The sequence below is a fragment of the Diabrotica virgifera genome, chromosome 7, assembly GCF_917563875.1.
Source record: "Diabrotica virgifera virgifera chromosome 7, PGI_DIABVI_V3a".
NCBI lineage: Eukaryota > Metazoa > Arthropoda > Insecta > Coleoptera > Chrysomelidae > Diabrotica > Diabrotica virgifera.
Genome location: NC_065449.1, coordinates 198,376,167 through 198,618,000, shown reverse-complemented (window position 1 = coordinate 198,618,000; position 241,834 = coordinate 198,376,167). Strand labels below are relative to the sequence as shown.

General features: G+C 33.5%; 8 protein-coding genes across 10 annotated transcripts; 4 read left to right on the top strand and 4 right to left on the bottom strand.

Annotated features, from left to right (window-relative positions):
• Window positions 1-7,947: 7,947 nt before the first annotated feature.
• On the top strand, window positions 7,948-74,867 carry LOC114335235 (condensin complex subunit 2). 2 transcript variants are annotated; one of them, XM_050655307.1, is made up of 12 exons: window positions 7,948-8,090; window positions 8,147-8,628; window positions 11,454-11,667; window positions 24,080-24,323; window positions 33,922-34,083; window positions 42,432-42,550; window positions 47,640-47,856; window positions 58,970-59,140; window positions 65,188-65,377; window positions 70,803-70,916; window positions 70,970-71,071; window positions 72,756-74,867. In XM_050655307.1, the coding sequence occupies exons 2-12, from the start codon at window positions 8,329-8,331 to the stop codon at window positions 72,957-72,959; spliced, it is 2,037 nt and encodes a 678-aa protein (XP_050511264.1). In that variant the 5' UTR covers window positions 7,948-8,090; window positions 8,147-8,328; the 3' UTR covers window positions 72,960-74,867. The 2 variants fall into 2 exon arrangements, with proteins under 2 accessions (XP_050511264.1, XP_050511265.1); XM_050655308.1 differs by lacking the exons at window positions 7,948-8,090; window positions 8,147-8,628 and adding an exon at window positions 10,439-10,602.
• A 1,726-nt stretch (window positions 74,868-76,593) lies between these two features.
• LOC114335234 (uncharacterized) lies at window positions 76,594-97,480 on the bottom strand. Of its 2 annotated transcripts, none has more exons than XM_028285433.2 (6): window positions 97,384-97,480; window positions 97,109-97,310; window positions 84,742-84,838; window positions 84,485-84,686; window positions 81,408-81,560; window positions 76,594-76,801 (listed from the first exon to the last, which is right to left on the bottom strand). In XM_028285433.2, the coding sequence occupies exons 1-6, from the start codon at window positions 97,399-97,401 to the stop codon at window positions 76,676-76,678; spliced, it is 798 nt and encodes a 265-aa protein (XP_028141234.1). In that variant the 5' UTR covers window positions 97,402-97,480; the 3' UTR covers window positions 76,594-76,675. The 2 variants fall into 2 exon arrangements, with proteins under 2 accessions (XP_028141234.1, XP_028141235.1); XM_028285434.2 differs by having other exon boundaries at window positions 97,109-97,321; window positions 97,384-97,474.
• Window positions 97,481-101,602: 4,122 nt separating this feature from the next.
• On the bottom strand, window positions 101,603-119,045 carry LOC114335233 (mapk-regulated corepressor-interacting protein 1). Its single transcript, XM_028285432.1, has 5 exons — window positions 118,770-119,045; window positions 118,628-118,703; window positions 113,350-113,450; window positions 113,241-113,294; window positions 101,603-101,886 (listed from the first exon to the last, which is right to left on the bottom strand). The coding sequence occupies exons 1-5, from the start codon at window positions 118,819-118,821 to the stop codon at window positions 101,750-101,752; spliced, it is 420 nt and encodes a 139-aa protein (XP_028141233.1). The 5' UTR covers window positions 118,822-119,045; the 3' UTR covers window positions 101,603-101,749.
• Window positions 119,046-126,696: 7,651 nt separating this feature from the next.
• LOC114335232 (active regulator of SIRT1-like) lies at window positions 126,697-140,789 on the top strand. The gene is made up of 4 exons (XM_028285431.2): window positions 126,697-126,927; window positions 126,995-127,081; window positions 133,468-133,625; window positions 140,300-140,789. The coding sequence occupies exons 1-4, from the start codon at window positions 126,861-126,863 to the stop codon at window positions 140,417-140,419; spliced, it is 432 nt and encodes a 143-aa protein (XP_028141232.1). The 5' UTR covers window positions 126,697-126,860; the 3' UTR covers window positions 140,420-140,789.
• Window positions 140,573-201,908, bottom strand: LOC114335229 (protein virilizer). Its single transcript, XM_028285427.2, has 9 exons — window positions 201,740-201,908; window positions 193,246-193,537; window positions 188,500-188,723; window positions 188,275-188,439; window positions 177,722-181,690; window positions 170,736-170,996; window positions 153,730-153,886; window positions 151,230-151,491; window positions 140,573-140,707 (listed from the first exon to the last, which is right to left on the bottom strand). Exons 1-9 carry the CDS (start codon window positions 201,794-201,796, stop codon window positions 140,668-140,670), a joined length of 5,427 nt encoding a protein of 1,808 aa, XP_028141228.1. The 5' UTR covers window positions 201,797-201,908; the 3' UTR covers window positions 140,573-140,667.
• Window positions 161,075-167,823, top strand: LOC114335230 (mannose-6-phosphate isomerase). The gene is made up of 3 exons (XM_028285429.2): window positions 161,075-161,696; window positions 164,843-165,189; window positions 167,484-167,823. Exons 1-3 carry the CDS (start codon window positions 161,161-161,163, stop codon window positions 167,786-167,788), a joined length of 1,188 nt encoding a protein of 395 aa, XP_028141230.1. The 5' UTR covers window positions 161,075-161,160; the 3' UTR covers window positions 167,789-167,823.
• A 387-nt stretch (window positions 201,909-202,295) lies between the features above and the next one.
• Window positions 202,296-207,105, top strand: LOC114335231 (epimerase family protein SDR39U1). The gene is made up of 4 exons (XM_028285430.2): window positions 202,296-202,605; window positions 202,659-203,135; window positions 205,721-205,926; window positions 206,747-207,105. The coding sequence occupies exons 1-4, from the start codon at window positions 202,578-202,580 to the stop codon at window positions 206,942-206,944; spliced, it is 909 nt and encodes a 302-aa protein (XP_028141231.1). The 5' UTR covers window positions 202,296-202,577; the 3' UTR covers window positions 206,945-207,105.
• Window positions 207,106-211,239: 4,134 nt separating this feature from the next.
• LOC114335228 (nudC domain-containing protein 1) lies at window positions 211,240-228,057 on the bottom strand. The gene is made up of 4 exons (XM_028285425.2): window positions 227,913-228,057; window positions 221,053-222,460; window positions 213,439-213,729; window positions 211,240-211,543 (listed from the first exon to the last, which is right to left on the bottom strand). The coding sequence occupies exons 2-4, from the start codon at window positions 222,217-222,219 to the stop codon at window positions 211,274-211,276; spliced, it is 1,728 nt and encodes a 575-aa protein (XP_028141226.1). The 5' UTR covers window positions 222,220-222,460; window positions 227,913-228,057; the 3' UTR covers window positions 211,240-211,273.
• Window positions 228,058-241,834: the final 13,777 nt, after the last annotated feature.

Here is a 241,834-nt window from a genome sequence, read left to right as displayed (position 1 = left end):
GATAGTTCATTCGATTACATGAAATCAATCCCAACTCAAGAATATCCGTCACAAAAAAATATCATCGCATGTGATCTGTCTTCAAAAAGACAACCAAATGCAACGTTGACAGTAAAATTCTCTCGTTAGAGATTCCATAGTAAATCACGAGGGAAAACCAGGAAAAAACCTCGTGATACTATCCCGACATCGTAAGTATTTGGTCTTACATTTAATTTACTTTCAGAAAACTAATACCAAATTCTGACTTTATATGTTTAAATTATAAATAATATTAATAATACATAGATATACAATATAAGTAGGTAATACTAAAATATAAAATTTTTACTAACTCGATATGTTATTGACTTACTAATCGTGGTATTTTCTTTCTATTGACTTCCTCTTTCAGTATGGGTACCCACATCCTACTGCATTCTACCGAGGAATTTGCGACACAATTGGTTTCATATTTAGCATAATTAGAGCCGCTTCTTTGATTTTTCTCTTTTTGCTATCTGATTCTTTCAGGACTATACTTGAACCTCTCCATTGAACTCTATGTTCATTATCCCATGAGTGTTGACATATTTGAGATCTATCGAATTCTCTATTTTTAATATAAGACTGATGTTCACCTATTCTAACGTTTAATGGTCTTGATGTTTCACCTAAATAAAATTGTTCTTAAAGCTTTAGTTTCTTAACCTAAAGGTACGTATAGATATGCGCGTCGCACTTCGCGCCGTGTGTACGCCGTGCGTTCTTGGCGCCGACAGAAGTTGTATCGTGTGCGCACCGTTTGTGTGCCACTTGAAAACACGTACTAACGCGTACTAATCTAACGAACCCGCCACGAACGCGTACCTCACACACGGCGCGAAGTATTCGGCGCGCATATAAGTATCTATACGTACCTTAATACAAACATTCTCGTCGACTTTTGAGTCGTATGCTCCATACAGAAATCAACAGCCAAAAAGTATTTTTATGTAAGGAATCCAAATCTGCAATAAAAATGGGGACTCCCATTTAAGATTTTAAAGTAATCCCCCACCTCACGTCCGTGGGGGTTCGTGTTTAGTGTCATTCGATAGATTTTTCAAAAATATTGAATACGAGCATTTTTCAGTTCTTCGATATGATGTTCATTTCGCGAAATATTGCGGTTTGCGTATTTAAAATTTTAAATTTACTCCCCACCCCTCTCTGTGTGGTGGTCGTGTTTGATATCAGTCGATAGATTTTTGAAAAATATTGAACACGTATTTTTTAATTTTTTGATCTCACGTTGCCAAACTTGTCCGGTACGTCTAAAGGTGGGAAACAATGAATTAAAATGTAAATTTGTAGGTTTCTATCGGTAAATTCCCCACCTTAACTAGTTTCATTTCTTTTTATCTCATAACTTAATATGTTTTTCATCTTTTGCGTTATTTTTCCAGTTATTAGCGCGCTCCTCACTGTGTACACAGTAGTCGGGTCCAGGGCGCCGTTTGTATAGATATTATTCACATTTCAAAATATAGTTCGGCGCTTAACGTGTTAACTAGCAATAATTTAAATGGTTATAAGATTAAGTTTTCAATCTAATGGCATATATAACAACATAATGTTACTCTACATCCCACCAGACTGAAAACAATGGGAACCTTCTCTGGTTACACCTCCGAGGCTTCTACAATTTGCAAGCCATACGGATGCTGAGACTAAGGATGGTGATTGAATTTTACGATTTATAATTCACGTCCCATCTGCTCAGCGCGGTAAAGTTCCAACGAGAATGGTTCCCTTTATACTCCAATCAGAGTAAACATGTAAATCAAAAATGAATAACCATTTTCAATTTCGTTGCAAAACGAAAATACAGCCTCATCATATTCTAGTCCAATCAGAGAGTGCAGCAAGCACCTCTACCGGTTTCGAAACTTATTAGTCTCTCATCAGGAGGCACATATGCTGCTCTCTCTGATCCAACCAAAACAAACCCCGGCGTGCAGTCACGGATTGCAACGAACGAAATGGCATAGATGCCCTAGAGCAGCATATGTGCCTCCCGATGAGAGACTAATAAGTTTCAAAACCGGTAGAGGTGCTTGCTGAACTCTCTGATTGGACTAGAATATGATGGGGCTGTATTTTCGTTTTTCAACGAAATTGAAAATGGTTATTCATTTTTGATTTACATGTTTACTCTGATTGGAATACGAAGGGAACCATTCTCGTCGTAACTTTACCGCGCTGAGCAGATGGGACGTGAATTATAAATTGTAAAATTCCCTCATCTTCCTTAGTCTCAGCACCCGTTATGGCTTGCAAATTGTAGAAGCCTCAGAGGTGTAACCAGAGAAGGTTCCCATTGTTTTCAGTCTGGTGGGATGTAGAGTAACATTATGTTGTTTTATATGCCATTAGATCAGTGATTCTCAACCTGTGGGGCGCGCCCCCCTAGGGGGGCGCGCTTTTAGCAATGGGGGGGCATGAAAATATAAAAAAAAACCTAAAACATTGACTAATTTACTAAAGTCAAAGCAAAACAAAATTCTGACAAACAAAAAAATAAAATACCCATGAACAAGGAGCTATACATAGTTATGAGCACTGAATACTAAATCAACAACTTTAATGTAAATTAGTGACTCCCTTGGGCCTGTTTTGCAGAGCAAAGCTTATCGAAACAGGGTGTAATATTAGAAATAGACGCTCTCAGTTCTTTCTCTATATTTAGCTGTGATCTATATTTGGTCTTTAAAGCAGCCATCGCGGAAAATCCTGTTTCTCAAAGGTAGGATGGTGAAAACGGTAATAGTATACGGAACGCTCTGATTTTCAGTGCAGAAAACTCATCATTTACCCCTGCCCAAAATTCAAAGAGGGCTCTAATATTAAACTGTTTCTTGATTTGGGCATTTGCTGTGAAGTCTATGAAGGTTTCTTCTTCTGCAGTAGAGAGCTCTTCGGGTGTAATTTGAAACAGATTCCCGACCCACTCATAACTATTAGGTGCGTATTAATTGGTCGTCGGCAAAAAAATGTCTTTTAAAATTTTTTGTCAGCATTGCTAAATGATTTTCAATGGTTACAAAAACAACTTTCACGTGTTGTTCTTCAGCCTGGTAAGTTTTAAAACATTCATCCACATTTTCAAATATTTCTAGGTTTTTTGCTTTAAATTTCTGCTCCACAATTTCAATTTTCTACAGAAAGCGGTAACTTTATCATTCATTTCAAATATATGTGTATTGGCCCCTTGAAGTTGTAAGTTCAAAATATTTAGTTTCTCGAATATATCAACCAAGTAACTCAATTTCATCAAAAATAAACCATCGTGAAACATCTAGGCTTGCGGCCTCTTTTCTTCTTCTAGAAAAATGGCGATTTCATGTCTTAATTCAAAACATGTTGTAAAAATTTCCCACGTAATAACCAGCTTGCCTCACAATAAAATAATAATGCTGAATGTACTGCATCCATGTCTTTGCAAAGTACAGAAAAGATTCTAGTTTTCAAAGGTCTCATTTTTATGTAGATAATTAACTATTTTTACAACCCTAGTTAGCACAATATTCAAGCCAGAGCTTCTCTGTTGATCATACAATGTCTCTATTTTTGCTTCATTTGTATAATCATTTAACATAGCAAATAATTCAAGCGAATTTGCTATCAATTCTATTGGTTTGCAGAAAAGTAGTTCTACTGCTGATCTGCCATCATAAAATCGAACGTAGGCAATAAAATGAGCATATTTATTGCTACTGTTGCCGCATCAAGCTGAATCTAAAACAGCTTTTCACGCAACTTCCTGATTAGCTGATCCTCTACATATTCAGCTATATCACCAATTCGGCGGGCAACAGTATCATTTGATAGAAGTATACACCCCAATTTTTTAGCAAAATTATCTCCAAACACAGTTTCTAGAATTTTGATTGTAGTTGGTAATATAAGATCTTCAGCAATAGTGTTAGACTTTTTAGATCTGGCTATTTAATATCAGACTTTATAAGAGGCAAGTAAAGCTATTTCATTCACAGTCAAAGTTTTTATTAAAAATAATTTTTGCTTTTCACGCCATTTTAATTTTAACTCGAAGAATTCTCGGGGTTTGTTAATGTACTCACTATGAAGCGTTTCCCAATGTCTTTTTAGTTTATTAGGTTTCATGCTGCTCAAGGTATATTATTATTGCATATATATATATATATATATATATATATATATATATATATATATATATATATATATATATATATATATATATATATATATATATATATATATATATTGTTATTGAACGAGGGGGGGGGCGCGGTGAAAATAATTATAGAAAATTGGGGCGCAAATGGTAAAACGTTGAGAAACGCTGCATTAGATTGAAAACTTAGTCTTTTGCTAGCAGTTGCCGCTAGGGCATCTATGCCATTTCGTTCGTTGCAATCCGTGACTGCACGCCGGGGTTTGTTTCGGTTGAAACAGAGAGATCAGCATATGTGCCTCCTGATGAGAGACTAATAAGTTTCGAAACCGGTAGAGGTGCTTGCTGCACTCTCTGATTGGACTAGAATATGATGCAGCTGTATTTTCGTTTTGCAACGAAATTGAAAATGGTTATTCATTTTTGATTTACATGTTTACTCTGATTGGAGTATGAAGGGAACCATTCTCGTTGGAACTTTACCGCGCTAAGCAGATGGGACGTGAATTATAAAATTGTAAAATTCCCTCATCTTCCTTAGTCTCAGCATCCGTTATGGCTTGCAAATTGTAGAAGCCTCGGAGATGTAACCAAAGAAAGTTCCCATTGTTTTCAGTCTGGTGGGATGTAGAGTAACATTATGTTGTTTTATATGCCATTAGATTGAAAACTTAGTCTTTTGCTAGCAGTTGTCGCTAGGGCATCTATGCCATTTCGTTCGTTGCAATCCGTGACTGCAAGGCGGGGGTTGTTTCGGTTGAAACAGAGAGATCAGAATATGTGCCTCCTGATGAGAGACTAATAAGTTTCGAAATCGGTAGAGGTGCTTGCTGCACTCTCTGATTGGACTAGAATATGGTGTGGCTGTATTTTCGTTTTGCAACGAAATTAAAAATGGTTATTCATTTTTTTAATGTTTATATTTGATTTTTCTTCGCGCCAATGCCAATGACAATGAGTGCCAGTGCCCTCAGTCGGTCTTAGTCGTAACTATTACGGCACGGAGAGCTCTCGATAGCCGCTCCTCTACTTTGAGCCTGTGAGACATACGACACACTTATGGCTTTCGTGAAGAGCAGCAGAACAGTTGTGTTGTGTCTTAACAGGGTGTGTGGACGTGATAAAAACCCAAAAAACGCAGGCGGTAGAAACAAAATCGGAACTACATACCTATAGAGGTAAGTAGGTATTTATAACCAATTTCCTAGGCTAAAACTATTTAAATTTCTTGTATTTTCGTGAATTCAAATAAATAATATTAGGGAGATAGTTCGTCAGCCCAATAGGTAAATACGTAAATATGTTTGATTCAAATTGAGACAGTCACCAGATGTCCCCACAATTTCTGTCAGGATCGCAACGTAACGCGTAACTAAGATACATCCAAAATGCATAGAAAGCAAGTTGGATACGATCCTATTCATAACACCCCAACTCGCTTACATATTAAGAAAAATAAATATATATGGAAGAATCTATTTAGAAATCGAATTAATGATGTCATGCTATTATATATATAATGTAATGTATATAGTAGCATGACATCATTAATTCAATTTGTAAATATACTCTTCTATTTATTTTTCTTAATATGTATGCGAGTTGGGGTGTTATGAATAGGATCGTATCCAAGTTGCTTTCTATGCACTTTGGATGTATCTTAGTTACGCGTTACGTTGCGATCCTGACAGAAATTGTGGGGACATCCGGCGTGACTGTCTCAATTAGAATCAAACAAATTTTCCTATTGGGCTGACCAACTATCCCTATATAAACAATGATAATATAGGTATTATCTAGTTAGGAAAAAAAGAGCTTTGCTTTAAGGGCCGGTACTTTCTGTCTCGATTAAACCCCGATTAGAGGAATTTTGCATGATAAAATACCTCTAACCGGGGTTTAATCGGGACAGAAAGTACCGGCCCTAAAGAGGATTATCTATAATTATGGGTGACAGCACGGGGGGAATTAACCCCCCCTGTGTTGAGATGTTAGATAATATAGAGGATACTGAAAATAATATAAGTTTAAATATGAAATTACTTAATAGCAATGATAATTCAAATACTATTAATAAAAATGAAACAAAACAAAAAAAGAAAAAAAAACATTCTTAATACACGAATACCGGCATTGTTTAAAAAAAGAATCCATTTTTAAACAATGATACCTGTCCATTTGAGGTATAAATGGAATCAAAAATGATAATGTTGGAAATTGTAGTTTTTTGAAACTAGCAAAATACATACATGATAAGAAAATCGGGAATATACTTAAACTAAATAAGAAAGGAAAAAACCGAATTAGCATTTCTTATCAAGAAATGGGAGGCTGCTAATAAAATTGTGTTAAATGAGGAAATCAAAAATGATGGATATGAATTGTTTATTCCGGCAAATAACGTAACTTGTTAGGGAGTTGTTAATAATGTAGATACTATCTCGGATTAGTTGTATCTCGGATGCTGACCTAATCAAATTTTCGGGATTAGCTTCGGTAAACATCCTAGGTTCTATATAGGACTTTGGACAGATTATCGGAGAAGAGTCCATTTTTGGGAAAAGTTATTTACCAGCAATTTTATTGCTGGAATCGAATCTTATGATTGTATATACATAGGTATTAAAAATATAGGCATGCAAAGTCCGCAGATAGTGTGCTATTTTTTGGTGTAGGCTTTTTAAATAGCGAGAGGTACATTACACAGATTTTTTTCTTTATACACTCTATTCCTTTCGCACTATATGTAGAAAATAATTTCATCTTAAAAGTGTAGTGGTATGATAAGACATGGCTTTCTCACGAATCGCATGTAGTCAGTTAAAACAGATATTAAAAGAGTAAACCCGTCTATTTTTATTGTTATTAAAGATATCAGAGAAATTAAATATTCACAAAATATGAGCCTACGACATATTATTGATGTATACCCATCTTTGTGCCTTTTCCTCTTTACAAGGTGTCTCAAACTTTTGTTTCGGTTAAAACACATGTTAAACTACAAAACCGTCTATTTTCTTTGTTTCTAAAGATATCAGGGACATTAAAAAAACAAAATGTTCACGAAACATAGACTGCAATACGATTCTTATGTATACTCACTTACTCACATATTTGTACCTCGTCCTCCCTACATAGGGTGTCTCAAACTTAACATAAGAAAACATTTCTTTTCTTTTTTTTATTTACATAAAGCCGCATCAACCACGGAAGGTTATTAGCGGATGTTGAACAATTAAAATATAATTATTACATTTTATGAAATAAATGTATATCTTTAAGATAATTAATTGTACTAAAAAAATTATAATTTAATATATTCTTCAGCTGACTTCTACCCGGTATAAGCACAAAAAAGATGTTTGAGTTAACCTTTGCACAACTGTGTAAATACTAAAGAAAAATCTAAAATAATAAAAAAATTAGAGGAATCCGTTAATCTGTTCACGAAAAAACAACTATGAAAATGAGCATAATTTTATATATCCCTAACTTTTGACGAGCAGTTTATAATTATTGTATAATGTGTGGCATAACTTTCTATGTAACATTTAAATTTAATCATATTGTAGATAAAATCAAAGCTGTGAGCAAAATATACACTGAATTGGCAAAATATTTTTTATGTGTACATGATATTTAAAAAAAAATAAGAATCAATCAATTAAACTTGGAATATTTGAAATAAAATCTAACACAAATTTTACAAAATATTTGTTAAAATATGCCTAAAATAATAACCGCCATTTCTTAAAATCAACTGTCAACTGTCACAACAGTCAATAGAGTTTTTGAAAATAGTAAACTGACGCCTGTTATGGGAGCGAGTTAATTTTAAAAGATTAAAAGTTTCAGTTCATTTACTTTTTTATACAATAACGTAAATATATATTTAGGAGACGCTTAGCACTAAGTACATAATTTTATATTTCATAGGTATTAATTTAATCTAACTTATCAACATTTTAGGTACTTATGAAGAAGTTGATATGAACCTCCAACATTTTTAATCGTATATACTGTAGAAGTTAAATAACGTCAAGAAGAAACTAGTTACACAACAACCGACTTTATCTCATCAATGTTTTAAGTAGAATTCCAACCTATTTAGGGATAAGCATTCAAATAACCTATATTTTTAATACAAAAAAATGGCTGAAGCTTCAACAAGTTCATTGGTGACATCAACCCCGATGGTTTCAGATCCAAGGAGACGTTCTATATTAGTTAACACAAATGCACCATCTCCACTAAGGAGATCTTTAAACACGTCATCACTGAACAGTTCATTTGTGGAAGTACCAAATGATGATGATCAAAGAGCGGCTAGAAGAAGCATTGCAAAGATTCAAAGACGTTTAACTAACGTGTCGCCTGTAAAATCAGTGAACTTGAGTGAATCGTTTATAAAGGATCAATATGTGGTGTACACTCATCTTTTTGCAGAAAATGTAAGACCAGTTTTTGTTTTATACTCCAGTTTTATAGTATATTTGATATCGTTCTGAATTCAGTCATTCTTCCATATTACATTTATCAATAACTAGATTTTGCTAGTCCCTTCATTCAACTCTGCCAAGAACATTCCTCATCTGATCTTTTCTCCATGTAAATCTTCATCATCATCATTGGCTCTACACAGGGCCGTTGAGAGGGATGAGCGGGCCCCGGTAAGAAGTGAAGAACAGGCCCTCGACAAAAAGTTACGAGCGAAAAAAATTGTTTAATTTTTATAGAAATAAAATTATCAATAATAAATAATAAAAAACATTTCAAATATAACTTTTTTGATTGGCAAAGATGTCCATAATTTTCGAAAAATGGCATGATTTTATCAAATCTTTCTCAATGCACAAAGTTGCTAGGCCAGTTAACCGATCCTGTTTGATTGTAGATCTCATAGCATTTTTTATGCGAGAAAAAAAACTAAAAGACCTTTTCCTTTTTGTGACTACCACCGGTAATGTGCAAAATATTTTTGATGCTATAATGACGTTAGGAAATAATGATTCCAATTTGGGATGTTTAATTTTATTAAGTAAATCTATTGGAGAGAATTGAGATTCACAAATACATATTCTCCTTGTATATCGCTCTATCGTCTTCTTTATAAAACTTGTGCAATATATCAATTTTTTTAATATTGGAGTTATCTTCATCTCAGAATGTTAATAAAATGTTAAATAGTGAATGAATTTCAATTGCTGCATTAAATCTTCTGGTTAAGTTGCGTATTATGCAATCTATGACAATATTAAATATTTCACAGCGAAATATTGCGTTGAGCTCAAAATTATCAGTTGCCTCAATACTAGGCCCTATATTTCAAAATAGAGGTAAAGGCATATTAAATATAGCTGAGCATTAACTAAACCCATTATGCACATAAAGTGAGAAGCAAAGAAAACATGACGCCGGGCCCCTTACATCGCTGGGCCCCGGTAAAATGTACTGGGCTATACCCCCCTCTCGGCGGGCCTGGCTCTACAACCTATGGTGGGTCTTGATTCAGTGAGAATTCTACCATAGAATTAATATCAAGATTGTATGAGACTTGAGTATATATCCTGAACTTACCCAGAGGGAGATCGCCTGCGCATTAGCTGTTTAGAAGGAAAAATTCGACCTTATTGAATGTCCAATTTTGTAATGAGTAAGAGTTCTCCCTCTCGGTAAGTTCGGGGTATGCTGCACAAATATGTCTATTAATCTAAATATCTCGGGTCTAGTTAATTTATCGTTTTTATTCTGCTTTATTTGACAAATCAGTCTATGACCTGTTAATTGTATTCCTTGAAAACAAAATTAGACCTTTGAAATATTTTTTTTTGATGTGAAGCTAATAATAGACCTCTGCATTATAATATGTTTTACAGCATTCTTTCTCAAGAGTATGAAATATAGTTTCACAATTCTATTTCACTAATTTAATTGTCAATTTAAATCAGCAGACTACAGTAAAATAGTCTTTACTATGATTTGTGGCTAATGGAATAAGTCAGATTGATTTTCAAATAAAAAAAAATTAAATTTTTGGGAAAATTTATTGTTAAAAGATATTATTTATAACTATTTGGTATTACCAAAATAGGTTCATCTTTTTGTTAGTGAGGCTTTCTCCTTTTTCTTTTTCTTTTGATCCAATTTTTGAAAAACTTACACAAACCATTACCTTTAAATTTATGTGAAGTATAGGTATAGAGATAGTAGAAACTAGAATGAGCAATAGTCTGACATTTTTATTTGTCATAATAATTTACATATTTTTATATTTTATACACGGTTTATTAATTTTTACAACTAAAATTATGAAAGTTTCTGAAAGAGGAATTCTGTATACACCAAATATTAGTTTTAGAAGCACACGACCTAGCAATAATTCAAATTTGTTTAAAGCAAAAAGAGAAATTTTGAAATTTTTGGAGGTAAGGGACAAACATTTAGTTCTACTATTTCCAAAACTCAGACAGGATAGGGTAACTTTAACTTTTTCAATATGGTTGCTCTACAAATACAATTTTCATTTACAGCTTTGATGAGCGAGCGCTGTACTATTACGTCAATTAATCTTAATCGTTCAGGTTCTCTCACTGTAGATTTTTAGGTATTTACATAAGTGTTTTTTGTAATAAGGAAATAATATTGTAAATAATACAGCCAAAAAACAATTCAACAGAACGGATATAAACTACTGCTCCACCAGTTTGATCGTAAAGTGCAAAATTTTCCCAACACTGTACACAAGCCATATACAAGCAATTACTCCACCCGTTGTGAATGGGTTAAAATAGAAAGAAAAAAATATGATATTATGTATAGAAATATTTGTAATAAAAGAACTGCAATCTTTCTACCGTCTTGTGGAATCTGCAGTTATTTTCAAGTGAAAACCTTTTTATGTTGGGAATCAGCCCCTTTTGTTTTACATATTCTGGGGTTTTCATTCTTCTACATTCACTTTTATCTGTTACTAGATATTTCCTGCATTTTTTTTCTCATGTTTATTATGTCCTCTTCCCTATATCTTATGGTAGTATCATTGTTTATATAGGGAGATAGTTGGTCAGCCCAATAGGTAAATATGTTTGATTCGAATTGAGATAGTCACCTGATGTCCCCACAATTTCTGTCAGGGTCGCAACGTCAACATGCATAGACACCAAGTTGGATACGATCCTATTCATAACACCCGAACTCGCATACATATTAAGAAAAATAAATATATAGAAGAGTATATGGATTTAGAAATCGAATTAATGATCTTTCATTATTTTAGAAAATAACCTCCAAAAATGCCTGGAAATTACAAATTATTGATATGCTCAAACCGCTCTGCCAGAAATCTGGCAAAGATGTTCTACAAGTAGCAACTACCTCAATAGATATCAGTGCAAAGGTCTATGGCATCAGAGTTGATGATGTTCACTCCGAAGGATTAAAGTTAGCCAATAATATGGCACGAGTAGCGAATACTGATGAGCCAGATAATGGTAGGTGAAAATCTATTGTTCTTAATTGAAAATTATGAAAACTATATATTAAAAATGTCCTTAAGATATTTCTTACTATACCTTGTTTCTAGGAGGAGTAATTCTTTACCACGCTGTAATGTTTGTTTGTAATTGGTCCAATCCCAGGCAAGTTTGAAATTTTGATACTATGTATTGACATTTATGAAATTTTCACACTTAAAATTTGGTGTTTAAAATTCATGGTATCAGCGATTTTTTGTGTTTTCTGCGTTATTCCTTTAATTTTTAAGCTGCATTAATATAAAAAAAGAATGTGTGTGTGTACTTTGTACGCACGTAAGAAGTTATACTTCTTTTACATATTATGTGATTTTAACGAAATTGATATAATGTACTTTAAACAGTTTATTTATATTTCATTTAAATATTAAACGAATTTTAATACTTACTACTTTCCAAAAATTTTTATTAAGGCAATACCAAAAATTTTAAAAAATAAAAGAATAAAACGCACACGAACACATTGAAAAATGCCACAAAGAAAAAATGATTTCTGAACGATAATAATTGTTGGCAAAAATTTTAAATACGCATTTTTTAAAAAAAATTATACAACAAATATACTTACAATCATAAAATGCATAAAAAAATAAAAACTTGCATCGGGATTCGAACCCGCGAATTTGGGGACGCTTTGATTCGTAATCGAAGCCTAGACTCACTCATCCAATTACACATTATTTGTCATGTGGAAAAATAGGGCAACTGAACGTTTTACTGTTTGACAGTTGTTCTGAATTTACCTAATCAAATTATGTAGTTTGATTTTTGTGGAAGAAAATATTAAAATATGACAAAGCAGTAAGAAAACAATATATTAGATGAAGATTGGTAGAACTTTTGTCAATTGGTAATCAAATTAAGTATGTAAATCAAAGCATTACATACCTACTAGATAAATAAATCTACGCCAAAAAATCATAATTTAAAAATAAAAATCGGACCTAATTTCGGATTTCTCTCTAAAATCCCCATTCTTGAGAAAATAAATTTATTCCAACCTAATCCAAATGTATAATTACAATATGATTATAATAAAAACTACTTACCAAATTAGAATGAGTTTTCCTTGTCCAAAAGTCCAAAAATATATATGAAAACTATTTAAAAAGGCAGTATAACTATTAACTAACTTTTGTTTGTTGTTTCTTTTCCCACAAATTTCAAAACGCAACAACCATAAATAATCAAACCACACATAGAGAAATAAAAACAACATTCTTTTTATTTCTCTATGAAACCACAGCTGCCATATTGAATAATTTTTGACATGTCATTTGAACATCCAATCAGAACAAAGTTATAATGCGCATGCGCCCGGATCGTAGTTTTTAACATATAAAAATTCACCCTCATATCGCACGTAAAGAAGTATAACTTCAAAAACAATTATTGTTTTTAGAAATCTTCAACAATACAGTGATGAGCACATTAATCATCATCATCATCAGTAGCTCGACAACCCTTTTTGGGTCCTGGCTTGTTCTAGGATTTTCCACCATTATGTTCTGTTCCTTGCTTTGTTCTTCCAGTGGGTAATCTCAAGTGTTTTCAGATCTTGTTCCATGTATCTAAGTTTGGGTCTTCCCTTTGACTTTCTCCCTACTGGTGTTTGCCTCATTATATTTTTTTGGTGTTTCAGTCTCCAACATCCGTTCAACATGGCCCATCCAGCGCAGATATCTGATCTTTATGGATGTTATGACGTCGGGTTCGTTGTATGCTGCGTATAGTTCAAAATTATATCTTCTGCGCCATATGTCATTTTATTTCACCCCCTTATATATGTGTCTGAGGATTTTTCGTTCAAACGTACCTAATAAGTTCTCATCGCTTTTTGACAGTGTCCATGTCTCTGATCCATATATAAGGACCGGTTTAATCAGGGTTTTGCATATTTTGCATTTGGTTTTTCTCGTGATGTTGTTAGATCTTAGATGTTTAATTAGTCCATTATATGTTTTATTAGCAGTATGTATTCTTCTCTTAACTTCTTCGCTGACATTGTTATCTGTGGTAACTAGTGAACCTAGATATGTAAAAAATTTTACGCTTTCGATGTTATAGTCTCCTATTGTCAGATTCTGTAGGTTTCTTTGGCCTGTCGATTTACTGGCCTTCATGTATGTGGTTTTTATTTCATTAATATTTAGGCCAGGGTTGTTTTGTTTTAATCAACTGTTTTAAACATGTTTTAAACGTTTGCTTATGTTTAAAACAGATTTTGTTTAAAACCCTTAAATTAAACAAGTGCTTTTTTTTTCATTTTCTTTATTAATATAACATCAAAAAATTCTCAAATACATTATATAAACTTTTTAACATATATATTATTTATTTATTAATAATCTGAACACAAAAAAAAATTGGAAAACTGAAAATATTTTGCAAAGAAGACAATTTCTCAAAACTGTTTCAGACTCATAGTAATCTTGTAATTTAAATCAGTCACGTCATAACTGATGGAATTAAGCTCTTTAAAAATTGAAACCAACTTAGCAGCTTTGACATTGCCTAGCCGATTACGTAGTTTGGAATGGTAAACCTTATGATGAGAAGAGTCTTTCTATGTTGGCTGACAATGCAACAGCTGTGTGAAGCTGTTGAGCAAGTTTCAATGCTGTAGTATACCTATTTATATTTTTCTTAGAACGCCACCATGCCAATGGTTTTACATTCTCAATATAGGTGTTTAGAGAACATATGGTGTAAAGTGTGCACACTTTTCCTGGTAATAATAATAATCTAAAATGCTTCTGGATGATAATTTATAATGGATGGAGGATAAGTTTATTTTCAATAAAGCGATGATCAAGCAAATTTGCCAAAAAATGAGCTGGGGTCACCAAATCATTTGCATGTTTAAAAAAACACTAAGCACCACCAGAAACAGCACAAAATAACTGACAATAGACGTTATTGCAATAGCCAACTTGTAATGCGGATTTATAAATAGTAAATAGTCTGGGGTTCCCCAGGCAATAGCTCCTAATTTTGCAATTGGTTTTCTTATCTATTATTTAGTAGAATAATAATAGATCAAACACTTTCAATTAATATTATGTTTAGGAAAATATGATTTAAACAATGTTTTCTTCTAAGTTCTATTTGTTTAAAATATAAAATTTAAAAACAAAAACATTTTTAAAGCAAAAAAACGTTTAAAACAAAAAAACATGTGTTTTAAACAAGTTTTATTTGTTTAAAACATATAATTTTAAAACAAAAAAAAAACATGTTTAAAACAAAAAAAAAACGTTTAAAACAAAAAAAAAACGTTTGTTTTGTTTAAAATTAAAAAAACATGTTTTTTTGCAACCCTGATTTAGGCCACTGTTTTGTGCTGATCTTTCTATCGCATTAAATGCTTCTATCATTTCTCTTTTGCTTCTAGCTATGATATCAACATCATCTGCAAATGCCAGTATTTGTACACTTTTTGTTATTATTGTTCCTCTGGTGTTGACTTTTGATTTGACTCTCTAATTATGTTTTCTAATGTGCACGCTAATAACCGGCAGAATAACGCAGACGATGGAAAATCTAACGGAAAAATGATGGAAAACCTGAAAGTTGTGAGATAAAAAGGAATGAAATTTGTAGAGGTGGAAATTATCGATATAAACGTATAAATTAACATTATATTACATAGTTTCCCACCTTTAGACATAATGAACGAATATGACAACTGTCACGGTGATAGGAGAATTTTATAAAATACTCCCGTCACAGAAGGTGACAAACTATGTATTGTAATGTTAATTTATACGTTTATACCGATAATTTTCACCTCTACTAGTTTCATCTCTCTTTACTTCGTAATGTATTATGTTTTCCATCTTTTGCGTTATTCTGCCGGTTATTCTCATCACTGTATATTAGTATAATGTAATATTTATGGATTACCATCGAAGGTTTACATGATCAACCAAAAAAGAAGATGAATCTGGTGATTTTTCTAGTGACATTATTGGGTGTGAATCTGCCTTTTAAGTGTACTCCTCCTAATCTTTGTTTTTAAACCAAGAAGAGTAAACTAAAAAGACAGATTCACACCCAAGAAAGTCACTAGAAATGTCACCAAATACATCTTGTTTTTTGGTTGATCATATCGGCCTTTGACGTTAATCCATAAATATTATATACTAATATGTCGCTAAAAAGTTCTAAAAACAACTGTTTTTATATAAAAACGGACTCAAAAAGTGAAAATTAAATGAATAACGCAAACAATACAAAAAATCGCTGATATAACTTAATTAACCTATGAAATGCCAATAGTGTCAAAATTTTATAAATGTCATTAGTGTCAAAATTTGATAACAGTAGAGTAAACTTGCCTGAGGTTGGACCAATTACAAACAAGCTTTACGGAGCGGGAAATTTAAATTACTCCTCTTGGTATAAAAAAAGACTATAGTTTAAAAACAAGGTATAGCTTTGACTTCATAATTTTTTATTTTACAGAAAAGAATGTGTGTTCTTTGTACACACGTAAGAAGGTATAGGTACTTCTATTATATGATTTCCACGAAATCAATATACTTTAAACAGTTTATTTATATTTAATTTAAATATTAAACTAATTTTAATACTTACTACTTTCCAAAAATTTTTATTAAAACAATACCAAAAATTAAAAAAATAAAAGAATAAAACACACACAAACACATTGAAAAATGTCACAAAGAAATGATTTTTGAACAATAATTGTTGCCAAAAATTTGAACTAAATACCTATTTTCTGAAAAAAAAAATATCTAATAATATACTTACAATCATAAAAGTATAAAAAAAATAGTAACTTGCATTGGGGATCGAACCCACTTCCCGTCGATCGAAAATCAAAGTGCTTTCCCATTGCGCCACCTTCGCATATCTGTCATGTGGGAATATACTACACCAACTGAACGTTTACACCATAAACTTTTGACAGTTGTTTATTATTTATATGAATTTAATCAAATTAGTTTGATTTTTGTGGAATTAAAGGAATATTTTGTGGAATAACAATATATTAGGTGAATATTGGTAGAAATTTTGATGGTAATCAAATTATGTAAATCAAAGCATTACATAATATACTATTTTGATAGGTTTATTTTAAATTTTCCAAGTAGGTAGGAACCTATGTAATTTTTTATTAGGATACTGAAACATTTACAATTGTTACGTACCTGTCGCTTTAAAAAATATTTAAACAGTCACTACAATTATAAACTTGCTTTTTTCTCTGCCATCACAACAATAAAAACTAATATACACAACATTTGTTTATTCATAATCTCCATATTGAACAATTATTAACAGATGATTTTAACACCCAATCAGATCCCGTTTAACGTTTGAGCGACTAATACCAAACTGTCGGTGTGTATATATATTTGGTATAGTATTAAGTTGAGCTAGCTAATGTGTTGGTTTACCTATTAAATAGTTGATAGCGATGGTGACAAAAAAGACAAAATAAGGAACCAAGACCTAAGGAAAAGAACAGGTATCACTGATGTCGTTGAACGTATGGTCAAGCTGAAATAGAATTGGGCAGGTCACATAGCGAGACTGAAAGACTCCAGATGGACCAGAAAACTAATTGACTGGCGCCCAAGAGAAGACAAATGCAGCAGAGGACGACCACCAAAACGCTGGATGGACGACATTAAACGAATATCCAAGAAATAGCAACAAGAAGCACAGAACCGTGAAGAGTGGCGAAAAATGGGAGAGACCTATGTCCAGCAGTGGACAGAAAAGGTTGCATGATGATGATGATGATGATAGTGAAATACAGTGGAACCTCGATAACTCGGATTAATCGGGACCGCGGCCGATCCGGGTTATCGAAAATCCGAGATAGTCGGAGAATATGGTAAAAATTAATAAAATACGGTATACTTACAGATAAACTCCGTTAGAATTGAAATAACATGAAATATATTTATAAATATGCACAGTACCTACACATCAAAATTACTGAAAAAAAAACACCAAACACAAACGTAAGCAAACGGAAGCGAACAATACAAGACACACAATACAGTCACAACCATACAAACAGTGGAAACTAAAGACCATTGTTTATAAAAGAATTTTTTAAATAGTCTCCTAAACAATGCTAAGACAGTTTGAAATAAAAAGGAATAGGTACTACAGACAGGTGCCTGTTGTTTCTGCGGCGTGTGCTATGAGTCATTTTTACTATCGACTATCGTATAGTTCAAATTACACACATACACATCTCTCAAATATTATATTACATACATTTTTATTGTTGAAAGGTTTGTCTGATAATTAACTATTTTGATGGGAAATAAGCCACAATTAAATTGAACAATAATTTTATTAACGTTTCGACGCCCAAATCGGGTCGTTGTCAAAATACAAAATATTGAAAATCAAAATGTTTATCTGATGAAAATCGGTCCGGGTTAGCCGGACTTCCGGGCTATCGGGGGCCGACTTATCGGGGTTCCACTGTATTTATAATCAAAAATTAATCTTTTTAACTGTTGCAGTCCCAATCATACAAACGAACTGCTTCTTTTCAATTGCACAAATGTTTTTTAAATCTACACAACTACACTCAAAGCTACAAATAGGGAACCTGCACATTTTTTTATTACATAATAATGTATAGTAGAAGAAGTGAAAATATCTATTGAAAAACTAAGGAACCACAAATCTCCAGGCAGCGATGGCATCCCAGCAGAGTTATTTAAGCACGGTGGAAAGCAGATCGCCAAGGTGATGCGAGAAATTGTTTGTAAAATTTGGTCTGAGGAGCAAATGCCTGAAGAATGGAGTTTAGGCTTAATATGCCCGTTACACAAAAAGGGAAACCAACTGGAATGCAATAATTACCGCGGAATAACTCTCCTAAATACAGCATACAAGATATTGTCAAACATTTTACACGAGAGATTGAAGCCCTATACCGAAACGTTTCTAGGAGAATATCAGGCAGGATTCAGGCGCGGACGTTCAACCATTAACCAGATCTTTACACTACGACAGATCCTCGAAAAAGCGCAAGAGTTTAACATAGATATGTACCATATTTTTGTCGATTTTAAAGCGGCATATGACAGTGTCTTAAGACCAAGTCTTTACAATGCTATGAATGAGTTGGGAATTCCAAAAAAACTCATATCTATGATAAAAGTGACAATGGCGAAGATGCTATCAGCAGTAAAAATTCAAAACGAGTCGTCAACCCTATTCGAAATACATAAGGGGTTAAGGCAGGGAGATGCGCTGGCGTGTCAGCTTTTTAATGTAGCCTTAGAAAAAGTTGTACGAGACGCTAATTTAGATAGCAGAGGAACAATATTTAATAGATCAGTCCAAATTCTTGCATATGCAGATGACGTGGACATTATAACAAGAACCAGGGCGAGAACTGCGGAAATCCTAACCGATCTAATAGCAGCAGCAGAACTAATGGGGTTACATATAAATCAAAATAAAACAAAATTCATGGCGACCAACACAAACACAAGAGCTGGAAACGTTGATGCAGATCTAATCATCAATGACCAAAACTTCGAAGCGGTCAAAGAGTTCATATATCTAGGGACATAGGTTAACCCCAATAATGACACATCTGAGGAAATAAAAAGGCGTATAATAATTGCAAACAGGTGTTATCATGGTCTATCAAAGTACTTATCTAACAAACATCTGTCTCAAAAAACTCGTATAAGGCTGTATAGAACATTGATAGTCCCCGTTCTCACATATGGTTCAGAGGCATGGACGCTAACTAAAACAGATGAATCCGCTCTATCAATTTTTGAAAGAAAGGTACTACGCAAGATATTCGGAGCGGTTTGTGAGAACGGAATATGGAGGCGTAGATATAACTTTGAACTGCAGAATGTCTACAAGCAAACGTTTGGTGGAAAAGATATTATCACTATAATTAAGCGAAATCGCCTGCAGTGGGCAGGACATGTAGCCCGAGCCCCTGAATCGAACATGATAAAAAGGATTCTAACAGCTCAACCCGTGGGAATGAGAAGACGGGGTAGACCAAAGTTGAGGTGGATGGACGGGGTAACACAAGATGCCGAGAAGATCGGAGTCGGCAACTGGAAAGTGCAGGCAAGGGACAGAACAGAATGGCGTAGAACGCTTGAGAAGGTCAGGGCCCTCTAATGGCTGTAGCACCAGGATGATGATGAATAATGTACAGTTTTGTACAAAAATGAGATTTCCAAAATTTCACGCTTCAAAAACTCATAATAACTTAGAAGTACAAATTAAAGTCAGGTATCTTAAAATAGTTCAAACGACCCGTGACGTCATAGAGTTTAACTATATGGTTCCGTTTATGGTTATATTTAGGTACATTCTTCTTCTTCTTCTTTAGTTTATTGGCCTCCACTTACTTGGGTATTTGGCCAGCTCGTCGTCGCGTAATAAAGGAAAAATATTTGTATTCTAATGACATTTATCGTATGTCATTGTAATAATATATACCAGTTTGTTGAGATTGGAGTTTGATTCAGGTTTTGAAGGTAAGGAAAGAAGGTTTACTATGAAAAATAAAACCATTTTGTAAAAGTACTATGAATACTATAAAAGTTTTCTATGAATAGTTCAAACGATCAAGAACACTTGTAACGTGACATAACTGTATTTTCTACTGACGTTTATAATGTCTAATTTAAAATTATATACAATTTTGTTTACGAATGTAAACATATAACCCCGTGACGTCACGACGCGTTTTGGGCTGCCTGGTATAAGTTGAATTTTTAATTGTCTTTAGGGACCAAACGAAAGACAAACAAAACTTTTTTTATCTTTGATACATGCTTTAAATTATGTTCTGTTGTGATTTATAACATTTTTTTCGAATATAAAATTTTATGCAAGTTCCCTATTCCACTCAATGCTAACTTTGTGGAAGTATTATAAAAGTTTCATTCTTCTTGATGATTGAAAAGGTGTATTTTACTTTACAAGAATAATTAACTGTTGCTTAGGATTAAAATATTGTTAGATTAGTAGAAATTTTTAAGTAAATAATTAAAATTATGTCATACTTTTTACCTAAAGTAAAAAATATTGATTGATTGTGTTTCTATTTAAATGCATTTCTTAACAATGGCCTATTCTTCACCTTTGAGTACCGCGCCCAAATTTTAGCAGTGGGTAGCTTCAAAGACAATTTGCCAATGTCATTCTCGATCTTGCGCAGCATGTAATAATTCATCTTCTCTAGTGACTCGATCTAAAGGGAATCGAAGATCTTCGATACTGTCAGTCATGATCTCTGTGTCATCTGCATATCTGATGTTGTTAATAGTTTCTCCCCCAATTCGAACTCCACATTGTCCTTCCAAGGCTTCGTTAAGTATTATTTCTGAGTAAGCATTAAATAAAGTTGAAGATATCACACAACCCTGTCTGACACCTCTTTGAATGTAAATTGTGTCTGTCTCTTTGACGTCTATCAGAATAGAAGCTTCTTGATTTCAATATAGATGTTGTAAAAGTATCAGATCTTTATGATATATTCCAGTCATTTTAGATATTCAAACAGTCTTATGTTGAACCCTATCAAACGCCTTCTCAAAATCTATAAAGCAGACGTAAATTGGTTTCTGCACTTTTCATGATCGTTGAAGTAATGTTAGCATTGAGAACAAAGCTTCTCTCGTTCCCAGTCCTTCTATGAAACCAAATTGTTTTTTCCCATTATTTCTTTACATTTCTGCTTAATTCTGGTAGGAATTATCGTAAGAAGTAGTTTGAGAGAGTGACTCATGAGACTAATAATTAGTCTAAAGTCTTTACATGTTGACGTATTAGGTTCTTTTGGAAGTGGGATAAATGTAGACTCCAATCATATTTGTGGCATTATTCCAGTTAGACCGGGCAGTATCGTCGCCCCCGCTAGCGAAATTATTCCGATTCGATTTTTTTGCTCAAACTTACTCAAAAAGAGGTGCTTATAACATATCCTAAGGGTGCCGTGGTCGAAAAATTGTTTAAACAATTTTTTTAAACAAATTCACAAAAATAATTTTTTCATTTTGAACAACATTTTTTTTAGATAAGTTGGATCATTGTGAGCAAAAAGGTCTCTTGTCATTTTTCTCTAAAATTGATTGTTGTCGAGTTATATGCGATTAAAAATTTGAAAAATGCGAAAATGGCCATTTTCAAGGCTTAATAACTCGATTAAAAATTATTATTATGAAATTCAAAAAGTGACCAAATCAAGTTTCAAACCCCTTCTGCAAGGTTCTGAAGAGATTTTTGTCATTATTTTATTACAAAGCTGCTGTTTTTAATTATTAACAATTAGCGCTATAGTCCAACTGTATCGTCGCCCCCGCTAGCGAAATTATTCCGATTCGATTTTTTTGCACAAACTTACTCAAAGAGAGGTCCTTATAACATATCCACAGGGTGCCGAGCGGTGCCGTGGTCGAAAAATTGTTTAAACAATTTTTTTAAACAAATTCAAAAAAATCATTTTTTCATTGCGAATGATTTTTTTTTAGATAATTTGGGTGATTCTGAGCAAAAACGGTCTCTTGTGATTTTTCTCTAAAATGGATCGTTGTCGAGTTATATGGCCATTTTCGCATTTTTCAAATTTTAAATCGCGTATAGCTAGACAACAATCAATTTTAGAGAAAAATCACAAGAGACCTTTTTTGTCCAGAATGTCCCAAATTATGAAAAAACAATTTGTTCGAAGTGAAAAAAATATTTTTGTGAATTTGTTTAAAAAAAATTGTTTAAACAATTTTTCGACCACGGCACCGCCCGGCACCCTGTGGATATGTTATAATGACCTCTTTTTGAGTAAGTTTGTGTAAAAAAATCGAATCGGAATAATTTCACTAACGGGGGCGACGATACATCCTGGACTATAGCGCTAATTGTTAATAATTTAAAATAACAGCTTTATAATAAAATATTGACAAAAACCTCTTCAGAACCTTGAAGAAGGGGTTTGAAACTTGATTTGGTCACTTTTTTAATTTCATAGTAATAATTTTTAATCGAGTTAGTAATCCTTGAAAATGGCCATTTTCGTATTTTTTAAATTTTTAATCGCATATAACTCGACAACAATCAATTTTAGAAAAAAATGATAACAGACCTTTTTTGCTCAGAATGACCCAATTTATCTAAAATAAATTGTTTGAAATAAAAAAATTATTTTTGTGAATTTGTTTAAAAAAAAATGTTTAAACAATTTTTCGACCACGGCACCGCCCGGCACCCTGCCGATATGTTATAAGGACCTCTTTTTGAGTAAGTTTGTGCAAAAAAAATCGAATCGGAATAATTTCGCTAGCGGGGGCGACGATACTGCCCGGTCTAAGTTTTGTATATGTATGTACAGTGGGTGATCATATTATTAGAGCCACCTCAGAAAATTTTACTTTTGTTTAATAATGGTATGTGTAAGTTTTTTTCTTTATACGGTCCACGTTGCCTTTGAAACTTTCGAAATGGATGCTATGTTTCTTTTGCAGTATTGAATATTTAAGTTTTTAATATAATACTACCTTTATTGTTGTTTGATAATGATTTTTTAATATAATACTACCTTATTTAAGTTTTTATTTCTGCTATTTTTCTTGGTGAGATGTCTTTGGATTTCCCATGATGTTCTGGTACCACTAGTGTAATGAACACGTAATTTTTACTAAATTCACAAAATATAGTATAGGGCTGTCAGAATATCACTAGAGAGCAATGTAAACTCATAAAGTTTATTATAACTCTAAACACCAAGAATACAAAATAATAGGCACACAAGTTGTAAGCTAGGCTGGGCAGCACTGACAAACAATGTCATCTGAGTCACGCATTGCCACACATGCGTGCTGCCACTATTGTCAGACTATTTATTGCACTTTCATAAAGTGTAACAAGACAGCAAAATGGAAACAAATGCATTAATATATGATACAGCTCAATTATATACCCTTCCTCTAAAATCTAAAACATTGAATTTTACTAGGTAGCTCTAATAATATGATCACCCACTGTAGTTATAAATGTTTGTTAGTTCTGAGACATTGTCGTCATCTATACTTTATTTCACGTTAAGAATAGAACATTGTGAAGATAGCCCCATGCATTTCCTATGAACTATAGAAGCGCGCCGATGCCACGCCGTACTGATTAAAATGAGTCGTATATCGGCAGTCGAGTAGCCACCCGTGCCCGAGAGGTTTGTCAACACTGATCTCCATAAGCGTAACGTTCTATTCTTAACGTGAAATAAAGTATAGAAGTTTGAGACAGTCTGATGGTATTTGGTCAGGGCCTGGAAGGGGCTATGGGTTATTAAATTTAATTAATTCTTGGCTTATTTAGGTTTCTTATGTTTTAGATGAAGGTGAACAATCTGGGGGAGAACAGGATAATGCTGCAGCCGCTAGTAAGAAAAAGAAAAGGAAGAGACCAAATCAAACTGGTGTGAAAAGTACCATCAACAAAAATCCTAAAGGTAATCTTGGAAAATTACCCAAATTGGAACCAACTGATTTTACCACTAGAGTGAAACCAGATGCAGGGACTATTGATAATCTATTTACCAACATGTTGAAAGAGACATCCAATTGCTTTATTGTGTTGTAAGTTTGTGACAAGTTATATTTTTAATATTTTTTTACTTTTAGTTTTCTTTATACTGTAACCGCCACGCTAGTAGATACACGGGTACCTAATTTCTGGGCGTGGGCTAATCTGGCATGTTCTCACCGTTGATTTTCATGTCTGTTCAAAATAATAATTGTTTTTCCATACAAAAAATACATTAATTACCATTGTTACTCTGCTTTTAAAAAAACTATTCAAACACCAACAATATTACGATACTTTATAATAATGTACCCGCGTGTCTAGTAGCGTGGCGGTTACATTTTTATCAGGATTTCTCTATAAACAATTTTAAGAAATGTTTTTGAACTATTACCCACAACCACTATTACCTAATATTCACCAATATCATTAACATTTATAGGTATAAAAATTCTTGCTAATTAAAAGTTTCTGAACAGTTTATACCAGGTGATTCAGTGAAACGGCACAATCTGGCAACGCTGTTGTGAATCTAAAGAGTGGGAAGTTTAGTTATCATGGAGGAATGACCAGGTGAACAACGCGCATTTGCTGTGAAAGCTTATTACAAAAATGGTGAAAGTTGTGTGTCTGTATCATTGACATATTACAGTGCAGACAAAAAAAATCTTTACATGCGTTCTGTCTGCGGTTGGTTGGGAGGGGAGGAGAGGGGGAGAGCGTACTTGCGACGGCAATTGTCTGTAGTTTACAGACCACTTAGCTTATTTAACTCGAGTCTAGATCCCGAGCCGAGGATTAGCGGCGTGTAATTTGTGTTGCCTATATAAACTTGAATCGCGAATGTTTATTATTCAAAAAATTACAACTGTACAAATCAATGACATTTGTGTGCATTTTTTTGGCATGAAAGTTTAAACTTGGCTTATGTCTAAATTTATAGACGTTGCCTTTAAGCATTTTTAAAGGGGCAATTGCATCCAATTTGTTGGGATGCGAACTTTTTACATGTCTTTTTAAATCATGTTTACGTTTATACACGTTTCCGCATTCCAAGCACTTATTAATTATTTCCACACCGAACATTTTCGTTGTCAAGAAAATGAAATACCTACTCAAAAGCAAACACAAACACAGAACTGTGAACAGTAGAAATGATTGAATCGGAAAATTTATCTAACAGCTTCAGTGTTCAATTGATAATTATACAAAGAGTCTACATTCTACCACATCCAATACTATTTTAATATTAAATATCATGCAACCGCAGTAAATATCGGTTTTTGCCTGAAAGGAGGAAGACCTAACCCTTCGGTCCAAACCTAACTTACGGGTATTAGAGTGAGAGAACCGCAGGGCAGGAGGTATTTGACCGCTGCGCGCAATCACAACCCACCCTTTTTATTATCACTAAACGGTCTTTTCAGCGTTTTAAATAACACTCAAGGCCCATTTCGTTGATTCAAGTTTATATAGGCAACCCAAATTAGACGCCGCTAATCCTCGGCTCGGGATTTAGACAGAATACTTATTTAGGATACTCTGCGCGTTTGCACTGTAAACAGTTGGCTTTGTGCGGGTAGTAAGTGTTAAACTTTGTCTCATTTGTTGCAGCCGAACGTTTCAGTTGATAAATAGCCTCTCTTGAAGCACCGATATCACGTGCTACGGTAATTACAGAGTCCCCTTTCTCCAGTAATGTTAAAGCACGAACCTTCTCCTCTTTTGTGAGTTTCTTTCGACCCATATTTGTCAGCTCAATTTAGAATTTGACGATCTCAAACTTTACGCGGTAAATGAGACGAAGTTTAACACTGACTACGCGCACAAAGCCAACTATTTACAGTGCAAACGCGCAGAATACCCTAAATAAGCTAAGCGGTCCGTAAACTACAGACAATTTCCGTCGCAAGTACGCTATCCTCCCTCCCCTCCAACCAAGCGCAGACAGAACGCATGCAAATTGTCTTCAAATTTGGTGATTTATTTGGCAATGTAAAGATTTTTTTGTCGGCACTGTAAGCCTAGACTCGGCATACTCACCAAAAAAGCGTAACGCGGAAACAGCATGGAAACAGTCGATCGGTGGTTTATCTATCTCTTTTAACCAAACGATCCCGCGCATGTGACTGACAAAGATGGCTAGACCACTCAATCCTATGTTGACGTTACACCCCGATACATTGAGTGGCATATCTCTAGCCAAGTCTATTCTTGACATGTCTCTGGTCTGTGTAATGGTCGTTTCATTGACAGTACCATTTGCTGCCCCGCGCTCCAGTTCCGTCTAACAAGGCTATCCAAACTTGGGTTAGGAACTTTGAAAGTAGTGGTACAGCACACAGAAAAGAGATGGCAGTGTCAGAACTGCTTGCACACCACAGAATATTGAAGTGAAGACGAAGCTTAAATCTACGAGCAGAATTTTGCACAAAGATCTTGAGTATCTTCCATACAAAATCCAGATTGTGCAAGCCCTTAATGTTTGAGATTATCCTACCCGACTAGGGTTTTGTAAACAAATCTTTGGATGAGTGATAAAGCCCACTTTCGTCTAAGTGGGTTACGATAGCCTGGGTACCGGGGCACGAGGGTCATAAGGGCAATGAAAAAGCAGATAAAATGGCCAAACAAGGCTCATCAATGCCATTCGTTGGACCGGAACCCTTCTGCGGCGTTGCAAAGGCAGTTACAAGAACGGATACAAGAAAGTGGGTAGCTCACAAATCTTTGGAATAGTGGAGGAATTCACCAAGACAAAGACAGGTGAAACAGTTCATTACAGAACATGCGCCACAATTTACGGCAGACCTAATAAGCAAAGACAGAAAAACATTCAAAGCCATAGTAGGTCTGCTAACAGGGCACTGTAAGCTGAATAGGCACTTAAAGCTGATGGGATTGTCGGATGATGACCTGTGCAGATTCTATCACCTGGAAGAAGAAACATCAGAGTACATTCTATGGCAAATGTGCGGTTCTCATTAGGAGAAGAAAATCCAACGCCAATCAGCTACATGGAGGGTTCAGTCTCGAAGCTATTAGACTTTTTAAAAAGGGTCAGGCTAGAGAATGCTATCTAGGACTAAAGGGCCACAATAGATCTGAAAAGGTCGCAGTGGAATAGGCCAGAAGGCCACCTCTTTAAATTCATATATCTAAGTGGGTATGTAAACAAACAAAATTTCTGCTATTGGTCCGACAATAATCCGCTGAAATTACACGAAAGACCCCTATATTTAGAAAAGGTAACCACGTGGTGTGAAATTTCTTTGTTAAGGATCATCGGACCTTACTTTTTTAGGACTAGAATGGGCACGCAGTAACAATAAACTCTGATCGCTACGTGTACAGGGTTATTCAGTATATTATTTTGACCCCCCTGTAAACTGCCTTATTTACAGAATTAGAAAAAAATGAAACATACAAAAGTTATTCGATTTTTGATTTTTTGACATAATATATATCATACTAGTGACGTCATTCATCTGGGCGTGATGACGTAATCGACTATTTTTTTAAATGAGAATAGGGGTCGTGTACTAGCTCATTTGAAAGGTTATTCAGTTCTCTATTCAGTAATATAAACATTAAGATAATTCAAAAATGAATAACCATTTTTCAATTTCATATTCATATTTTCATTGTTTTCATTCTGGTGGGATGTAGAATCGCATTATGTTGTTTTATATGCCATTAGAGTGAAAACTTAGTCTTTTTATTAAGATAATTATTTATACCAAAAAAATTTTTAATTAAATTAATTGACACAAAAAGAAGAATGTATGTAATCTATTTAATTCAAAATTTCTTCTACTGCTGAAGTTTATTGCACAAATAAACATTGCTTTTTGCTTAAATTCAATGTTCAAACTGCCAAGAGGCAGATGGGTGGCAGCTTGAATATTGAATTTAAGTGAAAAATAATGTTTATTTGTTCAATAAACATTTATTTGTTTTCTGACAGCAGTAGAATGTATTTTGAATTAAATAAATTACATACAGTCGGAAAAATGAAAGAATACCCATGAACGATCACATCAATCACATATTTTGTATTTGCCATAAATAACAAACGAGAGAGATAGATTATTAATAATCTGAATAATATGTGATTGATGTGATCGTTCATGGGTATTCTTTCATTTTTCCGACTGTACATTCTTCTTTTTGTGTCAACTAATTTAATTTAAAAAAAAAATTGGACACCCTGTATAAATAATCATATTAATGTTTATATTACTGAATAGAGAATTGAATAAACTTTCAAATGAGATAGCGCACGACCCCTATTCTCATTTAAAAAAAATAGTCGATTACGTCAACACGCCCAGATGGATGCACTATTTAGTACGCTATACAGTATGTCCCTGTAAGTTATATCCATATGGAAAACTTTTTTATTATTAATTTTACGAAAAAAAGTTATTCTTCATTAAAAGGTCTGCATGGTCTAAAACCTAAGATTCAACCATCAAATATCAAATTTTATGAATATTATACAAGGTATCTCAAAAAGTTTGAATTTCACTCAAGAGTAAAGTAGCTTTATTTTTCACAATATTGAAAATTGTTATTATGAAAAGTTATTTGGAATTAAAAACTATATTCTAATATGCAATTACATCGTTCTAATTAAAAAAAAATTAAAGGCACTCGTGGGAGTGCCGATAGAAGTGAAAACTTCTTATAGTATAACCCATCCTAAATGAAGTGCTATACCTATATCATATACGATATACGCGATGCGTATGCCCTATGAAATTTATGTATACATACACATAATTTATACATGTACAAAATTTATTTCAGCGAAGTGATGACGGTCGCAAATTAAATACTTTTTCCCCATCCAAGAAGTGCACAACGTCCCTAAAGAAATTTTCAGTTCAAAAATTTATTTCATCGAAGCGATAACGGTCGCTAATTTACTACTTTTTCCCCATCCAAAAACTGCACAACGTCCCTCAAGAAGTTTTCACTTCAAATATTTATTTCGTCGAAGCGATGATGGTCGCTAACTTAATACTTTTTTACATCGAAAAAGTGCACAACGTCCCTAAATAAGTTTCACTTTAAATATTTATTTCGTCGAAGTGATTACGGCCCTAATTCAATACTTTTCCTCCATACAAAAAGTGCACAACGTCCCTATAAAAGTTTTCACTTAAAAAATTTATTTCGTCGAAGCGATGACGGTCGCTAATTTAATAATTTTTTCTTATCCAAAAAGTGCACAACGTCCCTCAAGAAGTTTTTACTTCAAAAATTATTTCGTCGAAGCGATGAAGGTTCGCTAATATAATATTTTCCCCATCCAAAAAGTGCACAACGTCCCTCAAGAAGTTTCCACTTATTTCATAGAAGCCATGACGGTCGCTAATTTAATGCTTTTTTCCATCGAAAAAGTGCACAACGTCCCTAAAGAAGTTTCACTTCAAATATATATTTCGTCGAAGCGATGACGGTCCATAATTCAATACTTTTCCCCCATCCAAAAAGTGCACAACGTCCCTAAAGAAGTTTTTACTTCACATGTTTATTTCGTCGAAGCGATGACGGTTGCTTATTTATTACTTTTTCCCCATCCAAAAAGTGCACAAAGTCCCTAAGAAGTTTTCACTTCAAAAATTTATTTCGCCGAAGCGATGACGGTCGCCAATTCGATACTTCTTCTCCATCTAAAAAGTGCACAACGTTCCCAAAAGAAGTTTTCACTTTAAAAATGTATTTTGCCGAAGCGATGACGGTCGCGATGACGTTCGCTAATTCAATACTTTTTCCCTACCTAAAAAGGGCACAACGTCCCTAAAGAAATTTTCACTTCAAAAATTTATTTCGTTGAAACGATGACGGTCGCTAATTTAATAATTTTTCCCTATCCAAAAAGTGCACAACGACCCTCAAGAAGTTTTCACTTCAAAAATGTATTTCTTCGAAGCGATGACGGTCGCCAATTTAATACTTTTTGCCATCCAAAAAGTGCACAACGTCCCTAAAGAAGTTTTCACTTCAATACATATACGTGCAAAATTTATTTCGCCGAAGAGATGACGGTCGCGAAATAAATCTTTTTTCCCCATCCTAAAATAGGTTTTACATTTATTTTAAATTTAAATACTTCTATACAATTTATATATACATACAAATAATATATAGCATAAGCGATGACGGTCGCAGTGACGGTCGCGATGACGGTCGCAATGATGGTTGCGAATTCAATGCTTTTCCCCTATCCAAAAATCGCACAACGTCCCAAAAGAAGTTTTCACTTCAAAAATTTTTTTGAAACATTATGGATAACTAAGATTATTTTCAGTTATTTCAATTCTGATAACTCTTTTATTATTAATTTACGAAGAAAAGTGATTGTTAATAAAAAATTCTGCATGGTGTAAAACCTAAAATACAACTATCTTATATCAAATTTTATCAATTTTATACGAGGTATGTCAAAAAATATGAATTTCGCTCAATAGTAAAATACCTTTATTTTTCACAATATTGAAAATTGTTTTAACTATTTATAATGGGAAATAAGCCACAATATTATTAAAAAATGATTTTTATTAACGTTTCGACGCCCAAATCGGGTGCCGTTGTCAAAATACAAAATACTACTAAAATAAACAAAAATGTTGTTGCTTAGTAAAAAAAAATCTTCTAATAATTTATTTAATTTGACTCATTTATATCGGCAATTCAGATACATATGATACATTTTAAAGTAGAAGATTTTAAAATGATATTGCCAATATTTATGAGTTGCGTTCCTGGGACGACTTTACTGAAAGATAGTTCATTCGATTACATGAAATCAACCCCAACTCAAGAATATCCGTCACGAAAAAATTATAGCATGTGATCTGTCTTTAAAAAGACAACCACATGCAATAATATAAAATAAAAATAAAATAATAATAACAATAATAATAAAAATCATTTTTTAATAATATTGTGGCTTATTTCCCATTATAAATAGTTAAAATTGTAAAAATGCCACAAGAAAATAGCTTTAGAACAACATTGAAAATTGTTATTATGAAAAAGTATTTAGAATTAAAAACTATATTTCAATGTGTAATTACATCCTTCTAATTGAAATATTCTGAACTATAAAGGTACTTTACTTTTGATCTAAATTTATCTTTTTTGACCTACCTCGTATAAAATGAATAAAATTTGATATAAGATGGTTCGATTTTAGGTTTTAGACCATGCAGAAGTTGTTATTAACCCATTAGCGCCCAGCGTCCTCGTTTGAGGACGGTTTGTTTAGGTGGGGATAAAACAATTTCTGCGTGAATATTTTGTGATTGTCTACCTCAGTGGCTTAGTAGAAGTACTACCGTAGACATATGTGTATCTATTCATGCTTTATTTTTATTTGACGAAATACTAGCCTAAGACGTTTTTTTAAGTTTACTGAACTATACTTACATCGGTGTGCATAAGTTTTTTTATATACAAAGGTGAGTTTTAAAAATTTGTGTTTTTTATTAGGTTAGATCCACAACTTGCACAAAAAATACAAAAATGACTACCCAGTAAAAAAAATGTTAAAAAAATTATAAGAGTATTATGCGTCCTCCAATGAGGACGTTGGGCAAATTCCTATATTTTGTGTAAAAAGTCTAGATTGGCATTTTTAGTAACTAATTATTTTCTTCGATCCTAGGATGAGAAAAAAATATTTATTAGAGAAAACCGAACTTCAAAGTGTCCTACCAAACAATAAAAATACCTAGAACAGAAACCTTGAGGTGCATATGACTGGTGCTTTGACAGCAACAATACATTCAATGTATTTCTATTGGAACCAATTATGATACGGTTTTTCTCACTAACCAAGTTCAACAATGGAGTAAAAAGAAAAAAAAATACAAGTTTCCCAACTATCCGCTATTTCCAATATATGGGTGGCGCGGATCACCATGACTGGTTGTAAGAAAAACACCATATATCTGTAAGAGGAAAAAAATGGTATTGGTGTCTCATTACACGAATGATAGATATGGCTATCGTAAATGGGTGCGTGCTATACAACATGATACATAAGGGAAAATATATCCATCAAAGAATTTAGGCGACAAGTAGCTTATTCATATATTATCTAAAAATTGGACATGACGTAAGGTCGTCCATTTATTAGTCTTCCAAGTACATCAAGAAGCAATATCTCTGAAGACATTAGATATGATAGTAAAAACAAAAATGTAGCAAAACGAGAAAAACAACGAATATGCCAATATCGAAACTGTACGTCAAAACCGCGAACACATATTGCCAGAAATGTAATGTAACGCTTTGCGTGCCGATTTGTTTTGAACAATTTTATAAAAAAATATAGGATTTATATCAACATTTTTTAACTCCTTATTATATAATATGATTATAATTTGAAAAACTGCTAAATAAACTTTTGCTGAACTAAATTTTGTCTTTAATTTCATAGTAATTGAGCCCAGCGTCCTTAAATGAGGACAGATGTTTTTTCAAAAATTTGAAAACAAAAAACAAAATCTTTGATAGGACGTCATTTTGTACCTCAAAATATATTACGAAACAAAAAATTACGTTAAAAATGCAAAAAAAATCATTTGGGCGTTAATGGGTTAAGAATCACTTTTTTTCGTAAAATTAATAATAAAAGAGTTATCAGAATTAAAATAACTGAAAATAATGTTAGTTATCCATAATTTTTCAAAACAATTTTTTCCAATTAGAAGGATATAATTATATATTAGGATATAGTTTTTAATTCCAAACAACTTCTCATAATAGCAATTTTCAATATTGTGAAAAATAAAGCTACTTTACTCTTGAGTGAAATTCAAACTTTTTGAGATAGCTCGTATAATATTCATAAAATTTGATATTTGATGGTTGAATCTTAGGTTTTGGACCATGCAGAGCTTTTTATTAAGAATAACTTTTTTTCGTAAAATTAATAATAAAAATGTTTTCCAAATGGATACAACTTATAACTTACCTACTATGGATACAAATGTGTATGTCAAAAAATCATAATTTAAAAATCTAATAACTTTTGTATTTTACATTTTTTTCTAATTCTGTAAATAAAGCAGTTTACAGGAGGGTCAAAATATAGTGAATAACACTGTAGGTACATGTTAAATATTTTTTTCTTCCGGCAATCACACGACCTTTCAACAGGATGGCACATGTCACACATCACGAGTGTCAATAGATTTACTTAGGAGATCATTCCCTGGCCACCTCGTAGTCCGTAACTAAAGTCGAAGGTGTTTCAAAGAAACCCACCAAGGCTTTGAAAGAATGGATACTCGAAGAAGTGTCCGACAAAATGGAGGCCACATTTCCAATATCATCTTCAAAAACTGAATATTTCTTCACTTCCACATTAATTTCCATCTGTGTAGTATATATTGTTTTTTATTAGATTTAATAAAAAGATATTGTTTCACTTATTTTTTGTTTGTTTAAAATCATACCGTTTCGTTGAATCATCTTGTATATACTACTTTCTCATCTTAAACGAAATTCTAATGAATATTTTAATAGAAAATATTTTATTTATCTGTTTTCCACATAAATAAACATTTTATAACCCTAAGAATTAATTTTAGGTAATATTTATCTTACATATTTTATCATTTCTATTTTCAGAGACAAAAATAAAAAGTATTTTGAAGAGTCCGATTCCATAGTTAAAAAAGAGGAGAAAATATCAATGAAGAACATAAAAATTCCAAAAACTGTTGGTAGTATAAATCCTTCATTTAATGACTTCATTGTTGATGTATGGGATCCTGATCAAGAAGAAAAACGGTAAGTAGTATCGGGGGTAATTAAACAAGTGCATCAAAATTATCGATAATTTTGCTTGAAAGCGTATTGCATAAAAACTACTAGAGTTCATTTTCATATTTTGGCGAAAGAGCCCTCCTCATCTTTCGCCAAAATGTGAAAATGAACGGCAGTGGTTTTTAAAAGGCAATACACTTGAAAGTTAAATTATCTGATTATTTTGATGCAGAGTGTAATTTATAGAGAAAATTACTCGAAGAAAGTGAAACCAAAGAATACTCCATCCAACAAGAAGCGAAAGCAGCTGTCGGCTCCTTTGATATTCAGGGGACAGAAATATCGGTCGGAGAATGGTAGGGGTAATACTTCACACTACACTAAGAAAAGTAATGAGGAATTCGTTCAAAACTGTAGGAAATTTGAGTTACACTGAGAAACAAAGTAATAATTAAAACTATAGTGTTTTTAAGTTGATCTATTAATATGAATTGTATTTTTTTTCTGTAAAATTTAATATAACCCATATATAAATTTTGTACTGATAAGTAAAAAGGTTTTAAGTTAAAAATATCGATTTTGACTAAGTTTTGTAAACTTCTGTAAACGTGATGGATTTTTGATGCTTAGTTTAATTTAATAGTTAATTTCAAAATAGAGATTAAAATTTCTATCGTTTTCTATTACTTTTTTTCGTACTAAAAATTTGAAAAATAGATATTTTTGACCCAAGACCTTTTTACTTAGGACAGAATTATACTTTCGAATTTTCTATTAACTTTGTCTTAGATTGATCATTTTTTTTTTGTTTCCTTTTGAGAAATTTCTTTGAATGTCTATTGACCTCCAACACCGCCATATTCTCGCTGCACGAGGAAACTCTGCGGCGGAGGCTAGAATGACTTTATTCACCTTCGATTTCTTTCTGTACATCTGAGGTTTCTGGAAACTCTGGTTGTACTGTACCAAATTCAACTCGCCTGGATATATAACAGTTACCTCATCACATCTAGCATCTAATACTTGGGAATTAATCTATCAGCTGGAAACAATATCGAAGAAGAGGTAAAAGAACAAATAATTAAAGCCAGTAGAACGGCCGATGCCCAAACGGCACAATTTGGAAAAACAAACACGTAAGAGTGCAAAACAAAGGCCCAAATATATAAGTCAGTTATTAGGCCAGTTATGACTTATAAGGCCGAAACAAGACCAGATACAAGCAAAACACAAAAACATCTGGAGACCAACCAAATGAAGATCTTAAGAAGGATTGCTGGAAAAGTACTACAGGACAGGGTAAGAAGTGAGGAAATCAGCCGCATGCAAGCAGGATGTTTAAATCAAGGATAGTAAGGGACAAGTCACCGTTAGGCAGAAGAAGTATAGGACGCCCAAGGAAAAGCTGTAATGACAATTTAGGGACAGAATAAAATGCACCGTTGAAGAAAAACAGGCAGTACTGCCTATATAAAAGAGAGAAGACATCAGATCTAGCATCTAGCCACCTTAACCTGTTTCTTATTTTGTTTCCAATAGGATCAATAGGATCCACACCCAATTTTTTCGTATATACTGATTCCTAACATTATCTTTTCTAGTTATTCGCTAGTTCTAGTTATTAATAACTGCGGATTCAATACAGAACTTAACCTAACCCTAATGAAGCTCTGCTTTCACACAAAATTTTCCAGTTTCAGCTGCATTCGCTCTCTCTAATTGTTACCTTCTGATACATTTTTTATACCACTCTCACATATTCAGCCGGCACTCCTTTCCTACTTAGTACCATTAGGTTTCTGGTAACTTTGCTATATGCCTTCCCAAGATTAATAAACACAATGTGCAAGTCTTTCTCTTCCACTCATAAGTTTTTCCCTCAGCTGTCATAAAATAAAAATTGATGTTGTGGATCTGCCTTGTATAAATTCAAAATGACCTTTATTTCTAGAACCGTACACTAAATTTATACTATTGCAAATTAAATTAGACACTAAATAGCTATGTTTAAATTGTTTTTTTATTAAAAAGCTTAATTAAAAATCTGGGAATAAATAATTTTAATAGATATGTACGTATATGGAATCACATAAATGTTTAAAAAGAACTTTCTCTCATTGCCCTACCCCTACGATCGTTTACCTGCTACGATTTCTCGGTACTGAAAAGAGAATTATTTGTTCACGATCTAGTGGGGCGTCCCAGTACGAACCACACAAGAAAATCCACCTTTGTGTGGAGCCATCACAATGAGAGTTTATTTTAACAATAGATATGTTTAGTAGTATTATCCTTTTTTCTACAATTAGAAAAGATTAAACAACACAATAATTATACAACAAACAGCTGTTAGGGGTTAGGTTGAGAAATAAGAAATAATACATGAAACATGGCGGATCGTACATGCGCAAAGAAATTTGGATCGTGAAATAGTCGATACTTTCGCTTCTTGTTGGATGGAGTATTCTTTGGTGAAACTATCAAATGAAGAAATAATAATTGTCTAAAAAATTTATTTAACAATACAACGAAATCCAATCTTAAAAAAAACTTATAATTATTAAAGACACTTAAAACTCAATATCAGTGAATGGATTAAACTTGATACGTTATCGTTATAATACTTATCTTGTAACATTTTTGCTGTGACATTCCACATTATTTTTATTGTGAACTCCTTATAATCTTCCCCGTTTTGCCGCTTCATGTTAAATGCCGAATATTGAAGTACAGTGGAACCTCAATAACTCGGATTAATCGGGACCACGGCCGATCCGGGTTATCGAAAATCCGGATTAGCCGGAAAATATGGTAAAAATTAATAAAATACCGTAGACTTACAGATAAACTCCGTTATAATTGAAATACGACTGTACTACACACAATACGGTCACAATCGGAACGATGTTATGTTATTTAAGAACAGTGGAGACTAAGACCATTGTTTAAAAAATAATTTTTTAAATAGTCTTTTAGTCTTTTTTAAACAATGCTAAGACAGTTTGAAATAAATAAAGGAATAACAGGTGCCTGTTGTTTCCGATAATCCGAGACAATGAACGTTGTTCTGTCGCTGTCTGTCATGAGTCATTTTTACTATTGTATAATTCACATTACACAAATACCCATTATCTCTCAAATATTATATTACATACATTTTTATTGTTGAAATGTTTGTCTGATGAAAATCAGTCCGGGTTAGCCGGACTTCCGGGTTATCGGGGGCCGACTTATGGGGGTTCCACTGTATGTCCACAAGCTTACCAGTTTGGGTCTTTCTCTTCGTTAAAAGTGTAGTTTCTCTCAAGACGAAACTGCGTAAATTGACGCCAAACGTATTGTTTTTTATTGTTTGTATTTTTTTGGCTCAGTTTTATTAAACTAAGCAGAAAATGAGGATTTATTGATGAAAAACATGGCTAGATGTTATGGTGTATTCCACGAATATACGGCTGTTTTTTATTATCGCGACAACGAATATTTTAGTGTGCAACATAAGAAGTACGAAAGTATTTTGCTATAATAATTACTCCAATAAACAACAATATAATTTTCAATTTACTTTCGTTCTTCATATTTTGCACAGTAAAATATTCGTTGTCGCGATAATCCAAGAGGGTCGTATATTCGTGGAATGGGGTATAACATACCCTTTTTATATAGGGTGAGGCAGATAAAGGGCCTATTAGAAATATCTCGAGAACTAAAGGTAACTGAATTATGAAAATTGGAATAATGGGGTTTTGAAGACTGATCTATTTAATGAAAATATTTTCATCTACTTGGTACTTCCGGTTATACCGGAAGTTGCTTATAACTTCGTTTTTTTTTAAGTGGGACACCCTGTATATTTTGACATCTTTGGATTCTCCTCGATTTCTTCTTTCTTAAAATATAACGTTTTGTAACATTATACAGGGTAGGTTAAAAGATAATTACGTTTTCTTATTAATTTCGTAGCAATATTCACACCCTGTAGGATTGTAGTAGTTTGACATAGTAAACTCTATTTATGTTCAAATGATTTTCAATATAGTCTACTATTGTTAGCAATTATTAGTATAGCTAAATTTTTAATTTTAGTATACAGGGTGGGTCTAAACTCGGAATGAGTATTTTCTCAGTTTTCTTAAATGGAACACCCTATATTTTAGTATTGTAATGAAATGATATTTCATGGTACTTTTTTATTTCTTAAGCATTCCCTATACCTAACTGCTTTAATTTGTGCTTAATTGTTAATTGCACCAACAATCTTAACTTCGATGGTATTTTGACAGTTCAACCATTATTGGCAATTTTAAGTATCAGTCTAGATTAATATGTATTTATTTCCAAAAAATTATTTGTGATTGAATATTTTCACGGCCAACCTAATACAATTTCACATATTTTGTGTTGCAATTAATGTTTTGCTTGAATCACCAATAACTCACAAATTAAAGCAGTTAGGTTTAGGGAGTGCTTAAGTAATTAAAATGTACCATAAAACAACATTTTATTACAATACTAAAATAGAGGGTGTTCCATTTAAGAAAACTCAGAAAATACTCATTCCGTTTTTCGACCAACCCTGTACACTAAAACGAAAAATTTAGCTATACTAATAATTGTTAACAATAGAAGACTATATTAAAAATCATTTGAAGATAAATAGAGTTTATTATGTCAAACTACTACAAGCCTACAGGGTGTGAATGTTGCTACGAAATTAATAAGAAAACGTAATCTTTTAACCTACCCTGTATAATATTACAAAACCTTATATTTAAAGAAAGAAGAAATCGAGGAGAATCCAAAAATGTAAAAATATACAGGGTGTCCCATTTAAAAAAGCGAAGTTACAATCAACTTCCGGTATAACCGGAAGTAGCAAAGAGACCAAAATATTTTCATTAAATAGCTCACACCTCAAAACCCCTGTATAACAATTTTCATGATTTTCTTACCTTTAGTTCTCGAGATATTTGTAATAGGCCCTTTATCTGCCTCACCCTGTATATAACCACCCCTGGAATTTCGACGACAGTTTTTAAGTGATAAATTCATTACTAGAACCATAGGAAAAAATACAAACTATCTGCAGGATATGCATAAGTTATCAATTTTAGATCTAACTCATAAATATTGAACAAAGAAAAAATGTTCACTTCTTGTAGATAGTTACTTGAAAATATCTCAATACCGAAGTACTTTCTATACTTATGAAAATCAAGTTTCACCTATGTATTCCCATGTATTAGAAGATCTTTTCTCAAAGCAAATTAATACTTTTTTATGGATATTAATTTATTTAAATCCAGCCGTTTTTCAATCATTTATACTTCATAAATGGCCACATTATCAGTTTTATTATACAGATGGATCCAAAGTACAAAACAAAGTAGGATGTGCAATAATAAATATTCAAAGTGGATTTAAATAAAAAATATGAAAAAAAATTTTTTCAGGAAACGCTTTTCTTTAGTTCCGAGTGACTAAAATTAATAATATTAAAAAATCAACTAAAAAGCAAAAAATAAAAAAAATTGAAAAAATCCAACACATTCGTCAAAGAAAAGCGTGGCGCGTCTTCATCAAATAAACGGTTTTCGCCCCACGCTTTTCATTAACGAATGTGTTTGATTTTTTCAATTTTTTTTATTTTTTGCTTTTTAGTTGATTTTTTAATATTATTAATTTTAGTCACTCGGAACTAAAGAAAAGCGTTTCCTGAAAATTTTTTTTTCATATTTTTTACTTTTTAGTCTTACCCTTTTCACACATTAAAATATATCGTCATGTTTATTGTATATAAAACATATGATGTACAAACATGAAAAGTAGTCGGAATCGGCAAAAAATTTGAAACTTCATTGTTTATTTATGAAGCATAACGTAAACAATTAACGTAAAAAGTGAAATTATGTATAGTTTTTATAATTAGCTACAATCTGTAACAGTTTCAAGTTTCTTCGTTTTAAAAAGCAAGAGAATTTAAGCATTTTCCGTTAAAATCGTTTTTTTATTTAAACAATTAATAAACATAAAAAAAATGTTATTGACTATTCGTGTATTGTTCCCACAAATGCATATGGCTGCAAATTTTTAGTCATTTGCATTGAAGAAAAGGCAGAAAAGAAAAGCGTTTAATTAATACGCCAAAATGAATTCTAATGTTAATTATAGCACAAAACGTCTCTACCGGTAATTTTTCTAAGACTACGATAAAAACACAAATTTTTTTATTCGAGTTTTGGTTGAAATTTTGTTTCGTATCGTATTGAAATTTGACACGAATAAGCGCCGATTTTTATATAAACAAATATATGAGCGGTTAAAATTTGTTTTTTTTTTTGTTTATTTATGAAGCATAACGTAAACAATTAACGTAAAAAGTGAAATTATGTATAGTTCATATCATTAACTACAATCCGTAAAAATTTCAAATTTCTACATTGTAAAAAATAAGAGAATTTAAGCATTTGCCATTAAAATCGTTTTTTTTTTATTTAAACATTTAATACACATAAACAAATTTTTTTATTGATTATTCGTGTGTTGTTCCCGCGAATGCATATGTCTGCAAATTTTCATTCATTTGTATTGAAGAAAAGGCAGTCAAATTAACCTCTAAAAATTTGATGCAAACTATTGAACTAAAGAAAAGCGTTTAAAAATTATTCAAATTGCCATGTGAATCATCGATATACACTGCTGAAATGATAGCGATACTTTTTGCTTTAAGACACATATATAGTAACGAACCCTATAGCTGCATAATATTTACAGACAGTAACAGTGTCGTTGACAGACTAACTTACGTACATAAGTCCCAACAACTAAATCATATAGAACTGGAAATTATGACTCTTTATAATAAAATTGCAAATTTAGGAAAAAACATCATTGTATCATGGATAAAGGGACACGCTGGCATTAGGGGTAGACAGGCTAGCCAAATCCGCCCTAGAAGTAGGCGAAGAACCTCTCTTGAACTTATTACCCATTTCGGATATTGATATTATTAGTAAACGACATCAAAAAGAAAACTGGTAAACGTATTATCGAAACACGAGAACTGGAAGTAATTACAAACAAATGCAGCCTGAAATTCCCATAAAAAGATGGTTTCATTCTGTATCAAATCGCCATTTCATAAGAGTTATAAATAGATTGAGATGTAATCACGCTCTTACTCCCCTTCATATTTTCAGTTTGGGTCTCACAGAGTCACCTAACTGTGAGTGTGGAAAAGAAGGTGATCTACTACATATTCTCCTCGAATGTTCGCATCAATCAGTAAATATAAACAAATTTTATGATAAAATCTTAATATTTTAAAAATTCCACTTCCCGTCTACCTGAACAATTTGATTTTTTCTGAAGATAGTAATACATTAAAAACAATTTATCAAAAACTGTAAATATAAATTGTAGCAATATAATTCACCCTGTATTTAAGTAATGTTGTTAAAACAAAACAGGCATGTTTGTTAAAACAAAACAAACATGTTTGTTTTGTTGTTATTTTTTTAACCCTGTAGATTTAAGTAATTATTGTATATTATAATTGAAAAAAAAGAACAAGAAAAAAAAAACAAAAAAAAAGAGACAAAATAAAAAAGGGAAAAAAAATTTAAAAAAAAACTAAGAAGATGTAAACCTCCGATATGTTGAATCGGGTTTATGTCTTAGCGTCGTAAAAAAAACAATTAAAAAAAAGAAAAAAAAAACAAATTAAAAATATAATAAAAAAAAATATACAAAAAAATATTTACATCCAAAATAGTCTAATTTTTTAGATAGTAGTATGTTAGTTTGTTATGTACATATATTTAGAGTTAGAAATACAGAAAAAATTCCTGCGATTGGAAAAAAAAGGTTTGTCTTTAAAATAAAATGTCTGGCTAATTGGCTCAGCCAAGGCCATCAAATTCACACAAAAAAATACCCTTTTTATATAACAAAATTTTTTTATTGTCCAATATAAGCACATAAATCAAAAAAGAAAATGTTAATAGCCTACATAGAAACTGTTAATAAAAAGCTTGAGACTACAATTGAGTTTTAATTTAAATATTTTATATGTGCTAGAATATTCCACAGGGTGTTGCGAACTTTAAGGAAAAAATACAGTATGATTGTTACACCCGGTATAAAATAACATGTACCTGTCTAGCCACAATATTATTATATCGATTTTCATAAATAATAAGGCTTTAACATACTAAAATAATCACTCAAATCGGACAACAGGTTTAGGAAATTCGATACATCTAACGTGTATAATTCATCGAGTGACCCGATTTTTTTGCTCGCAAGTGTAGTTTGAAATTTGTTATAGGAATATACGATATTTTTAGTTGCTAATCAAACATTTCCATTTTCAGATTAAATGAAAACTCAATGCTTTCTCAAATACAACCAGTGGTATTTGATGATCGTGGTTTCCCGATACCTGAATTAGATGGTTCCATCCATGACATATTTGAAACTAATGATATGGATGGTAAGTTCATTTATTTTTACAATATACATTATTATATTGCCATGTATCACCTATATCACCTATAGACCTCTCATCAGCGGTAAAAAACTGTAAAACCGTGGAATTTTGAGAACCAACACCGATTTTAATGAAAATTTGGATTTAGGCTCAGTTGACCCTCTTCTTCAAAATCTACCCTATGCAGAACCGGGCTTTTGCTCTGGGGGTGAAAACAACCCCATCCAGGGGATGAAAAATTGTTCAATCAAAATGGCTATGGAAGTCGATAGATCGATCAATTCTGAGTAAATTTTGTTCTATAAATTTTTTTTTGCAAATGTTGATACTTTCTAAGATATTAGTGATTTTTTTTTATTTAGCTAATGCCTCAACAACTAATGGCCATTGGCATGGTAGGTACGGTAAATTTTTATAGTTAGGTACCTAGTGTCATGTGTAGTGTGTGTGTTGAGTAAGTGTCTTGTTACTTTGCAAAGTCGACGTCATTGTCTTTGCAAAGAGACGCTAATTGTATCCGAACGTCTGTGGTCCCTCCGGTGAGTACCGATCCCACAAGGACAGAAACTATTTTCATTTATAAATTTATAATAAACGAAAAATCTCTGACCCTGGTGAGATTCGAACTCACGACCTTTCGGATTTTTCGATCCAAAGGTAGGCGCCCTTACCACTGAGCCACGGAGGGGGTATATTAGTGATTGACACTATGCATTTTTCATTAAAAAAAAAGAATGTGTGTACTTTGTACGCACGTAAGAAATTATACTTCCATTATAATATAATTTCAACGAAATCAATATACCTACTTAACAGTTACAATACAAAAAATTAACAATAATTACCAAAAATGAACCAAAACTTAACAATGCCAAATATAAAAAAAAAAAAGAAAAAAGTATGAATCGTCCGAGATTTGAACCCGCAATCTCGCGATTTTTTGATCTCTGGTCCAGTGCTCTACCAACAAGGCCATCAAGCAGCATGCTACTTACCTTTCAGATATATGTACTGATGTGATCTTGATTATTGATATGAGATAATATTTTTATATGTCATTTAATTTAATCAATGCATTAATAATAATCTAATTAATTTACCAGATCACATATCAATATGTTTTCAATCTCAGGGCTTTTTATAAAATTAATTACTTACTTACGTGGCTTCTAAGTATTTCTCAATGGTTCCTAATCGGGATAGGAAAGAAAAGAGTAAAATAATAACACATATGGGTTACAATTGTAATCAAAATATTGTTTATTTTATTTAAATGGCAATCACTGCTTAATATTTGCTATATCTTATTATTCTTAAACATAACATTTACACATGGGAATCTTATTTCCTTTTGGTTTCCAATTGAAAGTTTTTATTAACATTTAACTATTATGATTTATTAGCAACAATTCTATTTAAGTTTGATGAAGCTTTTCTGATATTATTGATTATGTTTCTTCAATTTTAAATGTGGTATTTAATACGAAAAACCCATACATTCATGTCCAAACAAATGAGACTGACCTTTTTCTGGTGAACTGAGAATGTCTTCACACAAAACCCGTTTCCTGCTATCTTTGGCTGCAATCAAAACCTCGACCTGGCTTCCAGTAATGTTCTCCTCTGAAACTAGCTCGTATAGCTCTCGTTTCCTGCTTCTGTCGTGATGCTGTGTTCTACCTTTTTTTGAAACTGCAATCAGCTACCGGGAGCTCTTGGCTCAAGGAGGTTCTTTTACTCTCAACCTGGCCTACCTCTCGTTCCACGATAGATACTCCACACTCACGGAACTACACCGGCTTTCTCACTCTCCGTACACTACCGTCTACTACTGGACTTCACTTCTCGACAGCTCAAAACATTCTGATCTCTATTTGTCATTCATTCCCCTACTTTCTAAATATCCCTTCCAGATTCACAAATCAAACTTCCACCACCAACTCTCATTCGCAGTATTCCTCAAAACCAATTTTTAATCTTTCTAAATATGCTTAATGGATTTCAAAAGAAAAATAGTTAATTCCCATTCTAAAATTACTTTCTACTAATTACAAAATTTAATGATCTATTATCTACTTCAACTGAGTCTTATTTAGCATAAGCTAATGATCGAACCTTCCGCGAACAACGATAATGACCTATTATCGATTTCACTTGAGTTTTATTTAGCATAGGCTAATGATCGAACCTTCCGCGAACAACGATAATGGTACGCTCCATTCACTTTGTTTGTTCTAAGCGCATTGTCCCGAGTTTCGTTTAATCACTTCTTAAAATTAAATATAACAATTTGTTGTATACAGGTTGTTCTAAATTTATATACCCGTGGTTGAGAAAATTGAAAATATTTTATATTAAATTGAATTTTGTCTATAATTATCAAAATTTAATTTTCATATCAAATAGAAATATAACAGTACATAATTATACATCACGGTGACAAGTGAAATATAAAAATAGATGTTTTATTATTTTACGCCCAAGGAAGACAAATCCAAACACACAAAATCATAATAAAAAACCTTTTAAACCACCTTTTTCAAATTGCGCAAGTTGTATTATTAATATTAATGTTAATAAATGAAATATAAATATTTTCACGTTTCACAATTTGACAATTCACTTTTAACTGCAGTGTCTTAAAAATTTTAAAGCACTAGTGCCTTAAAAAAGCATTTTTAACGCTCCTATGGAGTCCTAAAAATTGCATTATTAACACGTTTGTAGAAAAATATATTTAAAAACACTAATATATTCTTTCCACACCTTTTCTGGACTGATACATACATAAATTAAAATATTTTGAAGTTTAACTTCAAAAATATAATATGAAAACTATTTAAAAAGGCAGTATAACTATTAACTAACCTTTGTTGTTTCTCTTCCCACAAATTTTAAAACGCAACAGCCATACATAACCAAACCGTCAACCGTCCAAACCACAGCTGCGCTACAGCTGCCATATTGGATAATTTTTGACATGTCATTTGAACATCCAATCAGAACAAAGTTATAATGCGCATGCGCCCGGATCGTAGGTTTTAACATATAAAAATTCACCCTCATATCGCGCGTAAAGAAGTATAACTTCAAAAACTCACGTTTTATAACCGTTTTTCATGAATAACTTAAAAAAATTTAATTGAATAGAAAAAATAATTAAGAACAAAATTTTGGCTAATAAAAAACAAAGGGATTCGCGTCGGAAATACCTATCTAAACCCAATAACGACTGAGCTATTACTCTTTAAAGGATGGTTATTTTCGAAGAACCTCGAAATGGAGAATTTCTAAAAAAAAGCAGGAAGCGACTTTATTTTCGTCATAAGTCAGTCAGTTCTTATCAGACTTTTGTTAGAGCTCATTAAAAAGGTTTTTAAATGAACTTGAAAACGTGTTTGTTGTTTTCCCAAAAAATGGCACCACATTCAAGTAATTTGAGATTGAAGATTCTCCATTTCGAGGTTCTTCGAAAATAACCATCCTTTAAACTTTAAAGAGTAATAACTCAGTCTTTATTGGGTTTACATAGGTATTTCCGACGCGAATCTCTTTGTTTTTTTATTAGCTACAATTTTGTCCTTAATGATTTTTTCTATGAAATTAAATTTTTTAAAGTTATTCATGAAAAACTGTTATAAAACGTGAGTTTGTTCAATGAAAATTGCATAGTTTCAATCTTTAGTTGGAAGTTTAGTCATTTAGTTTCAATCTTGGAAAGTATCAACTTTGCAAAAAAAATTATAGAACAAAATTTACTCAGAATTGGCCAACTTCCATAGTTATTTTGATTGAAAAAATTTTCATCCCTAGGTGGAATTGTTTTCACCGCCAGGGAAAAAGCCCGCTTCAGCGTCTGGTAGATTTTGACAAAAGTTATAAATACTACCTAAATCCAAATTTCAAGGAAATCAACCTTGATTCTCAAAATTCCACGAGAAAATGGCTGTTGATTGGACTATTATACTACCTGTTCAAATGTTCGTCTTTTAAGGATTCTGAGTATATGTCTCACATATGCAATGAGGATTCTCTTACTAACTTAATTTTCTTCACTCCATGTGGAGCATAGGGTATCAACTGTCTGCCTCCATTCTGTCGTATCCTTTGCAATGATCTTTATCCAAATTCCGTAATTTTTTGAGCATTATAAAGATAGTACAAAGACATACATAATCTTTTTTTGTAAATACACCTTCAATTTACCGTGTACTTCTCGTAGACTGTGTTACCGACTGTACTGACAGTTGATAAACTGCAGCGTTCCCGAAATTAAGCAGGTATACTCACAGCTGCATTCTGAACAGGACCGTACTAAAAATGTTTCTCTAGCGCAATCGGTTTCCAAAATAACGAACCGTATACCACAGAAAAATTCTGAGCGCACAAGAAGAACGAGCGGCAAATTTCATAGAAGAAAAGTGTAAAAGTTTAACTTTGGTAGTAAAATTTGGGCAAAACATGAATTTTTCAATTTTGAGAAATTTCCAAAAAATTGGTATCTACAAATAGAATTTTTTCTCACGAATCATAAGCCTTATAAAAATTATGAGCGCACTTGTAGAACTAGCGGTAAATTTCATGGAAGAAAAGTGCAACATTTTAACTTTTATACTTGTGCTCAAATTGGACAAAATATGAATTTTTAAATTTATCGAAAATTTCAAAAAATAACTCTAAACGGAACTTTTCTGACGAACCGCAAGCAGGAGAAAAATTCTGAGCACGCGAAAAGAACAAGCAGCAAATTATAAAATTTTATTTAATTTTAATTAATTTTATTTAATTAAATTATAAAAAAATATATTTAATAATTTCAAACATATTAAAAACAAATTTAAGATTGTAACTGATACACTACAAACTTTATTTTGTTTCTTCTAACTAAACTTTATTACTTCAAACATTATGTAATTAATTGAAAATAATAATAAAACCTCATTCATATCGAGCATTTTTTGTTTATTAGTAATGAATTCCTTTGGTTTATTTTAAGTTAATTTTATCCAAAATTTAGCTTTTTTTATCTATTAAGGCAGTACGAAATATGCCGGGTCAGCTAGTTATTTATATTAATAAATGTTATTTACAGTGGATGTGGACGATGATGATGTTATTGAAGTAAGACAAGCAGAATCTTTACTTCCACAAATTCGAGATAGTGTCCATGTTGTTGACTACAGACCTATGGAAATGAGTATTCAAACCTCAGAATATTCTTTCAATCCCGTTGTAAGAACTTCAAACGGAAAATACATTGATCAAATATGGGCTGGACCGAGCCATTGGAAACTAAAGTTTATCAGAAGGTAATTTATTATGTTATACAGTATGTCCCTGTAAGTTGTATCCATATGGAAAACTTTTTTATTATTAATTTTACGAAAAAAAGTTATTCTTCATAAAAAGCTCTGCATGGTCCAAAACCTATGATTTAACCATCAAATATCTAATGTTTTGAATATTATACGAGGTAGGTATGTCAAAAAGTTTGAATTTCACTAAGAGTAAAGTAGCTTTATTTTTCACAATATTGAAAATTGCTATTATTAAAAGTTGTTTGGAATTAAAAACTATATTCTAGTATGCAATTACATTCTTCTAATCGAATTTTTTTTAATTATGGATAACTAACATTATTTTCAGTTATTTCAATTCAGATAACTCTTTTATTATTAATTTTACGAAAAATAGTGATTCTTAATAAAAAGTTCTGCATGGTCTAAAACCTAAAATACAACCATCTTATGTCAAATTTTATCAATTTTATACGAGGTATGTCAAAAAATATGAATTTCGCTCAAGAGTAAAATACGTTTATTTTTCACAATATCGAAAATTGTCATTATAAAAAGTTATTTAGAATTAAAAACTATGTTTCAGTATGTAATTACATCCTGCTAATTGAGATATTCTGAACTATAAAGGTACTTTACTTTTGATCTAAATTTATCTTTTTTGACATACCTCGTATAAAATTTATACAATTTGATATAAGATGGTTGTATTTTAGGTTTTAGACCATCCAGAACTTTTTATCAAGAATAACTTTTTTTCGTAAAATTAATAATAAAAGAGTTATCAGAATTGAAATAACTGAAAATAATGTTAGTTACCCATAATTTTTCAAAAATTTTTTTGTCAATTATAAGGATGTAATTGCATATTATAATGTAGTTTTTAATTCCAAACAACTTTTCATAATAGCAATTTTCAATATTGTGAAAAATAAAGCTACTTTAAAAAAGATAAAGGCAGTTTTTGTTTATATTTGACTGAGAGTTGGACCACCATCTGCATATAGCTATTTCAGCATCCTCATGCATCCTCAGTGAAGCTATGCAGTCACAACTCTGAAAGAAATATCAACAATCTACCTATTTAAGGGAAACCATCGCGATACAATGATTCCACCTTTTGAGACGCAATCTAGCGACATCTCTCGTATTACGAGGAAAACAACGAAAAGCCCTAGATACAAAGTTTACTACGTTTTAAACAATTAGAATAATTGAAATGAAAATATAATAAACAATATTTTAAATCTAAGACTTGTCGTTAATAAACTGCTTTCTGGCTGCATCCTGTATCTCCGGCTTTTACAATATATATATATATATATATATATATATATATATATATATATATATATATATATATATATATATACGACGAAAATAGGAGAAAGCAAATAGAGGACACTTAGGCCACGCATTTACCTTCTCTTCTTCTAGGAAAAGGACCGAAAGACAGTTTCTAAATACTCAAAACTGAGTGAAAATGAAAAAGATAAAGGCAGTTTTTGTTTATATTTTATTCAGAGTTGGACCACCATCTCCATATAGCTATTTCAGCATCCTCAGTGAAGCTATGCAGTCACAACTCTGAAAGAAATATCAACAATCTGCCTATTTAAGGGAAACCTTCGCGATACAATGATTCCACCTTTTGAGACGCAATCTAGCGACATCTCTCGTATTACTAGGGAAACAACGAAAAGCCTTAGATACAAAGTGTACTACTTTTTAAACAATTAGAATAATTGAAATAAAAATATGATAAACAAGATTTTAAATCTAAGACTTTTCGTTAATAAACTGCTTTCTGGCACTACTTTACTCTTGAGTGAAATTCAAACTTTTTGACATACCTCGTATAACATTCATAAAATTTGATATCTGATGGTTGAATCTTGGGTTTTGGACCATGCAGACCTTTTTATAAAGAATAACTTTTTTACGTAAAATTAATAATAAAATAAGTTTTCCATATGGATACAACTTACAGGGACATACTGTATATTAGATAGATATCGCAAATGCATTTTTATCGCACACTAATAGCGGAACACGCTATTTTGGCATGTACGCAAGCGTAGAGTGAATGTTACGCTAATACCGGATAACGTGTCCCGCTATTTAGGCTGAAATAAGGGACTGTAATAACGTTAACGCTAATTTGACATTTGGGATGAAACATAAAAATAATTTATAGAATACAAATTTTATAAACTAAAATCTGTGAATCATCTTGTTTCTTGTGTTGAGAAACACGTTGCGTTCTTATTTTGTCTGCAATAGACTACTTTTTTTGGTTAGGATATTAGTTATTCAGATATTTGATATTATTTTGATACTGATTATTTATATTTATTGTTGGTTAAATCATTAAAATTAAAATGCATGTCAACCTGCTCAATATCCCCATTCATTTTTCAATAAAAAACAATTAGAGTATTCCTCAGCATTAATTTCTAATCCCAAAAGTATGTTGTCATAATAACGTTAAGCCCCGCCCCCAGAACATTTGCGATAACTCTTTTGATGTCTTTGTTGGAATAGACCGTTATCCCTTATTTACGTCTTGACACTCTAATAACGTTTGCCTTTGCGATATTCCTGTATTATTAAAGTTAACTACTGTAAATAGGAATTAATATACTGCTTAAAGGGGGGGGGTTATAGTTTGAAAATTTTTGAAGCTTTCGATTTTTTTTATTATTTTCAATGAAAGTACACAGCTTCAAGAATACTGTTTGATAATCTCAGATTACCGGATATACAGCATGTTGATCCCTACCTTGCGCGCTTGGGCGTAGTGAGAAAAAATCAGCAACAGTTTTCCTTCTCTTTTGTAAATTACTCCGCAATTCAAAAACGTATTCCGGTGTGCATCACAGCTCAACAGGCCTTGTAGGCATAGGGCTAAAATGTTTACATTTCTAATTACATTTTATTTTAATCTTATAAATTTTATTTATTTACACTTCAGTCTTTTTATACACTCCTTTACCACCTTTCTCCATCTCCTGTCCAATGCTAGTTCCTTCCATCTCTAAATGTTACTTTTGTTCAGGTTTTCGTACACACTGCCCTTCAATCTTTTCCTCGGCCTGCCCTTCCTTCTCTTTTGTATTGGTCTTCGAGAGAGTACCTTCTTCATTTTTGACATTCTTTTACTTCCCATTCTCTCGATGTGCCCCAAATATCATATTCTCTGTGCTTTAATCGTCGTTGTTATCGTTGGCTCTTTGTGAGCTGTTTTACTACTTCAGTATTAGCTTTGTATATTAGGGCTTTAGTTTTATCTTCGTTGACGGCTAGACCTATTTCTTTCGCATCTTCTTCAAGCTCCACATAATTTTCTGTAATGTCTCCTGCAGTTCGTCCCATCAAGTTTACATCGTCTGCGTACCATCTGCTTAGACTTATTAAACAAAACATTTTTGGGTTTACGGACGTTTTTCTTATAAAAATATTAGACCTGGATCCCGCGTACCAAAAAAAAGTTGATTAATAGCAATCTGAACATTTTTTAATAGCTTAACGGTCTCTAGTCGGACAAACTTTGTTGTATGGAAACACTGGAATAGGGGAAGTTTTAATTGTAGAACAGGTTAAAAATTTGGAACGTCAGACTACGAAAACGTTCCATGCATTTTGTCGGACAGAACTTCCAATTGATTTGTTACCATTAAATTAAACTCTCGTGCAAAAATCAGACTGGTGTTTATCACCAAATGGGCATTTTAATGAGTGGAACACGAAGAACATGTCAAATGACAGGAATCATGTTGGTTATTAATAGCAGTATGATTTTTGCATGAGAGTTTAATGAAAGGGTAACAAATCAATTGGATGTTCTGTCCGACAAAATACATAGGACGTTTTCGTAATCTGACGTTCCAAATTTTTAAACTGTTCCACAATAATTAAAACTTCCCTTATAGTCCAGGGTAGTAAGTTTTTTCCATGACACTTCAACAGCCAGGGCACTAAAGCGTTTTTTCGACAGGGAATACCTATAAGAACAAATTGTAACTATTTCCTGCGTAGAATCTGGAGGCTATTTTTATTTATAAACAATCTAGTGTCAAAAAACGGCCTTTTTCCGTTTTTTTTTCAAATTAATGGAAAACAGTAAGACTTATGGTTTTCTTAGTACAAATATCTTCGAGAGAATGGAAAAAGCTTTAAAATGGCGTATGACAAAGTTTAATATACTCATTTATTATTAATATAATTGCGAAAAAAGGTCGAAATTAAAAAAAAATAATTTCGCAATAACTATTGTAAAAATAGATGTACAGTTTTGAAATTTTTGTCAAATGAGGGTTCTTCAGTGCTTAGTATGTGACAAAAATTTCAAAGCGATTCATTCAATTATTTAAATTTTATTCAAATTGTTTATCCCGGAGAGCTTTTTTTACAATAGCATAAGTCAGAAAAAAAAAGATTTTAGAACCATTCTACAAGTGTCAAATCAAAGAGCATGAGCTAAATTTTTAAATTGGTTTAAAAAAAGTGAAAAAAAATGCATTTATTAGTAATAAATAATTATGCAAAAGTATGGTCAATTTTTCCTTCAAAAATTTTATTTTTTTTATTTAATAAATTATGTATATATTTATTACAATTTTTCATCAATTATCATATACATAACATTACTTGGTAGTTGTACACCTAAAACACGGTAAAAATAGATTTTTTTGAAAAAAATCATTCAAAAAGTTTATAAGGAAAAATTTAAGATACTTTTGCATAATTATTTATTACTAATAAATGCATTTTTTATTCATTTTTTTAAACCAATTTGAAAGTTTAGCTCATACTCTTTCATTTGACACCTGAATTTGAATAAAATTGAATAAATAGCTTTGAAATTTTTATCACGTATTAAGCACCAAAGAACCCTCAAAAAATTTCAAAGATGTACACTTATTTTTACAATAGTTATTGCGAAATTAATTTTTTTGCAAGTTCGACCTTTTTTGCAATTATATTAACAATAAATGAGTATATCAAACTTTGTAATACGCCATTTTAAAGCTTTTTCCATTCTCTCTAAAGATATTTGTACTAAGAAAACCATAAGTTTTAATGTTTCCCATTGATTTGAAAAAAAAGGGAAAAAGGGCTGTTTTTGACACTAAATTGTTTATAAATAAAAATGGCCGCCAGATCCTACGCAGGAAATAGTTACAATTTGTTCTTATAGGTATTACCTAAATTTGTCCGACTAGACACCGTTAAGGGCACCCGAAGTCCCATTTAACGGCAATGTTAACATTATGTCACATACTCTGTAACCAAAGCACTTAGAGACCTAATTTTATTTTTCTCTTTTATTTCGAAACTAAATGTATTGTTCAGTCCCGTGTAGATTTTTGTAAAGTTAGAGTAAAAGAAACATTTATTTTAAAATTATTTAAAATACTCTGACAAAAAAAATCCAAAAAAGTTTAGATTTTATTTTTTATTTTAGTTGTTTTTGTACATTTTTCAATAAAACTTTACGCGGGACTTGATATTATCTATCTACAACTACTGTAAAAATTTGGACCTTCTATCGTCTAAGGATCCAGAGATATTTGACATCAAAAGTTAAAAACCTAGTATTCGGGAAATCGCAAAAACATAAAACACTCTAATAGGCTATAAAGCTACAGTATTTCTCATGATCATCTTTCAGTGCGTCACAGTTTTTCGATTTCTTTCTAACGCATTAAATTGTATGTGACAGAAAAAAAGGCATGTCGGTGATTACATTTCGTCGGTGACATTTTTATAACATTTCTTCTAGTTATTCTAGTTGTCGATAGATGGCGCCATAATAAAAAAGAATGTGTGTGTACTTTGTACGCACGTAAGAAGTTATACTTCTATTATATGATTATATGATTATAAACGAAATTAATATACTTTTTATTTATATTTTATTTAAATATTAAATTAATTTATACTTACTACTTCTCAAACATTTTTATTAAAACAGTGCCAAAAATTAAAATAATAAAAAAAATAAAACACACACAAACACATTAAAAATGCCACAAATGATTTCTGAACATTAATTGTCGGAAAATTTTTTAACTAAATACGTATTTTCTGAAAATAAAATTATATAATAAATATACTTACAATCATAAAATGTATAAAAAAAATAAAAAAATAAAAGTTTCTATTGGGATTCGAACCAACTTACCACGCGGCTGGTATTTGCGTTGTATTGGGATTCACTCGCATTAAAACTTCGCCACAGAGACAGCTTGTCATTATGTGCGAAGATCGTCTAACTAAACAGATTAACCTTTTGACATTTTTAACTGATGTAAATCAAATTATTTTGATTTTGAATTGAAATGATTTAGAATTGAAAAAATACAACAAAACATAGAGTAAGAAAACAATATATTAGGTGAATATTGATAGAAATTTTGATGGTAATCAAATTATGTAAATAAAAGTATTACATACTACTTAGGTATGTATTTTGGTAGGTTCAAGGTAGGTATTGGAGCCCGTATAACGACTAATAAATTTCGCAATCACTTGAATCGTGCAACGTGGCTATGTTCAAATATCATAACAAAATTTGATCAACTATTTATAAAACACTTACCAGTGAAAGATTCTTTAGCTTTGAATAAGCGAGATCTGCGGCACTCGTACTAGTCACATTTTGATGAGCTTTCACATTGGCATGCAACAATCATCTCTTCTATGTAAATAAGTCTAAAAATATAATATGAAAACTATTTACGGCCGGTTTCACAAGTCGAAGTTAACTTGTGGTTAAGAGATAACCAGAAGTTACCCCGAAATATGTGTTTCACAATATCAGGTCAACGGCGAAGTTGTGGTTAACCGACAGAATTTTTAACCAGAGCTTGGAGTGATGGTTAAGCTCTTAACCAGAGGTTATCCTAACCTAATTTCGTTTTATTGACAGGACAGAATGTAGAGTGATACACGTAAATTATTAATTACAGATATGAATTTATATGATGTACTTAAATGCGTTTAGCATTTCAGCGGCCAATAATTGTTCGATTTTTAAATGATTTGCTTCCTGGGGTAATTATTAATACATACTATAGTCTCTTGCTTGCTACATGTTTTTATATTAACAATTTAATTTTAACAATATTGGCGAAAGACCTCAAAACAAATATTATTCTTAAACAAAACTTAAAATGTATAATGTGCATGTAATATACAGTGTGTGTACTTTAGTTGGCCACGTATGGGAAGCATTTGTAATATTAATTTTACGAAAAATGATACTTCAAAAAAGTTTTGCATAGTAATTTTTATGGTCCAAAATCTAAGATGCAACCATCATGTATCAAATTTTATTAATTCCATAGGAGGTATGTTAAAATATATGAATTTTTAAAGCAAGGTAGCAAGAATCAACATCAAAAATATGATTATGCAAATCAACTACAAGTCTGACTGAATATCCTAACCACACATATACACACATTTATTTTTCCTTAATTTGCAAAATAAACTCCACAACTAAATATAAAATCCTTAAAAAATATATACAACAAATTAATAGTCATAAAGAAATATAACAATTTATTGAATTTATCCTAATAAAAATCAATCGAAACTCATCTGACTGATCAGCTGATTTGATAATTCTTCCATAAAAATGTTATTTCTGGTAATCATTGTCCATAATTTCCTACCAACATAAGAAAAATAAAACAAAACTTACGGTCAACTAACCATGATTGAATCTGTGGTTGTGAAACAGCAACTGTCAGTTAGACTGTGGGTAAAGGTTAGTTGACCGCTAGGGTTAACCACAGATTGTGAAACCGGCCGTTAAAAAGGCAGTATAACCATTAACTAACTTTATGTTTGTTGTTTCTCTTCCTACAAATTTTAAAACGCAACAAGCATACATTATAACCAAACCACAGTCCCACAGCTGTGCCACAGCTGCCATATTGGATAATTTTTGTCATGTCATTTGAACATCCAATCAGAACAAAGTTATAATGCGCATGCGCCCGGTCGCTAGGTTTTACCATATAAAATTTCACCGTCATTACGCCCGTAAAGAAGTATAACTTCAAAAAATATTTTTTTTTTAATTAATCATAATATCGATGGTCTAGCGTACAAAGGTGCTAAGTGCCAATTATGGTCAAAACGTGTTATTTGGCACACCTAAACCGTCTAAGACATTATTATCTTGCAGACACATGTGGTAAGTAAAATATGTCCATATTTTTTTCTAGTGCCATCTTTCAAAAGGAATAAGTACTATGCACCTGCAGGTTTCTACAACTTATGTGTCAAGTGCACTTAGAACATTTGTACTACTCATCGAAATTCGTGAAACCTTCAGAGTTAGTTACTTAACACATTTGTGCTACACCAAACACAATTAAAAGTGAGGTTAGATTACGTCAAATTTGTCGGTAAACGTTAAGAAAAATAGTGGTCTTGATTGTTACCAGTTTAATTAGTGATAATGAGTTCCAGAACCATTCGCATAGTAAAAAATGCTCTTGAAAATCAATGTGGAACCCCAGAAGTAATGCAAGGTAAATAACATGCTTAGTATTTATAGTCGGTTTTAGTGGTAATTCCAGTTGTTTTTTCGTATGTGGCAGGCAGTAGTTGCCTGCCACCTCTTATAACATAATGACCTAGTTACCTTTTGACCCACTTACCACGTGTGGGAGTCATATGTTGCCCTAGGGCCGTATCCTTAATAATTTTATCCATCCTTTGGATTTTTCGATGTGTTCATTTATATAAGACTTTTGTCTGTTTTTTGAAAGGCTTTGACCTTTGTATTTTTTGGTTGGCTCACCATGTTCTTGTAACACTGATGATGCTCTTGTTACAGAGCGAAAACGTTTTGTTTCTATGTTTGTAGCCATATAAGGGCTTTTTTAACTAATATACCTTTTACCAAAAGGAAAATTTTTTATTAAATTTCACTTGTAATTAATGGTATACAGCCAACTACAGGAAGTTCTTTCTTGTGGATTAATATAGATACTGTTTATCTCAAGAAAATTTTGAAGAAATAGAAGTAAATTGTAAGGGAAAGGCTGGAATAAAAAGAACAAGCACAAACCTTGAACTAAACCAAAAGTATTTGACAAGACTACCAGTTTCACATAAAAAGAAAAAAGATTTGGAATATCTTTTAGATTTTATGTTATTCCCGATGAATACTCCCAGTTTATAAAAGACATTCCAGTGTCAACCAACAATATTCCAAGTCGAAATGAAGAGTCTGACATTTCAGATTAGACAATTCTCTATAAATATCCGATAAAAATATTAGTTTAGGATTTCTTACTTTGCCTTTGATAGAGTATTATTTTTTGTATTTGTGTCATTAAAAATAATTATTTTTTTCAATGTGGTATTAACTTCCTTAAAAAATTTTAGGTACTACAAAGGTGTTAAGTAACAGCAACAATTATTATTATTATTATTATTTCGCGACCCGCTAACATTTTAAGGCTCTTTGGAACTTACAAACGGTCTTCAGATGTCACAAAATATGTGAGCAATTATTAATAGGTATATGATAAAAACTATAATTTTAATAAGATTTCAAAGCTTAATTTTCAATTATTGGAAAACCAACAAATTAGCACTTAGCACATTTGCACGCTAGGCCATCGATATTACAAATATAATCTGTATAATTTATAAGACTATACAAATCAAAGAAAATACCATTTTATAAATGCAAGAAACGCATTTGATTTGTTTTTATTCCAAATTGAAAATAAAATGTGACAACTGTCAGATTTAACTAAAATGTCATGTTAGAATAAATGTCATAAATGTGTATTATCACGGACTTACCCTTTTTCCTATCATTTGTTACGCACTGAAAAATGATCATGAAAAGGACAATACCAATCAATACACGGTAAGTTGAGTGCAGACGTTCAAAATACAAATAATTTTGTGTTCATGGATATTTTATACTATAATGTGTTATATATCGTTGGAAAGAGAAGATTTCAGAAAATAATTTTCAATCATAACTAAAAAAATTAAAAAATTCAATTTTCGGGCTTTGGCTGCTCTTAAGCTATTAACAAATTTTCAGCTTGCTATTAATCAACTTTTTTTTGGTACGCGGGATCGAGGCCTATATTGCATACATATATTAAAACAGAGTCGGAACCAGCCCATCTCACTGTTTAAGCCCTTTAGTTATCTGGAAGGGATCTGTCAATTATTGATTTTGAACTCGAAGTTTGCGCAATTTTGCTGTTCTGTGTGAGTCTTCGTAGCTTGAACTAACTTTACCAATTTCCTTGGTATACCAAATTCTTGCATAATTAAATATATTTTATTTCTATTTGTTATCATAGGCTTGTCGAAAATCTACAATGATTTGGTAGATATCTATGTCGTGCTTCCAGGTTTTAGTTAATATTTGTTTTACATTGAATAGCTGGTCAATAGTAGACCGTCTTGATCTGAATCCGGCCAGGTTTTCTCCTATGATTTGTTCTGTGAAGTGACTTTATCTCCGGCTTATGATCAACGTAAACATCTTATAACTCACACAGAGTTAGGATATATCTCTATTCGCGGTGTGCAAGTACTTGGAGGGGATACAAGAAACGATCGTGCGCGAATACTGGAGAAATCTTGCAACTTTCTTAAATAATTCATATTGTCAATTGAAATTGTCAAATTGACGTATATTTCATACCTACTGTCATTAAAGCAGAAAGATTATATGTTGCTCACAATATTGATGTGATATACAATTATTATATAAAAATATATTTAATTAATTGTATTTTGCTTGCAGTACAATTGTTTACCTTTTAATAACATAACCTAAATCTTACTTTTTCTTCTTATATTTTTTTTTGGGCTACGGCCTTGACAATTATCCAGCAACAAGGACCAATATGATTGGCCAATATAATTAAAAGTGCGAAAAAAGTTGCCGAGCTATGAAACCAGGTGTCGCTTTTCCGAACTTGCATGGTCCCAATAGTTTTTGCAGCTGAGTTTGTCTTCCACGCGTCTGTTATAATTTTATGGAATCTCTATCAGTGAGCACAATCTTCTTCTCTGATCCAGTGGTAAAACTTATTGAATAATCCATTTTTTTTTTAATTTTAAGGTCGACACCAAGATTTTCAGGAAGAGCGAATACGACAGAAAAACAACCAACAAAAAGAGGTCGTAAAAAACCTATAGTTGAGAAGATCAATTATGAAGCAGAGCCCCCAGAAATAAATTTTAACAATGAGTTAGTTATTAAAAAGAAGCCTCCAGCAGTTGACATGCATAAGTAAGTTTTAATATATATAATCTTTAGACATTCTACCCTCTAGGGCAGGGGTCACCAATTAGTTTCCCTGGGGGTCCGTTTCGAAAATCTATGACACTTCCGGGGTCCGGAGTTAATGCTGCCGGTGTCTGGTTGTTCTGATTCGGTTTCTTTGCGGATTCTTGTTAAAAAATATCCCCTATAAACAAGTCAGAAGGCTGCCGGGCGAAATTTTTGGGCAGAAATTGTTTCACAATCTTTTTTAACAAATTCAAATAATCACCTTTTTTGCCCCCGAAAATATGTTTTTTTTATGCATTTTTGAGTCATCTTAAATAAAAAAGATCTGTCATTTTATCAAAACTTGAGAGTTTTCAAGCATCGAGAATACGAATTGTCACATTTTTCAGATTTTAAATGGCTTATAACTCGAAAACTATCAACTTTTCATAAATATGACAAGAGACCTTTTTTGTTTAAAATTACCGAAGTAACCTAAAAATACATTTTTCGAGGCAAAAAGGTAATTTTGAATTTGCTTAAAAAAATTTTTTGCCCGGCACTCTTCTGATTTGTTTAAAGAGGACATATTTGAACAGGAATCCGCAAAGAAATCGAGTCAGAAACATTTTTCATACGAATGTGGCCTCACATATGGAATAATATGGAAAGGAAAACTAATAATATCTGATTATTTTTTGGTCAATGTAGACTTAAAGCTTTCCTGGTACAGTAAATAAAATATAAATTCATTGTGTATTGTTCTGATGTTATTATCAGTATATTTTGAACACAGCAGTCAGCAGTATTGTAAATTGTTACGGGAGTATTTTAAAAGTTAGGAATTTATATTTTGAATGCTAATGAAGTTTTTTGACATCTTTAGTTTTGTACATAGTCATTAAGTTTTTTAAATCCAGTAATCCAGTTATTGAAACTGAGGAATTGAAAATAAATAATCATAGTACAAAATGGTAATTAACATGTTATCTTTTCTACATTAGTTTCAATGCAAGCTGTTTGTTGCAAACTTATTAAATCTGAAAATTATTTTAATTAAATGCACAGCTGAAAAGTACTCCCACTTAACATATGAGGGAGGAAATGAATATAATAACACGCACATGACAATTTTATATTACAGTTTACTTAAATTCAAAATTAATGATTATAGTAAGTATAACAATAAGGGAAAAAACTCTTTACAAAATTAAATCATCAGAGAGAAAAATGACATTTTTGTTATGTACAACCTGTCTGAAGTTTGGAGTGAGTTTAGTGCAACTGATTCTCATTAGGGGGTTGAGATAGTCATCTGTTAGCTGAGATCTGTACCGATTTTTAATAAAGTTCATTCTTGATAAAGCGGCTTCGCACACATAATTGAGCCAAACCTAGTACACAATTTCATGGCCAAACATTTTCAAATTAACATAGTTTTTGACCATCATTGTTCACCATTTGAAATTGGTACTCAATAATTATGAAACTGGCTGTATCCCGAGAACCACAGTACCTCCCCTTAAATTGAAGCCTGTGCATTTGCTGATGACATTGTATTAGTTGCAAGAACTGAAAAGGCTCTCGCAGATAACATTAGAATCTGGGCTGAAGAACTAAAAAACTACAACTTAATAATAAATATGGAGAAAACTAAAGTAATGACAATAGCCAACAAAGAAGCAACTGTAAATATTGAAATCGAAGGACAAAAAATCGAGCAAGTAGACCTCTTTAAGTATTTGGGAATAATGTTAAACAACAAAGGTACACAAGAAGATGAAATTGGAAACAGAATAAAATTGGCAACGAGAACTTATTATTCACTGTATAAAAATTTCCTAAACAAAAAAGAAATATCGAGGAAAACCAAAATGACAGTATATAAAACTGTATATATGCCAATTACAATATATGGGGCAGAAAACTGGGTACTTAATGACAGACAAAGAAAAAGATTACAAGCTACAGAAATGAGATACTTAAGAAAAGTGGTGGGAGCAAGAAGGTTAGACAAAAGAAGAAACGAAGATATAAGACATGAATTACAGATAAAATCGCTCAACGAAAAAGTTGAAGAAAAGAAGTTAAAATGGGCTGGACACATGAAAAGAATGAGTGGTGAGAGACAAGTGAAAATGACATGGGAGGCCAAAGCAGTGGGTAAAAGCAGGAGAGGCAGACCAAGGAAAAGCTGGAACACTACTGTAAACGAAATACTCAAGAAAAGAGGAACATCGTGGCAAGAAGCAAAAGTTTTAGCAGCAGATAGGAAGAAGTGGCGTAAATTTGCAGAGAGTATTATATAAAGGAGGAATCCTCGACACCTAATGGTAAAAGAGGCAACCGATTATGTATGTATGTACATTTTCAAAATTGTCAAACACTAGGTATATTCTGAATTTAATGGCGGTCCGCACAAAACTAGCCCACGGTCCGGATGCGGACCACGGTCCGCTAATTGGTGACCCCTGCTCTAGGGTGTAGGTAACGTAAGTTTAAAAAAAATTAAAACTTACTTAAAAAAAGAACGTGTGTGTACTTTGTACGCACGTAAGAAGTTATACTTCTATTATATGATTCCAACGAAATTAATATAAGTATTTTAAACAGTTTATTTATATTTTATTTAAATATTAAACTAATTTTAATACTTACTACATACTTTCCAAACATTTTTATTAAAACAATACCAAAAATTAAAAAAATAAAAGAACATACCACACACAAACACATTGAAAAATGCCACAAAGAAATGATTTCTGAACAATAATTGTTGGCAAAAATTTTAACTAAATAAGCATTTGCTGAAAAAAATTATATAACAAATATAATCACTAAAAAAAATAAAAACTTGCATTGGGATTCGAACCCGCGTGCTTAGATTTAAAATCCACTTACACACACCCGTCACCCAACTTAACCACTTACACGTACTTGTCATGTGGGAAGATAGGCTAACTGAACGTTCTACTGTTTGGCAGTTCTGAATTTAATCAAATTATCATAGTTTGATTTTTGTGTGTGTGTGTTCACAAAGGGAATTAAAATATTAAAATACAACAAAACATAGAGTAAGAAAACAATAGGTATATTAGATGAAGAGTGGTAGATATTTTGTTGGTAATCAAATTATGTAAATCAAAGCATTACCTACTAGATAGGTACCTACATACATTTTCCAAATAGGTAAGTACCTATGTAATTTTTTATTACAATACTGAAACATTTACAATTAAGTACATACCTTTTTTTTTTGAAAAATGGCTTTGGCAGAGCCAATTAGCCAGACTTGTTTGTGATTGATTGCAGATTCATAGTCATAAATTTCTTATTTCATAACATAAATACATACTACAATATTATTTTTAGATACATAGGTACATTGTGTTGCTTTTTTTTATTTTGTTTTTTTTTTAATTATTTTACTGTTTTTTTTTAAATATATATTTTAATTTGTGCACTTTTAAACACTTTTTTTTACTTTCTTTTTTTATTTTTCTTTTCTTTTTTATTTTTGTTTCTTTTTTTTATTATTTTTTTTTGTTATTATTTTACTATGTGTTTTTTATATATTTTTGTTTTCTTTTTTTTTATTTTTTCAAACCACATTAACAAATTATGCTAGTATACATTTACAACTTGTATTTACATAATTTAACATGTTTATAAATGAGATGAAGAATTTCCATATCATTTGTAAATATTAAAGTATTAAGGTTTATTGGGAAAAAACATTTTAAATTTTTTAATTCCTTATAAAGGTCGTTTATATTATTTATTTGTAAATGACATTCTAATATGACATGTGTTAGATCTCCGATTTTGCCACAAGTACAATTAGGAGTATCTGACAAGCCGATTCTATGCATGTAAGATGGCGTAAGAGCATGATTGGCTCTCAGCCGATTAATGGTCTTTATAAAATGTCTATTATATTCTGTGTAAAACCATCTTCCTGAGAATATTCTAGGGTTACAATGAGCAAAATTTGAGCCAGTATTACATTCTGTGTAATACATTTGCCAATTATTTTTAAGTTTTTGTCTGCTAAAAGTATCGATATCTGAAGCTGGAATTAAATTTTTGTTTATTTTTTCTCCGATCATATAAGCTGATTTAGCAAAATTGTCAACTATTTCATTGCCTTTTATTCCAGAATGGCCCTTAATCCAAGCAATTGTTACATTTACTCCCAATTGTATAGTTTCAAACAGAGTTTTAAGAATATTCAATTCAATGTGGTTTATATGTTTGGCTGTTTGAATGTTACACAATCTGTCCACCACGCTTTTACTGTCAGTAAATATAACATAATTACTAGTTGGATTCAGTAGTACATACTGAACAGCAAACATTACTGCTATCATTTCTGCTGTGTATATTGAGCATTCAATAGGTAGGCAAGTACATACCTGTTGCTTTTAAAAACTATTTAAAAAGTTACTACAATTATAAACTTGCTTTTGTATGTGTCCTCACAACAATAAAACTAATATACCTATACAATATTTGTTTATCCATAACCTCCATATTGAACAATTATTGTCATGTCATTTGAACACCCAATCAGAGCAAAGGTATAATGCGTCTGCGTCGGGGACCAAGGTTTTTGATGAATTCGCGCATAAGTGTTTTAAAAAATTAATAAACCTCATTTGTACCATCTTTATACAAGCTTGTGTGCAAGGACCTGACCTACATGCATCGGAGTGATGCATCTTATTCTTTTGAAAATTAGTGCTATGATAGAAGTGACTTATCGCTTTAATACTTTTACTCAAAATGTGATGTGGTTTTCATTTGAAACTAAAAAAAAAGTTTTGAAACTATGTTTACCCGGTCATATTACCCGTATGCATGCCAATGGTGAATATAAAATTCTTAATTGTATGTCAAAAAATGCTCAATAACTACCTCTTAAAACCCACCAAATTTCATTTGCATATCTCAACCGGTTTTAGAGCATTAAATAAATCGTCAGTTTCTAAGAAAAATTTCAACTCATTTCTTTTTCATGTTGAAACCTTCATGATGACCCTTAAACACTAGTTGTTACTCCCTCATACATATCTCTCAAAATCTTTACATATTCACCGGGGACTCCTTACTTATTTAGTTCCCATCACAGAATCTATCGAGGAACTCTATCATATGCTTTCTCAAGATCAATGAAGACCGTATGAGTATTTGTTTCTTTATTCCTTTATTTTTCCATCAACTGCCTTATAATGAAAATTGCATCTGTGGTTGATCTGTCCTGCATAAAGCCAAATTGATTATCGGATATTTCGGTTTCTTCACGTATCCGTCTATATTTCATGGTGTGCTACAAGGTATGTACCACAAGTGCTACAAGGTATGGAGTAAATAACCGTAGAACTTTCCGTAATTTATAGTGGAGTCTTCGTTTACTGTTCAAAGTTTTAACATTCCTAGTAGCAATCTTAATTTCTGTATTTTGTTTAAACAACTTAACCAATTTCTGTATAAAAGTTGGTATATATGGTAGAGAAAAATAAGATAGGTATAGCACTAATTAGGATAGAACACTTCAGGTAGCTATCATTGAACACCGACAAGAAGATATAGAAAGTTTACCTATTTTGTTCCTTTGGTCTGTATGTACACGAATATCGTGGGCGTACTGGGAAAATCCACTAACTCACAAAAGTAAAGTTTTGAGAAAATCGCATTTAAACATTATTATACCTCATGGATTACCTCTAAAAAATCGGGTATACTGGCTGTTCAACTTTTGGTACCTGGATATGAGTTTGAAGGATGTTAACCACAGGTGTTGCGCTATGTATGTACGTAAGAATATTTGGAAAAACATTATTTTGTTCATGAAAACTTAAAGAAGATGGAGTTAGTTGATTTTCTTTGTCATTGAATGTGCCGATTTTAGCACGGTGTATGACGAATTTGGAGATATAGGGTTTTTCCTGTTAACATATTGATGTTTGTGGATTTAATGGTAGTAAAATGTCAAAATTGAAAAAAATGGAGTTAGTGAATTTTCCCAGTACGCCCACGATATATCTTGAATTTATTTTTCTTTGCAGGATAACACTTCCATTAATGGACCAATCTTGTGCAAGGATCATGGAAACGATGAAAGAGCTAATGTTAAAGCCAGGAGTGTGTCCAGTTGAGAAAAGTGCGGTTAAAAAAGACGAAAACCGTGATGAAATTGAAGTTAGCCCGTATAAGTATGAAAACCCTAACGATTCGCTATATTGTTCTCAAAATCAGGTAAGTTGTTAGAGTACGTCGATGGCCCGATGACTACTTAGCCTCTCAGCCCGATGGCGCCTCCATCGCAAGGGAAATCTACTATCGTATATTACATTCTTGTAGACAGCCTATGCCAATCAAAACCTCAGACGCGTAGTTTTGTTTTGACCACGTGTGGAACTTAGAATATAAAATAACCAGGAAGGAGTAGGTACATGCAAAATGACCTTGAGCCGGGAAGGAGGTCGCAAATGGCGACTAGCTGTCATATTTGCTTTCCATCTCCAGTGACGTACCTTTGAAAGAGGAAAGAAAAGCAATTCTTAACGATTTTATTACATCTTTGATATTAAACAAACAGCTGTAGATCAAGAGCAAATACTTATTTATAAAATATTTTGTTGAAAAGTCGGTTAAATAACATTTTTTTATACTAATAACTTCAGTTAATTGATTGCATATACAGGAGCTTTACAAGATGGTACGCCTATGCACACAGCTGATTAAATACACAAACACCTTGGGTCTCGGACGTTTCCCTAACTGTCATCAATACGACTAACTTCACGCGTAACTTTGTCGTGTTGGGGAAACGTCGCGCGCCCAAACACCTTTACATCGTTGACAAAAACTTATGAGTCATCCACAGACGTTCAAGATGGCCGATTCGGTTGAAATTTAAGGTGTTGTTGATATATGACAGACTCCTTCCTGTTTATTTTATATTTTAAGGTGTTGAAGCGAGCGTGTCTGGGGATTTTAGAAAAATTTAAAAAAGAGCTCTATCGGTGGGTGATTCGATTCTTGTTTTTGGAAGGGAAATCGTGCGAAGTGAAATCAAAGAGCGCTTTAATGCTGTGTACGGTGACTCTTCTCCTTCTATGGTGACTGACAAAAATTGTTTTGGGAAGTTTTAACGTGGTCGCACGTCGGTTTTTGATAAGTCATGTCCAGGAGCCCTGAAAACTGCTACCACGGAGGATAACGTTAAAATCCAGAATGGTCTATTGGCAGACCGTTGACTGAAGTTTCGCGAGATAACTGAGACAATAGGCATGTGTAAAGATCTCGTGGGTCATATCCTGCTCTAAAACTCTAAAAAATAATCCCATCTCATCTGCGTTAATAATGTCTCGCGGAGAGTACCACCTACTGTCATTAAAATGAGCAGTTTTTCCTTCCAGTTAAAAACTACTAATAAATCTACAGCAGCTGCTTCGCCACATACAGATTTGAAGGAAATATTGTGTCGTTTACAAAATTTTGTCGAGCCATCCACAAGAAGCTTTCATATCAACGCTTAGTTCCCTTGCAACTTCTAATGCCTTTTCTTGAATAATTTTACCAGAAACAAGAATATTTTTAGACCGCCAATATTTTCACAAAACCAAACGAAAACAATTATTTATATGTTTGTGTAATGCAGTACTATGGGTTTTCAAAAATTTTCTTTTCGCTTCCAGGTTGCCGTTCTCAGAAAACTGATTGATTAAACCACTTTTATGTTTCAAAATTTCACTGGCTTGAGGTTTTCCAATTCCAAATTTTTCAGCTAACTGTCTTAACACTTAACTTATGCTTCTCTCCATAATGAACCACATCGACTTTTTCTTTCAAACTTAAAAAATCTAAAACTAATAGACACAATATTTATTTTGAAATTTAATCCGAAAATAAAATTTTTAAGAAAACACTTATAAAAATACAACGACGTCTATTGGATATGCTTAATCAGACATTCCGGTTAAAATTCTTAAATCCTTGTTCCAGTCAAAACACAATTAACAATTTCCTGGTGACGATTTCTTTCACCGACCAACAAAAACATTAGATTTTTATTACTTCTGTAGTGTTGACAACGTGAACAGTATCAAATATCAGGTCGTGGACATCTGTATTGATTTGAAATAATAAATGTATTATATACACATAGAGTTTTATATTGTAAAATATTTGGAAAAAAATGTTAATTTTTTTCATTTACTGTCCGCATTTACACATCATTTACTGTCCGCGTCCGTTGTTGAGAGTGTCTATCGAAGGGAGTTAAAGGGTACAGGTTCATATAGTGGAGGTGTCCGGCGAAGAGAGGTATCCGTTAAGAGAGAGTTTACTGTATACCATCCACCGTATTCTCCAGATTTGGCCCGGTAAGACTTCTTTTTGTTTCCAAACTTGAAAAGTCACTCGCCGGGCAGAAATTTAAGTCGAATAAGCAGTTCAACGTCTCCATGGATACCGAATTTGCAGATCTGCTGAAATAGTTATTTTCCTAACTAGTGCGGAAAGTGATACTTTCACGCACGAGACTGCCGTTGACCCGAACGACGCGATCGAGTCGAGTGCGGGGAAGACACTTTCCGCATGAGTTGGGAACAATATTTTTCTAGAGCCGTACGTTTGGAAAAAAGGCACAAAAAATAGAGTTATATCAATTTTTATTTATAAGTGAAAATACACAAATTAATTCTTTGACAAGGTTGTCAAAACCAAACTTTCAATATAATGGATTACCACGACGACGATATTGGTTTCCATGACGACGATTCAAAACCCATTGTAATTGTCTACTGATCTGACTTTTAAATAGTATGTCAAAATAATTTTATTTCATCGAATTATCGCGCTAATTTCATTAAAACATGAACACAATAAGATACATTTGAAATAAATTAGTAAATAATATCTAAATATTAGTTTATTGCATGTATTATAATATATTATAATGCCATATTACAAGGTATTTTACTTTCCCGCACGCCGTGCGGGAAAGTGCAACTTTCGGAAACGAAATGCGTGCGTGAAAGTGGCTCTTTTAGCACGGCCGTAGAAAAACGTATTTTTCAGACGGGTTAAAGATGTTGGAGCACCGCTGGGTCGAGTGTATCGAGCTAAAAGGAGACTATGTTCAGAAATAAATCACCACTTTTCCAAAATTTTCGTTTATGTTTGAGAGGCTAAGTACTTATCGAACCTCCCTAGTATATTATTTTTACATGTTTTCTATTAGGACCTTGTCGGCTATTAATTCAAAAATATTGTACTAATCTTAGATTGTTCGCTTTTAGTACTAAGCTTTGTTTTTAAACCTAGAGGAGTAAACTAAAAAGACACATTCACATTCAAGAAAGTCATTAGAAATATCACCAAATACATCTTCTTTTTTGGTTGATCATATCAGCCTTTGACGTTAATCCTCAAATATTATATTATGCTAATACGTCGCTAAAGAATTCTAAAAACAACTGTTTTTATATAAAAACAGACTAAAAATCTAAAAATTAAAGGAATAACGCAGATAATACAAAAAAAAATTCTGATATAACGTAATTAACCTATGAAATGACAATAGTGTCAAAATTTTAAAAATGTAATTAGTGTCAAAATTTGATAACACTAGTGGAAGCACGGAAAATAGAATTCTATTTTAGTGACGTCACGTTGCCTAGCAACCGTCGATTTTCGCATTGTGAAATTCGTTTTGTGACGTTGTGGCACCATTGTGGATAACAAAGGCAAAAAAAATAATATGTAACTCGACAAATTAAACAAACATAAAAATATACTTGGTGCTACGTAACTTTACGGAGTGCCTCGGTAGCTCTAAGTCTTCAGAGATCTAGGGTTGTGGATACTTAATAGATTTTAAATATAATAGAAACTCAATTGCTCGGGGGCGCAATAATTAAAAGAAAATTAAAGACGAAACATACTTAAAACTTCTAAATAAAATAATTAAAGTAACAAGTTAATAAAAATATATAGTTATCATGAGATACAAACACATTTACATAAATATAAATATATCATGACCTACCTCAGTGTTCTCATGTTGATTTTTCACTTATGAACAAGAGAAAAGGGATCAGATAATAATATTATCAATCAAAAAAAATTATTATAAAATGAATCAACTTTTTATTAAAATAAAAAAATGAAATGATGGATCTCTTATAGACAATATAAGAGATTCTGTTTACAAAAACAATAAAGGTTTACAAACAATACCTTGTCATATAGTCCTGTCCTTATTCTTCACGTTGTGAATGTCCAAAGCACGCATTTTTCACTGAGTTTAGATAAAGAATAGTACAAAAATGTTTATTTCCATGTAAAGTTTCAGCAAAAAAAATAAATAAACTTCCAAATCTGCTCATATTGACTTTTGAAAATATTTAAGTAAGTTCTAATTAATTTCTTAAAGTATTTATTATTAATATTGACACCTAATGCATGACTTTATCCATGACTGCTTAAAAAAAAACTTAGTGTATTACACACTAAAACTAACCAGCTTTTTGCCTGAACGCGGCGACGCCATAATTTCTTCATACAACTTCGAAATCGGCTACATTCTCACTTAAGTTGTCAATCAAACTTCCACTTAAAAAACTCAAACTAAAATTTCAACTCAACTCTTCAGAAACCGCTATAAGCGGTCTCTGCCCGAGGCTACAACTAAACCTCTGACTTCAACTTCCAAAACTTGAATTCTTTTTCTCACAACTTGAATGAATCTCCTCCTACCAAAACGCTTCCTTCCAAAAACTCACTCCATTTCTCTCATTCTACCCTACTCATCCAATCAACCAATAAGAAAAAAGTTTAATCCTTCCTTCTTTCATCAATGACTAATAAAAAAAATAACCAAGCTTCCTACATTTACTATCGACCTTGGCGAATGGATTTAGTGTCCGCAGTCATATAAACCCAAACAAACAACAAATACTATCGACCAATAGGGAAAAACAAAATATATTTTAAGTCCAACCTACTTAGTAGGGAACCATCAAAAATCAGTTTGCAAAGTCAGCAAACCTCTCCCAATTCCACAGTTCTCAAGAAAGATATTGCTGAGTCCACAATTAACACCTGTGCTCTCTGATACTCACAGCAGGACGTTTTGTGTATCTAAACTCCAAAAATCATGGAGGCAAAACGATCATTAGCTACATTGTAACTCTTTTTACATCACAAACTGAACGTTAAAAGTTCAATTTTCGAGGGATAATACAAACACAGAAAACCGAAATTAGACATGACTGCAAAATAATATAACGTATTTCTTTAACAAAACTGATAAACTACAATTCCATTCCATATTGAATTATACTCACGTTTCTTTAAGACAGAAATAAATTCCTAGCATTTACTTGGCATATGAAGCGATATTCTTATGTCTACTGGGTGAGACAAAAATATGTTACAATGACATTTACGATTTTTGGTCTCTGGATGAAGCAAAATAATTGAGTTCTTTTGAACCGTTTCAACGTCAGCAAAATAGAATTCGAGCACTACTGGAGTAAACTTGCCTGAGGTTGGACCAATTGCAAACAAGCTTTACGGCGCGGGAAATTTGTATTACTCCTCTTGGTTTAAAAATAGACTATAGTTCTTGATAGCAAATATTCATTAATTCGTTTCCCATTTTTATTTTCAGGATGATAATGATAATGATGCAGACATGGATAACGATAATATAGCAGGCGACGATGAACATTTGGTGCAATTTGGAGGAAATTTGACTGATAATCTGGTGGAAAATCCAGAAATGGTAATATTACACAAATTTTGTTGATATGTTATTAATTATTGTTTTTTGTACAGGTACCTAGCACTTACATACAATACGCCAAGCAAGCCAAACAAATAAATATGAAAAAACTGAAAAGTGCGATATGGTATAAATTAACCAACGTCACGATTGAGGTAAAAAATCTTTTACGTATGTTTTTATTAATTTATTTTAGTTTATATACCATTAAACAGTAAGCGCCATGCTAGTAGATACTCGTGTACCTAAGTTCTAGGCGTGGGCTAATCCGCCTCGTTCTCACCTGTGACTTATGTCTGTCATGCTATGTGACTGTCATGAAACTATTCAAAATAATTGTTTTTCCGTACAAAAAATACAGTAATCTAGAAGCAAATCGATGCATTTAAATTCTGGTGGATGGGTGGTTAAATATACTTCTCATTTTTTCTTAAAATACATTATTCATAATTTTTTTTGCTCCATATTTATGTCGCTTAGTTTAAACGTAATGAGACAATTGCCAGTGCTCGTTTTAAAGGTCTTATACCCCTTTAAAGGTCATTATACCCCTAAAATCGAAAATGAATGTCTCTGTTATTTGAAGTTGAATACACCACACCGATTTGAGCATGTACCAAAAAAATCTCTTTTCTCTTTAATTTTTCATAAGCTACAAAAATGTTTTATATGTATATTTTTTTTGTTAGATGCATAATTTTTAAGGTATTCGCAAAAAACCATCCGAAATGGTGTCATTTTTTATGAAATGGCAAAATTCCTATATGATTTCGGACTTAAAAATGGCTTGATAGCAGCTAATATTCAAGACAATATAGAAGCTTGATTTTTATAATTGTTTAGGCCAGTACTTGGGAGAATAAAGCAAAAATTATGACTATCTGATTATTAAAAATTGTTGCTAGTTGCTTAGCGACTTTTAACCCGTATCAATGCATTCAATCCTTACTATGGGGTATGGTTTGAAATATTGAAATATTTTATAATTTTAAATAAAAGTGCATAACTTTAAGAATATTCTCTGAAAATTTGTGATTGATCGGAGTAAAATTACTAGAGATACAGCGTGTTGCATATTCCTACCTTCGACTCGCTCTGCCGCGGTTTCGCGCCATCACGCCTGAGCGTAGTGAGAAACGTTCAACAACTGTTCGCCTTCTCTTTTGTAAATTACTCCCCGATTCAAAAAACATATTCCGATACTCATCACTTTACGATTTGATAGACAAATAAGAAGATGAAGTTGTCAAAACTTTAAACGCGTTTTTCTCAAAACTGATTTTTCAAAGGCGGTGGACATCGTAACTCAAAAACTACTCGACCGATCCACCTGAAATTTTGCATAGATTTTCTTTAGACATTAGTGAGGTAACAGTGTCGAGATATATTTGTTTTTATGCTTATTTTTTGTTTAGAAATAAAAAATGTTGATTTTGTTAAGAATCAAGATTGTTGCAAGAATTCAAAATAATACCAAAATTTAGACCTTAATAATTATTACAGTTTAATGACATATGTAATCAGTTGTTTGTTGTGTGTTTGTTTATTTTATTATTTGTCTGTCATAATAAATATACTGGCTAATTGGCTCTGCCAAAGACATTTTTCAATAAAAAAAAATAATATAATGTCAAACCAATCAAATACACTGCTCAAAATGATCAAATTAATCTTACTAAGAGTCGTATCAGTTTTTTTAGGAACCAGCTGTACCTAACACGCTTATTTAAAATAATTGTACCATAGTTTCAAAAAAAAATCACAAAAATGTGCTTGAAATATTGATTTCAAACCATACCCTCCTCTTAAGCTATTTTAACAACGTTATGTTTTTTTCAGACACAAGATACAAACGTAAAAATAATACCACAAACCTATTCTGAATTGTACAAAGCATTGCCGGATATAATGCCCTCCAAGGAAAAAGAAAAATTGTCATGTCCACTAGCATTTTTTGCTTTACTACATTTAACAAACGAAAAAAATCTATCTTTAAGTCGAATGCCAGGAAAGAATGATTGTTATATAGAGGGGCCGCAATAAGAAGACCACAATAGGTAAAGCTTTTCTCAAATAATACGAGATAAAGTTGGAACAATTATAAACTGGTACAAATAGAACTGTTAAATATATTTTAATATTATAAGTGTTTTTCCAAGATGTCCATGTCCATATTGTAAAGGCTATAGCGGGATGAGATGGTAAAATCTGCACTCGGCTGGATGCGTATTTGGGATTGGGCACTAGAAAGTACACAATTCAAAACCCCTTTAAGCAAAATGTTTAGCTCCCTATGTGGCCACTATGGTAACAAAAAATAATGTGTTTTTTCGAAAAAAAAAATGTTTCTGAGTGATCCTTTTCTTTAAAAAATCCAAAGGAATTTTTTTTGAATTTTTCAAAAAAAATTTAGGTTATGTAAGTAATTTTTGGCAAACTTCGAAATAATTTTTTTTGTGTATTTGTTTCTGTTCATTTGAATGGCGAAGTTAGATTTGCCATTTTGTCGCCGGGAATTCCTTAAAATTTGAAAACACCCATTTTTGGTGTACCTAGGTTATGTGTTTCAATGGAATGGCAAACCTGATGCAGATATTAGAAATAACGAACACATATATCCAAAATCGTTATTTATTGACATGCAGTTGAATTTATGTACTAGAACATGGGGTAACACAAAAAAATGGGTTTTTTCAAATTTTGAGGAAGTTCAGGAGATAAAATGGCAAATCCAACTCCACCATTCAAAAGAACAGAAAAAAATAGACAAAAAATAATTAATTGATGGATTCGACCGTTACTTGATGGAAGTTCATTTTATCTAACAATAAAACACTGAAAATGTTTGTTTTCTATACTTCCACAAAATTTATTATAAATAAGTGACTACAGCTGTTTCGGCGGAGTGCCTTTCTCAAGTGATATAGTTTACAATGTGTTTGCCTTTTTAAGTCTTCAACTGAAGAGGTTGAGGAGTGGGGAGCTGTTTGTCTCGAGTTGATCATTCAGAATTATATCTGTATTTTTCAGTTTATTAATTTCCATAGATTCTTAAAAAGATAGCTTAAGGCCTTTATTTTGAATATGTAGAAACGAATATCCGAAAACGTACATCGGTCAAACTGGCAGAACTTTTGACAAACGGATAGCAGAACACAAAAGGGCGTTCAACAATAGAAAAACAGACACTTCTACATACGCACTTCACCTTCTAGATCATAATCATTCTTTCAACGAAGAGTTTCAAATTCTACATATTCAAAATAAAGGCCTTAAGCTATCTTTTTTAGAATCTATGGAAATTAATAAACTGAAAAATACAGATATAATTCTGAATGACCAACTCGAGACAAACAGCTCCCCACTCCTCAACCTCTTCAGTTGAAGACTTAAAAAGGCAAACACATTGTAAACTATATCACTTGAGAAAGGCACTCCGCCGAAACAGCTGTAGTCACTTAGTTATAATAAATTTTGTGGAAGTATAGAAAACAAACATTTTCAGTGTTTTATTGTTAGAAAAAATAATAATTTCGAAATTTGCCAAAACGCTTTTTACATAATCAAAAAAATGTTTTTGGACAATTCAAAAATTTTTCCTGGGCTAAATTTTGATCGAAAAAATCTAAAAAAAAAATCAGCGTGTTTTTGGGCCTTTGTACCTATGTACAAATTTTTCAGATTTTTTAAGGAAATGGATCCCTCAGAAACAGTTGTTTTTTGATAAAAAACACATTTTTACAATAGGGGACACCTGGGGAGCTAAAAATTTGGCTTTCGAAAAAAACGGGATTTTGAATTATGTACTTTTCTAGTGCCTAATCCCAAATACAAATCCAGCCGAGTGCAGATTTTACCATCTTATCGCTTAGCGATTTTTTTAATATTCTGACTACAATATGTATCTATTAAAATTTTGAATATTTTTATATAAGTAAAATATCAAATAAGTGTCGTGTTTTTTATTTAACATCTTACCTTTAAGTCCTAGACCAAATGCCCCTGGGTAACGAGAAGAAAATGATCGCAACTAAATAAACTAAGGAAGCACTGCAAAGAATGTGGGTGCAGTAACAAAATGCCTAGACTGTAGGCAAATCTCATTCTCTCTTAACTCTTTCAGCTTTAGGCAATAGGGAACTTGCACATTTTTTTATTACATAATAATGTTCAGTTTTGTATAAAAATGAGATTTCCAAAATTTCACGCTTCAAAATCTCATAATAACTTAGAAGTACAAATTTAAAGTATTCGGTATCTTAAAATAGTTCAAACGACCCGTGACGTCACAGAGTTTAACTATATGGTTTCGTTTATGGTTATATTTAGGAATATTCTTCTTCTTCTTTAGTTTATTGGCCTCCACCTACTTGGGTATTTGGCCAGCTCGTCGTCGGGGAATAAAGGAAAAATATTTATATTCTAATGACATTTATCGTATGTCATTGTAATAAATATATACCAGTTTGTTAAAATTGGAGTTTGATACAGTTTTTGAAGGAAAGGAAGAAAGGTTTACTATTGAAAATAAAACCATTTTGTAAAAGTACAAGTTTTCTATGAATAGTTCAAACGATCAAAAACACTTGTAACGTCAAATAACTGTATTTTCTACTGACGTTTATAATGTCTAATTTAAAATTATATAATTGGTGTAGAATGTAAACATATAACCCCGTGACGTCACGGCGCGTTTTTGGCTGGCTGGTATAAGTTGAATTTTTAGTCGCCTTCAGGGGCCAAACAAAACTTTTTTATCTTTGATACATGTTCTAAATTATGTTCTGTTGTGATTTATACCATTTTTTTCGAATTTAAAATTTTATGCAAGTTCCCTATTGCGACTTTATAACGATCTTTAGATGAATTTTTGATATATTTTACTTTTTTTATAGAATTTTTCTTCATGTTATTGTTTAGTTCGACAATGTAACTCTTATTTATACAGTGATGAGAGCGCTAATAACAGGCAAAATATCGCAAAAGATGGAAAACATATCAAGTTTTAAGATAAAAAATAAAACTAGTGGACGTGGAAAATTTAGCGATAAAAACCTATAAATTTATATTATATTTATTGTTTTAGATCTTTAGGCGTATCAAAGAAGTATGTCATCTAAAACTGTCACAGTGGCAGTTGCCAAACTCGAGACGATACGTCTAAAGATGGGAAACAGTAAATATAATGTAAATTTATAGGTTTTTATCGCTAAATTTCCCACCTCCACTGGTTTCATTTCTTTTCATCTCACAACTTAGGTATTATGTTTTCCATATTTTGCGTTATTCTGCCGGTTATTAGCGCGCTCATCACTGTATATCGATGATTCAATCATGCTTTAGTTGAAACAATAATGATAGTATTTTATATAACCGTAGGCAATTGCGACTTGTTTGTCATTTGTCTTGTTGTCTTTTATAAAAACGTAGGCAATTGTTGTGTGCGCGTATATTCCAGTGCTATGAGTCTTAAATCCGGTCCTGATGCGCTACTCGGGTCACAGCGGCAACGTGGTCAGCCGTTCTCCCGTAAGAAATACATTGCCCTAAGCTACCTGCACTTCATTCAAACTGTGGCTTCTACTTTAGAATTGATATCAGGAATCCGTTTCTGAAGACAAATTTTCCCTTTTATTTTCGATTCATCAGAAAATCTAAATAATATCAAATTACTAAATTTAAAGTAAAGTTTGTTATTTATTATCTTTATATTTTGCAGAAATTTAAATATATTTGATCCTACAGCTTAAATTCTAAAGTTATTGACTTAAACTTGTACTTGTTCTGGATGTTGATGGTTTTCTACAATTTAATTTAGATTGTAAATATTCTAGTTTCTGCTGTAACTGGAAATTTTCGTATGTTAAAATATTAGTCTTGCGAACCTAAAACATGTATATGTTACGGTTGATGTGATAAATCCGGTCTGTATTAATAATAACCGGTAAATATTAATAGTAACCGTAGAAGCTGGTCAATGTGATTAATAATGCCTTTATTATTAGATTTGTCGGTTATTATTAATACTTTCCTAACAATTCTGGTTAATGTAATAAAAACGCATTTTGGGCTTCACTATTGTTTATTTTTGAAATTTAATAATAAAGTTAAACACTTAAACAGAATTTATCAATAAAAACCTCAACTAGACACCTTATAAGTAAAAACAAACTCATACACACCCATTAGGTTTTAAGTTACTAGACTATAATCACTTGTTTTTATAGGAAAGGCTCTTGTGGCACTTTAGAAGAATTACAAAGAACGCTTCATTTTTTACGTTTGCAGCATTTCTAATTGCATTGGCCACTAAAATTGCAGTGGCGGAATCCTTTACGAACGCATTCACTGAGACTTATCTCAGTACGAGGTGCTTCATTAACTGAAGTAAGTGTTTCTTTGCAGGTGGTAAATTCGTTTCTTGCATGAAGTTGGTTTAGAATACCATGCTTATTTCCTAGCTTGTACAGCTTTTCATCTATAACAGAAATAATAATGGCAATATTGTTTCGGCTATCGGCCTTAGCTCTATCAACTTCTGGAATTCGCGCTGTAACATTTTGACCTACTTTTTCAACAGGGAATCTATCATTAGAATGCATTAACATTCTTTCAGATTCTTTTACAAGTGAATGTTTAGCAAGATCCCGAGTCTCCTGAATTTTCTTTTGAAGTTTTGTCAATTGTACTACCATCTTCTTCGTCTCTTTCATTTTCTTTAACGCCAATACTGGCATTGTCTTCCTCATTGACAACAATTATCGCACACGCATTATGTTCGATTGGGCTGTGAGTGTTACCTGTATCTTCAATATTCGCTAACTATCAATCCTCGGTTGTACTGTTGAGTTCAATATCACCAGGTGCTTTGCTCCATTATCAGCGTCATCAGAATGATCTGCTATTATCACTTCTAAATCTTCTTCTGATTTCGTATACAGTACCAGGAAGTATACTATACAAAATATACCAGTACATGTAGAACGAATGGAACATGGGACATGTAGAAAGAATGGAAGAAGGCGAAATACCAAACAAAATATTCAAACAGATGCCAGTAGAAAAAAGAACAAGAGGAAGACCGAAGCTGAGATATTTAGAACAAATAGAAAATGATATAATAACCTTAAAAATAAAAAACTGGAGAGAAAAAAAGCACGAAACAGATCAGAATGGAGAAGAATCCTGGAACAGGCCAAGACCCAGAAAGGGCTGTCGAGCCAGTGATGATGATGACCAGGAAGTAAGGATGTTTTTAATCCTACTTTAGTTTTATGTATTTAATACATTAAAAATAGTGTATTACCGTTGATTGAAATATTAATAAGGGTATTACATCAATTCCCCAATACATCAATCAACGGTATTACACAGTGGCCACTTCTGATCACAGATTGACTAACACTGTGGTATGCGCTATGCGCCGTATTTAGTTCTGGTATGTCGCAGTGACTAATAAACCTCCCTACACTCCGCAAGCTTCTACGCACTTAAGGTATTGAAATTTATCACATTTACCGTTCTAATCCGGATTAATAATTACCGGTCTATGTGATTAATTCTGCCATATTTATTACTTTTACCTAGCCATTCGGTTTGTATTCATATAGTAACCGGTAATTATTAATAATTTCCAATTAATCATACTTAGCGTAACATATATATAAATACTAAAAACATTAGTTAAATTCCATTCTACCAGCTTTACCGTAAAGTTAGAATGTTATATGTTTACTTTTGTGATACTGTGGAACAGTTTGGTTTAATAATAAACATAAAAAATAAAAACCATGGTTACCAGTGAGAGGGGTAAAGTCATAACAAGGATCCAGATACAAAATGAAGATATTGAGCAATTGGACCAAATGAAATACTGGAGTGTGGGTTACGGAAGATCTAAATCAGAAATTCTGAGAATAGAGCAATCAAGAGCAGTCTTTTTGAAATTTCTTAGTAGGTAACCAAAGACTTCAATCTACAAATCCGATAGCAGATGGTAAAATATACCCACTCAATTCTTCTTTATGGTGCAGAAGTTTGAATGTCTTCGTTTTTCGGTGAACAAAATGTTGACTTAATGAGAAAGCTGGAAGCTTTTGAGATGTGGATTTTTAGGAGAATTTTGAAAATACCGTGGGCCGATCATATTACGACGAAATGGTGTTGCACAGAATAGGCAGATATAGAGAACTTTTGACCATCATTAAAAGAACAAGAACAGCATATTTGGGGCACATACTTACCAATGATGGTTCGACAAAGACTGCAAAAAAATAACAGATGAGAAGAACGAGGCATTTAGGACCATGCAACAACGGAAAACTAGGACAACAATAGATAGATACAAAAACTTAAGGAGAGAGGAAAAACGCATACACCGAAAAAAGAAACGAGACTCGGAAAATGACATATTAGAACGGCTCTAAAGCCATATGAGTGACAGAGAAACAAGAAAGTTCTATCATCAAATAAATATTATTAGAAAAGAATTCAAACCGAGAATCAACTATTGTAATGATAAGGAAGGTAACTTACTTACCAACAAAGAGGATATTCTGTTACCCTACGATGGATAGAGCACTTTCGAGAGTTACTGGAAGGGGAACCTACTAACAATATAGAGCTGGAATATCGAAATGAGGAACTCCTGGAACCCCCCTCGGTAGAAGAAGTGAAAATATCTATAGAAAACCTAAGAAACCACAAATCCCCAGGCAGCGATGGCATCCCAGCAGAGTTACTTAAGCACGATGGAGAGCAGCTCACCAAGGTGATGCGAGAAATTGTTTGTAAAATTTGGTCTGAGGAGCAAATGCCTGAAGAATGGAGCTTAGGCTTAATATGCCCGTTACACAAAAAGGGAAACCAACTGGAATGCAATAATTACCGCGGAATAACTCTCCTAAATACAGCATACAAGATATTGTCAAACATTTTGCACGAGAGATTGAAGCCACGAAACGTTTCTAGGAGAATATCAGGCAGGATTCAGGCGTAGACCATTAACGAGATCTTTACACTACGACAGATCCTGGAAAAAGCGCAAGAGTTTAACATAGATATGTACCATATTTTTGTCGATTTTAAAGCTCCATATGACAGTGTCTTAAGACCAAGTCTCTACAACGCTATGAATGAGTTGGGAATTCCAAAAAAACTCATATGTATGATAAAAGTGACAATGGCGAAGATGATATCAGCAGTAAAAATTCAAAACGACTCGTCAACCCCATTTGAAATACATAGGGGGTTAAGGCAGGGAGATGCGCTGGCGTGTCAACTTTTTAATGTAGCGTTAGAAAAAGTCGTACGAGACGCTAATATAGATAACAGGGGAACAATATTCAATAGATCTGTCCAAATTATAGCATATGCAGATGACGTGGACATTATAACAAGAACCAGAGCGAGAACTGCGGAAATCCTAACCGAGCTAGTAGCAGCAGCAGAACGAATGGTTTTACATATAAATCGAAATGAAACCAAATTCATGGCGACTAACACAAGAGCTGGAAATGTTGACGCAGATCTAATCATCAATGACCAAAACTTCGAAGCGGTCAAAGAGTTCATATATCTAGGGACATCGGTTAACCCCAATAATAACACATCCCCACATCAGGGGAAATAAAAAGACGAATAATAATTGCAAACAGGTGTTATCATAGTCTATCAAAGTACTTATAGTTAACAAACGTCTGTCTCAAAAAACTCGTATAAGGCTGTATAGAACATTGATAGTCCCCGTTCTCACATATGGATCAGAGGCATGGACTCTAACTAAAACAGATGAATCCGCTCTATCGATTTTTAAAAGAAAGGTGCTACGTAAGATATTCGGAGCGGTCTGTGAGAACGGAATATGGAGGCGTAGATATAACTTTGAACTGCAGAATATCTACAAGCATACGTTTGGTGGAAAAGATATCACTATAATTAAGCGAAACCGCCTGCAGTGGGCAGGACATGTAGCCCGGGCCCCTGAATCGAACATGATAAAAAAGATTCTAACAGCGCAACCCGTGGGAATGAGAAGACGGGGTAGAACAAAGCTGAGGTGGATGGACGGTGTAACACAAGATGCCGAGAAGATCGGAGTCGGCAACTGGAAAATGCAAGCAAGGGACAGAACAGAATGGCGTAGAAAGCTTGAGAAGATCGAGGCCCTCTAAGGGCTGTAGCACCAAGATGATGATGATGACTGACAAATAATAAGTACGAGTTATTACAACTGATTATGAAGGGTCAAATCGAAGGAAAAAGGGATCCTGGTAGACGACAAATATCCTGGCTGAAAAACATTATCGACTGGATCGGATTAAATCAGAAAATAGAGACGAATTTGCAATGGTTATAGCTAACCTTTATTAATAGAGTGGACGCTAGAACAAGAAGAATATCTACAATAAAAATGGTGTACTAAAAAACTGTTTCTTCTACTGTGCGAAAAATAGAAGAAGGATTTAGACTACGATTTTATTTAAATCTTACCTCCTGAATTAGCAAAGCCTTTTCTGAGCTTGATGCGTTCTGTAACTGTTCAGTCAATACATTATCTTTTTCAATTGATTGCTCTGTTAATAGATTTACAAATCTATTATGCACGACACGCAAAGTATCACGTTCAGTTTTAAGTTTGTGAATCTAAAAATAATATAAAAATAAGAGTAGTCTTGTTTCTCGCACTAGTCTGCGAAAAGTAATACAACACATCTACCCGAAATACATAGAAAAGCCTTTCTATGATCAATAATTAGGAGACAGACTAAGTGATATTACTTCAGAGGAGAAAATTATAATAAAAGGATATTGTAGTGCACATGTGAGAAAATCCAAGACATGATATGAAGCAGGAAGCAATACCTATCCATAGAACTAGGCTTTGGAACTAGAAATAAAGCTGGAGATAATGTTGTTGAATTAGTAACAGTATTAGATATGGCGATTGTTAACTAAACAGATTATGTATTTCATGACAAAAAGAGAAGATATGCATGCATGTAAAAACTGCAAGGTAATACTTGGTGCTGGTAAGCCAGCAACATAAACAACATCAATTGCTTGTACTGGACATCGAAGTACAAAAGCAAAACTAAACTTAAATATGAGAGGAGAACCAAAAATCAATTGGCGGGTGTTAAAAATGAGAAAGAAGGACTATTCAGGGTAAGAATAGTAGAACAAATGTGTTTGAACAGAAAGAAAGTCCTAATACAACTTGGAAAAGAATTGCTAGTATTATACGAGATACTGCTGTTGACATTCTTGTAAAGTCGTTAGAAAAGCCATTTTAGAACATAAAGAGACCTGGTGGTGGTCAAATAAAGTTCAAGAAAGATTAAAAGAGAGGAAAAAATTGTATAGCAAGAAACTTGGTCGGAGACAGACAGATCGTTAAAACTATAAGGTCTCCAAAAAAGAATCGAAAATGGCAGTAGCAAAAGCGTAGGTATACTAATCCATACGATCAACTTGATACCAGGGAAGGAGAAACAAAGATATAATAAAACAGTCAAACATGGAGCAAAGGAAGCAAATTTATTTTAATCAGATCAGATGTATCTTTTCGCCAATGGACTGGCTTACAGCAGATGATTTATTACATGCCGCACAAGATCGAGAACGATATCGGCAAATTATCAAAAGAGCTATCCACGCCTACAATTTGGGCACGGTACTTAATGAAGAAGAAAATGTATCCTAGATGAAAATAATCTTTTTCTGTGTGTAGACATGACTGTCTGTTTTTCCAGTCAGAAAGTTGTCGTTTCTGTTTAGCCGTTTCTGTCGTTTCTGTGGATACAGAAAATGTAGGTTTAAATATAAACATCTCGAAAACACAAATAATGACAAATTTGGTACCCAACCAGAACATCAGTATTGGTGGGTAGGAAGGAAATAGAACTCGTAGATAGATATAAATATCTGGGACATGAAATTACGATTGGCAGGGATAACCATACTCATGAACTGAAGAGAAGAATAGGTCTTGGGTGGGCAGCATTTGAAAAACTGAGAGAAACTTTTAAAAGTGAGTTGCCCACATGCCTAAAGAGAAAGGTATTTGATCAGTGCGTCCTCCCAGTCTTGACGTACGGATCAGAAACACTTACCTTAACTAAAACCTCGGCTACCAAACTAAGAGTCACGCAGAGAAGAATGGAGCGGTGAGCGGTCAATGTTAGGAATAACTCTGCGAGACAAAATCAGAAACGAAGAAATGAGGAGAAGAACAAAGGTGACTGACGTCATCGAGAGGATAGCCAGGTTGAAGTGAAGATGGGCAGGACACATAGCCAGAATGACAGATGAGCGATGGACGAAGAGATTATTGGAATGGAGGCCAAGAGAATACAAGAGAAGCGTCGGTCGACCGCCTAAAAGATGGACTGACGACTTAAGAAAGGTAAATAAAAACTGGATGAGAGCGAGGCAGGATAGATGGGGTTGGAAACGAGGAGAGGAGGCCTATGTTCAGCAGTGGACTTTTGAGACTAAATGATGAAGTTGTCGTTTCATCTTTTTCGTGGTCTTCCCACAAACCGCCTTCCCATTAGGGAACCGTCTTTACCAGGTACTCTATTTGTTCTCATTCGACTTATATAATCGTTCAATTCTACTCTTGTATGTCTAATTCAGTCCTCGCTGTTCTTTACCTTGCATCTCCGTCGTATATTTCTACTTTAAGCTCTGTCCCATAGTGTCTTACCAATAATTTTTCTAAAGATTTTCATCTCTGTTGTTTCTAGCATAGATGAAAATATTAAAATACTAATTCACGAAAAAGATGTCAAAAAAAGATGGAAAAAGTTTTTTGACACTCTATTAAATGAAGAATTTGACAGACAACCATTTCCAGTTAATGGAGACAGTAACAGCAATGGTGACCAAAATAACAAAGCGGAAGTTTTTTTTTGTTTTCTGGCCTTGGTTTTGAACCTTTAGCCACGTATACATATACCTATAGTTATCACTAGCTCAGGGGGTAGTGTATGTGTGTTGAGTGTATATGTGTCTTGTTACTTAGTAAAGTCAACTACATTTTCTTTACAAAGAGACGCTTATTGCATCCGAACGTTTGCGGTCACTCAGGTGAGGAAGTAATTCAAGCATTTCAAAAAATAAAGGAAAAGCAGTTAGAGCAGATGACATTCCTGGAGAAGTGTGGAGAGCATTAGGTGAAACAGGAGCAAGATGGTTAACAGGTTTGCTTAATAAAATTATGGAAGTTTGGTAAAAAATTCCAATGAAGCTGAAGGGAACATTTTATAAATCTGCCATAAGACCAGCTTTAATATACAGAACTGAATGTTGGGCAGTGAAAAAGAAAGAAGAACAAGAAATCTATATGGCAGAAATGAGAATGCTTAGATGGATCAGGAGTGCAAAAAATGATAAAATTAAGAATGAGTATATTAGGGAAAGTCTAGGAGTGGCACCAAGTTTGGCCCAAATGGGAAAGCATAGGATAAGGTGGTTTAATCATGTTCATAAGATATTAATGACCCAATACGAAAACTTTGTTTTTGAGATATTTTAGATATGCGTAACTGTATTTTCGAAATTACCTTTTTGTTTTTCCTATTTTTAGTCCTTTTAGCCTGATCTATTAGTTTAGTAAATTCTATTTCATACTTCTGTATTATAAATTTAAAATGTTCAATTTCTTCTTTTAAACGTGCATTCTCTGATTGGTATTTACGGACTTCGTTGTGACGAATATCCAATATTTTCAACAGACCATTTTGATTTTTGACTAATTCTTCATACCTAAATTAAAAAGTACTATTATAGGTATATATACTTATGCTGAAGTTGAACATACTTGTATTGTAAATGTACCAAACTTACAGTACCACAGGAAGTGTTAGAGTCTGCTCTTGAAAGGTCTTTGTCAGCGCGATCCTCTAATTGTAACATATCTAAAAAGTATTATACATTCATTAGTATTGTTCGAAAACTAGTTCGTATATTATACGAACGTTAAAAATATGAAAGATATTCCCATTTATTTATTTTATCTGATCTAAAGACGATCTTAAAAGAGTCCATCAGACAGTGTTCAATGTTCTTCTTTATGTGCCTCATCGTTTAAGGACATTGGCTATAATCATGGCACATTTAACTCATCTGTCTGCAGCGGTTCTGAATAGTTCTATAGTTGTTTTTCCACTCCACTGCTTTAAAATTTTCAACCAGGATGTGCGTCGTCCCCCCGGTCCTTCCACTTTCCCTTGTGTAACTCCTCGCATCAACTCATATTTTTCAGTTCTTTGTATGTGATCAAAGTAGCTCATTTTTCTTTCCTTCATAGTGTTCAGTGTTTCTTTTTCTTTTTTCTTACTACTTATTTAATACAGAACTCGTCTACCTTTCGGTGTGAGTTATTACGGAGTTAGGCTCTCCGTCGTTTTCTTCCACATTTCCTTCCATTTCCTTCTATCCATGGCCAATGCTTTTGTTTCCTCCCATTTTATTCCTCTTTTGTCGGCCGCTTCCCTCACTTCTTCTGTCCACGTCTTTCTTGGTCTTCCTCTCTTCTTTCTTCCCATATCTCTCGCTTCATGTATTTGTCTTACTATTTTCTCTTCTCCTCTTCTCAGTACATGTCCGAGCCATCTAAGTTGTCCTTGTTCGATTGTTGTTGTAACTGGGTGTATTTTCAGATTTTCTCTAAAGGTTTTATTTCTAATTTTATCTTTCCTTGTTTTCCTCTCTATTGTTCTCAAAAATCTCATTTCTGTGCTTATTAGTCTATTCTTTTGCCTTTTTGTTAATGCCCAAGAGTCACAGGCATAGGTTAGAGTGGGTTTCACAATCTTTTTTACTATTTCCGTTTTTATATTCTTAGGTATTTCTTTCTTTTTTAAAAAGTTACGCTTAATAATATTGTATAGCTTACCAGTCTTTGCAATTCTTTCATTTATCTCATCTTCTAATTTTCCATCCCGGCTTATGATTACCCCTAAATACTTGTACCTCTAGATGTTCAAGTTGCTTGCCATCTACTTCTATTTCATGTTTTCTTTTATGTCTTCCAATTATCATTGTTTTTGATTTCTCTTTGTTTATTTTCATGTTTCTGATTTTTAGCTCTTCATACAATATATTTATATTTTCTTGTAATTGTTTTTCTGACTCTCCAATGATCACCAGGTCGTCTGCGTAGCATAATTCTGTTATTTGTATCATTCTCAACTTCCAATGTCCTACATTATATTTACTCCATTTGTGTTTGCATTCTTTTATTACGTCATCTAGTACTAGGTTAAAGAGTAGTGGGCCCTGTTTTAATCCAACGTTGCTGTCGAATACTTTTGATTTTTCATTTCTTGTCCTTGCATAGCTTTTCGTTTTTTCGTATAAACTCTGGATGCATCCTATTAGATCTTGTTCAATTTTTCTCTTCTCTAGTATTTTCTAAATATCTTCTCTTTTAATTCTGTCTGTTTGAGCATTCTTTGCTATCTCCTTTTTTATACAATGGTGTTATAATGCCTATCTGCCAGTCTAGTGGTACTTTCTTTTCATTTTTAGCTTGGTTCATGATATTTAGTAATTCTTGTTGTCTTTTATTCATTCATGTATTTGACCATTTCTGCAGTTATATCGTCATATCCCGGTGCTTTTCCCATCTTGATTTTGTTGATTGCGTTTGTTAATTCTTTTAATGTTATATTTCCTATCTGTTCCTGTTGCTCTTGTGGAGTGTGTTGATTTTTGTTTTGTTCTATCTTATCTCCTTCTACTTGTTCCGCTTCCAAGAGTTCTTTAAAGTATTCTCTCCACCTCTCCATAATCTCATTCTCGTCTGTAAGTATGGTTCCATTCTTATCCCTCACGTTTTTCAATGTATTTGGTTTTGGTTTTCTTTTGCTCTTAAGTGTGTTATAGAACAATTTATGGTTTTCACCGAATGTTTCTGTTAATTTATTTCCAAATTCTACCCACGTTATTTTACCACGTTATATTATTTTTAACCATCTGTTTAACTTCTGTTCTTTTTTCTTTGTACTTGCCTAGCTTTCTTGCTTTCTGTCTGTTAGGTATTTTTTCCACAGTTGTTTCTTTTCTTGTACTATTTTTTCTAAGTCTTTTGTCCACCATGCCGTGCGTTTTTTGGGTTTATTACTTATTTTTGTTACTTCACAACTCTCTTTTGCAGCTACTAATAGACTATGTTTATAATCTTTTCATCTTTCTTCTATATTTTTTCTTTTTTCATCTTTCTTAATATTTTCGTGTTTGTTACGCGTTGTGTCCATGGTATTTTCCACATTCTTCGATAACACCACATCTCAGAGTTGGTAAGTCTTTTTTCAGTTGCGTCCGTAATTGTCCAGGCTTCAGCTCCATATAAAAGGATAGAGAATACATAGCATCTTAATAGTCTAGTTCTAATTTCGATTCCCAGTTTTCCATTCCATAGGTAATAGGTACTGTTTTCATCTTATTGAAAGCGCTTCTGGCAATCTCTATGCGTCGTTTTATTTTGAGGCTGTGGTCCCATTGTTCATTTAGTTCACATCCCAAATAATTGTATCTAGTACTTTCTCTAAAGCTTTTTCTTTAATTTTCCATTTCTTTTAGATTTTTGTTTTTTTTTTGTGTTCAAAGCCATTCCATACATCTCGCAGTACTGCGTAGTGCGATCAACCAAAATTTGCAGCCCTTCTTTGCTGTCCGCAAGGAGTATTGTGTCGTCTGCATATCTGAGATTATTCACTAATGTTCCGTTAATGATAGCTTTCATTGATGTCTTCTAGTGCTTCTTTAAACATTTCTTCTGAACACATATTAAATAGTAGAGGGGATAATATACATCCTTGTCGTACTCCTCTTCGTATTGGAATCTCTTTGGATTTTTGTTGGTCTACTCGAATTATAGCTTTCTGATATCGGTATAAATTTTTGTAATTATTCTCACATCCTGGTCATCTATTTCTGTGTTCCTTAATATGTTTGCAAGCCTTATGTGTTGTATTTTGTTGTAATTTGTAAATGCACCTGACTAAATTTTTATTCTGGAAATACATATATCGCAATAGTTCAGGTGTATATATTATTCTATATTCGCTTAGTCGTTCACCAACATTGAAGAACATTGTATAATAAATAGTTATACATTGAGTTCATTTCTTCTCAAGAATACCTATAGTTCAGAGAAATAAGGAAAAAAAATATCATGTTGGTGACACAACCCCCTCCAGGCCGAAACCAAATTTTTTGAGTAGTATGGACATCTATATTAATAACCTATATGTTTCCTGCAGCCGATTTTGATGATATACATAGTTATAAACAAATGAAGATCAAAAAACGGTAAATTTTAGCTTTTTTCGTCTATAACCAAAAAGTTAAGCATTTTAAACAAATTTGAGAGTGAGAAACTCATAAATCGTATAAAAAACTTCAATATGGCGTCCGCTGAATATGTCTATCCTTATTGGTTGCTTAGAAAATTGCAAAATAATTCAAATTTTTTGAGTTTTTATAAATATTCATAAGTTATGTAAAAATTAACTTAGAACCTTCTTATTATATGGAATGCTGGGACTTCTGGTGCTTAAATTATACACTATATTTCATAATAATTGGTCAAATAGTTTAAAAGTTATTTAATTTCTTTATCCCAAATTAATGTTTTTTGCGACACTATAAGTCAGAAAACGATGAGGTTATAGTAATACTTCTGACAGTTTATGAAAGAAGAAGATTTATGCTAATAATTGAATTTAAAAAAAATGACAAAAAATAATTCTAAGTATCGCAAAATTATTTTGCAAGAACATGTCGATTTTTTGCTTATAAACGATTAGAATAACTTTTTAACCATTACCCGTAGAAAAATTATTTTTTCATATTTGGAATGACTGAATTTTTGTACAAATTTAATAAAAGAAAAAATTGTCCTAGGACAATTAGGGATGAAGTTGCCCCCTCCCCTTTTTTAGGTCACAGCAGCTTTCTTTATAACAATTACGAAATCAGATCAGTCACATTTGAAAGAACATACTTCAGAGCTTTAATGTACCAAATATAAAAAATATATACTTACAAACAAATCTTACACAAAGCTTCAAAATGTGAGCCTTAAAATCGGCCGGTTTTGAAACTTGGGAGATCGATGAGAAGGGGGAAGGAAATATTAGCTGTATCTCTTGTTCTCGCCTATGGATTTCGACGTTTCTTTTTTTAATTTGTATGTACTTTTTGCGTACAGTACGAGCATGCATTATTTAAATAAATTAATTGTTATATACACCATCAAATTTGTTTAAACAATTTTTTTTTCAATTTTTTTTATAATATTTTAAGTAGTTTTAATCACAAAACATGAATATTTATGAATAATATAATAATACATAGTTTTTTATTAAACTTAGTAATAATTTAAAGTATGAAAAAACAAATTATCCCATTCAATTGTTTCTAAAAATAGTATTGGTCTATGGAAATCAGAAAATCTCAAATGAGATTTTGGTACACTATTTTTTGGTAAACATGCTATTAGATGAATGAAAAACTGAAGTTACAGAACCACCAAACAAGAGATAAACGTAATTGATTGGGGTTGGAAATTAAGCTAAGAACCGTTAGTATCAATCCGATCAACAGATCTTCTTTATACACGGGCGCCCATATAAAAATTTTCAGGGGGGGCAGACGTGAAGATGTTGCACATTATATTTTGTATACTTTGGATAACCATATATAGTTAATAACACCCGAAAAGCTAGGGGGGCCACGCCCCCCCTGCCCATGGCATATCTTTATACCAGATATTTTATTAAAATAAACTATCTTCTCTTGCAAAACTGGTTGCACCGAGTACTTGTTAGTACAGAGATATAAATAGTTTATGGACTGCGATAACCAAAACCTCTATCTTTCTCTATTATCTATTTTGGAGTTTCTTTTTTTAATCTGTATGTACTCTTTGCGTACGTTACGGATATGTTTTTTGTTAATAAAGTGGTTATTTAAATAACTATGTAAATTGTGTAAACAATTTTTGGAAATTCTTTTACGATATTTTTAGGATGACTTTGTTGGCAATCATATAGGATTGGATCATATGCACTTGACTTTACAATAACTTATAATAAATAGGTAACTGATAATTGTTACGTTTTTCATAAAAATACAAGTATTCCTAAATAAATCTCCTTTAATTTTATTTTAATAGTCTTGTTATAATACCAAAATGTATGAAACATCTTAATTTTTGCTTTTTTGCAATCTTAAAATTATAACTTTCAATCTTGTAAGATACAATTATTACAATGTTGTAGAAAATTTCTGAAAATAATTTTGTTCTCTTTATCCTCTCTCTAATTTTGTTACATTTCATTTTTCGTTTTCTAGTAGCATGTTTTTCAAGAAATAAAACTTAGTTTATTTGAGATTTTTTATTTTCAATTCAATATTATAAGCCAATGTTAGATTTAGGAATAATTGAATAGGATTAGTATATAATAATTACGGGGCGTAACAAAAATACAGGTCATAAATTTAATCGCATATTCTGGGACCAAAAATACTTCGATTGAACCTAACTTACCTTAGTATAAATATGCACATAAAAAAAGTTACAGCCCTTTGAAGTTACAAAATGAAAATCGATTTTGTCCAATATATCGAAAATTCCGCGAGATTTTTTATTGAAAATAGACATGTGGTATTTTTATGGCAGGAGCATCTTACAAAAAAATTATAGTAAAATTTTGACACCCCATAAAAATTTTATGGGGTGTCTTTTTGTGTACGATCAAACTTTTGTGTACGTTCCAATTAAATTATTTTTGTGGTACCATTAGTTAAACACAATGTTTTTAAAACTTTTTTGCCTCTCAGTACTTTTTCGAAAAGCCAGTTTTTATTGAGATATTTTGAATATTAGTCAAATCCACCACATATTTGTAAATATGGTTAAGTACGATTATGGAGACTTGGTAATCGTATGAAAATTTATTTATAATTTACATTTTTAGGCATATTTTGAACCATATTAAAAAAGAAGCCACATCTTGATAAAAGGTGCCTTATCGAAAAAATACTAAGAGACAAAAAGTTTTAGAAACATTGTGTTTAACTAATGGCACCGCAATAATAGTTTAATTGGAACGTACACAAACATTTGGGGGGTGTAAAGAATAAAACCCCCATAAAATTTTTATGTAAACATATTAAAAAAGAAGCCGCAACTCGATAAAAACTGCCTTATCGAAAAAATACTAAGAAGCAAAAAAGTTTTAAAAAGTGAGTTTAAGCAATGGTACCACAATAATAATTTAATTGGAACGTACACAAAAGTTTGGGGGGTTTAAGGGAACAAAACCCCCATAAAATTTTTATGGGATGCACAAATTTCACTATAGTTTTTCTTTAAGATCTTCCTGTCATAAGAATGATACATGTCCATTTTCAATAAAAAATCTCTAATAGTTTTCGATATATTGAAAAAAATCGATTTTCATTTTGTAACTTCAAAGGGCTATAACTTTTTTTATGTGCACATTTGTATTAAGGTAAGTTAGGTCCAATCGATCTATTTTTGGTCCCAGAATATGTGATTTAATTTATGGCCTGTATTTTTGTTACGCCCTGTATAACTAATATGTACATTTTACAATAAAGTTACATCAAATATTATTTAAAAAATTGAAAAAAAATTGTTTAAACAAATTTGATGGTGTATATAACAATTAGTTTATTTAAATAATGCCTATTCGTAATGTACGTAAAAAGTACATACAAATTAAAAAAAGAAACAACGAAATAAATAATCGAGAACCAGAGATACAGTTAACAGCTCCTTCCCCCCTCTCATCGCTATCCCAAGTTTCAATGCCGGCCGATTTTAAGGGCCACATTTTTAAACTTTGTGGACGATTTCCTTGAAAGGAAATCTTTTGTATACTTGGTAAGTTAAAACTTTGAAGTATGATCTTTCAAATTCGGCTAATTTTATTTCTTAGTTGTTATAAACAAATCTGCTGTGAATTAAAAAAAGAAGGGTGCTAACTTCGTCCCTAATTATGCTAGGACAATTGTTTTTCTTTATAAATGTGTATAAAAATTCAGTCTTCCTAAATATGGAAAAATAATTTTTCTACAGGTAACGGTTAAAAAGTTATTCTAATTGTTTATAAGCAAAAAATCGAGATGTTCTTGCAAAATAATTTTACACTATTTAAAATTATTTTTTGTCATTTTTTTTTAATTAAGTTAATAGCATAAATCTTCTTCTTTCATAAACTCTCAGAAGTATTACTATGACCTCATCGTTTTCTGACTTATAGTGTCGCAAAAAACATTAATTTGGGATAAACAAATTAAATAACTTTTAAACTATTTGACCAATTGCTTTGAAATTTAGAATATAATTTAAGCACCAGAAGTCTCAGCATTCTGTGAAATAAGAAAGTTCTAACTTAATTTTTACATAAGTTATGAACATTTATAAAATCTCAAAATTTATGACTTATTTTGCAATTTTCTAAGCAACAAATAAAGATATAGATATGCAGTGAACGCATATTGAAGTTTTTTATATGATTTATTAGTTTCTTACTCTCAAATTCGTTTAAAGTGCTTCACTTTTTAGCAATAGACGAAAAAAGCGAAAATTTAGCGTTTTTTGATCTTCATTTGTTTATAACTATGTATATCATCAAAATCGGCTGCAGGAAACATATAGGTTATTAATAATGATGTCCATACTACTCAAAAAATTTGGTTTCGGCCTGGAGGGGGATGTGTCACGAGAAAAATCTTATTTCTCTGGACTACTACCTACATAATCTGAAATACGATTCACTTGCATACAGTTGATTTCTGCATTGCTATGTATGGTCAATCCTATTGTATGGAACGGAGGCCTGGACGCTCAACATAACGTTGATGAACAAGTTAGAAGCCTTTGAACTCTGGCTTTATAGAAAAATCTTGAAAATATCTTGGACAACCCACACCACCAACGAAAATGTCCTGAAAAGAATGGGTACAGATATGGAGTTGCTAAAGATCATCAAAGTTAGCTACCTGGGACACATAATGAGAAACGAAAAGTACCGCCTCGAGCAACTGATCATCCAGGGGAAGATTAAATAAAAATGGGGTCCCGGTAGGCGCCAGATTTCTTACCTTAAAATATCAGAGACTCGATTCATCATCTTTATTTAGAACCGCACTGGACAGAGGCAGATTTGCCGTGTAGTCACTAACCTCTACTAAAGGAGACAGCTTCACATTTTATGCATTACTGGGTAAATACTATTGTATGTAACGGAGGCTTGGACGCTCAACATCACGCTGATGAACAAGTTAGAAGCCTTTGAACTCTGGTTTTATAGAAGGATCTTGAAAATACCTTGGACAACTCACACCACCAACGGCAATGTGTCTGAGGAGAATATGTATAGATGAAGATCATGAAAATTAGAAAGGTTAGATACCTAGGGAACATAATGAGAAACGAAAAATATCACGTTACGCAATTGATCATCCAGGGGAAGATTGAAAGAAAACGGGATCCCGGTAGGCGCCAGGTTTCATGGCTTAAAAATATCAGAGATTGAACCGGCCTTGATTCAACATCTTTTATAGAGCTGCATTCTTCTTCTTTAAGTGCCATCTCTGCGACGGAGGTCGGCAATCATCATAGCTATTCGGATATTTGAGGCGGCTGCTCTGAAACGGTTATTTGATATACATCCCTACCATTCTCTCAGGTTGCGCAGCCACGATATTCTGCGTCTCCTATGCTTCTTTTTTCTTGCAATATTTTTCTGCATAATCAATTGGAGCAAGTTGTCGTGTAATATGTCTGATATATTCCAATTTTCTTGTTTTGATGGTATTCAAGATTTCCATTTCTTTATTCATCTTTCTCAGAACCTCTTTGTTTGTGACGTGTTCTGTCCACGAGTTTTCAGAATTCTTCTGTACACACAGCTCGAATGATTCTAGTTTTTTCATTGATGCAGCATTTAAGGTCCAAGCTTCCATTCCATAAAACAAAGTCGAGAAAACGTAGCACCTAGCCAACCTATAACTCTTAGCACTAACTTCACATCTCTTGTGCAGAACACTTTTCTCATTTTGTTAAAATTTGCTTTCCTTTTCTATTCTGATTTTGATTTCCTGTAGGTAATCTCCTGTGGAGTTGATCATTGTTCCAAGGTATGCATAATGGTCGACTCGTTCGATATTGGATCCGTTTATTATGTTCGTTATTTCTTTGAGTTTTCGATATTCTCATAACCTTTTTCTTCTTGATGTTCGATGTTCATAGTCCGTATTCTTGTCCAAACTCCGCTATTCTGGTCACCAGCATCTAAAGATCCCCAATATTTTCAGCTAAATAAGATGACAGTGTCATCCGCATATCTAATGTTGTTAATGGGAACTCCATTTACCTTTATTCCAGCTGTTTTTCAGAGCTGCATTGGACAGACAATTTGCTAGTGTAGTCGCTAACCTACACTAAAGGAGACAGCATCACTGGAAGAAGATTCTGGCACAACCAATGCCGCGGCTGCCTCCATATGAGGGTGGCACGCTAGCCATAGTGTGGGGCTCTATACCCCCCATGGTACCTGTGGTGCTAGACTTACCCGTATTAAAACATTAAACATTATCGTTTCATACTGTCAATCGAAGCATCCAACGAAAACAACGCATTCTAAGCCCTCCAATTTTCTACAAATAGTGGGCAATCCAAAAATTTTTGTAAAATTTAAAGTGTACTGATCATAAGCAGTTTCTGGTTATTAGTAAACAGGCAACCGTAAATAATAATAACTATAACGTAACAATAAGTAATGACTCAATTGAACGAGTAAGTAATCTTGTATATCTGGGTACTCATATTAATGAAAGCTGGAACCTTAGTACAGAAATAAAAAGTCGAATCGCCAAAGCAAGAACAAGTTTTATGAAATTTAGGAAAATCCTGTGCAGTCATGATCTAAATTTGGAACTTCGCATAAGAATGGTTCGATGTTATATATTTCCAGTACTACTTTACGGGGTGGAAGCATGGACCCTGACAGAATCGCTTTTAAAAAACCTAGAAGCATTTGAGATGTGGGTCTACCGCCGTATTCTGAAGATCAGTTGGGTAGAAAGAGTCACAAATGAAAGGATTTTGCAACGTTTGAATAAAAGTTGTGAAGTAGGGAACACGGTTAAAAGGCGCAAATTGGAATACTTTGGTCATATAATGCGTCACCCAGAAAAATATGACATACTTCACCTTGTCATGCAAGGTAAAATAATGGGAAAAAGAAGTGTGGGCCGCCGTACAACTTCTTGGCTTAAAAACCTACGCCAATGGTTTGGGAAAACTAGTACTGAACTATTTCGTGCGGCTGTAAATAAGGCAATGATTGTTAATATACTGGGCAACTTGAGAGCCCAGATAATGCCATAGAAAGAGCAGCACAAAACAGTGGCCTAAATATTAATGAAATAAAAACCAAATACATAAGGGCCAGCAAATCGACAGGCCAAAGAAACCTACAGAATCTGACAATAGGAGACTATAACATCGAAAGCGTAAAAAATTTTACATATCTAGGTTCACTAGTCACCGCAGATAACAATGTCAGCGAAGAAGTCAAGAGAAGAATACATATTGCTAATAAAACATATAATGGACTAATTAAACATCTAAGATCTAACAACATCACGAGAAAAACCATATCCAAAATATACAAATCCCTGATAAAACCGGTCCTTAGATATATATGGATCAGAGATATGGACACTGTCGAAAAGCGATGAGAACTTATTAGGTACGTTTGAACGAAAAATCCTCAGACACATATATAAGGGGGTCTAGGACGTTTCATCGCCGCCGTTTCGATGCCGCCAGTTCGATGCCAATGCCGGCCGATTCATCGCCAGTCAATTAATCGCTATCTGATATATTTCCGAATTTTCGACAGTTACAATTATTAGTTATTTTTAGTATTAATTAGGAATTCTAGGAAATGCGAGATATGACGGCGATGAAATGGACTGGCGATGAACCGGCGGCATCGAAACTGCCGGCGATGAACCGGCGGCATCGAAACGTCCCATTCCGTATATAAGGGGGTGAAAGAAAATGACGTATGGCGCAGAAGGTATAATTTTGAACTATACCCAGCATACAACGAACCCGACGTCATAACATCCATAAAAATCGGACGTCTGCGCTGGATGGGCCATGTTGAACGGATGTTGGAGACCGAAACACCAAAACATATAATGAGGCAAGCACCAGTAGGGAGAAGGTCAAAGGGAAGACCCAAACTTAGATACATGGAACAAGTGGAAGAAGATCTGAAAACACTTGAGATTACCTACTGGAAGAACAAAGCAAGGAACAGAACAGAATGGAGGAAAATCCTAGAACAAGCCAGGACCCAAAAAGGGTTGTCGAGCTACTGATGATGATGATGATGATGAACATGAGAGCCAACGATCGACAAGCGGTCTCCGCACCTTAAGAAGAAGAAGAAGATCATAAGCATAGCTTTACCGGTCAAGTACTACATGAGTCGTTCGTAAGGGCTCAAAATCTACAAACTTCGGGCATCTATTACCTAAAGATATTCTTCTTCTTCTTGACTAGCGTTACAACTCGGGGTGAGTCTTCGCCGCATCCACTACAACAGCCCTCCAGCTTCTACGATCTTGCGCTTTGTTTTCCCATTGTTGTACCCCAATCCTAGATAAATCGGTTTCAAGATAATCCTTCCATCTTTTTCTGGGATAGACTACTGATCTTCTACCGTCTAGTCCCTCAAAAAATACTGCCTTCTGAGAACCTTCTTTTCAAATACCAACAATAATTTTGGTCCTCGATTCGCAAATCCCCCTGTCAGCTTAGACGATATTTTACTTATAAGGGGTCTCCTTGACTAAATCCTGATGTTATAAGTACCTACTAAAAATGGCATCGATGTTCTGTTTCCTTTTTTATCTGTACATATGAGTCTGTCACTCACATTCGAGATAACTCCATTTTCTTGATAGATATTTCCATTTCTAGCATTCCTAGCCATAGTATGCTTGTTTTTATCGAATCATATGCTTGTTGGAAATTTACGAAAATTTGGTACCTAAAGATATTGAACCATAAAAACATAAGATAATCCAGTATAAAAGATAAAAAGAGAAATAAATTAATTAGGTACCTATCAGTTGTTTATTTTCTCTTTTCGTTTCATTCAATTGCATTTCCATATTTTGGTTTTTAAGTTTATCAGCGTTTAATGCCATAAAAATCAATCGATCTAAATTAGCAGATTTGACGATACTTACTCCTAATTCATCAATGAGTGCGTAAATATTTCTAATTCCTTTTAAAAACTTCTTTTCACAAACACGTTTTGTTTCCTAAAAAGAATCTTAATAAAAGATATACTTAGATAAAATACTATTAACTTTATGAGCGTTTTTAAATACATACTTTACCGAAATCAATCATTAGTGTTAATTAAAAAAAGATAATTACAGAAAAAATGTTTTCGTTTCTACAAAATTAAGGTTAACAATGACATTGTCATATTTAACTACATAGGTAAATCTAGATAGCAGCCGATTTTAAAAAATAGGAAAATACAACTACACATTTTAATGGCACGAACTAAAAATGTATCTATTGAACCTGTATTTAACCATATTTTATAATAGATAAGATTTACATATGTGTTATTTATGGTTAAATACAATAATACAGTTTTCAACAAAAATAGTTTAAAACTATTAAAAATAGTTTTAAAACGATTTTAAATGATGGTTCAGCGAGGAGAACAAAGTTGGTGATTCCAAAGAGCAGAGTAGCCGAAGTACTTCGTCATGTTACACGACAGTCCATCAGGAGGGCATTTTGGTGTAAAGAAAACCCTTCAGAGAATTCGGGAACGATTCTATTAGATGAATAGTTCCGACGATGTGAAGGACTGGTGTAAGAAATGTACTACCTGTGCTACAAGTAACGGACTCTACCGGAAAAGAAAGGCTCCTATAAGACAGTACGATGTTGGAAGTCCGTTTAAAAGAATAGCTTTGGATATTGCCGGGCCATTTCCAGAAAGTGAAAATGGATGCAAATACGTGTTGGTCGTAATGGATTACTTCACGAAATGGGTCGACCAGAAGGTCGCCAATATTGCAGATGTGCTAATCAAAGACTGTATCAGCCGATTTGGAGAGCCTCTGGAGATCCATAGTGATCAAGGAAGGAACTTTAAGAGCGATCTATTTCAGGGAATCTGTGATAGACTAGGCATGAAGAAGACAAGAACCACGGCCTATCACCCGCAATCGGATGGAATGGTGGAGCGTATGAATAAGACAGTCGGCAAGTATTTGACAAAGATGGTATCCAATCATCATCAACCAGGAGGAACCATCTTTTAAGGAGGAAGCAATGTGACGCTGCAGGCTGCTCACGACCTGGCCTATTTATTATAATTTTAATGTAAACAAGACGCTTTTATCTTTTATCATAAACAAACTATTGATTTATGATGTACTAGTAAATTCTTTTATTGTTATGTAAATATTCTTTTCGGCAAACGACCCGACCTTTTTATGATTTATGATGTTCTATTTCTTCTCGACTGTTGGAGTCAATTCTTTAAACTTGTTATTTATTTCTAGAACATTGAATGTTGTATAAATAGTAGGTTTTTGGAATTAGCAGGCAGTTGTGAATTTGAGAACGTCGGTGTACTTTAATATGTAACGGGCGCGGTATATTTTTGAATTTGTAATTAGATAAATTAATAGATTTAGTGTAATAAATAAATTTTGATTAGTAGTTTGTAAAATAAAGGATAAAAATTCAGTGTTTTTAATTTTTTTAGATGTAAGTTATTAAAAATAAATAAAGTCAACTAAAACTAAACATTAGTAGCTAAAATATCATAGAAAAGTCAATTTTGTAACAATATTCGTCCTCATAAGTTGACCAAACAGGGAAGTGATATATAGGATGAGGCAGATAAACGGCCTATTACAAATATCTCGAGAACTAAAGGCAACTGAATTATGAAAATTGGAATGAAGGGGGTTTGAAGAGTGATCTATTTAATGAAAATATTTTCACCTATTTGCTACTTGTTACTCAGCAGACTTCAATAACATTATTCAACCGTTCTTCAATTTTTCTACAAAACTTCTCGCGCGTTTTATGATATTCGTCCCCATGCCATCATAAGCTGACCAAACAGGGAAGTGATATATAGGATGAGGCAGATAAAAACGGCCTATTAGAAATATGTCGAGAACTAAAGGCAACTGAATTATGAAAATTGGAATGAAGGGGATTTGATTCATCTATTTGCTACTTCCGGTTATACCGGAAGTTGCTTATAATTCGGTTTTTTAAATGGGACACCCTGTATATTTTTACATTTTTGGATTCTCCTCGATGTATTCTATCTTAAAATATGAGGTTTTGTAATGTTATACGGGGTAGTTTAAAAGAAAATTACGTTTTTTTTTTATTAATTTAGTCTACTATTGTTAAAAATTATTATGGTTTGTTTTTAAACCAAGAGGAGTAAACTAAAAAGACAGATTCACACCCAAGAAAGTCACTAGAAAAATCACCAAATACATCTTCTTTTTTGGTTGATCATATCCATACATATTATATTATACTAATACGTCGCTAAAGAGTTTTAAAAACAATTATTTTTTATATAAAAGTAGACTAAAAATCTAAAAATAAAAGGAATAACGCAGAAAACACAAAACATCGCCGATATAATTTAATTAACATGAAATGCCAGTAGTGTCAAAATTTCATAAATGTCATTAGTGTCAAAAGTTAGTAACAGTAGGTGTGTGTGTGTGTGTTCACAAAGAGGGGATGGAATTAGATATGTAACAGTAGGTGCGTTCGCGGGTACCTGTCGGCGACAAATTGTCAGCAAATCGCATGCGCACTTTAAAATAATATAAATATTACCATTAATACCTAGATAAATATACAAGGTATATTTACCTATTACTTAATATAATTTAATAATTAGTTATTAACATTAATTAAAAGTAATTATACCTTGTATATTTATCTATTAACGGTATTATTTATATTAGGTGAGGTTATAGGAATTATCGACGACAAATTGTCCAGGGTACCCGCGAACGCAACTAATGTATATAGTAAACTTGTCTCGAGGTTGGACCAATTACAAACAAGCATTACGGCGCGGTAAATTTGAATTACTCCTCTTGGTTTAAAAACAGACATAGTATATCTAAATATTTAATTTTAGTATACAGGGTTGGTCGAAACCCGGAATTAGTGTTTTCTGAGTTTTCTTAAATAGAACACCCTGTATTTTAGTATTGTAATGAAATGATATTTTGTGGCACTTTTTTATTTCTTAAGCATTCCCTATACTTAAATGTTTTAATTTGTGCATAATTGTTAATCGCACCAACAATTTTAACTAGGTAAGTATTTTGATATCTCAACCATTATTGGTAACTTTAAGGATCAATCTAGATCAGTGGTTCCCAACCTTTTATGTTTGGCGACCCACCTTCTGATGTTTTTTCATATTCGCGACCCATCCCTCACCCATGATGATAGAAAAAATAAGGAACACAGCTACTGTAAGAGCCACGCCGTGACCCACCTGAAATCCGCCCGCGACCCACTAGTGGGTCGCGACCCACCGGTTCGGAAACGCTGGTCTAGATTAATACGTATTTATTTCAGAAAAATTATTTGTGATTGAATATTTTCACGACCAACCTAATAAAATTTGGTTTGGCTAAAATGTTTGGCTTTAATCACAATAACTCACAGATTAAAGCAGTTAGGTATAGGGAATGCTTAAGAAATAAAAAAAGTACCACAAAATATAATTTCATTACAATACTAACATACCCGTTCCAATTAATAAAACTCAGAAAATACTCATTCCGAGTTTGGACCAACCCTGTATACTAAAATTAAAAATTGAGCTATACTAATAATTTTTAACAATAGTAGACTCTATTAAAAATCATTTGAACATAGAGTTTATGATCTCAAACTACTTCAATTCCACAGGGTGTGAATTTTGCTAAGAAATTAATAAAAAAAACGTAAATCTTTTAAACGACCCTATATAATATTAAAAAAAACCTCATATTTTAAGATAGAAGACATCGAGAGTAAAAATATACAGGGTGTCACATTAAAAGAATGAATTTATAAATAGGTAAAAATATTTTCATTAAATAGATCACTCTTCAAAATCCTTTCATTGCAATTTGCATGCCTCGCCCTGTATTGCTATGACAAGCGCAATCCCCTTGTTCTCAATAAAATCGAGCATGACTTTATATATAACTTGTAATACCAATTATTCCACATAATATTGTAAAGATTTTGTATATTTTAATTATTCTTGCTTTACTTATTAATTTGGCAGATAGAGGAAGTTTTCATACATTTTTCTCACATGGTTTTATCGTTTTCTTCCATTGATACTCCACTATGTCTAGTATCCCATATTCCCTAAATTCCGTGTTTCTTATTAATTCTTTTCTAGTTTTGTCAATTAAGGTATTAATATTCACTTGCCTCCATACCGTAAATCATACATGCCTTAAACAGTTTCAAATTTAAAGAACTTGATAGATCAAAATAGTCAAATAACACTATAACAGTAATACCAGGATTTGTTTAAAAATTTTATTTTAACAAATAACATGCAAATAAAACAACTGCATAAAATAGTAACAAATATTCTAATAAATAAAAAAATCTAAAATATTATGTCTTTGTGTAAATATAGGTAACTGTAAAGTAACTGATAATAAGTAGTCTAATTTTGCTGCGTTTCTGGATTCGTTACATAAGCAAAAAGCCTTTTCCCCCACCACGATTCCAAATCAAAGGGTCTAAAGTTTTCGAGGGACAGGCAAGGTTCTTCCTCATAGTAACATATCGTCGACGACTCTCCTTAAAAAAAAAGAAAAACCTGTTCACTAACATGTAAATGTATACTATAATTTTGGAAATATGTCAACAACGTTAAAAACCCATCAATTTCCTTAACAGAATCTACCTTAAAAACAACTAATTGAACTTCGTAAGTCCTAGGTTTTCACCCAACGTGACCGAAAATGGAACCGGAAGTCGATAGTTGAACTCTTCTTTTAACTTTGCGTTTTTTATTGTTTTAAATGTGTTCTTCCGGTTCGAACTTTGGAACCGGAAATCCGAGGTGAAATTTAATACCATTTTTACTTTATCGTACTACATACGTAGTATAGTATAATAGATAAAGTTATAGGATCGTGCAAAAAATTTTTTTCAGATTTTACTTTTTTTCGACGTTTTGAGACCCCCTGAGTCTAAAAAGCAAATAAAAAAAAACATGTCGGAAGTATGTACAGCTGGTTCCAAAAAAAACTGATACGACTCTTGAAGCGTATTTTGTAGAAAATTGAGCAATGTATTTTGAAGAATAAATACTTTTTCCACCTACCTCTACCGAAAGTATACTTTTCCGGACCTGATTGTAGGGAGCAAAGTTGTACTTTTCCTCCCTAGGGAGGAAAATATTTTTCCTCCCTAGGGAGCAAAGTTGTACTTTTCCTCTCTAGGGAGGAAAAGTAAAAGTGACGTCATGGTATTTCATTCATGAAATATAACTTATTGACGCCCCGTACAATATCTATTTTCTATTACGTAAGTATCTATTCATTTTAACGTTTATTTATAAACTCCCTGTATTTTGCAGAATGGTAAAAACAGTAAATTGTTATTTTGATTTAACAATGTTTACATTAATAATTTGACTTATATTTGACAGTTGACAGTTATATTGTACCTACTTGTTAGTTTTAGTTTTAATAAATTTTGTTGGTTAGTTACATAAATAAATTAAGTAAAAATGAAAAATGACTTGTTATTAATTTGAGGAAGGTGGAAAAACCATATGTATAACATGGGAGTAAAGTGCCTTTTCCTCCCTTGAATGATTACTGCCCTCCGCTACGCCTCGGGTAGTAAACTTCATTCTCGGGAGGAAAAGTAGCACTTTCCTCCCTTGTTATACAAATAGCTATTATTTATATTCTGTCACTGTCACTGCCAAATCTTGTCAAAAAATTAAAATTTGTCAGATAACTTATTCTGTTCAACCTCAAAAAATGGCTCCACATGCTAGCAAAGAACTAAAAATCAAGCAAGAATTGTAACGAAATTAGAAGATGGTTGGTCACTATCTGCCGTAGCGAACCATTTTAACGTAAGAAGAACAACAGTTTTTAATATTAATAAAAGATGGAAAGAACAAGAAACTCTCGAAAGAAGGCAAGGTTCTAGAAGACCAAAAATATCTACCGCTCATGAAGATCGTACGCTTTTGGAGAGATTAGAAGAGAATCCTTTTGAAGATGAGAAAACTGCAAGAATTATGTCACAGTTTCCAGGAAGAAAGCCAACAACTTGGCACAGAATTAAAGCATCGCGTCTTAGGTACCGAACTGCAGCAAAAAAACAAGCTTTTACACCAGAACAAAAGCAATCAAGACTTATATTTGCTTTAAACCATCAGCTACAAAATCAAGATTCTTGGGACAGGGTAATATTTACAGATGAGAAAATTTTTCAATCTTTTTTTCCGGGAATAAAGCCAACAACTTGGCACATAATTAAAGTATCGCGTCTTAGGTACCGAACTGCAGCAAAAAAAACAAGCTTTTACACCAGAACAAAAGCAATCAAGACTTATATTTGCTTTAAACCATCAGCTACAAAATCAAGATTCTTGGGACAGGGTAATATTTACAGATGAGAAAATTTTTCAATCTTCTAAAAAGGGCAAAATGGGGGTGTAAAAACCAGATAATAATAGATTTAATCCTCTATATTTATGTTGATAGATATCGAGCAGCTGGTCATTTTAGCGTCAATGTATGGGGATGGATTTCATCTAGAGGAATGGGAATTGTATGGCGTATTGATGGCAGGTTTGTTGGGTAGACTTATCTGAATATTCTAGAAAACACCATGTTTCCCAGTGTAGAACAGTTGTATCCAGAAAATAATTTTATCCTCCAACAAGATAATTGTCCTTCACACTGCAAATATTATAAACCAGTGGCTCCAGAATAACAACATCGAAACCCCTCCATGGCCCAGCTACAGTCAAGATTTAAACCCAATCGAGAATATCTGGGGCGTTCTTGTAAAACGGTTGTATCGGCGTAATTTTTTACCTCAAAATGCTGAAGAGCTGTGGCACGGTATACAACAGGTTTGGGAAGAGCTCGCTGAAGACGACAATTTCATAGTTCCTTTCACGCAGATGGACCGAAGACTACAAGCTGTTATCAATGCTGATGGAGATATTACAAAATATTAATTTTATTTTTACATACCTAAATTTAGTATAATTTTGGTCTTCCAAACTGTGACATAATTCTTGCAGTTTTCGCATCTTCAAAAGAATTCTCTTCTAATCTCTCCAAAAGCGTACGATCTTCATGAGCGGTAGATATTTTTGGTCTTCCAGACCCTCGCTTTCTTTCGAAAGTTTCTTGTTCCCTCCATTTTTTATTAATAGAAAAACTGTGGTTCTGCTTATGTTAAAATGTTTTGCTGCCTATGATAGTGCCCAGTTATCTTTTAATTTGGTTACAATTCTTGCTTTAATATATTGTTGAGTTAAGTCGTTTGTTTTATTCCAATAATAATAAAAATAATAACAACAACCCAATAGGAAGGTTCATTACTGGTCATTCAGGATCAGGTTATACCAACTAGAAATTACCTGAAATATATCGTCAAAGACCCTCAGGTTCAAAACGACAAATGTCAATATGGATGTCAAGCCCAAGAAACCATCCAACATATTACCGGGGGCTGCCAGGCATTTGCTGCAACCGAATACAAGGAACGGCATGACTCAGTAGGAAAGATCCTTCATCAAGAGATAGCTATAAAACTGGGACTTCTCCAAACGGACCATCTCCCATATTATCAATACGTTCCTGAGAGTATGCTTGAGAATTACAACTATAAGCTATACTGGGACCGCACTGTGCTCACAGACCAAACAGTGGCACATAATAGACCAGATCTCGTATTACCTAGTCAATAAATTAACGAGACAAACAACACTCATTGATGTGGCGATTCCTAACAACAATAATCTACGTACTAAATTTACTGAAAAGATCGCCAAGTACAGAGATCTGGAAATTCAAATACGGAGACAATGGAGGATCCAAAGTACCCAGACAACACCGATTATTATGTCTACTACTGGAGTCATTCCGAAGACCCTCCTCGAAAGCATAAAAAAGCTGGGTCTAAATGAACATCTTTATAAGACCATACAGAAAGCTCTACTACTCGCGACGGCCAGAAGTGTACGAAAATTTTTGGGACATACACCTGCATTCCAAGTAACCTAGGGCTCGATAACATGGAAAGAGTCCCACCAGAGCTCAATCCTTTTGATACCGTAGGTTTCTGGGATGAGTCAATTATCCCCTTAGAGAGAGTGTGAAGCGTATGGCTAAACAACAACCCTATTTTATGTAAAAACTATCATTTGAGGTATCAAGGTGACATGAAGTTAAATAATAAAATAATTAAAAGGTAAAGTTTTCAATCCTAATAGCAACATTAATAATACTGAAAAATAGAATTCAAATCTTCTAAAAATGAAAATACAAAGTTTATTAATTTTACAATATTTACAAACTTAAAATTATACTACCTGAAAATACAAAGAAACAACAATTTAAGCTAATTATTCTACGTTAAAAAATTCTTAATCATTTATGACATTAAGTAATTTTAAGAAAGTTTATTCATGACATTTTGTCACTGTCACTTCACTTTATCTTGCTACTTGGCTAGTGTCTCAGCTACTTTCTTCAAACTTAAATTGAAGAAAATCTCGACAGCAGATATTGTATGTCGGGATTTCTCTTTACATATTACTAAAAGATTTTTAAATTGAAAACTTATTGGGCCATTTCCCTGGTAACACCTCCAAGGCTTCTAAAATTTGCAAGCCAGATGGATGCTGCAGTGAAGACAAAGGGAAGGAATTCTAAAAAGTTGCAATTCACAACCCCCGTCTGCAGCTTGGTAAAGTTTCAACGGAAAATGGAACTAGTTACTCTATAAGAGTAATACTAATATAAAATAAAAATGTATACCATTTTTATTCAGTCGCAATGCGAAGGCAAAACAATCTTATTTTTCACTTAGAACAGGGAGCGCAGTCCAGCACTCTGAATCGACGATTTTCGACTCTTATTCGAGTCATCATCGGAGAGGCGTAGGCCTGCTGCTAATAAAATAATTATATACAGGGTTAGGATAAGTATAGAACCAAGTAAATATATTTGAATCGAAGAAGACGATATTCACAAAACTTTGCATGTGAGTACAATGACACATAACGCGTCCGACGCTATATTTTTGGTACTACTCTACTTCCGGTTTCACAGGAAATGCCCTCAACTTATTTAACTGAAATAGGACACCATGTATATTTTGCAGATTTTAAAAGAACCTTTTTCTTTTCTTCTTCTTTTTGTGTGGACATGACTCTGGCTATTTTTTTCATTCACGGTAAAACTGGATGTCAAAGTGTGCTTTGTATAAGTCAAATTTGACTTTCAAGAACTTGGTCAATTTCTTCATGAATTTATCGTTGTTGTAAAGCGGGTATAACGGATTAATAGGAGAGATAGAATATCGGAATATAATTACTTAATTACTTTTCATTCAAGGAAAATGTTTTTTTTTTAATTTTCACGATAGTTTTAATTATTTCTTGCAAAAAGTATGTTCTCAGATAACTTTGATAGTGTGTAAAATTATTTAGTAAAATCAGCTAAATACTTTCAGCATGTCACATGCCATCTTCAGAGCTTCGTTTTCAGCTCTGTGCATTTAAATGTGAATTTTGTCGTTTTAAAGGGGTTTTCACCCTAATAACAGAGGCTTTAGACCTCTAATTATTTTTAATACGTTGTATATCGACAATTACTCTTCTATGAGACAACATATAAGACGAAGCTCTGAAGAGGCATGTGACATGCCGAAAGTACTTAGCTGATTTTAATAAATAATTTTACACACTATCAAAGTTATTTGAGAACATACATCTGTTGCCAGTTTGACCTATATTAACTATTAGGCTATGCAGCCTTTTTACTAATTTCAAGATTCCGTAAAATATAATTAGTTACTTCCACTTATCCGTCTAGCTATTCTCAAATGATATGACGCATGCACTATTGGGACCGTGCAAGTTCGGAAAAGCGTCACCTGGTTTCATAACTCAGCAACTTTTTTTGCACTTTTAATTGTATTGGCCAATTGCATTAGTCCTGGTTGCTGGATAATGTTGCCTCAAGGCCACAGCCGAAAAAAGTTATAAGAAGAAAAATTAAGACTGAGGTTATGTTATTAAAAGGTAAACAATTGTATGTAGTAAATAAAAGTAATTATTAATGCAGTACTGCAAGCAAAATACAATTAATTAAATTTCATTTTATATTTATAATATTTGCATATCATATCAATATTGTGGAGCAACATATAATTTTTCTTCTTCAATGACAGTAGGTATGAAATATACGTCAATTTGACAATTTCAATTGACAATATGAATTATTTCAGAAAGTTTCAAGATTTTTCCGATATTTGCGCACGATCGTTTCTCGTATCCCCTCCAAGTACTTGCACACCGCGAATATGATTTGTTTAGTTGTCAGTACGACGCTGAAGTAATAGGTGTTGAATTGTAAGTATTCCGTTTCGTAGCGCGCCCGACGGTGTGAGTAAAATTAGCCTAGAATTTTATTTGTTTTATTTTTTATTTAATACAACTGTTTTTTTTTGTAATAAAAAGTAACCTAAGGTGTCTTAGAGGTAGTTATAATAAAGAAATAATTTAGTAAGACACTATTGTATTAGTTATATACACATAGAACCAGTTTCTCATTTGAGGAATAAAAATTCTATAAAATATTTGACGGCCACAGAGTTAAAACAATTTTCTGATAATTTGGCAGATATCGAGGATATAGTGAACTTTGGCGATGAAAAAGAAATTGATGTTAAAGAAATTAATTTACAAAACAACAGCGATTTCCAAAATCCGTATTATATGGAAATACAGGACTCTGATTATTCATTCGGCATTGCCAAAGATAACGAAAATGTTTGGAAGACTACTCCAGTAACAGCAGGTGAAATGAATGCAAACAAATAAAAGTTCGTCCTAGATGCAAAGGATCGGCAAAAAAACCCGACTAAATTCGAAATAGAAAAATGATTATTATGTAAAATATTAATTTATTTTTAAAAATGAATAACCATTTTCAATTTCGTTGCAAAACGAAAATACAGCCGAACCATATTCTAGTCCAATCAGAGAGTGCTGCAAGCACCTCTACCGGTTTCGAAACTTATTAGTCTCTCATCAGGAGGCACATATGCTGCTCTCCCTGATCCAACGAAAAAAAAAAAAACCCCAGCGTGCAGTCCCGGATTGCAACGAACGAAATGGCATAGATGCCCTAGCGGCAACTGCTACAAAAAGACTAAGTTTTCACTCTAATGGCATATAAAACAACATAATGCTATTCTACATCCCACCAGAATGAAAACAATGGGAACCTTCTCTGGTTACACCTCCGAGGCTTCTACAATTTGCAAGCCATACGGATGCTGAGACTAAGGAAGATGAGGGAATTCTACAATTTGCAATTCACGTCCCATCTGCTCAGCGCGGTAAAGTTCCAACGAGAATGGTTCCCTTCATACTCCACACAGAGTAAATGTAAATCAAAAATGAATAACCATTTTCAATTTCGTTGCAAAACGAAAATACAGCCGAACCATATTCTAGTCCAATCAGAGAGTGCTGCAAGCACCTCTACCGGTTTCGAAACTTATTAGTCTCTCATCAGGAGGCACATATGCTGCTCTCCCTGATCCAACCAAAAAAAAAACCCAGCGTGCAGTCCCGGATTGCAACGAACGAAATGGCATAGATGCCCTAGCGGCAACTGCTACAAAAAGACTAAGTTTTCACTCTAATGGCATATAAAACAACATAATGCTATTCTACATCCCACCAGAATGAAAACAATGGGAACCTTCTCTGGTTACACCTCCGAGGCTTCTACAATTTGCAAGCCATACGGATGCTGAGACTAAGGAAGATGAGGGAATTGCAAATTGTAGAATTCCCTCATCTTCCTTAGTCTCAGCATCCGTATGGCTTGCAAATTGTAGAAGCCTCGGAGGTGTAACCAGAGAAGGTTCCCATTGTTTTCATTCTGGTGGGATGTAGAATAGCATTATGTTGTTTTATATGCCATTAGAGTGAAAACTTAGTCTTTTTGTAGCAGTTGCCGCTAGGGCATCTATGCCATTTCGTTCTTTGCAATCCGGGACTGCACGCTGGGGTTTTTTTTTTTTTTTTTTGGATGGATCAGGGAGAGCAGCATATGTGCTTCCTGATGAGAGACTAATAAGTTTCGAAACCGGTAGAGGTGCTTGCAGCACTCTCTGATTGGACTAGAATATGGTTCGGCTGTATTTTCGTTTTGCAACGAAATTGAAAATGGTTATTCATTTTTGATTTACATTTACTCTGTATGGAGTATGAAGGGAACCATTCTCGTTGGAACTTTACCGCGCTGAGCAGATGGGACGTGAATTGCAAATTGTAGAATTCCCTCATCTTCCTTAGTCTCAGCATCGTATGGCTTGCAAATTGTAGAAGCCTCGGAGGTGTAACCAGAGAAGATTCCCATTGTTTTCATTCTGGTGGGATGTAGAATAGCATTATGTTGTTTTATATGCCATTAGAGTGAAAACTTAGTCTTTTTGTAGCAGTTGCCGCTAGGGCATCTATGCCATTTCGTTCGTTTCAATCCGGGACTGCACGCTGGGGTTTTTTTTTTTGGTTGGATCAGGGAGAGCAGCATATGTGCCTCCTGATGAGAGACTAATAAGTTTCGAAACCGGTAGAGGTGCTTGCAGCACTCTCTGATTGGACTAGAATATGGTTCGGCTGTATTTTCGTTTTGCAACGAAATTGAAAAGGGTTATTCATTTTTGATTTACATTTACTCTGTGTGGAGTATGAAGGGAACCATTCTCGTTGGAACTTTACCGCGCTGAGCAGATGGGACGTGAATTGCAAATTGTAGAATTCCCTCATCTTCCTTAGTCTCAGCATCCGTATGGCTTGCAAATTGTAGAAGCCTCGGAGGTGTAACCAGAGAAGGTTCCCATTGTTTTCATTCTGGTGGGATGTAGAATAGCATTATGTTGTTTTATATGCCATTAGAGTGAAAACTTAGTCTTTTTAATTTATTTTTGTATTTTTTGAAATAAAAAATTTCTTGTAAGTATCAAATATTTACATTATTTATATCAAGGATAAGTATGTATCTTTTGAATTTAATTTATATGATTTTCTGCTTGCAGTTAGTGTTGTCCAAAATCGGTCTTGGTCTTGTTCTTGCGTTTTCGCAAGACCAAGACCAAGACCGTCTAATTTTAGCAAGACCAAGACCAAGACTTACCGTGCAAGACTTGAGCAAGAACAAGACTTGAGCAAGAACAAGGCTAAGCCTGCGAGACTCTTGCGTCTTGCAGTTAGAACTGAGGGTCGTTTTAGGGAGTATATTAGTTCGACTATATTCTTAGATACTCTATGAGAAACAAAAAATTTGTAACAAAAATTTTAGCGAATCAACATATCCATTTAAAAACCACTTGACTCATTTGACACGTAATCAGAGGTCATTATTACAATGTAAAAATAAAATATTTTGTACATTCCTTCCCAGCAGACGACTTCTCTGAAATTAATTGTCCGGGTTATGAGAATAGTTGCCTTCTAATCATAACATAACATTCTTGTTTTGCGACGCCGATAGTAATATCGAATATCGTATCCAAACTTTTTAAAAGTATGTCACCTTAGCTGATAAAAAATATACCTAATAAGTAATTAATTTTTTTCATTATTAGTTTTCTAAAAATTTAAACACCACAAATATTATCGGTACATATATAGAATAGTAAGACTATTATGCTATTGTTTTTGCTGAATGCGTTATGAGGTCACTCGGTTAAACAAAATTTGCCAAAACAGCGCGTATATTTAAAAGTATGATACCGAGACAAAAGAACAGCTAATGCCGGATACCCTAACAAATACCGAAATATTATTTAATAGCGATATACACTTCTCCAAAAAATTTACGCACTACCTTATAAACGGGTCATTGTTAATGTCTCGAATTTCCTAAACCTGTTGTCCGATTTAAGTGAAATTTTTAATATATTGTCTTATTTTTATAAATATCGCTGTAATAATATTGTTGCTAGAAAAATAAATTATTGTCATTGTACACCGGGTGTAGGTACCAATCAAACTGTGTTTTTTCTCAGTGGAATATCATCACTCTGTGGAATATTCTAGCATTTATAAAATACTGAAATTAAAACGATAGCCTCATATTTTCTTAACATTATGTTTTTTTATTCATTCGCTCTTATTGGATAATAAAATACATAAGTTTATAATAAACTTTAGATAGTTAGAACATAGGCACGGATCACTTAGATCGTGGGTTCAAACCCCACCCGGTGTTAATTGTCTAGATCAGTAATTCTCAATATTTTTGAGTCATGTACCACAAAATACTTTTTATTATTTTTGTTACCACCTAACTGAAATAGCTAGGTAATCTAATTAACTATAATGATTATGGTCCTGATTTTGGCTGTTTTTGCGTTTTGTGTACCACCGCAAATAATGATATGTATCACCAGTGGTACATGCACCACAGATTAAGTACCGCTGGTCTAGATATTTATTAATTTGGCTGGTCTTTACTATGTAGTCCTGTCGCCAGGGGGGGTACAACGGCCTCCTGTATTCAGATGGACTTACCCAAGTTTTTTTTATGTATTTTGACCCGTAGAACACGAATTTTTTGGGTAACAGTTGATCCGGATGTCGATAAGATTGTTATAAACAAAGAAGTTGAGGAATTACATAACAGCGATTTCTCGCAAAACAAAACATGTTTTTGTATTTTTTGGGCCATTCTAACCAAAAAGTGTTCCTACAAATTTTTTCGTAGGATGCACAGTTTTCGAGATAAACACGGTGGAACTTTCAAAAGATCGAAAAATTGCAATTTTTGTACCCGAATAACTTTTGATTAAAAAATAAAATAGCAATTCTGCTTACCGCATTTGAAAGATCAAGTCAAAGTATATCGGTTTTAGTTATTTGCATTGCTAAAAATTTATTATTTTATTGTTAAACAAAAGTATAAACACCTAGTGCTGGAGTGATGTTTTCAATGATTTCTCATTTAAAATCGAACGAGTAGGTAGAGTAGGTACAAGTGCAAGCGAGGCTATTTCTACGTAGCATGCATGTAAACGCATGTATTAGGCACGGGAAACACTATGTGTTTATAGCTTTTTTTAGCAATAAACACATAACTTTTTAGCAATGTATATATTCGAAACCGATAGAATTTGACTTGAACTTTCAAATGCGGTAAGCAGAATTGCTATTTTATTTTTTAATCAAAAGTTATTTGGGTTCAAAAATTGCAATTTTTCGATTTTTTGAAAGTTCAACCGCGTTTATCTCGAAAACTATGCATCCTACGAAAAAACTTGTAGGAACATTTTTTGGTTAGAATGGCCCAAAAAATACAAAAACATGTTTTGTTTTGCGAGAACTCGCTGTTATGTAATTCCTCAACTTCTTTGTTTATAACAATCTTAGCGACATCCGGATCAACTGTTACCCAAAAAATTCGTGTTCTACGGGCCAAAATACATAATAAAAACTTGGGTAAGTCCATCTGAATACAGAAGGCCGTTGTACCCCCCCTGGCGACAGGACTAATGGCTATGATATTCCAGCTTAAAATGTACCTCTGTGTTACGTTGTTCAAAGATATGCAATAGGCTAATAGGCAACTGCGAGACTTGCAAGACTCTTGCTGCAAGACCAAGACCAAGACCGGGAGCGCAATACCAAGACTAGGTGTACTGGCGCAAGACCAAGAACTTTCGTAAGTCTCGTTTTGGTCTTGCATTTGGGCAAGACTACTTGCAGTATTAAGTGCCGCCACACGCCCGCTCTTGTGATTTTTAAAAGCGCGCCCGCCCGAGGTTAATTATTTCTCCCAACTTAATCAAAATATTTTTGATTCAATGACAAAAGATGTCAAGAACTTATTTAGACATCACTTAAAAATGTTTTCCCAATATTTACGTACCTTCATTTAATTCTGAGTTTTCCTGGTCAAATTCTGCACACACTGAATTCCATGCTAAAATTAAAGAATAATTACTTATATTGTATTATGATATAAATCTTACACTTACACTCATGGATAAAATTTATAATCTCCTCATGCTGGGGTGTAAGATTCTTGTGTTTTGGGCTTGAGGTGGCTGACTTTTTGTGAAATACTGGTTTTGGGCCACTACAAATAACAATAAGTTTTAACATTAACTACTAATAAGGTAAATTTAAAGTAGTGCTGTAAACTGATACAGCTGTTCCAACAGATCTTTGCACAAACGTAATAATTGATTTGCAAAAAAGTTAAATCAAAACATTAAGTGAAACGTAGGACGGCATTTACTGGAAATGTAATTATTAGATACTACATATTGAAGTGTTTTATCTTTTTTCACTATTAGTAGAGGATCCGATATAAGGTTGATCTGCACCAATCTGTTTAATGGATCAAAATTATATGTAATTTAGTATGATAACAATTATAAAAAAACAAAGGGTGCCGATCTAATTTTGATTTCACTATAATTATAAATTATAGTTTTATAAATAAAATAAAATTCGACCCGGGCAGATATTATTTCAGATTTTGTGGATCTGTAAATAAAGAAGGTATTTTGTAATTTTTCTCGAAAGTTGATCGTTTTCGAGTTATAAACAATTTAAAACTGAAAAAAGAATGAAAGATGATGATTTTAAAGGCTCAAAATAAAATATTATTTTTGTAATCATCAAGTACCTAAATTCAAGTTCAAACCTTCCTCTATCAGGTCCCGATAAGAATTTTTGCCATGGTTTATTCTAAAATATATTTTTTTAATTGTTAATTAGGAAGGTTCCTTATAGGAAGACGGGCGATCGGGCTGCATTATCAACAAAAAAACAATATTTTAAAATAAAATGAGTCCAAAATACTTATCAAGGGCTGATAAATAAGGTTTGAAGTTAAATTTAGGTAATTCGTTATTTTAAAAATGATATTTTTTACTTATGTTTTTGGGCCTTGAAAATCGTCATTTTTCGTTTTTTTATTCAGTTTTAGATTGTTTATAACCCGAAAACGATCAAATTAAGATAAAATTTACAAAAGACCTTTTTGTTTAAAATGATCCAAAAAATCTGAAATAATTTTTTTTATTAATTAAATATAGTCAGAACAAAATTAGATCGGGTACCCCTTGTTTTTTATAAGTTTTAACATACTAAATTACATAAATATCCAGAAAACTTTATCCATTAAACAGATTAGTGCAGATCGACCTTTTATTGTATCTTAGACTATATTGAGGAGATTGATTGACTCAACATTAAGCAGCTTGAACATCATACCGACTATTACTAATATAAAGATGAATATAGAACAGTAATAAATAAATTAAAAAAAAAAATAAAAAGTTAAACAGTAATCTCGAAAATAAACAAATAAGTTTCCATTCGACAAAACTATAACCATATTAATGTAGTATAATGACAATTTGTAGGTTAATAGTTATTTATGTACCAAGTCAGTAAAGTTACTCTTTATCGAACGAGTCTGATATTATGAGCAGAGCCAGCGTTAGCGAGCGAGGCGAATAACAGACGAGTTCGATAAAAAGTCTTTACTGACGTGGTGCATACAAAATTTTATCGCCAACATAATTTGATTGGAAATCAACTTGAAATTTGAATTCCGATGATTCGCACCTTAAAGTTGACTACGTAAGAGTTTGAGCTAGGTAAGTATTTAAAAATAATATATAATTTATAAAATAAATTGAATAAAAGTTTGTCGTTTATTTAACTTCTTTAAAATCTCATTATAACACTACACATTTTTAATTTGATTATCTTCATTATTTCATAAAACTAATCATCTTTAATTTTAATAATCCCTGAATGAAAAACTGGAAAATGAAGTACTGAAGTACAGTTTGAATAATGCCAAAATATATTTTATCTACAATTTCACTTTCTACAATAATTTGATATTGGTTTTAACACTTACTTGCAATTTACAATTTAAGAACTTTTTAAATTTTAGATGTCATAATAATTTCATGACAGTGCTGACAGATAACTTTTGCAAGATGGCCGCTTTCGATTTTTAATAGATAGTTATCAATATTGAATAATTACTAAATCTGTAAATTTTTAATCTTAATTTTTTTATATGAATATATTTACAAATACTACAGAATTTCACTTTTTGACATAAATTTAATTGATAATAACGCAAATTGTGTACAATATTTTTGATAATTCAAGTAAATAAATTTTAAGTTCTCTCAAATTTTCGCCATTCCATTACTGCCATCGACCACTTACATTCAATCTGGATTAATTTGATTAATCGCGGCAGGTAAAGTAAAATTCTTCTTTCAGTACAATAAAGTGTTACTTTACTGCCGAAAATGTGGGCAAATGAGTACAATAATGAATTACTTTAGTGACAGTTGGCGATAAAAAATATTACTTGTCTCATTAGCTTAAAATAAATAATTACCAGAAGTAATAAAATAAGAGAGCAACAGTTGGTCATTCTAACAATTAGGTATGTTTGGAAATAAAAATTACAATGAAATTTACAAACAAATAATAACAGTTTAAACAAAATGCAAAACTATTTTTAAACAACAAATGCGCCACTGTCACTGAAAATGATCAACATTAAAATTCTTAGTAAATAATGTATCAAATGCTGTCATCTGATACAATCATGTTGTATAGCTTATCCTTGTTTAACTTATTGTGGTTTCTATGGACAATTGGCTTAATTTTGCGATACTAGTTTCTGTGAGTAAAGAAGAGACCTAGTATAAAAAGTATTTCGTGAATAATTTCATGCATGTGCAAAGATCTGTTGGAACAATAATTGTTATGTGTAAATCATTATGATACTCTACAACAATGAAATATCGCTGGATTTTTGCCAAAACAAATAGCTCCACTTTTTAAATTTCTGAGAAATCTATGTTTTAAATTTTAACAATAGACTGACACCTAGCTTGAATGTTGCTTTACTGGAGCGTTGGTGGGAGCACAATGTATATAAACCATAGGTTCAACAATAAAGATACATTGTGTTGCTGTTGCCTAGCTTTGAAGGGACAAGGGCCTAAGCAGGGCCGGCAATAACAGGCCTACAATGGATGCACTGTAGGCATGTGCCCGTGTTTGGGAGGCACAAAAATTTATCTGTTGGTGTTTATCTGTTGGTGTTATAAAAAATACTAATGGTGCTGAGAAAGTCTAAAGGCGCCTATGCTAGTTTTGCAGATGGGTACCTTATACCCTAGCGTGAAGACTGGGCCTAGGGGAAACGATTATTTTCATAAGAGCAATATTATTTCAATAATAGCAATATAACTAAATAGAAAAAGAAGAATAGAACGGCAAAACGGAAAGACATAATTAACTTTAAACCTTTGTGAAGAAAATGCAATATCGTCGGTCTAATAAGCAAATTGCCTAAGTCTATTTTTTGCGAAAATTGTTTTTTGGTGTCATCTAGTAGTAGACAGTAAAAGCTACCGCCTGACAATTCCCACAAGCGCCATTATTATTTTATTTAGCGCCAATTTCGCTAAACGAATTTTGCTGAAGTCCAAACGTTCTCTCTCATTCATAGGAATATTGCCAGTGTTTCTAAAGTTGTTTTGATTGAAAACGTTAGAAACTAAGTAAATAAATATATTTTGATTATTATTATTAATATGGATATAGTATAGTAAGTACAGTAGACTCTCGTAAGTTCGGCCACCTCGGGACCGGACCCTAGGCCGAACTTAAAAGTGGCCGAACTAACCGATGCCTACCTAAAAAATGCCCATTTATTGTTTGTAAGAATCTAGCAAACACAAAACACTTGCACACTATGTAAAATACAACACAGACACTACTCTGACATAATATATTAACACATTATGAAAAGACAGAAGGTTACAAAACGCTACAAAATAATACTCACAGAACTGTAAGTAGGCATAATAAAATTTAAAAATATTACTATACATTGGTGGTTTGGATTCGGAAACACTTAAAAAAATCTGCTATTTTTTTCTTTTTTAATGATTTTTTATGTGCAAAGTTATTTTTTAATAAACATTGCATCGATGGCAGTTGCCTATTTTTGCTGTTCGATATAGGTAGCTGCCAGTTGCAAAGCTGCTTTGCCTTCAGCGTGGCTTATTTTATTTTCTTCATCTTCCTCTTCTATCTAAGCAGCCTCTGCGTCGTTTCCTTCTCATTTTCCTGGCGAATGACACACTCGGCGATTTTGTCGTCGTTCAGAACCTCGTTGTGTAGCTGCTTTTCAAAGATGATCCACTCCAAAACATCTTCTTTAACAATGGGACAACAGCTCGGTAGTTGCTGAAAGTCGTGAGATAGAGCTGCATTGTCATCAGGTTCGTTAACAAGAATGTTGTTTGGCTCATCTGCTGTTGTGTTTGCTTGGTCAATCTTATCTTCTATATTTGGCCAAACTTCCTATTGGGATACTTCCTCTTGAAGCACTCAAGGGCCACTTGGTCCATCGGCTGTTGAAGACTGGGAACAGCAGTTTAATTTATTTTTCATCGTCACACTGAATATCTTCCTGGTGAGTAAGCGCGTTGTCAGGAAGTAGAAGTGCTTTGATGGGCAGTTTTAATTTTGTCAAATGTTTTTTCACTTTGGGAACAAATTCGTAAACGATCTATTGTCTGAACAAATATGTGTTCATCCACGCTTATTTCTGCGATCGATAATACACTGGGAGAGTTTCCACGTTTATGTTCATAAACGCTTTCAGTTTTGGTGCTGTGCCAATAACAAATAGGTGTCATTGTGGATCCACGAATCATTTCAACACAAGGCCGTTATCATTTCTTTGCTGACTTTAAACCCCGCAGCAGATGTTTCTTAAGGGGTGGCAAAGGGTTTTCTGGACAGAAGTTTAAAATGTAACCCAGTTCCGTCGACGTTGTCTATTTGCTCTAGGCTCAAATTTACGTCAATGATGATTTTTTTAAATCTTGCAGAAAAATTGGTGGCCGCTACAGGCAGAGAGCCGACCGGACTAAGCGGAGACCGAACTAACCGAGGCCGAACTTACGGGAGTCTACTGTAGAAAGTTTGTGTAAATATTTTGTTTAACTAATTTTGGTCAATTATATATTGCATGGAATTAGGAAATTTTCTCTTTCTTACTTTTGTTCCAGAGTTTTTTGTCTCTCCTGTAAAATTTTCAATTTGTGACTTAGGCATTTTGCTTATTAGACCAAGGATATGCATTTGTATTAACTTTTAAAGTTCAAAGTTTAACACTTTATATTTACAATTTATAAAAAATGTCAAGGCTTAAAAAATTGTTGCTTTTAATTTTTACATCAAACTCACTTTGTATAGTCATTTTCTTCACTTTCTGGGACTCTTTTATTGAATTCTCTTAAATTGTCTATAGTTTGTGGGATACCTGAAATTGTAAGTGTTGATTTTAAATGGCTTTTAAAGAATTATTTTTCAAAAATTTTATACATACCTCTTCTAGTTGTCTTTGCTACGAATTTACTGGGTCCTTTAACATTATACATTTTTAAAATAAAAATATTTAAAAATGGTTAACCTAAAAAGAATCATAAAAGTCAGAACGTCAGAGGGTTACTCTAAGTATTAGAGAGGGGAATTCATCACGTGATTTTTAAATCACGCTGATATCCGTTCCAATGATTTTACTTCCAACGATTTTCAATGTTTGAATTTGAATACAAATTGTGAGTTTTATGTATTTGGAAAGGATTTGTCTTGTTATTAATTCTTGGAAAATGTAGTAGTTTTGTCTCTTAAGAGTGTTAATAAATTTAATGTTTACTAATTTATAAACATTTTCAATTTCTTTGCAACCTGAAAATGCAGCAGCATTATACTCTATTTAGTCTCTAGTTAAATCGGAGAGTGCAGGACGGTTTCGGGGATTTTTGGGAAGGCACATATCGAGGTACCTGATTGAATTTGAGAGAAGAGGATATGGGACTACTGATGAGGGAAAAATCCCCGAAACCGGTATAGACTCTTCCTTCACTCTTAGATTTAACTATAGTTTATTTTTTAACCAGGAGGAGTAAACTAAAAAGACAGATTCACACCCAAGAAAGTCACTAGAATAATAACCAAATTCATCTTCTTTTTTGGTTGATCTAGTCGGCCCTCAACGGTAATCCATAAATATTATATTAAATTGATATGTCGCTAAAGAGTTCCAAAAACAACTGCTTTTTATGTAAAAGCAGACTAACAATCTAAAAATTAAAGGAATAACACAGAAAACACAAAAATCGTCGATATAACTTAATTAACCTAAGAAATGTCACTAGTGTCAAAATTTGATAAATGTCATTAGTGTCAAAATTTTATAACACTGGAGTAAACTTGCCTGCAGTTGGACCAATTACAAACAAGCAATACAGTGCGGTAAATTTGAATCACTCCTCTTGGTTAAAAAACAAACCATAGAGTATAATGCTGCTGCATTTTCAGGTTGCAAATAAATTGAAAATGTTTATACATTTTTAATTCATTTACTCTTTTGTGGAGTACTTAGGAAACCTCGTTGGAACTTTACCCCGCTGAGCAGATGGGACGAGAATTATTTAAAATTCGCTCATCTTAATGTTCGTCTCGGCACCCGTATTCGCAAAATTAAATTCCAACAGAGGGCGCTCAAAATTTCAAAGATGGACGACAACTCTAGGAAAACAATTCATTTTGTCATTTGAATTCACAAAAAATCATTTACAGGAGTGTTTTGCCAACCAAAGTAACCACTAAGTTTTGCAACTAAGACATCTTATAAGTTAAAGACGACTCAAAATTATGTTTAATCTGTATGCATTCATTAAAATTTGATGCTAACTACTGATTTGTGTTTACCTTTTTTTCATAAAAAAATCTGGCCCCCCGATAATCACACAGCGTTCTAAAAATTATTAATCTATCTTAGGATTTCTAATTTTGTTTTTAATTTAATTAATAGGTGCACTACAGTTTATTTTACACCAACAGATAACAATTTTTAATTAAATAAAAACTGGAAACTTGGAAACTAAGTAGGTGAATTTATTTTATAATAATTGTGTTCTGGAAATTACCGAGTTGGTCGGGATATTTTGCATAACAATGTACATTCTATGTACAGAATATATACTACATTTTATTTATTTATTTAATTTTGCAGTCGCTTAAACATTAAAAAATACTACGTTTAATACAAACGTTAAATTAACAAAATGTGTGATTTGGCATTGGTTAATTTAGGTCATTACGACGTAGAGTATAATAGGAATGAATACTGAGGAACACTGCAATAGTTTTTTTAAGTCGAAATTATTGTTAATTACAACATAAGCTGACCGCAAATATGTACACAAATTAATGGCAAAGTCAATGTTTTCCTTGAGTTGATTCTTTTCAAATTCGCCACCAGGCGTCGCCCACTTTGCAGTTCCTCCCCAATGGCTTAAAATTTTTTGAAAGTCGCGGGGGTAGTAACCAGTGAGTTTCCATCTGTTGTCAATCTCAATCTAGTGGTGTGAGAACGATATTTATTGTCGTTTTCTGTACTACTGGATTGATAGTTTGTTAATGTTTATTGATTGATCGTTTTTGTAACCATGCCCCGCGAACTCTAATAAAAAACATGTAATCGTATTTATTTTCCTTCCATTTTGTCAGAGGCGCTGATGTCGGCATTGTGATTGGTGGAACATGACTTTTTACAAATCCTGCGCTATCTGTGAATCTGTGTTCAGTGTTCGTGTTCGTTCGTTCGTTGTCGTTCAGTTATTTTATATGGTCGGTTATGTGATGTGTTTGTGTCACCATAATAAAAAGCTAATATTCAGTCGTGTTTTTTGATATTTTGTAATCGAGTACCTTTTTAAAGGTAAGTTTTTCTGATTGTAAGATAGAGATTTTCTGATTGTAGGTACTGTTTATCCAACAGTTTTAAAATACACACTTTATTTCGCGTTTTGTTGTTAGGTCTAATGGCTCCGTTCAGCTGTTGTGTGCAGACGGTGGAAAAGTTCAACAAGTAAACATTTATTTAATCCGGATTAAATACTCATATTTCTATGTAAAATGTCACATTATTTTATAAATAAATAAGTAAGAAACAAAAGTTGTTTGTGTTTTACCTTTATTGTCCACTTGAATAAAATATTAAATATTGGAAGTACCGTATGGAGGCTATGTACATGCCCCGGAATCTTAAGGCCCCGTCTCACCATCAAATAATTGACAGTTATTTGATCAAACTTGACAGTCAAACTTGACTAGTGACACCTTAGACAAGGAAAGAGAGAGGACGAGTAATCCTTGACCAAAAGTGAAGCCAAACTGACACCAGAGATTTTGATCATCGACGTATCTTTGGGGTATTGTTATGCATTGAGTATTTAAAATAAAAACATGAAATGTATTTAAAATGAAGAATTTGTGTACGGTAAATGTTTTATTAAGTTGCTCATATGTTTCAATATAAACATATGCTTTTATTACGAATTTTAGATGATGATTTACTTTATTTTTTATGAAATTTTAACCTTCAACGAACACCCACCACTGGCAACCCATTGTTATTTTTGACGTGACCGCCATGTTTCTGGTGACAAACAAACCAAAAACTGGCTTCACTTTTGGAACGTGTGTTTTAAATGAGTGTTACCCGTCCTCTCTTTTTTCCTTGTCTAAGAGTGACACAAACTATACATACTAACTGTCACTTTGTGTCACTAACTGTCAAGTTTGATCAAATAACTGTCAATTATTTGATGGTGAGACGGGGCCTTTATATGAACAAACTGGGGAATTTCCCCCATCACTTTCACTACCGTCAGCTAATAAAGAGAAATGACAGCCTATCTCGCTCACGAAGACTTTAACCAATCATTTATGTTAACGCCATATCTGAATGTCATAAATAAAATAATCAAACGAGGCTTAACTCGGCAATGTCAATTCTGTCAAAAGTAATGACAGTTAGTGGAAAAATTTTTCCATTAGTTTACAGTTTTTATTTTTTATTGTATTACCTTTAACGATTTGTTCTTAGTAATTTCAATTTAAGTTGGTTCCTTATCCTTCGTTTTGATAAAGTGTAGTTTTGTTTTAGTTACGAAACGAAAGAACTTTTGTGTTGTGTTAATAAAAAAACTGAACATGGTTTATTATTGTTGTGTACCGTTGTGTACAAATCATAGAAAAGTTAGAAAAATGCATAGATAGGTAAATAGTAATTAGTTTATAACTGTTTTATCTGAAACAACAAATAAATACACGTACCTATATTTAGAAAAACATTGTCATAACTTTTTTTATATCCCTTTTCCTTACTAAATTTTACAGCAAAAATAACATATTTTTGTAACTTGGGAATTCCGAATAATTTATGAGTATTACTTAGATATTATTTAAATAAAATACTTTAACAAGCTTAGTAAGTTCTGGTATTTTATTTTAATAATATAGGTGAGATTATAAGAAGATATTTTAATTAGTAACGAAAGGGCCCGCAAGAGGCGCTGAACGGATGAAATTAACGCTGTGTCTAGGTACACGCTAACGTGTACGCAAATAAAAAAGTTAGGTACACGCGAATTAAAATTCATCAAGCCAGTGACATCATTATTTAGCGTGCCCAATGACTTTATATTTTGGTACACGCTATTTTGATATGTTTAGTGTTTGTTGTTTGTTTGATAGAAAATATTTTTATTAAGGGAAGTGGAAGGGAAGCAAAACTATTCAGATATTTTAAACTTAAGTGTAATAAAACAATATGTATATATGTATATAAAAGTATATATTCAGGTTAGCAAAATAAATATTAGTTAACATGATATATAAAAAAAATGCTAAAATAATTTTTATACTTTTAACTATTTAATGGGAAATAAGCCACAATATTATTAAAAAATGATTTTTATTAACGTTTCGACGCCCAAATCGGGTGCCGTTGTCAAAATACAAAATACTACTAACATAAACAAAAATGTTGTTGCTTAGTAAAAAAATTCGGTGCCACTTCGGTATGCGGTCTACCGTCTAATATGTGGTCTACGGCAATTTAGCTGATTCGGCATGCGGTCTACGTACAAAAACAAATTAGAGAAACTATTACAAACATTACTATTTTATTATATTACTTAAAAGTTAAATAATCTTTGAAATAAAGTCATTACTACTTAATTAGGAATGCAAAAACAAATTAGGGAAATTATGACAAACTCATTACTATTTCATTATATTACTTAAAAAGTAAATAATCTTTGAAATAAACTCATTACTGCTCAATTAGGAATGCAAAAACAAATTAGGGAAATTATGACGAACTCATTATTGGTCAATTACGTAATGCTTATACTAAAACCTTTAATGACCTATTTTGGTATAAAATGAGCCCCAAAATGAAGATTGGTTTAGTTGCAAACAAAATGTTGCTAAAAGAGTTTTATCAAACTGTCATTTCGAGCGAAGCAGAGGCAGTAGCATTTCTACGAGCGAACGGTTTATTACAAAATGTTGAAGATGCTGAGCCGTGCCACCGATGTGGGGCAGAAATGGAAGAAAAGCGGAAACGAGATCGGGGTGGTGAATATAGACCAGTTCTTCGCTGTCCAAGGAGAGGATGCCAGACCACAAGATCAGTTAGGCATGGCAACCGTTTTTTCCATTTCACCGACTTAAATGGAAAAATTAACTGCAAGTTAACTTTATGTCAAATTTTGGAATTGATGTTCATGTTCATTTTGGAACTCGATTTTGACACAGTAATGAAAGTAACGGGGAGAGGAAGTGAAGCTATAGGGGACTGGTACAGCATGTGTCGAGAAGTCTGTTCCTCTGTGATGTCAGTGAATCGCCGTGGGCAGCTTCGAGGTACGGAAGAAGACCCAATCCAAATTGACGAAGCCAGATTTGCGGGCAGAAGGAAATACAACAGAGGACGAATATTAAATGGAGACCATCCAGCAGAATCAGAAGACAGCGATGCTGAAGCGGAAAATAATCGGAATCATGGACGCCGAATTGACGGTCCGTGGGTCTTCGGATTAAAGAGTAAAGAGGAGGTCCGATATTTTTATGTTGAGCGAAGAGACAGAGCGACCCTAGTTCCCATCATACAAAGGGAAGTTGAAGCTGGGTCAGTAATTCACTCGGACGAATGGCCAGTATACGGCAATTTGCGCCAATTAGGCTACGTGCACTCAACCGTTAACCACCAGGAAAATTATGTCGACCCACAAACAGGAGCACATACGCAAGGGATAGAAAGATCCTGGTTGGCGGGTAAAATTACGATTTTGAAAAAATGAGAGGTGTTCCTGTCAGTACTTTGCAGTCCCATTTGGATTATGTTGCGTGGAAGTTTCTACGAAGGAATGTAGAAGATAAGTTTATCGCTTTTCTGCACGATGTTAGAGATGTATATGTATAAACCATTTAAAATGTTTATGTATTGTCAGTTGACCATACAAATAAGTTTTTCAAAGATTATTTAACTTTTAAGTAATATAATAAATTTGTTTGTAATAGTTTGTAATAAATAAAATAATATATAAATAATAAATAAAAAGTTTGTAATAGTTTCTCTAATTTGTTTTTGTACGTAGACCGCATGCCGAATCAGCTAAACTGCCGTAGATCGCATATCAGACGGTAGACCGCATACCAAACTAGAAACTCTGCCGTATACCGCATACCGAAGTAACACCAAAAATTCTTCTAATAATTTATTTAATTTGACTCATTTATATCGGCAATTCAGATACATATGATACATTTTAAAGTAGAAGACTTTAAAATGATGTTGCCAATATTTATGATTAATAATATTAACAATATGTTAGTAGTATTTTGTATTTTGACAACGGCACCCGATTTGGGCGTCGAAACGTTAATAAAAATCATTTTTTAATAATATTGTGGCTTATTTCCCATTAAATAGTTAAAATTGTAAAAATGCCACAAGAAAATAGCTTCAGAATAATTTTTATACGTAAGTTAATTATACCAGTTTATATTGGTGTTTATTTTTCCTGTGGTGTTTATTTTTATTTATACAGAGAGTTGAACTTGTTACGATTTTAATAGAAAATTGGTTATAACTTTGTAAATACCCTGTATAACATAATAAACCTTTATATTTTGGTGATATGGATGAAAGTTAAGAAGATTTCGAACATAGAATAAAATATAGGGTGTTCCATTTAAAAAACATAAGTTTGGTCTGTCACTATATTATCGAACGCCCTGTAACATTCTAACTCATTTTAGTAATTTTGTAATATGAAGCTTAAAGTTTGCTAAAATTTTTGTTACTAACTTTTATTGCTATCTATTACTCTAGCGGATCTACTGAGTTTTATCACACTAATCAATCGCCCCGTATATTTTATCTTATTACTTCTGCTACCGTTAATCACGCATTTTTGTCTTTTATCTTTTTCATACTGTTTTGTAATGTTGTTAAACTCTTTAAAAGAACTAAATAATTGTCCACACTCCATAGTTAATTAAAAAACACTAAACAAGTAAAAAATAAGGAAACTCTTTATAAATCAATATTAAAGTGTTAAACATAAACGCGATTAGACAAATTCTAACCACACTCTGAGACTCGCGATACTTACAGATACTTAATACCACAGCATACACGCGGCTCAAATTAGCGTGTACCAAAAAGCGCAGTCATAGTACACGCTAAATAATGACGCCACTGACTTAATGACGTTTAAGCGTGTACCTAACTTTTTTTTATTTGCGTACACGTTAGCGTGTACCTAGACACAGCGTGAAATTAATGCTTGTCCATTTAAATTTCCCGCCAAATGGTGATTAGTTAACACTACGGTCGCAAGTGGCGAAAGGAACCAAATTTTTACAGTGAGTTGCCTATCTATCCGGTAATACTATATTATTAATCTATGGGCTATGTACCTAGCATGGAGGCTAGATTATGGCACCCTTCCTATCCAATCAACAACGAGAACGTTTAAAATTTCACACCTATCATGTCGAAGCTACAGACCAGTTATGTGGAGGCCAGATTTGTAGTATCCTTCCATTTAACCAGGTGCTGAGATGGCGCTGAAATACGTGACATGTTTTTTAAAGAGTAAGATCGCATTCTACCAAATCACACAACACTTTTTTCTATGTTTGTAACTACGAAATCATTAAAAAAAATAATACACGTTGTAAAATACCGCACATCTTGAGAAATGCAATGAAATGATCTTTTTATTTCGAATTTGTTTATCACAATGTTCTTGGTGATAAAACCTAAAACAGATTTGAAATACCTATCATAGTTTATCTAAAATAATATTTAAATAATAATATTTTATCTAAAATAATATTATTTGATATAATTATCAAATAATATTTTATTCTTTATTAGACTTCTGAGCGTAGATGTAGTACCTATAGAACTCTTTGCCACTAAAAAATACACAAAAAGAAGAAGTGCTAGGAATACCTAACGATCTAACCAAAAAATTTAATCAGAAAATGAAAGTATGAAAGTTTCTTTAATCTTTAATATACTCTAATTAAATAGATAAATGATTTTATGATGAGTGCTGCGCTAGTTCGAAAAAGTTTACAAATTGTAGACCCACAATATGCTAGTAAAATTGGTAGGTTTTCAATTTTATCTACATCTCCTTACTTAATAAATTCTATTTAATTATAATTCCATTGTAGGTAAAAGAAAAAGCAAATCTGATGTCTTTGCACTAGCTCACCAGAGCCAAAAACTTATAGGTAAAGCACAAAGGAAAGGAAAAACAGGTTCGTATTTTCTTAAAAGGGTAGATAGGAACTAGGGTAAACTTTGGAACTTGTCTCTTTGCCCTTGCTTATCTATAATAATAATAACCTTTTCAGTGCGAATGATGTCATTCACTTCTTAACCTTTTCACTGCTGCTAGAGTTATTTATTTTATTTATTTATTTATTTAACCTCCTTTAAGGAGGGGGGGTATGGTTTGAAATCAACATATCAAGCACATTTTTGTGAATTTTTTTCGAAGCTATGGTACAATGATTTTATTTTTAAATTAAATAAACATATTAAGTACAATTCAAAGAATATTTAGAAAAAAATTCAATCCAAGATATTGAAAAGTAAGCCATTGGTGACAAATTTTGACAGGCAGCTCACAAAAAAATAGATTTTGCGGTGGACATCAGAACTCGTCACTAGATCATACGAAACAAAAAATTCAAAAAGATTTAATTAGCTTATGAGTTTTACGAGGTCACAACGTCGAGTTTTTTTTATTTTTAATGATTTTTGGATTTTTGGCATCGGAAACCAAAAAATTGAAATTTTTGGTAAAAATTTTGTGAAAATCAACAGATTTATTATTGTTGAACAAAAAATAAGCAAAAAAAGAAGAATGTCTCGACGTTGTTACTTCATGAAATGTCTCAAGAAAATATGTACAAAATATCAGGTAGATCGGCTGAGTAGTTTTTTAGTTACAATGTCCACCGCATTTGAAGAAGTAGTTTTGAGAAAAATGCGTTTAAAGTTTTGAAAACTGCATCTTCATCTTCTTATTTGTCTGCCAAATAGTAAAGTGATGCACATTGAAATATGTTTTTTGAATCGAGGGGTAATCTACAAAAGAGAAGGCGAACAGTTGTTTAACATTTCTCACTACACTCAAGCGTGCTGGCGCGAAGTCGCGGCAAAGCGAGTCGAAGGTAGGGGATATTCAACACGCTGTATCTCTGGTAATTTTACTCCGATTATTTTGAAATTTTCAGAGAGTATTCTTGAAAGTATGCACTTCTATTTGAAATAATAAAAAAAATTTAATATTTCAAACCATACCCCCCCCCCCCCCCCCTTAATACACAAAATAATTGTTATTAGGGTCAGTCAGGGTAATTGGAAACAGGGGTGACTGGAAACAGTACACAGTACTCCCTACAGCTAGAAATGAAATATTACAACAATAGAATTACAATTCCATCTTTGCTTATTGTGTGGTATGTTATTAATTTGTTTACATATTAAGTGAATGTCCATTCTGTGCAATTTAAATTTGATTGTTTTTAAACACATAAATCGATTTAGAACAGTGCCAATATTTTACAAATTTTATCTCTCTGTATTAAGTAGGTATACTGATTATATATAATTTATAGCTACTACAAGAATATTTATATTGCCTACAATGTTAATTTGAATGTTATTTACTACAAGAAGTCAGTACAGTAAGTGTTCACAATTACCCCCTTAAATCTTGAGCATGGGGTAAATGAAAACACCTGTTAGGGGTAAATGGAAACAATGTGAGGTAAATGGAAATCAATGTTTTATGTTAAGGTTACAGGTCTTGCCGTTTTTAAAATGTTGAGGAAGTACATACAGAAGAGAGAACCAATGAAATACCCTTTGAATAATTTAAAAATGAGGTGACAGATGTTAAAACAAAATACAGTAACATATAGGGAGGCTGCTGCTTACTACATCATTCCACATTGCGTTATTTACAACTGCATAAAGTGTAGAAACATACCAACTGATAAGATGGAACTAGTGTACCTACTGCATGGTTAGCCAAAATTGAAGACTATATTGTTACGTGTTTAAAAGCCCGAGATTGTTGTTTACTTTTACCCCATTTTTTAGTTTTTTTTTTTCAAATTTCTGGGGTAAATGGAAACTTTGAATATCTTATTTTTTTGTAACATTTTCTTACTAGTTTTTAAGACATTCTATTGTAGACTTATCGTATAATAGCTAAAAACTTTTATTTTATTATAATATAAAACAGTATATTTTTAAATAAATTTCAAATGCTTAGATGTCATGATATTTCAAATAGTGTTTCCAATTACCCTGACTGACCCTACATTAAAAGAGTGCTTACTACTGCTAAAAACTAATTCCTATATTAAGTACTAAACCTAAACAGAATAGAACAAGTAAAAATAAGTAAAAAAACACTACAAATAGTCTATATCACAGTTAATTATCATATGGTTACATTCTTCTAACATCTTATTTATGGGTGAACAATCAGTCTTATTAGTTGAGAACAGTCGTTTGTTATTAATTCTTAAATGTGTTTTTGGAACATGAAATTTAATATTATTTATAAAAAAGCAATCTCTATATTTAATGTGATTTACAACATAGTATATAAAAAGAGCTGAATGAAAATGTCTTCTATTATCCAGTCGCTGAACTTTAAAACAAGTTAGCATAGCATTATAGGAAATCATGTAGGGATAGATACCAAACTTTCTGACATAAAGAAACCTCAAGAATCGTTTTTGAACCTTTTCAATCAGATCAACATTGAATTCGGCTTGTGGTGCCCATATAATAGAGGCATACTCCAAGTGAAATCTTACCAGTGTATTGTATAATGATATTAGAGTTTCAGTTCTTTTAAAAAATTTTGAATTACGAATTATGAAGCCAACAGTTCTGTATGCCTTTCCAGTGATGATCCAATAATGTTCACTAAATCTCAGATTTTGCTGACACATTACTCCAAGATCTTTGCAAGTGTGTGTTCTTTCTTCCAAGTACAGTGTTAGAAATTTTGTATTGGTTCTCCACGTATTGCGTTTTTCGAGTGATAGTAAAAACATGACATTTAGAAGTGTTTAGAAACATTTTGTTGTCATCGAACCATTGACTTACTGAGTTCAGATCACATTGCAGCATCTCACGAGTCCTGTAGAGTTGAAATTTCTCGAAAAATTTTAAAATCATCTGCAAATAGGAGGCTTGTCGAAAACTTCACACAGTGAGGCAAATCGTTAATAAATATAGGGAACAGAAGAGGACCCAAGTTACCTTGTGGTACCCCTGATGTCGACATAAATGGCTTAGATAAACTGTTCAATACTTTGACTTGATTTAACCTATCAGAAAGGTATGACCTCAGAAACATACATGCTTCTGAATGAAAATCAAATTTGCTTAGCTTTTCAATAAGTATAGAGTGATCAATCTTATCAAAAGCTTTGGTGCAGTCGGTAAAAATGACATCCAGCTGAGTTTTATTATTTATGGCCTCTGCTGCAAAACTTGTAAAAACACACAAATTTGACACAGTGGACTTCCCTGGTAAGAAACCATGTTGTTCTGGACAGAACCTATCTCCAAAGTAATTCAAAATATTGTTATAAAGCACGTTCTCGAATATCTTAGCAATTGAATTGATGACAGATATAGGCCTATAGTTCTCAATGTTACCAGCATTACCTGATTTAAATATAGGTGTTATAACTGCATGCTTTAAGCTATCTGGAAATTTACTTTGCTTAAGGGACAAATTAAAAATTAGTGTAAGAGGGACAGAAAGAGCCTCTGCACAACCTTTAAAAATGTATACTGGTTATAAAAGTAGTATGGTCTCTGGTACGGCTGTTTCATGCCTGTGCTGATCAACCCGGTTTTGACTGTTAATTTGTTGGTGTTAGATTCTTGAAATACATATATGAATTTTTAAATGTATTGTGAATTTTGATATAACATGCCTAACTCTCTTCTATGGGCAACATACAATACCCAAACAATATCTGATTCATACTGTTGCCGCAGCGAATGCTGAATAAGGTTACCTGTATTTAGCCAGTTCCCGTTGTAGGGGCCCGAAATTATTTTACGTATATGTCCGGTTCCTGCAGTGAAAAGGTTAAATCACAGCAGGTGCATGACGTCTTTCGACACCATTGGCAGGGGTACATAAATTACTTTAGTATATTATCAGCCTTAAGCGAATGACGTCTTTTGAGTCATTAGCAAGGAAAGGGTTAAATTGATGAAATTCATGAATTGGCTCTCAACTATTATTGTCTGTTTCTAACTTGAAAAAGTAGACAGAGCATTTTGTATAACATCTTAAGCGCCAGACAAAATATTGAAAAAATGCCCCCCGGGCCAAGGCATTTCTTCAATACACAGAGGTCCCTATGGACTTCTATGGCATATGGGGACCTTCCTACATCGGTCCCTATAGGGACGGCCATGGCGCTTAACTTGTTAATTCCAACATAATAGCTGACAAAACAGATGACTATTTACACTCCAATAACAAGACCACACGATGGTGGTCTATTGGGACCAAAAAAATGATATATTTTTATTGAAGATATTCTTCTTTAGCGGCGAATCGATTGAGGGTAAAATTTGATTGAACCGCGCGCATGCGCACACCGACAGTATGGTATTAGTCGTTATACGGGCTCTGATTGGGTGTTGAAATTTTGAAATGATCTGTCAATAATTGTTCAATATGGAGGTTATCGGTAAACAAAAATATTGTATAATATTAGTTTTTATTGATGTGTGGACAGAAATAAAATCGAATTTATAATTATAGTGACTTTTTAAATAGTTTTGAAAAGCCGCAGGTACGTAATTCTAAATGTTTCAGTTGGAAATACCTAATAGTTTCAATACCTATTTATTTGGAAAATGTAAACAAAATAATGTAGTTACCTATTAGTAGGCAATGCTTTAATTTACATAATCTGATTACGAACAAACTTTCTACAAATCTTCATCTCATATATCGTTTTCTTACTCTATATATTTTGTTGTATTTTATTTCGACAAAAATCAAACTAATAATTTTATTAAATTCATATAAATTTATGGTGTAAACGTTTAGTTTGTGTATATTCCCACATGACGTATACGCGAATGTGGTGCAGTTTGAAATGCCGTCAACTTTCGTACGGCGCGGTAGACGTGAAGTGGGTTCAAGCCCCAAGCAAGTTATTATTTTTTTATTTTTTTTTATAGATTTTATGATTGTAAGTATATTATTATATAATTTTTGAAGATATTCTTCTTTTTTGAAAGTGGTAGATAAGAAAGTTAGTTTGATTTTTAAATAAAATAAGTACAAATAACCTTTTAAGTATATTTACTTCGTTTAAATTACCTATTATATAATAGAAGAATATCTTCTTACGTGCGTACAAAGTACACACACATTCTTTTTTGTTTTAATTAGTATTTTTGAAACACAATTTTTATTTGTATTTATAGGATATTTTCTTCCCCTTGGTGGAAATATCTTGCTTGTATTAAATTAAAATAAGTAAATCAAAAATAAGTGATATATTTGACATAATAATTTTGTTAGCTTACTACACTTACAAAAAATTAAATTATTCTTATATCTATTTTACAAAAACTGGTCAAAACAATAATCAAACTCTACTAAAAAACTCGAGTTCAGCAAAATTCTATTACACTGAAAATACAGAAGAAATAATCATGTTTCTTAGTTTTTTTGCTGAATACGCTCCTCAAAGCAGGCTACGATATATGATGCATGCATAACCAATATTTTGCAAAATGTCCAAAAATATAGAATTTTTCTTTTCTTACAGTATTTTTAATGCCTTCTTTTACCAGGTGGTGTATTAGGTTGGTTTTATGTAAGCATTCCAGAGTACTTCATAACAGCTTGTAGAATATGCGAATTTAATCCTGATGGTGCAGCCCTAGATTGCAAATACATTTTACTAGGTCTACTCCTAATTTACTACAAGGAACTACCTAGCAATTTACAGCTCCTAAAGGAAGCTGTAAGATCCTGTATATGAAAAAACTTACATATATGAACGATGGCGGTCTATCAGGTCAAAATAATTTGTTTTTGAAAAACAGAACGATTTTTTTGGTAAAATATAATGTAAAATGTAGGTGTTTATTTTTATGAAAGGTACTGAAAATCCCCACAATATAGATGACTTATTAAAAAAAAACTAACGTTGTACATTGTAGTCTTGGCCTGACAGACCACGGTCGTTGAACGGAATGTTAACAGATAATATGTTTACTGTTGAAAATTCTTTACTTTTTCTGTGTTAGGTCCAGTAGTTATTAAATAATTTTTATACACATCTCTCTATTTAATCAGCCTTAAACGCCCATTCCTGGGCATAGGCCTCCCCTGTTAATCTCCATTGGTCTCTACTCTTGGCGATCTGCATCCAGTCCTTTCCTGCCATTCTCGTTCTCTTAAACTCATCCATCCATGTCATCTGTGGTCTTCTTTTTTTTCTTTTCTGTTCTTACATCATCACTACTTCACTTTGTTGTGACCTATTATCATTTTTAGGTTTAACTCCATCAATAAATTGTGGTTTTTATTGCTTTTTTTTTAATTACACATTTTTTCTTTTAGAAAAAGTCAATCTTCTATCGACAGAAAAGAAACTGACAGTAACAGAAGCAAGAAAATATAATAAATCAAAGGAACAGATCCTTAAAGACAATCTAAAGAAACTAGAATTGATTAAAAGAGCTAGCAAAGTAGAATTGGACGAAAAACTGGTAAAACAGGTAAAATATATGAAAATTATTATCACCATCCAAGGTTTCAGGGTTAAGGTTTAAATAAAGTATGTATGTTTGTTCAACTTCAATGCAATATTTTTACAATTCAATTGAGGTGTGCACCGGAACAATGATTTATGTTACATATTGGCAACATGTAACATAAATCGTTGTTCCGGTGCACGCCTCAATTATTAATTCAGTAATCAATTCATCTTAAATTAGCAATAATGCATTTTGCTACTGACGAAAAGGTAGATATGATCTGCATCTTGGAGGAATGCAATAAAAATATAATATTATCAGCTAAAATTTAAAGAATGGCTTTCTGATAGGCAGCAACTTAGACAAGATACCTTTAAAAATTGAAAGATAAAGATTCAGTGACTATGAAAAACATGAAGGAACAGGAACTAGTCTGACAGAAGAAAACGAAATGAATGTGATGGTAGTTAATGAAAACCCCCCCCCCCCCCACACACACACATATCCATAGAGAGATTTTTTTGATTATGTCCTATTTGGAGATGAAACTACATTCCATTGAAATGGTTCTATTAACACTTTCAGCTCAGGGCCAATATCAGATATTTGTCTCATGCGCCACTTTTATCCAACCATTGGAAGGTTGTTGAAACGTGAACACGGCAGTCGTGTCGGCGGCACCTGATTGAAAACAGTGTGAACACGCGAGTTGTGTCGCCGGACTTGAAAGTGTTAATAGGCACAACTTTCATTACTATTCAGCAAGTAATCCATACCATACACATAGTTAAACAAAATATCTTAAACGATGAGACATGCTTGGATTTTATTACGAATCATGCACCACAGTGAATTATTACACTATAGCAAATTAGTACATGGTGAACTGAATGATCAGTTTAGTGAAAGATGGAACGGAAGTGATGGACCAGTAAGGTGATCACCCAGGTCACTAGATTTCGACAAAATGACTCATTTCTTTTGTTAGATCAGAATTTGTAGGAATTGGTATTTTGTAACTCATCTCAACCTCTACTATCCGAACGTTGAGTAGAAATTTATTTCGACTACACAAGCTCTCTTGAGATCACATTTCGACATTGTAATTGGTCTTGACGCCTGCGCATTGGCATTATTATTATTATTGTTTTGGCATCTATTTGTTAAATTAGCGAATATAGTATGTTTTGGTATTAGATAATTTGGATAATTGTATATTTAATTTTATATACCAATAATTACAGAGCATCAAGATTAATAGAAATCATTAAACATGTTAAGAATTGCTACACTAATTGATTTACTGGTAGAATATGTAGATTTGAAGGTATCTAGGTGTTGTAAACGAAAAAAAAAATGTTCTTAGGGAAAAACTTACTTTTACCGTGCAATAGTATTTTATGTTCAGAGATAAATTCTACTAAGTAATTTAAATGCTCAGCAGATGTGTTTTCTTTGGTGTTGGTGTTCCCAATCAGTGTTCCACTTGCCATTTTTATTCTTGTTGTGTTGAATTTGTCAAAGTTAACCAACACTATTCAAAACAAACCGAAATATCTTCTTTTTTTGATGAATTCTTCGCACAGAACACTCGATTTATTTCACAATGATTTCACATTGCAGTGTGATACTCCTGATCGCGTCAAATAGAAGCTGGCGTTTTCGATTTACACTGCTAAAATGTTAATTACGAAATGCCAAACCTAACACGAAAACGACGCGATAGATATCCAACATTCCGATTTTGGGTAATTACGATTCCACTTGGTCATTTCTATTCGATTTGTTAAAAGTTACAGAATAGGGCTGATTGTGACAACTTTCTTCATATTGTGTCCAAATATCTTTCTTCTGCTCTATTTACAATACTAAGTTTTTTATGCTTCTATAAACATGCAGCTTTCTTAACCCGTTTATGAAGGTATGAATCATACTTTTGTGGTAGCTATTCTACATATCTCTGTACTATTGTTGTTTTGGTTATTCTGATAGCTTTTTTTTATTTCATTATTTGTTCGTTTTATTTTTATTCATTCCTTGTTCTATACGATTTCTTCTTAGCCCTCTATCGTTCACGTTTGGACATAGGCCTCTCCCAACTCCTTCCATCGGTCTCTATCCTGAGCAACATATTTCCGATTTGTTCCGGCTACTCTTTTAATATCATCAACCCACCTCATCTGTAGTCTTCCTCTCGGTCGTTTACTTTGGTAAGGTCTCCGATGTTGTATTGATGCATTCCAACGTTGGTCTTTTTGTCTTAGCAGTGTGGCATACGAAGCTCCATAAGACGTTGGTCTTTTTGTCTTAGCAGTGTGGCATACGAAGCTCCATAAGTTTGGCAACTTTTTTTGTTATGTCCTCCACTTTTGTTTTTGATCTTACCTAGTCGTTCCTCTTTATATCTGACAGTCATTTACAGTCGGAAAAATGAAAGAATACCCATTCTTCTTCTTCAAGTGCCGTGCTCGATTATCGAACGTTGGCTATCAAATTGGCTATAGCAATTTTGTTAACGGCAGCTCGGAAAAGGGATGCAGAGGATCTGTTATACCATTCTCTCAGGTTTTTAAGCCATGACGTTCTTCTTCGACCTGGCCCTCTTCTTCCGTCTACCTTGCCTTGTATTATTAAATGGAGTATATTATATCTCTCTGGGTGTCGCATAACATGGCCAAAATACTCAAGTTTTCGATTTTTAACTGTTCTGACGACTTCCGTGACTTTTCCCATCCGGTGCAAAACAACTTCGTTACAAACTCTATCCACCCAACTTATTCGTAGGATTCTTCAAGAATACCCATGAACGATCATATCAAGCACATATTTTGGATTTGCTACCTTTTTCTACAAATAACAAACGATAGAGATAGATTATTAAGTGTTGTCTACAAAGCCAAACGTTATCCAAGACATACGCATTTACATATGTATTTATAATTGACAGAGTGAGACGGCGATACAATTGTTCAACGTAGTTATATTAATTTAGTAGAAAATTTAAACTCACACTTGACTATTTCTGTACTTCTAATGTCATTCTTAGAAAAACATTCAACATGAGTAGAGATAATGATTGTATAAACTACTATTCGAGTAATCGTGCTGGTCAACTATAATCTGACCGATTCGATTTCTGTCACTTTGACAGTGAAACTGGGTTAGGTTCGGTAGAGTTTATAAATTTTAATAATCAGTTCACCAAACGTGTACATATTACTCTGACTTTTCAATCATAGTGTATGAAATTAGAGATTAGTATATTTTTACGAATGTACATTTATTTGCAGATGATGTCTGGAAAATGATGCAGCTGACATAAACGACATTTTTTAAATTCCTGTTACTATTTACGTCCACTGGCAACTTTAACATGGAGAAATTCATAATACTATCTTTGCTTACTCATTATTTTTGTATTATTAATCTATATCAAATAATTAATTACGGTAGTAATAGTAACATTTATCACCAATAAATATATAGGTATTATCAGAAAAAGAATAACATCACAAAATTTTTTTGACACATTCTTATGTAGCGAACAATCGTACGGTGGGGTAGTAGTCACATCCGTTTATTTTCAGTATTAACTTAGTTTAGAATTTGTTTTGACTAGAAATTTTTCGCGTCATCATCGATGACGCATGGGTATTCTTTCATTTTTCCGACTGTACCTAACATTGCTCTTTCTGTTGTGGCTAGTTTATTCATATTTTCCTTGGTTAGGGTCCAGGTTTGACATCCATCCATATGCCATGATACGAAGGATGCACTGGTTGAACACTTTGCTCCTCAAGTATTGGGGTATTTTGCGGTTCTTAAGTATCCAAGTCTATACTATTTAATGACATATTTCTATGATATTTCTTAGTGTAATTTGAGGTTTTTTTCTAATTTTATTTCTGTGTTATCTGTTTCTGCGTAGACCCGCGTCTTTGTACTTTTTATTTTATTGCTAGGACTTTTAGCTGATTAATGTCATATTTCTTAGTTTTTCGACAACAAATTCATTTTACGTTGAGTTTCATTTTGCAAGTGCATTGTGGTCTAATTCTATGTCAAATATAGGATAACTTTAACAGGGTTATCGAGTTTTTAAAGCAGAGAACACATCTAAGCGACCGCGATCGCGTTCACGATGACGATCTGGGTTTCTGCAGAAAGCGAACACATCGGAGCGATAGCGACCTGAGATTTCATTAGTGTAAATAATACAGTTGGAAATATTGTTTATAAAATGTGCGATTCACAAGAAGAAGAATCACTGTTTGTTGAAGTATTGTTGGATGAAAAAAGGCAATTCAATCTAATTTGAATTCATGTAACCTTCATTATTCGAAATTAATGCGGATAAAGAAAGAAATTTAATAAAAGGTATGCGTGGGCGTTCTATTTTTCTATTTACAAATGAAAACATTATGCAGTTTATTTTGCAGAAAAAGAAGGTATGTTTGGGTAGGTACATGACAATAACCTGAGATACAAGCAATAAGGAGAATTTCATAAATTGTTTCCAGAACTTCGCAGAGATGTATAGACCGTTTCTATACATATTTTAGAAGGTACCCCGTCAAAATAGCCCCGACAAAATATCCCGCACACAAAATAGCTCCGACAAAATAGCCTGCAGACAAAATAGCCGCGGAATAATAGTCCGCCGACAAAATAGCCCCGACAAAATAGCCCCGCCAAAATAGCCCCGACAAAAAAGCTGCCTTCAGAATTCATCATGAAATAATCCCTTAAAAATACATTTTTTTCGGAAATTGTAATTATCCTCTATTCAGATATTTATCTTAACCACATTAAATAAAAATGGTCTTCTCAGAGAACTCGCCTCCTGTCTTCTCTGCCTCTTGGAAGTTTGAACATTTAATTTAAGCGAAAATCAATGTTTATTTGTGACATTTTTTTTTCTGTTTTCGGTCAACATTTTTTTTCTGTTTTCGGGTAACAGTAAAATGCATTTTAAATTAAATAAATTACATACATTCTTCTTTTTTTGTCAAATAATTTAAATTAAAAAAAAGTTTTTGGACACCTTGTATAAATAATTATGTAATTGTTTATATTAATAAATAAAGAATTAAATAACCAAACTGGAACATGAAGTAAAAACCACTTCTATGTAAAAGGTATATTTACTAAAAATTTTTAGAATCCCAATGGATTCAATAAAATGAGTTCATCAGAACGTTTTCAAACCTATCGGTCCATCATCAGTGATTTGAATACTTGCAAAATAGCCCCAGAACCAAACAATGGTTGTGATTATAAATAAATCTACATTATGTTGAAATAAATTTAAAATGGCTAAACGCCGATGTTCAAGGATTAAACCTCTGGGAACATGGTGAAACTCTACCCGAGGACCCAATCAACCATCTTCGGTCAACGATGACTTAGTAGTAGCGCAGTAGTAGTAACGCGCAGGTCACAAACTTTCGGCTTATACTGTGAAGACATGGTCACACACTTTATTTATTACGAGTTGATGTTTATTTATTTAAACTATTCCACTTCGACACCATTTGTACTGATTTACGCGGTTGACTTTACTATTTTATTATTTATGTGTTTAAGCACTAAGTTTAATTTAAATAAAGGAAGACTTCCTTTATATTATTTTATTTTTACAGCACTTACTTAATTTATTTAATACTTCTAACACATCTAATTTATTTACAATCTCAAATGTACGATTTTACTAACTAAAACGTAATAATTCCAATAACTAATACATTTCAAAATACACGGCGAACAACTCGATTCTAAATACAATAATTATTACGCGTCGATAACTGACTGCCCTGCTAAAATGAATTTCTCATCCTTATATACTTCGGTAGCGCTCGTTCCGAATGCCATGGAAAGGAATCGTATTCTCTGGTAACGCCGAGAAGCTTCGGAAAGAAATAGGCCAGGTTGGGAGCGGCCTATTATAAATAGTGTCACAATATAATCGTCTTAGAGGAAGATCAAAAAGGTATTTGTCGCTACAAGCTGTTCTTAATTTGCCAATTCAATGATCACGTTCGGCGCCCATCTTGAACAAACAGCACATAGCTGGTATGGTTCTTTTCATGAGCATTTTTCAGTGCGTCACAAATGATAGAAAAAAAGGTTAGTCCGTGATAAATACACATTTATGACATTTATTCTAACATGACATTTTAGTTAAATCTGACAGTTGTCACATTTTATTTGCAATTTGGTATAAAAACAAATCAATTGCGTTTATTGCATTTATAAAATGGTATTTTCTTTGATTTGTATAGTCTTATAAATTGTACAGATTAAATTTTTTTATATAGAATAATATAATATATTATTAGCGCCATCTATTGACAACTAGATTAAATGTTATAAATGTCACCGACGAAATGTAATCAGCGACGTGCGTTTTTTTCTGTCACATACAATTTAATGCGTTAGAGAGAAATCGAAAAGCTGTGACGCACTGAAAAATGCTCATGAAAAGAACCATACTACATACTTAAATAGTTCATTTAGCAACGAAATACCACCGCTGACACTCGTGCGTCGTCGGCACCCTTGATGAAACCGTGCCGACACACTGTCGGCTTGGCACTGAACCAGTTAACCAGTCTCCTCTTGATGCCATCTAAACTTTTAATTTTACAATTTTTAACTGTTAACAATTATTCTCAATGTATAACTATTTTTTTTAGATTATTAATCGAGCTGTATCTAGAAGACCAATTAAGAAAATCAAACCCAAACAACAAAAGAAAACGGCATTTACAGAAGAAGATTTCAAGAAGTTTGAAGAGGAATATTTTGATGAATAATGGCACTCTCAGACAGTGCGTGGGGATATATTCAACTTACATTAGGTTCAGCAATGTTGCTCTGTATGTTTTTTCAGTTAATTATATGGCCAATACTACCAGTTGATCACAATCCTCTGGACGAGTATATACCTACGACAGTAATACTTTCAATTTGTGGGATTTTCGGTTTACTTTTTATTGGTTCTTTATCAATATTTACACTTATAGTAATGCACAAATCTGTTACAAAATAAACTAAAAATATCTTAATAAGGTCCTCTTCCTATACCAGCTCCCCACCATGGCCTAAAAAATAATTCAATAGATTAGACATATTAATTTTATAATACATTTTAAGTACAATATATTTTTTATTTATCAAATATAATAGTTTTCTTAACATTACTGAATAACTTCACTTAAGGTACTAGTACACTTTAAAAAACCAAAAATAAGCATATATTCAAGTATTTTTCTCAGAACTTTTATTAAAAATGAACGTAAATCTTTTTACATATTAATATCTAACTCTTAGAGAATACAAAAAATATATCTTTTTTCATTTATGAACGTACATACACTATTATTGTACAGGGCGCCAAAGTCGAGGCCTCAAAAAAAAGTAGTTCCAATGGCGGACAGTTAATCTCAGGATTGGGATCTCTGAAATAAAAAAATCGTACGGCATTTGAAAAGGGAAGGTTTCTTACGTGACAATTTACCACCGTTAGTGAAAAATTCCGCAAAAAAAAGATACGGAAAATTGAAAAATTTTTGTGAAAAAATCGCCCGTTTTCTTCAGTTTTTCATGGTTAAAAAATATTCATTTTTTATTTTTTGGTCAAATTGTGGTAAATTGTCACGTAAGAAACCCACCTTTTTCAAATGCAGTACGATTTTTTTGTTTCAGATATCCCAATCCTGAGATTAACTGTCCGCCATCATTTTTCGAGGCCTCGACTTTTGCGCCCTCTACAAAATTAGTGTACGTGCATAAATGAAAAAAGATATATTTTTTGTATTCTCTAAGAGTTAGATATTAATATGTAAAAAGTGTTATGTTCATTTTTAATAAAGGTTCCGAGAAAAAAATTCTTAAAAAAATAATTATTTTTGGTCTTCTAAAGTGTACTAGTACCTTAAGAACCATCCCATAGATGCCGTAAATCCGATGGATGCTAGGCTAGGCTATCTTGAGAAACAAATTGAGGCTACTCTGCACCTCATCAAAAAGCTTTAACTCTATTTAAAAAATAATAGAAAGAAGAAAATGTAACGCGCCAATACATCTTACAGCCAATCTGAACATCATTTAAAGTACAAAAATGTTTAGATTGGAAGTAAATGAAGGAAAGGAAGAAAAATAAAGAAAAAATAAATTTTAATTTTAAAATAACAGCCAGCAAGCTTTCATCAGTGTTCCTTTGTAGTTAAACGAAGAAAGGGTATGAAAATCCATATCTTAGTTACAAAACTTTTTGTAACAAGTTTTGACAAAGGTGTCGATGCCAAATCCCAAAATTGGGTAAAGAAAATCAAACGGAGGAAATAAAAAGAAAAGTATGACTCTTTTATGTGCTAAAGTAAAGGATAAAATATACTCCTCTTTCTTAAAATGAGGGTGTTAAATCATTCTGTATTATCTATTCCCACATACAACTCTCAAACATAGATTGCCAATGACAGCATAGAAAAGACATCAAAAACACAACGATTTATAGACAGATAAATGCTGAATTACCAACTGACAAGTGTATGAATTAGTAAAGAAATACAAGTTAAATTGAAAAAAAAAAAAAATAAAAATACACAAAATAATGTATTAAGTAAAGGAAGAAATTTTAACATCAGATAATATCGACAAAAAATGCTATTACACAGAACTACTACTAAAAACACACAGAACTACTCTCTAAAAAGAACTACACAGAAAAGTAAGAATTAAGATGAAGGAGTCTGAAGAAAAATGGTTAACGGGTCAATGCATTGAAATAGAACAATATGCAAAAAATAAAAGAACAGAATTAGAACAAGCAATTTGGAAATCGAGGAACAGGAGAGAAGTAGACTCCGATGGATACCCGCTGAATTAATCAAATGCATTGATGAAACCCCGCACATACTTCTAAATTTATTCAAGATAATTGAGGACGTTAGAAGTAAAAGGGCTTAAGTGCACTTTTTTTTTAAATTTTACTCTAAGTACAGATTCGCATATTTAAATGGTATTAGAACTTGGTGGTAAAACGATTTAAGCATATTTCGCCCTACAGTCGCCATTTATTGCCATTACATTTTGTTAGATTTTCTAACATAAAGCTAATTATCATTTCTACTTATATAAGAATCTTAATAAAATTCGTCGAATCATTGATAATTTCAAACGAACACATCTGCCCTTTGTAGCTTCCAAAATTAACCAATTCCGAGAAAACATTTGCTTGTCCCGTGGCCTCCCATTTCAGTCGGCGATACAAGGACCCGTGCACTACGAAAACATTCTAGGTTAAGATATATCCGGTTCCCAGGGTTTGGATCGAAATTAAGAACAATTCTTTCAACTTGACAATATGTGAAGCTGTCTTGCTGTCGGATTTATGTATCCTTAAACCAATAAAGGCCTTTGTCGTTACTGGACTAAATTAAACCTTCTGTTTATTTCTGAACGTAAATTAGACACGCATAGGACATTGATGAATGAGTTCCACTTCTTTTTGGGGACCCAAAGGAAAAAGGAATCCTTATGCCTAAGTCGTTTTTAGTCTCTCGTCTCTCAATCACTTATTCGTCAACTACCGAGCTAATCGGTCGCGTCTCTCGCTCAACTCTGAAAGTATTCACGTCTCGTATTTTCCTATCGCATTACACGGTTTTTCACGCGAATCTTCTCTCACTTGTTACTAATCACATGTTTCACTCTTAAATCGCGGTTCACTTTACTGTCAATTGCACATAGCAAATTTATGTATGTTTTTTTGTTGTAGTAAAAACAATAATAATTATTTTGTACGATACTTGTAAATATTAGTGTTTGTGTTAAATAAACTAATTATCTCACACGTATTTTAATCATTTCAACACCGATTTACACCTTGCTTCGACTCGACAAAGAATATCAGAGTCTAATTATATCAACCACTATAGAAGCTGGTTCCCCTCTTGTGTGAAGGACAGGAGATATTCACCAGGTCCTTTTACCACAGGTGAAGCGTCCTACACATAATTTGGTACCCCTGGTGGGACGATTCAAAGAATCGTCTGCATACCCAGAAGCAAGGCTCGCGGTGTTGAAATTGAATCGAATCGTTATCGGCTGTTCCGGTGATCCTATTACCTCTACTTGGACCGTTGCTGTCCCGCTGACCGCCTCTACCTTGGACCGTTGCTGTCCCGCTGATCGACTCCACCTTGGACCGTTGTTGTCCCGCTGATCGCCACCACTTTGGACCATTGCTGTCCCGCTGACCGTCTCCACCTTGGACCGTTGCTGTCCCGCGGATCGACTCCACCTTGGACCGTTGCTGTCCCGCTGACCGTCTCCACCTTGGACCGTTGCTGTCCCGCTGATCGACTCCACCTTGGACCATTGCTGTCCCGCTGACCGTCTCCACCTTGGACCGTTGCTGTCCCGCTGACCGCCTCTACCTTGGACCGTTGCTGTCCCGCTGATCGACTCCACCTTGGACCATTGCTGTCCCGCTGAACGTTTCCACCTTGGACCGTTGCTGTCCTGCTGATCGCCTCCAGCTTGGACCGTCGCTGTCCCGCTGACCGCCTCCACCTTGGACCGTTGCTGTCCCGCTGATCGCCTCCACCTTGGACCATTGCTGTCCCGCTGAACGTTTCCACCTTGGACCGTTGCTGTCCTGCTGATCGCCTCCAGCTTGGACCGTCGCTGTCCCGCTGACCGCCTCCACCTTGGACCGTTGCTGTCCCGCTGATCGCCTCCACCTTGGACCGTCGCTGTCCCACTGACTGCCTCCACCTTGGACCGTTGCTGTCCCGCTGATCGCCTCCACCTTGGACCGTTGCTGTCCCGTTGACCGCCTCCACCTAGGACCGTTGCTGTTCCGCTGATCGACCCCACCTTGCACCGTTGCTCTCACGCTGATTGCCATCCAACTTGGACCGTCGCTGTCCCGCTGACCGCCTCCACCTTGGACCGTTTGCTGTCCCGCTGACCGCCTTCAACTTGGACCGTTGCTGTCCCGCTGATCGCCTCCACCTCGGCCTGGTTCTGCTCCCGCTGCCCGCCGCCACGCTGACACAGTCCCATTCTTCAAGAACAACGCTTTCTTGACGCATACTAAGGTAACATCGCAATAATAAAAAAAACTTTATGAACTTTTATTTTATTTCCTTAAATATTACTCCACATATTATCTTTCACTCAATAAGTTTGTGTACGCATGTGCTTTAAAGGACAATTTATTTGTTTACTCTTTATTTTTTATATATATCTGCTCATCTCTTTTTTAAATATTTTGCATAATTTTTATTTCTTTTTACACTACATACTCACTTTACTCACTCTATTTTCAACCACGATCTCTCTTTGTGTAATACCGTTAAAATCACAATATTTACAGATTGTCACTGGACAATCAATATTTTAATTTTTTTTAAATTTTGGTATATTTTAATTATGGACGCACTGAAGAGGGAGATTGGTACATGCAAATCATCACTTGAACGAAATTTGAATTGGATAAGCAATTTTCTCGATAGTCAAACTGAAACATTTGAACTAAGTCATAGAAGAATTCACTTAATTAATGCATTTAATAATTATAATGATATTTGTAATAAGATAGACACTCACAAAAATGCTGATTTGCACACAGAAAATAGAGAAGAAGTTGAAAATAAATACTTCTCTGCTATGTCTCGAATTGACGGTAAATTGGCGCAATTTTCGAAAGTTAATTCTTCTTCTTCGGTACCTTCTCAGTATCAACACGGTAATCATGCTAACTCCAACGTACGCTTACCACCTGTTTCTGTTCCTATATATCATGGCGAGCCCAGTAAATGGGTCTCATTTTACCAATTGTTTTCCTCAATTATAAAGGATAATCACACACTCACCAAAGCTCAAAAGCTAATTTATTTGAAATCTTCCCTCCGCGGAGAACCCTTAAATTTAATTGATTCGCTTGACGTAACTAACGAAAACTTTGATCTCGCTATTGACATACTCGAAAAGAAGTACGACAACAGTCTTGCTATTATCAATTCTCACATCAATCTTATCATAGATTTCCCTACACTCACAAGGAGCAACTATCGGTCACTAAGTGATTTTACAAACGATTTAAAAAGAAATATTGACTCCTTAAAGGCTCTACAAGCTCCCGTCGAATCGTGGGATTATCTCTTAATTAATTTAATAACAAGAAAGCTCGATTTTGCCACCAAACGATATTATGGGGAAAGAAGAGATAGAAATTACACTCCCACAATTGTCGAACTTTTTGAGATCCTCAATGAACGCTGCAACATTCTCGCAGACCTCACAAATATCCCAGAATCAAAAAGGGACAAATCACACGCTAAATCTAACTCCACTTCTCTTCTCTCAAATACATCTCCACCTCTCTCCTCTAGTAATCATATCAAATGCAATTACTGTAATAATTCAGCGCACAAAATATATTCCTGTAGGCAATTCGCTGCCCTCTCTCACTCAGAAAAATATAATTTTTTAAAATCGCGAGACATGTGCTCTAACTGTCTTGGTACAAAACACACTCATGCTCAGTGTACTTCTCGCGGTTGTTTTATTTGTTCTAAAAACCATCACACCCTTCTGCACCAAAACTCGTATGCAGAAAACATTAAACGTACTCGTTCTTCTCACGCTTCTCACCACGAAGATAATCGCAATGCAAGCACACATGTAAATTCTGCTAGATTTACACCCTATGCAGAAACCGCTCAACAGAATAGTAACAGAAATACACGTTATAATGCTTCTCGTTTTAATAATGATGCAAATTCGCAAGCACAAGTTGCTGATGCTCGCAGTCTCTCACCCCGCACCACAAATGCCATAAATTCCACTAACTCACTCCACGCAAATATTGCTCAGCCATCTTATTTTAATGACTCTCAAGAAGATGAATGTAACCCTAACGTAGCTCTAACCGTTACAAATAAACCTTTTACACACTCTTCGACTCTTTTACCCACCGCTCAAGTAATTTTAATTGACAAATCTGGAAATGCCATATTTGCTAAGGCAATCCTTGACTCTGGTAGTCAAAATTCTTTTATAACGGAAAATCTCGCTAATAAAATTAATCCCGAAATTTCTGGCAATGAACTAAAAGTTTGTGGCATTGCCCAAAGTTCTCACACTTCGAAATCAATGGCAAAAATCATGCTTTACACACCTGGTTTCGAACGTAATGTCAATTTAAACTGTGCAATAATTCCAAAGATTTCTTGCCAGCTACCGCAATTAGATATCAACCCTGATTTTCTTAAAATTCCAAAAGATCTCAGCCTGGCTGATAAATATTTTTATATGGAATCAAATATTGAAATTCTGATAGGAGCAGATGCTTACTACGAAATCCTCTTACCGGGTATCGTAAAATTAGGAAAAAATCTACCCACACTCTTCAATACAATATTTGGATGGGTAATCGCCGGTAATATTCCAAACGCAGCCCATTCTAAACAACAAAACATTTCTTTATTTTCTCACTCTACAAATGTGTATTTTGACAAAATCAATTTAACCCATAAAACACCATCCGAGAATTTGAATATTGACGAATCATTTCCTATCCCAAGAAAACGTCTAAAATCTCATTTTAAAAGGCATTAACAAAAATGAAAATATTTCTTCCCTTTTTAGGAAACACAGTTCAATAACCGACCTTACCCTCAAAATATTACCGCTAGCATTGTATAACTAGACAATGCCTCTATCTACTCAAGTACCCAAGTCACCCGCACTTTCACTTGTTGACAATAAATTTGAAAAATAAAAACACCACAACAGTTCACTCAGGGCAAAACGCCTATAATTTATGACACATTTACAGTTACCCGCGACAACTGATTTGTAAATTTAGGTCAAAACCCTTTTGTACAAAATAGTATATACACTAAGAAAAATGAAAAAAAAAACAAGTTTTGTTTATTATTGTAAAGAATTATCTCTTGATTTTTCGCAATTTATTTGTAAATATAATTTTTAAATAACTCACAACTGAAGATAAAGTTTCCCATAATCTCTTCTTCTCTCAAGCAAATTTACTAAAAACCGCACTCTCTCTCTCCCTCTCTCGCTCTCTCTCTCTCTTTCGATCTCTCTCTCCCAATCGCTATCTCTCTCCATCGCTCTCTCTTTCTCTATCTTGCTCTTAACATTTATTTTTCCTCCTCTGGCGCGGGGGGCAATTTATGTTAGATTTTCTAACATAAAGCTAATTATCATTTCTACTTATATAAGAATCTTAATAAAATTCGTCGAATCATTGATAATTTCAAACGAACACATCTGCCCTTTGTAGCTTCCAAAATTAACCAATTCCGAGAAAACATTTGCTTGTCCCGTGGCCTCCCATTTCAGTCGGCGATACAAGGACCCGTGCACTACGAAAACATTCTAGGTTAAGATATATCCGGTTCCCAGGGTTTGGATCGAAATTAAGAACAATTCTTTCAACTTGACAATGTGTGAAGCTGTCTTGCTGTCGGATTTATGTATCCTTAAACCAATAAAGGCCTTTGTCGTTACTGGACTAAATTAAACCTTCTGTTTATTTCTGAACGTAAATTAGACACGCATAGGACATTGATGAATGAGTTCCACTTCTTTTTGGGGACCCAAAGGAAAAAGGAATCCTTATGCCTAAGTCGTTTTTAGTCTCTCGTCTCTCAATCACTTATTCGTCAACTACCGAGCTAATCGGTCGCGTCTCTCGCTCAACTCTGAAAGTATTCACGTCTCGTATTTTCCTATCGCATTACACGGTTTTTCACGCGAATCTTCTCTCACTTGTTACTAATCACATGTTTCACTCTTAAATCGCGGTTCACTTTACTGTCAATTGCACATAGCAAATTTATGTATGTTTTTTTGTTGTAGTAAAAACAATAATAATTATTTTGTACGATACTTGTAAATATTAGTGTTTGTGTTAAATAAACTAATTATCTCACACGTATTTTAATCATTTCAACACCGATTTACACCTTGCTTCGACTCGACAAAGAATATCAGAGTCTAATTATATCAACCACTATAGAAGCTGGTTCCCCTCTTGTGTGAAGGACAGGAGATATTCACCAGGTCCTTTTACCACAGGTGAAGCGTCCTACACACATTTAGTTCACTGAAAACAATTGCAGTTTGCTTTGGTAGTAAAAAGGTTTAACCGTGCGCTTGAACCGTTTTACCACAAAACTATTTTTAGTATTCTGTAAAAACAGATAGTAATAAACGGGTTTAAGTGCGCTTGAACCATTTTACCACAAAACTATTTTTATTATTATGTAACGTGTAAACACATGTTAATACAGGATTAATTTCAAGTAAATAAATATTAGATTTGTGACCAATTTTGAAGACTAATTAAGTATTATGCAACGTGCCAGTTGTAGTTACACTGTGGATAACAGCTGGGACAAAAATGATTAGTAATATGTAGTTAACATCTGCACTTGAACCGTTTTACCAGTAACATTTATCAACACCACGTACCGATTCAACGTACATTTTTTTAATAATTGAAAAAAAGGAATGATATAGTAAGAGTAATAATATACCCTTATATTTTTATCATTTTATAGTACACTGTACACTAGATATATTTTAGTTTAATGAATCCTAGAATTTATAAAACTTAAACAACTTTGAAGCTGATTATCTCAAATCTATCAAAACTGCACTTAAACCCTTTTACGTCTGGCCCCCTCAATTTACATAACAGGAGAGAAGTAGTTGGTAGTTTAATAAAGGTGGACAATAATAATCTCTCAAAATTGTTATTGTCCACCTTTATTAAACTACCAAAGGCAGTACACGCCACAGGATATTTACAATACAGAACATTTACGCTTAAAATCACCCTGAAAAAATTACATGGAAAACTACAAAGAACTGGGAAAGGATACAGATGATACCCCTTCATATTCAGGAAAGGAATGAGAACGAGATAAGCTCTTTTCGCTTTTAATGTGGTGACGCAAAGATATGTAGATACGAATCATTGATTTTCAGAAAGCATTTTTGATAAAGTAGGACGTCAGAAACTTGTAGAACTGCAAAGAAAAAATAATGGAGACATACATATTATAATTAATAAATAGAAACTTTTTAATTCCTGGGTTTTTCGGTCTTATAAATAAAACACTTTGTTATGGCTTAAACGTTTCGGCTAGTTGCCATTTTCAATAAGCACTTTAATTAATAATAATAAACATTACATAATTATAGCACTAAAATTTACATTGCACTTGTTGGCTTGGCGTTTTGTTGTGGAATGCGAGCTTGACTCTTGAAAACACATGGTAGAATTCAAATTGCCGTCCGTTAAGGACCGTATTTAAAATTTTTTGCCAATGGTACATTTATAAAAATAAAATCAATTTATTAAAATTAGTGGATTTTCCGAACAAATGTCGAGCATGTTTGCAAAATATATCAATGTTGGGCATAAAGCGTCTAAAACATCGGGGCAATGTTTTTCAAAATTTAAACCCATTGTTACTAAGGATCAGCAGTCAGATGTTGTTTATAAAGTAAATTGTAAAGACTGCAATTCGACATACATTGGGCAAACATATCAATATATACATAGAAGGGTTGTTGCACACAAACATAGTGTACAAACCAACAAGGTAAACACTACAGTATTAGCCAAACATTCCATAGAAAATAACCATGCTTTTGATTTTGAAAATGTACAGATTTTAGAAAAAGAACAAAACTATAACAAAAGATGTATATTGGAGATGATTCATATAAAGAAAGATCAACGTTGTATAAACAACAAAACTGACACCAAGGATCTCTCCAATATATATCATAATTTAATAAATTGATTTTATTTTTATAAGTGTACCATTGGCAAAATTTTTTAAATACGGTCCTTAACGGACGGCAATTTGAAATTCTACCATGTGTTTTCAAGAGTCAAGCTCGCATTCCACAACAAAACGCCAAGCCAACAAGTGCAATGTAAATTTTAGTGCTCTATTTTGTAATGTTTATTATTATTAATTAAAGTGCTTATTGAAAATGGCAACTAGCCGAAACGTTTAAGCCATAACAAAGTGTTTTATTTTTAAGACCGAAAAACCCAGGAATTAAAAAGTTTCTATTTAAAAATTCACGGCCAGGAAATAACAAAATTATAATTAATATGTATTGGAAGCGAAGAACGACCGTCAAAATTAACAATTATGAAACAGAAAACATAGACATCAAAAGAAACGTTCGACAGGGATATGTGTGTTGTCTCCAATGTTATTCAACCTTTATAGCGAATCTATCGAAGGAAGAGTATGATATAGCAATAAATGGAAAATCTTGAACAACATAAAATTTGCAGATGACACTGTTATTTTTGAGAAAAGTCTAGATGCACTTCAATATTTAGTAAATATACATAAAGATGACAGATGTAACTAAATAGTTATATTAGAGACTATGGAATTACAAACCACAACTTAGTCAGATGACATAAAACAACATGAAATACAGAGATGAAGCCTTTGTTCTAGATATGGAAGTTCTTGGTTGATTAAATGGATAGACAATTCAAATTGTTTCAGAATAGATTCAATGCTAAAACTTTAAATAACTTACATCTGTCTATATTGCATTGATCTCTCAGACGTCACAAAAGCTCTCCCCCTTGTTCCTCTAGATATTCTCGTTGATGCTAATACTTCTCTGCTAATTTTGTTGTATCCTGTAGGCCCCGTTGGTTGTGCTCCACAAGTTTCCAGAGCAACGAAGTCGTCCACGTGTAAGGAAGGTGGTCTAGACGTGTTTGGGGGTCGAGATCGGAAGAGGTCCGGTCGCTGTGGTACGCTCCTTGCAAAACCCCTTGCTCTCATAGGTGTGACTAAAAATTAAATATTTAAATTTGGTATATTAATCCGATTCACTAAGAAGATATAGTAATTTTTAAGTATAACAGTTAATTTTTTATAAAAAAAAATAGTTAAAAAATAAAGTGTTACTTCCTTCGAAGTATGCAAGAAATTTTTTTAATGAAAATTTCTATAGGCTATACTATTTTAGATAATATACTATTTTAGATGGCGGAAAAATATCAACTTAGCGTCAGCATGAGATAAGTTAATGTAATATAAGTTTGACATTTGGCGCAAATCGGTGATAATTTAATAATAAAACCGATTTGCCTATTTATTATTTGACTTCTTTCAATTTTTATAAATTATTAAGTTGTCAGCATTGGTTCCTATTGGTGTAATAAAGAACCCTATTGAATTTCGATCAATAGCACCATTGGCGTGCATAGGGGTAATATGACCAGTATGCGCGCCAATGGAGAATATAAAATTCTTAATTGTATATCAAACAATGCGCAATAACTACCTCTTAAAACCTACCTAATTTCAATTGCATATCTCAACTGGTTTTAGAGCAATAAATAAATCGTCAATTTGTAAGAAACATTTCAACATCCCGTATCTCGGAAACGAAGCATTTGCGAACATATGTTTATAAAGCAAACTGTCATTATTTTTTCATGCAGAATTACCCCTTAAAGTTTGCCTCCTTATTTAGAAACACCCTGTATTGATGAAGAACATGGCTATAGTATTTTTACTACAAAAGCAAGATTACGTAGGTCAAAATTTCTGACGTAAAAGCACTGTAAAAACATTAGAATGTGACTTTTCATCATGGCCACGTTTATGTCATTACTTGTCAGATATTTTTCTTTGTTTTTGTTTACTATAAAAATTTATCTAATTATTTATTCTAATTAATGATGTCAATCGGATTTCATCAATTACCGAAATATATTAATCATATGCCAAAATATTTGTTAATGTTAACGAAAATAATGATATTCCATAACATCAACTCTAGAATTTAAATTTGTGTAGCACAGCTAAAATACTACACCAACACGGAACTTCTTGATCTTGAATAAGCGTCCACATGGTATAATATTTTAATAAGAAAAACGTAATGGCGATTACATTGAGAATTTTAGAATTATATCAATTAAATAAATAAAAACATTTATTATTATCAATAATATAAATTTTCTAAAACAATTATTTAAGTTCAATATTCCAAAAAATAATAATTTTAGTTAAATATTTTAGACATTCGTACGCTACTCATACATTCAAACACAAATGACAGTTCAGTGTTGCTGGTTGCGGTCAGCCTGGTCAATGAAACACATGCTGTGAGCTGTGAAATAATCTATTTTAATGATTATACCTATTACACTATGATAATATTCTAATTAATATATTTCGGAAAGTAATGAAAAGCAATTGACATCATTAATTAAAATAAATAATTATAGATATGTATTATTTTTATAGTAAACAAAAACAAAAAAAAAAACAAAAAAATATCTCTGACAAGTAATGACATAAACGTGGCCATGATGAAAAGTCACATTCTAATGTTTTGACAGTGCTCATACGTCAAAAATGTTGACCTACGTAATCTTGCTTTTGTAGTAAAAATACTATAGTTGTTAAAGTACCTAACTTTTTTATTATTCAACATAAGCGAATTAATCAAAAAAAAAACAGAATGTAAAGAAAACCTGAGGCTACAGTTGGGTTTTAGCTTCAGTATTTTATAAATGCTAGAATATTCCACAGAGTGTGGTGAACTTTCAGAAAAAAATCAGTTTGATTGGTACACCCGGTATACAGTGACAATTTACCTGTCTAGCAACAATTTTATTACAGCGATATTGTTAAAGAATAAGGTTATAACATGTTAAAAAATCACTTAAATCGAACAACAGGTTTAGGAAATTCGAGACATCAAAAATGACCCATTTTTAAGGTGGTGCGTTAATTTCTTGGAGTAGTGCAGTTAGTTTATATTATGTAATCATTATTATTCTATGAAAGGTGATAGATTCAATTCTCGGATCACATTCTGGGTCTTAAGAGATCCCGGTAGTAATTATGAGGACCGGATCTTACGGGAAATTTTAAAGATCTGTGTTCCGCATTCAGAACAATAAGACACTTATATTATATACCTTCATAGCACTTTTAAATATTAAATTATAAAAGATATATTTGATTTTTAGAGAACGTTTTGATATTACAAATATTAAAAATACACTTACTAAACGGTTTCTTCATTTTCATGCCTTCATCTTCCATTCGTTTTTTGTCATCGATATTTTCAATTCTCGATATTCGACACAACTTTTCGATTTCCTTGACAATGTTAAAATCTGATCTTAAATTCTGTCGACAGACCTCTATTAAATCACAGGATACCTAAAAAAGAAATAACAAAATTGAAAGCAGTTGACTTGTTTTTGACGTGAACATTTCTTATCGCTCGGTATGATGATGTTGCGCAGGCCCAAAATCCTCTTTAGCGTCATTCGAAAAATCGAGACGCGTGCAGTAACCTTGCGGTATACAGTAATATACATAATAATAATTATACATGCATACAGTCGGAAAAATAAAATAATACCCATGAACGATCATATTAATCACATATTATTAAGATAATTAATAATCTATCTCTCTCGTCTGTTATTTATAGAAACAAAACAGCAAATACAAAATATGTGATTGTGTGTGATTGATATGATCGTTCATGGGTATTCTTTCATTTTTCCGACTGTATACACTTATTATAATTTAATATACAGTAGACTCCCTCTATAGCGAGAACTGAAATGGCGCACTAATTACCTCGCTATAAGCGAATCTCGTTATATCAGACTACAATAATATTGAAATTTTTTGATGCCTCTTACGTAGTTTATTAGGTATCGATGGTCGACCTGAACAGTGAACAATGAGACTTCGCCATCGAAAATTGTAAATTTCCTACAATATTCAATATCGGTCGATAGATAAACAGGAAGCAGTTTATTACAGGCGGTGGAGTTTAATACAGATATCAGAATATCGATAATAACACAGATGTTGGACATTTCTATATACAAGCAGTTGGGGTATTTATTTATAGCCATTACTGCGCTAAAAATAGGTAAAGAAACATATTCTTCGATTTCATTTTTCCTCGTTATAACCAAATATGCCTCGTTATAGAGGTGTTATAGTTCAATAGGAATTTCATGGGACATTTAGTGTACCTCGTTATAAGCGAAACCTCGTAATATCCGTATTCGTTATAGAGAGAGTCCAATGTAATATATTTTTTTATAACAACTTTAGAACGACTGGACTGATTTTATAGGAATCATGTACGAACTACAGAAGAAATTCACGAATCAATGATATCTTCGGTATTACTAAAAAAATTACAACCATACGCCGAAGAAATAGTTGGTGACTACCAGTGTGTTTCAGGAGTGTAAGATCGACTATCGATCAAATTTAGACAAATGCTTGAATATTCGTCAAATCGAATATTTCAACGTGAAATAACCAAAAAATGAAGGATTTTTCGGGAAAAACTCATTAAAACTTTTTTAAAGAGTTTAAAAAAGCTTTATTTTAACTTTTGATAAAAGTTTCTAAAATCAAAACTAAGCGAGTTACGCTCAAAATAAAGCTGGCCCCCTCTTTTGGTAAAAAAAAATCGTGAATATCTCCCTCTATTTAGGACCTATAAATGAAATTAATCGTTACCGCTTTACCATTTACTTTCTATATGTATCGTTTATACGATCTGTAAGTTTGACCAATTCAAAGTGTTTATTTTTGAAAAAAATTAGTTTTATTACTTTTTTTTTAATTTTGGAAAAATTCCCTTTTTTCGAAATAACTTAAAAAGTATTAGTGATACAAAACATCTCAAATACAGTGGAACCTGCTTAATTCGAACTTCCATAATTCGAAATCTTCTTTAATTCGAATTTTTATTCTGGTCCCTAGCATTTCCTATATAAGTAATGGTAAAAAGTCGTGAATAATTCGAATTATATTTTGGATAATTCGAACTTTTCTACTATCTTTTCTGAATATCTTAGAATCTTTTGTCATTACTGAGAAGCTAGATTCTAAAAAGCAGCTAAAAATTTCGGATCTCTTTGGAAAAAAATAAAGTCTGTCTTTTTGATAACTGGCAAATGTTTTAATTGGTATTTTTGGCCGAATTTTGTGGGCCCATTTTTTTAGGTTGACAAAACTCGGGCAAGACTAGTTACAAAAACATCTCCAAGCGATAAAAATGATCAACTACTGTTTTTTTGCTGATCAACTACTGATATTTATCATTTGCAGATGTTTTTGTAGGCAATCCTTGTTTTTGTAGATTTATTTTTTAATTAGAATTTTTGGATAATTCGAATTTTTTTAACGGTCCCCTGAGATTCGAATTATCCAAGTTTCACTGTATATACAATAGAAAGCTATCTAGCCGCTGTGGTCATTACATGCAAAATTTTCTTATGTTTTAGGCGCTTCAGCATTGTTGGGGTGTACTACACCCCACCTATCGGATGCCGGGTTAAGCGGATAATTACTTAAAGTTTCTCTAAAGTTTGTCTTTAGGCGCGGTATTTTTTGAGCAATCCTTCCATTGTGATATTCTTTTGTGTATGAATATGTTAAAATAAAAATAATGTAGTTTTTGCTTTTATAAATATTTTAGTTTTATTCTGTTTTTCTGTAAGACAAACATTAGTTAAGATATGGCTGTTCAAATTTTGCATACACTCGTGATTAGTGACTCGTTCAAGCCCTTTCAAAAATAAGCACTTTGAACCGGTGAAACTTACAGATCATATTAAAAATAGGTACATAAGTAAAGTAAATTGTTTGTAGAGTGGTAACGATTAAGTCGCGTAAGTCGCTTTGTTTTGGTGCTAGAAACTTTTATAAAAAAATAAAAATAAAGCCTTATTTTATTACACGCTTTTTTTACGCTTTAAAAAAGTTTTAACGAGTTTTCCCAAAAATTACTTTATTTTTTGGTAATTTCACGTTGAAATAGATTTGGAATTTGATGAATAAGAACGTATTTTTCATGAACTACAACTTTGCTTTTGCTGGTTCTATAGACTTCACGAATATGTACATATTTTTTTTGTTTTTCTATAATATGCTACATTTTTGCTAAGAATATTTTTTCGATAATATACTTAATTTTTGAGATATTTGCGGAAAACCGCCGGAAAACGTGTTTTTCTTTTGTTGAAAAATAAACATTTTCAAGCGCAAATAACTCGAAAAGTATTGACTTTGTTAAAAAACCCTATAAACAGGCCCGATTCTATAAATGGGCACGCTGGGCACGTGCCCAGGGGCGCACGAGCCTGGGGGCGCCAAGAGGGCGCAAGAAAAAAAATAATAAAAAAAATAAAAATTTTAATAATAGTTTAAAATAAACAAATATTTTCTGGAGATCGCGGCAAATTGTAAACAAAAACTACGAATAGCGATTTAATCATTGGGAGGGTATCAGCGTAAAATACACCACCACAACCCGACCTCAACGCCGCGCCCGCGCCGGTCCTAGACGACGGAACAAAGCGGAAGCGCGCCGCTCTACATGTGTCTATTTTTAGCCCGCCCGCCTCCCCCCACCGTCCTCACCACAACATCCCTTTTGTCTCTTGACTCCACAGTCAGGTATTAGACACTGGACAGTCTATTGTGGCGTGGTCTTTCCACGGTTGCGCTGTTTGTTTACGTGCATCGTGCATCAGTTCTTTCAGTCGAGCGCTTCGCTGCTTCTTTTTTGATGTGATTGGTGACTAGTGAGTGTAGTAGGCTACTATGAGTGAGAAAAAGAAACCTAGTGGCGCTGAATTCCGTAAACGTGCAAATCAGAGAATAGCGCAAGAGGCGATCTTCCTAAAAAAGGTTCCTAGAATAAGTAATTTCTTTAACGTTGTATCTGATGTTCATACGAGTCAACATAATTCTAATGACAAAAATGTTGACACTCAAAAAAGCTTGCCTCAAAATGAAGCTTCTGCCTCATCATGTTCAGATAACATAAATCCAGCTTCAAATGATCAGAATTTTTGTTCAGCTTCTGAACTATCCTTACCATCCACCACATCTCGTACACATCATTCGCCTAGTAGGCCTAAGCAGGTTACCGTAGAACCACTAAACCCATATTCTAGAAATAGTTTTGATTTTACACTAGATGATCCGGCCACTTGGGACACAAAAAACGATGAACAAGTTCTTCAAATAATCAATTCAAATGTCAAGCAAGATTTGCAAGCAGATTTTTCAAAGTCAGAACGGTACTATAAAAATGATGTTAAAAAAAACCGTAAGCTTTCAGTAAATTTGTTTTCAGGCGAAATCCCGAACGGAGAACGTTTTAGAAGAGATTGGCTTTTGTATTCAAAATCCACTGGTTGTGTATTTTGCATTCCATGTCTTCTCTTTCAACCAGAAAATAAAAGAACTTCTTTTTGTGAAGGTTTCTGTGACTGGAAACATTCATTAACTTTAGCCAAGTCACACGAACAATCAAATGACCACAGGATTAATGTCCTTAAATTAATTTCAAGAAAAAAGTCTCTTTCCGTAGAGTCCTTGGTCTCTTCACAGCATCAACAAGAGGTGAAGTATTGGAGAGACGTTCTAACTAGAATAGTGACAGTTGTAAAATTTTTGGCATCTAGAGGACTTCCGTTTCGAGGTGACAATCAAGAATTAGGTTCAACTTCCAATGGCCTTTATTTAGGATGCCTTGAGCTAATTAGTGAGTTTGATCCATTCTTAGCACAACATTTCACTAAATACGGCAATAAGGGTAAAGGAAATGTATCATACTTGTCATCAGACGTATGCAATGAATTTATTACCGTCATGAGCAACGAGGTGCTTCGTACAATAATTGATGAGATTAATCAAGCACGATATTTTGCCCTGGTTGTTGATTCGACACCTGATGCGTCACATAGTGACCAGCTGGCGGTAGTTTTACGGTATGTGTCCCTAAAAGATGCTTGTGCCACAGAGCGGCTTGTAAAACTCTTGCCACGTATATCGCACAAGTCTGAAGGTCTTGAAGAGGCAATCCTTTTGTCTCTTCAAGATCTGAAACTGGACATTCGAAATTGTCGTGGCCAAAGTTATGACAATGCATCAAACATGTCGGGCCCTTACAGTGGATTACAGTCAAGGATTAAACGAATAAACCACCTTGCAGATTATGTTCCGTGCGTCGCACATTCCCTTAATCTTGTAGGCAGCTATGCGGCCGAAAAGGCTTGTGTGGAGGTTGTAATCTTTTTCAACTTTGTTCAAAACCTCTTCAATTTTTTTTCAGCATCTACGCATAGATGGAATGTCCTAAAAGCATTAATAGGGAAGAGCAATGATGGAAAACCACAAAAAGAAAAGAAAACTCTGATGTTAAAATCCATGAGTGACACTAGGTGGTCAGCCAGGTCCGACGCACTACTTGCTTTGGTTACCAGCCATAAAGAAATCAAAGCTGCCCTTGAAGATTTGATTAAGGATAAAACACAAACACCAGACACACGGCTGACAGCAGAAGGGTTTGTTAAAACCTTGGAGAATTTCCAAACAGTTCTTTTAATTGTAATTTGGAATGATATCTTGCAAAGAGTGGACAAAGTTAGCAAAACGTTGCAAACAGAAGAATTAGACCTACTTGGTGCTACAAAAGAGCTTGAGTCTTTATCGTTGTTCTTAAACGAGAAAAGTGAAAAATTTGATGACTTTGAAGCTGAAGCTTTGAAAATGGCTAATTTAAGTACCCCTTCTTATGACAGAGCAAGAAAACGTACCATGTTTTTTGATGAACAAAGGGATGAACAGTTTGAGAAAATGGATCCTAGAACAAGATATAGAACTGGAGTTTTCAAACCCATTTTCGACCATCTAGTAGTGCAGCTCAGTAGCCGGAAAAATAGTTACGAAAATCTAAGTAAAAGATTTGAAATATTCAGTCAACTTCACGAGAAGAAGTATGAAGATCTAGTGGAACAAGCTAAAAAGGTTGCTCAGTACTACTCCAATGACATTTGCGAAAATGACTTCGTACAAGAGTGTCATCACTTTCAAATGTACATGAAGGCTGAGAAACTGAAGAGAATAAGAGACTGCTACTCATACATCAAAGAAAATAGTTTAACAAGCACATTTCCGAATTTGGAAGTAGCCATTAGGGTGTATTTGACTCTGCCAGTTACAAACTGTTCGGCAGAGAGGAGTTTTTCGGCCTTGAAGAAAATCAAGTCAGAAAATAGAAGTACAATTGCAGATGAAAAGCTAAACAGCTTGATGTTACTGTGCACTCAAAGTGACATAACCTTGAAACTTGACTGTGATAAACTGATTTCCACATTTTCAAACTTGAAAATGCGGAAGAAACCAATGTAAATAGAAACCGATGAACTGATGAACTTACAACAAAGATAATATAACATGAAAGTGTGATGTTATTATTAATATTGAACTAGTATATCAAGATGTAATGTTATAAAGGCAGAGTACAGTGTATATAGTAGAATAATAATTACAATTATAATAATAAGGGTGGGAGGGTGGTCCGTGATACCGTAGTAACAAAACCTATTGATTATTATGCTAATCTGTTATTGTTTAAGCGTCAATAACGGTTTTGTTTTGTTTTACGGTTGCCGGTTGCCAGTCCGGGACACGGCGGGTCCATAGGTGGTGGATAATGGAATATTCTCTATTTGTAAAGAGAATAGGGGTTAGATCCCCCCCGAACCAAAACTGGCAAATAAGAAAAAAAGTACAAGAAAAAGCGGAAATCTATTTCGAAATATGGCGCTAGTGGCCGGGTTGTGTTGGCGTATATTTGGTGGTTGGGAGGGGGGGGGGGCGCTTGTCAAAATGGTGCCCATAGCGCCAAAGACCCTAAAAACGGGCCTGCCTATAAAACGAAAGTTGCTGCGAATTTGCCATTTTATCCATTTCTGTACTTATTTAAACGAACATTTTTTCACCCCCGAGAAGGGGTGACTGTCACCCCCCAAGTAAAAGTAATCAACGGCACAAGTTCAACTTTAAAGAGGGGGTAAGTAGAACCTAAATCCGAATTTTCAAGCAATTCGGAGTTGACCCTGAACATTACACGGTACCGCCGGATTTCACGTTCATTTACTGGGTTAGAAGGTCTGTAGGACGGCCTAGATAAAGGTGGAAAGATGCAGTCAAAGGTGGAAAGATCTGAAGTAAATGGGAGTGAGACAATGGGAAATAGTGGCACAAGACCGACAAACATGAAAGGCAATAGTAAACGCGGCAAAGACTCACGAATAGTTGTAACGCCATATTTGATTTTTGAATTTTGATTTTTAAAATATTTGTATAAAATAAATTAAATAAAATCGAAACGAATCAAATCGAGTCCGATCGAATCAATGGAATTGAATCAAAACGAGTCGGATCGAATCGAATCATTCGAATCGGATCCAAAGAGTCCTCTCTGCACTCCTTAGTGCCTCCCTCTTTTTATTTTTATATCCACGGCCACGGCACCGTCACTAGAGCCATAACTTTTAAACGTCAAAGCAAACATAGAGGTTATAAGAATAAAACATTTTTGAATAAAGGTGAAATCGGGGTTACCGATAAAGAACTAAAATTGTTGCCTAAAAATAATGGAACTGGTCTGCGAAGTGCAAAAATATGACTGGGGCAAGCGAGGTCAAGAAAGTAAGGTAGCACAATTAATTAGATCAGCAAATGAACACTTTCAAATTGAAGAATCATCACCATATGCAGAATTATGGATGGGGACCCATGTAAATGGACCTTCTCTAGTAAAAGAAACGGGCCAGCTTCTATCCAAATACATAAGTGAACATCCCAGTGTTTTAGGAGAAAAGGTAGCAGCAAAATTTAATAAGCAGTTACCATTTTTATTCAAAGTTTTGTCAATTAACAATGCTCTGTCTATACAAGCACATCCTACAAAAGAATTTGCAGAAGCATTACATCGAAAGTATCCTGACATTTATAAAGATCCAAATCATAAGCCTGAAATGGCTATAGCTCTCACTCCGTTTGAAGCTTTGTGTGGATTTAGGCCTCCGCAAGAGGTGAGGCACTTTATCGAACAACTACCTGAATTGGAAAATATCACAAAGTCAAAGAATGAGATGGATGATAAGAAGTTTCTTGAAAAATCATTTAGGTAAGGTACAAAAAATAAAGTAAGGTATGTATTACGAGCCCTAACAACTGTTTGGACAAACGAAAATTTATTGAAAATGTTGTTCTTCACAACCGTTATTGATATAAGAACGAGATCAACAATGCATTAAAGTCTATCATTAATAATAAAATATTGAAATGGCGTGGTTTCTCTATAAACTTTGAATTGCAGTGTTGGCAGAAAAAATTGCATAATATCATGGCAACTAAATGTTCAGAATTATCTAGTTACCATGTATAAAATAAATAATTTTGACATTAACTCATTGAGTCATAAGTTTCTTGACTGTTACTTGCAACAATCCCCTAAACCACATTCAAATAGCAAATTCCCAACTATAAACAAATGCACGTGTTACTATTCGCCCGCTCATTCGTCAAGAGGCTATTAAATCTAATTTATTGCCCTAAACGAGGCGGATTCTCATTTTACAGGTCCAAATTGGTCAGTCTGTAAATTCAAATTGTAGGTAGCCTGTTGGTTTTTAAGATACACTTCAGGACGACCCTGTTTAGCTTCCTGCACATTTGTTTACAGTTGGGAATCTGTAAAATGAATGGACTTTAGTAACAAGTTCTGATAAATTATTTATTCAAAGATGGCCAGAGGAAATGCTACACATACTAAATTTCATCAAGTGACAATAAACATTGTCAGTGTAAAAAAATACAAGAAATTGCTAAAGAATTAGATCTATTGACAACATACTTAAGCATTATCCTGAGAGTGGAAGTATCCAAACTAAAGGCAAAAGTTCCAGTAGGCCTGGAATTGTGTCTGATATGGATGGACAACTACTAGTGAAAATTTGCAGACTGGGCCGTGGCAACACTTTAAGGCAGTGATTCCCAACTGGTGGGTCGTGACCCACTACTGGGTCGTGGCGTGGCTCTTACAGTAGCTGAGTAACGTATTATGGTAGCCATCATGAGTGAGGGATGGGTCGCAAATATGAAAACACATCAGAAGGTGGGTCGCCAGACATAAAAGGTTGGAAACCACTGCTTTAAGGGAACGCTGTGGGAAATGGATACAGAAATCAGGACTCAGTTTTTATAAGGCTGAATCGTAATATTTTATTGAATACATAATTTTTTCATTATTCATAATGTTATACTCGAAATAAAAACCTTTGCTATCAGAGAAGCAAAAAATCAATCACTTCAATTGGACAAAAATGATTGAAGATTTCATGGACTGTTAATAACTGGTCCAGAGTCATATTCAGTGAAAAAAATCAAAATTTGATGTTTACACAATTAATGTAGCAAAGTATCAAGAAATTTAAAAAATAGTCTTGTACCAAGTGCTCGTGATCTCTACCTAGCATGGCATACAGCTAAAAAACTAGTAAATGGTTTGGAGATAACAATAAGTCCTCTCATGGCCTTCGAACAGATCAGACCTTAATGTTATTGAGACATTGTGGTAAGATATGAAACAGAAATTGCGTAATGATCCCCAAAGAACCCTCGCCAACACTTCAATATTTTATTATTAATGATAGACTTTAATGTATTGTTGATCTCATTCTTTTTTAGATACCAGAAGTTATTAATTTAAAATTAATAGAAATTTTTATTTTACCAAATACTTGGTTTATGAACATGTACAAGTTTTTTGGCAATACAGTGGAACCCCGATAAGTCGGCCCCCGATAACCCGGAACTCCGGCTAACCCGGACCGATTTTTATCAGACAAAAATTTCAACAATAAAGATGTATTGCTGTTACAAAATCTCGTGAACCTAATTCATTCATTTGGTGACGTTAATATACGAACGAAACTAAGGTGGCCCCCGATAACCCGGAACTCCGGCTAACCCGGACCGATTTTTATCAGACAAAAATTTCAACAATAAAGATGTATTGCAGTTACAAAATCTTGTGAACCTAATTCATTCATTTGGTGACGTCAATATACGAACGAAACGATTGAATCCGACATTACTGAAAATATCAGGGTGCAGATGGGACCCTGTCGCGCAATTCGCAGCAAATAAAATAGTCGTATGTTTTTTGCTTCATTTTATTTCGGTTATACATACGCATTTTCAAGGTTCACGAGGTTTTGTACCAACTCTATGTAATATAATATTTGAGAGATAATGGGTACTTGTGTAATTTGAACTACATATACCATTACAAAGACCATTAATATTCTTTTTTTAACAATGGTCTTAGTCATCACTGTTATTAAATAACATAACATCAGAGACGGTATTGTGTGTAGTAAAGTCGTATTGTTCGCTTCCAATCGTTCGTAAATCTATTCAGATTTTGTGTGCGTATTTTTGTCTATAAGGGCAACAAAACGTAAAAATGTTGTAGTGACAATGGAAAAGAAACTAGAAGCATTAAGTAGAATTGATAAAGGTGAATCTTGCAGCATTATATGGTGTCGGTACATCTACAGTATCGGATTGGAAGAAAAATAGAACTAAAATCGAAGATTTTTTTTTTCAAAATTTTAACAAAAGACAGTTTGGACAATCGGTGCAAAGCTAATAAAGCTAAGAATGAGACTCTTGACGACGCTTTGTATGTGTCGTTTTGTGTGGAATGCGAACGTGGTTTACCAGTGTCTGTGTGACAATTATAACGGAGTTTATCTGTAAGCATACCATATTTTATTAATTTTTACCATTTTCTCCGGCTAACCCGGATTTTCGATAACCCGGATAGGCCGCGGTCCCGATTAATCCGAGTTAACGGGGTTCCACTGTACTAATAAATTTGTGAAAGCAAATTATATTCTAAATAAAAATTAAAAAGCATAATATTGAATTAAAGTTATTTTTTTATTTATTTATTGCTAATTGACAATCTACTTCAGTTACGTAATAAGAAAATATGATGTACTTATGTTCTGAATTAAAGTGGCATATTGTATTAAGTCACTATTACAGGACTTTACCCATTGTTCTTCTTATTATAGTCGATTCGCTACTCTGAGACACAACTGTCTACATTACAATCACAATAAAAAAGCACCATATAGAAATAAACAAACCAAAACACATTGAATGTTCGAGGAGCACTACCAAATCATGATTTGGGAGTGCTCCTCAGAGTTGTGTCTCAGATTAGCGAGTCAACTATAACTACTATTTTACTTATTTCAGGTCAATATTAACATGTGATAAACAATTAATCTCATCTACTATAAAATCATTACAAACCAAATTTAAGGAGCTAAGCTCATGTGATCAAACGAAGTATCATGTATCACTGTTTGATCGCCTTAATTGTCAATTTCCCAATGATAATGGAGTGCTGATGGTCTATTTCTTAAATTACATAAAGCTAAAACCATCTGAAGCCATTTTTTTAGCAGCCAATGAGCCACATGCATACATTTATGGTGACTGTATTGAAGTCATGGCTTCCTCAGATAATGTAGTGAGAGCTGGATTGACACCAAAGTTTGTTGATGTCGAAACTCTACTGAGCATGTTGGAATACAAGGGAGGTAAGAACAGGCAATTATTGAGTTTGTTACATTTTTCTTGTGTTTAGTGTTATGTTTATAATTAACTTTTTATATTGTCATCAGAAACTATTAATTATAGGAAAAAATAAGAAGAAGACTCATAAGGGTTGTCTTCTTCTTCTTAAGGTGCCGAGCCCGCTTGTCGATCAATAATTCTCTTATTTACAGCCGCACAAAAAAGTTCAGTGCTAATTTTCCCAAACCATTGGCGTAGCTTTTTAAGCCAAGAAATTGTACGGCGGCCTACACTTCTTTTTCCCATTATTTTACCTTGCATGACAAGGTGAAGTATGTCATATTTTTCTGGGTGACGCATTATGTGACCAAAGTATTGCAATTTGTGCCTTTTAACCGTGTTCACTACTTCGCAACTTTTATTCAAACGTTGCAAAACCCTTTCGTTTGTGACTCTTTCTACCCAACTTATCTTCAGAATACGGCGGTAGACCCACATCTCAAATGCTTCTAGGTTTCTTAAAAGCGATTCTGTCAGGGTACATGTTTCAACCCCGTAAAGTAGTACTGGGAATATATAACATCGAACCATTCTTATGCGAAGTTCCAAATTTAGATCATGACTGCACAGGATTTTCTTAAATTTCATAAAACTTGTTTTTGCTTTGGCAATTTTACTTTTTATTTCTGTACTAGAGTTCCAGCTTTCATTAATATGAGTACCCAGATATACAAGATTACTTACTCATTCAATTGAATCATTACCGATTGTTATGTTATAGTTATTATTATTTACAGCTGCCTGTTTACTAATGACCATAAACTTTTGTTTTTATTGCGTTGAGTTTGAGTCCATATATCGGGCAGAACGCCACCATTCGGTTCAATAACGCTTGCAGATGTTCAATTGATCCTGTCACTAACAAGGTGTCATCAACGGTTGTATTTGGGTATAATCCTCCAACATTCAAAAAGGTTTAGCTCATGATATTCATTTTTGGATGTAGGCCAGTCAATTGTCAAGCAACCTGTCATTAATTTTACGAAAAAAGTTTTTCTTTTTCATTTTTACGAATAAAGCTCTGCGTGGTCTAAAATAAAACCTAAGTTGCAACCATCAATTTATCAATTATTGTTATCAATATTTTACAAGGTTTATCAAAAATACATGAAATTTTGCTCAAGAGTAAAATATCTTTTATATTTCACAATATCGAAATTGTTATTATGAAAAGTTGTTTTAAATTAAAAAAATGGAAATTTTTCACAAGTACTGATACCCAACATCATTTTTATTTATTACAAATATGATAACTCTTCAGTTATGATAAAAATAATAAGCAAATTTTCACAGAACAAAATACATTAAAAATCTAATGAACTTAAAGAGTAATATATTAGGTCAATTATTGACCCTTTTTTCTATCGGAACGGAAGAGTTATCGTATTTGTAATATTGAGCGAAATTCATATTTTTTACATACCTCATATCTTGATATTTGATGGCTACTTCTTAGGGTTTTCAATAAATATGCAGGGCTTTTTTTATGAAGAATAAACTTTTTCATAGAATTTATAATAAGAGTTATCATATTTGTAATAATATGGGCATAGGTAATTTGAGAAAAAATTATAATTTTTTTTCACTTAGAAGAGTGTAATTGCAATACAGTTTTTATTTCCAAACAACTTTTGTTAATAACAATTTTCGATGTTGTGAAATATAAAGGTACTTTGAGCAAAATTCATATTTTTTACATACAGTCGGAAAAATGAAAGAATACGCATGAACGATCACATCAATCACTTATTTTGTATTTGCTGTCTTTTTCTATAACAAACATTTGTTATTTATAGAAAAAGGAAGGAAATACAAAATAAGTGATTGATGTGATCGTTCATGGGTATTATTTCATTTTTCCGACTGTATCTAGTATAAAATTAATAAAATGTGATGTATGGTGGTTGCATTTTAGGTTTTTGATTTTATACCATGCAGAGAATTTTAAGAAAAATAACTTTTATTTATAAAATTAATAATAAAAGAATTATCATATTTTTAATAAATAAAAATGATGTTGGGTATAGATAGGTCATTTTAGAAAAAATTGCTTATTGTTTTTTCAAGTAGAAGGAATTGCATATTAAAACAGTTTTTAATTCCAAACAACTTTTCTTACTTACCATTTTTGACATTGAAATACAAAGCTGAAATGCGCGAAATAGTTTCTATTTTTTAAGAATACATTTTTTCATAAAATTAATAATATGAATGTTATACGTATCAGGTAAACATATAAAATATAACACATTTTTAGATATTGCTGAGGAAAAACTCTTCAAACCAGTAAATGAAGATGAATATACAAGACTGTTCAGACCTCCAGTGCCAGATTTTGCAGTAGTAGAAATTCGAATTCCAAACTCTGTCAAACTGTACAGAACAATAAAAAGGGACAGTGCTAGCATAATAATTATTATGGAAGGTACTGGAAAAAGTAAAAATAGAGAAATAAAGCCGGGTCTAGTATTATTCTTAGCAGCTGATGAAACATTTGAGATTTCTGAAATATCCTCATACACAGAATATTTGTTAATGTACCAAGCATTTGCCAATTTGTGATAAATAAAGTATCAATATTATTTTTAAATGACTAATTAGTATTTTATTAGCCATGCCAAGATATTTTTAAATTGAGATTTGAATAGTATTGTCAATGAAAAGTATTTGTATTAAAATGTTAAAAATAAGCTTTTTATATGGAAATAAAGTAAAATGGAAATAAAAAAACCTCGATTTGATAAGATAATGTTATAAATACACTCGCGATCATAAAAAGCGGGTCACTCGATGTGTTATGCAAGTTAGATGTCTCGAATTTTCTAAACCAGTTGCCCGATTTGAGTGATTTTTTTAGTATGTTATAGCCTTATTCTTTAGCAATATCGCTATAATAATATTGTTGCTAGACCGGTAAATTGTCATTGTATACCGGGTGTAACAATCATACTTTGTTTATTCCTAAAAGTTCGGAACACCCTGTGGAATGTTTTAGCCTAGATAAAATATTGAAATTAAAACTCAATTGTAGCCTTAGGCTCTCTTAACATTTTCTTTTTTGATTTATTTGTTTATGTAGGATAATAAAAAAGTTGAACACTTTAATAACTAGCCATGTTCTTTATCAATACAGGGTGTTTCTAAATAAGTGCGACAAACTTTAAGGGGTAATTCTGGATGAAAAAATAATGACAGTTTGCTTTATAAACATATGTCCGCAAATGCTTCGTTTCCGAGATACGGGATGTTGAAATTTTTCTTACAAACTGACGATTTATTTATTGCTCTAAAACCAATAGAGATATGCAAATAAAATTTGGTAGGTTTTAAGAGGCAGTTATTGTGCATTTTTGGCATACAATTAATAATTCTATATTCACCATTGGCGTGCATACGGGTATAAACATTTTAGATACATCCCGTATGCACGCCAATGGTGAATATAAAATTCTTAATTGTATGTCAAAAAATGCGCCATAACTACCTCTTAACATCTACCAAATTTCATTTGCATATCTCAACCGGTTTTAGAGCAATAAATAAATCGTCAGTTTGTAAGAAAAAATTGTACATCCCATATCTCTAAACCGAAGAATTTGCGGTCATACGTTTATAAAGCAAACGGTCATTATTTTTTCATGCAGAATTGACCCTTAAAGTTTGTCGCACTTATTTAGAAACACCCTGTATTGATGAAGAACATGGTTAGTTGTTAAGGTGCCTAACTTTTTTATTATCCAATATAAACAAATAAATCAAAAAAGAAAATGTTATGAAAGCCTAAGGCTTAAATCGTTTTAATTTCAATATTTTATCTATGCTAAAACATTCTACGGGGTGTTTCGAACTTTGAGGAATAAACAAAGTATGATTGTTACACCCGGTATACAATGACAATTTACCTGTCTAGGAACAGTATTATTATGGCGATATTGTTAAAGAATAAGGCTATAACATACTAAAAAAATCACTTAAATCGGACAACAGGTTTAGAAAATTCGAGACATCTAACTTGAATCGAGTGACCCGCTTTTTATGATCGCAAGTGTAGTTGTTTTGTATTTAAGCTTGATAGCCATAGGCTTGTTGATTGTTTAAATTATTTAATGCAAATTTTTTCCACTATCAAAGTAGGAATAATCTTTACATACATTTTATGTTATTATGTACAAGTAAAAATAGTACACACAAAAAGCAGGAAAACCATTAATGCTTTCGCTTTAATATACAAATACTATACCTATAATAATTTATAGTAGATTCCATATATGTATAGAGACAGGCGCGGATCTAGAAATTATAAGGTTTGTTCCAACTAGCGGTCAAACCAGTCAGAAACTATCAGCGAATAGTCGACCAGCGCGAGTACAGGGGATAGCACTGATGACTGTATTATGTTCTCGTTCTGGCCAACTGTTTACTGACGATTTCTGACTAGTTTGACTGTTGGTTGGAACCACAGTATAAAGAGGGGTAGCACCACTCTCCGAAAAATTGGAAGTAAAATCTGTAGTCGCGCATGGCGACCGCGCAATGTTCTTAGTCGCTTTTGCCCCATTCTCGCATTGCTAGTCGCATAGAAACGTACGGGTTTTAACAGGGAAAATCCGCATCCACCACTGGTGAATTATCAATTGCGTACTGCCGGTATTACTTCTTGAGATCAAAGTGCCTACAGAGAAGTGGTTTTACTGCCCCTCTTTATACTGTGGTTGGAATAGACCTATTTTTATCCAGATTTAGCCATACGGCGCATGCTCCCTCTAAAGGCTCCGAGCACAGTGCGGCCCTAGTATAGCTTGTAGTTGTCGTTGTCAAGCATTCTATTAGAGACGTATTGATAACAACGGAAATGGTCGGTTTGAAGTCCCACTTTATTGCTTAATTCCTGGTGAATAATTTTTGCTACTGAGTCATGGCGATCTTTATAATCAGGATCAGCTAACGCCTGGGAGCCCGCGGTAAGATGTTGGATATTTTCTTTTTGCTTGGCATCCATATCGGCATTTGTCATTTTGGACTTGAGGAGTTTCAGGTAATTTTTAGTTGGAACCTGAACTTGAATAGCCAGTAGGAAACCCTCTGTTCCTCATGTACTAAATGTAAACCGTCCTTCCTTACATCAACCAATAGTTCGAAGCTATATTGGCGACATGTTCTTGGCTGATCTCATGATCACCATGATGACCAGATCATATCTAATGATCTGGTAATGCTATATCATATCAACCAGCTTTTTATTAATTACCTTTTGATAACTGTATAAAATGGGTTTCAATAGATTTAAAGCATATCAACTAGCTCTTTATTAACTGCCTTAATAAATTTAGGAATATGTCTTTCGATAGATTATCTTTAATGTAATATACTTAATATAGTGTATACATATTTTATTGTTAGTTGTTATGATATTAGATTAGATAATAAATATAAACTCGGCTTCCTTGGAGTCTTTCAAATTACTAATTGGAAACAGCACTGAATTTAAAATAAAATAATTCAAACTTACATGCTCTAAGTCATTTTCTCCCTCATCGGATGGCAAACCCAGCCAATAGGTTGACGTCAATCTTTCGTCACAAGCATCTGCAGAACTAAACACCAGTCGTCTAGAAAATTGAGTCAGAAGAGTTTCTGGAGCTGGTAATATTATTTCCCCGCACATGACAGGCTCTTTGTTGGCGTCTGGAGTGTCTTCTTGTAATATTTTGAGTAAGGCAGTCAGTCCTTCCAAAAAGCTTTCGAAAGGGTTGTTTTCATCTACTGTTTCCTGCAAAATAATTAAATGGGTATAACATTTGGAAACGTTGTTAAAAAGAACTTAAATAATGAAGCTCTAGGCAGCTGCATGCGTAACGTTTTTTAACCGAACGGACGGGAAATTGTCCAAACAAAAAAAAACATGCTCAAAGTGCCTTGCAACTACAGAGTGAGTTTTATGTATGGAACGCCTCAATTATCTCGGAAATGGCTTGCACTATTTTTATAGATTTTGGTGGGTAAGGGTCTTCCAGTGCGGCCGATATTATAGTGGTATTTACATTATTGTCAGATCTTCCCCTTTTCTGGAAACCTAATGAAATTTTTTACTTCAAATAGAACACACTGTATATTTTTTGCGTTTTGAAGTCCTTAAGAAATACTGATTATTTTTCATGTAATATTCCCTATACCTAAATGCCATAATTTCGGATTTATTGCTACATTTATTTAAAAAAAATTAAAAAATTGAAGAAAAAAAATCTTGTGTGTAAAAGGTATATTTATTTGAAAACCCCAATAAAGGGCTACATTAAAAAATTAGGGTTTTCAAATAAATATACCTTTTACACAGAAGATTTTTTTCTTCAATTTTTGTAATGAATGGTATACAGCCAGCTACAGGAAATTTTTCCTTATGGAAAAAAAATTAAACAAGGTATAAAATAGTATATTACTTTATGAGGAGGAGAAGCATGACTTTTCTTGACGCGCCCGATATTACGCACCGAACGAAGTGAGGCGTGTAATAGAGGGCAAGTCAAGAAAAGTCGCTTCTTTGCCGAATAAAGTATACTATTTTTTCTTCAAACGTAGCAATTTTCAACCATAAATAGTACAATTCATACGCTATTTTTACTCGAAATTAACTGTGACAACTATCAAAGTCGTCTAGATGTTAGAAATTAAAATAATTACCGAAGCGTCATGGGAATACATTCGATCAGCGCAGTAGCCCAAAAAGTAGCTAGTTATTTAAATTTAAACGATGCAAGCGCATACACGGGTCACTCTTTACGACGAACTTCAGCAACACTTTTAATTGATGGAGGCGGAAATCTAGAATGCCTCAAACGACATGGGGGCTGGAAATCAAGCACGGTTGCCGAAGGATATATAGAGGATTCAATAAGAAATAAGAACGATAATGCTCAAAAAATTTTAAACCCTCACGATTCGCCAACATCGGGAATGATTGCTGAAAGTTGTGCTCGACCATCAGTATCAACAATTACCAATGCGTATCAAGAGTCGGGAACATTTTTGCACGGTTTCAATTTTGAAAATGCCTCATTAACTAATTGTACTTTTAATATTACTATAAATAAAAATGATGTTTAATTGTTGTTAATGACATTTGTATTGTTGCTTTGTGACATGTTTCATATTGTTGCCATGACAACATTTTTCCCTCCGCCGTAAAGAAATGGGAAAAAAAACTGCTGCCGGCGGAGACATCAAACTTTGACAGGATCAAGTTAGATAAGTAATGTCATCACTATTTGACGTTTGAAGAAAAACAAATTTTTCGGACCAGGCAGGAAATACTTTAGGTTCTTCGGATCATTGGGAACAATTTAAAAAAGTCTTTCGTAATTTTTGTCTAAAGTTGATCGTTTTCGAGTTATAAACAATTTAAACTTAAAAAAAAAGAAAAATTACGATTTTTAAGGCTCAAACACAAGTAAAAAATTTTATTTTTGAAATTACGATGTGCTTAAATTTAAGATCAAATCTTATTTTATCAGTTCGCAATAAGTAATTTGGGCTTATTTAATTTTAAATCATTGTTTTTTAGTTGTTAATGCAGCCAGATCGCCCGTTCTCTCATAAGCGCTTCGTTAACAATTAAAAAAAGGTATTAGAATACAACATGCCAAAAATTCTTAGAGAGAGCTGATAGAAGAAGGTTCGAAATTAAATTTAGGTACTTCGCAATTTTAAAAATTATATCTTTTGCTTGTGTTTTCGAGCCTTGAAAATCGTCACTTTTCATTAAATGATCCAAAGAACCTAAAGTAATGTTTGCCTGCGTAAAAAAAAATGATTTTTATAATTTGTTTTATTTTTTTTTTAAATAAATGTAGCTCAGAGTATTGTAACTGTAATAACTCCGAAATTACCGCATTTAGGTATAGGGAATATTACATGAAAACTAATCAATATTTCTTAAGGACTTCAAAACGCAAAAAATATACAAATTGTTTAATTTGAAATAAGACAGTTCATTAGGTTTCCTGAAAAACGGAAGATCTGACAACAATGCAAACACCACCATAATATCGGCCGCATCACACGACTATGATTCACTAAAATCTATAAAAATCGTACCAGCCGTTTCTGAGATAATTGAGGCGTTCCATACATAAAACTCACTATGTATATAGCACAAATACTCATCAGATTTCCCAAACTTTACGTTTCATTTCTTTCCCCAACTTCGCTGAATATTGTTAGCATCGAACATTCTGATTCAATGATTCTGAACAAGATGTAACTACAAGAATTGCGCAAATGAAATGGAGCTGGTTAGGACACTTGGCACGACCAGGCTACGAAAGATGGATAAGAAACTGACTGTACCGGGTGTCCCAATAAGAATGGCTCTCGGCCATATCTCAGGAACCGTTTATAGTAGAGCTTTGAAATAAAAAATTTTATAACAAAAGTTGCCTCAGGAAAAGCCTGGAAATTATTTTCATAATTGTGGGTCCACCGCTAGAGGGCGTAATTGAATATCAAAAATAAAAAAATCTAAATTTTACAAAATTTTCCACTGGAAATCCGATTATTGTATTCTTCATCAAATTCTGCGCATATTTGATTTAACAAGTTTAACTCTACTTTGCAAATAAGAGGTGGGGGTGAGTGAGAACCTTGTTATGAAAAAATGGCTGTAAGTCCGGTTCTGCTAAATCAAATTTTGAAAACTGGGTCTTGTTGAAGACAGATCTTTTTCTTCAATGTAAGCGTGATAATTTTGAACCATCCTAATAAGTAATAAGCCAGCTGGGAGGCCTTATTTAATTTTTTCAGAAATCTAGTTTTCTTTGGAAAATATTAAATACAAGTATGCATTTTTAATCATACTTTATAAAATTAGATTAAATTAGCAATAGAATAGCGAAAACCGCATGTCGATACCTTTTTTCTATCTCAAGATATCCCGAGAAACGTGTAAATTTTATACATAACTGTTACTGTCACCGGTAAACTAAGTTAATGAAAAGTAGTGTGCTGTGGAAAAAAACAAAATAACATTTTCCAGATGTCAACGTATAAAAATATAATTAATTAAAAGAACAATATACAGAGAAACAATACTATTAAAACTAAATATAACACAGAACAAAAAGAACTACTTAGTGACGACCTAAGTATTCAAATTGTTGCCCATCATACACTACTCTAGAATACATTATCCAGAGAATACTAAACGCCATTCAAAGCATATCGAGAGCAGAAATTGAGACTGCTGTTCAATCTAATCTTGAAAGAGTAAATGTTTGCAACGAAAATGATGGGCAAAAATTTGAACGTTTATGTCATCACTAAATAGTTGTTATTATTTCTTTGTAATAGGGCTTTTCAACGCTTCTCATTTGTTTCGAGCCTCTGTCATATGCCGTATAATCCGTGTATAATATTAATATACGAGATATGAACGAGGCTCGAAACAAATGAGAAGCGTTGAAAAGACCTAATATACGTTGACAGCTGGAAAATGTTTCTTTGTTGTTTAAAGAGCACACTACTTTTAATGAATTTCGTTTACCGGTGACAGTAACAGTTATGTTTTTAAATTTACACGTTTTGTAAGATATCTCGAGATAGAAAAAAGGTATTAACATGTGGTTTTCGCTATTCTGTTGCTAATTTTGTCTAATTTTGTAATATGGTATTAAAAATGCATGTTTGTATTTAATATTTTCCAAGGAACACTAGATTTCTGAAAAAAATTAAATAACGCCTTCTAGCTGGCATATTACTCAGTAAGTTGGTTCGAAATCATAACTTTTACATTGACGAAAAAGATCTGTCTTCAACAAGACCAAGTTTGCAAAATTTGATTAAGCAGAACCGGACTCACAGCCAGTTTTTCATAACAAGGTTCCCACTCACCCCCACCTCTTATTTCCAAAGGTAGACCTAAACTTGTCAAATCAAATATGCGTAGAATTTTATGAAGAATACTACGATCGGATTTCCAGTGCCCCTTCATTAGGAAAATTTTGTAAAATTTAGATTTTTTAATTTTTGATATTCAATAGGGATGTTCACAAAAAATTAAAAAGTCATTTCAAACATGTAAAACGATTAAGAAACACCCTAGGAATAATTGTCCAAAATTTCAACAAAATTGAAAAAGCCTTTCTATAAAAAATCTTTATTAGAAATCTAGCATTATTTTAAATTTCAAGAACGCTTCTCTATTGGCCTGACGTCACTAGTTGCATACCCTAAGCGCGCGCCATTCTCATAGTGTTACTGTTTACCTGTTTGACGTCTCAGGTCATTTTATTTTGTTCTCTTCTTGTTTTATCAGGGTTAAAGTGGAGTTTTATGGTGAATTTGTTTAGTTTAAAGTGGATAGACTGTTTGTAAGGACATATTTTGAGTTTTACAAAAATAAACAAATAAAACGGAAGAAGGTTTTCAGAAAGCCGATTCGTATAAACTACCGACTGTAGTGTAGATGTAACAATGGTGTATGATTTATTGGCATCTTATAAAAAAATAAATCTACCACAGCTTTACTGAGTGTATATTCCATATAATTTTCCATGTCTTCTTTAAGCTAAAAAAAGAAATGCTTAATACTCCACAAAAAAAATAGAGAAAGTTGTATGCATGCATTGTACGCATGCATATTGTATACATACATTGGCTGGTTATTACTTTACCTTGGTTAGGTGTATTAAAAATATTTTTATTCTTCTTCATGTGCCTTGTCCGTTGTGGACGTTGGCTATCATCATGGCAATTTTAATTTCATTTGAGGCGTTTCTGAATAACTCGATCGATTTTTGTCCAAATCATTGGCGTAAGTTTTTAAGTCATGAGTGTCTTTTCTTCCGGGTCCGCGTTTGCTCTCTATTTTACCTTGCGTTATCAGTTGGAGTATACGATATTTATCATGCCTCATGATATGACCGAAATATTTAAGATTTCGTTTCTTAATTGTAAAAGAGATTTCTTTTTGTTTTCCCATTCGACGCAATACCTGTACGTTGGTGTGGGTCACCCAGGATATTTCGAAGATACGTGGGTACACCCACATCTCGAATGCCTCTAGCTTTTTTATTAATGTTTCCAATATTGTCCAGGCCTCTGCGCCATATAGCAAGACCGGAAATAATAACATTTTAGCAGCCGCATTTTTAGTGGGAGAGATATTATGTCGCAATGGGTGAAAATATTTCTCATGCATGTTGTTAAATGTTGCTATGTCCTTTTCAACTCTAGATCTTATTTCGGTTGTTTCGTATTTCGAGTTGACAACTGTTCCAAGGTAAAAAATATTTTTGAACTTGGGTATTATACATTTTCATTTCAACCAATCTTTTCACTAAATTATTAATGATTTTAATATAATATAAAGTCATACCTACATCCACATGTAGTTATTTCAAGGTTTACTTTTACTGCATGTATTATTAGAATCCCGTTTTTAGGAATATCCCGGTTTAAGGAATACAAATTTGAGGTCCCGAAACTTTTTCATTTACTCTTTAAGGGGGTAGGTGCAAAATCTTGGTCCAATGCTATTTAAATTCATTCATTTTTTTCGAATCCTGAGAAAACTAATAAGTATTTCTGAAAAATGTAAATGCAGAAAGAACAATTACATTATTACCAAAGGCCGAAAGTCTCTGGAAAACTTCTATAATGTTTATTTTATTAAGTTAGTTCTTTAAGTTAGTTATTTTAAGTTCTAGCTGCAACAAACCATTTCTTTTTCTGTTTTAAATTGGCTGGAACGGTAATAAAAATCTTGTCAGAACTGTTTTTTGATTATTTACACACCCAGGAACAAAACACCACTTATTTGGCTTTATTTTTAATAATTAAATACGTAAAAAACTGCGCACATTCAAATACACTGAGTAAATAAGTATACAAAACTAGTCGTCGATCAAAGAGTTACGACTGCTGACGTCACAGACCGTAGCCTCGCTGCAGGGTACCGTTTTTCTAGCCTCCAAGAAAATCAACATTATGAACTCATTTATCTTAAAAAATATACATTTTTAAACAGTTTTATGATTGTTACATTTTTATATACCTTGTAATCTATTGAATTTAACTATATTTAAAAATTAGTGAACATCCCTATTACGCCCTCTAGCGGTGGTCCCACAATTATGAAAATAATTTCCAGGCTTTTCCTGAGGCAACTTTTGTTATAAAATTTTTTATTTCAAAGCTCTACTATAAACGGTTCCTGAGATATGGCCGAGAGCCATTCTTATTGGGACACCCGGTACATTGGAGACCACGCGAACACAGTCATAATGGATGAAGACTACAAAAAGGTGGCTAGACGACATCAAACAGCTCAAAACAGAGAAGAGTGGAGAGGATTTTGTCCAGGAGTGGATGCAAACGGGAGGAAGAAGAAAATAAGTATCTCCCCAAATTTCAGCTCCAATTTCTAACGAGAGAAAAAGAACAATTCATGTAATAATGTATACAAATTTTATAAAAATTTAGAAAACGGTAATAATTACTTACTTTCAAAACTGTTTCCAATTTTTTCAATGGGTGTTCATCAACGGCTTCTCCTGTCCATCCTACAATGTTTCTTAATTCTTCTAACGTCAATTTTATCGTTCTTGGAGTATACGGTAAGTTTGGTTCGGTTTCCTCCTCTGTAGTAACACACACTCTTAAGAATTCAACCAAAGTGTTCAAAGTCGACAAACATTCTCCATTGTCTTTAGAAAAATTCTCGACCAATTTATTCAACACCAACAAGAAGAGATCATTTTTCTTTAGTAAGAGCTCTTTAAGATGGAAAAATCCGTAATCATGTTCGGTTAATAATATCAGCGCCCTCACTATTGGTAAATATGTCAAAAATGAGTTATCAGTAGTCAGATGTTCTCCCATCATATTGATATAAGACAAGAGATGTTCCTTCATAGGCAAAGCATTTGCTAAATATTCATCCGATGATATTTCTTTACCGTCAGCTCCAGTCTGCGTCAAAGTAATTTCAATGTCACAAAAACTTTGTATTATACTTAAGATACACTCTTGTGACTGTATGTGGCTATTACTAGTCGAACTCGTTTTCAAAATTTGCCCGAACGCTGAAATCAGATTCACGTATCGTTCTTCCGTTTTATGAGTTACCAGACTGTTCGAGTGCATTAAATGTAGAAAAGCACATTTAATAGTATTTTGTGTAACGAGACACGCCAAGAAATTGAGTAATCTAGCAATGTAAGGGCTACAAGGAGCAATTTTTGTATTTTCTTTAGGTACCACAGCATCATAAACGTTATCTAATACTCCTCTAGTTATCATAACAGCCGAATTAGCCGCCAGATCTGAAATCTGCACACAAATACGCCTCAACAGATTCAACAATTGCGGCTGCGTCGATATACACAACTTATTAACCATATCTTGTATGACGGTACTATGAGGGTGCAAGTGAGCAGACCAAAGCTTCCTCAAACTAATTATCCACGAGATTTCATTCTCAGAAAGGTCATCTCTAGTCTGCAAAGGAAGAGGCAAAGGTAGCAGCTCGGAAAAAATCAGAAGACCTGAGACAAATGTATGTGGCAACAGCGTAACGTATTTTATGACTTCTCCACACATTTGAGTCCATAAAGTTTTAGTTAAAGAATCTTTCTCGTTCACTTGTTCAGATACAGGTTGCGTGTACACCAATAAAGTATCTATGATATTGGCTTTTACTTCCTGTACCACCAAATGGATTGCTGAAGAGATAGGAAAATTATTTAATAAGTTGTAAGTTTTTAGAAGTATAGGTATAACTGAAAGATCCTTAAAGTTTGTATTTTGGCACTGAATCACGTAGGATAACATTTGTTTTAATAATACGATGGAGGGTTTAACTGTATTGATTATCATCCACCCTTGATTGGCGGCTATTACAGAACAATGTAGACTCGGTTGCTCATAATACTCACATATTTTTTGCAACAATTTTGTAAGTAAAGAAGTTCCATCCAAAGAAAAAAGTTGCAGTATAACATGCTTGTACTTCAGCTCTACATAGTGGCATAAAGGATGTTCTGCAACTCCCTGAGAACTGGCATAGGGACAAATTCCCAAGTGTTCTATAATCCTTAAAGAAGTAATTATAGGCCCAAGATTATGAGGGAAATTTTCCATCTGTTTCATTATGACATCGACAAAGGTAGAAATATTGTCATAAGATAAAGTTGTTACATTTTCAAATGGCAAAAGGTAGTACTTCAACTCGTTGAGTTTATTGCATTCATTTTCTTCAAACATATCGTGATGGTTACTTAAATGCAACAATAACTTGGAATGTTTTTCCATTAAAGATACGTTGGAAACTACAGTAACTGCCATAAAAGCCAAATCAATTATATAACCGATGGACGGAGAACTTTTAACACGAGCCAGAATTATATCTGGTTTGTCTTTCGAAAAAATAAAATCTACGAACTGAAGTAAAGCGTTTACATTATTATCCAATCCTAAAACTTCAGCACAGCAAACTTTCCCTATCGGTGAAAACGTTAGGCAAAACAGTGAGTGTAAGTTGTCGGTAATTTCTGGATTTTCCCAGTCATAATTCAATATTTTCGCCTTGGATAAAAGCAGTTCTATATGATACAAAGCTTGAAGTTTGTAAGCTACTTTTAGCCCTAAATTGTGCGACTTCATGTCAACACTATCATACTGGATCTCTTCTTCGTTCCTCAAGAGACACTTCAATAACAAATTCATGGTAATAACATTTTCAGATAAAAATTGCAGACCCTCATTATCTGTTAACATTTTAGAAATAACCTCGTATATAGGAGTTTTTATTAATGGTAGGTTCATAGTACTAGGATGGGTGAGCAACAAAACGAAGCACTGCAGCAAATTAAACATCTTGAAATAATCCATCAAGATACTATCCTTATGGTCTCTCATGACTTCAAACTGTGAAGCTACTGGCAAAAATCTCTTCGGTTGTGATAACACAAAAGGTCCTTTTCGAACGTAGGTAAAAATTTCGCTCAAAGATTTGGTCATTAAGTTTACTTCCTCTGGAGAAATGTCGTAAGAAGTACCACGAAGTTTTATTAGAATAGAATGCAGTTTGTGAAGCACTTCAAAAAGGTGAAGCTTCTTGATAATTGACGTTAAGGCAAATTTAATGCGTACTAACGGATTATCTCGAACGTAACAAATGAGTTTCGTGTACTCGACTGATTCATTTATAGTTTCATTGGGTGCTCTGGAGCCCCAAAGAAATTTCTCAACTGCAAATTTATGGTGCAAGTATGTGTCTAGAGCTTTAAGTATCATGAGCTTGATAGACAAAGCCATGAACTCTTGTTCATAGAGATTTAGTAGTTCTTTATGAAGATTGACATCGTTTTGCCACAAAAGGGTTACGAACTCTGCACTTGTACAGCAATAATCAGCCAATCTAACGCCACTCTTCAGGTGTCTTATTTTATAAGCAGGCTGAGTTTGAAGATTGGCTAAATCGTAATTGATCGCAACTTTTAACCAATCCAGCAAATTGGATACTATGAAACGTGCTTGTTCTGTTAATTCTTTGTCTTCTTGCGACAATGATTCGACGTTTAAGGATTTAGTATTCACGTACAATTTAACAATATCACAAAATAGTTGCGAAGGACCAATAATATTCATGACTTTCTCAGATAAATGCACAAATTCTTCTTTGATCTCCGTATTTAGATTATTGAATATATTCATATCGTATTTCGTAATACTCGATTTGAAGTAGTCATCTGCTATACCTATCGATACTTTTAAACTATCATCAATCTCTATGACATTGTCGTTTATGTTAAACCTCTGCTTTTTGGGGTATTTTTTAAGTTCCGTAATACCTGGAGTGAATAATTTAATGATATCATCATTATTAGTATATGCCGTGTAATCAAACTCTAAGTCTTGGTAGTGATCTGTGTCATCAAGTATATCTTCATCGCTAAGTATGGGCTCAAACTCCTCGACATCCAATTGTGGTGGCTCTTCCACACACATTTCTTTCGGGGGACTCGCCTTAACTTCTTCACTTTCGTCTTCTCTCTTTTCAGTCTGTTCTGACGCAACAATAAGATTGTCTTCCATGACAACCTCGGTAAGTTCTTGAATTTGAGGTGTATGGGGTCGCTTTGGAGAATGTAAAGGTGGCGTTCTCGGTCGCTTTCTATCCTCCCTCTCTTCGTTTCTGTTATACGATCTCCTATAGTTGTCATCGTGTTTGCTATATTGTCTATCTCTATCGTGGCCTCGCTCTCGATCTCTCTCGCTCCAATCGTGGTCGGTTCTTTCGAGTCGGTAGTCGGCATGATCGTGTTCGGGCCAATTAATATCCGATGGATCTCTTTCAAGTTCTCTATAGTCTCGAGATTGCCTGTCTCTGTCTTTGCTTCCTGAACGGGAATATCGTTTTTCGCGATCTCGACGGTCTACTTCGGTTCGGTTATGGTCACGTTCTTGTTTCTGAAAAACACAAAGAATTACAATGGTCAATTTAAACCGAACAATTAAAAATATTATATGTTAAAAAAATATAAAACAGATAATGGAAAAATGTTGAGAGTTTGATCTTGAGCTTCATCATATGTTCATAGATTTGTAACAGGCATTTGATAGAGCATGCAGGGTTAGACTATGGACAGCGATGCAGGAATTTGGCTTTCCAAAAAAATAGTCAATTTGATACGGATGTGTATGGAAATGTTCTGATATACGGTGAGAGTTGGATAACAATGCTCGGAGACGTTTGAAGTAAACAATGAACTTGTACCCTCTTTAAGAACAAGTGGAGGGCTACACATGGAACGGCACTGGGCTCGGGTTCTCTAGGGCTCAAATATAAGAGATAAGAAGGTGAGATACGAAAGAGAAAGAGAAGAGGAGAGAAGAGAATTCTGGGCGCCACCTATCGTTGGATAGGAAATTATAAGGAATAGAGAAAGTTAAACGATATTAAAACGACAAGAAAAGACAATAAATGCGAGGCGAAAGAAATAAAATATGAATATTACACGATACCAAAATAAATTTACAGAGAAGAGCGGGTAATTATGTCGCGCGGTAATCACTAGATATTAAGACACATGTACATGCAAAAAAAAAATAAAAAACAATACAATACCTGAAAGAGAAGAAACACATATACATGCAACAAAATAAATAATCAGATAGATGTGAGGAAATAAAAATAAGTAAATATTTGAGTTAAAAAATTATATTGTGATCTTCAAAGTATATATAAAAACAAGTAAAAAACACAATGATTAATGATTCTGTCGTAATTTCTATTGAATAATTCTCTTTCCGCAACGTAATGATATTCAAATTGGTATTCTCAAGAAAGGTGAGAAAATTAAAAAAATTATTAGGTATATGGCAATATTTAATTCAAATGAAAATAAGAGAAATGAGTGATTATTGAGTCTTGAGAATATGTACGTTAAAAAAAGTTTGACAAAAAGTTTGATAGTGATCACTATACGTATAGTATTTTTACTACAAAAACGTTATAGGGCTTTTCATTCACAGTCATTTGTTTCGAGCTTCTTTCATATGTCGTATAATCCGTGTATATTAATATTATACACAGATTATACAAAATATGACAGAAGCTCGAAACAAATGACAATCGATGAAAAGCCCTATTACGTAGGTCAAAATTTTTGACGTAAGAGAACTGTCAAAACATTAGAATGTGACTTTTCATTATTGCCGTGTTTATAATAAACATAGCAATAATGAAAAGTCACATTCTAATGTTTTGACAGTTCTCTTACGTCAAAAATTTTGACCTACGTAATAACGTTTTTGTAGTAAAAATACTATATATACATAACATATATATAAAGAAAAAAGTCTACCTGTGATAAATCGCTAGGTATTATATCGTATGTATATAACTATTCCGTACAAATAATAGGTTTGTTCGTAGTACGATCCAAACGATCAGCAACCGTTGCCAACCATCAGACGCATGCGCAGTTAACAGTTGGCGCTGCGCAGTTAACAGTTTGAGTTCGTAAACTACGAACGCGCATGCGTCTGATGGTTGGCAACGGTTGCTGATCGTTCTACGAACAAACCTAATATTCTTAATTGTCTGTTTGGTTTAAGCCACAAAAACAAGTTATAAATAAACCAACGGCACTGAAGTTTCAAGTCAATAACCCTCTTTTAATAGGGGTCTTAAGTAAATCACACAATAAACAAATAGTCGGTAAACCATAAATCTCTGCTGGTGTATTGTATAAGGTATGGTACTTACAATATCGGCGCGTGTCAAACCAGGTAGATCTGATTTATTGCCAAACAATCGCAGGTCAGGCACTTGTCGGTATAACAAGTGGATTAGAATGGTTGAAGTGATGATTGTGGTACATACCAGGTAAAGAGATGAAATAATCATACAGCACTTAGCAGCGAACGGTACAGCAACAGTTACACACGGTCAGCAAGGAAGTAGGTACAGGCGTCAGTCTAACAACGAATCAGAAAACATTAGGACGAAACCAGGATTAAGTAGAAAACAAAATTGATAGGGTCTGTAACGACAGAAGAGAATTTCTTATAGAATATACCATAAGTAGATACCGGAGAGGAATCAAAAATGCAATAAATTAATTGTACTCACCGCTACTTCCTGGACGCACTTCTCTCACAAGACGACACAAGGAAAATGAATTTGTAATTGACTTCTGAGAGCTAGATCCAATTTTTAGGGATGAACGCGATAGAGGGGGTATGAGGCAAATATAGTCCTTATTGGCATCTGGAAGATGGGGCATTTAGAAATCTAACAACTTTCTCTTGCTACGCGGATATCCTTGCAACAGCTAACGGGATCCTTAATGGTTCGTCGAAATTTAGTTTTGAGAGGACAAAAGAAGAAAAATTCATTGTTAGGAGGAAAGTACTACGCGACTACAAAGCTATGAAGTTGCCCCCTGGGGATTTTATGAAAGTATTTCTGCTGAAGGGACATGACGAATGGAGATTTCGAAATCAGAGCATACGAACAATGTTGATTCTTTACCATAGGCGTAGCTAGAGAAATTTTGAGGGGATTTATTAAGGGGGATTTCATACATGCTACAAACTAAAACAGGGAGATGCACTTTCACCACGAAAGAAGAATCAAAAAACCAACTACAGTATTTCATAAAGAAGGAGAAAACACTGTTGGCATTTGCAGATGATATTGATCAAATAGGAAACACCAGATTAAGGATGCGAGATGCTTTCGTCAGGTTCGAGATGGAAGCAGTGAAGATGGGGCTCCTAATCAATGAAAACAAAACTAAATATATGTATGAATTTAAGCCGCAATAACCGAAACAGAAATATAATTGGACAAATAATCACCATCAATGACTTTAAGTTTGAGCGCGTCAGAGAATTTAAGTCATACAAAAAAAAAACATACGGCCCGTAGTGATGTGTGGTACCGAAAAGTGGACGACAACAAATACAAACAAAAAGCAACTGCACGTTTTGGGAAAAATTCTAAGGAATTGGGCGTGTGCTTGATGAAGCAGAGGTCCATATAGGATAAGAATTAACAAAGACCTTGATGAACTATATCCAGACACTAACATAATAAAAGTAATAAAAAGGTAAGGTAAAGTTTTCAATCCTAATAGCAACATTAATAATATTAAAATATTAAAAATATTAAAAAATATAAATAAATAAAATTTAATAAATAAAAATTGAAAAATATTAAAAATACTACTAAAAGATTTTTAGATTGAAAACTTATTGGTGGTGACACCTCCAAGGCTTCTACAATATGCAAGCCAGATGGATGCTGCAGTGAAGACAAAAGGGAAGGAATTCTACACTATGCAATTCACAACCCCCGTCTGCAGCGTGGTAAAGTTCCAACGGAAAATGGACCTAGTTACTCTATAGAAGTAATACTAATATAAAATAAAAATAAAAATGTATTGGCGGTGTGCAAGTACTTAGAGGGGATATGAGAAACGATTGTGCGTAAATATCGGAGAAATCTTGAAACTTTCTGAAATAATTCATATTGTCAATTGGAATTGTCAAATTGACGTATATTTAATTTTCTTCTTCTTCTTGTAGTTTCATGGCCTCCACCTCTTAGGTACTTGGCCAGTCCTCGTATTTAGACTAACTGGAAGAGAATCCTCTTTTCAAAGGGTCTGGATTTTTCCACATTCCCTTCTTTAAATTCATTATGATATGATTTTCAAATAACTATTTTTATTTTATATTTTCATTTGAAATATTGTTAAAAATTGATTGATATTTCTTAAGGTTTGGTCATTAATATTATGTAGGAGATTTTGTATATTTACTACATACAATTGTTTACTTTGTAATAACATAACCTCAGTCTTAGTTTTTCTTCTTATAACTTTTTTGGGCTCTGGCCTTGACAATTATCCTGCAACCAGGACTAACGTAATTGGCCAATACAATTAAAAGTGCGAATAAAGTTGCTGAGCGTAGAAACCAGGTGTCGCTTTTCCGAACTTACACAGTCCCAATACTATTTTTATTCAGTTGCAATGTGAAGGCAAAACAATCTTATTTTTCACTTAGAATAGGGAGTGCAGTCCAGCACTCTGAATCGACGATTTTCGACTCTTATTAGAGTCATCATCGGAGAGGCAATGAAGGCATGTTGTCAACTCGGCTAAAGCCAAGTTATAGAGGGTTTGAAATTCTGGAGATTGTCAGAATCGATAATATGGTTTATAAAATACGTCAAGACCAATCTAAATTACATCAATATCAGTACAAATTAGCAGAGGAAGAACTTAATAAAAAATTAGAGCATTATAATGTTAATAGTTATACCATTAGATATATTGATGGATGTCCCAAAATTGTCAACACACTGCTATAAAAATATAAAGTGACCCCATTACAATTATATTATCAGAATGGTGGTGGTTAGGTTGCGAACTAAACTGAATGAAAATAATGGGATAATAAACTCCTGGACAAAATTAACGCACCACTTTAATTAATCTAAATATTTGCAATATGAACACAATAAAACTAAGTTACATTGAAATAATAATAAACACCTACAAATAAGTCCAACATGACTTTATCATGACCTTAATTTGCCTTATTGTTTCTTTAAAAATTTGTTTTTGCCGGAAATGCGTAAAGAAGCTAGCATATCTCCAAATTGCAAAAAGAAAAAAATCAGGAAAGTAACACAATAAAATGCATCTGGGTCAACACTAATACACTGTAGGCCCTCCTCTACTTCTTATGAACGCATTTATGCGTCGAGGCAAGCTTGATACCAAATGTTCAACAAAAGCTTGCGGAATATTCTCCCATTCTTCAATAACTGCCTCAATGAGTTGGTTGTGATTGGCAATAGGGATCCTACGACTTCGAATCTTTTTCTGAGATAGTCCCATAGATGCTCTATAGGATTCATGTCCGGACTGTTAGGTGGCCACTCTAATAATGGAATGTCAACATCATTTAGGTAGCCAATAACCTGTCGAGCCACATGAGGACGAGCGTTCTCTTGCATGAATAAAAAATTAGGTCCAAGAAACGGAGGAAAAGGCATTACATGTTCGACAATAATGTTGCCTAAGTAATAATGGGCGTTCATAGACCTCGTACGTATGGGGACCAACTCCGTACGAGCTTCACAACAAATTCCTCCCCAAAACATTTTAGAGCCACCACCAAAAGGTACTTTAGGAGAGAAATTGGAGCTGCCAAACCTTTCTCCATGCCTTCACCAGACACGCTCACGACCATCTGGAGCTTTTAGGCTTACTCTAGTCTCATCGGAGAAAAGAACTCGTTTCCAATCATCGATGGTCCAATTTTGATGCAATCTTGCAAAATTCAATCTCTGAAACCTGTGTTCTCTGGTAAGCAAGGGTTTTTTGGCCGGTTTCCTGTTGGTCAATTCTGCTTCATGTAAACGTCTTCTAACTGTTCGAGACGATCTCGCGACATCTCAAACATCTGCTAGTTCATTTTTTAGCAAATTGCTGGTGACTCTCCTATCTCTGAGAGCACGTTGTCTCAAAAAACGATCATCAATTTGATTAGTGCAACGTTTTCGCCCTTGCTCTTGTCTTCGATGGTACGACCCTGATTCATTATATCGCCTCACCTTGCGACTGATGCTGGAATGATGTCTTCCTAACAAACCTGCAACGTATCGCATTGAATACCCTTCATCTAGGAGTAGGACAGTCGATGCTCGCACTGCCTCCTCCATTGACAAATTTCTTTGGCGGTTCATTTTTTTATTTGATTTTTGTGCAAATGAAGTTCCAAACATGCATGTGATCAAAAAATATCACAATAAAAAGCTTGCTTCTCACAAGCACTTTGCTTTAATCGGCACTTTTTATGAAAAGTTTAACTCACTTTTAGTCTAAAACGAAGTTTAATACAAATTATTGTTAAAACAAGACTATTATTAGCTTACATAACAACTGTCACTATCAAACAAGATCCATAGGCAACTTGTCATACAGTAAATTATCAATAAAAAAAGATTATTGAGAAAAATATGAGTGGTGCGTTAATTTTGTCCAGGAGTTTAGTAATAATATCGTACAGCACTTTTGCCGAGGAGATCCTTTCGGATTGTTCCGGCGCCACTACATCTTTAACCCTGTTTTAAGTAGCTATGCACAACTAACCCACGGGGGAAGACGGATTAAAGTTAAAGGTGAACGACCGGTATCATTTTTAGAAATGAAAATGTCGATTTTGGTGCCGAGAATCGAACTAATGCTCTCTAGCTTATGAAGCCAGTACCTTGCCGCTGAGCTACGGCCGTTCACGAATAATGGGATTTCTCGTTGTTTATGATATAGTTGTTCTTACTGAAAGCTGGCTCACATCTGATATAAATATGTATTTACTGTTTTTAGAGCAGATATAAACTTATTAACCAGTACTAAAACTATAGGTGAAGGTGTTTTAATGTTGTATAATATTGTGTTTAATGGCTCACTTTTTTAATTAAAATTATATGTTACATAAAATAATATTTTGTGTATAATATATTAACTTACTGGATATGATACATCCCTACTGTGTTCTCTTCCATCATCTCTTCGTCCCTTATCCCAATCAGTTTCAGGTGTATGATGATAACTTCTAGGATCTTTGGGAACTTCTGTATAATAATCAAATTCTTGAACATGTGCAAAAGGTACATGTTCTGGCTGTGCAAATTGCTAAAATTATTAAACAGTAAATTAAAAATTCTTAAAAAAAATTCAAGTAAAATTTTGCACCTGATAGGGATCAGCCTGTTGAGCAGTATAATCAATAGGTACAGGTGTAATATTATCTTGAGACCATTCCGCATCTAGTGGAGATCCGGCACATATTTGTTGTGCATCTTGGATTGTATTTGGTTGATTATTTAAAGAAGGATTGACAGGTGGCTGAATTATTGGCTCTGCTATATTGTTGGTAAGAGTACCATAAACAGCAAGAGTTATTGTGGTGTACCAACCTAAAATTAACTCAATTAGTATCTAATCTGAAAGTAATAAAGGTTCTTTTTTATTTGATACAATATGCTGTCCCTTTTATCTTCTGCTAAATCTCGATATCAGTATCCTTGAAACTTATAATTGACAGTTCAAGATAAGTGAAGTTTAACTGAAAGAAACTTATGTTTCATTTCGGCACAGAGATGATCAGTCAACCCATTACATATGTTTCAATCTCCCCAGACCATGTCAGGGAGGCTACATGATCAGCTCTGAATCGAAATGAATCCAAAATGGTTATTTAAGCAGACTTATAAAAATAATAATATAGGGGTGTAAAGTTGTGTTATAGAGGTAGCACCTTTTATCGGAACGACCACATCGAGCGTCATAGACGGGAGATGGTTCTTGATAACTGGTCCTCATAAGACAACTAACTCTCACTTATGGCTCCACGTGCCACACCCCGGGAAACTGCATTGGTCTGCAGGCTAAACTAAGTGAGGGTAGTCAGATATGGCGAAAACTCCACCGAGCGATTGCCGGTATAAGCAATCACACACTTACTGACCAACGGCTTCGGGCGGATGAGTTGGTAAGTGGAAGGGCACTCTTTTGTCCTGGCGCTAAGAAATTGGCACCAAAGGCGAATGAATCAAGTAAATGATCAACGGCATAAGGATACAGAAGGCAAGGAGAAACCACTGTATTAAAGATCCAATTGGATATCTCTAGTACAATCATCATGGCTGTACAACGTACAATAAATTCTGGTACTGATCATGGACATCGGAAAACAAGATCCGGCAGGAGAGGTAATTCTCATGACAACAGGGCCTCTCAGGTCGTAACCCGGCGAAATCCCTGTTTTAAAGATGCAATAAATATTGGTACGTGGAACGTCAGAAGTATGTATGAACCTGGAAAAATGAACAATATTATACAAGAGATGCAAAGGTTAAATATCGATATTTTAGGTATCAGCGATACAAGGTGGTCGAGTTCAGGCAGCTTCGCGACAAACAACGGAATGATATATTTTTCAGGAAATAATGACCCACACCACAGATATGGAGTAGCATTTGTTGTATCAAAAAAAATGATGCAGTCTGTTATTAACTTTACACCAGTGTCTGATAGAGTAATATTCCTTCAACTCATACAAAAACTGTAAATCTTAATATCATACAGGTCTATGCTCATACTGCAGAAAAATCAGATGAAGAGGTTGAGGAATTCTATGAACAAATTAACCATGTTCTAAAATCTATAAAACCAAGAGACGTCACAATTATCCTTGGTGATTTTAATTCCAAAATTGGGGAAGGAAAAAGCGGCAAATATGTAGGAAATTATGGTCTCGGGTTAAGGAACGAGAGAGGAGACCGAATGTTACAGTTCTGCTAAGAAAACGATATGATTATTTCAAACACATTTTTTAAACTCCCCAAAAGAAGGCTTTATACGTGGACATCACCTCAACATAACGCACAGAAAATAGTTAGGAATCAAATAGACTTTGTGTTGATAAATGAAAGATACAAAAACGGCATAAAATCGGTTAAGGCGTACCCAGGCGCAGATGTTTCCTCGGACCACAATCCCTTGATAGCGCGTGTAAGCATTAAACTTAAGAAACCTTCACAAAGGGTAAAACCAGATTACATAGATACCAGCCGCTTACAGAACTCAAAAATCAAAGAAGAATTAAAGCAACAGATAAATGGTAACCTAAGAATGTTGTCTACAAAGGAACCAAACACGCACGTGGAAAACAAGTGGCAAGACTTAAAAGAAGCCCTAATAAAACCCGCTCAGAATATCCTTAGCAGAGGAAATACGACAAAAAGACAAGAATGGATGACAGAGAAAATTTTAAGTCTCATGGAGGAACGAAGACAGTTTAAGGGAAAATGCAAACAAAAATACAACGAGATACACAAGCAAATTAGAGATGAAATAAGGTCAGCGAAAGAAAACTTTTACAAAAGAAAATGTGAAGAAATTGAAGAACTGCAATTAAAACATGATACGTTTAACCTACATAAAAAGGTAAAAGAATTGGCAGGTATACAAAAAAGGAAGCATCCCAATGTGCTATACAACGCAAATGGACAAATAATAACTGACCTACAAGAAAAGCTTACGACCTGGAAGAATTATATAGAAGAACTCTTTGCCGATGAAAGAGAGGATCATGATATTGGTAACATACAAGGTGAGGAAGGACCAAAAATCTCTAAAGAAGAAATACTATATGCTATAAAAACAATGAAAAATGGCAAATCACCGGGTCCAGATGGACTTCCATCGGAACTTCTTAAGCTTATGGAAGATGAAACAGTAAATGTTTTGGTTGACCTCTTTAACTGCATTTATAAAACGGGAGAAATACCTAAGGAATGGCTTCTGTCAACTTTTGTGACTATTCCAAAGAAAACAAACGCAAAACTGTGCACCGACCATCGCACAATAAGCTTAATGGGACACACACTAAAAGTATTTCTTAAAGTTATACATACAACAATTCACAAAAAACTAGACGCTGACATCAGTGATACTCAGTTCGGGTTTCGAAACGGGCTTGGAACAAGGGAAGCACTATTTGCACTTAATATCATGTGCCAAAGATGCCTGGATGTTAACCAGGATATAGATATATATATATATATATATATATATATATATATATGTGCTTTATTGACTACAACAAGGCGTTCGATAAAGTTCGCCACGAACACCTGATGAGACTGTTGGTAGAGAAAAACTTGGATAAAAGGGACCTCAGAATTATTTTCAATATTTACTATAACCAGAAGGCGAATATTAGAGTAGAACGGGAAACAAACGAGGAACTCCAGATCAAAAAAGGCGTAAGGCAGGGATGCATACTTTCACCAACCTTGTTTAACTTATATTCAGAAGATATTATAAACAGAGCCCTTACTGACCAAGATATAGGAGTTAAAATAAATGGCACTTTAATAAACAATTTGAGATACGCTGATGACACAGTATTAATAGCAGAAACCCCGGAAGATCTCCAAACACTGATAAACAGAATAGTAGAGTGCAGCGAAAAGTTCGGTTTATCACTTAACATCAAAAAAACAAAAATAATGATGGTGTCGAAATCTCGCACAAAATTTTTCTGACATAACCGTACATGATCAAAGAATTAAGCGTGTTAGAAAATTACCTGGTTAGAAAATTAAATAGTTAATTACCTGGGAACTGTGATTAATGAAAACAACGACAACTCTGAAGAAATCAAGATCAGAATAGAAAAAGCTAGAGCTACTTTTACCAAAATGAAAACAGTTTTATGCGGAAGAGAGCTAAGTTTAAATCTTAAAATTCGCCTGATGAGATGTTACGTGCTGTCAGTTATTTTCTATGGAATGGAAGCTTGGACACTGAAAAAGATCGATACAAGGAAAATAGAAGCATTCGAGATGTGGATGTACCGCAGGATACTGAGAATATCGTGGACAGAGAGAGTGACAAACATGGAAGTTTTGCGAAGGATGCAGAAAGAAAAAGAACTTGCGCTTACTATTAAAAAGCGCAAACTGCAATACTTGGGACATATAATGAGGGGACAAAAGTACCAGCTACTACAATTAATTATTCAGGGAAAAATAATAGGTAAAAGATCCATTGGCAGAAGAAAACATTCATGGTTGAAGAATTTAAGAGATTGGTACAAGTGCAGCAGCTGCCAATTCGGCAAAACTTCGCCATGATAGCCAAACTTCGGAACGAGGACGGCACCTGAAGAAGAAGAAGAAAATAAAAATAATTCGCGGATTGGACAATGCAGTGACATCTATCAACACGTTGAAGGACATTGCGTCAAATGTATAAGCAAGTGGTGTGACACTATATGTATTTTGCACAGCAGAATAGGGAAAAATGTAACGTCTATAGGCGTTGTGTCACATTCCATCAATGGAAATAGGCGTCTATAGATGTTCTGTCCGTCAACGTGTTAATGAAATGAGAAGTACCAGATCCATAAATTTGAAAACTTCTCATGGAACCAATTTTTGGGTACATCCTAAGCCTTTTACAATTTATAAGGCAATGAGATGGCGAACAAAAAAGACCAAAGGGACTCTACAATATGCAGTCACATTCCGTCTATACGTCTAGGAAAAAATTCCATCGAAAGTTACAACATACTCCCAATATGAGTAAACTAAGAAATAAAAGACAGTTCATTAGGGAACTGGGTATTTGAATGGAATTAGGGTATTAAATAGGGATTCACCAAGTATGAACATGAACAATATGAAAATTTAAAACAACAAGATATAGGAAAAAGTGAAACAATAAGAAATGCACGTAATTTTCCCCTTGTTGCCATATTCTAAATTTGAAAAAATATATAGGGAATAATCAGATTTCTTTGACATGCCATTCCTATTACTGCTTTAATATAATAAATTCTATTAAAGCAGTTAACAATAAAAAAGGACATATCTTAAATTTTGTAATAAATAAATGTAGAAACAGGTTACAGAAAATTAAAAAACTTACCCCTAAGGACTAGTCCATCTGTAGGGATTTTCCTTATATTTTCATTTGCAGCACATTCCAAATTAATACAACCATTTTGATCATATTTAAAACCACCTAAAGTTTCAAAAGTACTAGCTCCTGGTTTCCCTAAATCATTAACAAAAAACTCTATGTCAAATTGACTAGGGTTGGTTGCACCAAGTCTAACTCCTCCAGGAAAATCTGCTTGAACTCTGGCTCCTAAAGGAATTATTCTTACTTCAACTACATAAACAGGTTTCGGAAACTGCACCAAATCTAGGTTTATTTCCTAAAACAAAAAGTATTATTGGACTAGTTATTTTATTTCAATCTATTTAAAATATACAGGGTGTCCCGAAAAGATTGGTCATAAATTATACCACAAATTCTGGGGTCAAAAATGGGTTGATCGAACCCCACTTACCTATATACAATAGTGCACACAAAAAAAGTTACAGTCCTTTGAAGTTACAAAATGAAAATCGATTTTTTTTCATATATCGAAAACTCTTAGAGATTTTTAAAATCTCTAAGTATCTTTAAAAAAATTAAAGTGAAATTTGAGCACCCCATAAAAATCTTATGGGGGTTTTGTTCACTTAAACCCCCTCAAATTTTTGTGTACGTTCCAATTAAATTATTATTGTTGCACCATTAATTTTTTTGCCTCTCAGTACTTTTTCGAAAAGCCAGTGTTTATCGAGATATTTTGAATATTTGTCGAATTCACCACATATTTGTATATGGTTAGGTACGATTATAGAGACCTGTTGATAATCTGAAAATTTATTTTTTCTACGGCCATGCTAAAAGAGCCACTTTCACGCACGCATTTCGTTTCCGAAACTTGCACTTTCCCGTACGGCGTGCGACAAAGTAAAACACCTTGTAATATGGCACTATACTATATTATAATACATGCAATAAACTAATATTTAGATATTATTTACTAATTTATTTCAAATTTATCTTATTGTAAAAGACTAAGTTTTCACTCTAATGGCATATAACATATCCCACCAGAATGAAAACAATGGGAACCTTCTCTGGTTACACCTCCGAGGCTTCTACAATTTGCAAGCCATACGGATGCTGAGACTAAGGAAGATGAGGGAATTCTACAATTTACAATTCACGTCACATCTGCTCAGCGCGGTAAAGTTCCAACGAGATTGGTTCCCTTCATACTCCACACAGAGTAAATGTAAATAAAAAAAAAAAATGAATAACCATTTTCAATTTCGTTGCAAAACGAAAATACAGCCGAACCATATTCCAGTCCAATCAGAGAGTGCTGCAAGCACCTCTACCGGTTTCGAAACTTATTAGTCTCTCATCAGGAGGCACATATGCTGCTCTCCCTGATCCAACCAAAACAAACCCCAGCGTGCAGTCCCGAATTGCAACGAACGAAATGGCATAGATGCCCTAGCGGCAACTGCTAGCAAAAGACTAAGTTTTCACTCTAATGGCATATAACATATCCCACCAGAATGATGCCAGTTATATGCCATTAGAGTGAAAACTTAGTCTTTTGCTAGCAGTTGCCGCTAGGGCATCTATGCCATTTCGTTCGTTGCAATTCGGGACTGCACGCTGGGGTTTGTTTTGGTTGGATCAGGGAGAGCAGCATATGTGCCTCCTGATGAGAGACTAATAAGTTTCGAAACCGGTAGAGGTGCTTGCAGCACTCTCTGATTGGACTGGAATATGGTTCGGCTGTATTTTCGTTTTGCAACGAAATTGAAAATGGTTATTCATTTTTTTTATTTACATTTACTCTGTGTGGAGTATGAAGGGAACCAATCTCGTTGGAACTTTACCGCGCTGAGCAGATGTGACGTGAATTGTAAATTGTAGAATTCCCTCATCTTCCTTAGTCTCAGCATCCGTATGGCTTGCAAATTGTAGAAGCCTCGGAGGTGTAACCAGAGAAGGTTCCCATTGTTTTCATTCTGGCGGGATATGTTATATGCCATTAGAGTGAAAACTTAGTCTTTTGCTAGCAGTTGCCGCTAGGGCATCTATGCCATTTCGTTCGTTGCAATTCGGGACTGCACGCTGGGGTTTGTTTTGGTTGGATCAGGGAGAGCAGCATATGTGCCTCCTGATGAGAGACTAATAAGTTTCGAAACCGGTAGAGGTGCTTGCAGCACTCTCTGATTGGACTGGAATATGGTTCGGCTGTATTTTCGTTTTGCAACGAAATTGAAAATGGTTATTCATTTTTTTTTTTTTTTTTTTTTTTTTTTTTTTTTTTTTTTTTTTTTATCTTATTGTGTTCATGTTTTAATGAAATTAGCGCGATTATTTCATTCATAGGAGATTCTGACCAATAGAAAGCTACAGAAATAAAAATTAAACTGATTATTTTTTGATGATTTTAACTTCCAATCGTATAGTAAGATATTTGATCACGTGTTTAATTCTGTCCAATCAGATTAAAATTATACTGAGAATTATCTACTGTAGAAAATTACTGATAGATTTTTTTAAGTAGATTGTTTCTGTTTAATGGCAACCAGTTTCCTAGTTTTGACAACTGTCACATTTAAGAAAATATCCATAATATATGTATTAAAAAATAATCTTACGAATATCACATGACAGTAAGAATAAATAAGAAAATAATGCTTCGTTTTTACTCAAATTTGTTGTCACTGGGCAATAGCCACTCGAGCCCTGCGGGCTCTCATGTCTATTGCCAGACAACAAATTTTCGAAAAACTGTCGCATTATTTTCAATTTATTCTCACTCTCTTCAGATACCCTTCGTTGCTACGAAAAAAATACATTCAGTGACATTAATGACAATTAATGTTTTAAAAATTATAAAAGTGATGACTTTCAACCGTCAAATAGTTATAACGACTGTGTATTTAATTGTACTAATTTGTACTTACATCAATAAATTACAATAAAATTTTGGTTTTGAACAGTTTTATTCATGAAATAATCGCAACAAATTGCACTCGATCTCTAAAATTATTATCGAATTTTTGCCCTCGTGGCACTTTGACATAATTTCACTCCCCTTCGGGTCGTGAAATTAAACTGTCAAAGTGTCACTCGGGAAAAATTCGATAATTTTAGAGCTCTTGTGCAATTACTACTGATAATCCGATGAAATAAAATTATTTTGACATAATATTTAAAAGTCAGATCAGTAGAAAATTACAATGATTTTGAATCATCGTCATGGAAACCAATATGGTCGTCGTGGTAACCCATTATATTGAAAGTTTAGTTTTGACAACCTTGCCAAAGAATTCATTTGTGTATTTTCACTTCTAAATAAAAATTGATATAACTCTATTTTTTGTGGTTTTTTTCCAAACGTACGGCCCTAGAAAAATATTGTTCCTAACTCATGCAGAAAGTGTCTTCCCCGCAGTCGACTGCTTGTCCGAACTCCGCTATCGCGTCGTTTGGGTCAACGGCAGTCTCGTGCGTGAAAGTATCACTTACCGTACTAGTTAGGAAAATAACTATATAATTTACATTTTTAGGTATATTTTGAAAAAGAACACATCTCGATAAAAGGTGACTTATCAAAAAAAGACTAAGAGGCAAAAAAGTTTTAAAAACGCTGTGTTTAACTAATGGTACCAGAACAATAGTTTAATTGGAACGTACACAAACATTTGGGGGGTTTATAGGAAGAAAACCCCCATACAATTTTTATGTAAATATATTATAAAAGAAGACGCATCTCGATAACAACTTGCTTATCGAAAAAATACTAAGAGGCAAAACAGTTTTAAAAATGTTGTGTTTAACTAATGGTACCACAATAATGAATTACTTGGAACGTAGACAAAAGTTTGGGGGGTATAAGGGAATAAAACCCCCATAAAAAATTTTTATGGTGTGGACAAATCTCACTATAATTTTGTTTTAAGATGTTCTTGCCATAAGAATGATACATGCCCATTTTCAATAACAAATCTGTAATAGTTTTCGATATATTGAAAAAAAAATTGAATTTCATTTTGTAACTTCAAAGGGTTGTAACTTTTGTTATAAGCATATTTGTACTAAGGTAAGTTAGGTTCAACCGAACTCTATTTGACTCCAAAATGTGTGGTATAATTTATGACCAACCTTTTCGGGACATCCTATATAATATGTATATACCTAGTCGCAGTGCTGTTTTTGTGACGGTACGGGCCGGTACGCTGTACCGGCACCTCTTTAGACAAAAAATTAAAAAATCAACAAAATTATAGACAAATTCCTGAATTCTTCCCTTGCTCCCAAATAGCTTTAAAACGCCCTTAATTTAGGATAAATTTAAAAAGTTTTCCCGGGGGTGGACCCCCCTATGAACACTCCCCAGACCCCCAGGAACATTGCGTACCGGAACCTAAACGTACCGGAAGCTTATATTGTTACAAAAACAGCACTGCCTAGTCGTATATAGGGTGATATATCCATAAGAAAATAGACTACAATGAATACAAGTTATTTAATGATAGGCATGTATTAAAATTTCTCCTTAAGACATGAGATATTCTTTTTCTTCTTGTAGTGCCTGTCTATTTCGGATGTTGGCAACCATCATGGCAATCTGTACTTTGCACACTTCTACCTTGAAAACAATTTTCTTTCTACTTTTTCTCAGTCCATATCTCTCACTGTTCCTCATGATGTGACCAAGGTATTCGATTTTATTATGGGTAACAGCTCTTTTTACATTATCAACAACATACCCTGATTACTAACATGGTCAGTATAAGATATCTTCACGATTCAAAGGCTTCAATTTTCTTGCAGGTGGCTTCTGTGAGAGTCCCTAACTTAACTCTGTACAACAGTATAGGAAAGATATAACATCGGAGTAACCTGATACTTATGGGCATTGATAAATCATGACATATGAATGGCTTAGCAATTTTTTGAAACTAATTTCATTAAATTCAGAACTGTCAAAAGTCTAAAACGTTCAGTTCCTCTATCTTCCCACATAACAAGTGTGTCGAGGTGGATAAAATCTAAGATGCTTGGATTTTAAATCCAACCACCCTAACATATGCAGGTTCGACCTCCAATGCAAATTTTATTTTTTTTTATACATTTTATGATTGTAAGTAGGTATATTTATTATATAATTTTTTTTTCAAAAAATACGTATTTAGTTAAAATTTTTGCCAACAATTATTGTTCAGAAATCATTTGTGGTATTTTTCAATGTGTTTGTGTGTGTTTTATTCTTTTATTTTTGGTTTTGTTTTATTAAAAATTTTTGGAAAGTATTAAGTAAGTATTAAAATTAGTTTAATATTGAAATAAAATATAAATAAACTGTTTAAAGTATATTAATTTCGTTGAAATCATATAATAGAGGTATAACTTCTTATGTGCGTACAAAGTACAGCACATTCTTTTTTTTAATTTCTAGGGAATGGTCCCCTTTTTTTGATACATTCATACTAAGGTAGGTGTATGTTTTCACTCTTTCTATTTGTTGACTGTTCACACTTCTTCTTCTTCTTCTTCTTCTTCTACAGCACTAGAGAACAAGTTGAGCCTTGGCCTCCTTTATTTATTTGACTGTTCACACTAATTCTTCCAAATTGCTGTTCCTTCTTAGAGATCATCATACATTTTGTTTTCTTAGTGTTTAGTAAAATTCCATATCTCTGACTTACTTCTGTGATTCTATTCATTAACCCCTGAGGGCTTCAGAACTGTCAATGAATACCACCGTGTAGTCTGCCTATCTATCTAATCAGCCCTAAACATCCATCCTTGGATATAGGCCTCCTCTTCCTTCTTCCATGCCTCTCTATCTTGGGCAATTTGCATCCATTTTGACCCAGTGTGTTTCTTCAGGTCATCTGACCATCGCATCTGTGGCCTTCCCCTTTTTCGTTTGTGGTTCCATGGTCTCGAATGTATTACCATCTTAGTCCATCTTTCATCCTTCTGCCGTAGGGTGTGTCTGGCGAACTTCCATTTAAGCTTTGCTACTTGGGTAGAGACGTCTTTCACTTTTGTTTTGTTACGGATCCATTCGTTTCTTTTCGACTGATAATTTAATGTTCAGCATTTGTCTTTCCATGGCTCTTTCTGTCTTTGCTATTTTTTCCATATTCTCTTTTGTAAACGTCCATGTCTGAGAGCCATATATTAAAACAGGGAGTATACATTGATTGAAGACTTTTGTTTTTAGGTATTGCGGGTATTTTCTGTTCTTTAGAATATAAGACAGTTTTCCGAATGATGCCCAGGCCAACCTTATTCTTCTCTTTATTTCTTCGGTCTGATTTTCTCTATTTAATCTAGTGATTTGTCCTAGATATATATATATATATATATATATATATATATATATATATATATATATATATATATATATATATTTACAAACATAAGATGTAGATCTTTGAAACACACTCAGTGAACCAAAGATCCAAGGTTATTGGTTTAACGACCACTCGTACGAAATCAAATAGATGAAATAGAGAATGTGGAAAAATCCCCTTACGAACAAGTGAAATGGTGGATGTGTGAAATGTTCGTAAGGGGATTTTTCCACATTCTCTATTTCATCTATTTTATATATATATATATATATATATATATATATATATATATATATATATATATATATATATATATATATATATATATATATATATATATATATATATATATATTCTTTTACTTGTTCTATTCTTGTTTGTGCCACTGTAATTACTAGTTCTTCTTGTTGATTGGTCATGGTTTTTGTTTTACTGTAATTCATCTTCAGTCCTATCTTTGTCGATTCTCATCTAGTTCTTCCATCATTCTTTGTAATTCTTCACTTCTTTCTGCTATTAATACAATATCATCAGCATATCGTAAGTGATTCAGATATTGCCCATTTATGTTTATACCCAAACCATCCCAAGTTGTTTGAACACATCTTCTAGCGCTTGGTTGAATAGCTTGGGCGAGATGGTATCTCCTTGTCTTACTCCTCGGTTTATTTTAATAGGCTCCGTTTGTTTCATTAGCTTGATAGTTGTTGTTGCCTTATCATATATATTTGTAATTAAGTCGGTATATCTGTAGTCTATTCTGCTGTTTTGTAGGGAATTCTTTACTGCCCAGTGTTCCACACTATCAAATGCTTTTTCGAAGTCAATAAATGCCATATATAGCGGAATATGATATTCGTTAGCTTTTTCGATTAATATCTTCATCGTTAAAAGGTGGTCACTTGTACTGAAGCTTTTTCTAAATCCGGCTTGTTCTCTTGCCTGGTATCCATCTAATTTAGTTGTTAATCTGCTTGTTAATATCTTGGTTAATAGTTTGTACATCACATTTAGTAAAGTTATGGGTCTGTAATTCTTTAGATCCTTTTTATCTCCTTTCTTAAATAGTAACAATGTTACTGCTTCGTTCCAAGTGTTGGGTATTTGTTTTGTCATTAATATTTTATTAATAAGTGTGTACAAAACTTCTCTAGTTGTTTTCCCACCATTTTTTAGCATTTCTACAGTTATCCCGTCTTTTCCTGGCGATTTATTATTCTTCATCTCCTTGAGTGCTCTTTTTATCTCATTCTTACTGATTTCTGGTTGTAAGTCGGAATTGACATTTTTTATTTTTATTTGTAATTGCTTAAGGATTTCTTGTGTTGGTTTCTGTTTTGTATTGTAGAGGTTTTTATAATATTCTTGTGTTATTTGTATAATTTCTTCTATATTATTGGTCTCTATGCCTTCTTTGTTCTTTATACTATTAATCTGTATGCTTCCAAGCTGTGGTTTTAAGCACTTCATATTTTTATTTTGTTCAATGGTTTTTTCTATTTTTTCTTCCTGTACTCTCCTTTGACTTTCCTTGATGTTCCTTCTGATAGCTTTGTTTACCTCTTTGTAATCTACCGTGTTTCTCTTATCTTGTTCTATTAATGTTTTTCTTTTGCTCATGAGGTTTTTTGTTTCCTGGGATATATAGTCTGCCTATCTTATGTTATTGATACATTCTCCATTAATTTGAATTCAGGCTTCAACATCACCCACTGCTTCTTGAAAGATTTCCTCACTAGTATAATATGCTGAACAGCACTGGTGATGGTATACATCCCTGACGGACCCAACGTGTGATTTTGATATCATCGGATTCTCCTGCCTCTGTCTGGATAGACAATGTTTGATGAGATATTGAGGTTCGATAACTGGAGGAGAGCTGCCAGTTACAGAGATACTAGAAGGCGGATGCTGAGTGAGGCCAGGGCCTAACTTGGACTGTGCTTTGTGCTATAGGAGAGAGAGAATAATTCTCAATGTTGCTGAAAACATTCCTAACCTGGACCAGATACCAGAAGACCACGAAACTCTAGGAGAAATACAAACTCAAATGTATTAACAAATTAACCCAAGAGAAATTACATTTAAAAGTACAAATTATTTTAGTGCAGAAAAAATTGCATTTTGTAAAACATTAATAGAGGAGACACCATAACATTCAGTTGAATGGTAGCTTTACTTACCTCAGTGTTATCGTGGGCAAATGTGTCAAAAAACAGTAATTCTACTTGTTCAGACATTTTTCTATTTATTACTGTTGAATGTTCATATTTGAATCACTTTTTAAATTATTTATTATTCGACACAGACCCTTGTTGATATGTTGTCAAAAGCTTAAATTCTTCTTCTCTTTGATTACAATTCAAATCTGTTTTAGAGCACAAAACACTAATAACAATTCTACCTATACCTTAAGCAAGGCACACACGGTACGGTTTTTTGTGAGGAATCTCTATATGTAATTAAATTAAATTATTAAATTAACACAAGTCGACACAGAAAAAAAGTTATTAAAAAGGTATTTTCGATACGGAACTGTTGTAATAAGTTTAAGTTGAGTTGTTGATATTTTATAAATATTCATTTTTTAAATTGATATCAGTCAGTCCTGTCCTGTCCGTAGACATGTTGAACAATGATAACATGTTCTATGATAACAAAAATTTGATTCTGGCTAATATTCCATTCTAAGTACGCACTTAACGAGTTGAGGCGTGAAAATAATTTCTTTGTATTTAATATTACATTTGTTTTGTTCAATTTCAGTATTTCAGACATGTAAAATAGTAGAATGAAAATAAAGTTTATTATTTAGACATAAAAAAAGATTTTGCCAACATGTTAATAAAGTCCTATGAGAAGTTAGCTACAAAACATTTTAATTAAAAGAAAAGATGATTCTGTTTTCAATGTAATGAAATTGTCAAATAAAATAAAATTGTCAAAAATTGTTTTTGTATCGTAGTACCGGTGCATAATTTTAATTATGCAATATTTCTATAAGTAAATAATTTTGGCAAAATGTCAGCTACTGGCAATATTCTAGTTGGTAAATTTGAATTTTATTATGTTTATTCAGTATAACTATCTTTGATCTTTTAGGTGGAGGAACGGGGTTCATAGGCAAATCCCTTTGTAATCTACTAAAACAAAAAGGGTATGGGGTAACTGTGATATCTCGAATGCCAGGCATTCACAGGATATCATGGAACGAATTACAAGAATCTGGTCTTCCAAAAGATACCAAAGCAGTTGTGAATCTAGCTGGTCAAAATGTTATGGACATATCAAGAAGATGGACTGCAGGTTTCAAACAGAATGTATTTCATTCAAGAGTAAATACTACAAAAACATTAGCCTCTTTAATCGATAAGACACATGAAAAGCCTAATGTTTTTGTTACCATATCAGGAGTTGGGGCCTACAAGCCAAGCACGACATCAGAATATACTGAAGATAGTGTCGTACAACCATTTGACTTTTTTTCTGGATTATGTCGAGACTGGGAGAATGCTGCACAATTAAATGATAATAAAACAAAATGTAGATTAGCTACTATTCGAAGTGGTGTCGTTTTAGGTAATTATTATTTCTATACCAATATAACCTGCCCGTAGGCTGGTAGCACAAATTCAGAAAACTTCTTAAGGGTAAATCAATGAACTTTAATTCAATTAGTACTTCAGTAACTGTAATAATAACAGCCCTATCTGCTACACCAAGAGTTCATATTGGAGTTTGATAGGGAACAAATACTGATTTTTTAATCTCATGGTGTGTTAAAGATCATAGAAGTTGTCTTGCTTGTGGGAGTGTTTTGAAAGTGGATGGTGAAGGACGATTTAGGTGCTATAAACATATTAGCAAAAATCAAGGGGGGGGGGGAAATGACCCCAGGTCAAAAATGACAACACAAAAATTAAGTTTTTTTTATGGCATGGACTTTGTGTGTATGTTGAGTAAGTGTCTTGTTACTTTACAAAGTCGACGTCATTAGTGTAAAACTACTTGGAATTACACATAATAGACGGTATTTTACTAAACATCAACTTCAGAATATATTTTTTATTTGTAAAATAATATAGGGAATTTTTTTTATTTCAAAATATGAAGATATCTAGAATGATATTTAAAGTCAAATAAAAAAATAATGAGTTAAAAATTGAAAATACTTTTGAATTTATTAACCTTTCGTTACTCGCGCCAACTTTTTGTGATCGGATACTCGCGCACGGTGCAGGAGACCGGGTCCAAAAATATGGGTCAGCAGTGTTTTAAAATTATTTTTTTTTGCAAAATTGTGTACGATTAAATTATTTAATGAATATATGATCATATAATTTTGTAGATATGCGTTTGTGTTCACATTATATTACTTTAATCAAAAATTTAATAATTTTCATTGTTATCCATTTATATGTATATACAAAAACTTTGGAAGTGAAAAAAAAATTGAATATGGTTAAATTTGTTTACTAAGAACTTTAGATCTTAATTCAATACACAAAAAAATTAAAAATAAAGAGTAATTGTAGTAACAAAAAAAGTTATAAAAATTAATTAACGTTTTTAAAACATGAAATACACAATGGTGTCACATTCATTGGAACAATGGTGTTCCAAACACAGATATTTTGAGCATATTTGGCAGTAAAACTTTGTTTTTCTATTTTTCTTCCAATCACAAACAGCACAGCGATCTGAAGTTCCTGGTGTTACGACTGGTACTTGTTCTGTTGGTAAACCACATATCTCCCTAAACCTCATTCTGATGGTTCTGGGTAAGTTATATATTTATATTTATATATATATATATATATATATATATATAAATATAAATAAACTAATCTATAAACATTGAAAATAAGGAAAAGATCTTAAATTACCTTACTAATTAAAAATATCGATGTGTGATCCAAACACAAAAATTGGTGCACAAATACTCGCACACGGTGTACGGGACCGTGTTGCGTAATAACAAAAGGACAGTACTATTTTTTACACTGCGAACTGACTTTACCCACAGTTGATTGACCACTGAAGAGGTATACGAAGTAGCCATTCAAAATCCCCACTACAAGCAGAGTTACAGGAATTTATTTACAGGCCCGGTCTCCCACACCGTGTGCGAGTAACGGAGGGTTAAAGAAAAACATACGCTGGGGTAAAAATTTCCCCTGCTTGGTCATCCAAAGGTTAATTGCCGATAGAGAAAATATTTATTTTTGTTTCTATTTTGTTACATCTACCCCCTCCCAGATACATTTTTTTTTGAAGTGAGTTGAAAATTGTATCTCATAGTATTGCAGATTGGTATTCCTTCCCTCGCGAGGTCGTTATAAGTTTTGCTTTGAATAATTCAAAGAAATTGGGAGGGAAGGATGTCATAGTTGAAAGAGATGGAGCAATGATGAATGAAATAGGGGTTGTACACAGGACTCCAAGAAATTTTTTTAATACTGGTTGAAAAAAGTGACTCCAACACTTTGCTTAGACTGATTAAAAAATGGATTCTTCCTGGAACAACAATTTATAGCGATTGTCGGGAATCCTATATAATATGCTTGACCCATGAAGGATTTATTCATAAAATTCCAATTATTATGCAGATATGTGAGAGTTGTGTTTACAATTATTACTGGAATAAATTATGGCTCTGTAGTTTTTTTTCATGGTTTACACTTTTTGTTGTAATTTTCTATTTTTTCATGTTTTTTTTTTCTTTTTTAAAGGTTTTTTGGAGTAAGTTTCTTTCCAAATCAAAAATTCCAAAAGCCTTTTTTATAAGTAAAAGAAATTGCAAAAAGTAGCCTTTTCTGATTTCCTATATTTTTACCACATTTCATTCCTTCTGCTGGCTACAATTACAAGCAGTTCAGTAAATAGACTTCCATTTTTTATGTGTGTATGTCCTATATTTTATTGTTTTAATCAGTTTAAACATGAATCAAATTAATAGGTTTGTTCTAGCATCAGTTTCAAATGGTTTGAAACCATCAGCGAATAGCGGACCAGCGCGAGTCGAGGGGATAGCACTGTTGACTGTATTATGTTCTCTCACTGACCAACTGTTTGCTGACGGTTTCTGACTAGTTTGACTGTTTGCTAGAACAAACCTATTATTTTGAATTTTGTGCGTGATTATAAGTTAATCAATTTTTTAGGTAGAGATGGTGGAATGATAAAACAATTGTATCTCCCATTCTTTTTGGGATTGGGGGGTCCAGTTGGCAGTGGTTCTCAGTTTATGCCATGGATTCATATTGATGACCTAACACATTTGATCCTGTTTGCTATTGAAAATCCCAAAGTGGATGGCATATTAAATGGTGTTGCTGCTAAACCATGTACCAACCTGGAATTTTCTAAGGTAGGTTTATGAATTGCGATTTTTGGTATGACTCTGTTTTTATTCTTATTGTTTTCTTATATAAAAGGAAATGAGATTGTGTTGATCTATCTAATTGGAAGGAAGTAATTAAAATACCAATATGCCTTAAAAGAAAAACCTTTAATCAGTGTGTTTTGCCAGTGTTGACTTAAGGAGCGGAAACATTGACCATGACAAGGAGAACAGTGCAAAAGGTCTGTGTATCTCAAAAGGTGATGGAGCATGCTATATTGGGCATTTCACTACGAGACAAGATCCCAAACTGCCAGCTTTAGCAAAGATCAGGATTGGCTGATGCAGTAAAGACAATAGCAACACTGAAATGGAACTGGGCAGGTCATGTGGCTCGAATGACAGCTAACAGATGGACAAAGCAGATACTGGAATGGAGACCAAGAGATGATGCCTACTGAAGCAGAGGTCGTCCACCAACATGGACTGATGATCTAAAACGTTGTCATAGGAATTGAATGCAAGAGGCACACAATCAAAATAGATGGAAAAATATGAGGGAGATCTATGATCAGCAGTGGACAAGCGAAGTGAATGATAAATTGAAATAAATCAAAAATAATCTAAACAGAGCTCAAGGAATTCGTAGGAGGAGCCTTAAAGTACCCCCTTGTTCTACATCATTTTGGGGAAAAAATTTTCATTTATACATTATTTAGATTATTATATGTTTTATATCTTATGTGGTACTACACCTGTTTTTGTTTTGACCAATCGGCTTCATATGCTGTGATAAAAAGCATGTTTTATGTGTTTTATAAAGATAATTTTTTATTTCATTTTTTAGGCATTTGCCAAGGCGTTGAAAAGACCTGCTATATTTCCTGTACCAACTTTTGTTTTTAATGCTTTGTTGAGCAAAGAGAGAGCCAGTATGATAACAGAAGGTCAAAAAGTAATTCCTAAAAAGACTATTGCCCTAGGATTTAAACACAAATATCCAGATATAGAAACTGCCTGCAAAGATCTTGTTACCAAGAAATAATCTACATTAAGATTCATCATGGATCCTTTTGTATGAGGATGTAAAATTATCTAAATGCCAGTGTGATAATACGAGAGTTTAGTTAATATTAATATGATTTATTTTTTAAATTGTTTTTATTTTGAAGACTGTCAATAAAATTAGTTAAGTTACCTATTAAAGCAGTTTCTTTCATTTTTGCATAGTTGGTACTTTTCTTTTTTAGTTCTAAGTGGCCTTAGGACAAACAAAACTATTCTAAAAAGTACATCAAAGAGGTGCTCGAAGTCAAAAAAGAAAACCTGGAAAAGAGATAGGTGTAGAATCTACAAAGGGGCAAATACTACATTCACCAGACAACACAAAATGCAGAAAGTCCTTGCCTAGACGAACTACCTATTGACATTCTCAAAATAATATTCTTCTCATAGGCATCTTTCAGTGCGTCACAGTTTTTCGATTTCTTTCTAACGCATTAAATTGTATGTGACAGAAAAAAGGCATGTCTGTAATTACAGACATTTATAACATTTATTCTAGTTGTCGATAGATGGCGTTATAATCGAAAAAAAAAATTATTTACGAATTATATAATATATGTACGAATATAATCTGTACAATTTATAAGACTATACAAATCAAAGAAAATACCATTTTATAAATGCAATAAACACAATTGATTTGTTTTTATGCCAAATTGCAAATAAAATGTGACAACTGTCAGATTTAACTAAAACGTCATGTTAGAATAAATGTTATAAATGTATATTATCACGGACTTACCTTTTTTTCTATCATTTGTGACACACTGAAAAATGCTCATGAAAAGAAGCATAGAAAATAAACATGTCCTTGTAAAGTCCTTTAATGGAATCTATTATTTGAGTACCTACTCTACCAGAGTGTAGAGACGAAGGCCATAAAGGAGAAGAATACTCCATATAGTTCAGATTCCTAGAGACAGGAACAAGTTGGCTAACCAGTTTATTTAATAGTATTATGGGAAGTGGAACAAATGCCACATTAATTGAGAAGCAGTATATTAGTAACTGTTTAGATATAGCGAGATATACAACAATGTACAAACTACAGGGCTATAAAACTAATTAGTCACACCATAAAAATATAGAAGACAGCATCCGATAGTCAGCTTGGCTTTATGCAAGGTAGATCATCAACAGATGCAATTTTCATTATAGTTGATAAAAAATACAGGAATAAAGAAAAACGCTCATATGGCATTCATTGATTTTGAAAAATCATGAATAAGAGCTTCTCAAGAGATTCTGTGGTGAGCGCTCAATAAGATTCTCAATAAGTTCTTGGTGAAGATTGTGAGAGACATATGAGGGAGTTTTATAACAACTAGTGTTAGGACAGCTGTGGGAGAGATTAATGAATCTCACGTGAAAGTAGGATTGCACGCAGACTCGGTGCTTAGTTCTTCTTTATTTTCATTAGTGTTGGATCAGGTAACACCGAAACTACTGGTAAAAAAACGGTAGGTACACGATAAAAAACGGTAGGTTCCTAGGACGAGTAGAACAGAAAAACCTGGACTAGACAGTTACGCAGGAAATGTTGATAAATTGGATTAACATGAGCCACGATAGAAACTTATGGAGAAACGTAATTAGGGAAGCTGATCCCACAGAAATGAGGGAAAAGATAATGGTGGTGATAGGAGTATAATAGCTTGACGGAAGATTAATTCATTTTCTATTGATATCCGAGAAAATATCTCACAGTGTTCATGTATTAAAATACGTTAGGGGCTTTCAGACCTAGTTCACTACCTAGTCAATTGTATTGTAGCATTTTTTCCACTCTGGTGTATCATAAAAATTTACTAAAAGGATTGAATTTACGTCCTACAAAGCTTCAAATAAAATACTTTTTTATTAAGTCTAAAAATCTTCGACGAGAATAAAGAAAATCCAATTGTTTATTTACATTGACAAATGCCGCTATAAGTGAATGCGAAAAGTATCGCATAATTCTTGAAACAGAAAAAAATTCAAAAAAATGGTTTTTAGCAGAATGTTATAATACCCGTCTATCGTCTTCTTTAGATGTCTACAAACCCATAACATTTCAAGTTGAAGCGTGTTTTTGCCGAAAAAAAAAAAACAAGAAACAAAACGTTGTTAAAGCAGAATATTTATTTTGGATATTTGTGTACGAGATTTTGATCTGTGCACTATGTCTGCTTGAGTTTTCAATGAGGAGGTACGTTCTTACAAAAAATGAGTAATATAACGTCAGAACAAGCAGTCCAAATTGTAGGTTTAATTGGCGATGGCCGATCGCAGCAAAGTTATGGGAATCCACCAATCCAGCGTTTCAAGAGCTTTAAGAAAGTATAGAGAATGTGGAGGATACTCAAGAAGACAAGTTCCAGGACTTCCCAGGTGCACGAACCCAGCAGATGAATGTTATTTACATCTGCAGACTTTGCGTACAGATCATGTTACAGCTAGACAACTGCGAAATGATCTTTCCATAGCCCGTGGCCCGTAATGTTCAGTTCGTATAGTGCCAATTCGGTTAGAAACAGATTAAGGGAATTTGGAATCAGAGTCAGATAATGTCTGCTACTGCTCCACTGTTAACGAAGGCACACCGTATGGCACGTTTAAATTTTGCACCAGAATATGTCGATTGGGATATTAGCGGCTGGACTAATATCTATTCTTTTTACTGAGGGGTCAAAATGTGCACTTTGTGGATCCAACAGTGCAAAGTGTCTATAGAATCAAAAAAGTGCAAAAGAATATTAGTCCAATCGTTAATATCCCAATCGACATGTTTTGGTTCAAAACTTAAACATAACATGCCCTCGTTAACAGTGGAGCAGTAGCAGTCATTCTGACTCTGATTGCAAATTCCCTTAATCTGTATCTAACTTGGCACTTTACGAACCGAGCATTATGGGCCACGGGCTGTGGAAAGATCATTTTGCAGTTGTCTAGCTGTAACATGATGTGTACGCAAAGTCTGCAGATGTAAATAGCGTTCATCTGCTGGGTTCGTGCACCTGGAAAGTCCTGGAACTGGTCTTTTTGTGTATCCTCCACTTTCTCCATAGCTTCTTAAAGCTCTTGAAACGCTCAATTGGTGGATTCCCTTAACTTCAGCAATGTATTGCTGCGATCGGCCATCTCCAATTAAACCTACAATTTGGGCTGCTTGTTCTGACGTTATATTACTCATTTTTTGTAGAACGCAGCTCCTCATTGAAAACTCAAGCAGACATAGTGCACAGATCAAAATCTCTAACACAAATGTCCAAAATAAATATTCTGCTTTAACAACATTTTGTTTCTTGTTTTTTTCACAACTTGCTTCAACTTGAAATGTTATGGGTTTGTAGACAGACACCTAAAGAAGACGATAGACGGGTATTATAACATTCTGCTAAAAATTAAAAATTATTTTTAAACTTTTTTTCTGTTTCAAAAATTATGCGATAGGTGCCTACTTTTTGCGTTTAGTGTTTTAAAAGTATCATTTTGTAAATAACATTTCTGATTATGTAGTTTAATATGTCTAGTTAGTTAGGTACATTAAGAGTTTTTAATCCAACAATAAACATAGATAGTAGGTAACCACTTTGTATTATTTTTATCTGCCTACTCACCTTCAAATAAATTAGTTGGCAGTAGATAAATAATTCTAATAATTTTTAATAAAACCAAATAAAATGAGACTTAGGTACCTACCAAGACAACTTGGAGAATGATTTAAAATCTATTGGAATTAGAGCATGGAGAAGAGTTACCAGAGACAAGGGCGAATGGAGGATTGTTCTGAAGAAGGCTTTGGCTCATAAAGAGCTGTGACGCCACTGATGATGAAATAAGTGATTGTTCCTTTTTGCTTTGGATATTTTAGGAAAAGATTAAACCTATTTGTTCCATTTTTATATTTTTCCGTGTCACTCAGAGAAAAGATCAGGTAACGCTCTTTTTTCTTTTCATTTATTTTAATTTTTTTTATCAACTTTTCTTTAAGTTGGATCAATTAACTTTTTCACTTTCTGTCTGAATTCAGTATCACCCGTCTAGATCTATCAACCCACTTCCCAACGCCCGCCGTTATGGCCTTCAAGGGCCCCATTTCTACCCTTCAGGGTTAAAATACGTTTCAGTATTGTCAATGATCACGATAAACATATGTGTCCTAAGCGCTTAAGAGGTTATGGAAAAGGTATGAATGCACATCAAACGAACTTTTCAGTAGCTGTATAATGTCCAAATAAACATGGTCATTGGCAATCGAATGGCATATACCGAAGAGGATAAAATAAAGTAATGTTAATTGGATATAGATATTTTATTTATAAAAATATTATAAAGATAGAACAGTAACGCCTTTTTCACATAATAAAAATAAACATTTATTTGATCCGTAAATACCTAATATTTCATCATTTGATAAATTAACCACTTGCTGCTGAGCTATACTCTGTACCCTTCTTCCAGTGCTTCTGTTTCGAAGTTCGGTACTAGATATTTTTTTGTTCTGCCTGTATATGAACAAATGTCCAGAAGTTTCACAAATGGCGGCGTAGCTCATATCTGGCGGACAGACTGTGAATTTTTTGTTTTGTTTTGAAGCCTAAAATAAATTTATAATATAGTTTTCTAAGATAATTTACTAATGTAATAATATACGAGGTTTGAAATAGGATGAAGAATGGTAAGGCAGTAGGACATGATGGAATACATGTGGAGGATTCGAATGCTCTAGGAGAGGAAGGGATTGATGTTTTGTGGCAAATTATGAGTAGGATATATATGAGGAAGAAATTATGCCCAAGGATAAAGGTAACATTTAGGCAGTGGCGGCCCGTGAGGTAGTGCCATAGAGCCATGGCACTACCTTGCTAACTATCCATAAACATATTTTTTATCTTCAAAACTTTTTAATTCCTATTAACTTTTTTGTGTGCATTTCTTTTGCTCTTCATAAATTATATAAAATATGGCAACTATGGGCGCAATACAATCCCTGCCGACAGCGGAGAGTATTCGACAGGAGAATCTCCTTCGCGCCGAAGTCAGTACTGGCACGAGTAAAGAGAGAAAGATTTTACGAGCATTATATGTAAGTGACAGAGAAAGAGCTATATTGGACTATTAGTATACCTTAACATTAGAATCTCTGTGCCAGGCACGAGGGTATGAAGCCAGGTCTATTTATTTTGAGTTTATTTACGTGCTGGTTTGTCGCTTTTATTATGTATATTTTCTGTTAAAAAGTTTTTGTATTTATAATTAAACTTTTAGTGCATCATGATCGTGGGTATTTTGATAATATTTTGATTATTTATTAAGTTTAATTTATTAATTGACAATAAAGATTAGTATTTTAAAAATTTTTTTGGTGGTTTTTCGCTAGAAAAAAAAACTACAAATGTTATAAGGTGTTGTGGAGCTTTCGAGTTAGCTTTAAGAGGTCACGATGAAAAAGAAAATTCAGAAAATAGAGGCATATTTAAGGAGCTGGTCAATTTTAGCGCCGAATTAGACAACGACTTAAAGCTTCATATTATTCAAAGTACCAGATCTTTCAAAGGTCTACCTTCTCTGGACATTTAGTTGCTTCTAATTTATTTATGTCAGAGAAGTTTTCTGCTTATAAGCATCAGTTCTCCGAATCATTTCTTAATGAACCATGGAGACAATTTTAATTTTTAAGCAAAACTCGGTTTAAAACTGAATTAGAAGTAGGTACTGTATTAGCGAGACGAATTAAGTACTACCTCTGGGGCTGTTTCGCTATCGGTTTTATTGTAGAGGGAAGGTCTAAAAAGCACATTTGAAGAAACTATTAAACTTTTAAGTATTTTAGTTACCATTCCTATATCAACATCTGAAGCAGAACGCTGTTTTTCGATGTTTACATCGAAACCTAGTGCTTTAGGTATGCTATCTGCAGAAAAGCATTTTGTAAATTGTATTGATAATTTTAATTATAAAGTCATTGAAAACTTTGCAACCAAAAAATAGAAGAATGAACTTCATATATCGTAAACTTTAAAAGTGACATTACAAAAATTTGTGCATGTGTGTGAATAATGAAATAGTATTATTTTTATAAATTGGTAAATAGAGACTAAATCGTAATAACAATTTTCAAGCACTATCAGCAGTAAATGCTGGTGGTAGGTTAAGAGGTTTTTATTATTAATTAATTTACGGAACTGTTTTGATCAATGTTGGACAATTGCTTGGCACCTCAGATCAATAAACTTAAGATATGTACATAAGATAAAAGTATCCGCGCATATTTTTTTTTAGTTTTTGTTGTCAATATACCTTTTTTTGACAATATCGTGAATCCGTCACTAAAAATTTTGGCGGCTGCCCGAGTTGTGACACTACCTTCTTAAAGTGGTATGAGCCGCCACTGCATTTAGGAGCATAAGAACTACTATAAAGTTAATGTTATAAACAATGAAAATTTGGGAGGGTGGGAGCGATTTGTTTATTGAATCGAAATCTACTTACTTGAACATATCCCAAAGCTAAAAGAGTCCCTTCATGTTTGATAGAAAAATTTTCATTAATTTTCTGTGGTTGCCACAAACATATGTCAACATCATGACGAATTCCCATAGCAGGTACATCATTATGGTTTAACTGAGCTGTTAATAGAATTTGGTGGGAGCCTAGATTTACTTTGTGAGTTGTACTATTTGTTTGACCACATAATCTTTGGAAAACACATGCTTTATCATTTTCAAAGTCACATTCCTCCACTTGTTGGCTATTAAATGTTGTACCGGATTGGGGATTGTCCTAAAAAAAGCAAATAAAGATGAGAAGTAATAAAGAAAAAACCAAAAAATTGGCATCATCACTCAACTACAGAGCCAGAAACATTGATACCTAAGTCACTGTTAATAACTCTACCTTTGAAGTGGTGGACAAATTCACATACTCGAGCTCCCTGATGAACAATGACAACTCTAATGGAAAAAATCAAACAGAGAATAATTCTGTGCTAAGCAAGTGCTATTTTGGGCTGAGTAAATACATGAAAAGTAGAAACTTAAACCAGAAAACAAAATTAATAACATGCAAAACCCTTAATCTACTAAAGCTGACATATGGATCAGAAACATGGACCATCTTCAACGCAGATGAAAACCTCTTGCTCATATATACACGAAGCCCCCTGAGAGGAATATTCGGTGATATCTGTGAAAATTACAGAGATACAACTATAAGATATACCACAAATACTGTAACGATTCAAAAAAAAATTAATTTTGTTTTGAGGGGATAAATCAATCAGCTTAACTATGACACCAAATATGCTAGTCTGAGGAAATTCCATAATTTCTACTTCCTAAATGAAATCCCCTTGTCATGGCGCTAGGAGATCTTCTTGTCTCTGGATATCGCACCTCTGCTCAAAGAGTGTCATAACTCAAAAAATTTTAAAATCGGTTTTATTGCACCAACAGTTTAATAAAACTATAAACTCCTATTTTTATAATATAGCTATAGCTATAGAGCTATATTTATCACTTATTTATCTTTCTTTTTGCAGTATTTTGTGTTTAATGTTATTACTTGTATTTAAAGTTACATCATTAAAACGTATGAGTCTGTTAACCAGATAATAATAATGATATTATATTCTGTACTGCAAGTGTCACAACTTAAAAAAATTTAAATATTTTTAATATACCTACTTAATACGCTATTTTATAGAGTATAGAGCTTTAAAAACCATTGTAACTGAATAAAATAGTTATTATTCTAATTTTAATAGTTTTTGAATTAAACCCAAAAATGTTGTAGGACAAACTTTAAAAGTTGTTTTCTCGAAGCTTTGCTTTTTTTGACTTATGACACTCTTTGAGCGGAGGTGCGATATGTCCCAGCCATGGTAGTCTTTGACTTTCCACAAATATTAGGTACAATATCATTTATTCATCATACATTCATCATTACATCATACCCTTCACTTAATCCATTAATTTAGTTGTTTCTCCTGATTCTCTATTTCTGATACTTTATTTGCAGTCTTGTAACAGGCTGTATATCTTTCTCTCGAATGTCTTGAGTTGGACTTAATTTTTGTCATACTTTTATTAAACTAAGACACACATTTGACCTTCTCATGATCATAATTATTTCGATTTGTGAAAAAAATTTACTCTTTGTATTTCACTACTGTAATAGTTAACATGGAGCATATCTTATGAAAGCATGGCATAAGTTCGTGATTGACTGTCAATGAATGTCGATATTTCAAACTTCATTTTAGTAAAAATATATCTACCTCTTAGTTCTACAATACAATTGAATTAACTTTTTGAAAGAGAAAAGATATGCAATTATTATTTATAATATAAATCAAAGACAGTGAAAGTATATCTTAACCCATTCGCTGCCGATCGAAAGAGGATGGAACTCAGCTAGGAGCCGTTTTGTTAAATGGCACGTAACTGAAGTAACCATATAACTAGCTGGTGCGTGAACAGCACCTGATTGAAGTAACAACATCATGTACTGGTGTGTTATCGGCAGCGAATGGGTTAAAAGACCAAAATATATTATTATAGAATAGAAATATACTTTATTGTCACTGAAAATTATACAATTTTATGGACAAAGCTTAACATAGATTCACGAAAAAGATATACATAACAATAACAATAACAAATACAATTTTATAAAATTAGATAAATCGTCAATAAAAAAAATATATAAACAAGTTAAAAAAAAAGTGAAGTAAAAAAACAAAAACCAATATATTGTAAAATTACTATAAATTGCAAAATTGAACCTACAACATAATATAATAAAACACAAACAAAGGAACTAATAAGTTTAAGCTGCTGTATGTGACACCCAAATATAGATAAATACACTTTAGTTACTTGTACATTACTGTGATTTCTTAGTTAGTCATTAAGAAACTCTTCTACTGAATAATATGGTCTTTTAGATAAATGAGCTTTTGTCATTTTACGGAACTTGAGAAAGGATGTTGCAGATTTAAGTTGTAAAGGGAGATGGTTGTATAGTTTTTTTGCGGAATATAGTATAGATTTCTTTACTAACTCAGAAGACGGGATCGGTAAATAGACATCAAAAGTTGAATTTCTGGTGGAGTAGTCATGATGAGGCCTTGCTGGAAAGACATGCATGTGTTTACGAATTAAGCAAACAGTTTCTAAAATATACAAAGATGGAAGGGTTAAAATTTCGTGATCTTTAAAGTAACTTCTGCAATGGGTTGTTCTTCTGAGGCCAAACAGATATCTTATTGCTCTTTTTTGTAATTTGAAAATAACATCAAATTGGGCAGCTGTACTAGACCCCCAAAAAGGAAGACCATATCGAAGATGAGACTCGAATAAAGAAAAATATGTTATTTTAGAAGATGCTAAATTGAGTTCCTTCGAAACAGATCTTATGGCATAGCAGGCCGAGGCGAGTTTCTTACTTAACAAATCGATATGAAGGGACCATTTGAGGTTGCTGTCTAAAAGAATACCAAGAAATTTTACAGAATCAACGGTAGAGATCTGGCTGCTATTCACAAGCAGGGGTTGAAGAGCACCTTTATATGATAATGCTACCGTTTTATCCACGTTAAAGGAGAGTAAATTAGAGTCAGACCAGGTTTTTATCGTAAGAAGATCAGAAGTTATAGTTGCATGAAGAGTTGCAATAGTTGAGTTGCTCCAAGTGATACTGGCATCATCAGCAAAAAGAAAAAATTTTCCATCGATTTTTAAATTAGTGATGTCATTTATAAAGATCAGGAAAAGTAGAGGACCCAATACTGAACCTTGTGGTACTCCACATATAATGTTTTTGAGACTAGAGTCAGTATCATTTGCTCTAACCAATTGTTTCCTATTATCTAAGTAAGATTTAAACCAATTCAAAGAAATACCTCGAATTCCATAGTAATTAAGTTTTTTAATCAAAATGTTGTGATTTACACAATCAAAAGCTTTGGAATAGTCACAGAAAACAGTGGCAGTATAAAGATTATTGTTTAGTGCTTGGTAAACCTCGTGAAGTACAGAAAACATGGCATCAGTTGTACATTTATTAGTTAAGAAGCCGAACTGATTTTGTGATAAAATATTGTTATCAAAGAGAAAGGACATAAGTCGGGTTTTTATGAGCCTCTCAATAATTTTGGAGAGTACCGGTAGTAGGGCAATAGGTCTATAGTTGCAGGCATTAGATTTTTCGCCACCTTTATGAAGAGGAATAATAATGGCTGTCTTTAGGCACTCTGGAAATTTACCGTTTTCAAAGGAATCATTAATTAGTGACACGAGGAGTTCTAACACATTATCTGTGAGATTTGAGAAGATTTTTATGGATAGTCCATCACTACTTTCATTCACTACTATTCGCAAAATTAAATTCCGACAGAGGGCGCTCAAAATTTCAAAAATGGACGATAACTCTAGGAAAACAATTCATTTTGTCATTTGACCCCACAGTTCTAAAACGTTAAATCAAAATCATTTACACGAGTGTTTTGCCAAAGTAACCACTAAGTTTTGCCATTAAGACATCTTATAGGCTAAAGACGACTCAAAATTATGTTTCGTCTGTATGCATTCATTAAAATTTGATGCTGACTACTGATTTGTTTTTATCTTTTTTTCATAAAAAAAATCTGACCCCCGATAATCACACACCGTTTTAAAAATTATTAATCTCTTAAAATTTCTAATTTTGTTTTAATTTAGTTAATAGGTACAGTACCTACAATTTATTTTACACTAACAGATGACAATTTTTAATTAAATAAAAACTGCAAACTAAGTAGTAGGTGAATTTATTTTATAATATTTGTGTTTTGGAAATTATTAGGTGGTCGGAATATTTTGCATAAGAATGTACATTCCATGTACAGAATATATACTACATTTTATTTATTTAATTTTGCTGTTGCTTAAACATTTAAAACTACTATGTTTAATACAAACGTTAAACTAACAAAATGTGTGATTTGGCATTGGTTAGTTTACATCATTACGTAGAGCAGGGGTCACCAATTAGTTTCCCTGAGGGTCCGTTTCGAAAACCTATGACACTCCCGGGGTCCGGATTTATGCTGCCTGTGTCTGACTGTTATGATTCGGTTTCTTTGTGGATTCTTGTTAAAAAATATCCCCTATAAACAAATCAGAAACGGTGTTCTATTGGAACAGCAGTTTGGTTTCAGGCGCCATAAGTCAACTGAACTCAATTTGCTGACATATACTAACTTCTTACTGAACGCCTTGGACGAAGGACTACAGGTGGACACCCTGTACACCGACTTCTCTAAGGCTTTCAACAGAGTTAATCACAATATTCTATTAGAAAAATTGCAGCGATTAGGGATACATGGTTCACTTCTGCTGTGGCTTAGGGAATATCTTCTGGACAGAAAACAAATCGTCAAGCTCTACAGCTATTTTTCCTACGAAATAGTTGTCCCTTCGGGCGTACCGCAGGGATCTCATCTTGGACCTTTGTTGTTTAATGTTTTTATTAACGATATAAAAGACTGTTTCCAATATGTGAAATTTCTTTTATTTGCTGACGATGTTAGGTTTTACTGCCACATTAGGAATCCACTCGACTGTTTAAGGCTTCAGTCCGATTTGAATCGGTTGAATGAATGGTGCAGCAACAATGACATGGTTCTCAACTCCTGCAAATGTTTTCACATTTCATTCACGCGTTCGAAAAGTCCTATCTCTTTCACTTACAAAATAGGTGATACAAATATCACAACAGTCACATCCATAAAAGATCTTGGAGTTACACTTGACTCTGGACTATCTTTCAATATTCATATAAGCAATATCATCTCAAAATCGCTTCAACTGTTAGGTTTTATTAAAAGATGCTCCCAAGACTTTAAGCAGTCGAGATCGTTTAAACTGTTGTACTGTGCAATGGTGAGGCCAATCGTGGAATATGCATCTTGCGTCTGGTCACCCGCCTATGAGACATACAACTGTAAGATTGAAAGGATCCAGCACCTATTCCTTAGGTTCGTCGCATTCAAAACAAACCGTAGAGACTGGAATTATATGGATCTTGAACTAGAACTTAACACTGACACCTTATCTTGCAGACGGAAAAAGAAGGACATGTACATGTTGTATAATATTATAAATTCAATTCACGACTGCCCTGAGCTCCTTGAGGAAGTAGGTTTACATATTCCCTCCAGAATCACACGTTCAAGATCTACGTTTCATACTCCCATCAGCAGAACTAACTTCACTGCAAAGTCTTTCATCTCGAGGGTTTCTAGACAGGCAAATGCTTGCTCCAATTGTGTGGATTTCTTTGCGGATAGTTCGCGATTTTTAAAAACGCTAAAGGATTGCACCCTCTAGTTTTATATTCTTGAATATTTTAAACTTGTGATTATATATCTTTACCTGTTACTTTTACTTTTTGACTTGCTTTATTGTCGTAGTGTTTATTGTATCTTATTGTATTTTACGTATATTTGTAATATTTTGTTAGTTCTTCATATCTTCTGTAATGTTTTATTGTAATGAGCTTTGCTCGTAAATATATATAAATAAATAAATAAATAAATAAAGTAGGGTGCCGGGCGAAATTTTTGGGCAGAAATTGTTTAATATTTTTTTTAACAAATTCAAAACATCACCGCTTTTGCCCGCGAAAATTTGTTTTTAGCGTTTTTGGGTCATCTTAAATAAAAAAGATCTGTCATTTTATTAAAACTTCAGAATTTTCAAGCCTCGCAAATGCATATTTTCACATTTTTCAGATTTTAAATTGCTTATAACTCGAAAACTCTCAACTTTTCAGAAATATGACAAGAGGCCTTTATTGTTTATAATTACCCAAGAAACCTAAAAATTAATTTTTCGAGGCAAAAAAATAATTTTGAATTTGTTTAAAAAATTGTTTCACCCGGCACCCTTCTGATTTGTTTAAAGGGGACATTTTTGAACAGGAATTCGCAAAGAAATTGAGTCAGAAACATTTTTCATACGAAAGTGGCCTCACATATATGGACTAATATGGAAAGGAAAACTAATAATATCTGATTGTTTTTTGGTTACTGTATACTTTTCTGTAAGTTTTCCTGGTACAATAAATGAAATATAAATTCATTGTGTATTGATTTGATGTTATTATCAGTATATTTTGAAAACAGCAGTATTGTAAATTGTTACTGAGAATATTTTAAAAATTAGGAATTTGTATTTTGAATGCTAATGAAGTTTTTAGACATTTTCAATTTTGTAGAAAGGAAACTGACGAATTTAACATAAATAATCATAGTACACAATGCTAATTAACATGTTATCTTTTCTACATTAGTTTCAGTGCAAGGTGTTTGTTGCAAACTTACTAAATCTGAAAATTATTTTAATTAAATGCACATCTGAAAAGTACACCTACTTAATGACATATTATAGTAGAGAGGAAATTAATATAAAAAAATGCACTTGACAATTATATATTACAGCTTACTTAATTTCAAAATGAATGATTAGTAAGTATAACAATAAGGGGGAAAACTCTTTACCAAAATTAAATTATCAGAGAGGAAAATGACATTTTTTTTATGTACAACCTGTCTGAAGTTTGAAGTGAGTTTAGTGCAACTGAGTCTCATTAGGGAGTTGAGATATTCATCTATTAAGTGAGATCTCTACCGATTGATAATAAAGTTCATTCTTGATAAAGCGGCCTCGCACACATCAGTTGAGCCAAACATATTACACAATTTCATGGCCAAACATTTTCAAAATTGCCAAACACTAGGTATATTCTGAATTTATTGACGGTCCGCACAAAACTAGCTCACGGTCCGGATGAGGACTGCGGTCCGCTAATTGGTGACCCCTGATGTAGAGCATAATAGGAATGAATACTAAGGAACACTGCAATAATTTTGTTAAGTCGAAATCATTGTTAATTACAACATAAACTGCCTGCAAATATGTACACAAATTAATGACAAAGTCAATGTTTTCCTAGAGTTGATGCTTTTCAAATTCTCCACCAGACGTTGCTCAGTTTGCGGTTCCTCGCCAATTAAGATTTTTATAAAACTTCCTTACTTACTAGATACCAGCTGTTTCTTACCTCAGTTTCACTTGTAAGATGAGCAAATTTAGGCTGATTTTCCTCTTGTATACAGGTATTCAAAACAAATTCTCCAGTTAGATCATTCTTAATAAATTCTGGCCACATTAATCCAGTCTCTTCTTTGCCTAATATTATTTCAAGTACAGGTTCAGAATCCTCTGTGATCTTCCATGTTGTCATATTCGTATCTATCCTGTGATACAAATCTCCAGAAATTAAAACTTCATTATTCGCTTTTACTTCTATACTGTTAAACTGTTGATTTACTTTGACTTGTTCCTCTGCGACCTCCTCTGATAACTTTATCCTAATTGTAATCTCCTGGATATTTTGTGACCATGTATAAACCTTGTTATCTGTATTTATATTCCTTGGTGTTTCCTCGCTTACAGGAAAATCAGAATTTAGTGTAAATTTACATTCATCATCACATGCAACGTAAATAGCTTCACAATTCTTTTCTATAAAGGCATATTGTACACAACCTTTGGATTTCACCTGCTTAATAGCAGTTTGTTCCCAAACATCTTGGACCTTCGTAAATGTAATCCAATGTAATAAACTATAATACCTTTCTTGTTCAGTTTCACGTATAAGACTTAACGCTAAAACATGTAGTTCTTCATTACTATCTTTATTAGTCATTGAAATAGCATCCATTAGAACAAATGATTGACCTGAATCTGTAACTTCATCTGAGAAACATATATTGAAGGCATCATCATCATTCCTACTTCCAGTATTAACAATGTATAAATTTTCAATTCCGTCACTTATTACAGCAACGGTTGGGGAAGCGAATCTTAAGGAAACATTGTAATCACCAGAAGTTCTTTCTCGTTTTCTAGGGAGCGTTAAAAGTTTGATAGGATCTATTAGTTCTTCATTAAATGGGTCCACATACACTTTACATATACTTAGCTCTGTATCTACGAAATATACAGAACTTGTTTCATCATAGGGATCTGCAGTAAGATGATTGTGGAAACCATACAGATTTGCGTGTAGTAAAGAACAATGGTTTGTATCTAAAAGAACTCTGTCCACAGCAATGGGAAGGTCTCGCTTTTTCTTCGGTATTTCTGTTAAAGATAACTTGTATCCATCAAAGTTTGAATCCAGAAGTTGTCTATTAGGATTTAGTTCTATTAAAGTGGTTTGCATTTTGAAAGTATTTGCATAAGATTAAAATATAGCACTTACAAAATAAATATAACTATTTATTAACTGTCAGGTTAATAAAAACATCAAAAACATAACCTAGTTACTTATGCCTTCTTCTTCTTCTCTTCATTTGAATGGCCTTAGCTGCCAGGGCTATCCGGCCAGGATCCGTGAATATAGACTTGAATATTCAAGAGCCGTACCTGAGGTACATCTGGGCTTAAGCTCATAGCTCCTGAATCTGAAATATTAAGAGATAAAAAAAAACTTTGTAATTGTTTATAAGTTCCATAACTAAAGTTCTACTATTAATGGTCTAGTTCTAGTACTACCACGCAAAACCGCACTAAGCACAAAGCACATGCATTGCAAGCAAGCATAAAGTCATAAAGTTTTTAAGCAAGCTACACACGAGTCATTGTTGATGTTAAAAACTTTTGCACTGCGATTAATGTCTTTGAGTTTAAATTTTTAAACAACACATCAGTTAATGTCGGATCACCTTCTAGTTCCCTTCTAAGCAACTGGGACTCTCTTTGGAACCTAGTACATTCCAATAAAACATGTTGTAAAGTTCCTACACTGCCACATAAACACTGGTTTGAATTCACTACCTTCAATCTAAATAAATGTACAGGAACACTACAATGTCCACTTCTCATACGACACATTTGTGTGATTATACCTCTCCCCAGGTTGGGAAATTTTGTAAACCATGCCTTTTTATATGGAACTGTAACTTGTGAGCAATAAGTAATTCCTTTTGCCTGTCCTATTTGTTGGAATCGATTTTCCCAACCGATCCATAGGTTTTCTTTATATTTAATTTGAAAATCTTTAAAGGAGGCCTTTGGTTCTTCACTAATGGGCAGCTTTCTTCCAAGATTCGCAAGATGGTCAGCTCTATCATTCCCAATAATTCCAGTGTGACTTGGAATCCATGCAAATTTAATTTCTCTATGTTGTTCATCAAATTCACATAGTTTTTGTTTTAGTTGGAGAGTTTGTGAGTCTATTGCCGCCTTGTAGCTTGATCTTGTGATTTTTTCTAGAGCACTCTTAGAATCACTACAGATGAGGCACTTTGTAAAATTATTCTGTTGGATTAACTCTAATGCTTTTTTAATGGCAAATACTTCTGCTGAGCAAATTGAATTAGCGGAGGGTAATCTTGCTGTTAACTGTGTTCTCTCGTTAAGGTATATCCCAATACCTACATTACCTTGTTTATCTTTGGATCCATCTGTGAAAATAAGTTTATATTCTGACCAGTTATTGAGGTACCATTCCATAAACTTGGTTTGGTTATTTGCTTCTTTGCCCATATTGACAGTTTCATAAGCCATAGGAGAAATCTGAATATTAAGTGGAAAGGAGTGACAAGGAAATAAGGAGCTATGTGCTACCTCATGAATTTCATGTAAAGTATTCTGGAAAGCAGCCAGTATTGGTGGGAAATATTTTCTTCTCCAAAAACTAAAGTAACCCAGAAAGACATTGTGAAATTGCTCAATTGAGGCATATATTGGGTTGTCATAGGCTACTACTTTTAAAATGAATTTAGATGCTAGCCATATTCTTCTGAGATCTAACGGTGTTTCTCCACACTCTGACAAAATTATATGAACTGGAGAAGACCTCATAAATCCCCCCACCACTCTAAGAGCTCTATACTGAACCTTATCCAATTTTGCAAGTAGAGAACGTGCACAACCTCCCAGAAAAATGGATCCATAGTCAAGATGTGATCTAATGTATGCCTTATATAGAGTGAGTAAAGTTGCAGGATGTGCTCCCCACCAAGTTCGACACAAACAACGAATAATATTGACTCCACTGGAAGCCCTCAATGCCATCTTTTCAATTTGACTTCTCCAAGAAAGGGAACTATCTATAATAACTCCCAAATGAGAAACTTCTTGTTTCCAATCTAAACGTGTGTTATTCACTGATATTAGTAAATTCGGAATATTATTCCTATTTCTATCAAAAAAAATTGCTTGACTCTTGCTAGATGACAGACACATTCCCATATCATGAAGTTTATTAGAAATACTTTCTACTGTACCATTCAATTTTTCCACAACATCCACCCAGCTGTTGCCGGAGCAATAGAGGGCAACATCGTCTGCATACTGAGTAATTAGAACATCCTCTGGCACACAAAATGAAATTATATTGATGACAATATTAAATAGTACTGGACTCAAAGGGGAACCCTGAGGAAGGCCCACATTGGTAGTTCTTGGTCCTAGCAGATTTAAGGAAATAGGATCACGAACAGACACCAAACGATTAGTCAATAAATGTTTAACCAATTCAATAAGTAACCATGGCAAATTGAGATCTCCCAAAGGTTCCAATAATTGGATGATTGACATTTTATCATATGCAGAAGAAATGTCTAACATAACAGCAGCTGCTGGTTTCCTTTTTGAGATATTCATTGAGATTTCATTGACCAGATGAATTATGTTTTCAGACACCCCTCTACCTTTACGAAAGCCAGTCTGGAAAGGCGATAGGATCATAAAATGTTCTACATACCAATCTAACCTTATTTTTATCATGTTCTCTAAAAGTTTACTAACACACGATGATAAAACGATTGGTCTCCAGCCCGAAAGACAATTTATATTTTTATTGGGTTTGGGAATTAAACACACTGTTTGTGATTTCCATTGAGTGGGAATATGCATTCCCTCCTTTAAACATAAATTGAAAAAATTTAACAGGAACTTGATTGCTGACTCTGGAAGATGTTGCAACATAGAAAATGTTATACCATCCTGGCCCGGCACAGTATCCTTTCGTTCAACCAAAACCAATGAAAGTTCGTTTAAAGTGAAGAGTTCACACTCGATAGTATTAGATTTCACTGGGTGAGACGCAATGTCCTCAAATACAGGTGGAGTCAATGAACAAAGCATTTCCTCCCCTAACGATGAATTACTAGGAGTTCTAACTGAGGCTTTAGTGAAAGCCTTATGGAAACTTCTCACTTTTCTCCACATTACTGATATTGGAGTATCAGGTGAAATTGTGGAACAAAACACAACAAATGATTTTTTCTTTTTGGATTTAAGTTCTTTTTTACAATGTGCCCTAATTTTTTTAAAATTAATGAAGTTTTCTAAAGAAGGTACCTGTTTGAACTTCTTGACTGCCTCCCTCTTTGATTTAATTAAAACTGAACACTCTTCATCCCACCAAGGTAATTGTGGTTTATGGAATCTAACACGCTTTTTCTTAGGGATGAACCTGTTTGCTGCGTCTAATATTAGGTTTTGAAAATCTGTGTAAGACTCATTAGGGATGTTGTTAATGTTAGACTCAATATATTGGTTGAATTGTTCCCAATTGGCTTTTTTCACATTAAAGATACTGCGATCTTGAAGAGGGTCATTTCCTTGGGGACTATTTCTATCCTGCCCGTAACACACTACAAAAGGAAAGTGATCACTTGCTCCTATCTCTGGAAAAACTTCCCAGAGGCAGTCCACAGCCAAACCTGGAGATGCTATAGCTACGTCAGGGACACTGTTTGAGTCAGGCGGTGAGATTCTTGTCGCCTCACCCGTATTGAGAAAACACAAGTTATCCTCCTCCAAAAGATCTGCAAGACGATTGCCGTTCGGATTGTTAGATGATGAACCCCATAAAGAATGTTGGCAATTCAAGTCACCTATGAAGAAAAACGGTTTATCACACATTTGAACCAATTCTCTAAAGATCTCCTTACGAAAACGAACATCTGGTGTCTTATACGATCCTATAATAAAATTTTTTTCAAATTTGATAATGATAGCCTGCCATTTTTCAGGCAAGTGAATATGTGAAATGTCTATCCTATCAGCTGCCAGAGACTGATGAATAAGTACAGCTATTCCACCCCATCCATCAATCCTATCATCCCTATAGCAGTAAAAATTGGGAATATGCAAGTGCTGTGAAAATTTCAGATGTGTTTCATTTAGAAGAATGATATTAACATCGTATTCGTTAAGAAACATCATTAGATCTTGCTTATTGTTAAAGAAACCATTAATATTCCAATGCAAAATATTAAATATCATAACTATATATATAATTTGTTACTATTATTTTTTTTTTTATTTTTAATATAAAAAATAATATATTATATTATCTGTAAGAAATAAATGAAAATTCAGTCAACACTACTTTTACTAAAATTAGATGTATTATGTGACTCATCAAAACCTGCAAAACCCATATTATTATCAGAGGTTAAATCAACGTTTTTTGAAAATACACTATCCTGAGAATGTACACGATTGCTTGTTAATGAGAGTGCAAAACTTGGGCCTTGTGATCCCGTATACTTTTGTGAATCATTTAATTTGTTTAAAATCGGTAATCTAGGTAAATTTCTGCTTAGATCCTCATTTAATAGAGCTTTATGCGCCTCTTTGTCATAACTAATGTCTTTAAGAATTACTTTATTTTTCCTTTTAACTGGGACCACATGATTTTGACTCTGGAAATGGGGAGTGGAGGATGGGGATTTTTGAAGTGCTTGAGTAAATGCTCTGGGTGAGCTGGATAGTAAAGAAGGAAAATCCCTACTTCTCCTCTGAAACATTCTCGAATTCTCTGGCTTTTCCTTAATTGGGGGAAACAGCTTGGCAGCTTCAAAAAAGGTGAGATCTTGGAAGACCATTACTTCATTTATCTTTTTCTGTCTTTCGAATTCTTTGCAAATTTTATTTGTGGCAAGGTGATCAAGATCGCAGTATAGGCATTTTGGTACAGAAACTGTGCAGCTTTGTACTGTATGTTCATCGGAACATTTCGGGCATCTTGCTTTTCCCCTGCACTGTCTTTGTGAGTGCCCAAATCTTAGGCATTTGAAGCATTGCTGTACAGGAGGGATGTATGGATCTACTGTTACCAAGTTTGAATATATGATTATTTCTTTAGGGGGAGTTCTTACGTCAAAGAGTAGTTGTACAGTTCCTGTTGGAATGTATGTAACGGTCCCACTGCTATCTAAAACTCTTCTGTTAAGTCTTCTGGCCGATATAATTTTCACGTTTTTTTGTAATTTACTGTCGTTAACTATGTTTTCCATTGAAATATTTATACTTACATCTCTAATAATACCCCTTGATGTTAGCATTTTTTGAGGTATATAAGCAAGAAATCCTTTCTCAAGGATTTCTGTACTATTTAGTACCATATTTGCCTGTTTGGAGGTGTTAAAAATTACTCCAATTCTATTCATGCCTTTTCTACTAATTTCTTTAATTCCAGTCGTACCCATTGTATGAAATACTTTCCCAATATCCATAGGATGGATATTTCCTGCTTTTCCCTTGTCACTCTCTATCATAATAAGGAATGGGCCGAAGTCAGTGTCCTTGTATTCAACTTTTCTTCTACTAATATTTTCAATCCTAGATGATAAGTTATTAACTTCTGTTAACATGATCTGATCGTTTTGGAATTTATTTTTTAAAGCACAGAGTTCTTTTTCTATTAAATTAATGTTATTTTTATGTCTCGGGGCTAGCATGTGTATGGAATTTAAAAAATTTTGCGAGTTCAATGAAAGCAAAGCATAGATCCCGCCCCCTTTGTCAGGGGGGCCGGGAGAGTTAGTGTCCATCTCCTAAGCCAGCCTCTACTCTACTATACTACTGCTACTATGATTATATAAAGGCAAAACTTACAGAAAAGTCCTTAGTATTTCTAATTCACTACTAACGTATTATCCCGTTTTAACTTTTAAATTAACTACTAAATTAATGTTCAAACACTAACTAACTATATCTACAGTATAATTACTTAATTTATAACAATTTTAAAACGATGATTTAAGATTTTTCTAAAAAATAAAACTTGACGTCTATCCTTCCGGATAAATACTCCCAGTTACTTATGCCGACTTAATTAAATTGTCATCTGTCAGCTGTTGTCATTAGTCATTTGTGTCATACAGTGTCCTTGTCCACAGGATTATGTAGCCGCCGTTCGGTCTTACGACTTTAATAAAAGTAAAGATGAAATAATACGATTTAGAAAGAGTACACGATGTTATCGAATACTATTAAGCCTTTTCTTCTCCATTTTTGTACATATGATTATGATCACTTTTACTTTGACTTTTCCACTGTAGCTATTAGGGTGGTTTTACATTAGGGGCCGGTACTTTCTGTCCCGATTAAACCCCGGTTAGAGCAATAACAATAATGCATTTTGTTATGTAAAATTCCTCTAACCGGGATTTAATCGGAACAGAAAGTACCGGCCCTAGGTATACAATTTTCATGCTATGTATCCGGTCAGAAAATTGAGCCAAGAAGGAGCATGAGAACTCAAATTTAGGGGCCATCCTGTCTCCAAATATCACAATGGCCCATTCGCCCATTCAATCCCAACCAGTATCCAGAGCATTTGAGACGATAGGCTAACATCATATGGCTTCGTGCTCAACAATGAGATGCAGAGGAGGTAAATCTAACAGAACCTCGAGAGCAGGTGTGGGAGTTGTCCTCATGACTACTAAGACGCCAACGCATGCCAAGCGATGTAGGTGAGCCAACTGTACCTTGACTTAAGACAATCTAGCCCGGAGCCACCATACGATGGCCGCTTACGTCAGTATAGGCTTTATCATGGATTGGTATATCCAATGTAGAATTTTTGGCTGCAGACCCAATTTGGCTCCCAAAGCTCTTACCTACATTCAGTCAGTTGCAGCGGCCTTCCTCACCTTGGCGTTCAGATATTCCTTCCATGCCAGTTTAGAATCTAGAATCATTCCTAGGTACTTCACTGGCTTGGAAATCGATAATGATTTACCATAGAGGTTAAACTCTCTAGTAGATCCGACGACCCTTCTCCGAGTAAACGGAACCACAGCAGTCTTCTCAGGATTAACCCCAAGTGAATGCTTTCGGCACTATTCCCTAACGAGCCTGAGGGCCACCTGATCGACCTCGTGCATTGTTCCCGGGAAGAGCCCTTCAATCCGTAAAGCTACATCATCGGCGTAGGCTTGTACATACATACCTTGATCGGATAGTCACTGAAGAAGGCTGTTGACCACCTGGCACCACAGCAGGGAGCACAATTCCTCCCTGAAGCCTGAAGGCAACCACGGGATGCCGACATCCGAACACAACAATCGTTCCGGTACGCAGCTATCTGCCTCTAAGGTAGCAGGGCCGGGTTCCTCCTAACCAAGCTTTGTTCAACCCCATGCTTTTCAGCAGCATCACATATGGACAACATTCGGTCATAAAGTATGAGGTTCTCGTTAGAGTCTGCTGCGTTTGATTATAGAGCGCAAAATAAAAGGTAAATAAAAGGTGATGTAGGAAGAAAACAAACCTCCTGGTTACGAAATCTAAGGAAATGGTTTAGTCTGAGCTCTAGCAATTATTTAGAGCTGCTGTAAGTCAAATAAGAATTACCATGTTGATATCCAACCTTCGATAGAAAATGGAACCTTAAGAAGAAGACACGTGTAATCAAAAATAGAGCAGTTAAAGGCGCCCTCAATATCCATAAAGATTCCCAGGCTGTATTGGTTCCAATAGCACTCGCTCTACCCCGTGGACAAGGTGATGCAGGGCCGTCTCACAAGACTTCCCAGCTTGGTAGGCGTATTGACATGCATGCAAAGGAATGCCCCTAAGTGCTTCATCACGTATGCACCGGTTCCGTAGTCACTCTAGAGCGTTTAGAAGGAAGGATGAAAGACTGATTGGCCGGAACGATTTAGCAAGGGTAAAATCAGTTTTATCCGGTTTAGAAATAAATACAACTCTAGTCTGACCAGTATAGGAGCAATAAAGTCCAAACCCTGCAGAAGCAGATTCGGTATAATTTTGTCCTCACCTGGTGACTGAGAGGGAGCGAAAACCCTAACGAAGCCCAGCACACCTTCGTATATACGATTCTACCTCCTTTGCCATTCAGAGGTCCCCCATTCGCAGGAGCCTAATTGTAGCTAGGGCAGTATCATCGTCCTTACCCTCCGAGAAGTGAGGGCCCAAGATTAAAAACGGGTGTCGAACTGGACATAACAAAATATGGTTAGGTGGTAAAGGATGGATATTAGAGAATCTGGCATAACAACCAGAGGGACCATTATTAATAGAAGTGTACAAATATACTAGCGTATGCAGATAACACCGATATCATAGCAAGAAGAAAGGCGGACCTGGTTCAATCGTTCACGGCATTGGAAGCAGCAGCAAAAAGAATGGGGCTACAAGTTAATAATAATAAAACTTAGTATATGAAGGTCTCAAATAATAATCAAATAGCAGAACCTGAAGATCTAACGGTTGGAACATATACTTTTGAAGGAGTAAGAGAGTTTGTATATCTAGGCTCACAAATCAACCAAAGTAATGCAGTAACTGTAGAAATTAACAGACGTATATCAGTGCCGGTTTAACACAGTCTGCCGCCCGGTGCTGATATGGATGCCGCGCCCAGGCTCAAAAATATTTCTTAACTTTATTTCAATTAATAATTAAAACCGGTATAATTTGACTTAAACTTTCAATTGCTGTCAGCAGAATTGCTATTTTATTTTTTAATCAAACGTTATTCGCGTTCAAAAATTGCAATTTCTCGATTTTTTGAAAGTTCCACCGCGTTTATCTCGAAAACTATGCATCCTACGAAAAAACTTGTAAGAACATTTTTTGCTTAGAATTACCCAAGAAATACAAAAAAATGTTTTATTTTGCGAAAAATCGATTTTGTGTAATTCCTCAAGTTCTTTGTTTATAACAATCTTATCGACATCCGGATCAACTGTTACCCAAAAAATTCGTGTTCTACGGGTCAAAATACATAAAAAAAACTTGGGTAAGTCCATCTAAATAAAGGAGCCCGTAGCACCCCCTCCTGGACACAGCACTAATTTGTTTATAAGCCAAAAAATTGTTTATAACTTTAAAACATTGCTGAGGCTGTTTAAATAATCCGATTTCAATTCTGTAAAGTGCATTAGATAGGTGGAGTACTTCTTTATATGTAAAAAAAGAATGTGTGTGTACTTTGTACGCACGTAAGAAGTTATACTTCTATTATATAATTTTAACGAAGTAATTGTATTCTATTTAAATATTAAACTAACTTTCTTATCTACCACTTTCAAAAAATTTTATTAAAACAACTAAAAAAAAAAAATGAATCGTAGAGGATTGGAGCCCGGGACGTTTCGAACTCTGACCGAACGCTCAACAACTAGATCACCGAGGTCATGTGATTGACACGTACGTTTCGGATATAATTATGAGTGCAGCTGATCTCACTACCACTAACTTTGTTAAATTTCGAAACAGTAATTTCACTTTTATTTAATAATGGTACGGTAAACAATCCTCATTTTTTAATATGTTATTCCTTACAAAAATACCTTTAATTTAAACACAAATAATTAAAAATCGTAAATTTGGGTCAAAAGTTATTAACTTTTTAAGAATTCCCATAAGAGCCCATGTTAAAACTTAACTTTGACCCTTAATAGTAATTAAACGGCACGGAAAAACATTTTAAAAAAAATCAAGTCTTAGTTTTTTGAAGTAGGTAAACTATAACATACTAAAATTTCATGCAAATCCTTAATTCTTTGCCTAAGGTGTAGAACGTCATTAAACTTGTGATATTTTGAAAATTGATCAAATTATTTTAATTTTGAATTGAAATGATTTAAGTGCACTTTACATCAACAATAAATTGAACAAGAAATTGACAAAGTTATTCAAGGCCAAATTTGACGAGTACAAAATGTATGGTTTGTAAAAGAAAATGAAGGAATTTGATGAAATAGAACAATTGGATATGTTTTATTTTGTCAAATTTCTTTATTTTCTTTTTATTCACGGCAAAATTGGATGTAGAATTGTGCTTTGTATAAGCCAAATTTGACCTTGAATAACTTGTCAATTTCTTATTCAATTATTGTTGATGTAAAGTGGACTTTAGAATTGAAAAAAAATACAACAAAACATGTAGTAAGAAAACAATATATTAGGTGAATATTGATGGTAATCAAATTACATAAATAAAAGTATTACATTATTACATACTATGTATTTTGGCAGATCAAACAGGTAGGTTTATACCCATGATACATTAACAATTATTACGTACCTGTTGCTTTTAAAAACTATTTAAAAGTCACTACAATATTATAAACTGTTTTGTTTCTGTCCTCACAACAATAAAACTAATATATTATACATTTGTTTACCTTTACCTTTTCCTCCAAACCACAGCTGTCCTACAGCTGCCACATTGGATAATTTTTGACATGTCATTTGAACATCCAATCAGAACAAAGTTATAATGCGCGTATGCGCCTGGGTGATGCGTATGCGCCTGGTTTTAACATATAAAAATTCACCCTCATCGCGCGTAAAGAAGTATAACTTCAAAAATTGACAAATCTTTGTATGTTCTAGTTTTTGTTGTGCAATATTTTAAAATTTTAATTTTTTAAAAAAGTTTAGATTTCAAAATTATTATGCAAAATCTAGTAAGTTAATTTTAATGAAATTTGGTGTACGGTCTTAGCACATTAAAAAAATTTTCTAAGCGAATTAGGAAGGTTCCAAGTGTAACCTAAGTGATGGAAAATAATTGAATAAGGACAGGTTTGTTTTGCCCCCTTATTTTATATTTATTGCTATTTTGAAGCAAGGGTGCTAGATTAAGACATTTTTAACAAATCGCATCTGATATAAAATTGAATTATCTTTGTTTTATTCCTATAGGACTTTGTTCTAAAATGAATAGTTTTTAAGTTATTAGCAAAAAAAGTAGAAAAAAACGAAAAAGTTTTGAAATTTTTAAATATTTTATTTTTTTATTAATGTTCCGGGCATACTTGAGAAGGAGCATAAATTAATTATTATTAACGAAGTTATCACCTAACTTTATCCGCAAAAATCTGAATGCCACCTCTCACATCCACCTAAAAACAGATTCTTACTGGTCTAATTATATTCTTAAACGCTGTAAAATGATATAATTTTACGGCGCGCGGCATGTTTGTACGTTATCTGACATTTAGATAACATAAACTGAACACAGTGCATAAACCATATAGGTACGTCGACGTTAATAATAATAATTTATTTATAAATTATTGTTAAGTTTTCAAGTTAATGATCAACCAGAAAATTTTTTATTATTATATCATGTGGATTTGTATGCAAATTTTATTTTACCATAATCATATAATTTCGGAACAGCACGCGCTTCGCGCGTACCGCCCTAGAACCTTCAACCGCCCGGTGCTACAGCACCCAAAAGACCCCTGGTTAAACCGGCGCTGCTCACAAATCAACCAAAGTAATGCAGTAACTGTAGAAATTAACAGACGTATATCTAGCAAATAGAGCGTATTAAAGAAACTTTTAACATCAAACATAGTTACAAAAAGAACAAAAATATTGATATACAGAACTTTAATCAAGCCCGTCCTCACTTAGGCGTCAGAAACGTGGACGATAACAAAAAGTGATCAAGAACGGTTAGGCTGTTTTGAACGTAAAATCCTCAGACATATCTATAAAGGCGTGGAGGAAAACGGATTATGGCGTAGACCAGCGGTTCTCAAAACTTTTTGTGTCATGTACCACCTACAGTTCTTTTTATTATTTTTGGTACCGCCTATATTTTTAGATTGTATTATCAGGACTTGCTAAGTACATACTACTATTTTAATTTTTTTTGTGTTTTGTGTACCACCGCAAATGATCATATGTACCACCAGTGGTACATGTACCACAGATTGAGAAACGCTGGCGTAGACGCTACAATTTTGAACTTTACCGCCTTTATAGTGAGCCTAGTATTGGTAGATCTATCAAAATAAAGAGGCTGCGGTGGCTAGGCCACTTAGAGAGAATTAATGAGGCGGAGCCGGCGAAACACATTTATAATCGTGCAGAGCACGATTTAAGGATCAGGTGGAAGACGACTTGCGAGTGTTATGAGCAGTGCCGGATTTAGGGTACTTGCGGCCCTAGGCCAAATTACCCCGAGCGGCCCCCGATAACTTCACGATTATGTAAGTAATTAAAGCACAATGACTTAATAATAATAGTAATAATTAAAACTTTTAATATGTTCTAATGTTCTATTTGAATACGGACATAAATAGGTTGAAATGTATTCACTAATTAAATAATCTTGGTTTGCAAATTTGGCTAAAACCCCAAAACAGCTCTAACAACAATTTCTATATTTATAGAAATTTCGAAAAAGAAAATTTATAGAAAGAATAATTCTATATTTATAGAGGTCTTTGAGATGTTGGTTTTTCGAAGTATGCTGAAGATCTCATGGACAGATCACGTGACCAACAACGAGGTGCTGAGAAAAATGGAGACTGGGAGAGAACTCCTAAATATTGTAAAAAACCGAAAAACTAGTTATCTAGACATAATTCACAGAGGAGAAAGATACAACTTTTTACGACTCATAATGGAAGGGAAAGGTGAAGGAAGATGAGGTTCAGGAAGAAGAAAATGCTCTTGGCTAAAGAACATGAGAGACTGGACAGGTATGGACACACATTCGATACTAAGAACCTCACAAGATATAGAGCAATTTGCTGTAGTTATAGCCAACCTTCAGTAATGGAGAAGGCACCTTAAGAAGAATATATAAAATATATAATTCAAAATTTTACAAACAACAGTTATTTGTAAAATTATTAATATTGCTAAAATTATTACACTGTTAATTAGTTAAAATTAGTTAAAATTAAATACTTACCATTTATTTCATTCCGAGGGAACAGAACAGATGACAACAAAAGACTAAAAAAGCCGAGTTGAAAAGACATTATAAGAAAAAAAACGAGCAAAATAATATGAACTGTACTAGTAATAGGCTACGGTACTAAAAAATAAAAATATTAATGCCCGGTTGCACCAACAAATCTTAAGATCCAGCTTAATCCAGCTCAGCTTATAGATAGGGCCGATTTAAGTGTCACATACGTTGCACCATAATTTTGAATTCTTATCAATGAAATCCACATGACAATCCATTGTAGCAAACTAAAAATTGATATAAGACTCAATAGTGCAACGCATGTTTCTTTGATGCACGCCTTAAGCTTAAGATCTGTTGGTGCAACCAGGCACAAGAATACAACAAATAAACCTCTATTCATTATTCTCTTATACTGAAAAACGTCAATGTCATGTTCTTAAATTCTTAGTTTGTATAATGTTAAATTAGTGATTAACATTGACACTCACTCCACTCCATACTCATAATAAATATATCTAAACTCTAAACACTCACTTTTCTAGCTTTTTTGGCTGCAAAATCTTTAATCAAATTCTTAAAATCTAAGGCGTGAAAAAGCTCAGCATTTGAAACAAAACTAGCCAAACTAGACAATCTATAGAATCTTCGTCAGAAGTCGAGTTCCTCAAGTAGTTTTTGATTCATTTTAACACGCTGAATGCTCTTTCTCCAGATGCATTAGATGTCATTACGCATAGTAGAATGCGCAAAGCCGTGTCCATAGTCGGAAATAATGTTGCTAACTGTTTTTCACGAATGAGTTTCAGATAGGTACTCCAAAAGTGTAGGTAATCTTCGGAGGCTTGGTAATCTTGTTGTCATGAGGATCTCTTTCTTCATCAAATATTTCTTCAAAAAAGCCTTTGAACTGTACACACTCTTCTCCAAAGTCACCATCTAGTCGATTCGATACTTTTTAGTCAAAATATAATCTTTTAGCCTGATTTCTTCATTGGAAATTGACGATAAGTTGTTTAAAAATCCAAATTTTTCATTAAGAGTGAAATAAACTTCGGACACTTCATTCAATTCTGAATAAAGCGTTTCAATTACAATATTGAATGTATTAATGTTTAAGTCTTCTTTGCCATTAAAGTGGGGTTCAGTTGATCTTCTTTGTCTTAGCCAAGGAGAGCTTTTCTTTTCGGGCGTCTTTTTATTTCAAGAATATAGGTTTCATTTTTAGACAACTTTTCCTCTTTTTTCATAGGAATCAAAGTTGTCTATCAGACTCAATGAGTACTCCTTTAGAGATTTGTATAAGTTGCAAGTCACATTCAAGTCTGTAGCAGTTTTTATAATGTTTTGCTACTATTGTCAAAACATTGTAAAATATCTTACCACGTGTTTAGTAGAATAGTAGAATATCATTTGAAAAATTGTTTACCTTCAATTAGTAAAAATTTTTTTACCAAAAAGTTTTTTTTTTAGAAAACGCTGCGGCCCCCTTTTGCTTGCGGCCTTAGGCCGGGGCCTAGTCGGCCTAGTTGTAAATCCGGCACTTAGGAGTGCGAAATTGGAAAACTAAGGCGACGGATAGAAAGGAATGGAAGCTGAGTCTGGAACAGGCCAAGACCCACCATTTGATGTAGAGCCAATGATGATGATGATGGTAAAGGATGGAAACAAATCTTAATAAATTCTGTAAAATCAACCTTTATTATAATTTTTCATCTATTAAAATACAATATAAAATATATCTACGCATCTACATAGGTAAATATGTTATTTCTATAAATTTTACAAACCCAACAACATATAAAATTTCATTCAAATTAAGTCATTTTTATAATTTAAATTTATATAATATGCTTATGTTAGTAAACTGTACTATAAACATCCAACTTTGCACATTAAAACTATCAAAAGCCACAACAAATATACCTTATCATATCGTTTCTTGCGATTGAAATAGGATCAAACAACGTATTTTATTAATAATAGTTTATGACTGACTGAAAATTCAAAAGTCTATTATTATCTACATAATACTGCGTTTTAGAAGATAATATCTTATATTCTTATAATAATATGCAATGCAGTGATGGAAAATAACGCAAAAGATGGAAAACATAATATCATGTTGTGAAATAAAAACAAATGAAACTACTAGAGGTGGCAAATTGTCAATATAAACTTATAATTTAACATTAGATTACCATTATCAATAGTTTCCCACCTTTGGATGTAGGTATGTTTAAGAGCTAGTTGACTTCAGCCATGACTTCAGCCATAATTATACGTATGACGTTGAACATTTAACATTTTTTTAATTTCGCATAAAGTAAAAATTGACGATGAAGCAAATTTAAATAATAAAAACAGTTTAATTAGTAATAATTTTCCGTTTGTAATAAAGAAATCCAATAGGTCTGGTGTTTTATTTGGATCGGATGGCCAATATGTCGGTGATCCCGTCGATAGGAATGAGTAGCTTTTATCCTGGATAACTTTTGCTAGCTCTCTGCCTTTAGTGGTTGTTAGGCGTGAACCCCATAGCGTATGTTTACAGTTGTAATCTCCACCTGCTATAAATTTTGGCCCTAGAGTTTCGAAAAAGGGTAGAAGATCTTCTTTTGTAAGTCTTTGCCTGGGCGGACAATAAATTGCTGTGACAGTTATATCATATGGAAGAGTTTGTATTTTTATCGGTGTTGCTTGAATGTGATTTGTTTCGTATTTTAGCATTTCATAATGTTTTATAGTTTCTCTTATCAATATGGCTGAGCCTCCGTGAGCTGTACCATCTGGGTGCTTTGTGTAATATAATTTATACTTAGGTATCTTGAAGTAGGTTCTGTCTGTAAAATGGGTTCACATCCTTTATAATTTGCGGGGTGATCCCCACCACATAATGCACATTTTGCTGGAGTTTCTCTAGTCTTCTTACAAGTTGTGGTACTGTGGGCTCTTCCGCATTTGACGCATACAAATGACTTATTACAATATGACTTGGAGTGACCGTATTGTTGGCATCTCGTGCATTGTATTATGCGATTTTTGGTTGTTCGGGAGGTTCAATTTCAATAACTCTATTCTGTAGCCCCCTTAAGTTATAAATATCTTTGTTATTTGCTGCCGGTTCGAGATCCACGAAGAACAAATTAAGTGGCTCTTTGGTAATTCTGTGTTGTGCATTTATTATATTTCGAACTTTATGACCCAGTTTTAGGAATTCGTTTTTTATGTCCTCAGTGTTAGTAGAGTGGTGAAGGTATTTTATTACAACTTTATAGGCTTGATCCTGTTTTAACTGATATGTGTAGTGATAAAATGTTATGTTCATTAAAATATCTAACCATTTTTCTATATGTATCTGGCGTGCCACAAATTAATTTTATGACATTGTTAGTTAAACTTTTTGTACGATATTCTTCCCTTTCTGCTACATCCTTAATTTTTGTACCATTTTTTGATAGTCTTGTACACCGTGTATGAAAATTGGTGGAGGGTTTGCTGTGTTGTTCTCCTTGGGAGGGATTACTTTATTTTCTAGCGCTTTAAATCTTTTTTTCTGTTACAATAATATTTGTTCTGTTTGAATTGTCTGTTGTTTTTCTGATTTTTCTTCTTTTTGTGCTTCTAATTTCTTGCCAATCGTTGCTGCTAGCTGGTAATTCAATTTCTTTTTCAATCGTATAATTATGACTGAAGTCAACCATCTTGTACTATCTCACAACTTAATATGTTTTCCATATTTTGTGTTATTTTGCCGATTCTTAGCGGACTCATCACTGTATTATATCAAAGCATAAAAATTAGTAATAGTAGGAGTAGTAATCCTTTTCTCGAGACTTGAGTGCGAGATAACACAAAATGAAATCGCAAGTGAGACTTAAGTGCAAGATAACACAAAATTACAAGTGGTGCCCTCACACAAAAACATATGAAGGAATAAGAATAAGAGTTAATATGGTCCCAACACTAAACTATCAATAGTCTAGGAACTTGTGCCCAAGTGTGCCAAAAAATTCTTCAATTCCCAATTGGGTCTCGCAATGATCGATCCGCTAGTAAAATAAGAATGACAAAAAAAAAATAGAATAGACACATCATATCTATATAAATAGATCCATGAAAAAAAACTGCGGTGATGTTTGTCTTCGCGGAGAAGGAAGTGAAAGCGATACTCGATCGCAGATGGCTAACCATGAGGATAGTTGGTCTTTAATATACACTTAAAGATTTAGGGTTGAGTTCTTAGCAGATCAGTACTCTGATTCGGACTCGGTTTTCTGTCAATAGCTACTATGGTTTATGCCTTTCCTGATGTTCCATCTCCTACTGATTGAAGCCTTATACCGAAACGTTTCTAGGAGAATATCAGGCAGGATTCAGGCGTGGACGTTCAACCATTAACCAGATTTTTACACTACGACAGATCCTCGAAAAAGCGCAAGATTTTAACATAGATATGTACCACATCTTTGTCGATTTTAAAGCGGCATCTGACAATGTTTTAAGACCAAGTCTTTACAACGCTATGAATGAGTTAGGAATTCCAAAAAACTCATATGTTTGATAAAAGTGACAATGGCGAAGATGCTATCAGCAGTAAAAATTCAAAACGACTCGTCAATCCCATTTGAAATACATAGAGTGTTAAGGCAGGGAGATGCGATGGCGTGTCAGCTTTTTAATGTAGCCTTAGAAAAAGTTATACGAGAAGCTAATTTAGATAGCAGGGGAACAATATTTAATAGATCAGGCCAAATTCTAGCATATGCAGACGACGCGCGACGTGGACATTATAACAAGAACCAGGGCCGGAATTGCGGAAATCCTAACAGATCTAGTAGCAGCAGCAGAACAAATGGGGTTACATATAAATCAAAATAAAACCAAATTCATGGCGACTAACACAAATACAAGAGCTGGAAATGTTGACGCAGATCTAATCATCAATGACCAAAACTTCGAAGCGGTCAAAGAGTTCATATATCTAGGGACATCAGTAAACCCCAATAATAACACATCTGAGGAAATAAAAAAGGTGAATAATAATTGCAAACAGGAGTTATCATGGTCGATCGAAGTACTTATCTAACAAACGTCTGTCTCAAAAAACTCGTATAAGGCTGTATAGAACATTGATAGTCTCCGTTCTCACATGTGGATCAGAGGCATGGACGCTAAGTAAAACAGATGAGTTCGCTCTATCGATTTTTGAAAGAAAAGTGCTACGCAAGATATTCGGAGCAGTCTGTGAGAACGGAATATGGAGGCGTAGATATAACTTTGAACTGCAGAATATCAACAAGCATACCTTTGGTGGAAAAGATATTATCACTGTAATTAAGCGAAACCGCCTGCAGTGGACAGGACATGTAGTCTGGGCCCCTGAATCGAACATGATAAAAAAGATTCTAATAGCTCAAACCGTGGGAATGAGGAGACGGGGTAGACCAAAATTGAGGTGGATGGACAGGGTAACACAAGATGCCGACAACATCGGAGTCGGCAAATGTAAAATGCAAGCAAGGGAGAGAACAGAATGGCGTAGAAAGCTTGAGAAGGTCGAGGCCCTCTAAGGGCTGTAGCACCAAGATGATGATGATGATGATGATGAAGTTCCATCTCCAGCGTGCATCGATAGTAGTGGTAGTGAAGGAATGCAGAGAGATGGCAAGCCGGTGGTGAATGCTGGCTGTGCCATCGTTACAAAGTATACAAAGCTACTCTGCGAAGTATAACGTACTGGAATTTGAAGCTGGTGTTGAAGTTGTTCGTATCGTATGGCTGGCGTATCCAGAAGTTCTAGATCTGTCATTTTAGAAGAAAATACCGATTAATGGCTTGAGAGAAGGAACTACAGAAAGTTCTATTAACATCAAGAATAAAACTTTTAGATAAAGTAATTGCTATCCCCGTGGAACATAAAATCGTTAGTTAAATATCAGGGGCCATCGAGTTTTAACCGGTGGAGAAGGAGGTGAAAAGAACGATGAAGGTTTAGTAGAAATGGTTTTGAAAAATTATTCGTGATACGATGCCGAATAAACGTAAGCCTATTTAAACTTGCTGCAAGTTTGCAAAGTTGCCATGAAGTTGCCTGCAGCAAGCTTTCATGCTTGATGTATCAAACTTATTGCAAGTTTGAAACAAGTTTATTTATATTGCTATCTGGGTATAAGCAAGCAATCTTATATCTACAAGAAGATACATATTAGCCTGTTTAGGTACAAAAAGGTATGTCTTCTGGTGAAATTCAAATTTGTTACATTCTGTTACAGAGATCGTGTCAAACAGCAGATACAAATAACTGAATATGAATGGAATGTTAATTTCATACATTTATGTATTATGCTACTCGGTTTTTCGATTATTATTCTGAATAAGTCAGCATAAACTACTATTATTGTAATTTTACAACATCGACACCTAGCTAGTATTTTTTAAATTTTAACTTTAGTTCATCGGAATTGGTTTACTATATAGATATTCTTGGACCTTAATGTTTACCTGAACCTTCTTTGTGCTGGCCGGAATATTATGCCGTTCTGTGGGTGTACTGTCAAGTTGCTCACAATGAGCCATCTCAGATTCATCGTGTATGGAGAGGAGTCCGTGTATGGAGAAGAGCAGCCACAGACAAACAAGGATGGATGCAAAAAATAAAGGAGGTCAAGGCTCAATTTAGGCTGTAGTGCCGTAGAAGAAGAGAAGAAGAATATTTATCGTGCAAATCTTGTCCACTATGTTCCATTCATCCTCTATGTTCGCGAACCACTTGCGTTCCACGTTCCCTGTAACTGCTCCAATGGGAACGGCATAAACCGCCACCGATTGCAGCGCTGAG

Coding starts and splice junctions, on each gene's coding strand:
- LOC114335235 (XM_050655307.1), top strand. CDS start 8,329: ATGGCTGAAGCTTCAACAAGTTCATTGGTGACATCAACCCCGATGGTT. Junction 47,857..58,969: donor AAACTAAAGTTTATCAGAAG/GTAATTTATTAT, acceptor TTTAATTTTAAG/GTCGACACCAAGATTTTCAG. Junction 70,917..70,969: donor TGGTGGAAAATCCAGAAATG/GTAATATTACAC, acceptor TTTTTTGTACAG/GTACCTAGCACTTACATACA.
- LOC114335234 (XM_028285433.2), bottom strand. Junction 84,687..84,741: donor TTGGTACATTTACAATACAA/GTATGTTCAACT, acceptor TTTTTAATTTAG/GTATGAAGAATTAGTCAAAA. Junction 81,561..84,484: donor AAAATAGGAAAAACAAAAAG/GTAATTTCGAAA, acceptor TATTATTTTTAG/ATTCACAAACTTAAAACTGA.
- LOC114335233 (XM_028285432.1), bottom strand. CDS start 118,821: ATGTATAATGTTAAAGGACCCAGTAAATTCGTAGCAAAGACAACTAGA. Junction 118,704..118,769: donor AGCAAAGACAACTAGAAGAG/GTATGTATAAAA, acceptor TTACAATTTCAG/GTATCCCACAAACTATAGAC. Junction 101,887..113,240: donor AAACTCAGAATTAAATGAAG/GTACGTAAATAT, acceptor TTTTTTTTTAAG/GAGAGTCGTCGACGATATGT.
- LOC114335232 (XM_028285431.2), top strand. CDS start 126,861: ATGATGAGTGCTGCGCTAGTTCGAAAAAGTTTACAAATTGTAGACCCA. Junction 126,928..126,994: donor ACAATATGCTAGTAAAATTG/GTAGGTTTTCAA, acceptor ATTCCATTGTAG/GTAAAAGAAAAAGCAAATCT. Junction 133,626..140,299: donor ACGAAAAACTGGTAAAACAG/GTAAAATATATG, acceptor TATTTTTTTTAG/ATTATTAATCGAGCTGTATC.
- LOC114335230 (XM_028285429.2), top strand. CDS start 161,161: ATGGAACTGGTCTGCGAAGTGCAAAAATATGACTGGGGCAAGCGAGGT. Junction 161,697..164,842: donor TTTCTTGAAAAATCATTTAG/GTAAGGTACAAA, acceptor TACTTATTTCAG/GTCAATATTAACATGTGATA. Junction 165,190..167,483: donor CATGTTGGAATACAAGGGAG/GTAAGAACAGGC, acceptor ACACATTTTTAG/ATATTGCTGAGGAAAAACTC.
- LOC114335229 (XM_028285427.2), bottom strand. CDS start 201,796: ATGTCTGAACAAGTAGAATTACTGTTTTTTGACACATTTGCCCACGAT. Junction 188,724..193,245: donor AGATGGACTAGTCCTTAGGG/GTAAGTTTTTTA, acceptor AGTTAATTTTAG/GTTGGTACACCACAATAACT. Junction 170,997..177,721: donor AATTGGAAACAGTTTTGAAA/GTAAGTAATTAT, acceptor ATTATTTTGCAG/GAAACAGTAGATGAAAACAA.
- LOC114335231 (XM_028285430.2), top strand. CDS start 202,578: ATGTCAGCTACTGGCAATATTCTAGTTG. Junction 202,606..202,658: donor TACTGGCAATATTCTAGTTG/GTAAATTTGAAT, acceptor TTGATCTTTTAG/GTGGAGGAACGGGGTTCATA. Junction 205,927..206,746: donor CCAACCTGGAATTTTCTAAG/GTAGGTTTATGA, acceptor TTCATTTTTTAG/GCATTTGCCAAGGCGTTGAA.
- LOC114335228 (XM_028285425.2), bottom strand. CDS start 222,219: ATGCAAACCACTTTAATAGAACTAAATCCTAATAGACAACTTCTGGAT. Junction 213,730..221,052: donor ATCTTACAAGTGAAACTGAG/GTAAGAAACAGC, acceptor TGCTTTTTTTAG/GACAATCCCCAATCCGGTAC. Junction 211,544..213,438: donor TAGCTTTGGGATATGTTCAA/GTAAGTAGATTT, acceptor AATTTATTTTAG/GCTTCAAAACAAAACAAAAA.